The following is a 288,358-nucleotide window of genomic DNA, read 5'->3' as shown; positions in this document are numbered from 1 at the left end:
ATGCGAAGAATTTGTTTCTTGAAAATAATTTTTTTTTGCAGTGTGAGACCAGACTTTCTTACTTATATTGTATTGTATTACTATTTTTGTCTTGTTTTCAGTAAAAAAATCTTAAAATTCTTAAATAAAGTTGTATTTTCTTGATAAGAAAACTGACCTAGGAAAATAAGTCTAGTTTTAAGACAAAAAATATAAACTTTAAGTAAATTTGTACCTAAAACAAGCAAAAAAAATCTGCCAATGGAATAAGAAAACTTTTCCTGAAATAAGTTTACATTTTTCATAAACACTTGATTCAAGAAAAATTTTCTTATTCCATTGGCAGATTTTTTTTGCTTGTTTTAAGCACAAATTCGCTTAAATTTGATATTTTTTTGTCTAAAAACTAAAGTTATTCTGAGGTAATTTTGCTCATGAAGAAAATGCATCTTATTTTAAGAATTTTTTGACATTTTACTGAAAACAAGACAAAAATACTAAGAAAGTCATTTTTTTGCAGTGTGATACTTAAATGAAACCCAAATGAGAACTCAATATAACTTGAACATGAAGCCGCCTTCAGACAATCAATCAGTACACAATAATGTTGTGCTATTTTGTGAATAAAAAATATTTAAGGGCATCTCCAAAGTTTTGTTCAGACTAAACAAACCAACTTCTGGGGACCATTTTCACAAGATCCTCCCGAAAATATATCTCTACAGTGGGTAAACCCACATGCACTGTATTTTCAAAGTAAAATCCTCTATTATGCACAAGGACAGATAACAGATACACAAGGATGCTGTCAGCAAACCTGCCACGTAAATCTTGGAGCCCAGTAGGCAGACGCTGGTGTCGTATCGAGGGGTGGGCATGGGCGGCAACAGTGCCCAAACGTCCTTGCGAAGGTCGTACTGTTGGAGAACACTTCTGGGCAGGAGGTCGGCTCCCATTCCCCCAACAGTAAGAGCTCTGCCATCTGAAATGAATAAAATAAAGGGTTTTACTCTTTCTTTCACCTTAAATGTCAAACACACCGTAAATAAATAACACCTTTAAATATCCTTCAGACAGGCTAAAAGCAAATTGACCGCTAGGAAAGGTGCTGAAAAGATGACTGCATTATTTCACATAACACTGATATGTTTTTCAAATATGAATTTCAAATTTTTGCATTGAAGATTGCAGTTTATGTCAGAATAAATGGTCCTTAGCTTTCATTGAGGCAGAAACCTTTCAAAAAGTACACAATAATAGTTCATATTAGTACCTCAAAGGTACCAAATGTTTACCTAAATGGTACGGTACAGCCCCAGTGACAGCTAGGGACCAAAAGTACAAGTTTAATTCACCACAAGTCAACACATTTGACAAATGCATAAATGCAATTCCCACCCAAAACGTCCTTTTGATGAATATTCTGGAAATGTCAAATTAAAGAAGTGTAATGGGAACATCATTAGCCCCAAGTGCAATTACCATTCTTCTGTTTTTATCTACCTTTAACAGTGACCGAAAGTCCCATAGATGCTTCTCTGAGCGAACACCTCTTCCTCCATTTGCCTTCATCTGTGTTGTACACCTCCACTGCCTTTAGGGGGCGCTGATCCTTTCCCATTCCTCCGACCACCAGAAGCTGTCTGCCTAAGACAGCCACCGCTGCCCCTGCTCTCGGCGTTGGCATCGAAGAAAGACTTATCCATCGGTCTACCTCCGGAGAGTAGCGCTCGAGAGCGCTGGTGGGTCGACCCGAAGCATCGCAACCCCCTACCATATAGAGCTGCCCACCGACATCAGCCAACGAGTGATACACGCGGGCACTGGAAAGAGAAGCCAGGCTCTGCCAGTGAAACTCATGGGCCGAGGGCACCGTCATCGCCCCTTACCGACCGGCACGGTTTCTCGATGAGACGTCCCCTTGATAAGCCGTCAATAGAGAGGCCCTGTAAGACATCAGAGTAATTTGCTTACATGGCCGACTTTCTAAATACAGCCTGCATCCACAATAGCATTAATGTTTAGTATTCACAGCTCTCCTGTATCCACCGAGCCAATTCATACAGCAATCACTACAATGTGTACAGCGATAACAACATTTGCACGTTGCATAATGAACGCTGAAGTAAAAATAGCCTTTATATTCTCATGCTGTCATCACTGTTCCCCAGACTGACGAAGATGCGATGCTTGAGAAAGTGTATGAGTGGATCAGTGTATTGAAGCCATGCTTTCAAATGTAAAAACACAGCCAAGCATATTCTTGTAGATAAAGAAACCTTTAGTCTAACTCTTTTGTAATACATTTAGTTTAGAGACTTTCAATCTTGTCTGTCGCCTACTGGTATTTGTAAATATTATAAAGTTCTGAGCTTGGTCGATAGTTTTTATAAGAGATGCAATGACACAATATTTTTGTGCTGATACCGATATTTGATTGCTTAAAATGACATATAGCCATAAATGCTGGAATGGCGTAAAGAAATAAAGGCAAGAAGAAGAAGAAAATGACATCTAGCGATACCAACACATACCGATGGTTTTGTTTTAAAAAGGACATATCATGAAAATCAGCATTTTTCCATTTTTAAGTGCTATAATTGGGTCCCCAGTGCTTCTATCAAACCTAGAAAATGTGAACAAGATCAACCCAGTAACTTAGTTTTGATAAACCATTCTCTGCGAGCATGTGAAAAATACTTTATTGAAATTTGGCTCCCCTTGTGATGTCAGAAGGGGATTATCTGATAATAATACCGCCCCTTAATCTGCACTATCCAACCAGGGCACTGCCATTTAGAGAGAGAGAGAGAGAGAGAGAGAGAGAGAGAGAGAGAGAGAGAGAGAGAGAGAGAGAGAGAGAGAGAGAGAGAGATTTCAACAAACCACCATTATGGTGATCAATGTTTGCATTATCATCAGCACATTTGCATTTTAAAGGACACACCCAGAAACGGCAAATTTTTGCTTACACCTACAAAGTGGCAATTTTAACATGTTATAATAAATGATCTATGGGGTACTTTGAGCTAAAACTTTACATACGGACCCCAAAGATTTATTTGACATGTTGAAAAAGTCTGTCCCTTCAATTCTGAGAACTTAATCTGCCCTGATCATTGACAGTTTTTAAGCAATCATTGATGGAAAACATGATGGTAAATCATGTGGTGTTGGTTCAGATTGTAAAGGTTCTTTGTGAAACCATACAGATAAAAATGACATTGTGTAGCAAGTGTGCATTAATATTCAAATATTCAAACCTTGAAAAAACATCTCAGCATCAAACACAGAAAAAAGCACATTTGGTCCTATTTATGTCTTAAGTTTTTCAAATGCTTTTTAAAATTCTATTTTCATCAAAGTGGAGGCAGAGATGTGGAAGGAAGCCCAGAATAGCATCATCATCATGCAACCAATTTCACACAACTGTTCCTCTCTCGGTTGTGTACACACTGAGTTTAAAGTGGGCTGCTGGTACCACGGCTCAGCATCCATCAGTAACCAGGCAACCATGATCCTCACCTTCCTCCATCTCTCTCACTTTCAGTTTTTTCTTGGGGAAGCAATCCCCTTGCTTCCCTAAAACAGGTCACCTTCACTTACAACCACGTTCCCAGACTGCTTTCACAACCAGAGAACATTAGCAAAAGATTTATTCATCCCTGTTGTAATAAAGAGAGGTGTAGGAAGTCATTTTACCAACTGCTATTAGATTGTATAACCAGTGTTATACAATATGATAGATTAAATGTATGTTTTAAATTATAATGCTTCGCGAAATTGATACCGGACAAACAATTGTTGTTGTGCTTTGATACAGTGGTGGCTGGTGACTTCTCTTGCGAGGGGTGCAAATTCAGAATATGTGTTCAGAGTGTCATGTATGTTGCTTGTCATGTCAAAATAAGTGTTTGGCATGTTATGTGAACCTATGTGCATCATGCATCATGTCAAAATACATGCCTGCTGCAGATGCTTCAAAGGGGTTCATAATAAAAGAGACGCTTACGTTTGCCAGATACTTGCAAGACACTAACATAACATTAAACTCTGATTACACATGGGATTAGCAAATGTGGCAAATGTGAGTGTTTCGTTTATTATAAAACCCTTTGAAGCTTTTGCAGCCGAACACATATTTTCACATGACGAGCCCCCACATGACGTTTTGACGAGCTTCGCATTGTGCGCCCTCGAAAAAGATGTTATCGGCTGCCATTGGTTGTGAATTGTATTTTATGATGTATTATTTATGATTTATTTATGATTTACTTTTATACTACTTGGTCAGACATGCTGTTGCAACCTGTTTATTTACATCTGTGATCAATAAAGTTGATCAAATTTTATCAAATAGTAATTATCTTAATGGCAGCTACATCATTCAAAACTGTAGATGCTACACTCGTAATGTGAACATCAGCTGATGGTTTTAAACTTGAACTGACACATTTACACCAAGGATGCACTGATATGTGGGACTATAATCGGTATCGGCAGATAAAAGCTGATCGAAAATCAGCTGATTTTTAAAAACAGAAGATGATCAGGGCAGATGATATCCTGCCAATCAAAATTGTTTTGGGCAGGATTTCAGAACATAATACTTTGAAAAAATTAGTAAAAAGCAAAACTATTGGTCTTATTGGTATCGGTAGATGTCATAACAAGTAAACAAATATTAGTATCGGCACAGATATTTTGACACTAAATCAATACAAATAAAAAATGTACATACATACTTTAACAAAATCATGTACATACATATTTTGCATTAATGTTTTAAGTATTTTTAGCAATGCATTTGTTTGATTGTTGATAAAAGCACAGTTAGGACATCTGCTGTGTTACCATCACTACTGAGAAATGCATCCAAGTTAGTAACTTCACTACATCCAGTTAGTTATTTCTCTATACCGGTCACCAGATAGTACTAAAGTGCCTTATTACGAGCGAGCTCTCAGGACTTGTCTAAATTTATGAGACCTTCATTCAAAAACGTTCCTTCTCCAAACCATTCCAACAGCGTTTATGGCCGTTCAGGTGGATGGCTCAACCCTGATGGCCTTCGTTGAAAAGTTGATCACCGCACAGAGGCGTCTGGCCTCTTTCCTCTCATCCGAGGCCATCAGATAATACCGCAGTAAGGATTAAAGCAGGTTATTACGGGTTGAGAGCTGCGGTGATTGAACGGAGAGCGCGTTAACTACACCGGGACTCCTAAAAGAGAGGAGCACTTCATCAAGTCCAATCACGGTGTAAATGAGGTGATCTCTTCTGCTCTCAATGTTTCATGCTCTCATGCAGGTTCCAGATATCTCCATCTCGCTCAGGAGATTGATAGGCTTTCCCATTTTCTTTCAACATATTGCCATCTTGGAGGCATCGAGGGGTCTTAGCCCTCAATTACAGCTTGCTGAAGGTGATCTGGTCTTCTAACTCACTGACCCTCTGTGCCAAGATACGAAAACAATTAACGTGTTAAAAAGTTGCTTCTCCGGAGGTCATTCTTTAACTCATCTAACTCCAAATCTGCAATATGATCTATCTTGAAACACGAGATGTGGATTTATTTCCAATTAGACGTTCCACTGTGCAGTCACCTGAAAGAAACGTGGCTCTTTGAAGAGCGTTTGTAGTGCAGATTATCAGTTCGGATTTAAATACAAGTTTCACGTAACCGTTACAAAGAGCCGGGAAGCCGAGCCAGGCGAGCCATAACTCGGTGAGATTCTCTCAGATGTAAATTGACTGTCAAAGACGCACCGAGATGAGAAGATTTTCCCTCTGAGATTTTTTCTCTTCCTTTCTTTCTCTGCTTTTGTATTCCAATCCCAATCTTTCACCTGGGGTTTTTACAATCTCCACCATCATTTACAGGCCAAGCTGTCGTACATTTCATCCACAAAGAAGCAGGAACTTAAAAGAAACCTCACCGAAAGACACATTTCGAGTCTTTTTTTCACTAGGCAGAGGTGTGTTGCCATAGAAACAATGAGATGGTCTCAGGATGTGGGGACCGACTGGGTTTTGTTGCGCGAGACTTCTTCGCTTTTAATGATGCATTAGCAAACAAACAGAAATCACAGCGTTCGCTTTGACCCGAGCCGGCGTTCTCTTGTTAGTCGTTCTCTCGGCGTGCCTCGCAAATCGCATTAATTGCATTGTGTAATGATTTGAGCGGCCACTTCTTCTTCTTTTGCTTAATTAACAGCACGAACAGCTTGAGCACCCACTGAAGTCATTTACAATCAGCGTGCATCCTTCGCAAACTTTTAATTAGTTAGTCTCCGTTCCCCAATTCATAACTTAGACTTAACCCTGGGCTTAATTTCATCCTGACCCGAGCTATTAGCCGTATGAGTATGAACCGATAGACTTTACACAAATAATCCATTTAAGTTCACGCTGTCGTTCTCTCCTCTGGTGAATCCATAAGACCCAGCAGGTCGGCGTTTATCGACTTCTATTTAATTAGCTTTTTAGAATTCAAACAGCGCTGAATCTCACGTCTACAAAAGTATGCTTTTTAATCAGAACAAAATGGTCCTGGGAGGGTTTATCAACTGAGCTTTGTTATACAGTACAGTAGGTCTCCACAGAGTCTTTATACCAATTTCTATTTATTTTTTATATCAAATGAAACTGGGCGATGTGACAGGACTGCTTTATTTAAACAGCATGTAGGAAAATGAAAATCCAGTAGAAAATGTTGTTGCTCTTTTATAGCTTAAGAACTTGTAGTGAGAACTTGTGTTTCATATAAAGTCACAATGAAACTGAAGTATTTTTCCCATCTTGACATATATCTGAGTGAAACGGCTTTTGAAATGTATGGCAGGGAATGAACGCCCACCGGCTATATCCCGTGACCTGAAATAAAGAGATCATTTCGATATTTGCATTGTGATTAAAGATTATGAGGGCACATGATTTTTTTTTAAATAAAGAAGCTCACAGATAAGTCATTTGTAAAAATACCACATTTTCTAATTCAACTTTAACCTTTTCCTCACCATTGCAGAGAAAACATTTCCCTCCCAATGACGTGTTTTTGCGATATTCTGTAATTCCGCTAATATTAACTAAATGGTGCTCTTAACCAATTTATAATAAACTGAAGTAAAAACGAATTTTTCAACATTTAAAAGTCTGTGTATGTTTTGATCATCGCTCTGAATCTGATCTCTAACTAAATAGCTTTGCAAAAATTATTTCAGATTTTTGCTCAAAATTGCTCAAAGAGGTTATAAAAAGAGAACAAATAAAGATAGGATGAAACTTTTTCCCCCTGTCTTGTTTGTTTAAAAGTAGAGTGTCTGTTCTTTCATTTGATATATTTTTATGTTTATATACTGTAGGGGTGCGTGGGGCAAAAACTAACGCGGGGTTAGTTGTAAGTGTAACACGGACTGTTTACATTGTTGAGCATTTTGTTTTTCTGGTATTTTTTTCACACTGCCAAGTTTTTCATTTTTTCATCTCCCGCAAATTATTGGAAATGTATAATGTTTTTCCAGAGAGTTATTGATGAACGAGTGTTTTTTGGTTTCTAAGTAAGGTGTGTAAGATACCAATCCAATGCTATGTCATATTAATCAGTGTCTTGTTGCCTAAAACATAGCATCGCTTTGAAATATGTCTGCAGAACTTAGCAAATTTTTTGGTGATCTTGAAAAAAATTTGACCTAGCTGGGTTAATTGTAACGCTGTGTTACAACTAACCCTCAGCACTTACGATATGAAAACCGCTACCATAACGTAATTATTACCTTTGTTTTAACTCTTTCCCCGCCAGCATTTTTTATTATTTTCACAAAATTTTAATGCCTTCCAGAAAATGCTCCTTTTAAAATATATAAACATACAATATAAGAAATAAAAGAACAAACCCTCTGCTTTCAAACAAAAAAATCTGTTTCATCCTACCTTCATGTGTTCTGTTTTTATCACCTCTCAAATATGTGTAGGTTTCATCAAAAACGCCAAATTTTGAGCAAAAAGCTGAAATAATTCCAAGGACTTTTGATAGAAATCAGATGCAGAGCGATCTTTAAAACATACACGAATATACAGCTGTTTGCCCTATAGGCAATACTTTCAGGTTTGCCACCTGGTGGATAATAGCGGTATTGCAGATTGACGAGATAACTCGTCAATGGAGGGGAAAGAGTTAAATAGGCTACACACGAATGATTGCTGGCTGCCAACAAAATAAATGTTTTGTTCAAATCTTTAATATTGATTTAATACGGTCACGTCAAAGATTAAAATCATAATGAAATAAATGTCTTAAATCAGACTTTGATGATCATTATCTCAGAATTAGATTTTTGAAACTGTAGTATGATTATTACAGACTGGGTCACATATAAAAAAAATCATAATTGTGCTGGTTTTCTTACATATTTAGACATTTGTATCCATTTATAATTGAACTATTGTTAGAAAAGGGCTGGATGAATGAATACAGTGTGGATACCTGTCTATTATAGACAGATATAAACAATATCCACTTCAAGTAAATAGACAAAATAGTATTAAAATATTTGCCTGCAAACTTAATTTTTATCAAGTGTTACAACTAAACCCCTGCCTGTTACAATGAACCCCACCTATGGGGTAAGTTGTAACGTTTGCACTTCTGTCACGTTTGGTGTAATTGTCCAATAATGGTGAGTACTAGAAACAAACTTTAAATGTTCATTTGTAGCAGAAATGTGTGTGTTGCTTGTGTAAAAATATAATTAATCAAACTCAAATACTTTTTGAATGATTGAGCCAAAACCAAAAAGCGTTAGGTTGTGCCATGCTCTCCCCTATTTATAGAAGAAAATATTGAAAGGCATTTTGTGAAACTTTTGTGAAAAATCATAAAACATGCTTTAAAAAAAAGGCTGATGGGGAATGAGTTTAAAAGTTAAACTTAAAAGTTGTTCCTAAAATTCCTTAAGAAAAGTAAAAATAAACAAATAAAACAATTTGTAAAATGCACACATGCACGCACAAACACACACAGAGACAGACACATGCACACATCCGCACACACAGACACACACACACACATAAAACTGAAATAAGATTAAATAAGATTTTGCTCAGACCACCCACTTCTCATACCAAAGGATCGTATAACAGAGCGAAATCAAATTACTACACCTGACCTCGTCTCATTTTGTGCTTTCTTAATCTTTTCTGCTCTTTGTCTGGCCAATGTCAACTGTAGCAGAGCAGATCATTTCCATAGCAACCCTGAATCCAGCCTACGAGTGCATGATACAGAACATAATGCGATTCACTCGTCACAATTCCCCGGAGGATTACATAAAACACGCTTGTCTTTCCGTGACGATTTTAGATTTCAAACTCCCTGCAACTTCTCTTAGCTGTGGTGCAATAAATCTAGGTCAGCCATAGACAAAACCATAGCGCTCTATTGATTTAACAAATTAAACTATGACTTCCACGAAAAGGCCTTTGATCACGCGGAGTGGATCAGATTCAATTACGAAGGCCTTCGTCATTTCATTTGAATATAAATGCTGTGGGATAATAATGAGGATGAGGATGGTTCAAATGAGCTTTCAGAAGGAAGATTACAATTGGGAGCTGGGGATGTATTTCTCTAAAGCAAGAGCCAAAAGGTTTCATGGCTAATTGCTATGGAAATACCTTCCTACAATATGAACGCGTTCAAGGCCACGGGTTGGTAATCAGCAGAGCGGCCGTTCCCCGCGGTGTATAAAGACACCGGTACAGGCAGAATCACTGAAGCTCAACTCTAAAAACTTGGCAGGCTGTCAGAGCTGAAGTCTGGCAATATTTGCTGCGGCTAGATATCACGCAGTCATAAAAAGAAACTCCTGAAAAATGAGTTACTTTGTGTCCTGGGAAACAAACTTCAAATATCTTTCCTTTAGAAAATGCACTGCTAGAATACAGCAAGTCAAAGTGCGGTAACCTTTAATAAACATTATCAATAGCATTTAAATAAGAAACTGGACTGCCTTCCTGTGCAGTGACCTTTCGGACGAACACAATCCATCCTCCCTTTTTGGTCTTTATGGATAAAGTTGTCACAGCATAAAGGGGATGAGTTATAGGGTAGACTAGTACCATGTGTAAAAATACTGTACTAGTGAGAAAACTGCCTAACCATTCAAAACTGAAGTCAACACCAATGCTTACTGTACCTTGTATTTGACCGCTTACTGTAGTTTATCTGTATACTTTAAAAAGTTACCTAAAAACCAATATGAATAAAAATGCATTAATTTAACAAGTACATTTTCTTTTACTCTAAAAATGCTGGGTTATTTTCAACCCAGCGTTGGGTCAAAACCTTTGGATTGTAATTTGACCCGTGCTGGGTTGTTTAAACCCATTGGGTCAAAAAAAAAAACATTTTCTGGCTTAACACAATGGCTTAAAAAAATGCTGGGTTGTTTTAACCCATTGTTGGGTCAAATATAAACATTTTCTGGGTTAATTTAACCCATCGATTGGGTTCGTCCTTTTTTGACCCAATGCTGTTGAAAATAGCCCAGCATTTTTAAAGTATACTTAAAAATGTTAATTGTCCTTTAAATGATTCACCAATTCATATTATTCTAACCAAAAAAGTTATTTATCAAAAATTTAAATAAGAAAAAAAGATATATAGCCCCAACTACACTCTAAAAATGCTGGGTTATTTTCAACCCAGCGTTGGGTCAAAATGGGACAAACCAAACGATGGGTTAAATTAACCCAGAAATGTTTTATATTTGACCCAACAATGGGTTTTTGGGTAATAAACAACCCAGCATAGGTTAAATTACAACCCCAGTGGGTTGCGTTTGTCCCTTTTTTACCCAACTGGGTTGAAAATATAACCAAGTATTTTTAAGAGTAGTTATTTTCGGTAGACATAACCAAGCTCTCTTATTTTTCAACCTCTCCCCTCCAACCACCTGTCATACAGACATTTTTCTTCCTGTCACAGACCTTTTCCACATCCAATGAAATTCTGTATAAAGTCAAGTCCCGCCCCTTATCCTCATTTCTTCTGGAGAATGTCAAATTAACATTAGAAGTAAAATCAAATGGGTTGCATGCTACATTTAAGAAGCTATTCATGGTCTGGTGCTAACTATTTGAAACAATTTCATTGTAATAATAAATATTCATGTTAAATAATAGGCACTAAAACTAAATAAAATCAGCTAACTTAGCCACTTAAAGTACATATGTACAAAACATAGCATTAGGTTAATAATTGTTCAAATGTTGTTTAAGCTACCTCAAACTTATCAAGCAAAAAAGTAATCACCATGCAGCATCACCAAGTATACCACCAAGTATGCAAAAATCATCACAGCCCCATCACAGTTAATTAGAGAATAAATGACTTCATAAGTATTAAGTTTATCAAGACAAATATATAGAAAGCACATATAAGGCTAAATGTTCAAAAGAAAGTTTGACATATGTAAATGCATTCCAAGCTGAATTCATTGCAGAAAACTGTACGAAACCAAACAGAAGATGAACATCAATACAGTGCTGCAATAAAACCCCTGCACTACACCAAAATGCTATAACACCAATAGGTTAGTAGTATCACTCAATAACCATGTAAACAAACACTACGAACAGTGTCAGAAGAGCATGTAACTCAACAAGGCTCTCGATAAAAACTGTTTAGACTGAACTCACTCGTCTCTTCCTCCGTCAACTTACTGCATCTTATCAAAGCTCAACGGGTTGAAAATAATTGACTTACTATTCGGTCTGGGCTTCGGTTTCTTCCGATTCTCCTCGGGCGCTTTCCTTATGGACACAGCGCGAACGCAGAGCAACACTAATCCACGCGTGTAATAGACCCTCCCTCTATCAGCATCAGCACCACCACAGCATCCTCCGCATCCCGCGCAGCAACTCACGCGCTCTTCTCCCCATATGGGTCATGCATGAAATATTAATCGCAGCCCTTCATCAAATCCGTCATCTTGACATTAATTTCAGAAATGCTCAAGGGGGCTCCAGTGTGTCTGATAACCTATAGTTGCATCTCAGCAAATTACATTTTATGGAAAGTTGCGGGAGTATTTCATTTGTTTTGTTGTTGTTTTATGATAAAATTAAGGACAGATTCGGTGTGGACAGTCACCCGAGTTTAGATTTGACTTGAATTGGCCACGCCCCCCAAAGGCCGTTTCTCAATCGGAAGGCTGCAGCCTCCGGAGTTCGCATATGCAGGCTGCATACGTCATCAAGCCTGGTTTATTTAAGTTATCAGAGCATTACTTCGCAAGTCATAAGCAATTTCAACAAATTCACGAACAGTCAACTTTATAATTGTTGATGACGTATGCAGCCTACATGCGACCTTGGCATGGAATGACAGGAAGTCTTTGCATCATATTTTATTTGGAGTACCTACAGACTGTTGTGTTAATTCTTTTTTGCTTAATAACATTGTAATATTAGCAAAATATTTCATTCATAAATGTAGATTCTTTAAATCCCGCCACTACTTATTATATTCAAAAATGACTTTAAAAATGATTTCAAATCGGTTTCTTGAACATGACAATGAGTTCACTGTACTAAAATGGCCCTCACAGTCACCAGATCTCAACCCAATAGAACATCTTTTGGGATGCGGTGGAACGGGAGCTTCGTGCCCTGGATGTGCATCCCACAAATCTCCATCAATTACAAGATGCTATCCTATCAATATGGGCCAACATTTCTTAAGAATGCTTTCAGCACTTGTTGAATCAATGCCACGTAAAATTAAGGCAGTTCTGAAGGGGGTCATACACGGTATTAGTATGGTGTTCCTAATAATCCTTTAGGGGCGTGTATTTTGAGATGATGCATGATGCATATGGTTCACATGATGCACCGAACACATCTTTTGACATGACAAGCCACACACATGACGGGCTAAATACATATTTTGATCAGCTACGCATTTGTGCCCCTCGATAAAGAAGTCACCGGCCGCCACTGACGGAGAGCAAAATTTGAATCTTTTTCTTAATATAGGGTATTACATTTTGTAAATTAGAGATTTCTCAGAAATACAATGTTTTCTACATCAATTCAGAAATACCCATCTGGTCTAAAATTCTAAATATTACAGAATCTTCTCATCTTCACTCCAATATGTAAACATCTTGTTTCACAGCATTGTGCCACTATAAATATTATTTACATACCGATGCTCACCAAGTCCTTATCTGACTGTAAGTAGGCAGCGCCAATCACAACATCAAGCACAAACACGTCCTAGATTTCCAGCGGCACTCGTCCAGACTTGCGTGCGTCCTTGCCGTAGCCTATCGTGTCCACTAGAGACCTGACCGCTTGTGTTGTTAACCCGAGAGAAGTAATTATAGCAAGATGTCTGATGTTAAAACCGTCTTTCTGTTATACGCACACTATAAAACAGACAACTTTTTGTCTCCAAGTGCAGTTAATAATGAATAATGTTGGCACTTTTATGTTGCACTGCTTCCTAAAGCATGCTGGGATTGAGGAGAAAGCATTACCAATACAGAGAACAGCAGGTGCCTGGGGCAGGGTCCAATGTTTTATGGGTGACTTTATAACACACTTTGATCACAGAAAAGTAGAAATCAGAAGCTGTAATCACACCTCATTCCATGTCGGTTACGGTAATGCACGGGAAGCCGAAGTGTTATCCATTAATTCGTATAGTGCAACTCACACTAAATAGGGTTTCAATAACTTTAAAAAGGACCTTTGATCTCAGGATTTGTGTGAGATGCAATTATACAGCTTGAGGTGATGGGGGTCAAATTAGAGACCTTATTAAAATGCTCTGTATTGGTGTCACATCCTCTCATTCAAACTACACATTGTGCAGACTAGAGAGGACTTCTCCCCGGGGCATCACAATAAGTGCTACTGTTTATCTTTTCTGCTAAATTCTTCACTTTCTAAAATGTTTGCGTAGTGTTAATAATCAGTTTTGCTCTATCAGAATGACAAACTAGTTAGCTAACAGGCTGGTAGACTAACCTCATTATATTTTCAATAGTTTCTTTGATCCTTGTTTGGAATTGCTGGCTTTGAAGAAGTTCGGCTTGTTCTTCTTTCCTGTTACAAAACACTGGTTAGGCTTTGCAATTCTCTCCCCCTCAAAAAACCTGAATAAAGATTGTAAAATATGCAGAGCTGAATGTCCCAGTTATACTCAGTGCCTGCTGATAATGCAAATTATAAACTCACATTTGTGACCCAGTCTGTAAAACAGATTATTCTACATAAAATGATCCTAGATAATGTAAAGAACGTTTAAACTTGATATCTTTAATATTGACTGAGTAAGATCAATAATTAAAATCAAACTTTGATGCTCCTGATCTCATCATTAGATTATCAGACTTTAGCCTGGATTTCAACGGAAGGGTCACATTTTACAGAAACTAAAATATTTTTCATATGCAGTATACCGTCACCTAAAGGATTATTAGGAACACCATACTAATACTGTGTTTGACCCCCTGCCTTAATTCTACGTGGCATTGATTCAACAAGGTGCTGAAAGCATTCTTTAGAAATGTTGGCCCATATTGATAAGATAGCATCTTGTAGTTAATGGAGATTTGTGGGATGCACATCCAGGGCACGAAGCTCCTGTTCCACCGCATCCCAAAGATGCTCTATTGGGTTGAGATCTGGTGACTGTGGGGGCCATTTTAGTACAGTGAACTCATTGTCATGTTCAAGAAACCAATTTGAAATGATTCGAGCTTTGTGACATGGTGCATTATCCTGCTGGAAGTAACCATCGGAGGATGGGTACATGGTGGTCATAAATGGATGGACATGGTCAGAAACAATGCTCAGGTACGCTGTGGCATTTAAATGATGCCCAATTGGCTTAAAGTGTTCCAAGAAAACATCCCCCACACCATTACACCATTGCATTAATGAGACATTGAACAAGTGTTCCTAATAATCCTTTAGGTGAGTGTAAGTTTTACAGATTGATCAGCATTCCCACATCAGAATTTGAACACCGGTCCTAAGTTACCCAGCAAGCAATAGCCATCATTTCACTGTCTGAGTAACCCTAGCCAAAATAAACTTGAATTTGGTTAAATTTTTGTCAAAATAACTACAGTGAGATGTCTGATATCCCATCATGTAAGCAAAGTCAACATTGATGAAAGCTGTTTGCTTTCATTTATTGATTGATTGTATTTTATTTATGTTTGGGCTATGATTAGACGTCTATTACATTTTTCCACCAACAGCCCAAACTTTGCTTTGTTTCACCTTTGACGTCTGGACGAATTCAGTTCACATTTACAAAAGACTAAAACATTCCCATGGAAAACATGTTTACAGTAACAGATGATGACACAAAGGTCAACAATTTTGCATGACATGTCTTGTAGTACGATGAACTAATTCCTAAATGTTTTAAGGTGTAAGACTATTTATCACAAACCAGTATAATGTATTTTGATGAAAATGACATAAGCAATTGAAAATGTAGCTGAAAACCGCATACACTTGTACATAATTATCTGCATGATTGTACAAAAGCATTCGCAATTGCCCAAAACAATGAGAATTTGCTTTTATGTTGTGCACATCTGACTTGATGATGTGGAGGTTGAACAAAGTGTTTAGAAAAATGAATTTCTGATCTGAGAAATGCTCCAAATCCACAAAAAAAACTGTAATCAATACCTGAAAAAATAACATTAAATATGCTTTTTGGGAGAATCAATACAAATGGTATCTGATTGCATATAAAGCTAAGACAGTAGAAAGTATTTCAACGGGCCACACATCAACTTAAAATCCAGTCTGCAGAGTTTTCCCCAAAAAGATATCTTTGAAGTTGAAACATTGAAGAATGCAAATCCAGTAATAGTCTCCATAAATCCAATCTTACACTGCTCACAACAGAAACAGTCATAAATGTTCATCTTCGGACTTCACACAGAGGAGGACAACTGTGAGTTAATTATAAAGATGGTGCTTGGTACAGACAAAAAACACATTTTGTACGACTTGATTGCCAATTAAAAGAAATCACAAAAAATTAACATACCACATAATTAGCATGCATGGGATGAAATGCAAATGAGAGGGCATGGGGTGAGGAATCTGCGGCGTCCTGGTGATCATTTTCAGTTTGTCTCATTCACATCTCGCTGAAGCCTCTTGATAAAAACTCCCTGCTAATTTACTGCTGATTTATGAGCTTCTTCAGATGATGAAAGTGCTTGGGAATGCAGAGTCTCGAAATGCGTTACGAAGCCAAATAAAATAAGATAACAGGGACAGACATCACTGTAAACAACATTGTCAACAGTTTCAGTCAACAATGCAACAAAACAAATAAGTATAAAACTAAAATCTGTATGCTGAAGATTTTTCTAAATTTACTGTCAAACCAGCACACATAGATTCAGAAGACAATGTCCTATTTGCCTCCCACGAGCTCACTTCTCACTGAAGTCTCATTCGTAATGTAAATTGTAATATTTGATATGCTCTTCATATAATTCAAAAATATTGGAATGATCAAATGTAACTGGTGCAAACATTTTACACAGTGGAGACGTTGGTTTCTCATCTTAAAGCACGTGACACGGCTGTGTGTGTCCGGCTTTATCGGCTGATAGAAATGGCCTGGTGAACATTCCGGCTGATGTCTGGAATTTTGAAGCTTTTATCTTATAGTCATGGCTTGAGCTGCCTGGGGCAGAGTGCAACTCGAGTGTGAAAGTGGAAGATGAGAGACCATGACTGATCCTTCACACCACCTGAAAAATACTGCCTTGAGATCAGCACGGATGAGCCATCTGACCCCACATGTGCATGAGCATTTTTAGAAGAAAATAAGATTAGAATATTACTTTTGCTGAATAAAATGGGTTATATGGCTGCAAAGGTGTTGGTACAGAAAATGTTGGGTTATTTTAAATCCATAGTTGGGTCAAAAATGAACAAACCCAACTGCTGGGTTAAATTCATCTAGAAAATATCCATATTTCACATAACCGGGTTGAGAAAACCCAGCATTTTGGGTTAAACAAACAAGCATATGTTAATTTAAAACTTAATGTTCCTCCCCCTCAAAAAACCCTCTTGTTCCTCACGCCACACCAGAGGCGGAGTGTTTGTGAAGTTTGTGAATCTAGGGAAAAAAATTCAATGCCCTGGGAAGTTTTTGAAAATATAAATACATAGATACAAGTCATTGAAAGTGCTTGAATCTATTTTATGCAAGAAGTTTTCTGTAAAAAAATCCATATTAATCCCTGTGTAGTGTAGGATAATATCATAAAAAATATTTTTAAGCACATATGCTAAACTGTTTGCTTTAAATGTTTATATCTTCTGTATGCGAATGTTGATTCATACCAAAATGTTTTTTTGCAAAGTTGTGTTTGACACATGAAAACGTCTCGGGTTACGTATGTAACTGTTGTTCCCTGAGAAGGGAACGAGACGCTGCGTCTCCCTTGCCATACTTCCTGCATCCCTGTAACGCCGTCTTTGGCAATATTTCAGATAGCGATATACTTCCTGGCTCCCACATCACCCTTGTCTTTGTCGTTAAGCCTCATTGGTTGAATTTGATACACACATTCAGACGCACTTACCCTTGGAGGCGTCCCCAAAGTGTCACCGCAGTGACGCAGCGCGAGTTCCCTTGAAAGAGTACTCTAACAATGGCACCAGATACTGTAACATAAAGATACTGTAACAATGTATCTTAAAAGGTAACACGGTGTAACCTTGCTCTCACTTAAAATGTGTCCACAATTATTTCTTGAATTTGATGGTATTGGACCTGGAAAGTCCTTGAATTTGAAGTTAACCAAGGTGTGGGAACCCTGGAAAAACACTTTTGTTTTTATTCAACAATTTGTTCTCCGCCTTGGTCGTTCAAAGCGCGTTCATGACTAGACTATGGCACATGCTGCTTATGTGACCTGCTGATGTAGTTTGTGCATTTATCCGGGCTGTTTAAGTATTGTGTACATAATGGCTTAAATAAAAAAGAGGAAAAACTAAAACATTGGCAACTATGTCAGCAGGTCACATCAGCAGCATGCATAGTCTGCTTGTGAATGAGCACTGAACGACCAAGGAGGAGAACAAATTTTTCAATAAAATTGTTCGTTTTGGGGTTTTTTGGCGCACAAAATTGTTCTTGAAAATCAAACTGCATATGGGACAGTTGCAAGCCTCGCAGTTTTTATGAAAAATATCTAAAATTGTGTTCTGAGGACAATCGAAGCACTTGGTGATTTAGAACGACACAGGGGTAAGTGATTTATGATAAACATTTTTTATTTTGGGGTGAACAAACCCTTAAAGTGTTAAGTATGAATGATCATCAATAGGAACTGTGATATTCCCTTAGCAAACCGCACTAAATATCTCAGCCTTCATAGGTTAAAAGGAAATCAGTTAGCATGTGAACCATTAAAACCTTTTACTGGTGGAGACAGGAAATCAATACAGCGGCTGGCCAAGCTAATTATTGAGAGAAGACAGGAAAGCCAAAAAAAATTTTAAAAGATAAAGCTGCTAAAATGCTGGTGGCTGCGTTTCGGTGCTCTTTCCTCTTATTATGGCCGGTTTGCCAACTTTAAGGATCCAGCTACATAAAACATGGCCATCTTAGGGTTAACTCTTTCCAACAAGGTTTGCATCATACAGTATATATCATGATGAACAGCTCAGTATGCTACAAATCTTTAATTCATGTGGGTGACATGAGTTCAGGTTGATTACTTCTTTTGCTTCTCTCTCCATCAATATCAATAAAAGCGTTAAAATACATCCTTGGTTTGCTCTGGCTGGTCATTTTACATGACACAGATCACTACTTTATGTCACCGTGGGAGATATTGACAATGGATGTTACACTAGTGGGGTATCCACCGATGTCAGATCTATCAGTTTCCCGACACTCTTGGGAGCTATGCATCCAGCGCTTGTGAGACCCGAGTCTATTTTCAGATCTCATTTTATCTTTCTCTTGCAGTGGGTGAGATTTGTACCAATTAAGGTGATAAAGACAACAGCCTGCCATTTTTCTCCCCACACCAAGGCTGGAAAATTGGGGCGGAAAGATCGGGCCGGGGAGAATCCTTAAGAGACCGCTATGATGAATAATCTTTCTCCTCTACAGGCCAGCGCCGGCTAGCAATCCGGTACGCTGACCTTTCTCATAAGATCATTTTGCTCAGAAGATTCATTTACTAAAATCCCAATTTACACGTTAATGCTGTGCGGGGCAGCACATTTTCACATCTTATTGCTCGCTCTTCAACAGGACTCAGCTGGCGAGGCTTTCCATCCACTCAGTTAGAGATTAATTCAGTGTGTTATCAGTGCTCCAGTAACCGGTTTGCAGACAGAGATATGAAAGGACACGTGGGGTGATGGATGTGTTTTGGTGAATTTGATGAGCTCACAGCGGCTGTCAATGGTTTGAAATCGCCTCTTCACAGCACAGTCCTTGACCTGCCTTTTATTTTCATTAGACGCCTCTTGACAAAAGCCAACGTAAACCAAATAAAGCCAGAGCCGCTGATCTGATGTTGATGTAAGGTGACCGAGTCAACGACAAATCAGAACAAGAACTCGACTGCACCTAGAAAATACTTCTATAGCATTTAGTGCATGTTTGAAAATGCTTGATTTTTATGAAACACATTAAATACAGCATAATAAAGTGTGTTTGACATCATAAAATATACAACATCACCCTTTTAAAGGAATAGTCAATTTTCTTAAAAGAAAAATCCAGATAATTTCACCACCATGTCATCCAAAATGTTGATGTCTTTCTTTGTTCGGTCGAGAAGAAATTATATTTTTTGAGAAAAACATTGAAGGATTTTTCTCATTTTAATGGACTTTAATAGAGCCCAACACTTAATACTTAACTCAACACTTAACAGTTTTTTTTCAAAGGACTCTAAACTATGGAGGACTACAAGAGTCATGCAAAATGTAATAAATAACTTCAATATTTAATAACTACCTGGACAATAAAAATAGCAATTAATAGATTTGTTTAAAAATTCATTAATTCATCTATAAATAAATAGACAAAGTTACAAAAAAATCATTATGTAACATTTTATTAGGCAATAAAGAGTGAGATTATAAAAATAACGTAGAAATGAAATATTAATTTGTTAATAAATAGTTCAAATTAATATATCAATTTACAAAAACAACATAAACACTCAATAAGTTCATCATTTTAAATTGCATTTATAAATTCTTAATTAAATAATGGAATTTCAAAATGTATTTCAAAAAGCGATTTAAAAAGAGAAATAAATAACTGGATTGATAAATTGAACTACAAATACAGGTTTAAATTAGGCATTTAAAAGGGAATATCCGTTTAACATTTCTGTTTTCATTTCCAGATGATTCTTCTTATTCTTTACATTTTGCATGACTCTTGTGGTCCTCCATACTAAACGGTCCCAAATGAGGCATAAGGGTCTTATCTAGCGAAACGATTGTCATTTTTGACAAAAAAATATACACTTTTAAACCACAACTTCTCGTCTAGGTCCGGTCCTGTGATGCGCCAGCGCGACCTCACACAATACGTCATGACGTCAAGAGGTCACAGAGGACGAACGCGAAACTACGCCCCAGTGTTTACAAGTGTGGAGAAAGAGGACCGTTCCGACGTTGTTGTATGTGGAATAATACAAATTAATGTCTTTGTGTCAGTTTATTGTTTACAATGGTCCGCAAATGTGCGTTTTATATATGTAACACGTGACCTCTCTACACATCACTACGCATTAACGTGAGGTCACGCTGGCGCATCACAGGACCGGACCTAGACGAGAAGTTGTGGTTTAAAAGTGCATATTTTTGATTTTCAAAAAATAAAAACGTTTTGATAGATAAGACCCTTATGCCTCGTTTGGGATCGTTTATAGTTCTTTGAAACTACGTTGAAAAAAACTGTTAAGTGTTGAGATAAGTATTAAGTGTTGGGCTCTATTAAAGTCCTTTAAAATGAGAAAAATCCTGCAATGTTTTCCTCAAAAAACATAATTTCTTCTCGACTGAACAAAGAAAGACATAAACATCTTGGATGACATGGTGGTGAGTAAATTATCTGGATTTTTTTTAAGAAAATTGACTATTCCTTTAAACAGGTTTTAAACAGTTAACTCATCATCAGCTGTGAAATGTAAATATGCAGAAGCATGAATGTAATTTGACACTGTATTTTCATAGAAAATTTTGATAAAAATCTGGAAAATTTTGCATTTATAAGACGTCTTATATCCGTCCAAACACAGCCAAGACAGAGATCATTTAATTGACGTCTAACTATAGAACAGAAATAAATGAAAATAAATAAATAAAACCAATCATCTTGTAATCACTGTTGACTTTACTTACATGATGGGATATCAGACATTTTACAAAACAACAAGTAACCAAATTCAAGTTTATTTTGGCTAGAAGTGGTTGCTCATAGTTGGACTATATCGGGTCAACAGTTAACCCATTCAGTGAAATGCCAACTATTGGTTGCTGGGTTGTTATGTGTAATTATCAGGTGCATTTTCAGAGCTTAACTGCTGTTAATAATAAAAAAGCATATTCTTTAAATGTAAACATTATTTTTATGTAACATGTTTATGTGCTTTTCTCAGACACTGTTATACAAAGCAACACTGTAAAAAAATGTAGCATGAAGTTAAAACAACTTGGTTTTGCAAGTCAATTCAACCTACTATTTTAAAGTGCACCTATTTCATTGCTAAAAAACAAGATTAGAAGGTTTATGGTTAAAAAACACATTATTTTCCACATACCGTACATTTTTGTAGCTCCAGATATACTGCTTTCCTCAAACGCATTGATTTTGTACAAAGCTCACCGATCTGAAAAGTGCTGTGTCCCTGATTGGCCAGCTAATCTGTACGTTGTGATTGGCCTGAATACCTCTGACGTCAGCTGAAAATTTGACGCTCCTTACCATGTTTGAAAGATTCGGTCAATGCAATGCTAGCAGGAGTTTAACATTTCGAAAGAAAGGGAAACTACACTGTTTGCATCACGATGAGAACAAAATTAGTCATTGGTCCATATATAATCATTGTTTTTTATTAATAGGATTATTATCAAAAGCAATCAAATATAGTGTTTATCTCTCATTTCACGTAAACCAATTTAAGCCTCTTTGTACCACGAACAGAAGAACAACGGCATAACAAAAGGAAAGGGAGGATAGTTGATTCCCAAAACACTCTGACAGGAACTCCGGGTTTCTTTGTTCTTTCCCTGAAGTTCAAAGTAATCCTTCAGATTCTGACATTCTCTCACACTAAGGCATCTCTTCAGAACTTTGATGTAGCTCGAACTCATAAGGGTTTATCAAACCCTGCTTCTTAATCCAGCATTTGAAGGAAAATAGACATTCAGAAAACCTTGTTCTTTACAGAACAACTTTTGTAAGTGAAGGACACAGATTGACATTGTCAGACTTTTCCTTTTAAACCTTCAGGAAAGAAACGTGAATGCTCAAGGGTTGCTCTTTCACAGCACAGAGATGTAAAGGAGTTCAAAAATGTACCTTGTTCTTTTGTCACTGGTGCAGAACACACAACCGCTACATCCACATAATATGAATCTGAAATTTATTTTTGTACCTATATGCCTAAAGCAACCTATCCTCTAACCAATATGATTGCTTTGGTCATTTGTCCATTACCCCAAATATTACCAACAGATATGTTTACTAAATTAGCGCCTCTAACAGCAGCAGGTGACACTTAAAGGGCACCTATTGTCCGATTTATGTTTTTACATTTCCTTTGGTGTGCGAGTGTGTATTAGTACATATTAACGATATGCAAAAGGTACAAACCCCAAAGTAAACGATGAGGTGAGTTATCGTCTCCAACGTAAATCTCTTTTCTTGGACTACAACAAACACATGGATTGTAGTCAACAGTTTTCTTCCTGGGATTGGTGATGTAGACAAAACCAACATTATCATAATTCCTCCTGCTTCTGACTCACAGCCTGTAAGTTAACTCCTAGCATTGCATTGTGAGCGAATCTTTAAAGGATAATTCCGGTATTTAACACTTTGAGTCTCATTTCTGGTTTGTTTTGGATGAACTACAGTGATGGACACAGAAATTTTGACAATGGGCTGTGTCTTGAGTTTTTGACTTGTTTAGAAGCGTCTCTTGACTGCTTCAGAATGGAAGTCAATGACCATGCACAAACATGTCATTAAAACAACACTTAACGTTCATTTTCAAAACTGTGCTACTCACCGAGTAGTTCGTGGTGTTCGTTGATGATTAAAAACAAATATATTGGCGCAATGTATGATTTCAAACCGTGTTATTTGCTATAGTGGAACTATTTTTTCAGATACCTCACAACCGCGTATATACTTCCGCTCTATATTGAGTCTGAAGCGTTAGCACACTCGGCATGCCTGTCACGCGCCCTGCGAGAACAGCATTAGTGAAACAAAACACAAGAGCACTTTTAATAAGGTAGCCTTACATTTTTCTAACAAACAAACACTCCCGTATCAGAAATTAACAGCACAGTAATTACTGACAACGTAAAGGGTAGGCTATTTAAATAAAACAACGAAAATAAATGAATGAAGTTCAACAAACTAATAAAACGGTAGCATACTTTCCAAATTAAGTTTATTTATAACACTTACACCATCCAATATGTTTTTTCATCAGCAGAACAATAAAGAAGATATTTGCAGAAACCCCAGTGCTCTGTCATGCAAGTCAACCGATCCGCACACTTTAAGAGCTAAAGCATATATATCCAATACAACAGTAATCCCCCATAACTCCGTGTGACATATTGACGTCTTGTGAAGTAAATCAATAATTTTTTGCAAGAAACTGAACGTTATTTACAACACTATTAGCGTGAATGCCAAAGCAGGAAGCGCGCTTTCCGTTTGAGGCGATCTCTTCCACTGGTGGCGTTTGGTGGCTGTTGGCTATGGATGTTGGTCTCTCTGCGCCACCTATAGAGCGGGAGCGTGAAGCGCACTTCCTGCTTGGCAAAAGCTCTGCATTAACGCTGTGAAATATTAATATATATATTCGAATCTCAAAACTGAAAATCGAATGTCAACCCACGGAACAAATATTCAAATATTCTGGTCCAGCCCTACAAATATGGGAAAAATTACTTCTGAGAGAAACCGAGTGAAAAAACTACAACCACATGTAAACTGACCCTTTTCTGTTTCCCAGTGGCGGAGTGATATATCAGCGAGCAATGAGTCTTACAAGAGAGATCAATGGAATTTTACAAAATGCCAAATAAAACACGACAGAAACTGTATTTCGCTTCACAACTTGTTTTTAAACATCAACGAACACCACGCACCACTCGGTGAGTAGTACAGTTTTGAAAATGAACGTTACGTGTTGTTTTAATGACATGTTTGTGCATGGACATTGACTTCCATTCTGAAGCAGTCAAGAGACGTTTCTAAACAAGTCAAAAACTCAAGACACGACCCTTTGTCAAAATTTCTGTGTCCATCACTGTAGTTCATCCAAAACAAACCAGAAATGAGACCTAAAGTGTTAAATACCGGAGTTATCCTTTAAACATGGTAAGGAGCGTCACATTTCCAGCTGACATCAGAGGTATTCAGGCCAATCACAACGTACAGATTAGCTGGCCAATCAGGACAAAGCGCTTTTCAGATCCATGCGTTTCAGGATGAGAGTGAAATCTTGAGATACAAAAATGTACGGTATGTGGAAAATAATGTGTTTTTTAACCATAAACCATGCGAACACTTTATATTATACCAAATACACAAAATAACCTTGTTTTTAACAATGAAATAGATGCTCTTTAATATGTTAGTGTATAAAGTTATGTTTTGGGGTATAATTTTGCTATGATGACATGCATTGCTATATGATTTTCAATTTAAACTGCCAGGATTTATTTTATTTATTTACACTATTCATGCATTTAGGGCAAATAACGTACCAACTTATTTATTATATTAAAAACTGTAAAACACAGCATACCAGTCCTTCCAGAAAAAGAGTTTTTTTGTGACTGTTGCGGGCAAAAATCCTTAATCATGCGGCACGTTTTCTTAAAAAATGCGATGGAATATGCAGGATGTTTATGCAATTTTATGCATTGAAATTGCGGAAACTTGCAAAAATTGCGGGAACTTGCTGTTTGCAGCTTTTGCATATTTTCAATGATGTTCAGGTCACTTCATAACTTTCCCATGGCAACAGGGGACATGGCTGCGCTTGTGTGAGGTAAATGCAACATTTTTCAACTTTCTGCTAAGATATATGTGATTTTTGCTACGAAAATGCTGGGATTATGAAAACATGCACGCCCATCTTATTTGCACACGAAAATCTGCAATTTATGCTGCAAAAGTGCGCTATATTTAAAAAATGCGTCCTCCCCATAAATATGTGGACTTATGCATTGAATCATGCAATCGCATAATCGTGTTTTTCTGGAAGGACTGGCATACAAAACAGGTACAACTTCCTTTAAATGTACTTAAAATATTCTACCAAATTACCGATTTATATCAAGAAAAACACAAAAATCACTCTAAATATCAGATCCTCGTTCAAAAACCGCACAAGAAAAAGCCATGATATGTCATCTTTGATTGTGAAATACTGTATTATTAGCTATGGTTTATGTTAAAATTGCACTGAATTTATAGATTTCTTCATATAAAGATTCAGTTCTCAAGGTGTTTGTAATACTTTTATACTGTTGTTTTTTGTTTAATTTATGCAATAAATACCTGTGACTGTATATGTGTACTGTTACATGGTTAAGAACTGGTTGGGTTTAGGGTAAGATGCTCCAAAATATCTTAAAACCCACGAATGTTTATGAAAGTATTTCTACAAATGCAGAGAATTAAATGTGTCTAATCTGACGTATAAAGTAAAAAACATTAAAACCTAACCACAGGTTGTATAAGGTACTGGCCGCTACAGAGTACTAATCCATTACACGTACCTTGATGTCTTATTATGGTGCTTGCACAAACTATTTGACAAACTAAAACTTTAGTCTTGCCTAAAGGATACACATTAGTACACCATAAGATTTTAAAGTACACATTATTTGACAATGTAGGTATCAACATAAAAATAAAAATAAATTCAGTAAGAGCACAGAGCTAAATGTAGAGAAATAGTTCAGATAATTGAGTAAGAAACTTCATTGAAGCAGAAAACTTTAATTGCATTTCTTTTAAAGCAAAACACTTGAGATAATAAAGAGATCTAATTTGAGCTTTTTCTTATAGGACATTCTGGAAGTTCCTGTGAGAAAAAGAAAACAATACATTTAAATTTAAATTAGGTTACACATTTAATGTATGGTTTAAATTCACTCAGATCTATATAAAAATATATAAATATATTACTTGGTTTGCATTGTTGAATCTTATTATTAAAGATGTCAGAACAGCAGGTAGCATCCAGAGTCTTTGAAGATATTTGCTTCTTTTGAAAACATAAGCCAATAAGACTCATATATGTGAATTTACATTTCAAAACCTTTCAACAACTGTGGTAACATCATCTTTAGAACCAATTATTCTGAATAAACAAGTATGAAGTCTTGGCAAATACACTGCAATCATTTTAAATCAATGCTAATTAGGTTAGCGCTGAAATTTCATGCACTATTGACGAACAGCCGCTCTTGTAAAATAAAAAAACGCTCCTCCATGGCCGCTTTCTCATCCCTAAACGTGTAAAAATGCTGAGAATAAAGTAAAACCCTATTTGAATTTCCCATCACCAAATACATAAAAGCTTTCAGCTAATCGTTGTAGTATCACACGCAACCCGAAGGAAATTTGTGTAATTCCGACAGAAAACATCCACTTTCACTACCAACTCTCCAAATTCAATCCAGAAAGAAATGAGCAAAGCTGATGACAGTTTAGACGAGAGATGCTGGCGAATCCCGTGGAGCATTTCAGCCACCTGTCATTTCGCAAGAGAGACAGGTATATGCAGACAGCTAAAGTGACAAGTCGACAGATAAAGGCAAGGACGTGATAGCCAGCCGAAAACAAGCCAATCAGGAGAGTGAATATGAATAAACAAGACACACGAGGGGCCGCCGAATCGCTACGTAATTGCAAAATTGCAGCTTTCAGGCCCCCGTGTTAATCGGGTTAGGGCGGACGCAAGCGTGATGATTCATCCCCCGGATGATACTTTACATATCGGATAGATTTTAAAACCGATTAAGTCCAACCTCACTCAAACGGCTAAACGTGGGGCAACATCCCATCCGTCTCGGATGGTTGTGCACTAATATTTGCGCAGACACGTAGCACCGAGGCGAGGGATACAACCTTGATGGGATCAGCAAGGTCACGGTGAACAATTATGGGCTGCCTCATTACTTTGCTATGCGCTCTTTGGTTCCCATGGAAACCCTCATGAGCTGACAGATGAGTGGAGCTGGAGTCGGCCTCCCACGCGCCTTCACGTCGAGCGTTCCCCGAAGACTCCACTTGCTGATAATAGTACACCCAGGGACCGAGACGCATTGTTTAAAATAAAACAGCCATTAGGAGTGGGCCGTTTGCATGAGAGATTGCCGTACACAAATAGGCCGTTTGCCGTAACTGGGACATATACAGAATAATAACAAGACCGACATTTGATTTTAATTGTGGTAATGGAGAGCAAACACAGGTTTTTGACTATTGCAAGGTTATAAATATAAGCCAAATCTGTAATAATCTAAAACTATTGGGAGGAGGGTTGTGTATTTTTATACTTTTTATACTGTGCTTTTAAGGTTACCTTCATCAAATCTTCCCATTATTCACTGAGATATGGGATGTGTCGGAAAAAACGACGTTTAAGCACAAACAGAAGCAACATCTTGTGCTGTATTGACCGAAAAGTCAATGAGACATGAGAGATGTTTGTCTTACAGCAGTATGACAACAAATAAAAATAATGCAGTGCTACCAGTTTTCATTGCGAATCCCTGGAGACAATTCCTTGAAAAATATTACCATGGTAACCAGTTTCTGTCAAAATAGAGTAGTGTAATTGTAAAACCATCATAAAAACATAATAATGCAATGGTGCTGATATACCATGGTGCATGAATATGGTAATCACTACTATTGTACAGTAGTACCTTTTTTTGATAGTCTTGATCTTGACTCTCTTTGGTCTTGGCCTGGTCTTGATCTCAGACTTGGCGGCCTTGGCATTTTATTTCAAAACTGGTCAAGACCACAACTGCAGGACTTAGGCTACACCATTGCATTGTATGATTTGTGCATTAGCATAATTAATGTGATTGGATGTAAAACTGGCTTTAAAAGCAATCATTGACTTATTTCTTGTTTGATATCTTTTGTAACTGTTGTGCCGGTAAGAGATAAATGGGGGATTGGCCCCTCAAAGTCTAGGTCTCGTCTCTATCTTGACTGTCTTTGGTCTCTGTCTTTGTCTCGGCCCCTCGAAGTCTAGGTCTCGTCTCTGTCTCGACTGTCTTTGGTCTCTGTCTTCGTCTCGGCCCCTCGAAGTCTAGGTCTCGTCTCTGTCTCGACTGTCTTTGGTCTCGGCCCCTCAAAGTCTTGGTCTTGTCTTAGTCTCGATTGCGTTTGGTCTCAGTCTTAGTCTCTGCCCCTCAAAGTCTTGGTCTTGTCTTGATCTCGACTTTCTTTGGTCTCTGTCTTCATCTCGGCCCCTCAAAGTCTAGGTTTCGTCTCTGTCTTGACTGTCTTTGGTCTCGGCCCCTCAAAGTCTTGGTCTTGTCTTAGTCTTGACTGCGTTTGGTCTCAGTCTTAGTCTCGGCCCCTCAAAGTCTTGGTCTTGTCTTGATCTCGACTTTCTTTGGTCTCTGTCTTCGTCTCGGCCCCTCAAAGTCTAGGTCTCGTCTCTGTCTTGACTGTCTTTGGTCTCTGTCATTGTCTCGGCCCCTCAAAGTCTAGGTTTCGTCTCTGTCTCGACTGTCTTTGGCCTCGGCCCCTCAAAGTCTTGGTCTTGTCTTAGTCTCGACTGCGTGTGGTCTCAGTCTTAGTCTCGGCCCCTCAAAGTCTTGGTCTTGTCTTGATCTCGACTTTCTTTGGTCTTTGTCTTGTTCTCGGCCCCTCAAAGTCTTGGTCTTGTCTTGATCTCAGATTTGGCGGCCTTGGGATTTTATTTCAAAACTAGTCAAGACCACCACTTCAGGACTTAGGCTATACCACTGCATTGTATGATTTGTGCATTAGCATAATTAATGTGATTGGATGTAAAACTGGCTTTAAAAGCAATCATTGACTTATTTCTTGTTTGATATCTTTTGTAACTGTTGTGCCAGTAAGAGATAAATGGGGGATTGGCCCCTCAAAGTCTAGGTCTCGTCTCTATCTTGACTGTCTTTGGTCTCTGTCTTTGTCTCAGCCCCTCGAAGTCTAGGTCTCGTCTCTGTTTCGACTGTCTTTGGTCTCGGCCCCTCAAAGTCTTGGTCTTGTCTTAGTCTCGATTGCGTTTGGTCTCAGTCTTAGTCTCTGCCCCTTAAAGTCTTGGTCTTGTCTTGATCTCGACTTTCTTTGGTCTCTGTCTTCGTCTCGGCCCCTCAAAGTCTAGGTTTCGTCTCTGTCTCAACTGTCTTTGGTCTCGGCCCCTCAAAGTCTTGGTCTTGTCTTAGTCTTGACTGCGTTTGGTCTCAGTCTTAGTCTCGGCCCCTCAAAGTCTTGGTCTTGTCTTGATCTCGACTTTCTTTGGTCTCTGTCTTCATCTCGGCCCCTCAAAGTCTAGGTCTCGTCTCTGTCTTGACTGTCTTTGGTCTCTGTCATTGTCTCGGCCCCTCAAAGTCTAGGTCTCGTCTCTGTCTCGACTGTCTTTGGCCTCGGCCCCTCAAAGTCTTGGTCTTGTCTTAGTCTCGAATGCGTGTTGTCTCAGTCTTAGTCTCGGCCCCTCAAAGTCTTTGTCTTGTCTTGATCTCGACTTTCTTTGATCTCTGTCTTGGTCTCGGCCCCTCAAAGTCTTGGTCTTATCTTTGTCTCGGCTGTTTTTGGTTTTGGCCTTGGTCTTGGCCCCCTAAAGTCTTGGTCTTGTATTTGCTTGACTGTCTTTGGTTTCGGTCTTGGTCTTGGCCCCTCAAAGTTTTGGTCTTGTCTCGACTGTCTTTGGTTTCAGGCTTAGTCTCTGCCCCTCAAAGTCTTGGTCTTGTCTTGGTCTTGACTGTCTTTTGTCTCTGTCTTGGTCTCTGCCCTTCAATGCTTTGGTCTTGTCTCAGTCTCGACTGTTTTTGGTCTTGACTGGCTTTGGTTTTGGCCCCTCAATGTCTTGGTCTCAACTGTCTTTGGCCTCTGTCTGAGTCTCGGCCCATTAAGTATTGGTCTTGTCTTGGTCTCGACACCCTCTGGTCTTGGTTTAGGTGACCACTGGTAATCACACAGTAGCATCGCATATACTGTATATCAAACAACTATGGTACTACCATCTGACAAAGTCACTGACACGGTTATGGTATCCTCTGCAGTACTTTTTATCTGAGAGAACTGTTCCGCTGCACTTTTAATAAAGGGTATTGTTGCTAAAGCTCTGGTTATCACGGTCAGCTTTTGCAAGGGTAAAGCTGTCTCAAGTCAGTCACCTGGGCAGGTTTTATCTCTCCCGCTCTCATAATTTTCCTTTATGCCATTCTGATTTTGAATGGCACCATTCATTACAACCACTGAGAAAAATATTTCAGCCCGAGCTGTCTGTGAAACCCCGGACTTTTACAAAACCTGTCCAGACAGCTGTGAAGTAACTGACACCTGAAGCAAAGAGATGAAACGCCTCATGAATAAAGGTGAAGAGAGAGTTAGTTATTCAGAGCTGTTTGAGGGATGCCATGGGCTACTGAAAGAGGTGAGAACGATGACTTGAATTCAAGCAGTCAGGTTGAGATAGATGATTTAAGGGGCTTTAAGCTTTTCAACCCTCAAGGAAAACGCTATCTGTCATGCAAAGTGACCAAACGTCAATAATTATATTCAACAAATAATATACTGTGTACTAATAATGTGAAAACCTCTTTCATGTACTCCTGTTTACACTTAACACATTTACATAAACCATATTTAGACAGAAATACACATATAAAAGTTTTCTTCAAGTATAGGTCGTACAGGCACCCTGCCTTTAATGCTTGTGATTAGTGGGCAGTCCTACAGACTGACGTCACACAATGCCGCTTCTCTGTGAATTCTTATTTTATTATTTTATATTATTATATATAATGCAGTTTTATAAACTCACCTAAAGGATTATTAGGAACACCTGTTCAATCATTAATGGAATGATGTAATGGTGTGGGGGATGTTTTCTTGGCACACTTTAGGCCCCTTAGTGCTAATTGGGCATCGTTTAAATGCCACAGCCTACCTGAGCATTGTTTCTGACCCTGTCCATCCCTTTATGACCATGTACCCATCCTCTGATGGCTACTTCCAGCAGGATAATGCACCATGTCACAAAGTTCGAATCATTTCAAATCGGTTTCTTGAACATGACAATGAGTTCACTGTACTAAAATGACCCCCACAGTCACCAGATCTCAACCCAATAGAGCATCTTTGGGATGTGGTGCCCTGGATGTGCATCCCACAAATCTCCATCAACTGCAAGATGCTATCCTATCAATATGGGCCAACATTTCTAAACAATGCTTTCAGCACCTTGTTGAATCAATGCCACGTAGAATTAAAACAGTTCTGAAGGCAAAAGGGGGTCAAACACAGTATTAGTATGGTGTTCCTAATAATCCTTTAGGTGAGTGTATATTATGTTATGCTATATATATATAAAATGCAATATATATGAAGCTTTATTTTTAAGATTCATATAAAAAAAACTAAGCAGCGGAAAAGGTCATGCAAAATATCGATTTTTGGTCTGAGAATATAGTGAGACACAAAATTGCAATAAGTAGCATTGAACATGATTTTGACAATCTTTCAGTGCCATTAACTGAATCACCACTTCTAGTTTAAGTACCATATGGTATTACAATACCACAATGTAATTCTTTACTGCAAAAGAAGCAAACGGTTGAAAAAGAATCGATGGGTTTTGAGATGAAAAACACAAATCAATAAAAAATCAGTGCCTTTGCTATTTTTTCCATTCATCCCATCCACTCAAGATTTCCATGCTCTTGAAGAAATCTTGAGGACATTAGACCATGAAAATATCAACTGTGAACTTATGATGGAGTCTGAACGTGCCAGTAATCCTTTGCATAAACCTGGTTGTTGGCACAGTAAAAGGCCAGGCAGATTATCTGGCTTTGAAAACCAATGAAACACCTCTGTGAGTTTTTATCGTCTTGGGTTTTTATGCATATAAGAACCAAACCAGTCAGTATATTATAAGAGAACCAATCTTCATGAACCAATCATTTGTTTCCCACGAGGAAAATGCTGTTCATTTCCTTTCTGGCACTGTGTTTATTTTGATCGGAAGCCAAGCATTTTGTTTTCAGACAGACTGTGTGAAATCAAGCATTCAAATCCAGAAGAAAGCTTGTAATACTGACATCAGTCGTAAGGTGGCACTGTTTTACTGCTCACTTTAGCTCTGTATTTCAGCTCAGAAAGATGCTATCTTAAGTGTCTTGAGATAACACAAAATGAGACAGAGCTCTTGTTTGAAGGAATGCCAGACAATGCAATCTTATTCTAAAGCATGACATTAGCTCACCACCACAAATCACAGAGAAACAATAGATTGTTATACAATAAAGCAGAAAGTTTCAGGCTAAATTAAACGAATCAAATGACATAATTAACACACTCATTAAACTCATTTGTGCTGAAGGCTGTCAGGCTGGGGTGACTGAATGTTGATGCTTAGATAAATGTTTCTTGAATAAAACCAGCATGAAACTGAAGAGTAACTAAACATCCTGCTATCTTATGAAGCAGTAATATAAGGAGTTCAGGGATGTTGCTGTAAGATTCACATTTGCATATTACACAATACATAGAGCACTGCAGCAAAGATTTAACAGATCTGTGTGAGGCAAACTCGGTCCTAATTGAGAAAATCCAAGCCAACGATGTAGGAGTCAATATCTGTAAATGCAATGTCATCTACATTTTCTTCGCCCCTTGGTATTCAGCAATTAAAGTTTAGGTGAAACATCATTCACAACCCATTAAAACATCATTTTACTTACATAATCAGCGTAAAAATACATTTTCAATTAGAAGAAATGTAAGGTGAGATTTGTTTTTGTCCTTTAGGAATTGGTTGCATTTTAAAAAGTGAACATACCAGAATGAAGTCAGACTGTCATGCACATTTATAGCAGATTAAAGTTTTATTATATTAACTAAGATGTATTTAAGCAATTCCATGCAAATGTAAGTACTATGAAAAATAAAGTTTTCATTAACCGTATGATCTCTCAGATGTCAATATTTGGCGGCTTAAATACGAATGCAAGGCCGCTATTAAAGTTTTCAAACTTTTTTCAATAGGTAAGTGCAATTGTCACATCCATAACATTGTTTCTCCCTAATAAATGCACAAATGAATATTTAAATAAAATAAATATTTTTTGTTCTTTGAAGAGCAGTACTATGGAGCCCCTAAGGGGACATAGAGCAAAAATTAATTAAAGTTCAGTTTCGTGTGCGCACATAAAACTATCGCGTTTAGTTTCGCATGCGCACGTGAAACTATCGCGTGCCCACGTGAAACTATCACGTGCGCATGTAAAAGCGAAAGTTTCACGTGTGCAATGCATGTAAAAGCGAAAGTTTCACGTGTGCAATGCATGTAAAAGCGAAAGTTTCACGTGTGCAATGCATGTAAAAGTGAAAGTTTCACGTGTGCAATGCATGTAAAAGCGAAAGTTTCACGTGTGCAATGCATGTAAAAGCGAAAGTGTCACGTGTGCAATGCATGTAAAAGTGAAAGTTTCACGTGTGCAATGCATGTAAAAGCGAAAGTTTCACGTGTGCAATGCATGTAAAAGTGAAAGTTTCACGTGTGCAATGCATGTAAAAGCGAAAGTTTCACGTGTGCAATGCATGTAAAAGCGAAAGTTTCACGTGTGCAATGCATGTAAAAGCGAAAGTGTCACGCGTGCAATGCATGTAAAAGTGAAAGTGTCACGTGTGCAATGCATGTAAAAGTGAAAGTTTCACGTGTGCAATGCATGTAAAAGCGAAAGTTTCACGTGTGCAATGCATGTAAAAGCGAAAGTTTCACGTGTGCAATGCATGTAAAAGTGAAAGTTTCACATGCACACGGGATAGTTTCACGTGGGCACGCGATAGTTTCACGTGCGCATGCGAAACTAAAATTCTGCACATGAAGGTTTTACATAACCACATGAAAGTTTTTTTACTCCAATTAGTTAGGTATTATTGTTTCTGGTATGTTGTCTCCCAAAAACTTGTCACATCCAAAAGACATGCATGTTTTCCTCATCTAAAATGGAAAATTTTGAGTATAGACTGATATTTTTCTAACGTTTGAACTCTTTTATCACGAGTTTAGGAAATTATAAACAGACGATTCAGTGTATTAATAATAAATAAATTCTCTGAGAAATGATATTTGAATATTTGACAGAAAATGTCACATCCATAACACTGGAATTGCTCATATTGATGAATCATGCACAATAATACTAGAAACATGTGTTGAGAATGTAAACAGGGTCCGTTTTGATTTCATGTTGACTGTGATCTGTGTGTTGCTGGTAAAAATCTTGTTTAAAAACAAACATGACTAATTTAACACAATCAACCCATCCCATTAGTTTCCCAGCTTCCTGTTTTTTCCTGCCAGGGACTTTATGGTTTATTTTTTTCAAGGCCCATAACATTGCCATATACCTCAATGATAATAAATGTCTGTTCCATCTAAAGCAGTTAGCTAGGGTGCATTTATGCCATACACACAAGCAAACAGTCGCTTTTGTTTTCTGCTGTCTCTTTCTCTCTCTTTTCACCTCCGGATGCGGTAGCGTTATTTTGCTAAGCCACATTGTTTTATTGCCAGAGTCTGTCAATAGGGAGAGATTTGTTTTTAATAAAGAACCCAAACAAGTTGTTGAACAGTGCTTACTTTGCTACTGCACGGAGGACATGACACAAAGGGATAAAATAAGCTAGACAGTAACGTTGACAAGCTTGGAGAGAGAGAGAGGAAGCTGCTTTCAGCGTTTTTAGATGCTTTTTCCATTGGGGTACATATTTTACCCAGAATGCACTTGTATCTGAAATGACTAGTATTACTTTCTGAACCTAGAGCACCTGCTTTATGTTGAATATTGAAACAGATATTGATGCGCAGTCCACTTTAGGATTTGAAGATTAATTTATTTTGCCCTTGCACATCAAATACCACCACAGCAAGTCAACGTCTCATTTTGTTGACCGTAATTTAATTATAACTACAAGGTGAGTCGATCTGGCATCATCGTGACTTATATACACACGCCAGCTGAACCGAAGGCAAACATCTCCACACTGATCAAAGACAACTTTCTGCGTCATCCACGGCTAATTCTGTTCAGTAAACATCTGAGCACTTTCAACTTTTCATAATCAAATAATTCCTATGTGCAGGGAACATCGCAGAAGAGTGTTTTCGCCTGTTTTAATGCACTGGAAATTACAGAGGCACACTCGGCGATGGATGCAATTTTACTCTCATTAAAAAGCCAGCGAAATAAAATGCCTGGGTGATGCGGCCGAGCTGTTTATTCATGTTTAATGGTAAGTGACAGAGTAATAACGGCGTGCGGCAGGCCCCCCCGTTTTTCTTCGCATTTAGATCAGTCGCCGCAAACCCGATACGCCGAGGCCATCAGCCGAATCTAAACAACCCAGTCGTTTGTTCTCCCGCTAGTTTTTTTCGCCTTCGGTCTTTCCCTCGGGTGGCTTTTCGACGTGGGTGGAAATGTAATGCGAGGTGCCAACTGGAGCACGACCGCTCACCCCTCCTGGCATACCCACACGCATCCATCCTCGAGCACACCACGTCCCCTACGTGAAACCCCTGTCAGGTGCGTTCAAATGTTGCCGTATCCGAGTAAAAACCGACAGGGATCAGACAAACACCATTGTGCTTTGAGAAATAAGGCTGCCATCCAACCTCGACGGTTTCCTCTAATTGGATAACTGAATTTTTCATGGAAGAAAAAAGGACGACTTGTAACAACCGGCCCACCTATCGCATAGAGTGTTAACCATTAGCGAATAATGTTTACAAGTGCTAGCTTATAGCTCAGTGTTTATCCACAAGGACTAAATAATACCTTTTTTTTTCAAACTCTTGCAGTAGCTGTGTATAAAAGCTCTACGCTGTTTCTCTGACTCATACTTCAGTGTTTTTTAAAGGCCTCTGCAATAAAACGGAGAAATGAGGTCTATGGTATTCATGGGCACAGCTGGCCCAAATCTGCCAGCAGTTCTCAGCCGAAGCGACCTGAACTGAGCAACTCTCTCAGTCTCAGAGCTGACCTGACATACACCAACCAAATTACTAACCACCCACCAGCCAAAAAAACACCGTCTGCCAATATCTGACATCGAATCAACAATGCTCGATGCTCTTTGCACTATAGCACGATTGCATTTCAGCATCAAGGTTTCAGTCTCAGTGCTATTCCTCAATCTGACAATTAAAACTAGTTTTCCACATTCATTTGAAGATGCTTGATATGTTCTCGTATCGACTAATCGAATAAATAATGACCTCAATATTTGCATAAACTATTCCTTAACACCTGATCATTCAATTACTTCCTATAATGCAGCTGTATGTACAGGTTTTAAGATAGGCTAATTCAATTCTCCAAGTACCATCCTACCTTTTCTCAGTTAAGGAGAGTATTAAGATTTTATCACAGTGAAATAAAGTGTCAATGCACATTTTCCGTAACACATTTTAATAACCCAGGAATATGGTAATGTTGAAGCAAGAAACTGATTAGGAGCCGGATCTCCCTCCCCTTTCCAATTCTGGATGTGCAAAATGACTCGACTATCATAAATCCGGATGTATCTTCAGTTTAGGCAGTAAAGTCGTATCATTGGAAGTTAAATACCATGCTGTTCATTCGTCATCCACTCTTAAGGAAAGTCCACGACTGTAGAAGAACGCTGTGTTCCTCTGCCTTAATACATCTTTCCTGGTGTGAGGGCGAATTACCGTCGGAGACATCGTTGAGTTTATGGGGAGCGCCTGCTGTTCTTCTTTCATCTTGGATTGAGAGAAAACCAATGGATAAACACATCTTTACTTCTGTATCACTGACACACTCCCAGGCATATAAACTATCTGTACAGTATGTATATAAACAGCTGTCAAATGATTATAATTTTTAATCTAGATTAATCGCATGATTGTCATGAGTAGGGCTGCAACGATTAATCGTGTGTCCCATTAAAAATGCCTCTGAAATCAATTCAGAATTGATTTTGAATCGATTCTGTGTTTCATGCACAGCTTGTGCGTGTACTACGGCATTTGGTCAGTAGAAAGTCCTTATCAATCTAAAGTCATTTATAACGTGCATTTAAAAAAGCAACACTCGTTAAACAAAATCATTCAAAATATTCTTTATTATCATAAAGCAACAATTTGAAGAACAGCGATATAAATATTCCTATAGACATTTCCTGGAATAGCATTTTTAATGCTATTACTTCTGTGGCACAAAGGGAGTTTCTGCACGAGAGCGCCCCCTGGCTTTGGGATGTGCTGGGATTTCACCGTAAATTATTAAAATTCATTCATCGAGGAAATGCACATTTGCATGACTAATCGTTGCAGCCCTAGTCATGAGTTAACTCGTGATTAATTGCAACTTAATCACACATTTTTTATCTGTTCTATATTAACCTCAATTTTTACACTTTTTAACTTTTTTTTGTTTGTTTTTAACACTCTAATCAACATGGGCATGGACAAATATGGATGGTTTATGCAAATATATTTTTATTATTAGTGAAAGAAATAATTTTTAAAGTTCAAAAACAAAATCATTGCAAAATCAATGGTAAAACTATAGATTTGGTACACAAAGTCAAAAACAATATTATAGCTATTTTAAACTTGTTTTTGTTTTATTGTTTGATTGACATTAAGACACAGATCTGTAATGCAAGGATTTAATATAATCTTACACATCAAATATTTTTCCACAACAGTTAATCAAACGTTTACTTAACACATAACAGATTATATCTGCATGAATTAATGTTAAGACAGATATTTTTAAAAGTGTAATTCTGTCTATGTGTGCATATATCGGGGTCATGCGCCTGTGTGCATGCTTCCAGTCAGCGCAATAAAGGTCGTTTTCGAGTCTTGTCACAACTCTTTAAACATCAATTAGGTCCTGAACATTATCTCTCTTAAAAACTATTTTAACATCAAGCAAGTCCTGCACTTTATTTTATAATTCCTGCATGTTTTAAAACCAAAATCTCAGACGTGCAAGTGGATGGACATGCATCATTATTGCATATTAGTAAACGTACAAATAAAGATCATTTTAAACATTTAAAGACTATCTAAGGCTGCTTCTTAATTTATCCAACAACATGCTAGGCCTAGGGTTAAATAGAAGTTGCGTGTTGCGCTAATAAATTAGTGTTGTTAATGAATTTACGTTAATTTTGACAGCCCCAATATAATATTTACCCTAATTAAAATTTTGTCATGACCCTAAAATCTATATGACAGGAGGACAAGATTTTCTGTGAATGATTCAAATTGTAGGTACAATGCTTTAAAAGGCTTGGAATATTGAGCACAACTCAAATACACAGCACTTTCGTGTCACTTTTATGGTGCTTTTGCGTCTTTGAATCTTGAAAACTCCCATTTGTCGTAATTGCATGAAAAACAGACAGCTCTGGAATGACACAGTTTCAATAAATCCATCATATTTACGGTTATATGCTTTTTTACACTCCTTGCATGCTTATAATGCCCATGCACGTGCAATATGCAATATGATATTCAGTGATTCTCATTTGGCTGCCATAAACACATCAGCCAAAATAGTTACCGTGAATTATCATAAAAAGTGAATTAATCCAGAAGACTCCTCGAGTGAGAAAGCCCACCAAAGCAATTTCATTGTCACCAAGCTGTTTTTATGAGCGTATCCACATCTTTTCTCCAGTCACAACACCTGTCAGAGACCCAAGTGCATCTGTTGGCTTAATTTCATATTTCATATTCAAACATGAATGCGTTCAACTAAGAGGAAATTTATTCTGGATTTTTCCTCTGTCTGGTGGCTGCACTGTATTGATACAAAACTTTAATTCCTTCATTATTATTCCCGGGCTTGCCTAGTCAGGAGAATTATAATGTATATTGGCACCCCACAAAATCAATTGGCAAGAAAGATATTAATTCAACCCCTATGAGAGCATGTGTTGTTATTTTGCTGTTATTCAGTATTGCATTATATAACATGCCTTGTATGTGTGTATTAAACTCATTAATACAACATGGACCAACTAAGCTATATGAACTTGATTTTAATTTTGCAAGGCCAGCACTTCAAGAAAGTACGAATGAAATTATGTTCATGCCTTTATCAGCAGGTTCCGGTTAGAAGTTAATAACCACAAAGTGATTCTGAATATTAAGTTTTCCTAAACAAAATACAAGAAGAAGATATTATGGATTGTCCGTGTAGACCTGGATCTAATGAAAAACTTTAAATCTGCATTTGGTCAGCAACCGCCGAAATGCTCAGGATTAAGAGACTGTCCACCGGGGCCGTCCGGAGCTTGTTGCTAGGTTACAAGATCCTTGAGAAAAATCGATGAGATCTTGGCCCATTCTAACCTGATGGGACCGGACCGACCGATTTTCACACCAATGATTTCAGGCCCCTGTAAATGAGAACATGACATCTGCGTCTTTGCATACGGAGTAGCTCTTTCTATCACTTTTGGAGCGGAGACAAACCGAGGAATTCTGTGAGAACTGGGAAGACTAACTGAGAGATCAGACCATGGGAAGGATTATCTACAGTATGCCGAAGAAATCCCAAAATCTCCCTCAATCCGCTTTGAAACAGTGGAAGCCCAGAGAAAACCGAAACATGGGCGCTAACTAGCTGTGTGTGCGTATTGAGAAGGATGGGTGTTAGTGTGACATCTTTAACACCCCTAGAGAGTAATTCACACCAAAAATCACTAGTAAAGTGTGTCCATAGGCTATTGTTAGCATTGCATGTTCCCCAGAAAAATCTTTACAAGTAAAGGAACCACAAAGGAGTCATATTATGGTGCAAAAAATGTTTTATTCAAAGGCTTCAGGATGCAAGATTTTTATTACGCAACATTTTTCTTACACTGGAAAGCAGCCACACAAAAAGAAAGTATTCATATGAGAATGAAATGCGTGAGATTCAAGTGAATTGTCTTTTGTAGTGATGTATTCGCAAGAAGCACTCACAGTAATATATTTTATTAATGAAAAACATTTGCATCTCATTTCAACAGATCATGGCTTATTAGCTGTATGGCTCTTCCGGAACAAAAATGCATATTTATTATAATTACCTCCTCATTAATATTGATAAAGGCACACAGTACATTTCACTTTAATGTTTGTAAGTGCACAATAGAAAGAAAATGCAGAAATATATTCACATTACAGTACCAATGTTGGGATTGGACACAGTGTGAGATAAATGTGCTTTAATTTTTCCTCCCTGTACAGAAAGATCTGAAAATGGTATCTCATAAGAAAACCCAATTTAAATCCTGCAGAAATCAAATATTTAATTTTAAAAATGGTTATTTGACTGATTTCAGGGTTTGGCCGGGAAGAAAACGATTTTATTTTTACTGCGTATGTGTGTGCGCGCAACGCTTGGAAGAGATTTAACCGTAGTTTAAGCGAACGATTTCCACAGACTTAATTAATGCCTGGAAGCCCAGCCGATGTTTTTATCCAATTCAACTTAAAACATATTGCATTGAAACAAATCTAGTTAAAAGCACATTACAATCACAAAAAGCCCTGGCTAAATCCGCTCGGTTTCCCTTCAAACTTGTTATTGTTTCCTCTCAATGGAGCACAATTGAGTAAGAGCAATTTGCACGGATTCGCCGCAGTCATCCCCGGCAGCGCGCCGTAGGAGTTTAGGCTTGCGTGGCACCTGGATAAGGGAGCTTTTTGTCATGCTTGTGTAAGAATGTGATTCATAACTCTTTTATCGGCAGCGCCTGCCTGCTAAGCTTATCCTAGATTTAGGGCTGCTGCACGAGTCGTCCTAATGAGGCTCCTCGGGCAGGAAAGATCCGCCGGACGCAGACGTGCCCGGCATCGCAAACGCACACAAACCATTCAGACGGGGGCAGGGGTCCTGTCTTAACCCCGGCCTCCAACATATGCGTCACACTGAGATGATGTGGGCAGATGCTTTGGCTCTGCGATGGCATTCTCCCCTCTCTTAATGGGGGAATTTGTACGATACTTTGCCCTGCGTGCATCGAACTCCTTTGAAGTGTCATTAACCTTGAGGTGTGATGCACGGTACGCATACCCGATTCATCCAGCGTCTTTCCTGAGACGTAGCGAAAGGACGGCTCTGTAAACCTGATTATGAGAAACAAACAAGGTTCCACCTGCGATGTTGTCCCTGCGCAAACACTCGCTCTGTTTCGAAACCCGGTGAGCTGCCTAAGTGAATTATGCTGCCTTTTTATACGCATTGTTTTGGCCAACTGTTAAGACAGAAAGCAATCCCACCATGCACGGTGATGAGTTTAGTGAAAAAAAATCCAAGATGGCAAAATTAGAAATTTGAGCTGCTATAGACGGTTTATCCGACACCATGCAGTGACGCCATACGCGTCTGGTCCAAACTTTACTTCCGGTTTCTGTTTGTTTAATGGTCTGACTAGTTGCTAAACTGAACTCTTGAACAAATACCTCGCCGAAATAGCAAATGTTTTGGTTTCCTATGTAATCTACGTGTTGTTTATTTTGCTTGTTATATAAATAAACTACGTTTAAAGTACCTTGTTGTTATTTATTCTTAGCGGAGTTTACCGGAAGTTACGTGTTGACCACAAAATCCGCTTGTTTATGTTGTTACTGCCGAAACCGTCTATGCGTAACTTTTTGGTTAATAGAAATGTTAGGCAAGAACATAAACAATGTTTACCGTGATTTAAAAAGTAACCTTTACCGTGATTTAAAACAGTATTTAAAAATTATTTACTATAAAATTTGAATTGTCAGATCAGATTTTGTAAGAAATATTAGTTTTTCATCAATTGTAAAGATAAGTACGTAAAATAAGCGGCAATTTAATGTTACAAACAGAGATGGCGATAAAGATGTTATGGATTACAGCTTTACAGCCGACCTCCTTACTCACTTTCTTCCAAGCAAGATATTTTTTTATTCCTGATCCTATAAAACTCTGAAGATGTGTCGTACAGCTCCAGGTGTCCACAGTGACGATAATTTTGTCCTCCATTGTTGTTTCGTATTTCCGCCTCCACTCGCTACATCATAATCACATCACTACTAAAGCAAGCTCCTGATTGGTTAACGTACCGTGAATATCCACCAATAATCCGATTTATGAACTCGCCCAAAACGCTCAATTTGTGCCTCAGTATTCACGTGAATCACGTAATTCACGCAAATCGTGTCATTCCCGCTGCCTCATGCACTCGCGCTTTACACTTAATTCGCGTCTGGTACGAAAGCACCATTACAGTAAATGTAATAATTTAACTAGAAAGTTCGTTTTATTGCATATTTGACTCAATATTGTGCGCGCTATTTCAACCCCTTCTAAAAAATATTGTTCCTATTCCCGATTGCTCTCAGTATTGCAGTATTATTAATTGATTTGCACTTAATACTTGCATTTACATTTAGGCATTTGGCAGACGCTTTTATCCAAAGCGACTTATAGTGCATTGGAAGGTATACAAGGTATCTTTATCAGTTTGTGTGTGGGTTTAAACCCATGACCTTTGTGCTGCTAACGCAAAGCTCTACCAATGAACTATACAGATTTAAGTAAAAGAAAGCTCTCTAGACTTGCAAACACATACAGTTTTTTCTAAACAAGAGCCAGTAGCCTTAAAGAAGATGAACATATGGATGGGTGAAAGGTCCAAGTCATCTCACCCCCTGTAGTAAAGTGACGGCACCTGAACTACCCAGAATGTGCAGATGCGAACAGCACCTCGTATGCATCCATCTGTCCTGTTCAGTTATATCTGTATTATTTAAAGTGTAGGAAAGCCGGGAACAGCGCGTACCACCTAGTTTCGTTTTCCATTCACACCGCCCCTGACAGCACGCCAGTGCGCTCCCTGCGCGATTCACTCAAATGAATAATGTAACTTTGTGCCTGGAACAAAGTGAGGAGCTTACGGCGGCGTAGCGCCTGCCACGGCTGCTGATTCGAGCCGAGGAAGATAATGCAAAAGACAGCGCTAGAAAGAGCGAGAGGCAGAGCAAGAAGAATGCTAAGCTGCTTCATCAAATCTCTCAAATGAGACCGAACACACAAAAGCGGCTGAAAGGGTGTGCAAGTCAAGACGCACAAAAGAGACGCATCAGTCTTGCGGTTGCCTCTGTACGTGGATGCCAATGTAGGAGACAAAACGAGAAAAATGGCGGTTTATTGAAACGAAATGATATAAATGGAGTTATTATGCATGATGGTTGCACACGCTTGCGGCCAAAGGCAAAGTGTTAAAAATCGATCGATAGCGCATACCTCGCTGCACAAAGTGCAAGAGGCATTGTGGGCTTGAGATGGCAAATTATAATAGCGATATTTTCCCCATTGTCTACACTTCAAGTGATGGAGAAAAAGGCACATTAATGAAGACAAACGAGTGATTGTCTTCCGCAACCTTGAAATAAACACGGTCTGGGGAAACTAAGCAGTCGTCTGACAATCCACAAGCAAAGTAAAAGGGCCATCGCAATCAGTGCTCATCTGAACACCCGTCTCACTTTCTGAAGGGGAGGGTGAAAGAGAGGCCTGTAATTCATTTACTCTGATTAAGATTAACTGGCTAGTGTGAAACTCAGCACGCTTTTCTCACATTTCTCTACTTCACTACACATTTATGGATAGTAAGAGCTTCCAAAAACCGTACATTTTATAAATCCATTGTGTTCCCGTATTCTCCAACATCCACATGGATCACTGAAAGATGTAGGGATGTAAAGAAAATGATTGATTTCCTTCAGAATGTGCACCAATAGTTTTTACCAAATTATATTTGTAGGGGAGAGCAGGGGCAAAGGTAACATTTTTCAGAAAAACTTATTTTTAAAAGGTAATGTTTTAAACAGAGATATATTTTTGTATATTTGTGGTCAATAACAAGTGCTGTCTATCAATACCAAGTGTAATTTTAAACAAATGTAAATTTAGCACATTGTCACTACGTTTGACCCTCACAGCTGTGGGTCAAAAGATAGATTTTTGTGTTACACTTGTTTTTTAGTAAATATACATGACTATACTTATATAAATATACATATATATATTATCTTGTTAATATGTAACTGCAAACATAACATATTTTGTCATTTTCATTTTAAATTGCAGTTTCATCAAATGTTTCAAAACCTGACAGTACAAACTTGAATACTCAGAATAAAACATTTCAACATTATGAACACTATGAAAATTAAATTAAATGATAATAATATAAATGTTTAACATAATGCAGCAGTATTGGCAGACGGACAAAAGTCACAAGTGTTTCTTTAATCCCAACAGGAACTCCTGACATTTGAACCCGATTTACTTTTATTTTGAAAAACTTTGAGAAGTTAAACTTCAGGATGTGTTAGATCACTAAATAACTTGTAGATTGATCAGTACTGTAACACATGAAACCAAAACCACAATGTGTTATAAGAAAAAATTGACTGCCTTATACTTATCATGTTCAAAAACAGCTTTCTGGACCTACACGCGCAAAACGGTGACGGAATAATGTGATATTTATCAGCTCTGTCAAGGGTTGTGTGCTAAAGATGCTGTCATAGTTTGAATGCAAATGTAGTCAGGGCTCGGAGAAAATCACTTTGTTCCTTTGATCTGCCTTACTTTCGCCCCAGGTTCTCCTCTACATTTCAGTGTTCGTACGTACGCTATTCGTACATACACAATTCAGATTGTACAAGGTGGCTAATTCGTTTTAACTTGTACGACCACATTTGCCACACCCCTGTGATGTTGGGGTTAGGGGTGGGGTTTCATTTGTTTTTTTTTAAAATGATGATCATATGTTTTGCATGATTAACTTCATACAAATTCATACAAATTAGCCAACTCGTAAAATATGTACGAATTCTCGAGAGATCAGGCTGTAGATTTATATGTACTGTGCTTAACAAAATGTATAAGATCATCGGTCTATGTGTCTCGACAATCATTCAGCATCATGAAGTGTTTTAATGGTGACTCTTTCCTTTTCAGAAAGTCTCCACATTTCATTATTTTGAACAGTAATGAGTAGGGGTGTCAACAAAAATCGATTCGGCAATGCATCGCAATGCGGGCATGCACGATTCAGCATCGATGCAGCAAAGTGCCATAATCGATTATGTCACTGTTTATTTTCTGGCCTCGAGTGGACAATAAAGTTGTAAAGTTTCAATTACTTCCGGGGGCATAACAACAACAATCAAAACGGCTAAGGCGGAGAGATGACCGTGATAGACGGGTAAATAAAAATGCACCCTTTTCCATGGAAAGTGGACATATTGGCACATTTCGAATTCTATGAAGTTAATGGGAAACTAGACAAGACTTACGCTGTGTGTAAAATTCTCATCTCAGGTATATAATTGTCATTGTCTTAAAGCTGCTAAGCTTCCGTTTTTGTTGAAAATAGTTGCACTTGACTTTACTACTTGACTGATTAAAAATTTGCCTTGTTGTGTACAGTAGAATTCTGATGCATCGCAATGCATCGTAGAATCGAATTGAATTGAATCGTTACCTGGTGAATTGTAATTGAATTGAATTCTGAGGGCAGTGCCAATGCACACCCCTAGTAATGAGAGTCGAAGTAAATCTGCGTTTTCATACCCAAATTTCAGTCGGCACATTTGACTTCTCTCAGAGGTTAGAAATAAGTCAAGTGTAACATTCAACCATTTAAACGTATTTTGCTATTAATAGAAGAACTTGCTTTACTATTCTTTCAAATTTCGGAAACTTAAAAAATAATTTTGGTAATAAGCAATACTGTTAGTTTAGAGCAGCTGTGGCTAAAACCTTACATTGTGTGATGGTCTAACACATTTATTAAGCACTGTAGTATATATATGTATATTTGGGAAAACAATGGTGCAATACCAATAACTATAGTAACTATGTATTTTTGGGAAGACACTATGGCTACCATGGTGAAGGATAGCATGATAATGGTGATGAATTCAAGAACAAATTCAAATGTTTAAAAACAACAATGCATGTCTGTACGAAAACCCAGACAGATTTCAATATAATTCTTCATTTCCCCATCAGTTGCAAACAATTTCATCTCCAGTTTAGTCTGCCGTCGGTTTGTGTCATAGTATGGATGGTTTTCAAGAGGAAATGCGATCTAGTGCACCGAATGAAATATATACTTGACATCTACTCGAGGCGACTCTGGAGAGTCTAACAACAAAAAGGCCGAAGGCCAACTGGAAACGAATGTTTAAAGCAAATGCCCATTTCAGACCATCTTAGAAACATTTCCATTTCCTATTACTTGGCCACATGCACACGAGGAGGACGGCTGTAGCCTGGGGTGTTCATTTAAACCTCAAGAGATCTTTTACCATTTTACTTTGATTTTTCTGCATTTGGCTCTGTTCTCGCCAATAAGGCTGCCAAGTCTAGTTTGGTCAACTTTGTGCAGTCGAGCCCCCATCACGTATGTTGGTGGCTGGCTAAGACTACTGGTGCGTTCCATCTTTCACACATTAAATTGGGAATTAAATGCCTTTCGGTTTTATCTTTCAATCTAGCCGCTCTTGCCTCTTACTTTCTCTGACACATTCTTTAATGGTTTGCCCGCCGAATCGCCACCCACCGGGCTCCTTAACACACGTGTCCGAACGCTTGATGTATGAAGACTCGCACAAATTGGCAATCAGGTGAGGTTGGCTCAGATAGTCTCTGCACATCTCTGGCATTCCGACTCCAATTCCCTTTCCTGGCTCCAGTGTCTGTTTTCACTCGGGCCATGACAGGTGCTCCTGACAAAATCTATTACCTTCGCAATTACACAATCTCACTTTCCTCACTCAACCTCACTACCAGCGCCTGCCATCGCCCGCCTGTCTTTTCAGGTGATTGGCTAATTAGTGGAGTTTAAGAAGAGGAAACCCACTTTAATTTTCATTAAGGTGGGGAGAAATCCTGTCTGTCGCTCTTGAAAGGAAAGCCACCATCATTGTAAGGCCTCACCCTCTGTTATAAAGAGGTGCGAGATGTTTTCTGTAGTAGTTGAGAAATTAAGCATGAAATGTTTAGCTTTTGGCTAAAGAAAATCCTACTCTAACTGTGGGTTCACACCAGACGCAGGTTTAACGATTTGAGCGAGTAGATTACATACAAAGTCAATGCAAAGATGCGAATGTCACAATAAGGGCGGCACGTTTGAGGCGAAAAGACTCGCTATTCGCTCAAACGCGTCTTTGCCCAATTTGAGCGAAAAATGTGCATGACACGAAGTTAAATCCCGCAAGTAATCTAGAGCAAGTAACTCGATGCCCCGCGTTTGATGTGTATGTAGCATTATAATTTGAATACCTTTCATATCCTTCCAAGCAAGCAATGTCCTTCATTTATCATCTATAGACCCAATATTGTCCGGCTATGAGTAACCCACTTCTAGCCAAAGTAAACTTTAATTTGGTTATATGTTGTTTTTGCCAAACAATAAACAATACATATGGCAAATTCCAATTTTGCGTGCATACTGTATATTAATGCCAGTCCTTCCCTTTCATTTAATACGATGCATCTTTTCATGCCGTTTTATGTATTGGTTTCTCATCTTTTTACCATTGTCGCTTGGGTTTGGGTTTAAAACAACTTTTTGTTACATAAAAAGACATCCTATCCTAAACCTCAATTCTAACTCCAATATATTAAATTACATCCTAAAGCAAATCCCAAATCTAACCCTAAATGCAAGCGACAAGGGTTTAAAAAAGGAAATTCACTAAAAGATGTGGTGTATTAAGTGAACGGGAAAGACTGTATTCGTATTCGAATTTGGCATATGTATTGCATAACTTTTCACATTGCGTGCTATTTATACGCATTTCATGAGTAAAGTCGACAGTGATTACAAGCTGTTTTATTTCATGTATTTTTGGGCTATGGTTAGACATCTATAAAATTTCAGTGACAGACAAAATTTTGTCTTGTTTTAGCGTAGATGTCTGTGTTTAGGCGGTTTTAGACGTCTTTTAAACGTAAAATTGCTTGCTGGGAAATGTTGTCATTTACTCCTCCGCTTAACTTTTGGATCTTGTATTATTTCCTGAAACGCCATAGCTGGAGTTTATATCTGGTCATCTGTTTACTGCATAACAAATTTACCTGCTGGTACGAATAAAGATACCTACCTAACAAAGCCGGACAATGAATTATTCTGCCTTGAACTGAACCAGAAAATAAGACTAAAGTATTATAAAAGTATGCTTTACAATGTTTTATGAGTTCTGAAGCCATACAATAGATTTATATAAGAGTCATTAAGAGACAATCTGATAATCCATAACAGTTCATACAGTAGATACAACATGGCGCCTTCAATAAAACCTTTGAAAACATGACTGCAAATTAGATTTGAGAGTGACTGTGGAGAAAAAGCTTTTCAGAATATTGACTAAAATGAACTACTTGTATGATGCGTTTTTGTCCTGGTTGGCAGTGAAAATGTTATTTAATTGTACAGAAAACAATAAAAGCACTGGACAATCTGGATCTCAATCTGCCTTAGATCTGTTACTGTATGACAACAACATTTACATATCTTTAATCTCATTTACAGTAATATTATTTCGGTTCACATACCTGTACCTGTTCATAATTAAATTTTGCTTGCCGATAGGACTTCACACAGTTATTGTTAAAAACACTGGAAGGTTTACATCAGTTAGGATGACTGGAGATTATAATGAGAGGTTGTTGAAATCTCTTGCTCATTAAATCAGATCCACCCACAGACAGACAGCTCCGATCTTCTGCTGCGATAAACACACGTTCACCTCGCTAAAATCGGTTCGGCACATGCTCGTTTGACACGTCTCTTTAATTGATGTGAAATTCGACTCGTCGTCTTTTATAAAGTAGCACCACTTGGAGGTCAAACGAAAGAGGCGAACGAAAGAAAACTGATTTGAATGCTATTTCTGACACAAACACATCCTCCGAGCTCTTAAGTACGAATATGCGAGAAAGCTGATTAAAGATTTTCTCTTTAACGAAAACAAAGCTAAGCTAAAATTGTTTTCGTAAGCCCTCTGTATATAAGGCGATTAGCCCAAGTTTCAGTGCTCTGCCTTTTGTTTGGGTGACATCAGATTTAGGGCATCCGTCATCCTGGACTGCTTCCTGTTGAGAAAGATTAATTGCGTCGCCCCACGCGAGCGTGCATGAACTGCATAATCACCTCGGCTAATGAGGGCTGCCATTTACCACCACAATTACTGCTATTTTCAAACCCATTCAAACTTCACACCCAAAGGCCAAAGTTTTGGTCAGGCGAGTTGCCATGGTGAGTTTTTTTTCTAATTCCACTTTAATTGAATACATTAATGTGGATCTGATGGTTATTCACACAGGCTTGGGGGTACGCTCGCATACTAAAAATAGCACAATTACGGCTCATTGCTGGGCAGAGGATAACGGACAAAATAACGGTTACGGGTTGATTTTTGCGTTGTGCGGCAAACAAAAATACAGTTAATTATTCTGCCATGTTCAGATTTGGCCACCATACCCATTTTGCATCCAAAAAATGTATCTGGAACTAAACGGTCTATTTATCACTGTCAAAGCCAGCGTCCTTAGGGACGATCCAGAATCAACCAAACAAACGGAAACGTTGTGCCAAATCTCATTTCTTATTGGAATATGTTTCACAGTCTATCGCGACGGCGCCAGTCGGTTCTGGTGTGGTACGATTGGTAAGGTCCAACAGACAGCTTGAATAAGCCTGATTACATGCTTCAATGTAGTGACCTGACTTCTCCCTAGGACATACAGTACCAACCACACCCGGACGCTTCATTCAAATTCATGGTGCATCTCGGCACGATAATTGAGAAAGCGTCAGGTGAAACTCGCCCGGGGCCAGATTTTGAAATGTTATTGGGAAATGACAGATGGTAGCTATCCTTTACTGTGGTGGCATTTGCAAGAAGACCACTAGGATCTCTCTGTTGGTCTTTAATTACCTAGGAGGCAGAAATAAGCAATCTGGTAAATATAAATAAGGGCACCACACATAGGTGCTAGAAATTCCTGTTATTGCTTTAAAAAAAATTAACCTTTAATATCAAAATGTACCTTGCATTTTAATAAAAATGTTTCTATTTTCTTCTGAGGGTTTGTTTAAAATACACCAATACCTCCATATTTGAAAAAAAATCTAAAATGCATCTACAATCTGGTGTTTGCTTAAATCTTAACATTAAACATGGGTTTGAGGAAAATGTCAAGCATGAAATAAACTACCAGTATATCCCAGTTAATTCACTTCTAGCTGACTTATGTTTCACAAAATCTTAAAAAAAGTGTTATTTTATAATTTTAATGATCTATAAATAGTGAGAATAAATAAGTATACTGTAGGTGTGTCCAAACTGGTATTGTGAATGCAAGTTTTAAAAGTGCAACAGTACATCCCTGCACATTCACCTATACCTGGGTTAACTTATAGGGGTGGTTTCCCAGACAGGGTTTAGATTAAGCCTTAGTTATATAAGGACATTTAAGTAGTTTTTACAAACAAACCTTACAAAAAACAATACTGGTGTGCATCTTAAGGCATGTTAAGATACGTTAGTAAAAGGTGTTTTGAAATTAAAGCACCTCGAACATGCATTTTAGTTAAGCCCTGTCTGGGTAAAACGCCCTTATATTATATAAGCAGAAGTTACAATCATAAACAATGTCTTGACATCTTCTTGATCTGCGTTTGTTCATCTTTGTAAGCTACTAAAACCTCGAGAAGCTCCGGTCCAGACGTCTCAAACCTCAGTTTCATAGTTTTGATGTTGCGGTGGGCCTTCCTGCTCCTTTTTCTGTTTTCTTCTGCAGAGGCCATGAAGACCACAGAAGCAGGCGAAGGTGAACTGAGGCATAGCCTACCTGTCTCTGGACCACCAATAATCTATCAAACCTGCAGACACAGAAGGAGAGAAAAAGAAATGTAGATAAAAATGTCATGTTATTGATATCAGCAGACCACAGTGATCTTCAAGTGCACAGTGAAGAAATATTGCTTGGAACTCTTTTGATTTAGACATATTACATATTTGGGGAATCTCTAGCTGCGTTTCCATTACCCTTCAAATTGTGCAAATTGAAATTAGGGCCAATGCAAACACGTCAATTGCGCAAATTAAGTTTTTACGCTCGCATGAGATGGTTTTTCAGGCAATTCGGAAGAGATGCATTTCGCAAAACTGCAATGGAAACTGCAATTCACATTTCCAGGTCACCTGATGCGTGAAATCACATAATTTTCATTTAAAGGTAAAGCGGTATGTACTGAAACCTTCAAGAAACACCTCAATATGTGTCAACTCCCAAGTATTTCCTTGCTATTAATGTTTGGATAACACTCCTACATCTCTTTTGATTTAAAATAATCTATAATATTACCTCCAAGAAACGCTCCTAAGTATAAGGGGCTTTTCTTGGGATTAATGTTTAGATAATACTCCTTCGTTTCCTGCGGTTATAAATAATGCCTAGTGCGGTGGATGTGACATTAGTAACCAACATCAATCGACGTGATGTTTGGAATGACATATCATCGGTTAATGAAAATGCTGTAATTTCACAATAGTCTTGCGACATTTAGAAAATAATGCTAAAATTTTGCGCAAATCTGTAATGGACACGCAGCTACTGATAGCTTTTATTTGCACGCTACGTGTTTGTTTTAGCACCTTAGCCCTAAAATTGTGCACAAATCTGTAATGGAAACGCAGCTACTGATAACATTTATTTGCACGCTACCTGTTCGTTTTAGCACCTTAACGCAAATTTTTTCCACAAATCTGTAATGGAAACGCAGCTACTGATAGCATTTTTTTTGCGCGCTACGTGTTAGTTTCAGCACCTTAATGCTAAAATTGTGCGCAAATCTGTAATGGAAACGCAGCTACTGATAGCATTTATTTGCACTCAACGTGTTCGTTTTAGCACCTTAGCGCTAACATTTTGTGCAAATTTGTAATGGAAACGCAGCTACTGCTGGCATGTATTTGCACACTACGTGTTCGTTTTAGCACCTTAAAGCAAAAATGTTGTGCAAATCTGTAATGGAAACGCAGCTACTGCTGGCATTTATTTGCACGCTACGTGTTCGTTTTAGCACCTTAGCGCTAACATTTTGTGCAAATTTGTAATGGAAACGCAGCTACTGATAGCATTTATTTGCACGCTACATATTTGTTTAGCACCTAAACGCTAAAAGTTTGTGCAAATTTGTAATGGAAACGCAGCTACTGATAGCATTTATTTGCACGCTACGTGTTTGTTTTAGCACCTTATTCACTACAGATACAGTAGTACTGTGTGTAAATAGGGTAATGATGTAAACACAGCCCAAAAGTTGGTGCTGATGTGTACAGCACTTCACCACAATGTACACACATAACTAAATATTGTTTACCAAAATAACAGCACCACGGCTAACTGCATACATACATACAAATAGTATAGGAATAGTATAGTATAGTATGTGTAATGTACATAAAAAGGATGAATATTTGAGGAAGTTCTGCATGTTGCTAGCACTACACCTGAAGGTGTAAACCTAAAAAAACATTTAGTGAATTCTCTCACAAGTAGACGTTATTTAAATTCATCCTCCATTTCCTTACTGCCGGATGGCATGCATCAAAAAAGCAATGGGTCTCTCAATTAAGAAGCTCAATATTGTAAGTCTGAAGAGCCATAATACAGACACAGAAGGCGCTAAAGCAGCATCTCAGCGTGACTGGCGTGTTATCTGCCCTGCATTGTTTTCAGCTGTAGGTCCGCCTGTGCTCTGCCGAGAGGAGATTACATGCTGAATGCATTTTGGACTCGGCTGGCTGAGCCGAGCGGCTCACGCGCTGATGAGCTTCCTGCGAGAGGACGGAACGAAATCGCAGCTATCATATCCTGTGCAGACTGCAATTAACTCAAGTACGGCTTGCGCTCTGGGAATTGAGACGTCTGAAATCTCGAGCCTTCAGCCTCGCGGCAGCGGGAAGGTCAAGCGGCACGCATGTGCGTGAATGCACGAATGCCGGTGTCCAATCGCAGGACCCTCAACAGGACTGCATGCTAGAAAGATGTATGCGGAGAGGTGCAGGGAATTTAGTCGGTGTGCATCAGTCTATAAGATGCTCTGTGGAAAAGCAATACGACTGGGGTGGACTACGTTGAATGGATTTGACTTTGCAGAACCGTGGTTGGTCCCCACGGTCCCATTAGGGTACTAATGTCTGAGGGCACTCCAGTGGTGAGAACAACACGTGTAAGCACCTTAAAGCCGCTAAACCACAAGCATCCCCTTCTTAGACAAGCACAGGTCTCCATCTGCATGTCTAAGGGTCCTTGGTTTAGTCAAACACCTCATGAATTAGTCAGATGCTCAGCAGTGATGCCAAAGCAAATGTGCTACAAGAAATAAAGGTGCTACATGATGTTATAGACCAAACATTTTTGGCTGAATGGTTCCAAAGCACCTTTAGCATCTGTTTTTTAGTGAACAAAGATATTTTTAGGCCAGTAAAAGGCATTAAAGAAATGATTCTTCTAAGAATCTTTGAATAAACAGTTGTTTGAGGAACCAAAAAAGGTTCTTTTTGTGGCATCGATGTGAACAACCTTTAAAGCACCTTTATTTTTAAGAGTATGATGAAACATTTCCACCTTAAAAACAAATGCAATGTACCACATGAACAAAACTATTGCTAAACATTGTAACACTTATAAAACAAGCATTTTTTATTTTTGCAAAATGTCTTTTCTACCTATTTGGTTGCATAACTTCGCTTTCTTTGACAATTTTTGTGCATAATGGAAAATGTACAGTACATAAAATTGTTTTTTACAAACATTGTGCAGAATTTTAGTGAAGATTTCACCACAGAGAGCATAACATTTTAGGTGTGCATTTGTGTTAGTTCATATTAGCTTAGGGTGACCATACGTGGCATTTTTCCCCGACCCATCCTTGCCAGGATTTCTGGTGCGTCACATTTGTCGACCACATACGTTATCAAGGTTTATTTTTCCAGGTTGTATTTCAGAAAAGCAACTGTTACATTTCATGGTAAGAATGAAATGTGTGTGTCTTAAGAGAAATACATTTTTATTTTATAATGTTTTAACAGAAATGTGAGAACCTCGATGACATATGCAGTCGACAAATGCGACTTCCGGAGGATGCACTCGCAATCCTGGCCAGGACGTGTCCAGGAAAAATGTCACGTTATATTAGCTCTGAAAAAACTATTCTCTGAAATTTCAATGCATGTACACCTTTCACAAAGTTTGTCTTCATTAAAACTTTTAGTCTGGCCTTTGGTGACCACATCACATTTTTAAAAACATGCCTTCATCTAAAAGAAAACAAAATATGTAAGGCACTTGGTTATTTCGAGCTGAACGTTCCTTGTAGGGTTCAGTTCAAGGCTAACATCCAAGTATATGTGGCACGTCTGTGATTATTTTCAAATCGAGGTCAGTCCAGCAGGACTTCTGGGAGATGATCAGTGCACACGGCACTCAAGCGGCGCACTTAGCGGTTGCCAATTGAGCGGAAAAAAGCGCTGGTTGCTGAGTTTGCAGCTGAATGTTGTTATTATTGCCATTATTTTATGTCAGGTACGATTCCGTGGCTGCGACAAAGCTGGAGGAAGCCGATAAAGGAGGCGAATGAACTTACAAACACAAACACGCACAGAAAAGCCGTAAACAGCTGCGGCCCGCTTTTATCTGACACGGGAGCTCTCACACTTTGACAAATTAGGCGAGTCTTCCAGGAGCTCGCGGTACAGTGCGAGCACGGCTGTCGGACCGTCTAAACAAAACAAAACAAAAAATACCTCAGAGAAACGCAAAGCTCAGACAGGTCCTGATTTTTATTTGTCCAAATCATCCTCCTTTTGGATATTCCCCCAGGTAGCGCTGCCACCCCTGCACTGATCACAATAACAAGCAGAGGTGATCTCATGCCTGAGAGGAAATAAAACATTAACATTTTGCTTTCCCCGCGCCGCTCCCAATGAGTCTAATTAAAAGAGGGAAGCTGCGGATAAATACTGCAGGCTTCGTTAAAAACAGTCTGACTCAGCAGACGGTCACTGTTCTTTTGACGCTCAGGTGAAACTGCCAGCCACGGGAACAAAAACCAGCCACGGTGCGACGGGGGGCTTGCAAACACACAGACAGAGTGCCCAAGGGCACGCCGTGTGTGTATGTGTGTGCGACAGCAAAAGGGAACGAAAAAATTGTCATGGATTATTGCTGGAATTGTGTAGGACTGCCACATTATGAATGCCGTGATGTTACCAAATGTCACCATTTCTCATGGTCCCGTATACGGGACACCAGAGTTTACTTCAATAATTTTTATGTAAATTTTAATCGAATCATGTTAAACTATGTATCGCTGAAAAGGTCTAAGCCTCTAGAATAAATATTTCAACCGTTTTGTATAAAATAAATTATGTAGAAAGAGTAAGCAATTCATTTATGAAGTGCGTGTCTCAAAATATTGATAATCCAGCTAAATGTCACTGTCCCGCGGGACGCCTACTTTTCCTTTATTGTTTTGCATGTGAATTCTTATCTAATCATGACAAACTATATATCGTTGGAAAGCTCTAAAGAGTGAAGTTTTCATATTTAATCAGAATTTTGGGAAATTACGACACAGTGAGAGTCAGTTTCTAAAATGTCACGGGGCCACAGGCATGCCCAAATTGTTTTTACATATTTATAGCACTAATACCTATTTTAACCCTAAACAATCTATCAACTATATCGTTGAATTTTCATATATCATCAACATTTTGGAAAAAAAAATTGTTCCATGAACATAGGAATGCATACTAATTATTAATATATATTTATAACACAATATTCTATTATAAATATTTAAAAATGTTGACATACTATATATCATTGGAAAGCACTAAGAATGTAGTGTCATATTTTAAAACCTTTTAGCAGTAATAATAATGCAGTGACAGTAATTTATTAATTTGTGACAAGAGTATGCAGCAAACCGTTGACACCTAGTGGCCATTGTTGGTAAAGCGACCTCCACAAGTGGTTTCTTTGTTCTGCTTCAAGCAGGTGAGGTTGGCATGCATTAAAATCAAATTTAAATTTCATGTCGACTACAATGACATAAGGCTGAACATTAGCCTGGTTAAAACACTTGTCGTTCATTAGAGCGCCCCTAGTGGTGCGGTGTTTTAAAATCCCTTCAGGTTGACTCTTAGCCTGTAACCTCTCCTCAGCCGAGTTTCCACTCTGTACCCAATGGCTTTGAACCCTATGTGACATGGTGGAGGAAAATCACATAGGAATAGAAAGCCATAAAACACAGCAGTGACCAAGTGAGACCACCGAGACAGGCCAGCCGTGCTATCTTTCCTTCATTTCCGTCGTACGTCGTGCCCACCTCAGAAGCACTCCAGAGGGGCTCTCAATCATTTTCCGCGTGCGTCTGACAAGCCGACTGAACGGACCAGTGCTCCCACAATCCCTCGGCATCGGTCTGTCTACCACAGAGAGGAACTTCAGCGTGGGTTAGCTGGATGTCGTGGACTGTGATAAGACCTCAGACCGAAGCACTGACAGGAAGACCATGAGAAGACTGTGACACCAGCTTCTGGGATTCAGTAGCTCACTAAAAGTCAGTTCCTCTGAGAAACTTTCATATTTCCTGACAGACTTGCGAGTGAATAAGCTAACAGTGGTTTACTTGCCCTTCAGAAATTTGTCAATTTTTTTCCCCGTTTCACTTACTGTAGCCCTTCTGAGGGGTTTTAAAGAGATAGAAATATATTATCTAAAGCATTATGGGTCTTATAATGAAATATTCATCAGCATAACCAAGATGATTCACTGTTGGTCTACTGCTAGCAACAACATCAGCATTTCATTACTGCCTTGGTGTTTGTTTCCAAAAAACAACGATCTTGTTTTAGCTTTTCCAAATGATCAAAGGTACTATTGGAAAACTATTATTTCTAATAAAATTCTATTAAAGTTGTTTACAACAAGTTTTACTTTTATAAGCTGATATATTTTTGAGTAAAACAGAATATTTAGTGAGAAAAAATATGTAGCATTTTAATATTTAAGATATTAATATTTTTATCATGATCGTACTCGGTCAATATTAAAGATTTAAAATCATTGATTTTGAATAATTGAAGAAAAGTAATCATGAGAACTATAAAAGATTATTTACAGACAAACATTTACTTACATTTTTAATAATGTCAAACAAAATGTATGATTTTTGTTTCACAAAAATAAAAAATAATTATTATTGTTTATTGTCCTGATTTTTAATATACAGTTCCTGACTATTGATTATTTAATATTTTAAATATGAATAGTTTAGGATAATTTTTTGTCATATTGTAATTGATTTTTTACAGTAGGCAAGAAGCTAAAATTTAAATGACTTTCTGTTTATACGGGTCTTACTTTAAAAACAAATGTGACCCCGACTAAAGCATCAAAGTTTGATTTTAATATTTTTGTCATGATCTTACTTGGTCAATATTCAAGATATCAATGTTATATTTTTACCAAATGTTCTTTACATTAAGTTGGATGATTTTATTTTGAAAACAGTAAATCACATAAAAATGACTTCAGATAGGTTTTAACATACTTACAAAGTTACAAACTATTTAAAAGTTATGCTTTCATCTTGCATACAAAATCTAGTAAGACCTTATGAACAGGTGCCTCAACCCTACCCGCAAACATTTATTAAAAAGTAAATGAAGATTTAGATTAAGATTTTTCACATTGACTTGAATGGTAGAGAACAGAAACAATGCTTTACACCGAGAGATGGACACAGAAATAAAATAAGGAACAATAGATAGATAGATAGATAGATAGATAGATAGATAGATAGATAGATAGATAGATAGATAGATAGATAGATAGATAGATAGATAGATATAGATTGATAGATAGATAGATAGATAGATAGATAGATAGATAGATAGATAGATAGATAGATAGATAGATAGATAGTCTTTAAAATAGATTGGTGTATTGTTAATCCTGACTTCCTATTCAACACAGAAGTTCCTTTTGACTTTTTGAGCTCCACAGAAAGAGAAATAAAAGAAGGGAAAAAAACAGATTTAAGTCCTTCAGGATCCTGTGGGAGATCGGTTTCTGCAGAAGGGGGAGTCTAAGCTGATTTGTACCATTATCAAGATCTCTGTGGCAACAGACAGCACTCTTATTTATTTATTTTCCCGGGAAGACAGAATGATAAGCCGTGGTTTTCCAGCCGCGGATGTGAGCGAACAAATCCGACAGCTAATCCTCACGGTCAACAGAAAAACAAAGTTTGACCACAAGCCTATTATTGCCGTCTTCCTCTATAATTTAAAACTATCCGTCAAATCCCGAAGCGCTCCGGAATATGGCAAAAGGGCACGGTACAATGATGTGATATACAGTTACGGGTCGGCCGTGATAAATTTTATTACCCTTTCTCTAGCCGCAGATCAAATTCCGCCACAAACAACATTGTGTTTCGATCAGGTTATCGGGCGATCCGCAGAGAGGGCGATTGATTGGTTTTGTCTTGTGTACGTCAGACCTTTCAAAACGCATCGAGGGGGAACGAACAAGCAAACAAAAAGAAGTCAATCTCTCTCCTTCCGCCGATCTATTTGGCCGGTGAGGAATGAAATGGATGGCAGCCAGAAAAAGCACGCGGTGAGACACCAGAAAGCGTCTGCTTAAGAAGTAAAGCATTGATCAGTGATGCAGATCTTTCTTAAAGCCGACAAACTGAAAAAGAGTTGAGATGAAAAGGACGAAGGGTGGAGATGTGTGACTCATACTCTCTCTCCAACTCAAAAAAAGGAAAAACAAAACAAGGTCATGAAGAACAGCTACACTGTTTGCAAAAGCACTGATGTGGTAAGTTTTACCCTTCATCTCAGTAGGCATTAAGGTTAAGAGATGGTCTGAAACTTTAGTCGATGGCGCTTGAGTTCACAGCCCTATAAAACAGATCGGGATTAAAGCATCTGGGAAATCCACAGACTGCTTAAAAAAATCTCACTGAAAAGCTTCAGGATTTCACATACTACGGCAAAGATGTCCATGTTTATTCCTAGGTGTATACGGAAAGTTAGTTTCATGACATATTAGTATTGATATTTTAGTTTTCCTACTACCAAATCAACCTGATTTCTTTAGGTTTGACCAACAAATGAATTTTAAGGTCAGGTACATTTTTTAAGCCTTTCAAGTGTGTTTTCTAATACTACAAATGGCTCACATAAGCTATGAAAGCAGATTTTTCAAGTGCACCGAATGAAGATAAACAGACCTTTAAGCTGCGATTTGTTTTCCTGGTTTTCCCGCACGTCCTTTTTTCCATCGGCCTTTAACAAAAACTATTTTCTAAAAAACAAGAATTTTATTCTAGTCTCCTTCTCCAACCAGTCATTTCCAAAACCAGCAACTCACTATCTACAGGTGAGCACAACCATCTGGCCAAACCCCCCCCAACCCACCCTGTGAGAAAAATGAAAGATCAGATAGATGTGTGCGAAGAGGAAAAAAGCTTTGGTTGTTCAAACACAAAAAGCCAGAGAGAGAGAGAGAGCGGGAAAGAGAGAGAGAGAAACCGGACAGAGGCAGTGTTTGTGAAAGCGCTATCTCACTGAGGCATTTGAGGCACCAGGGGGGCAGGTATTACTATCCATCTCTGCCCTCGGTCCTCTCACGCTGGGGCCGGGCCCCTGTAACAAAGCCTCCATTCAAGATACATACAGCGCTGCTTTTACTCTTCCTTCTTTCTTGAAGAATATAAGCCAACCTAACGGCTCTCTGTGAATGCCACTGCACATCAAAACTCACATAGACGAGGGCTACCTGTGCGTTTTGGTTAGGTCGATGAAGTGACGCAAATAGGTAACAACAGGGTGCAATGTCCTCTTTTTAAATATGACCTTAAAACACAAAAGTATTTGCTGGATTCAACAGCTCCCTCTAGGGGAGGCAATTGAAATTCAAATCATTGCCAAAAGAAACTATTCAGGTTTGGGGTTCTTGTCACCTGCAATTTAGCCGACACATTTCACTTGAGGCAGCTTGTGGTAACCAGTGGTTTATATCTTACTCAGAGATCACTCAGTTGGGTGATTGAAAACAAGGGAGGGTTATCTAGCTATGACGTATCTTACATTATATTGATAGCAGCATTTAAATAATAAATCTATTTCTATATCTCAATATGTGTTTGCTCTGAAATCAAACAGAAAAACTGCACAGCCAATTTTTTACAGGATTAGTATATTAAAATGTTGGTTGAATTTGTTAACTTTAGTAAATGCACCAGATAACAATGAGCAATTGTTTTATTTATTAATCTTCGTTAATGTTTGCTAATGCCAATACAATTGTTCCTGTTAGTTCATTGTGCATTAACAAGCACTTACAACTTTTGATTTAAAAATGTATTATGAATTGCTGAAATTAGCATGAACTAAGATTAAATGCAGTTGAAGTATTGTTCATGTTAGCTAATGCATTAACTTATGTTAACAAAAACAACCTTACTATGAAGTGTACATAAAAGGTTTACTGCAGGGGTCTCCAACTACTCTTCTTTGAGGGCCAGATTTTTTACCTTTATACCCAATTTTTTACCTTTCATATATTTTTAATATGACCAATACCATATATATATATATATATAGGGGTGGTTTCGCGGACAGGGATTATCTTAAACAAGGACTAGGCCTTAGTTTAATTAGGAAATATAACTAGTTTTAACAAACATGACTTACTAAAAACATAACTTGTGGGGGACATAACAAAGAGGACTGATGTATTTTAAGATATGGCAGTACAAGTTGTTTTCAGTTTTGACAGCTCTCACATTTATTTTAGTCTAGGATTAGTCTAATCCCTGTCCGGGAAACCACCCCACTATGTTATAATTTATGTTGTTTTTGTTACTTTTAGTTATAGGTCATATATTAAAAAAACGTGCATTTTGTAAAAAATTTTGCTTCTTGCACCCAGTATTTTGCCTCTTTATTACTGAAAACTCATACTTTCTTTTTTAATATTTGAAAAACAATTGCAGTTGAACATTGCAAGAGCCAAATGTTAATTGTTCAACTATGAACGTTGCACAAAAACTGTAAGTGTAAATAATCAACACATGTATTTTTGAATAGCACTATGCAGAGCTCTCAAACTTCTTTTGTTTATTATAACTGTTTAACTTTCATAAATTGTTACATTTCAAGTACTCACGACATATAGCCAGTCTTCTCATAATAACAAAAATTTTCCTTCATGTTTTTTATTATATTTTAAAGATATATAAGCTAAACCGCCTTTCCATTGTACACTACATTCGGATGCGACTGTCAGAGTTCGCCCCCTAGTGGCAGTAGGAATAAACTTTCAGTTTAATCCTAAATCAGTGTCAACTTGGGAGAGAAGCTCATTCCAGCGCAAGAGCCTTAAATCTACGAATAAATTTATACTTAATCATTTACTTAAAAAGGATTCAAAAGTTTTACCTCGCACACAGAAATACACTTCCAGTCGGCGTGTCACATGGGGTGTAGTTTTTCTTTATGCATCAAAAGCTCACATTGGAACCGAAAATTACGCACTCGCAGATTGTTGGCACCCCAAGCAGCCCCTTTCGAACGGCCAGCATTTGTCATGTAAAGGTAGCTTTAAAGTAACTATGCTGATTTTAAATCAGACAAAGATGACCGGCGAGCCGAATAAAGATGAATGGAGGGGCACATTTGGCCCATGGGCTGACAGTTGACTAGTTCTGGTATACTGCAAGAATATATGATTTTTTATAGAGTAAAAAGTGAGTCACATGACTTGCTGTCACAATCTCCAGCTAATAACTGAAAATCTTAGCCATATTCAGGATGTCAATTTTATATTCCCAACAAAGTAATAGCATGAACATCACCCAACGCTGATTAAAAACCTAAACCAGTTTAAGATGGGAAGCCAGACCGTCACATCCTTGAGTGGCACCAGGAAATAGCAAATTGATCTTTTTAAGGATTATGCAGAATGATGATATGAAATAGAGATAGTGGGAGTGAATAAGGGACTCTATCTATTCAGCTTTTGTGCTTTCTACAGAACAGCTGCCTCCAGCATGAGCTCTTTAGAGATCTGCACGACCCTATTGATAAAACCACACGTAATTATATACACACGCCTTATAGAACAGCTTATCCGTTCCTCCTTAATAGTCACAACACAATTATACAGCCCCATTTATCAGTCTCACTAATCATATGGAAAGATCCCGCACACAGTAAAGCTCTTTTTCTTCACTCGCGATCAAGAAGCTGAAATGACAACACTGTGGACGTAAGCCTACTTCTGCCCCCGTGGAGACCGTCAGAGATGTTGGATCTGAGCGGTCTTAAATAAAAATAATGTTGCCACTGGTTTTTCCTCTCCCCTGGAGGATCATCTTAAAGTGCAAAGCAGTGTAACCTGGTAAGAAAAGGTCACGGTGCTCTTACAAAGATGCTACAGATTGAAACAAAAGAGTTTCACTGTATAACTGGCTATACTGAAACTAGATGAAGAGGGATTGTGTGTTTGAGTATAAAGAAGGTCTGTGTCAGTAAGCGAGTAAATTCACTGTGATTTAATGATAATCCACAGTGAACCTGGTGCCTGATATAGACTGTATAAAACATGGACGTAGATGTTTTTAAAGGGGAGCTATTTTTAAAGCTCAAAGTGGACGGAGCCGGCCGTCACCATCTTGGCAACTTGTCACTACCAGATAACCAAAATGGGCAAAGAGGCGGAAAGTGGGAGGAGCAGAAGTGACTGGTTTCTGAAACCACACCCACCTAACTCAACGGTAGTAACAGCAGCAGCAATCCACCTGTCACTCAAGTGGCCACACCCACAATTATGCAGAACTTTAAGGCTTTATATAATTAAAACGGATGAGTTACAAAAAATGTGGCAAAATTATATAGACCATAAACACTTATTTTTGTAGCAGGGTGTTGATATTAGTTTCTGCTATAAAGTTGGGCATTTTAACATGAGGGTCATCTATGGGCATTGACTCCCTTTTGGAGTCTGTCTCTAGTGGTCAGTTATTCAACTGCAGTTTAAGTCACTTTCTTGTTGGATTAACTGGCTAAAGCTCATCTCTAAGAATCTAAATCAGTGACTTTAGTACACAACAAAAAAACCTTCATAATTTGCACCCTTAAGATCTTGGTAATTTGCCTACAGTAGAAGCAGGTGCTTGCATTCATCATGACACACTAGATGTAAATGAAAGAGAAACCCAAAGACATTTCAAAAGAGGTGCGATTCCCTGCCAGCATGAAGATCTGTTGCTCTTTTATCATTTCCACACATGCTGTCTTTTGCGAACATACTGTTATAAACTCATCATCTACAGATGTTTCCTGAGTACCATAATTTACAATCAAGCTAATACAGTATGTTGCCAGTTCACTGTAAAGTATGTCTGAGCAAGGTCATAAGTTGAGATTCCTACCGCATTTTATCGTTTTGTTTTTCTACATTGTCACTTTATATGGTAATCAAGTCTCCTGGTGAACGCAGAGCGCTCTCTCTTTTTCTCCTAATGAGAACGTCCTGTCACCCTTTATAATTCAGGAGACAGGAAGGTCAAGGTGATATAAGAACATAACGGAGGAGGAATATAAAGAAAGTCAGCCGTCCATGCGCACATGTTCCTGCATTAGGACCAAAAACTTTTAATTGGAAAAGAGACACTAAATTTTGCTCGCATGAGCCCACACATGCACATTCGATATTAATGGGCCAAATTGCTTTGTTGTCGCCAGCTGTAAATAACCTACGGCTGGACTAATGAACTACATAACGTGGTGGAAGAATTGCTAATTACAATTATTAGTTATAAAGCATCATACCATGGCTGTTTTATGAAAGCGATAAGCCAGCGAACGCTCTTAAAAAGTAAAGATGCTACAAAATTAGTTCCTAAAATAACTATTGCTTTCTAACCTTTATCCACTACAAAAAACTTTTTATGAAACAAGACGTTAAAAAAACAGGCAAAAGCCCAGGGTTTTCCAACTAGGGTTCGTGAACCCCTGGTGGTTCGCATTGGAACTACAGGTGGTCTGTAATTTGATTAAAAAATAACCAATTACTATTAAATCCTAAAGTGTAAATGATTCATTTTAAAATAAAAAAAATCTAAATAAAACACTCACTAGCAAAATGTATATTTTATTTATTTAATCTGCATGTCATGTGACCATAACTTAACACTACAATATATCATGCAAAATGGACACATACAGTACGTTTTATGTACCAATAAAAGAAAATTACCAGACGAAGAACCAATAACAGATAATATAGACAATAACTTTTTTTAAATACTACTGATAAAAACAAAAATTTTAAAATAAACGTTTTTCAATTTAAACATGCTAATGTGCTATTCAGTTATTAAAATATTTACTTCAAGTAAATAATTTAGGTCAATGGGGTTCGGCTGACAAAAAAGTTTGAAAACCCCTGCTCTTTGGCATTGTGTAGCACCTTTATTTTAAAGAGTAAAGGCCTTGAGTTACATTGATTTTAGCACTATTCAGGAACTTAACACCTTCGTAAAGCACAGCTTTACATGCCTTTTAATTGTTTATTTGAAACTTGTGTGCAGAGTGCAAACAAATGCTTCATAAACACAATGTCGGTGTGAAACGTGAATGATTCAACAGACTTCCTTTCCTACGCAATTAAGATCAGAAGTTATCACGAGGGACTGTATTTATAGCGCTCTGGCACGAATCGAAAGTGCCAATCCACTTCGTTTGGCAGAGCCGCACGCTCCATGTGAGGAAACTCCTCACCAACCGTGGGCCCTGTTAACTACGCAAGTAAACACAGAACAGGAAAACAAGCCACGGCCTTTTTCACAGTTTGCTTCTGACAGAACAGCAGTGGGTTTACGCAACGAAGAGGAGGAATCGAAAAACCAAAAAACGAGAGCAAGAACTCTCACTTCTAATCAAGGCAGCCGCCTTCTCAATCTCTCACAGCGAATCCCCGGTGACAAAACACAGCACGCTGCTCTACGCCCTCCTTTCAGAGCACCTGACCTCCCACCAACCGTTGTCCTCATTCAACGATTCATCCTCTATTTCTTTCACTCGATCTGAGTCTTTCTCGCTGTCCCTACCCCCCCCCATGCCCTCTCTCGTGGCGCGAATGGATGGGCTGTTGGCGATTCATTAATCTTGATGCAGCACCTGCACTCTGGCCGAGCGGGAGCGTCCGCCGCCAAATGTCACATTTCATCGGATTAAATTAGCTTTATCTCTGGCAAATGCCTTCCCCTGCAAGATCACGCAGATTTCTTTTTCGCACCTCCCAGGAGCGACGGGGGAGACATCATCATGTATCCATTCACCTCAGGACCGTTAGCGAGGAGTTGGACTAATTGATGAGAGAGAGAGTCATTACCAGGAAAATGAAAGAATAGATAAATAAGATGAGGGAGGGAAGCAGGCCGGTGGGGAGTATACATCCCCTTCTCTGAAATGAGTAACAGTCGGGGAATGTTTGAATGAATGGGCCTCAGTACGAGCACGCTTCTTTATCCTAGAGGACTCTCGGCATTCAAATGTAGTATAGTTAACTCACCCCTTGCTTGCTTTCTCTCGATACGTGAATGACAACTGCTATGCGCCAGGCAGGGTTCCCCTATCAACAACACAATCACGTCATGTTTGCCTGCCAAAAAATGTGTGCGCACGGCGTCACGGTTGAAGCTAGGTTGAGACGTTCCTGTCAATGTTAACAAAATGCTTGCTCGCATAATGACATTTGGTGCCAGGTTAGAACAGGCAACATTTACCCAAGGGCGTGTATCTCGGCTTACAGATTGCATATTTAATTTCCAATTTCCTTGCTTATTCATTATTAACGCTGGGGAAATAGTTTTGATCTTATTTGGACATATTTGGCACCCTTAATGAAAGAGATTGAAGAATGTGCCACGCCCTAAATACGCAGCTGGGCGAAGGAAGTGCGAACGGTGATTGGATAGGGAGGGTAAGTCACGCCACCCATCTAACGGGCGACGCCCACAGCAACAGGCAACAGAACGTTATGGGATGACGTAATGCTTTATAGAAATCAAATTGGCAATTTAAAATCATTTTAGCAATAACGAAATGCAACATTTTAAAAGCCACAAAAATCATCGTCAATATTGACCAAAGAGCTCGCGTGGGTGTAAAACCCTGATCGTAACTTGAAAAATATAACAGATTAAACAATATACTCTTTATTGAGGTCTATATCTAGGGCAAAATCTTGAAAGCGGTCCGAGCAGCCTGGCAAATGGGCGGGTTTTGAGAATAGGGAGAGTTTTTGAAAGGACAATAGGTGACTCTGAAACATTGTCTGTGGCGGGCGATAATCTCTCAGCGGTGTCTGACTCCGACAGCGAGGCTGTCAGCAATGTCATCTTAAGTATCCGAGCGGGGAGGTGTGGAAGAATTGCCATCTCTAGACACGGGAATTTCTGTGAAACCGCCAGACCCTGTCGCCTCCGAGCTTTCACTCTGCCACTCTCAGTATTTTTAACGCTACCATCACTATTTTTTTATTACTCGCTGTCTATTGTTACTTCTGGACTGTATTTTGTGTCACGCAGGGTGAGAAGAACTACCCCTCAACCTCTTGCACTCTTTGTTGAGGCGGACAGGCATTCACACGAGAGGACGGCATTCAAAAGACCTGCTGTTTTAGAGACGACAAAACATATCGCCTCTCCTAGGTGTCCGTCCCCACAGCATAGAGGTAATGTGTCTCAACCAATTGAGCTCCTGTCAATCGTCTCTTGCAGCGTGTGTCTAACTGCCCTCCCCTCCTTCAAACACACACGCATCACACTTCCCATCTGAAAGCAGCGGGGAAACTCTGAATGCAGAGGGAATCCTGTTTAGCCGTGAAAAATCCACTTACTGTTCTGCAGACGATACCTTTGGGCTGTCTAATGCTCCGGTTGTTGTCTTATACGAGCTTTAGCTAAACCTGCTGTCAATTCGAGAGGACACATGCAGTTCTTATTGTCTGCTACCGTGCACCAAATGAAGATAAACTTCACGATACAACGCAAAAGCCAAACAGCTGGAAAACAACAGTGAAGGAACAAAGAGGTTTTATTGTGGCTGAAAATAACAGTAGCAGACTAAACCGGAGCATGATTCCATACTATACAAATGAACAATAGTTTATAAAGCTATTCATATATAAATATATCTGTAATAGCACAAACATATATGCATTGCACTGTACAGTATATACATGTACAAGTATATGTGAGCGTCCGGTACGGTACGGGTGCAATATGTCTCAGATCCGGTTTAGGGATGAGGACATGCTGATAAAACAACCAATAGCATTTTATGGGACAGGCGCAAAAAACCTGTCCTATGTAAACACATTCATTACCTTTTCTTGTTTTAAACTCATCTTTTCTTTGTCTGCATTATCTATTTATTAAATTTCAGTTTTTACACAAAAGCTTGACTGTGCGTAACACCTTTCTCTCTCTGGAGTCTTGGTGCCTGTCCTGATTTAGCTTGGGATCTATTTCCGTCAAGCCCTGGGGAAACACCTAAATTTGCCATAGTGAAATAGGCGTGAATGTGTGCATGAAAGTAAAAGTTTTTCTAAAATATATGTATTTATAAATGTAAGAGTACATATATAGACTATATATATAAAAATATATTTGTGTTATGTGGCTCTGCATGGACACATATTTAACAGTACTGACGGATTCTCATCTGCAGAGCGGTTTAAACCCTTAGGGCTCTTTGCAAACTAGACCTAAAGATAAGGCAACACGGCACTGCTCCAACACACAAACACACTTCGATAACCAGCCCGGAACAACCTCTGTGTCCCAAACCAGAACCCAACAGGCACACACTAGTACAGCGTATACTTACACTTATACGTACAAAACATTGAATAAAAACACAAAACACTCAGCTCATACAATAATGGAGACTTTGAGATGAACACACATGGAGACACAGTGATAGATGTGGACGTTCAGACAGATGTCAGGTAGAACAATTGGGATGCGTTTGACGGGACTCACCTCTGCCTTCCTCTATCGGGCGAGCGGTGAAACAGACTGGCTTCCAGAGGCACCGTTGCCGCACACAGAGACAATGAGGCGAGAGAGAGAGAGAGTGAGTGAGTGAGCGAGCAAGAGGGAGGGAGGGGGGAGAGAGTGAGAAGTGGATGAAGGAAAGTGAAAAAGCAAGAGGGAGTCGGAGAGGTTCTGAAGTAGACGGCCAATCAATGTAGAAATCAGTGTGAGGATCTGATGAAATAGCCGCGGATTAGCGATCAGCAGCTTTCGGCTACTGGCGAGAAGGGTGGGGGGCAAAGTGCCCCAGTGAATGACTTAACGTGGGGAGGGGAGTGAAAGAAAAGGCTGAAGAAAAGTACAATGCAGCAAGAGAAAGGGATCCCAGACTTGGCCGAGTGCAGAACGCAAATTTGGGCAAACCTTTTTCTTCAAACTTGGCGCTAGGCAATGAGTAAACTGAACAGAAGAGGGTGAAGAGGGTGTTTGTGCATCTACAGTGCAACTTTAGTTTACTGTTTCAAGAAAAATCTGTCCCTCATCGTGACATCTTTTGCTTTAGATGGGTTCATTAAGATGGGCTTGGGCTTCTGTCTTCATCCATTTCTGTTCTAAAAATATAACCTCTGCTTTCATCTTCTTGGAGGTCTCTGTCTTCATTTCTTTTTCTCCAGCACATCCGGATCGCTAAGGCCCAAGGCTTGGGTGCCCCCCTCCAGAGATAATAAAGTGATTTGGAAAAAAATGGCTCCAGGTGTTGTGTCCCGATTGGTCCGACTTGATCCTGTGGCACGAATACAGTGGAGTCTCCGGCTCCAATTATTTTGGTCTCAAAAGGAGAGAAAGAAGAAAAAAGCTCTTTTAGAGGTTTAGAAAGGAATTCATTAGACTGAAAAGTGCTTTTCAGCGCAAAGCCCAGAGAATTCTTCACAATAAGCACCCAAAACGTCCCAAACACAGAGACAGTGGGAGCGGAGGGGCATGAAGACGCAGGCGAGAAACAAGTAATCAAATGAAACAACGGAGAAGAAGTAAAATAAAGAAAAAAACAAAAACGATTGGTTCTTCTTCACAAAGTATCAAAAACATGTTTTCAGCACGGCTCCTTTCTTCTTTTGGGCATTCCGTCTCTGTTTGGAGTTCTCCACATGGGATAATCCATCAGACGAAGGGGACCGGCCAGGGAAGGGGCTTCTGCGGGTGCCGCCTCTGTCTTTTCGTTCTGCGTCCGGACACAGCTCTCCTTGCTCCGGCGTTTGTCTTTGCCTCTCCGGGCTTGCCGGCCGATCATTTTCTTTTCCTTGGCCGTGACAAAACGAGTGGGATAGCGGCGTGTGGGAGAGCTTGAAAAATGAACAAGGGAGAGAGATGCAGAGAAAATAAAATAATAATAACAATAATACAGCAGAGGGAGGCTGACATGAAAATGACAAAAAGAGAACATGATGAATGGGTTCATTTGGAGATGTGGGTCTGCCAGTGGAGGACGGCTAAGGGGGAGCGGGAACGTTGCGGGGCGTCCCGACCCACTCTCACTCCCCCGTGCCGCGCGGAAAGATAGAAAGTGGTGGAGGTGTCGGTGATTCAGTCGACAGCCTCGTCTCTCGCTCTTTTTTTTTCTCTCGCTGTGCGTCCAGCTTACCGGAATCCTCTCCGATCTCCACCTTCGGCCCCTCCCTCTCGCACACACGTTCAGTTCATTATCATTCACTGGTTCTTACTGTGACACGCTTCAGTAACCTACTCAGTCAGACGAGGCAGAAGACAAACTGAATTCTAATGCAGGAGAGAGAGAGAAAAAGCTGAGAAAAGAATTGGGAAGGGGGGCAGCACGGACCAGCAGGTGTCCTCTCTCTCACTTTCTGGTCCATCTGTCTGTAAAAGAAGCCGAGCTCTTCAAGAGGCTGTTCCACTTTATTTTGTTAGTTTCTCTCACACACGACCTCAAAACACTTCAACGAAGGCCAGAGTCGTATAAGCCTTCAACAGGTTTTATTATTTTCAAGTATTTTTGTCGAGGTTCATCCTTATAAAATGTGGCCATGGTTATCAGTGTCCGGGAATAACTTATCAATTTATATGTTTGATGAAACTATACATTCCCATAAGAAACAATAAAGAGGAGATCTCTTTAATTCTTAATAATTTCTCCTAGACAATGAGATGACATGGAGACCAAAAACTCAAGCTGCTGCATCTCAGATATTTCTCCTGAGAAAAAGATCCTGAGAAATCTCACAAATGTCAGAAGTTTCATAAGAGATCTCAACAATGTCACAAACTGAACTTAGATTTGGCAAGACATAAGTCAATATATTGAAGATCGGAACGATACGCTACTTCTCCCATGCCATTCTTTCTGTGTCCCTGTTACGCCTGTTTCGGCATAGTTCAGGTAATAAGGGCATTTTTAGGACATGCATCACCTCGCCAGCGACGGTACGACCCACCATTGGTTGAATTTGAAATACACATTCACACCTACTTACACCTGGAGGCGTTCCCATAGCGTCACTATGGCGAAACAGCGTGAGTTCCCTCAAAAGGGAACTCAAACACTTTTCAAATGAACTCAAATCCAGATTATTTTACCTAAACATTTTACAGTAATTTTATTGCTCCTAATGCATTTTAATAATTGTTTCATGCTGTATGTTTTTACTTACATTTCTCCTAAGTAATTTTAGGAGACACATCTGAGACCAAATTCACACGTACACAGATATTTGTATAAATAGAGCTTTTCCGCCTTCATTAAAAAAACATCTCCGTCCACATTATGTTCAAAAACACGTTATGAAGCACTGTCAAGAGCATGCTAAACCAACAGATGGCGATATAACCCTAACCGCAAAGCATGTTGGCCAATCAGAAGCCATTGCCCAGACTTGGCTCATGTAAACGAAGGATCTCTGGATTGACTAGCTACACAACAACAAAATGGTTTAGTTTCGATGACCTGATACTGTGTTTTGTGTACAGTATGTGGACGAATGACCAAACCACATAGAAAAAGCGGACAGGGCTTTAAATGACAACTGAGAACTCCATCAAATCTTTTACACTATGAAAGACCAATACAGTTTAATGCTGTTTTTATAAATTTAATGATGAATATGGTGTCTAAATGCTAAATTACTACAGTTTATATAGTAAGAATATCTTAAGGAAAAATCACAAATGACTAGCTGCACGATAAATCGAATGCGATAGTCATGCGCATCTCGACAGTAAAGCCGGTTCCTTGATTAGTAGTAAATCGCCATCGCCTGCTTTCAGATGGAGCAGCATTTACTACACAAAGCTGTAGTTCACTAAAAAGCTGGGCTGTATCGCATACATATGGCAGGCGATATGTCCACGATAATTAATGCGAAATTGCCCCGGTTGTCAGTGAACTACGGCTCTTTGTAGTAAATCCCGCTCCATCTGAAAGCAGGTGATGTCGGTTTTACTACTAATCAAAAAACGGGCTTTACTGTCGAGATGCGCATGACAATCACATGCGATTTATCATGCAGCCCTACATACAGTATGACATCTCTCTATATCTCAGTACAAGATTAAACTAAAATTAAAACTTAAGTTCTTGTCGGAGCCGATGGTGTAGTGGGCAGCGCTCCGACATATGTGCAAACGCACTTCCGGCGACCCGAGTTCGAATCCCGGCTCGAGGTCCTTTGCCGATCCCATACCCCTCTCTCCACCCTCTACTTTCCTGTCATCTCTCAAACTACTGTGTATCAATAAAGGCAAAAATGGCCCAAAAAAAAAAAAAAAAAAAAAAAACTTAAGTTCTTTCTGTTTCTCAGAGTTTTTGCTTAAGATAAAACAATTTGTATCTCCAGTAATTTGCCAAAAGTTGGAGATAAAATCTCCCACAACCGATTCACCTGGGCTATACTACCCACATTCATTTTATACTTCTGTACTCTTATCGTATGCCAACCTCAATGACACAGAACAAACTGTGAAATCGTTTCTGTCATGAAAGACTATCCTCTGATATTTTGGCAGTCACCACCGTTAATTTTTCTAAGAGTAGAATCTGTACTCACGTGAGCCTCCTACATGATTCACTGTCTAGTTAAGCTAACTCACGGTGAAGTCTCTGCTGAAGTTCGACCAACGCAATGCTTAAACTCGACATAATTAGACAGCTTCAAACTCTCTTAGCCACGCAAATCCCACAAAAGGGCAACTGTGCGCTATTCTAGGGTATTTGTTATCCGTGTTGACGTTATGAGAAAGTTTGCTTATCTTAAATGTCAGAATATAAAGGGATGCCCCCACCCGTTCCTCCAGTGGTTCCAGGTTATTATTATTAAAAAACTACTGTCATTCACCGTATTAAAAGCGAGTGCCCTTTTCACAGATATGATTGACAGAAGTGAGGGGCCAGAAGGGCGGGGAGGGGAGAGACGGGGGATTTGAAAGTGACAGCAAACGATTTTGTCTCTCTCTCTTTTTCACCGACTCGCTCTTGGCGCTGCTGTGTATACAGACATTATAAATGCAATAAAACTGTCATAGCGCGACCGCGCCCGTCACTTCACTTGATTCCCACAGGAAGCGATTAAGGTGCGCGCACACACTTCCATTTCCGCACCCACACGCGCTCCTATACCATCTGCGCTCAACACCCTTCACCTAACCCCCGTTTAATTAAAGCGGGATTCGGCGAAAGATCACACACACAACACACTCCTGTTTGAACGGTATGATATGGGCCCAGTGACAGAATGACTATTTACAGCTAACCTTACAGCGACGATAGGCACACGTTAGACTCTTGAGCCGGACCAATTTAAGAACTGCAAAAGTTGATGCCATCACAAAGTTGATAAAAACAGAAGCTGGCTGACAGGTACTGAACCCAACATCTCGACTCTTTTACGGTAAACAAAGCATTACGGAAGGATCAACGTTTCTTCCCTTTTCCATCTCGATCAATGCCTTTGTAATAAAGACAATTAAAAAGGATAAAAGCAAAGGTTCAGAGCTGCCACCTCCATCGACTGAGCCCTCAGCGAAGTTTATCGTTGAGGATTATTAGTAAGGACACATCACAGAGCCGTCCCACGCTCTCCGGTGTCTCCAGACGCCAGCGCTACACCTTGTATTCCCTTTCATGAGGATGCTGTTAGGTTACGAGCTGATGAAAGCCATCAATGTAATCCTACACATCATCTTCACTTTACCGCCGTGACGCCACGGTCGCAAAGAGAGGAAACGATGAGCTGTTCAGAGCGAGAGGCCTTTGAACGTGTCAGACGTATGCCAGAGATCATGAAAGTCCACCGACTGCCTTAAACAGGCTCTATGACTCACTTCAGCTTTGTTTCTCTGCAAGCATTTGTTCTTCTTCTATAAACACAATTGTTGAGTTCGAGCTGTTTTCCGGCGTCATTGGAGCGACTGCGTCTGTCGGCTTTTTGTTAGCAGATTGGCACAGATGAGGTCGCTAAACATCACAATGGTGGCCCTGCAACTGTGAACAAAGCGAGAACATGCTGTATCAGCCATATGTTTCATAAACAGCAAAGTATGAAGGGAAACATTCACATATTGTGTTGTTTCCATTATAATCATTGATTGAATTTTTGTGATGCATCTCAGCAAGCAATTTGGGGTTTCAAAGATGTCTAATAGCTGTTCAAACACAGCCCAGATGTCTAGGTTCAAACAAGGCATAATTTGGGCTGTCAGGGAAACCATATAGCCCCCCAAAAATGAAATAAAATAAATCTATAAATGAAACTCAACACCTTGTAATCACTTTGCTTAGATAATGGAATATCATACATTTCACAAGTTAATTTGACAAGAATGTAATCAAATTGGGCCTGACTATATCGGGTCCATAGTTAACCTAGACAGTGAAATGGCTTTTGCTTGCTGGGATGCGTCTTGAGTCTTCAATTAGCAGTAAACCTCCTTTTTTAAAAATTTAACCTGATAATCATAAGAGGCTACAGATACAGATACAGGTAATGTATGTTATTTGGTTTTCCAAATTCAAAATGTCAAAATAAATCTGCACATTTACATATTACTGCACATTGGCTGTATGATTTGACATCTAGCTTTGCAAACCTACAGTATGCCCTATGAGGAAAGGCTGCAAACATGTATTTATGTACAAGGAAGTAACACAAACTATGCTAAGAGACATGAAAAGTGTTGATAATCCTGTTGGTGAATGTAGAAATGCGTGAAAAATGTCTAACATCTGGACCAACAAGAGTGCCATTGCTGTTGGCAAACCCAAACTGTTGTCTGCAAATCTTTGTTTTTAAAATGTGGAAGAATGGATATGAATATTAAAACGTTTCCTGTTGTGTTTTTCTTACTTGAAATTATCAAAGCTCGGCAGGAGTCAGATTTAATCAAGTGCCGTCTCCCTCTGACAGTCCCACTGTTTCCAAAGCTGCCGAAAATCAAAGCAGAGCAAGAAATGTAACGTAGAAAAACTCAAGTTTTCCGAAGAATGTGTTTTAGAAATTAAGCAAGGACAGAAACTCTGGTTTTCTTTGACCTCCAGGACAACTTGAAAACACGAGAAAACAATCTTTTTGTTCAAAGCTGATTGTCAGAGGTGAACCATTATTTTGGATTTGAGATGAGGACCGTAACCGTGAATGCAGCTCAACCCCTGACAATTCTCTTCATTTTCTCAGAGAGAACCGTAGCAGAGGCATTAACTGTGCCCTACAAAACCATTTGCATACAGGCAATTTTCAAATCCATTTGTGAATAAATACGAACCCAGGCGTTCGGCAGCTGCTTCTTTCATCAATTCCCTAATAAACCACGGAAAGGATGAGCGGGGCGGAAAAAAGGGATCTTATTAAGGCTTTGTATTAGTCAGATATTAAAACCCAATCTTTAATGTGAGCCAAGGGGCATTTTCACATTCACACTCGATGTGTAAATTTCCCATGAATCACTCAGGGCATCACTTCACACGCCGGCTGAGGGAAACCCCCCTCCAGGGAAACAAGTCAACTCTTTCATTTCGCAACTCTTTCTCTTTCTCTCCGCCCTTTCTTTCCCGGCCTCGGCTGTCTTCTTTTTTTCCTCCGCTTTCATCAGCCTGGTGTCACTTGAAAGGCAGCGGAAAGAAACAGAAGAGGAGAGGCCGGTGAAGTAGGAGTTCCTTCAGAAGATGCTCTGCATGAATGCGGCCAAGTGGTCCAGTCAAAGCCACTTCCAACTGCTATCTTTCTTTTAATGCAGAAAACTAGTAAAGGCTATAACTGGCTAACCTTGTGCAACCCAATCCCATAATGCACTCGTCCCCGTGGCTGCACGCGTAGCAGACACGGTCTGCTGTCGATTGTCGTTCGCCCTTCGTCTTTCTTGCCTGTCTGCCTGAAGGACTTTGCGGTGTGCGGAGCGGGAAAATGTGATAGAGGCGCCTGTGTGAAATTTCTTTCATGGGGGACTAGGTTGCACATTTCGCCCTCTTTTTCTGGAAGCCGCGGCTAATTTTACGCACCCTTATCTGGCCCCATTCGCTGGCGAGGCGCCTGCTTCTGCATGGGTCGGAGGCTCTGGGCCATTCGCCACGCTAAAAGAGAGAGAGAGAGAGACGGGTGAAAGAAGGAAGAGGAAGCCTGCAGTGTTCCTTGGGGTCTCTCCCTGTTCAGAGGATGTGGGGTGGCTCTCCTCCTGTTTCCATGGCAGCGGCTGGCTTATTAGAATCCCATTCCAGATGCGCCACAACAGCATCCCTGCCCCCTCTGTGCACAATAGCCTCCCCCAACGCCCCTGACTGTTTTCCAATGGTTAAGAAACTTGTCAAAAGTGAAAGATGGCACAGTGCGTTGATAAATGAAGCGTAATGGGATAACCACCACATGATTTCACACTCTGATAGCCTGTGGCACTGCCACCATTTAGTGCAGCCTGTTCCCAGTGGAACGTGGGGAGAAAGCACCGTCACACAAGTCTCTCCTGTCACAAATATCCCTCTGGCCTTAACCTACACAAGATATGACACCTCTGCTCGAGTACATCCAGCACTCCGTCTTGACAACGTCGCTCACCGGCAAATGGAACGCACCCGGGCTGTAACTCACAGAACCTGTTGAGGGCGTGCGAAGCGCCCAGTTTTGTGACATCTTAGAAATCTGTCACATTCCCGGCCAAAGAATAAAAAGTGATGGAAAATAAGGAGGTGATTTAGTGAGCTATTATTGGGTATTTTTGTTAGACAGCCCTTTTGGGCGTCGGATGGCAAAGTGTGGACCTGACGCCCATTAGCCGAACTCAGCCATGTGCATGTCATGGTCAATAAGACCCCACTAAAATGTCATCGCCCTAATAGCTACTTACTACCAGAGCACACACAGGACCCATCTTACCGCACGCTTCACTTATCGTGACGGTTTGGTGGCGTCCCATGCAGCTTAGCGGGAGATAATGGCTTTTCATGCATCGCAGTTCAGCTCTTGGAAAAGAGTGGCCGACTTATTCAGCTCTCTGCCTGCTCTTTTCACGGGCACAGTTAGTACGCTAGTCTTTCCCTCTTCCTTACTGTATTGTACAGAACGGTAAGCGCAGGGAATAGGGATCCGGTGATGAATGATGGCCAGAATACTAAACACTCCGCCGGGTATTACAAAAGCCCGTCTTACAGGCGGAGTTAAATTTGTTTGTATTGCCGACTCAAATGCCGAGGATAAGCGAGAATGTGAGGAGAATTCTTAAGTCGGCAGATGTGAGGCGACCTTGTCAAAAAAGGAAGGATGGCCATTTGCAGTAGGGAGAGCGTGGTTATAGATATAATGCATTCATGCGAGAATATCAGCCTGGTATTGATGGGGGAGATGAGCCTTTGCTATTTCTAATGAGCTGGAGAAAATGCGGAGACGTGTGAAAAACTGCAAGAGCCGTGAGAAAGGAAGAGCATTAATGTAATGGTCATTGTTAAATTGATTCTACCAGTCTGAAAGATAACAGGGCTATTAAAAGAACGAAAAAACAAATAGTTACGCTCCTGAATGCTGATTGGTCAATCCCAGAGGAAAGTATAATTGCTCAACGCTTGTCGCTTCACAGGTCAGGAGATGAAATAGAGCTGATTCGAATAACGAGATTCGGTTAAGACAGCTCACCGGAATTCCAAGGAAAAGAAAAATATAAATAAAACAACTGTTAACATGCGGTAAGAGCACAAGAATCTGAAAAAATTTCGATGAAAAAATAAAATAGTACTTGATATTTTGTAAAAACAGTAACAGCAAAAGGTATTGCTAATAACTGCATTTATCTAAGATGTTCTTGAGCATTATGTGTGCGTACTGACAGCCTCAGCCCATCAAGCAATTTTGTGTTTAAAAGATCTGTAATAGCCGCCCAAACAGCCCAGACGTTTACGTTTAACAAAGCATCAGTGAAAATTTAATAATTAAATAAATCAATAAATGAATAAAATCAAACACCTTGTAATCACTGTTGACCTTGCTCACAAGTTATTTTGACTTGTAACCAAATTCAAGTTCATTTTGGCTAGAAGTGGGGTCCTTTTCTTACCAAGCCCCTAAGTGACATTGGAGTAAAGAAATCTAAAGTTTAGTTTCATGTGCTCACGTGAAACTTTCGCGTGCTCACATGAAACTTTTGCGTGCTCACGCGAAACCTTCATGTGCAGAATTTTTTTTAAAAGTTTAGTTTCGCGTGCGCACATGAAACTTTCTTGTGTGCACGTGAAACTATCATGTGCTCACGCGAAACTAAACTTTAAATAATTTTTGCTCCATGTCCCCTTAGGGGCTCCGTACTTTTCACACAAAGATTATGGAAAATACATGGAAAATGTGTCCGGGATTTGTCTGGGATCGTTTATTTTTGGTTCACTCACACTGCCAACGATTTTGCGGAATCTGTGCGTGCATTCACACACATGCCGTAAAGATCCTGTAAAGTCACCTGACATATTTTTTCCACAGTGTCTGAAGTGTTCAATTTCCACATTCTCTCGAGAAACCAATCGTGTGCGTTAGTTTATGACGAGATCATAAGGAGCGCTGTTCTGTCATGCTGTTGAATGATCTTTGCTTCAGTCCAATTTGCCAACATTTCTCTTCATTAATGTTGATGTGCATTTAAATCACTGTGCTGAACCATAATTTCTTGTTGCGATGACACGCGCGTCCTCACTACGTCACGCCCCTTCACTCCGTGAATGTTACACCAATGGTCCACTTTACGGGATCGATCCCACAACATTTACGGGACGTTTGTGTTCACAGAAGCCTCTGTGACGATTTTATTGAAATTTTTTGGGACCAAAGTGCTGTGTGAATGGGATTTAATAGCCGGACTATATCGGTTCTATAGCTAGATGAAGTGAAATGACAGCTATTGCTTGCTAGTAGTCACCATATTTTAAAATATCTCTTCTTGTATTCTCTGAAAGAAAGCCAATCAAACAGAAGCGGACGACATGAGGGAGTAAATGGCGACACTTTACATTTTTGGTTGAACTATCACTTTAAATTGCCTCCGCCTTGTGCTCACTAAACTTGGTGGTAAGTTTATAGCGTATATACGCAAGCATCTGCCTTCACAAGTAATAGAAGCAGCCGATGTATTCTCCGGGTTTATGTGTAAGAGTGACACTGAAAAATGCATAATTCATTTTCATTTGTGAGAGATAAATTGGGGAGGGGGTCGAGGAGGGAGAGGCTGCGCTCCAATATCACGCCGAACGGTTCTCTCTGAGACAGCTGGATGCACGTGGCTGGGTAATAACATTAAATTGGTTCTGTCAGGTAATTTCTACAAGTGTTAGGCACACTGGAGGCTGAGGTGCACCGCAATCAGAGGAGAAGGGGATCTGGGGGGGCATCGCATCACGACTCATCCTGAACTCCTCTGCGGCCGCCTCCTCTCTCCTCACCGTCTGGCCTCCACCAAAGTAATTGCAATCTGGGCTTGACGCTGTAAATATTGACCCTCTTGACCTGTTTCTCTGATGGGATTCTAACTGGGGACGTTACTTTTGGATGTGTGTGTGTGGGAATGTATATGTGTGTTACTGAGAGTGAGATAGATATACTTAAATTGAAAGATCAGACATATATACAGTATATATATATATATATATATATATATATATATATATATATATATATGAAGGTGCTACATGATGCCATAGATTAGAAGATCCATTTTTAGCTGGATATGAAACAGAAAGCATCTGTTAATGTTAAAGGTTCTTTATGTTTCTTCTATGGCAGTGTGATGAGCTTTTATTTTTAAGAGCGTTTGGAAGTCATGTCTAAACTCATCATCTATTCATTGGAGTATAGAGACTGGATATCAATCCAGTTCAGTCTTTATGTCCATGAACACAATGTAGTCGAATACAGATGTCACTTCTTTTGAGTGCTGTTTGGTTATTTATGAGTGATCTACCAGAGTTTATGCCCAATAGTTTTAGGCTGTAAAAACTTTTTACATAACATCCGCATAGCGCACACAGACCGAGCCAAATAACCAGTTGTTTATGCAGCAACATCACTCTCCTCCGGTCATTGACAGCTCGTCTGAGGAAATTTAATATCAGTCTGTCTTTCTTACCCACAGTTTCTCCATCCAGCCCTGTGAAACAATTTTTAAAAGAAGTGGCTTGACAAATAAAAAACCTGTGTCATTAACATCTCTACTCAATATCCATACAGTTTTATTGCTTGGTATTTCTCACCGTCTGTGGTAAATACAGTAAGAACAAACTACAGGGGGATGTTACATCCTCTTCATATGAACTGCTACCATCTTTACATAGGTAAAGAAATGCAGAATTTTTGATGCAGGCACTAGCAGCAAGGGCATTGCGACGATGTCGAGCCCCATATATTGGAAAGCCAAGACGGCTGACACAGCTAGACGATCAGTCATGTGGGTTTAATGTTTGCAACTTTAGAATTTATTCGGCAAATGTCTTTCCATCTCCCATTATTCACATGTACTCTTTTTTGCATAAGTCAAAAACCACCTCAAGCAAAGGTAAAAAACATTTTTGCCTTTTAACGTCTTGTTATTCGAAATTTGACTTTACATCACTCGTTTCTTATGGGATACTTCAAAATGCCCATTAAATCAGTGTGATGGAAAACCAGCTACTGATAATTTCAGAGTTTTATTCCTGTATTTCAAGAAATTGACTTATTGCCTCATGAGGCAATGACTACGGCGGCATGAAGGCAGCTCCCAGAAATGCATTCGGACAACCTTCATACACTGTAAAAAAATTCCGTAGAAATTACAATGTTATTGCAGCTGGGTTGCCGGTAATTTACCGTAGATTTACATTTATGTTATTAACTGGCAAGAGCTTGTTCAAAGTTAAATAAATTTTAAATATTAACAAGTCTTTATCTTCACAGAATAAAACTATTCAATAACAGCCTCATGCAAAGCATTCTGGAAACCAGAAATCATCATCAACCTTTTTCTGTTTTTTGCTTCAGATTTTGTTTCCCAGAATGTTTTGCTAGATGCTGTTTTTTTTAGTTTTACTCTGTAAAGACAAAGACTTGTAAATGTTTAATGTTCATTTAACTTTGAACAAAATGTTGCCAGTAAAAAACATAAACGTAAATCTACGGTAAATTACCGGCAACCCAGCTGCAAATTCTACGGAATTTTTTTACAGTGTAGGCAGCGTAATGGAATACTGTTTGAAATATAAACAAAGAGCGAATTTTTATAATAACTAACTGCATATTTGAAAACTACAATACTTATTTCTATGAAAACCAGCCATTTTATTGAACGTTTGCCACTCAACAGGGCGTATTCTGGCGTGGTCACGTGGAAAAGTGACGTCAATGCATACCCTCTTTTGTGGGACAAGACAATAAAGGTATCTCAGGATTCAGGAAGTAAACCAAAAATTGGATTCGGAAATGCTTTGATGCCTTCATGCCCTGGAATGCGAGCTTTCTGACGCAGCCATTGTTACATTTCTGGAGGAGAGCAGCAGTCTACGTCATTGGCTACAGTGTAGGGTTCACATCTATCTGTAGGCTACGGCGTACAGTCAACACAGAAGTATAAATTGGGCTTAAGTGTGATGTTTAACATTTAAAAACATGTTTTCCTGCAAAAGATTGTCCCTTTCACTACAAATTCTGGAAAATAAAGGTTCCTAAAAGGTTCCTTTTTCGAGCTGTATGGTTCAATAAAGAATGAAAAAAGTTTTCTGTTACATAAAATGCTCTTTGTAGTAATAAAAGCACACAGTGGTGCCATTTGTAGGACTGAATTGCAACATGCTTCTATGGGTAATGGATTCATGTTTTACAATATCCCCAAAAACCCTGAGCGTCATTAAAAATCAGGGCGTTGAACCAGATTTCTCCCCAATTGGTTCTTCCCAAACAGAAACATTATTTTAACGTTTCCGGTTTTCGGTTCAACCCTAAAATTGATGTTCCTGAACTGGTTTAAACAAAAAATTAAGTTCCTGATCCAGTTACTAACGTTCCATGTCAGCTGTTGGACATACAAATAAGTAGGCTGATCATTAGGACATTAAACTTAAATTATTAGTCAAAATAATTTTCCTTTAGTCTCTATCTTATCATCAAACATTATAAAAGGCAAAACTGTTTATCTGACATTATACATGAATTAATGGACAATTTCTGCCATTATTGGCAAACAACTTAAACAAATCTTTTTATTAGAAAAAGAATACTGTGGTATTTCGAGATCATTTTGTTTGTATGTGTCCCGTCAAGAACAGAAAGATTGTTTGCTTGCTTTTTGAAACGCGTCTCTCCGTGTATGCACTTTTGAGTGCACTTAAACACGCGCGCACATACAAACGGAGGATAAATTCCAAACGGCGCTTCAGGAAGAAGATGCAGCTTAAACAGTCACTTCACATAAAATGAAATGATGTTGTTTTATGAGACACAGTAGCGCAACTCTCTCTCAAGATTATACATCAAGAGTTCTAATCTTTGAAGGGCATAGGGATAATCACTTTTTATTGGAGTTGAACCGGACACATTCAACCCCATGAATGTCATTCTGTGCATACAGAAAATTGCTTACTTTGGCGCCTTTTGTGGTTAAATTGTTTAAAATCACTTGAGTGTTAAGTCTTTAAAACACATGCAAATGTGTTAACTTTCACTCTATTTAAATTTGCATATTAATCCACGAATCGCATGAAAGCCGAAACGTGGGTTGTGATTTACGGATCAACTGCAATCCCTTACACCACTAATTAGTATTAAAAAAAAAACATCTTGAGATACTTGGTATCCACCAATATTTACCTCTTATGATTGAGCATTAAAGACTTGGGCTTGAGTAGACTACTTGCTGGTGGCAAGCTCCTCATTTCTCCGCTGAGTCAACGACGATCGGAAGTGAACTTCACTGAGTCATATTGCACAGAAATCTTGTCAAAGAACGGAAAAATAACAGTATTAACCGGTTACCATTATTTTAAATAAACGATTCTGTTTCGGAACATATATATTTTTTTAAGTTTCTGGTTTCGTTTCTGTTCCTTGCAAAACAACAAAAGTTTCTGGTTTTCGTTCCGTGAACCGGTTCAAAGCCTATCAGGAGGATACACTGTATAGCTGGCTGTGTTTAGATTAGTTATGCTATATGGCTGAATTATGTTATGTTGCATCAGTATAGTGTTACTATTCTAATCTACTTTCCATGACATAAATGTGTCCTGACGTGACTGATAATACAAAGTAATTACAGTTTTAGATATCCTTTTGAAATTATTGCACTCAAATCATCACCTCATAATGAAATTACTGTAGTTATCCTAAAAATAAATGATCTGCTGGAACCCCCTCGAGCATGAACCAGTGCTCAACAGCCAATCTGCCACCAATCTGCTAATGACATGACATTTGTTCAAAATCGTCGTTATTGTAAATACTGACTTCAGACTAGAATGTAAGATAGAGATGGATCTGTTTGGGAAAACAGAGCATTAAAACAAAAAGACTGAATTCTACCACATGAAATAAACTGTTAAGTATGGGTGTAAAATATATTTATTTATTTAAATGTTTGTATAAAATATGTTTTTTACATAAACACATTAAGTAACCTTTTTGGTTAATGTTTTGAGTCGGGCCAGCTAACTTGGATTAAACTGACCCATATTGAATAATAAGTATTCATACAGTAAAGTGAACGTATTTATAGAAAACAGTATCACTGTAAAAAAAATTAGCTGCCTTCAATTTCTGTTAAATCAAGATTTACAAGTCATTTTAACTTACTATTATTTATCTTGACTAGAGACAAGTTGTCATAACTTATAAAAAATAGCTGAAATAAGTCAACTTCATTTTATTCAAGTTGTAGTTACTCATCTCTTGTCAAGATAAACAATAGTACATTTAAATGTAAATCTGAGTTAATTGAACAAAAATGTAAAAAAATTACAGTATGGAAATAAGAGAGAATAAATTATTGTATAATTAATTATACAGTAACTATAAAATCATGCATATTTATATTCTGTACATAAACTTGTATGCATTTACAAGAGTAGTATGATTGCATGCTGATTTTTACGTTGCAAAAAGAAAAATATAAACATGCTTTCGAGCCCTATTTTAAAGATCTAAGCATACTATCTGAAGTGCATGGCGCAGGTGAATTTAGGGCGTATCCGAATCTAGTTTAAAACCGTTGGTATCACCATGCACATAGTCCCGTTAAATAACACAGTCTCACCCCATGTCGTCAATATTTGATGACACTTGACCATTCGTCATATGTTGACGCGAGGGTATACCTTTCGCGTCATTTTTTGACGAACTGGGGACTTCAATACTATTACGTCCGTTGCATTCTCTTTCCTATTTTCTTACCATTTTCGCGTCGGTTTAGGGTTAGATTACGCAAAATTAAACAGTGTACGCGAAATAAAACAGTTGTCACCTGGCGTTGGGGTTAGAGTTAGGTACGCGAAATGAAACAGTTGTCACCTGGCGTTGGGGTTAGAGTTAGGTTTGGGTAGGGATGTCATTATGTAAATCTAACCCTAAACCGACGCGGAAATGGTAAGAAAATAGGAAAGAGAATGCAACGGACGTAATAGTATTGAAGTCCCCAGTTCGTCAAAAAATGACGCGAAAGGTATACCCTTCGCGTCAACATATGACGAATGGTCAAGTGTCGTCAAATATTGACGACATGGGGTGAGACTGGGTTGCGTTAAACGTCTGTTTGAGGCATATCTCTCCACTTTTTAACACCTATAAGCAATTCACGAGAACCAAACTTTTTGACTCCACTAACTGCCTCAAGCAAAACTCTTGGACATCTTTTAGAGACTCACGCCGGAAACTTTGCATGTTTTTGAGAATCCAATGTTTAGCTGATCATGATAACTGGTCATTATTATCCATGTGAACACGACTGATTCTCTTCCTCGATGGAACGTCAGAGCTTTGTTTTCCAAGGACCGAAACTAATCTCGACACTCGTGTCTCCTGGAAATCCAGTTTATGTCAACCAATCAAAAGACGACTTCGACATTCGAGGGATTCCAGGAAAGTGTACCATAAACATCAGACATTTAGCTAACATTCTGTGGGCGTGACGTCTGAGGCTGAGACTACCATGCGCATGATCCACAAGGGTTGGCATCGCTGCAAAGAACCTTTTCTAGCACCTTTATTTTTAAAAGTGCGCCAATCCTTGTTGTTTATCTACCTTGCAGGACTCTGCCACTGACGGCTGAACTAATAAAGCCATGTGATGACGTTTGAGCTAAAACAAGTTGCTCTTTTGGGAAGTTTATAATGTTGTACTGACACCAGCGTCTCCTATTACTCTTGATCTATGAGCTCTGTAAGGTCACTTCATCCCCGTGGCAACACCAACGTCACGCTGTTTCTTGACTCACAGCTTAGACAAATGCCACTGGCCGCTACCGATCTCAAACAAACAATCGCTTCTCTTGGCAAGCGGTCCTTCTCTTCATTAATGTCAGGTGCAGAAACACTAACTCTGACTGACCTGAACACCAACGCATAAACAAAACAAATAACCATCAATGCAATCATGGCACTCTGCGGCACTGACCCACAGGTGTGTGTGTGTGAACGGCAAGGTTTAATAGTATGATCACTTTGTTCCTAATCTGCACTCAAAGTCAACCTTCTACCAATATTTAGATATAGCTTGCTAAAGCAAACGTCACTATTAGTATTGTTCATACATAAGCTATACATTCTGTCCGGATGTCTGTGTGTTCCCTGGGATAAAACCAATGACCTTTGCAATGCTTCACCGATTGGATGACACCTTAGATTATGTAGCTATCGAGGAGGATGTGCTCATTCCTTATAGTTAACAATGCAATTTTCACCAGACGAATGATAAAATGGGCAAAGAAATTTACTTCACATTTACTTAAAAATCTCCAGTGCTCTTTCTCTGTGCTGTCACAGCCTGATATTTTTTGGTCTAGAACCATCTATAGATGTAACCAAGCGGAAACAAATGAGATGAGTCCCAGTGAAGCAAACTGGTTGAAAGCTGATGGCCACACTGGGGTTTAATCATGTTACTGATGTTTAACATCTGAAGCATTCCAGCAAAACACTTTATCGGTTTCACTGAATCGGATATGGCAAATTAAATGCATATATAGTGGTGTATGCCAGCATTACTATTATAATGCTCTCTTCATGTTTAACTTTGGATGGTCACTAGATGCAGTACGGTGATATGGATTTACACACCAAAGACTTAGAAAAAAAGACTTTAGCGAAGCAAATATGCACTTTGGGCTCTATCTTACACCCGGCGCAATGCAGCGCAATGCGCGACGCAAGTGTCTTTTGCTAGTTTCCACCCTGCGCAATTATAATTTTCACGTTTAGCGCCACGTTGTTTAAGTAGCAAATGCATTTGCGCCCCCTTTTGCGCCCATGGGCGTTCTGGTCTGAAAACGAGGTGTGTTCAGGCACATTGTTGGCGCGTTGCTATTTTGGAGCAATAGTGTTTTTTCTTATTTAAAGAGCGCATTAGTAATACACGCCTATGAACGGGACATACGGGACGACAACGAGGGTTTGCTTATCACATACATGAATGGCAGCAGCACAATAACGCTTTTAAATATGAAAGATTAAAGGATTGAATGTAAAAGATTATTATTGAGTCTTTTGGACATAAATGAGGACTAATTATGAGATGTTAGAAGGCACAAAGAGCTGCTTCACCTGTAGCTTGGTAAGTAAATAAATGCTTTGCTTTAAACAAATGCATCTGTTTTTAAATGTTTTTTTTTTTTTTAAATGCTACCTCACGTATTTATTGTATATGATGCCTCTGTGGATATGGTGAGATGAGAAACATTTTTAAGTAATGCTTAAAAAAACTGACGCTGTCCAAGTGCTGAAATGTGCAGAGAGCCGTGTAAATTCTTTATCTCCTGCTTGTTACAAATAAAGTATTTTTAGAGTACAAACCTTATCTTACATACTTGTAAATTATTTTTTGATGATATTGGATAGCCATACATTTAAAGCAATTAAAAGCCTGCATTTAAACTTCCATGACTAAAAGAGAATGGGTTTTAAAGGTTTTAATAAAAAAAAAAACAATTTCAATGCACGTGAAAAACAACACAATTATTTAAAATTATTCTTAAACTGGGGATCTTCTTCCTCCACTTAGTTTTTCAGTTTACAAAGTCCGTCATCTAAATAGGGATTAGACATAGTGCCAGCGCAACTGGTTTTTTAAGGGGATGAGAGGTGAGACTCGCATTGTTTTATTGCACATTACGCCCAAAATACTCCCATTACTCATTAAAAAAGAAGGACCAACCCTTTTCAACCGTGTGCTTGGCGCACAAACCATTTTTCCCGTCATTAAATCAGCAAAAGTGGATTCGGACACGCCCATTTAGACGTTGCGCTGTGCGCTTTAGACAATGCGCTTAGATCGTTAAAATAGAGCCCATTGTGTTACTTGCTCTGGTTTATCTCGCGGGATAACTTGTTTTTCGTGTCACTCGTGTGAATGAAAGCAATGCTTTCTGATACAACCAGACATGTCAATAAACTCGTCACTGATTGCCTTGTGTAACAATTTGTCATGCAAATTTCATGCTGAAGTTTTTAACTTGCATATAAGACGTTTTTGAGTTGAATATTGCGTGTTCATGGTAAACACGTTGCACAATTTGCGCCATTAACATCGCTCGATGCATATATTTGTGTCTTTGAAACAATTTTGTGTTTAATCGACTAATAATTACATTTGGTTTTACAACGTAGTATTTTTGTCTGGTATTCCAGTTTAAATATCGAAAAAAACATAGATTTACTTGAGTAAAAAGTCTTGTTTTGTAGTAAAATCTAAAAAATTTTTTTGATTTAAACACAAAACCCATTTGTCAATAGGGTAAGAAAAACAAGCTTCATTTCTAAGAAAAGTTTAAAGCATAAACTACACTTATTGTCTTTGTAAAGTCCGATATTAAGGGTGTTCTCATTTTGTGACACCAAAGAAAAAGTTATATTAACCACCTAGCCAAATTTGAATGATAAAAGAAAGTAAATAAATAAAGTAAATAAAATAAGTTATCAAAATCTTGAAAAAACAGGCAGGATTGTCTACTCTCAAACGCTGTGAGCGTGTCTACTGTCTTCTTTGAAACCACGCCCCCTCGAAGGAAAGCTGCCATCTCTCTCAACTTTTAAGTACCGCTAAAACCTGAATCAAAGCTCATGATTGTGTTAAGGGCGGGGTCATGCTTGGTGGCCCCAGTGCATCATCGAGACACCGCTTAAGCCCCGCCTGTGCTGAAACCATGCCCACTTGAAGGAAAGCCGCCATCCTTCTCAACTTTTAAATAATGGTGCAACGTGAATAGAAGCTCACAAATGTACAGTATTAGGGGCGTGGCCATGCTCGGTGGCTTCAGTGTGTCATCGAGTCACCATTTTAGCCCGCCCAAATAATCCTGAACACAGAAATTGAGAAAAACTGTTTAATGGTGTAACACAACAAATTCAGTACTACACTGCAAAAAAATACTTTCTTACTTAGTATTTTTGTCTTTTTTTCAGTAAAAATATCTAAAAATTCTTAAATTAAGATGCTTTTTCTTGATGAGAAAAACGACCCAAGAAAATAAGTCTAGTTTTTAGACAAAAAATATCAAATTTAAGTGATTTTGTGCATAAAACAAGCAAAAAAATCTGCCAATGGGGTAAGCACATATTTCTTTAATTAAGTGTTCAAGAAAAATGTTCAAGATTTGGTCGTTTTGCTCATAAAAAAGCATCTAAATTTAAGAATTCTTAGATATTTTTACTGAAAACAAGACAAAAATGTTAAGAAGTTTTTTTCTTGAAAATCATTTTTGCAGTGTATAAATCCTTCAAAAATAAATATCTTTAGTTGAGATGTTGTAGTTTCATAGACAAAACCCTCAATTGACAATATTATTTGATTTAATACTCAAGTGGTGCTGAATGTCCTCTCCAGACACCAACAGTTTCTAGTCACACCCTAGCAAAGAGTTCCCATCATATGGGACTGTTATAAACCTCAACACTTTTGTCCTCTCAGGCTAAACTTGAACCTCTTATGTGCCACATGTAGAAGTTGGTGCAAATAACCGAATTCCTTTTTATCCCCTTCCTAACCTCTTTCACACTCGTCTCCTCCTCATAGACAGCCAATCAATACTTTATCAGCAGCCAGACAGCCAAAGCTACAGCCGCTCCAACACAGAAGCAATTAGTCGTTCTAAAAAAGACGGACGTTTGTGTTCATTCGAAACAAAAGCTAGCGATGAACACGGGCTGGGAGGGAAAAGAGAAAACAAACTCTGTATCAAGGTGTTTTTGTCACATTGCATTTGGATGCCAAGCGCTTCACGCCAGACCCTAATGGATATTGAATAGACAGCGGCACATTAGGAGACCACAGCAAACAAACAAATAGTCCTTATCAGGGCAGGCTATTCATTTGAAAAGCATTGTGGGAACCCTGAGGGGACCCTTGAAGAGAAAACAAGCGAGGGACTGAATTAGACCACGAGGGAGAGAAAGACGCTCCTTTGTTCGTCCGTCCCGCTAGTATTCACCCGCGTTACATTTTTCCTGCTACGATCATTCAAAGCTAATTGGGTGACAGGAGTTCTGAGTCGGCAAAATCGCGTGTTTGCTTTGACACAAAGGAAAAACTCAGCGGGACAAGATGGCGCGTAAACAAGCGTGACAGTCAGCTTCCTCCATCGCTCCTGACGCTCTACTATTCATCTGATAATTAAGACGGATGACTCATTATATTCGCGTAAGCTATGTGTGCTAAGGGGAAAGACGGAGAGACGCGTGTCGGTGTCAGTTGTATAATTGATGCGGGAGATCTGACGCCTCACATCTTACCTCACATGTTTTCAATGAGACTTGGGCCTTTCATTCACTGATGACACACAGGAGGCAGCGTGGGTAAGCCCGCGGCACAATCTACACTATAGCCTACGCGCTTCCTAAATGGGAATCGTATACTGTACTTTAGCACGCTCGTGTTTAGGTGCAGGAGAGTACATAAAAAACACAGGTTGAGTCTCAAAGGGCAAGCCAGACTTCAGATGGCACATTCACATGACGCCCACAATCCATTCATTGACATTCTGATGTATACTGCACACAAAAATGGCAAATGTTGGATGAAATGGTTAATTCCAAGTGAGCTGTTTTTCCTTTTAAATCAGGACAGAGTAGTGTTTACAAGCCAGATGCTATGAACAATAAGTGCTTTTTAAGTGGAACTTAATTACGAAAACAAAATGTTACCCTACTGTATAACGGTTTACATCTAGTTGATGCACCAACTTAAATTTGTAGAAGAAATATATTCACCTTTAATTTAATATCCACATGCAGAACTCTATATTCTGTTTTGGTTTCTGAGTTATATCTCGTAAATAATCTACACCCAGCAAACAATAGCCGTCAATTCACCGTCTAGGTTAACTATAGACCCCAGATAGTCTGCCTATGAGTAACATACTTCTAGTTAAAATAAATAGAATTTGGTCACATGTCGTTTTGCCACATATATATATATATATATATATATTTATTACATTTTACCTTGCCTTGCTTTCGTCTAGATGTCTGGGCTGTGTTTCGATGGCTATTAGATGTCTTTGCACTTTGGTGGGGCACTTTATGCAGTACAGGGCAATTGTCAGAATCGCCACACGGCTACCGATTTTCTCATGTAGTGAAAGCATTTTGTGCAAATATTTTTATTTTCAGCGCAGCCTGCCGTGAAGAGCCATGCCCGTGGAAGGGGCAGGATTTTGTGCGCACAGGCACAGCGTGCAGACCGCCTCCGCTCCACCTGTGAAACCAGCAGCATTTTGCCGCTTTCTGCATGTGTCCTATTGAAAACAGTGTTGCCAGTTTAGGGATTTTGTCTTCTTGGGACAAATCTTGCAACTTTTGTAAAGCTAGGGGTACACCAAAAAACAGATTTTCAATGTCTCTCGTTGTCAAACGTGACTTCACAGTAAACAAACATGATGGACGACAAAAAAGTACAAATTAAACGCATGTACAAATTCATTAAAATCAGCCACCTCCTAAAATAGTTAAAAATGGACATGAGATTGCTTTTCATGAGTTTTGAACAGGGTTCCCACACCTTAGTTAACTTCAAATTCAAGGACCTTTCAAGGACTTTCCAGGTCAAATACCCTCAAATTCAAGGACTAAATGTGGGGACACATTTCAAGTGAGAGCAAGGTTACATCGTGTTACCTTTTAAGATACATTGTTACAGTTCCGTTTTGAGGGAACTCGCGCTGCGTCATTCGCAGGCACGGATTAACGCACGGGCCTACTGGGCACTTGCCCAGGGCACTTGGCCAGCAGGGGGCCCTGTCAAATTTACTGTGTCTATTATTTTCAAATAAATATTTTAATTTTATTTTCAGTAAAATTGTGTTAAATATTGAGGGATAATGTGAATTTTTTTTGCAGTTGCAAAGTATTAACTAGTAAATTAATCAAATAAATAATTTAAATGTATTGCTGCATTTGGCTTTGTCCAGGCGTTTTCAGACGCGTTTAAAAGTTTTGGTGTACAAAACCCCTAAAAGTTTTGGTGTGTCCAGTCCCACAAAGCTTTTACGCCCGCGACCGGCGCATGTTTTCAATTGATTGCAATGGAAACTCGGCGCTTATTAAATAAGCAAGCAGCTAGCGGGTTTTTTCCGTGCTGAAAACCGGCGCTCGGGGTTTTTTTTTCGCGCCGAGAGGTCAAAATATTCAACTTTGAGTGAAAGGCTCCGCTCGTCAATGTCAGTTCTCACACGGCCGTCCAATTACAGTGGAGGAGGGGCGGGACATTACCACAGCAATCAACCTGCTCACAGCTGAAGTATCACAGCTACCAAAGCGCTCAGCTGAAGAAACAGCTGGCATTCGGCATCCTCAAGGCGTTTTCAGCCGCGTTTAAAAGTTTTGGTGTGTCCAGCCCCTATGCCTGTAGTGAATGACAGTTACACATGAAATGTAGTGAAATGTCTACTAAATGTAGAAATGTAAAACATTTATGGAATTTTCTCCTGTGATATGATTTGGAGAGGTCAGAATCTTTTTGAGTATGTTGTACAGTATGTTGTATGTTGTCAGATACTGGTGAGATATTAAAACAAAACAATTTGTGGTGTGAAAGTACAGAATATTGTGTGCATTCTCTCCCCACGTATTAGTGCCATTGTTAATCCTGTAAAATGGGGCATACAGGCAGAGGCGAGCCCTGTATACAAGTGAAACGCTGTTGCCCAAAAAATTGGTAAAGGGGGCCTTTGAGACATCCGTGCCCAGGGCACATCATCGCCATAATCCGTCCCTGGTCATTCGGTGACACTTTGGGGAAGCCTCCAGGGGGAAGTGCGTCTAAATGTGTATATCAAATTCAACCAATGGTGAGGATTAAACGAAAAAAGACATGGGGATGCAGGAGTCAGGAAGTATATCGCAACCTGAAATATTGCCAAAGACGGCGTTACAGGGACACAGGAAGTATGACAAGGGAGACGCAGTGTCTCGTTCCCTTCTCAGGGAAAAACAGTTACATACGTAACCCGAGACGTTTTCATGTGTCAAACACAACTATGCAAAAAAGCATTTTGGTATGAATCAACATTCACATACATAAGATATAAGCATTTAAAGTGAACAGTTTAGCACGTGTGCTTAAAAAGTCTAGAATTTTTTTGATATTATCCTACACTACACAGGGAATAATATGGATTTTTTCCAGAAAACTTCTTGCATAAAATAGATTCAAGCACTTTCAATGACCTGTATGTATATTTCAAAAACTTCCCAGGGCCTTGAATTTTTTCCCCCCAGATTCACAAACTTTCAAGGATTTGTAAGGACCTGTGTGAACCGTTTGAAACTCAATTTAAATAGATTTTAACCAAACCATGATTGGTCCCTTTACATATCTAATAGTCTCTTCCTGTCTAAGCAGGCGGTCCTTTACCAACCTCCATAAAGACCAGACTTTATCCTAAAAGACAAAAGCCTTGGCACAAAAGATTACTGTAGATTCTCACTAATACCTGCATTCTAGAAGGAATTGACGTATCGATACATGCTGTGTCTGGACGTCCTCATACGCACAGCGCTCGCAGGAGGTCGTGGGAGTTGACTTTTAATGGAAAATTAACAGCGGGAGAAAATCTCCAAGTTTGAACCAGGAAACCTCTGCACAACACACTTTAATGTGCAACCTGAACGTGATGACTGTGTGAATGAGTTCGGTTCAAGACTTCACATCCTGCTTAACACGAGCACATATTGTAGACTGATCTCAACATCCTTCGCTGTCGTTACCCTCCTTCACCTGATATCTCTTTTCACCTCACTGTCTCTCTGAAATGATTAAGATCTGCATCGCATTCACATCACACTTTCGACATTTTGAACCCAAAAAAGTTGCAATATTGGTTGATTGCCCTGCAGCCCATTTGCATTACTCTAAAGAGATGGATTACTCAATATTCACATATTTTCTCTGCAAATGCCCTATACATTTGGTTTCTGTGCTAAACACTTCACATTACGAGATCTATGATAGATATGTAAAGAATAATTGACGACAGGCCGTTGAATTATTGGAAAATAATGCCCACCCACACGTGCTAATGCAGCATTACACAAAGCGGAGTGGCGATGCACCGCAGGTGTGCATCATTTTCAAATAATTCAAAGGACCGTGCTATTTAAAATGGGTACTTGAAATCCTTGAAAGTTTGTGAATCTGGGGGGAAAAAATTCAAGGCCCTGGGAAGTTTTTGAAAATATACATACATAGAGACAGGTCATTGAAAGTGCTTGAATCTATTTTATGCAAGTTTTCTGGAAAAAAATCTATATTATTCCCTGTGTAGTGTAGGATAATATTAATAAAAATTCTAGACTTTTTAAGCACACGTGTTAAACTGTTCGCTTTAAATCCTTATATCTTCTGTATGTGAATGTTGATTCATACTGTACCCAACTGCTTTAGATGTGTTTGACAAATGAAAACATCTCGGGTTACGTATATAACTGTTGTTCCCTGAGAAGGGAACGAGACGCTGCGTCTCCCTTGCCATACTTCCTGCGTCCCTGTAACGTCGTCTTTGGCAATATTTCAGATGGCGATATACTTCTTGGCTCCCGCGTCACCCTGTCTTTGTCGTTAAGCCTCACCATTGGTTGATTTTGATATATACACATTCAGACGCACTTACCCCTGGAGGCGTCCCCAAAGTGTCACAGCAGTGACGCAGCGCAAGTTCCCTCAAAAGGGAACTGTAACAATGTATCTTAAAAGGTAACACGATGTAACCTTGCTCTCACTTGAAATGTGTTGCCACATTTATTCCTTGAATTTGAGGGTATTGGACCTGGAAAGTTCTTGAAAGGTCCTTGAATTTGAAGTTACAACACAGTCTCACACCCATGGCGTCAATATTTGACGACACTTGACCATGCGTCAATATGTTGACGCGGAGGGTATACCTTTCGCGTCACTTTTTGACGAACTGGGGACTTCAATACTATTAGGTACGCGAAATTAAACAAAATTGTCAACTGACATTGGGGTTAGGGATAGGTTTGGGTAGGGATGTGATTATGTAAATCTAACCCTAAACCGACGCGAAAATGGTAGAAAATGGTAAGAAAATAGGAAAGAGAATTTCGCGTACCTGATAGTATTGAAGTCCCCAGTTCGTCAAAAAGTGACGCGAAAGGTATACCCTCCGCGTCAACATATTGACGCATGGTCAAGTGTCGTCAAATATTGACGCCATGGGGTGAGACTGGGTTGGAAGTTAACTAAGGTGTGGGAACCCTGATCACACAAAAGCACAAAAATTTAATCTGTATGACTATTCAATATCCCATAGGGAACAGCACAAGGCTGAATTTTTGTTTTAAGATAAATGATTTAGTGTATAGCTTATGTGTGTAACTTGTATAAGCTGTTTTCTGTCCTCTGTTCCTCCTCATCTCTCTCACCATATGTCCCTACTCGTGTTTATCCCTCTCCATCTCGCCGACATCCCTGTCTCACGTTATCTCTCTCCTACACACGCTCTGTCTTTTAAACCTGTGTATCTATCGCGCTCACCCCCCGTCTCTCTCCTCATCTCTTTCTATCTGGACTGAGTCAGGAAAGGACCAACTTTCTGCCAATATCTGTGATCCTATCTGCTTACCCACCCCATTTTCTTTTCCAAAAAAAACCCCCAAAAAGGATTCTCATCACTCATCCGAGGTCTTTGACAGCTTAGACGAATCGTGCAACGTATAGAATTCTGCTTAGTGTTGGTGAGCGGTTACAAATGATCGAATGAAACAACAAAAACATTAGAATTATGTGTTCGAGGTCGGGCTTCATCTTGGCGAGTGTGATTACTGTGTTATCTGAGTGTGTCCTCTACGAAATGGCTTTTACGGAAATTCATTTGCTATATATGAGGAAATCAGGTGCAGAAAACAACATCTACTTCACTGGCGTGATAGACGTGATGCCATGTGACCTTCAGCAACACACATTACACACACACACACACACACACACACACACACACAGAGAGAGAGACACACACACACACCAGTTATCATGTGGCAGCTGTAAGGAAGTTTGACACTGTCTGTCACATCTCTTTGTTATCCAGACAATCGCAGTGGAGCAGTATGTTGTATCCGTCTCCGCTCCTCTATAAAGCGTTCCGGTTGGAGTGTCTGCGAGAAGAGTACTAAGTTTTCGACAGAGGAACTTAGTGTACAATTCAAAGTAAAACTTTAGTGAAGATGAACTCATGGGGTTTGAGATGTGTTCTGCATCACAACATTTGCAAAAAGAAAATGACTGAGAATTCACTTTGGTTTACTTTACAATTGTCATTTATCGGTATGGTTCTTTCAAATGATGATATCGTCATTACGTGGGAAAACATCACGTGCCGTTGCATGTACTGTTTGTTAATTAAACCTTGGTTTATGAGGATCGTGTGAGCAAAATCTTTTGTCGCAATTCTCAGTGGAAGCACAAGAATGATAAAATGTGACTCAGTCTGTGGAAAATAACCTTGCATTTCTTTAATATTGGCTGATTAAGATCATGACAAAGATTGAAATCAATGTGAAATCAAACTTTGATGTCTGGAGGTCTCTAATATTTGAAGTATGTTGTAGTGATGTAGTACTCAAGACTTTAAGGCTTTCTCGGACTCGTCTCGGACTCGAACAGTTCCTTCCAGACTCGGTCTTAGACCACAGTGGGAGGAGAAGGACTCGTAATTTCAGACTGAGTCCTCGAGACCAACGCAGGATTTTTTATGTTCATATAAAAAACCACACAACACATAACAACAATAATAATAAAATGCAATGTTGATGGGCAATTGAAAATAACATCCCATGGTGCAATTCAAAGATACTGCATAAAATTGGAAAATATTAGAAAAAGTTATAAAGTAGCTAATTTAGACATACCAGTAGAAAATTTTAATTTGCTCTGCATGTGCTAACTAGGATTAAAAAAGTCATGGTGGGCTTAACATGTTGATGACAGAGCAGCACTGTTGAAGCAGTTTAGAAAAATAGGCAGAAGATGATGCATTTTTTAATGATAGTAAAAGCATAGTCCATATTAAGACGTTACGACTGCTCCTCTAAACAATTCCCAATCTAGCTTAGATAGTCTGTAGGCCTAACTGTTGATTAACTGGGGTGAAATTAAATCATGAATATGAACACTGACATGTTTTTATGGTCTTGGTCTTGACTCAATCTTGACTCCTACAGGACTTGGTCTTGACTCAGACTTGCTTCCTCTAAGACTCGTTCTTGACTCGGACTCCACTGTATTTGAAAGCCAACAGACTCGGTCTCGACCCCTCAAAGACTCGGTCTTGACTCAGACTTGGCATATATAGGCGGTCTCGTCCCCATTACTAGTACGTTGACAGTAACTAAGCTTAGCATGGTCCAACCTGATATCACATATGCATTTTACGGGTTGGAATATACAAATCTGCCTTAAAGGGACACTACACTTTTTTTTTAAATATGCTCATTTTCCAGCTTCCCGTGAGTTTGATTTTTACCATTTTGAAATCCATTCGGCCAAACTCCGGGTCTGTCGGTACCACTTTTAGCATAGCTTAGCATAATCCATTGAATTTGATTAGACCATTAGCATCGCACTCAAAAATGACCAAAGAGTTTCAATATTTTTTCTATTTAAAACTTGACTCTTCTGTTGTTTCAATGCACAAAAAAATTATTTTCAAGAAACATTTTTTTTAGTATTTTTGTCTAGTTTTCAGTAAAATTAAATTAAGATGCTTTTTCTTGATGAGCAAAATGACCAAGAAAATAAGTCTAGTTTTTAGATCAAAAATATCAAATATCAAAGACATTTTATCTTCATACTTAGGGTCCCCTTACATGAAAGTCGCCATTTTGTGCCAACCTGTTTTTTTACTAAGTTGTCTCCAAAGATGACATGTTTGTCCGGTGGCACCTACTGTTTGCTGTTACAGCAGCAAAACTGTAAAAGTCAAGTGTTTAACTCTAGGGGAGCTGGAAAATGAGCCTATTTTCAAAAAAAGGGCTAAACCCGCAACTAAACTGGACTTCACAGGGGCAAAGCAAATCATAGAAAATGTACGAATTTGGTCATACAAATCGTAAAATACTTTCAAAATGTCATGAGATTTTGTTCCATGGTCGATTCTTGTTAATAGCAACTTCTGAGATGCCATCCAACAATTACATCCAGTCAAAGTGTTTTAATCAGTAAAGATGACAGCGGGGTAAAAACCAATGCGTTTATTTACAGCACACATTAATTTGTGTCATTTTATGGATCAAACCCGGCATGCAGAAGGGCTTCATTAATCAGCATTAACTCACATCGACCGGCTCTGAACATGACAGATCTCACTTGACGGCTCTTCTCTCGCTTGTAATTCACCGACTTACTCGTGGACTGCAACTGAGTTTTGGAAGAAAATGCAGTAAAACGCTCAGAGGAGCTGGCCCTAAGACAAGATGTGACTAGCTTACAGGACTGACAAAACGCTTCCTGCCAGGCGAATGTACTCATACGGGGGTGGCAGGGGAGGCAGATACTGGCTCAGACAGGCACATGTGGACGTTCGGTTCGTGTGTGTCATCCGTTTTTCACCGGGTGATACGGAGAGAAGGCAGCAGAGGACAGTGGTGACACATGGAGGAACAGATATATTAAAATTCTGCCCACAGTCTTGCCCCTGACACTGACTCAGAGCCACCGTCTACCCCCTCCACCTGCTCTCACAGAGGTCCATCTACTAATGACACACGCCGGCCCCAAACGTTCCAGGATTGGAGCCGATAAAAGAAGAGATGAGTTTTGTGGGTTCTGAAGTGGGGGCGATGGGTTCGGTGGGATTTGTGGGTGGAGAGGGCAGCGGTGGAGTCAATATGAGTGTATGGGAAAGAGGGTAAGTGTGTGTGCCGATGGACTTTTGGGAATACGGTGGATACTCCTCTAGAACTTTGAGTGCTTGGAGCAGTAAACATACAGTGATTACATCCATAAAAGATCACCTGCACAGCGGATACACGCACTAAAAATAGGGCTATTCCACAAAGAACTTTCATTTCCCCACTTTAAAAAAATAATTTTAAGCAGTATAGTTAAATTCTACACATTTGTTTTAGTTTTAACACAATTGCAATGCATAATACTGATATAAAAAAACTCAACTTAATTAAGAAGCTTAACTGCTTGCTCGGTCTACTTAATTTAGATAAGTTACTTAATTGATTTCATTTGTGTTGGGAAAACATCAATCATTTTCATTGAGCAACTAAAACTATGCAGAGGATTGAGTTCCCAGCATGCTTTGCTAACGTTGGACGAAAGTAACAAAGCAATTTTCTCCAAGTCCTGACAAAATTTGCATTCAAACTATGACAGCATCTTTAGCACGCAACCCTTGACAGGGCTGACAAATATCGCATTATCTTATCACCATTTTGCACGTGTAGGTCCAGAAAGCTGTTTTCATCCATGATAAGTAAATTCCTAAAGCGGTATATTTTTCTTATAACACGTTGTAAATTCGGTTTAAATGTCAGGAGTCCTTGTCGGGACGAAAGTAACACTTGTTATCGCTGCTAATACTGTTGCATTATGTTAAAATGTATATTATGCTAATTTAATTTAATTTAATTTTCATATTGTTCATAGTGTTGAAAAAATATTTTATTCAGAATAATTCAAGTTTGTACTGTCAGTTGCTATTGAAACATCTGATGAAACTGAAATTTAAAATGAAAATGTTATTTAGTTATTTTTTGCAAAGATAAATGACAAAATATGTTTGCAGTTACATATTAACTAAATCATAGTCATGTATATTTACTAAAAACAAGTATAACACAATCATCTATCTTGTTCTATTGTGTTACTTTTGACCAACCTGTGTGTTACTTTCATCCCACCTGATGGGGTCAAAGTAACAATGCGCTCCCTATGTTCAAAGTGAAAATATAGTGAAGTTGTCTAATATTTGTTCAAAATATCACTTGGTATTGATAGACCACACTTGTGAGTTATTAACCACAGCAAAAATATTTCTATGTCCAAAACATTAGCTTATTATGGCTTATGTTCATATAAATCAATTAAATTGTGTGGAAATAGGATTAATAATTGTACTAAGTTAAACCAACAAGCAATTTTTTGAGTGTATTACATAAAAGCTTGTTTTAAGTGCTGAAAGGTTCTGCAGACTATCAAAAAGTCAGAAAGAAATGTTTTTGGTGGGATCATTATCATTGCAAATAACCCTTTATTGAAGCTTTATTTGTGGGTATTGTTATTCATTAAAAGCTATTCATAAAATAATTCAAATACTTACTGCAATTAATTAAAACCTGATTGGTTTGGAAAAACTATATTGGAATCTGTCAACATGCTATTCAGAATAAACTTCAGCCTCCATGTCCTGGTAAAAAAAGCTCTCCTGAAACTTGGGTTAAGATTTCCACAATCCACTACAAACTGACATTTGAATCTAGCTTCATTCTGCACTTTTCTCCCAATTCATTCATTTCCTGACTGATAAAATCAAGCCCCGCACTTTATACTTATATCTGGTTTAAATCAGAAATCATCACATTACAGGAGTATAATGGGTTGTGAATGTACATTCATGTTTACTCTTGCTCAGGTTTCTCATCACACAGATCTAATAGACTTTAGTCACATGTCTCCTCCAGAGAAGAGATCTCAATAATGTCACAAATCTGAGCTCAGATTTGACAGGATAGCCAACGTTACAGGCAAATTGCACAAAAAATCATGAATGTGATTGTACAAACTGATACAAACTAACCATCTCGTAAAATATGTACAAATTGCCATAAGATCTGCAATCCAAAATTATCAATTTTCTGGGGAGGTTTTCGAGACAGGGTTTAGATGAATCCAGGACTAAGCCTTAGTTATATTAGGACATTTAAGCAGCTTTTACAAACATGGCTTACAAAAAACAATACTGGTGTGCATCTTAAGACAAAACAATGGCACTGATATATGTTGACATGAGTTATGAGCTACATAGTATTTACATTCGTTTTTTTAGCTCTAAATTCACCATTTCTTTGTATGTGAACAATCATCTATCTCTTCTAATTTAATTTGTATTCTTCTAAGGAATTTAAAAGGCGCAAATTCCAGTCATTTCTTAAGTGAAACATAACTACTACCAAACTTCATTGTGTGTACTGAGTTATAAACAAGCAGCATCACAACCCAGATGGCAAGCAACCATTAAAACAATGTTAAAAATTGTTGATTTGTAAATGGGCATCCCATTGAATCAATATGACATTTGCACCCTCCATTAACATTGAAAAAAATTGAAATTTCAACAAACCACCATTATGGTGATCAGTGTTTGCTTTAGTTGGGACTCTGACTCTTGTTTTTAATGTTAAGTTTTCTTTTGCTGTTTCTTCTGCTATTGCAAAAAAACTTAGATCTAACGTGATCAAGTAATTTTATTGTAGATTTACCTAAATAATATTTCTTGTGTGTGTGTGCGGTGTTAATCATGTGTAAAAAATGGGTGACATTACAGTGCTAGTTGGAAGCAGTGTAAGATCTGTTATTTTCGGAATTATAAAAACATAGTTAGAAGGTTAAACTACTGAATCAATCTCTGATATCATGAATCAGTCTATGAAGCTCATTAATGGTGACGATTAACAAAAGAAAACTTCGTGCTGCAATGCATGCATCCATGGCAGTTGATCATTTTATCTAAATTAGTTTGATGATTGTCACCATTGTTGAGATTTGTAGAATGAATGATGATGTCTGAATATGTCAGGTCAGTATTTACCTTGTCACAGTGCATTTACAAACCAGAACAATTATAACAACATCATCATGTAAAGCAGCTTGATTTAATAATCATCTTGATGTCTTCATAAAAACAACCCATTTCAACTAAACTTTCTTTTTCAATGCACATGTGTTACTACATAAACACATACAAACATTGAGAAAGGAAAAATTTAAGTTAGTGTAAGTCAAGGGCAACTAAAGCAAACACTGATCACCATAATGGTGGTTTATTGAAAATTCGATACTTTTTTAATATTAATGGAGGGTGCAGGCCTGATATTGATTTAATGAAATTAACATTGACAAATCAACAATTTTTAACATTGTTTCAGTGGTTGCTTGCTATCTGGAAACTGCAGACACTTTTCTAATTTTGGGTCTAGTCCAAATGTAAAACCTCCTCCATGTGCTGACACGCAGCACAGCATTTTAAAAACAATACAACAAACATCATTAATGCATTCCAGCGCTCTTAAATCTCATCTGTTAGTTAATAATCCCTCAACAAGCCTTGGCAGATTCACAGAATGAAGTGTCAGGGTTTTCTCAAATTTCTTGTTTTAATGAAACGGCTCTCCTCGAACGAGTCTGGCACTCTATTGACGGCAGCCAAAAGCCTGCATTTGTATTCCTGCACACAGATCGGATCCTCTCGTGAATCAATTTCAAACAGAGAATACGCTGTGAAATTAAATAGCCTTTAGCGAGATGCTACACCCCTGAAATTATTCAAACAGACAGTTCAGAATTGTAATGGCTATGGAAAAGTGGGGGTGCCGCTATTAGATAGCCAATCTTGTAACCAACTGTGCAGAAAGCTGGAAACGCTCTTCATTAAACGACTATTGTCCGAAGATTGTTTTCGGTGAGCTGACCTCTGCGTTGAGAGGAATCAAAAGAACTTTTGTCCGATTTCGAATCCCAATTTCCCACCTCACAGCAGCACGCTCATGCATGAACGGAAATGCATTAACAAAATTAATTTCAAAGTTCTGATTTACAATGTTTGCTGTCGCTTGTATTAGTTCTTCTAGTTTTAAACACACAAAATACATAAAAGAGTCTCTTGAAATCTTTACACATCATTCCGACGCTGGAGACTGATGTCTGCAGGCTATGCATTCTTCTCCACCTCATGATTTCATGAGAAAGATGGTCTATTATATTCAGTATCATCAGAAAGGCACTGCAGCATCGTTTTGTAAAAAAAAAATCCAATATCTCTGTACACTGTAACACAGACAATATCACGTCTTTTTATAAGAGTGTGATAGTATATGGCCTTTTGCAGCAGATGACATGTGAATTGTTCTATAAGAAAAGGCAGACGACACAGGTGCACCATCTAGTGGAGGAGACTCACATCGGCTCACTTTGAGCATGAAACTACAGGAGCAGATGCCATTTCACATTCAGTATAGTGGAGGGCTATGCGGTTGATGTTTACTACAAAAATCTTGAATGCTGCTTTTGATGCTAAAGGTCCCCCCAAAGTGCTTTTGTTTGTAAGTGAATAAACACTGAACTGATTGTATACAACTTATGTATTCTGTCTTTTATCAATCTCTCTCTGACAGGTAGGTAGACAGCAAGACAGAACAACAGACAGACAGATAGAGAGATGGTTAGATAGATAAATTAATGAATGATGGACAGACAGACGGATGGATGGATGGAAAGAGACAGACAGAATGAACAACAGACAGACAGATCAAGACAGATAGACAGATGGACGGATGAACAGATAGACAAATAGACAGATGGATGAACAGACAGACAGAATGAACAACAGAGAGACAGATAGAGATCGATAGATGAATGGACATATGGACAGACAGACTAAATAGATAGATAGATAGACAGACGGGCAGAATGAAAAAATGACAGACAAAAAAAAACAGACAGACAGGCAGGCATACAAACATAAATAGACAGACAGACAAGATAGAGATAAATAGACAGATAGACCGATGGACAGACAGACAGACAGATAGAAGGATGATTGAACAGAAAGACAGAACAACAGACAGACAGAAAGACAGACAGGCAGACAGACAGACAGACGAATTAATGAACAGAGGGTCATGCAGCAATACATAAATAGACAGACAGACAGATAGATTGATGGATGAATGAACAGACAGACAGACAGAAAAACATTCCGACAGAACAACAGACAGATAGACAGACAGACAGGTGGATAAATGAACAGACAGATAGACAAATAGAGATAGATAGACGGATAGACAAACAGATAGATAAAAAGATAGATAGACAGGCAGGCATAAATAAAAAGACAGACAGATAGAAATAGATGGATCTACAGATAGAAAAACAGACAGACAGACAAATACATAGACGGATGAATGAACAGAAAAACAGTCATGCAGGCTTATATGAATAGACACAGAGAGAGAGACAGATAGTCTACACGTTATAAAGATGCTGGGTTGGTTTACAACCATGGTTGGGTAAAATAAAGACAAACCCTGCTATAGGCCTGTTTGATTTGGAGAGGTTGACCCCACCCACTCTGGAGTGGATCAGCTGGCTAATTACTGTGCTCTTTAACTGTGTTTGTAGCATTTTTGCTACTTGTGCCCTGATGAAGGCCTAGATGTAGGCCGAAACATGTTGGTGGTATTTTTAAGTTCTATTATGAACTAGCACCTTTATTAAAGCGGTTTTATAATTTAGAAGAGTGCCTTGGTTTCCTTTTGTTGTTTTTGAAACCCTGCTATAGATTTAAATTAACCTAGATAATGTCAGTACTTTACCCAACTATGGTAAAATGTGTAGAGTGTAGAGAATGAAACTAACATCAGCAGATGTATCTGCATTACTCTAGAGCAGTGGTTCCCAAACTTTTTCAGCATGCGGCCCCCCTTGTGTACGGTGCAATCCTTCGCGGCCCCCCACAAAGAAAATTTGTGACAAAAACTGTTCTAAAACTCAACATTTTAATAAAAAAACCATTAAATTATACAAAAAAGTAGTGCTTTTGGTTAGTAGCCTTATTTTTTTAGGTTCAATTACACAGAATTCAAGATAAATTAATGTATTTCATAAAATGTCATAAAACTGGGGCCCCCCTGGCACCATCTCGCGGCCCCCCTGGGGGCCCCGGCCCCCAGTTTGAAAACCACTGCTCTAGAGGACAGATTACATGAATTTGCCTTTGTAAGTCTTAGATTGTTTGTGTATTCTCTATTTAAACCCGTTTCCCCTTTCTATCATCCTCTGATTTTCCTAAACTCTCCTTCCCATCTTTCTTCTCCTCTCATTCTGATATCCATCTACCCCTCTGAACCTCTGCCACATTTCTTCATCTCCCTTCTCTCTCTCTCTCTCTCTCTCTCTCTCTCTCTCTCTCGCCCTCAGAGGTCAGCCATCTTGCTGGTGGGCTCGCAGTGAGAGTTGTTGATTGGGTTTTAGATGTGGTATGGAGAGGGAACAGGCAAGAAATGAAAAACCAGAGAACTCATGTCTGCCAATGCATTAAAGGGATGAGTTTTTTTTTAAAGAGCCCCTATTTTCCGTTTCATGATTTTACATTTCTTTTGGTGTGTAAGTGTGTGTTAGTACATATTAATGATATGGAAAGTTAGAAATTCAAAAGTCTACGATGACGCAAAGGATCGTCTATTATCTCCTGTGAGTATTGCTTTGGGAGCTGATATATGGTAAGGAGCATCACATTTCAACCACTCGCTTGAGGTATTCGACCAATTACAATGCACTCGATAGCTGGCCAATCGGAGCACATCGTGCTTTCTCAGATGAATGAGTTTTGTACAAATCCATGGATTTCAGAAAGGTGGGACATAGAGGAGCAACAATAATTTATGATATGTGGAAAATAATGTTTTTAACCATATGCCACGCGAACACCAAAAACACAAAATAACATTCTTTTAGCAAGAAATGGGGGCTCTTTTTTGCTAGTTTCAGCCGGGCGATATTATAATTTTCGCGTTTAGCATCACATTGGTAAAACAGCAAATGCATTTGCACCTATTTGTGCACCCATGGTATTAAAACAAGGTGTTCAGGCGCATTGTTAGAGGGTTGCTATTTTGAGGCAACTGAAATAGATTACACCATTGACCAACTAAAACCTGCTCTAAAGTCTGCCGTGCATAATATGCACCTATAAACGAGACAACAACACGCTTGCTTATTAAACACATAAATGTGCAGCAGCACACAAACGTTTTTAAATATAAAAAATAAAGGATTCAAATGTTATGAATAAAATGTTAAATGTTAAAAATAAAAGATTCTTACTGAGTCTCTTGGACATAAATGAGGACAGATTATGAGACGTTAGAAGACGTAAAGAGCTGCTTCACCTGTAGCCTGGTAAGTAATTAAATGTTTTGCTTTAAACAAATGCAAATATTGCATTTATTTTGAAATATTTTTTTTTAAATGCTACCCCATACATTTATTGTATATGATGACTTTGTACCTCTGGATATGATGAGAACCTTTTTTATGTAATGCTTTTCAAACACTTGCGGTGCTGTCCGAGTGCTGAAACGTTTCAGCTCTCCACACGTTTGTAAATTCTTTATCTCCTGTTTGTTACAAATAAAGTATTTTTTGATTACAAACCTTTTCTTGCATATTTGTAAATAATTCTTTGAGATTGCACTGATCATGTAGGCTGTCCATACATTTACAGCAATTAAAAGCCTGCTAATTTTACTTCCATGACTGAAAGAAAACCACTTTTAAAGAGAACCAAAAGTTTTAATACAAACAATAACAATCTTCAATACAAATAAAAACTACGAGATTTGTTAACATCAACCTTAAACTGTTGGTCTTCTACCTCCGCTTAGTTTTTCAGTTTACAAATTCAGCCATCTAAATAGGGAATCAGCATGGGGTGAGCGCAACTAGGTTTTAAAGGGGGTAAGAGATGAGACTCTCATTGGTTTATTGCATGTTATGCCCCAAAAACTCATTACTCATTAAGAGAATAAGAACAACCATTTTAGACTGTGTGCTAGGCGCACAAACCATTTTTCTTGTCATTAAATTATCAAAAGTGGATTTGGATACGCCCTTTTAGACTGTGCGGCGTGATCTTTACATCATGCGCTTAGATTGTTAAAATAGGTCCCTCTATGTTGTTTCATTAAAGGTTGATGTGTGTCATTTTATGTTTAAATGCTTTCTACTAAAAAAAGCTTTAAATGCAAAATCAACCAAAAAATATTTATTTTTAATTTAGCCTTTAGAGCTTTAGAGTTTGATGAGAAATGTTTGAGATTCATGTTGAAACTGACATTTAGATTTTGGCAGACTTCTGTATTTTGGCAAACCTGAGCACAATCTGATAAAGTTGAAATCCGTAGGTGAGAAACAGACACAAGAGAGTGGCTTTCCATGAAATAACAATACAAGAAAGCTCCAAAATCATCCAGCTGACAAAAACACAGTTTGTGAAAATAAGATATGATCAAGGACCTTAAGTAAGCACAACTTATCATTCACAAATTAAATATGCCATCTACCCCGAGGTCCATATGCCAAGAAACAGAATAATAATGTTTTTCAATCAATTATGCTTCCTGTTTAAAAGGATCCTAACTTTGGAAGTTTTAAAAAAAGACCCATGCATAAAACATCACAAACTGATTGCATAAGCAATCTTTGTGCTCCAAGGCATAAGATAACACATGTATTACAAAGAGAGGCGTAAACCATGTTACGCATAACAAGAAGTGCATACGTCGTGACAGCAGCCATGATGGAGCAGCAAGATAAAGCCAAACCAGATGTAATGCTGTTTATTTCCCGGTGAGCAATATCAACTCAACTCAGCGTACATCATTTACTTAGTGTAATCCCACACGGGCGCACGCTTACGCAACAGATTTGATTTCGGTAGTTAACCGAGCGCCATCACTTTCACATCCGTCCCGTTTTCGCAAACGCAACCCGAGAAAAACTTTCTAAAGAGGAAAATAAACGCCTCAGCATCTCCTGAGGCGTCGCTTCGTCTTTCAAAAGATAAAAGCGGAAAAAATTGCAAACGAATGTTCTACTGAAAACAGCCATAATTATCTCGGTGTAAAGGCAATTCACACGCTGGCGGGGAGGTGTGTGTGTGTGCAGACTATTTTGAGCTGCTAGCAGTTTAATGAGAGGACTGCTGCCAACACACACAAACTAATGCTAAACAGTCCAAGTCAAGAGTGAACGTGAACCCTAAAAATAATTCTGGAAGGCCATTCGTGTTAAAAATGGGTGTCAGGTGAACACAAATGGCTAAACAGCCATTAAATGTGTCACTTAGGTTCAGTGTGGTTATTACATGTCCATGCAAGTTATATATTGTAGCACCTTTACTCGTTTTTGTGAAATATGTCATATATAGCAAAACAAATAATACAAAGTTTCCAAAAAGTGTTTGCTTGCAGTTAGAAAATCTTAACTTAGTAAGAGCAGATGTCATATTTCATTGAAGACCTACAGAAAATGAGGCTGTGTGGGTGAAAGTATACTTCACTAGAATTCCCAGTGTAGTCGATAATTTTATCACTTGAAACTATAGGTCTCCAGGTCTAAAAGTTTTACAAATGCATGCCTCGGACACAGGTTGGGTATAATGATTGTGGCCGCGGGTCTCAGGTAATTTAAAATAAATGCGTTTTGCATCCCCTCCCTACATCGTGTGGCTGGCGGTAGGTTAATTTTCATTAAGCCAGACCTGTCAATTCATTTTGAATGCACATTTTAGCGGTTACCTTGGTGTTATCGTCAAATAACAAATGAAAATAAATGGAGCAGCGGACCGAATTGTTTGCGAGGCCACCTAGATTTTTTTCTGTCTGTGTGCCATGCGGGACTCCAGACACATCAGTGCCGCTTACATTCGGGTCCAGTTGGGTTAAAAAAATTGACACTGGCTCAGGTCGCACTCGGGTCTAATTTTCTTGGGTTTTTCTTAGGTCTTTCTTTTTAAAAAAGTATTTATGCACGTCAGGTTCGGGTAAAAAGTATTTCGGGTCATTTCGGGTCGGGTACATTTCTTTGGACCAGAGAAGACATTTACTTAAAAAAAAAACATTAAAACATCACATAAAAGGTTTTCCTGTGACAGTCATTTATTGAAATAACTCTACACCCTTTCCTCATTTATAAATATGCAAATTATTTCCTGCCTCTACTCAGTCACTCAGCTCGGACCACAGATATGAATATGCAAATGAGTCCCACCTCCACTCAATTGCACAGCTCAGACCATAGATATAAATAGATCACATATTTTAGACACGTAACTGCTAAGTCCAGTTTCACAATGCGTACGTCAACAACACTAATGTTGTTTTTAGCGCTGATGTTAACAGGTTGCACGTGTGAGCATCACAGCTAAGCTGAAGCAGCAGTGCTGCAATCAAGAGTCTATGTGGCATCCATGCATAATATCTATAACTCATAATACAGATCAACGTGTTCAATTGTGTTTATGTAATTGGTTTAATGTTTGTGACGTAGGAAACCAAGCTCATTTTAAACTCTGAGACTGAGACAGTGGTGTTGAATGATGACTTTGGTCATGGTCTTAGAGCATATTAAAAACACCACATTATCACCAAAGGGGGAATTTAATATGATGTACTGTCGTGTAACTATGTGCTTAACATTTACACTTAAAAATAAAAATGTTACATAATGTTATAGAAGAACCACTTTTGGTTAAATGGTTCCATAGTACATTCAAGTCACAATGAAATTGAATATTTTTGGAATATTGTGGTATTTTTTACAAATTACTTAACCATGAGCTTTATCTTTATTATATATATATTTTTTTAATTCATGTGCCTTCATAAGGATCAGATCTCCTCCCCTCCTCGAAATAATCTCTCTTCACTTTCGGTCAATTGTTTGGTGAAAGTAAGCAAGCATGCATTTCTGTGCAAAATTATAAAGTGTAATGTCTTTATACCAATAAAAAAGTGCTTTTCTTGTTATAAATTAGCTTTGTTTTTATAATTTACAGTAAAAATCACAAATTATATGTAACTTGTCGTTTTTTTTTCATGACTGCTTTGACACGCTAAATCTCAAAATTAAAAAATATCGCTGAACTTAGCCGGGGCTTCCCAGGCAGGATCAAATTAGTTATTTTTTAGGTTTAGTTATGGAAAATGTTTTTGTTATATCTTTGTGAGATGTTCTGTTTGGTACATCATGGCTTTAAAATGTTATGAGGAGTCATTTAACAAATGTTTATACTGCCTTTCAATCTAACTTAAAAAGATAAAAAAAATTTGTCTTCGTTCATCACTTGTTTTGGTCACTGTTTTGGTCTGTGTGCCGCTTGTGAAAGAAAATTCAAGTTAACTATTTGTTGACTACCTGGTCTTGTCACCCTGGACCCATGCACACCCTGTACATAAATTAATTGACTATCAATCAACCATGGGCAAGATTCAACAATTTTAATTCGAATATGTAAATCCTTAGGACAATTTTAAACCATTGTTGGGTCAAAAAGGGAAAAACTTAATCCGCTGGGTTATTTTAACCCATTGTTGGGTCAAAATAAAAAATGTAACCCATTAGTTGGGTTTGTCCAGTGGCTTTGTGACCTGATGCTGGGTTGAAAATAACCTTGCATTTTTATTTGAAAGGTTCTTTGGATGTTAAGGTTCTTTATGGAACCATACAGCCAAACATGGGGCTCCTGTACAATAAAAGTTTATTTAACATTTTTATTGTGCACAAAACACGTTTTTACCTCTGATTGTTACTCTCATCCGCCAGACGACACACCCACTGCTGATTACAACATCAACACAAACTAAAGCAACTATTTGCATTTTCCAAACCACTTAATAACTGTGGTATAAATTATTCCAGATAAACACGGCCTTAAAGTACAAATAAAAACAAATCCTACAGTTTGATCAGATGGTCTAGCACTCAAGTTGTCCAAAAAGATTATCCAAAAATTATCCAGGCAGTAGCCTACTTTTTAAAAGGGTCCTAATATATGGCATTTTGGTACATATATGTTGGTAATATGCACTCTTTGGCATCAATATTTACCTTTGAGGTGAACCTCTTTAGATGCAAATGTGTACTTTTTTAAAAAGGTATGCCCTAGGTACCATTTTATGCCATTTTTTCTGACAGTGTACTGTAGCTTAACTGGTAGTGCATTGCTTTAGCAGTTCAACCGTTCAAGTGTTAGATTTTTTTAGGAATAACACAGACTGATAAAACATATGCACACAAGCTGCTTTGGATAAAAGCATCTGACAAATGCGTAAATGTACAAGCAATAAGCACTCTATCCCTCATCAAAATTCATCTGCACTGAATTAAATATTGACTGACTGAGGTCTTGTTAGCATGATATGAAGCCAATACAAATTCTGGTTCGTTGTCATTGTCAACCATTACTTATCATTTACATTTGGCATGGGAGAAGCAGGAAATATTCATAGCCGAAAGCAGTAAAATACGGTGGACAGTTTTTTTATTGTCTCCAGACTGAGTTTGTTCTCTGAATAAAGACATACAGGGTTAATGAAAGAACATCCGTCTGTTTTCACACAGAAGCGTCTGCCTTTTATCTCTTTTGTTCCTCGACTTAAAATAAGAAGAATCAATTTAAAGCTCTTTTACTAACTGTGGAAGTTGTATAATTCAAAGGGCAGCTGATGCTTGTGTTGTCTTTCATCCTCTGTATCTCTGTGTTCATTGTGAAACTGGAGCCGGCACTGACGGGCCACGGGCACGAGGCGGATTAGGAAACAGACGCTGAGATGTTCAGACAGACGAGAGAGATTATTTAAAATAAAGAAAGACACAATTTAAAAATCAGTCATGATCCTCATCCTAATCCTGTCATATACATTTACTCTGCAAGGCCTAATGCACAGATTTGATATACTGAGACATATAAGATATTAAACTCATCTGTACACATTCACCTTATAGCAGATAATTTTACTTAAAGGTGACATAGAATGATTGAACGGAGTATTTATCCTTGTTCTGTGATGTGACATGTAGACAATTTTTTTTGTTTGGGTCTGTAATGCCTTAGAAGCTTCCTAAAAACCTCTCTCAGATAGCTCTAGGGTGGGAATTAAGGCAGTTCTGAAGGCGAAAGGTTTTAAATACAGTTTTAGTATGGTGTTCCTAATAATCCTTTAGGTGAGTGTATAATACAATGTTGTACCTTTTTGGGTACATTACTGTACTTTAAGGATCTATTTACTGGTACAAAATTGTTTTTTTAAGGTACAGAATAGATCCTTAGGGTATAATATTGTTCCCCAAAAGGTACATTATTTCAATGTGTTATATACCCATAAAGGTACAAAAATGAATCTTTGAGGGTGCCACCGCAGTGACAGAAAAGGTACGATTAAGTGTTACCAATAAGAAACCTCCAAAGAACATTCAATAAGATCTTTATGAAGGGATATTTATCTAAAGGCTGTATGTGCTCTGAGAATGAATGGTGAATTAAATGCAGTTTCAGAATGTTGAGGTCATCAGCCGCACATACTGTGAAATCTCTTTTGTTATGGCCTCTGACAATATATCAACTTCACGCAGTGTACCGGAATGATGACATCACGCTTTTATAATGAAGCTTTTATTGTCTCCAAGGTCATCAGAGAAGCGGCAATTGGCCCTGAATGAACGCAGCGTGCATGTGGCGGGCATCACTAATCTGACTTAACCCTTACTGAAATCTCAAAGCATATGACTTCACAGGAGTCTCGCCGGCACAGTTGGTCTTGTTTTTCTTTGCACACCTCACTGTTGGATGCAGATGGAATTTCCACATGAAGATTAAGCACTTGTATTTTTTTAACCTTCTGAACTAATTATGTTTCAGGTATCAAAGTGTGAGGACAATTCAACTCTTTCGGCTCAATTTAAAAGAAGATAAACAAGCTTATTTGTTTTTAATGGCTGTGTAGTTCTGTTCTGTTTTACTTTCATCCTATAATGCATGTGTGATTTTTTTTAGGCTGTTATGAGAGCGCCACGGTGTGAGAAATCTACGTAGAAATGTTTACAGTTTAATAGGAACCACATAAAAACACTACATTCAACATAAAGCAACTTTCTCTTTACAAAATTCAAACGTTTTCACCTTTCTCTAAAATTCTTAGTACCACCATGAGTCCCATCTGGCACTGCCACAAAATGCAAACACCATCACAAATGGAGCACGCTCCCAAACGGCAACAGGATACAGCTAAATCGATCGAAAGCCACTGAAACGAGCTTTCTCACAGGGGAAACTTGATAAAGAGTCTTGTTATCCGGTCAAAGTGCTGACTTCATGCTTTTCCTGCTAAGAACTCCATCAGACATTTCCCTTCGCCCGGGGTGTCCCCTCTCCTGGCATAAATCAAAGTGGCTCTTTAAAAAAAAAACCCAGACTGTTCGTGCAAACACGGCGAGCCCTACAGCATCACACTGCTGTTTGTTCATTAAATATTAACCCTGGATTTTGGTGCCTGCTCCCCGCTGAAATAGATTTTTATTTTCCGGACCGTTCTTTGGGTCCCGCTCGGCTCCGAGTCCAATGTGAAGGGCATCGCTGATATAATCAGATCTCACCGTGTGGCCCGCAGGGAGAGAAACTCTGTCCCTCAAGCGTTCAATCTCATTCGCTCTGTTCTGTCACTTCACAAGGTCACCTGGCTGCTGCTTTTTATTTGTCTGAGTTTTAGGTTGAGTGAAAATTGATTCATAAATATTAGTTCATGAGCGGGATTAAATATATATGTATGTTTCAAATATGATACTACAATACTGGATACTATACAGCAAATACTGTAGAATGCTTACTTACTTAGAAGAAAAATGACATGTGAAAGTGTCATGGACTTGCACGCCCGGTCGCTCTATCAAAACCGAGCGAGACAGCAGGGGAACGAACTCAATCGCAAACGAGGTTAAAGGACACAAAACAAGATTTTTATTATATTACAAACAAGCAAAAACCCACGATGGGGAAAACAGTACTAGAAATAAAACAGACTAGACAGGATTGACTCAGAATTAAAAACAGAATTAAACAAGGACTTGACAGGGACACGGGCTGATCTCGACCCAAACACAGAGTGGACACAAGCACAGGACGCTAGACAACAGTACATTATATACAGGAACAAATTAAAAGGGAACAGTGGAAACTAAAACAATGATGGGATGATCTAACAAGGAGACGAGGGGGCCTAAATTGGACACGGAAGTACATGTCCCAAACAAAGGCCATGTGCTACCAAGCAAAACATGGGTACCGCCACGATCCTGCCACATGACTATGAACAACTACGACAGGACAGCAGGATCATGACAGAAAAATCTTGTTCCAACTGCACTTTAGTCCCAGAAAACATCCGTTGGCAGACAAACTTCAGTGTGAACGCAAGCATGTCCCATAAATGTTCTTGGATCGCTCCCTTAAAGAGGATCTAACATCGCCATAAGATACCCGGAAAGCCTTTAGTGTGAATGAGACGCAGAAACAATTGCCGTAAGGGGCGTGCCGTAGTCAGGACGCTCATGTCATGGCAACATGAAGTTATGGTTCAGCTCTTTAAAACGAAGGGTTTACATGCAGATTAACATTCACGATGAGAAATGTCTTGATATCAGGTAGCTCGTCACTCTCCGCGCTGAAGCGGAGATCATTAAGCAACATAAAAGTATAGCGCATCATGCTTTCATATGAGCTTAAAATAAACAAAAATGCCCTTGCATCATCGCAACTCGATATATCGTTCAGCTATTCAAAATGGAGGTTTTAAATGTACATTAACAATCACGACATGTCTGCAAACTGGGCTGAAGGGAGCTCGACAAATATCCAATATGAAGCTGAGATCATTCACCAGCATACTAGAACGGTGTCATACACTTTTTTTATAGCCTTATCATAAAAAAATGCACGCGAGTGGTTTCTGGAGAGAGAAATATTGGATAATAAGCAAACTTCAGACGCTGCTGAGAAAAAATAACTACCAAGTGCAGGACTTCACATCAAATGTTTTTCCGGGATATTTACGATATTTGTGTGAAAGCACAAACAGATTCGGCAAATCATTGCTATGTGAATGAACCAAAAATCCAATGATCCCGGACAAACCCCAGATGCATTTCACGTGTACATTGCAAAAAATTACTTTCTTACTTAGTATTTTTGTCTTGTTTCTAGTAAAAATATCTAGAAATTCTTAAATTAAGCTGTATTTTCTTGATGAGCAAAATGACCTACGGAAATAAGTCTAGTTTTTAGACAAAGTAAATTAGTGCTTAAAACAAGCAAAATAATAATAATTGCCAATGGAACAAGAAAAAAACTTTTTTTTCATAAACACTTTAAAATTTTATTATTCTGTTGGCAGATATGTTTTGCTTGTTTTAAGCACAAGTTCGCTTAAATTTAATGTTTTTTGTCTAAAAACTAGACTTATTTTCCTAGGTAATTTTGCTCATCAAGAAAATAGATCTTAATTTAAGAATTTTTATATCTTTTTAAGACAAAAATAAGTAATGTCTGTCTGAAAATGGCTAAAGAGTATGCAGTATGCTTAATGTTTTTTATTTATTTTTTTACATTATTAATCCATCCATTGTGTTCACCTGTTTTATTTAAGTGCTATCCCAGGGTTTGTATTTATATTGTGTATTTAAACACTACAGGTCAAACGTTTTGAAACACCTGACTGAAATGTTAACTATGATCTTAAAAATCTTTTAATCTGAAGGTATATGGTTAAAAACTTGAAATTACTTTTGTAGACAAAAATATACCTGTGCCAAACAGATTCATTTCTATTATTAGAAAACTAAAGTTTTATTTACAAAAATATATATATTACCAATATATTGAAGCATATATAAACAGATTCTTTACTATATAAGTAATAGATACACTCTCTGAGAATTTTTGACTAAAAATGTCACATCCATAACACTGGAATTGCTAATTCCTCCTATCTTCATATTTTCGCAGTATATACTGTGCAGCATGCAGTAAACAGATATCTGAACATTATAGTCCCCAACATGACTTCTCGTTACCTTCTAAAATGGAAGAAAATTTTGTTTGGCTATCCCTTAACTTTAAAGTAATTAATCTAATAAGCATCATGAACATCAGCTGTTTATGAGCCTCTGGATCTATCGTAGGTCACTGGGCTTTTGATGTCTTTTACTCAAACAGTTTTTAATCTCGATCCGGAAAGAGCACTTACTGTATGTTTACAAACAAGTCTTTCTGTTTGAAATTAGTTGGAAAAGCTACACCGAGCTTCAGCATACAAAACTTATTTGTACTGCTCAATGCAACAACAAGGTTAAGAGACGAATGTAAGCTTTGATCATGTTCAGATAGCAGTGAAGTGAAGATGGATGAGTATCACTGACGGATGTTTGAAGTGTGCCATCACAGCAGTGTGTGTATGTGATACTGTCATCCTGACGGCACAGAAGGGAAGATATTTTAACGCTTCACTAAAGTTGTTCTTTGCGCTGAAATTATCATCAAAGCTGATGAATGATCCGACTTATGAAAGCTGTCAGTTTGTGTAAACATTTTTGAATTGCAAAAACACCGTGGCTCCAATCATCAATGCTTATTTACACACTGCAAGTAAGAAAAGAAGTCTAGTTTTTAGACCAAAAATATCAAATTTAAGTGACTTTGTGCATAAAATCTGCCAATGGGGTAAGCATATTTTTTCTAGAATTTTTATTGAATTTAGTGTTTAAGAAAAATGTTTAAGATTTTTTTTTTTTGCTTACCCCATTGGCAGATTTTTTTGCTTGTTTTATGCACAAAATCACTTAAATTTGATATTTTTGGTCTAAAAACTAGACTTATTTTCTTGGGTCATTTTGCCTATTAAGAAAAAGCATCTTAATTTGAGAATTTTTAGATATTTGTACTGAAAACAAAAAATATAAAGTAATTTTTTACAGTGTACTTCTAAATTGCTGTGCCATATGTAGTACATAAATCTTATATAAATATCTTAAATAACCTAAGAAAATAAGTTTAGTTTGAAGACAAAAATATATATATAATTTAACTGAGTTGGTCCATAAAGCAAACAAAAATATTTGCCAATGGGGTAAGAAAAAAAATGTGAAATAAGTTTACTCTTTTCTTAAACACTTAATTCAAAAACATGTTTCTTATTCCGTTGGATTAAATTGTATATTTTTGGACTTAAAAATAAACTTATTTTCTTAGGTCTTTTTTCTCATTTAAGAATTTTTTGATATTTTTACTGAAAACAAGAAAAAAATACTATGTAAGAAAATATGCATTGCAAAAAAATTGATTTTCAAGAAAAAATATTTTTAGACCAAAAATATCAAATTTAAGTGATTTAGTGCAAAAACATCTGCCACCCCATTGGCAGATTATTATTTTTTATTTTTTTTGCTTGTTTTATGCACAAAATCACTTAAATTTGATATTTTTGGTCTAAAAGCTAGACTTATTTTCTTAGGTCGTTTTTCTCACCAAGAAAAAGCATCTTAATTTAAGAATTTTTAGATATTTTTACTGATAACAAGACAAAAATACTAAGAATTTTTTTCCTTGAAAATTATTTTTTGCAGTATAATAAGTACCAGGTACAGATATTTACCTATGAGGAACCAATATGTACCCCTGTGGTACTAATATGCACCCTTTATGTACAAAGTGTACTTTATGAAAGGGGTCACAAATATCCGTTATGGAGATGGCAATCCGAGAATAAATTGCACAATACATTAAATTAAAAAATTAAGGTTGTACTGGAAAGTACTGGAAAGTTTGTTAAACTCTTTTCAGTTTTTATGTCAGTAACTTTGGTAGCATCTGTCCTCTTTCAAGCGTATTATTAATTGTTTATTGACTCAGAAATCTTGCTGCCAGGCTTCAGTGTTTGTGAATTCAATTGTTACACTCTGTTTTGTTTTCTTATCTCGCTCTGCTATGCATGACGGTGCACAACCAAAAACCCAAATAAATCTGCATCTTATTTATATTGACTTTTTCCATTTCAGGTGTAAAAACTGTTGGGTATGACCTCTTCTTCTCCTCTATAGACTTTTGAGTAATGCTCTGTGCATAAACAATGAGCAAAAATACGGGAATATTCAAACATCAGCAAACCTCTTGGCCCCCGTACACACTGCAAACTTTCGGGAGTGACAATCGCATTTAAATGTGGGAGTGAATCCCGTAAATGATCGCTCCAAGACTCACTCCCGAAACGGTGATGATTGACAAAGAGGTAGGTTACCATATTAATGTTTGCCGTCTCGCTTGGTTATTATCATTTACTGCTTCGACCAAAATAATATTAAAAATTAATGGTTTGCAATAAACCACACTATCTTGGCGTTGTGTGTTGTACGCATTTGTGAAGCTGCCCAGCTGAAGTGAGCTGTCTTGCAGTGTTTTTAAACACGGTTGTCAGTCCAGTAAATTACTAAAGTATGTGTGTAAAGAACAGGATTAAGCACTAAAAGGTGAAGTGACAACCAAATTTAAATGCAGGGTGTACAAGGCCCTTGTTTTAATAAATGTGAGTTGTTTGAAGATCTGAACTGCTCACTTGTTGAACAGGTTCCTCAACTAGAAGACACAGAAGATCATGGATTAGGTTCATATGTAATATTACTATGGGGGCACAACTGTGTGTGCAAACTAACCAAAGAAGAAAGTTATACTGAAACTAATCTTAACTGTAATTTATACAGAGTGTTAACAAGGAGGATTAGCGCAAAACTAAAATAAAAATAATAAAACCATCTCGAAATTAAAGTCATTATAATGTGAAATTTAAATAGTAGTTTTTCAAGAAAAAAAGTCAAAATAAATGAAATTTCAAAAACAATGTCACTATATAATGAGAAATAAAATAAAATAGTCAAAATTTGAGAATAAAGTCAATATATAACAAAAATAAAGTTGTACTATTTCAAGAATAAAATCGTAATATAATGAGAATAAAGTCATAATATAACAAGAATAAAGTCATAACATAATGAGAATAAAGTCGTAATATAACGAGAATAAAGTCGTCAAATTTCGAGAATAAAGTCATAAAATAATGTGAATAAAGTCTTAATATAACGAGAATAAAGTCGTAATATAACGAGAATAAAGTTGTAATATAACCAGAATAAAGTCGTCAAATTTCAAGAATAAAGTCATAATATAATGAGAATAAAGTCTTAATATACCGAGAAGAAAGTCGTAATATAACGAGAATAAGTCGTCAAATTTCAAGAATAAAGTCATAATATAATGAGAATAAAGTCTTAATATAACGAGAATAAAGTCGTAATTTAACGAGAATAAAGTCGTAATTTAACCAGAAAAAGGTGTCGTATTTTGAAAATAAAGTCATAATATAATGAGAATAAAGTCTTAATATACCGAGAATAAAGTCGTAATATAACGAGAATAAGTCGTCAAATTTCAAGAATAAAGTCATAATATAATGAGAATAAAGTCTTAATATAACGAGAATAAAGTCGTAATATAACGAGAATAAAGTTGTAATATAACCAGAATAAAGTCGTCAAATTTCAAGAATAAAGTCATAATATAATGAGAATAAAGTCTTAATATACAGAGAATAAAGTCGTAATATAACAAGAATAAAGTCGTCAAATTTCAAGAATAAAGTCATAATATAATGAGAATAAAGTCTTAATATAACGAGAATAAAGTCGTAATTTAACGAGAATAAAGTTGTAATATAACCAGAATAAAGTTGTCAAATTTCAAGAATAAAGTCATAATATAATGAGAATAAAGTCTTAATATACCGAGAATAAAGTCGTAATATAACGAGAATAAAGTCGACAAATTTCAAGAATAAAGTCATAAAATAACTAGAATAAAGTCATAATATACGTGAATAGTCGTTATATAATGAGAATACATTTGTAATATAACGAGAATAAAGTCATAATATTTCAATAATAAAGTCGTAACACTTCGAGAATAAAGTCATCAAATTTCAAGAATGAAGTCGTAATTTTATAAGAATAAAGTCGTAATATAACAAAAATAAAATCGTAATATAACGAGAATAAAGTCGTCAAATTTCAGGAATAAAGTCGTAATATAACGAGAATAAAGTTGTAATATAATGAGAATAAAGTCGTAATATAACGACAATAAAGTCGTAATATAATGAAAATAACGACAATAAAGTCATCAAATTTAAAGAATAAAGTCGTAATATAATGAGAATAAAGTTGATATATTTTGAGAAAAAAAGTCGTAATATAACAAGAATAAAGTTGTTTTGTGATATGAACAAGTAGATACCAAATGACATAACTGCCTTATTAAAAAAACAATATAAGGGTTTGACAATATGAGTTTTACGACTTTATTATCGTTATATATTGAATTTATTCTCAAAATGTTATTTATTTTGACTTTTTTCTCAAAAAACTACTAGTTAAATCTCGCATTATAATGGCTTAAATCTCAAGATGGTTTTATTTATTTTTTAGCTTGGCCCTAATCCTCTTAGGTAAAGTATATATTAAATTACACTGTACATTAATTAAACAGCTATACACTTTAAAACCTAACAGTTAACTTAACTTAAACCATTAAAGTATACCAGTTGCATTAGACCATTTAAGTTTTAAAACACATACATTTAAGTACTGTGAACTTGAATCATGTGCATTATGCACTTATATTTAAGTAGTGTGAATTTAAATATAAGTGCATAACTGCATATGAATCAATTTGTTTAAGTTCACAGTACTCAAATGTATGTGTTTTAAAACTAATACAACCAGTTTACTTAAATGGTTTGAGTTAAGTTAACTGTTAGGTTTTACAGTGTATAGCTGTTTAATTAATGTACAGTATAATTTAATATATAGTTTACCTAGGAGGATTAGGGCCAAGTTAACTTTTAGGTTTTACAGTGTACTAAAGATCTTCTAAAGGTGACTGTACTTCACACAGAAGTCCTTAGGGAATCACTATGACTCCAGTGGTAGTTAAATCTGTAAATGTCTTTATTAACCAATACATCATGATGACACCTGTATTACTACAGTTGAGTCACTGCCACATGATTACTTAAAACAAAAAGTTTGTGTGTTATGAAACCTTTGGCTGATAAAGGGAATAGTTCAATAAAAAACACGTCATACAGATTACAGATATTTTTGATGCTCTACTGCCCCATCTATACTCACTTTCATTGTATACACCTAAATAAATAAAGATAACAAATAAAGATAAATAAAAGGTTATTCACATTCAGAAGGTATAAAACCTGTCACTGGGATGGCACCTTTTACTGTAGATTAAACTTTTGAAAAGGTACCACCCCAGTGACAACTTTTGTACCTTTATTTCTGAGAGTATAGTGATGTCATAGAAGAACCATTTTTGGTTTCTCAATCTAAAAAATATTTAACCCAGGGCTGGGTAACTATAGGACAGAACACATTTCTGGGTTAAAATGACCCAAATAATGGGTTGTTTTAACCCAACTGCTGGGCTATTGTTAATCAACCATGTTGAAACAACCCAGCAGTTTGGTTAAAACCACCCATTATTTGGGTCACTTTAACCCAGAATGTGTTAGGTCCTATAGTTACCCAGCATGGGGTTAAAAACAACCCAATATTTTTTAAAGTGAAAGCACCATTCAGTTCAAGGTTCTTCAATGGCATCATGAAGCACATTTATTATCAAGAGTGTAGGAAAGACATAGCTTGGCCATTCTGCAAACAGTTATTGTCTGTGACACGGAAGTAAAAAGTCATAAGGGTTTGGAACGACGTGGACAAATATTGACAATTTAAATATTTGGATAAACTGTCCCTTAAAGACATCTATAACATTTCAGCTTTTTCAAATATAATTCTAGAATGGCATAATACAATCAATCTTAAAAATAAAGGTTCATTAAACATCCACTGATCCTTTGTGTTGCACAACAGGTTCTTTGTAGTAGAAATTTTTTTGCAGACTTTAAAAAATTTTGGTAAGAAATCAGCAATTCCATGCAAACGTCAACCATATCATGAAAAATTAAGTTTTAACCAAATATCTTTAACCATGTGAAACATCTGTTTAATTGTTTAAACATTTTTTTTTTTAGGCACAGAATTCAAAATTTTCACATCCATGTTTTTTCTCTTAAAGAGGTCATAATTTAATTTCACAAAACTTTTTTAAGATGTCAAATAAATCTTTGATGTCCCCAGAGTAAATAATGTAAATTTCTAGCTCAAAATGTCATATACTGTAGATAATTTATTACAGAATGTTAAAATTGTTAAAATATTTGAGCAAAAATGTTTTGTTTTGTATGTGTCCTGTTAAATGCAAATGTGTTTCATCTCTCCACTAAATGCAGTGTCGTGGTTGGATAGTGCAGATTAAATGGCGGTATTATCCCCTTCTGACATCACAAGGGGAGCCAAATGTCAATTACCTATTTTTCCCACATGGTTTACCAAAACTAAGTTACTGGGTTGCTCAATTTAAAATTTTCTAGGTTGATAAAAGCCATTTATAGCAGTTAAACATGGAAAAACCCATGCAGACACAAAATTATTATTATTATTATTATTATAATTTATATATATATATATATATATATATATATATATATATATATATATTTTTTTTTTTTTTTTTTTTGAAGAGCCGTCCATTCTCTATTTGTTGGGTATTGCTGCTAAAAACTTTTTTGTCACATACATAACGTTTTCCTCATCTAAAACATAAAACACATGCAGACTGATATTTTCCCAATGACTGGAGCAAATGGTAATATTACAAAACTATTGGTAATAAATACATTCTCTAAGAAATGATATTTTAATTTTTTTAAATGAAAATGTCAAACATCCATAACGCTGAAATTGCTCAAACGATTCTTTGAAATGAAGCAAACCAAAGATGTTCATCATTGTGAAAACTCTTAAAACTTTTTCTGAAACAATTAAAAGTTTCACACTTGTTTAGAGTTTCTTTAGAGAATATATCTGGCAACACTTACTGGTATATAATGATCCCTAATGAACTTCTATCTCTCACTTTAACTATTTGCCCATTAAAACAGGGGAAAACTTTAGCTTTATCTTCATCTCCATAGCATTTAAAACGCCTAATTAGTCTTTTGTGATATCTCCCCAATAACACACTCCAATAAGCCCGAGTCACGTAAAGATAAGTAAACCACAAAGGACAAAATCCAACCAGTCTGACAGCTTAGTCCAGCGAAACACTGTTTAACCTTCCACTAGTCACATGAGATAATTAACCACAAACACAACAAAAGCACACAGACGTCATGCTATTGGTGCACGGCCATATATACTGAAGAAGCTAAGAATCGCAGTCTTTCTGCAGGCACAGAGGGCTTGTGTGATGATGCTCACCGATTGGCCGTTGCTATAACAATAGGGGAGGAGAGACAGCCAAGTGGGGGTGGAGACCCAGGCTTATTATAAAATCCTTTAGAAGGACACATTTGCTTCCTGTATGTTTATTATTTTATTTTTATCTGTCATGCTCCTGTCAGAAGGTGTCTCATGAGCAGAAGTAGGAGGGAACGGCGAGAGAGACATTAGTCAGTAGGGAAGGTAGGAGAAACGTCTGCGCCTGCAGCATGCACACACGCACGCTGCAGAATAAATAAGACACCTCCAGTGTTGGATTATCTGTGTGGCGGTGCGCTGACCGCCTCAAACCTGGAGGCCGCCCAACCTACTCTTTATCTTCCCTTTCATAGTGAAAGAAGAGAGACGGACTCGTGTTTACCTCCTGCAGACTTCAGCTTCTCCTGTGAGTACGCATGTTTGAAACTTGGGATGTGTTTCAGATGTCTGACATGTTGTTATTTGAGGCTAGAAAGCAGCTGTGCATGAGGACATTGAGATCTGTTTTATCTGATGCAAAGTGGAGAGGATCAGTGCATATGTGATGTATTTTCTTCTAGGATTTTGCTCATCTGTCTAAACCCACACACATGCGTTAGGCTGACGTGCACCGACGCAACATACGCAGCTTCGGGGTCATGCGTGTTCGGCGTCGTGGGCTTCGATGTGCACATGATTCACCGCTGCCCGTATAGACGCATGGGGCTGGAGTTACTGTATAGATTTGTGCCCTCGGCGCCGGTAAAGAACGACGACATGCTTTTAAGTGACACATTTCAGTGTTTACATAACACGCCTGCTTTATACAGCCCATCAGACAACCACTCACTCACACACCATTAAAGCACATCAGTCAATAACATTAGTCTAAAGGAGAACCAGTATGAAACCACTATGGGCGGCTGGCAGTGGCTCATTTAAACAGAGACCTATTAATAAATCACTCATGCATTGAAGAAGCCCACTAGCTGCGGTCTTTAAATATAAATTTTTTTCATAGTTCTTTTCAGAAGTCCTATAAGAAAAGTTTTTAAGAATGATGCATTGGGTACTTGATGCCACTTCTGCTTGAACTTTGTTTTGAAAGAGTTTGCCTTGAATTGTGATGTGAATCATAAATCGATGACCATCGCACACACAAACTTTATGTTAGAGGTGAGTTACAGATCAGGTTATAGGTTATAGATTATGTAATACCTTACAGATCAGGGGTCTCCAACCTTTTTGTAAGCAAGGGCTACTTTTTTTATATAGTCTACTCAAAACTTTTTTCTTTTACTCGATTTGTTTTTATTTTACTTGTTGATATGTTTTATCATTGTTTATAAAAGAAGCCAATCTAATATAAAAAATATGTAATAAATACATATTACATTGAGGCTATTAATAGAATCTGCTTAAGCGGGCAAATCACAGACTTTGTGCGGGCCCGCGGGCACCATATGGAGACAACTGTTATGGAGAATCATGTGATATCTCAAAGACCAGCAAACAAAAAACCAGTAATGGAAATGACTTGTAAAAGTTGTAAAGTATACTCTTCTCATCAGACTACGGCACTTTGGATAAGAATATTTGTAGCAATTTATAATACGGGTCCATAAATTATAACAAACTAATACCTAAATTAATACTTACTTTAATATGAAGTTATGCTGAGTTCAGGCATGCACTAATCATAAACTAATGAAGAGTTATCATTAACATGACTCATGACTCAACACATGAATTCAGTGTTAACTAATACATTAACTAACAACTTAAAAAAAAAAACTTGTACTTAATGATGACTCTTCATTAGTTAATGATCAGTACATTCATTAACTCAGCATTAGTTCATGCTAAAGTAAAAATACATTTATGTCTTGGTTCATTATGATTCATGGACCCTTATTAAAATACCTCCAAAATGTGTAAATAAATGCTTGTGAAACCCACCAATACAATTATTTCTCAGAGGTTGCTCTTTTTTAGTTCATAAAACTTAATTCTGTCCTCAGTTAGGTCCCATTCACAGGTTTTCAGATGCTACTCAGATATTGAGAAGAAACCCCTAGAGACCCCTGCAAGCAATGTTTGGCTTAAAGGGACATTCCACTTTTTTTTGAAAATATGCTACTTTTCCAGCTCCCCTAGAGTTAAACATTTGATTTTTACAGTTTTGGAATCCATTCAGCTGATCACCGGGTCTGGCGGTACCACTTTTAGCATAGCTTAGCATAGTCCATTGAATCTGATTAGACCATTAGCATTGCGCTAAAAAATAACTAAAGAGTTTCGATATGTTTCCTATTTAAACTTAAACTTGACTCTTCTGTAGTTACATCGTGTACTAAGACCGATAGAAAAGATTAAAAATGTAATTTTCTAGAATGACATGGCTAGGAAGTATACTCTCATCCTGGCGTAATAATTAAGGACTTTGCTGCCTTAACATGGCGGCAGCAGTCGTAATGATATTAGGCAGTGCCCGAAAATAGTGCCCAGCTATTGAAAGTTACCAAGGAGACTATTTTCGGGCACTGCATAAAATCTCTACGCCTCCTGCAGCCATGTTACAGCAGCAAAGTCCTTAAATATTATGCCAGAATGAGAGTATAGTCCTAGCCATATCGGCCTAGAAAATCCCAACTTTTAATTTTCCGTCAGTATTAGTACACGATGTAACTACAGAACAGTTTTAAATAAGAAAAATATAGAAACTATTTGGTTACTTTTTAGCGCGATGCTAATGGTCCAATCAGATTCAATGGATTGTGCTAAGCTATGCTAAAAGTGCTAGCGTCAGACCCGGAGATCAGCTGAATGGATTCCAAATCCGTACAAATCAAATGCTTAACTCTATGGGAGCTGGAACCTATTTTCAAGAAAGTGGAGTGTCCCTTTAAAATCGTCTTATAGCTGTCCAAAAAACATGTCCGCATGTTTAGGCTAAAACAAGCCAAAAAAGTGAAAATTGAAAAGACATCTAATCATAGCCCAAAAATAAATGACAAAGTAAATCAATAAATTAAACCAAACACCTTGTAATCTCAGTTTACTTTGCTTACATGATGGAATATCAGACATCTCACAAGTTATTTTGGCAAAAACATCCAAATTTAAGTTTATTTTGGCTAGAAGTGGGTAGCCGGACTATATCAGCTCTCCTAGACGATGAAATGATGGCTATTGCTTGCAGGGGACAGTATGAAGCTATGAAGAGATATTTAAGTGCATAGTAAAATCTTTGGACTGCAGACATTGGTATCTTGATACTGATCTGAGCACGCTGAGAGACAATGAATTATTAGCATCTTTTCTTAGCAAGAGCAGGAAATTTGCTCTTATATTAAATATATTTTATATGGGAAAAACTGTGGGAACTTTTTGTCAGGTTATTTTTATTAGTCAGTCACGTTGAGCAGTCAGCTTCCTCATAATTTGCTCCAAGTTTTCTCTATATGTGGGAAAAAGCCTTCATTAAACAAAGCTTATATGAGATGTGGAGCGTGACTTGAATTCGATTATGTCAGTTTATGAATTCCTTCATATGATGAGTATATGACAGATATTATTACCTAAGTCTCAACGGTTCATCGTGCATTCAAAAGAGAAAATTGCAGTTTGTTGGTCCTCAAACTCGGTTAATTTCGTTCCTCGGCTGTGCAGACGTACCTCAAAAAGGCGATTGAGGATAATTGTGCAATTTCGCCTAGGAGAAGAGAATCAAATGAGAGGTTTTTATTGCTCATCTGAGATAAACTGTGGCGACGGCGGGAAGAACAATACAAAAAAGTTCAGCTCAGCTAAGGGTCATATATCATGTGCTCGGATCCGGTGATGCTAATGGTTCACGAAACAACAAAAGCTCCTTCAGGAACTTCCCTAAGGTTTGCTTCCAAGGAGAGATACGGTTTCATAAAGAATTGCTCTGTCTTTATTCTCCCTGCCGAAAAACTTACATCAGGAGAAGGAATATGGACAAACGCCAGCCTGTATCGTGAATGAAAAATGTTCTGCTGTCCTTTAATATCAACAGAAAGAGAGGAACAAGTTTAACCCAACACGAGATCTCGGGTACAGGCCTGGGGCTTCAAGAGGAACTCGATTGAACCTCTGAATCCGTAGTCGCTCTTGCCCGCTGGCGTCAGAGCTCATAGCCCTGTGTACTCTTCATTTTGCTGTAGCCAAAAACATTGACACATCGCTGGCAGATTTATAATGCTGAACAAGATGGTAAAGTAGTGAAAGATGAGATCATTTACATGTGCAGTAATTACTGACATCCATGCGAATAAATCAGGATCTCTGTTCAATATACAATAGATTCACACCGGCCAGCCATTGTTGGCACTGTACTTAATAAGTAATTACCTATTGATATGAGAAAACTTAGTACTTTAATTAATATACAATTGATATAATGAATAATTAGGACTCAGCTAATTGAATCGACTGAGAGAGACACATTGTATTGTACAGTCAATGTCTTCTTAAGCGATCAGCAACATCAATGTATGACCAAAATATTGTGCAACCAAACTTGTAAGCTATAGGACGTCTACCACGGTTACCCAAACGTCAATTATCATATTTAAACACAACACCATTGTTGTTTTGTGATACACTGTACTTTGCTATGCAAATGTATTACAACCCAATGAACAATAAGAGCACTTGTGTTTTTTATTTCAATGTACCGTGCCAAACCGATCATAACGAAAGCCCTCGGGTGATGTGCTGTTGCTATAGTTACCACTTCAGGCTATCGTGACTTCTGTTCACGTGAACGTCAAATTGGCGACATTGAAGATACACGCTTAACCTAACTTACAATGGGACCAAATATTGTTGAAGCTTTATCTGCTTAATACGCAAAATCAAAACTCTTTACCGTAGTACATGAGTTTTTAAATAGAAGAATTAACAGAGAGGGAGATACCATCGATTTGCAAAGACCATTAGTGTTTAATGTCTCTATAGGGCACGTATTGATTAACTAGAAATAACTTGCAGAAGTAAGAGCTTACTGATTTAGCACAGACTGTTTTTGCAATGACCTCACTTTTATAATAAATGTGTGAGTGATAAGAGGAGATTAATGGGTTGTTAACTAGAGAGATACAGTAATAACCAATCATTTAACCTATAATTACTTTTATTGTCTGTTTAGCATTGTGTATTTTAATAATGCTAGGTTCAAAGGTCTATTCTGTACTGTGTATATTAACAGTGAGCCTATCTACATGTTGACTTTACATTTAAAAACTGGCGCTGTGCTCTTAAGAAACAATAAGCAACTTTATTAGGTGTGTTTTCTGTATTGCTATGGCTCATAATCATGCTGAATAGTTACCATCCTAGAAACCACCTAGAACACCATAGCAACCACCTAGCACCATCCTAGAAACCACTTAGAACACCATAGTGACCACCTAGCATCATCCTAGAAACAATGCAGAAACCATAGCAACCAGATAGCACCATCCTACAATGCACTCAGAACACTATAGCGACCAGATAGCACCATCCTAGAAACCACTCAGAACACCATAGTGACCACCTAGCAGCATCCTAGAAACCACCCAGACAACTATAGCAACCACCTAGCACCATCCTAGAAACCACCCAGAATACCATAGCAACCACCTAGCACCATCCTAGAAACCACTCAGAACACCATAGTGACCACCTAGCAGCATCCTAGAAACCACCCAGACAACTATAGCAACCACCTAGCACCATCCTAGAAACCACCCAGAATACCATAGCAACCACCTAGCACCATCCTAGAAACCACTCAGAACACCATAGTGACCACCTAGCAGCATCCTAGAAACCACCCAGACAACTATAGCAACCACCTAGCACCATCCTAGAAACCACTTAGAACACCATAGTGACCACCTAGCAGCATCCTAGAAACCACCCAGACAACTATAGCAACCACCTAGCAGCATCCTAGAAACCACCCAGACAACTATAGCAACCACCTAGCACCATCCTAGAAACCACTCAGAACACCATAGTGACCACCTAGCATCATCCTAGAAACAATGCAGAAACCATAGCAACCAGATAGCACCATTCTACAAAGCACTCAGAACACAGCAACCTCTTAGAATCATCCTACAATGCACTCAGAACACTATAGCGACCACATAGTTACATCATATAAACCACCCAGAACACCATAGCAACCAACTAGCATCATCCTACAATGCACTCAGAACACCATAACGACCAGATAGCACCATCCTAGAAACCACCCAGAACACCAAAGACACCACACAGTAACATCATATAAACCATGCAGAAACCATAGAAACAAGATAGTACCACCCTACAAAGCACTCAGAACATTATAGCAACCACATAGCATCATCCTACAATGCACTCAGAACACCATAGCGACCACATACTAACATCCTAGAAACCACCCAGAACACCATAGCGACCACATAGTTACATCATATAAACCAGCCAGAAAACCATAGCAACCACCTAGCACCATCCTAGAAACCACTTAGAACCCCATAGTGACCACCTAGCACCATTCTAGAAACTATGCAGAAACCATAGCAACCACCTAGCATCATCCTACAATGCACTCAGAACACCATAGCAACCACCTAGCATCATCCTGCAATGCACTCAGAACACCATAGCAACCACCTAGCATCATCCTACAAAGCACTCAGAACACCATAGCAACCACCTAGCAACATCCTACAATGCACTCAGAAAACCATAGCAACCAGATAGCACCATCCTAGAAACCACCCAGAATACCATGGTGACCATCTAGCAACATCCTTGACACCACCCAAAACATCATAGCAACAACCTAGCACCATCCTAGAAACCACCCAGAACACCATAGCAACCACCTAGCACCATCCTAGAAACCACTTAGAACCCCATAGTGACCACCTAGCACCATTCTAGAAACTATGCAGAAACCATAGCAACCACCTAGCATCATCCTACAATGCACTCAGAACACCATAGCAACCACCTAGCATCATCCTGCAATGCACTCAGAACACCATAGCAACCACCTAGCATCATCCTACAAAGCACTCAGAAAACCATAGCAACCACCTAGCAACATCCTACAATGCACTCAGAAAACCATAGCAACCAGATAGCACCATCCTAGAAACCACCCAGAATACCATGGTGACCATCTAGCAACATCCTTGACACCACCCAAAACATCATAGCAACAACCTAGCACCATCCTAGAAACCACCCAGAAAACCATAGCAACCACCTAGCACCATCCTAGAAACCACTTAGAACCCCATAGTGACCACCTAGCACCATTCTAGAAACTATGCAGAAACCATAGCAACCACCTAGCATCATCCTGCAATGCACTCAGAACACCATAGCAACCACCTAGCATCATCCTACAAAGCACTCAGAACACCATAGCAACCACCTAGCAACATCCTACAATGCACTCAGAAAACCATAGCAACCAGATAGCACCATCCTAGAAACCACCCAGAATACCATGGTGACCATCTAGCAACATCCTTGACACCACCCAAAACATCATAGCAACAACCTAGCACCATCCTAGAAACCACCCAGAACACCATAGCAACCCACTGCCACCTATTGTGCCTGTTTTCTATTGAATTTCTGTTTCAGCACTATACTTATTTGATTTTAATAATGATTTTTAGGGTCTGAATCAAGTAAAGCTATTTAAAATGACCTATAAAATGCAGATGATTCATTGAACGCTGTGACTCACATGAACCTACTGCATAACAATAGACAGGCACTAAATGTTAGTCATGATAAAGTCCCCGGTCTAAAGCTTTGGGCTTTCAGTGAAGGTTTAAAGCCGACTTCCCCTGTTCAAGCCTTTAATTTTGTCACTTTATAACAGCAACAAACTGATCTCGGATCAGTGTCTAATCTATGAAAATATCATGCCACCCACATTGCAGAGCCGATCATTCAACAGAACTGAGGCCGTTAACCTGTCAGCGCAATTTTATATCTATAAATCATAATCCATAGCCCATTTACGGCTCATAAACTTGTGTGCAGCCTCCAGCAAAGCAGCCCGGGTTACTTTAGCACCACACATACTACTGCGATAAATCCTCAACAGAAACTATCATTTATATTGGGTGTCTCCTTTACTATAACTTTATTTTCTCTGATGTTGCTCGGACAGGAACATGACTTGCAAAATTACAATTTGGATTTCATAGAAACGTTGAGATTAGACAGAAAGCAATAAAGACAAAAAAAATCTTATTTTATAAACTCTGTTAAAGTTATTTCTATAATTAGTGTCTCACCTCAGAAAGTGTCAAGATTCCCTGCATGAGCTCCTCTTATATCATAAATGAGCAATTTATGCTTCATCCTGCCAAAAAATCTCCTTAACAGTGTAAAAGAATATTAATGACCATTTTAGCTATGTGAAGTTTTCTGCAATGGTAAATTTTCCTTTGAACTAATAATGTGAAACACAAGACTTTATATCTGCAGTTGTCTTGAATGAAAGTTATTGTGAGAAAGACAAACAAAACATGAGTATAAACTTCAATCAATCTTAAACCTCTACTTTATTTTGGGCTTTTTAAACTGATGTAAGATCAATCCCATTGAGATTTAGTGTCTACTATCAAGTGCACATTTTCTTGGTAATGTTTACTATAGCTACAGCCGTCTACTGTTTGCTGTAAATAAAACCGTTTTTGCTGGAATGTTTTCCGGTAAGTCCAGTTTAACTCATAAAATATGGCAACATGCTGACCGAATAACTAAAGGTTTTGATAGCAGCTAAATCCTGCTAGCACTCGGCACAGCGGGAGGATAAAAACTCTTTGGATCTAAAGACTGATAAATTAACCATGCAGTCTCGGTTTGTTGCCTGCTACCGAATTCAGCGTCTTAACACAAAACTAAACACAATTTGATCTCAGTTATTCAAAAAATAAATAAATACACCCATTTTTATATTTCTGTATTTGGCAGATGCCTCTATCCAAACTTTTAGTGTGTCCATACAGTATACATACACTGTACATACGTATCCTTGGGTACCTTGTTTTTGATCAAATTGATCAGGCATTGAGCTCACCAGGTGCCTAATAAATAATATATAATCACAAGGATATGTGCAGAAAACACACAATTAAATTCACTTCTGCAGATATCCTTCATTTGTTTTACTATAAACACAAGAGTCTTTGTTTAAGCTTGTCATCCAGGGCATCTACATAGACTGAAGAAAGAGGTTCTTGTATCGACGTAACAGAAAACAAAAGATGATCTTTATCACCCCATCACGTGGGGTTTGCAGGCCTATACTGGAAAGTATCAGTCCAACCCTGCAAATTTCCGCTTGTTTTACATTTGCAGCCATGTCAAAAGCGAGGGAATTAGGAAAATGACACGACACCAGCACTAACAACATCGCTATCGCATCATTCACATCTCGCTCATTTCCAAAACAGACAGCCTAATATGGCAGCTGAAGTAATCTGCATCTTTATCGATGTCCGTGCACGCCGGCGAGCCGACGCCAATGACAAATAGCCTCTTCTGTCTTGTCATTTTCGGCCTTGCTGCATATTCAGGCCCTACGTCCGTGAAACCCATTTGTCTTAGTTTAGCCGCACGATTTTCAGTCTGACAGGCGGGAATATTATATCGGAGGGTAGAGCGTGTGAGGTATCGCTATTTGTCTAAAGGGGACGTTTCAATTTCGCAACGGCTGGGGCGTGAGGTCACTCACAGTGTATTCCATCAAGTAATATCACCAGATGAGCATCGTTTACAAAGTTGTCAAAAAGGTAATAACAAACTAGGCTTCGGGTAATACTGCTAAAATAATTATACCTTCTGCTTTTTAATGTATATCTCAATATAGGTTTGCTCTGAAATGGCTTCTTTTTCCAACCAAATAGCCAAGTAGATTTTAAAATGTACAATATGAGAACTGAAACATAGTGAAAGCTAGTTAAATGTACTTGAGACAGGAACGGAAAATCATGATAGTGATGGCAACTGCTTGCAATGAGATTAAATGGAGCAAAGAAATTAGACAATTATCTTCTTTTTCACCCGAGAAAGATTCGTTTCCACTGGGATTTAGGAAGTCAAAGTCTCAGACTGTGCCAGAATGGCAGATTATCCAAAAGTCAAACATTTCTCATTAAATTATCTTATTAAGTAGACAAGACACTGGCTATGTTTGCATGCACAAAATGTTGTCAATCCAACTGAATTTAATCCGATTGCAGTTTATAACAATACAATATGTGTACCCTAAACATTGCAATGTGATTAAAATGTTTGTTTACATGTACATTCAATTGAATCTGAACCAAACATCTGTGCAACCACACAGCCAGGGTTGCCAGATTTGGGTATCAAAACCAGCCCAATGGATATTTAAAACTAACCCAAAAGCATCCCAATGACTATTCAGAGCCCAAATACCAATAACTAATAAACAAAATCATTTAATCTTTAACCTGCAGAAACAGTTTAACAGCAGCACAAATCTGAAGTCCACAAAAAAGCAGAGGACATGGCAATGTAGCGCACAGCATCTCTCAACAAGTTCACGCTTTATCTCTTTATAAAGTCAAAGTTAAATTGGAGAAAATTTTAAGTTTTTAGATACTTGCAAAGAAAACACCTTTTGAAAGGCACAACATGATTTTATTGCTTTATGTAATGTTAAAAAAAAATATGCACGCTGCAAAATGTACAGCGCAGAATAATGCATGTTCCTTTGCCTTGCTATTGCGTGTTTCTGTGATGTGCATCATGTGATACGTAAATCACTTAAGCACAATTCTTCTGCACATGTGCACAAGGTATTTTTGCATTCGATTGATAAAAATCCTATTCACGCATTTACATGCATATAGTGCTTTTCTCCTGATGATCAGATCACAGAGTCCACCACACCTTTCAATACGATCGAAATTTGCACCGATCGACCTCAGTCATACTGATTAAGGTGTTTACATGAAGGCTTTTCAATCCTATTGAGCCATCAATACGATTACAAACGGATTATTTGGTTGCATGTAAACTTAGCTAATGTTAAAAAAACTATAAGATGAAACCTCAATAGCAGAAAAATGCACAATCCAGTTTAAAGTGTTGTAATTTTTAAAACATGGGCAAAGTTGTGCTTGTGTATTATGTGCTGTCGACAGTAACAGTGCATGCACTTAAATGAGTGCTCTCACCTCGCTTGTTGTTGAGTACTGGGGCGTAAAATAATCTGACTACGGGGCTTAGATACACTGGGTTTTTGCTTTAAAATCTGGGTTGTGTCCTAACATTTAAAGCATGGACAGACTGATGGACAGACAAATGCATACCACTAATGATGTGAAGATGAAGTAAAATGTCACGCCGTCAGTTTCCCAGGCTGAGAAAAACCCCATAGATATCTCACATACATCTCCATTAGAGCTTCAAAAGAGATGTCACCTGTCATAAAACTAACTATGCCGTCCACATTAATTGCATACTTCTGTGCTTGCGGTCTCATTTGCAACAGCAAAACACCCTCTTACTTTTCTGAGCGTGGACCAGACGAGGACGACTCTTCTGCTCATTAATCTAAGACTCCTGGATGTTTTTGCTTACAGCACTTCTGTGCCCACATCACTTCCTCAAAGCTAAAAACAGAAGCAGAAAAATACAGATATGTTTTTGTCTTGTTACTCATTCCCACCTCAATTTAGCTCAACAAACGACAAGGCATAATTACACATCAAATGTTTCAAATGATCATTGTTATCATCGGTAACAGTGGCACATCCGAGGCAAAATAGGTTTTGTTTTCATTACTAACATTAAAAAACTGTTCCACAGTTTTGGGACTAAAGGATTTTTGAAGACTAGTATACTGTGAAAATAAAGGGGCTTTACAGATGGAATACCTTTATTTAGGGACTAACATCTTCTATGTGCATGAGATGCACACTTCCAGATGAATGAGTCGGTCGCTCCCTTGGGCGTCTGATAGGATCTGGGTCATCTGAGCAGACACGTATTTTAAGAATCAAGGGTTTTGCACAAAATAATGGTGAATATTTCCGCATGATTTGTTTACAAGGCAAGCTGCTTTATGTTAATGTCAGAGCAAAGACTATGTAAGTTTTTTTTAAATGCATTTAAACACGGTTCAGAATTTGCTCACCCAGCACCAAATGCAAGTACATAAATGCATTTATTTGCTAGCAGGCTTATTAGGAACTGCAACCTGCAAAGGTACATGGTTTAAAATCCCGTTCATCTCTCTTTGATGTAAATGACCTGTTTTCTGTCTTCACCTGGATGGAAATTTTCATCACATGCACATCTAGAATACAAAAAGCTTTTAATCCAGAATGACGTGTGGTGACACGTGGAATATTCCACAAAACAAAAATACAAGTACCACAGTACAACTGATACTTATGACATCTATGTACCGTATATCAACAAGTTTTCATTTTTGAGAATAAAATATTAATATTTAATCAAACCACTACTATTACTACAACACACACACAAAAAAACTATTTTTTAAAATTACTTTAGATTTGGTTGAATAAATTCACATGAGAGACAGACGATGTGAGGATTCCAATGATTAGACACAAATACGATCAAAGTAATGGGGCGTACACACCAAACACGAATTCAATGATTTGCGCGAGTAGATTACATACAAAGTCAATAAAAAACATTAATAGACGCAAATAGATGGCAATAGATGCAAACTCGTGCGGGGCAATGCGAATGACGCGAATTGGGCATTGCGATTGCTGTGAAAACGAGCTAATTGCTTTAAAGTTAAAATACTCAACTGAAGCAAAAAATTGGCGTGACAAAGTTAAATCCCGCAAGTATCTAGATTGAGGAATGCGATGCTTCGTGTTTGGTGTGTACGCTGCATAATGGGGCATACACACCAAACGCAAATTCAACGATTTGCACAAGTAGATTACATACAAAGTCAATGCTAACATGCAAACGATGTGAATAATGCTAATTGCCTGCCGTGAATGCCGCAAAAATGTGCTATTCCTGTCTTCGTGTAAGTTGAAAATATTTAACTCTACACTCTTAAAATTCACATGTCATAAAGGTAAATCCCGTGAGTAATCTAGATCGAGGAACGTGATGCTTCGAGTTTGGTGTGTGCGCAGCATAAAATATACTAGTCAACATTTGAAGTGGATCAAACCTCTAATAAAACCAATTCCCTTTTGGGAACTCTTGTTAGCTTGTTAGTGTAAATAAGGGACAATTCAACGCTCAATATGTCCGCTGTGGTGCCGGAGGTCTGCCTTCTAGTTAAAAGAACCAATCATCAATCAATAAAGACTGATGATTCTCTGGAGGCGGAGCTCAATCTGTGCGCATTGCCAGTAGGGCTTGGCAAAAAAAAAAAAAAAAAATTCGATTAATCTTTTTTTATGTGGTCGATTAAAAAACGATTCTTAAAGGTCAAATTTTTTTGTTTTTTTTATGAAATAACCTGATACTGTTTGATCAAGGAATGCGACTGTTTTGACTTTTTCAGCATACATTTTTCATCTAGCATTAACATTGTATTGTATTTAACATAATTGTATGCATTTGAAAATTAGAGATGGGTTTAAGTGTACCTAAAATAAAAAAGAGTGTAATATACAGGATGGTGGCTCTTTTTATTTTATTTTTATTAATTACCCACTTGTAAACTTATGTTCACTGTTTTTTTTATAAATAAAGTATTTGTATTAAATCTATATTCATTAAGTTGAATCAAGAATCGGGAATAAAAATAGGTCAGAGAATCGGAATCGAATCCAATAGCTTATGAATTGAAATCGAATTACAGAACATCTGAATCGATACCCAGCCCTAATTGCCAGTAGCTAAAACCACCTTGGATAACGTTTTTTTTTTTAGCGCAATCTGAGCTTAAGAAACAAAATGTATTGTACAATTGATGTCAGGTTTAATTGTTGGTCAAGAATATGTTATTTTAGAGATATCTGTCTTTCCCCATTCAAGTAGATAGGACTTCAGTCTTGCATGATTAAAATAACTGAACGGAGGCAGGAAAAATCCAAAGTGCTCAGAAATTGCTGAAGAAATTAGTTTAGAAAAAATTTGTTAGGTGCTCTTTGGTATGGGGTATGCAAAACGTGAAAATTTGTTATTTTGACATGGCTATAACTGAATGGAGGCTTTGCAAACGTGGGCTTCTAGTGGCATGACGTGCCTAAAGAGACTTAGTTTTAAAATGATTTGTTTCAAAAGTACAAAGCAGTGCTTATACTGGGAAAACCATCCACTATTTCTCAAAGTGCAGTACTGTAATATAGAAAATTACACTTTTCACATTTCCTTAATATGACTTCTAAAGCTTTTTTGTGTACATGTGTAGAAAAGTTTCACTAGCAAATCAAATCACAATCTTCAGGAATTGCAGTATTGGCTTCTCTGCATGGTGTCTCTATTGGACCAAAACTAGCGTTTGATCATCTGCAGTATTGAATGAACTCCACCCACAGATGTCTAAGTATCAATTAAAGCGTAGGTGAAATGATTTTCCCTTCTGTATACCAGAGCTCAGCCTTCACAACGCTCACCGCTGCCCTGCTGAAGGACTTTGCAGCGTTCGCTGAAGGCAAATGTCATTTCATTTCTCCCATTGTTCAATAAATGGACTGGGTGGATGGATGGATATCAGTGCAGTAATGTCAGCAGCACAGTAATTGCAGAACCAAAGCCAGATGGAATATTGAAAAACTATTCGCTTTCATGTTTCAAACAATGTCCGCGGGGCATTCGCTTGCCCAACAAGTCAAGAGATGCTATGCTGGTTTCATACAGGCAATAAAACGAAATCTACATCATTAAGAGCACATACTAATAAAATTATCAAATCTCTTTATACTTCGAAAAGCAGACGCATAATGACAACCTTGCGGTTGCGTTATTCTTTAGGGAAGCAACAATATTGTTAACGTCACATAGGGGTAAACCGGACATCAAACGCAACCCAACTGTCAAAAAACTCCTTTATGTTTTCGCTTTAGTTTAGACGAATGCAGAATGGATCTGACACACTACCGTAGAGAAACAGCTTGAGACATCACTGTTTCACCATCAAGGTCTTCCTACTGCCAAATGATGGGCTTTCCTACAGTATTCGGAGCCCGGGGCCGAGTAGAGCTGGCACGAGAAATGGAGCAGATGCCATTTGATGATGGCAAGCCAGGGATGGGGCGGCCAAACTCTGTCAGAGAGATCAGAAACTTCTCATTATTTTCTCACATCTTTCATGTGGGAAGTCGTGTTCCCAATCAAAAAGCGCCATACCCCGCAGAGCGTCCAGTCCATGAAGCTTGCAGAAAAACAAAATTAGTCAGGCCACAGCTTTGTTTTCGTGCGTATGGCTTCTTCTGGTTGTGCTTTTCGCTCTGCGTGCGAGGTCGTTCTCACCCCTGAATGAGACCTGCATGAATACTGACTCTTTGGCTGGCCACACAATGTGCCAGTGTGCTCCCTGCCCCGTGCCGAGCCGGATCTGCGGTCTGTAAAGAATACAAATGGGGCGCATCCTTATTTGGAACGCATACCTCGCCATGAGCAATTAAGCTGTTTGGGGACAATATAGAGATAATTAGAGAGATACGATCAATAAAAATACTATAAATGTTGATAAACTTTTCTCTGTGCTCTTTTAGAAAGTGAAACATTTTGTGGGGTTTGCTAAGGCAAGCATCATTAAATTTACATTCATGCAAATGCTTTTATCCAAAGCCATTAACAGTGTCTAGCCAACAGTTTAAGCGCATGTCCTGCGTGATTTTCTCCATCTCATCAAAGAAGGACACATTAATCAAATTTTACATTCAAGCATGTTTTTGTTTTTTGTAGTTAATATTCCTGTGTAAGTTCATCTCTGCTATATGGAGGATGTTTTTAAACATCTCTTTGACTGAATTATTAATTGGTTTAAATTTAGTTTGGGAACGTATAGCTAAAGATGCAAATGGAGTAAACATGAAATGATGTCAAAAAGCACGAATGTTATGGCTTTTATTGAAAATTACAGACATCAAAAATTATAAATCTTAACGTTTAATACCCCATATACGCCTTGTTGTCTGATTTACAAGAACAACACAGAGACTGAGATGTGATCGAAATAGCTCCCTTATGTAGTGCACTACTTTGTACAGTAGTTGTTTTTGAAATCATAGAGGACGCTATTGAGTGCTCTCATTCAATCCCATAATGCATCACAACATCGACTCTACAACCGGTATACACTCAACAGCTAGCCGCTACCCATATACTAAGGAGCTTGCCAAATTAAGCCCTAGGTCTCGACACCGGATCACATTACGTTTTTTTTGAAGACAATTTTTATAAGAACAAATAAAGAAATTACAAAGATTTATACAAAAGAACAAAGTTGCACATTATGTAAGGTCTAAAATTGGCATTAGGTACAGAAATCGAATCAAATCAATAACCGCACTGTCTTTAGTGTATAAATTAAATATCATAATTTTTTTGAGCTACAGAAGTGATTTTCTCTTTGTCTTGGGTTGTTTGATTAACATTAATGACAGAGATTTAAGTAGGTTAATTTAGGTTACTGTCTCTTTAAGATAAGCACAGGCTGGTTTCTGCCTCTAATCTATACACTTAAACACATAAACAAATATTTTTATTAGGAAAAGAATACTTTGAGATCATTTTGTTTGTATATGTCCTGTCAATAACAGAAAGATTTTAGGTTTGCTTGCTTTTTGAAACGCGTCTCTACGTGTGTCCACTTTTGAGTGCACTTAAACGCCCACGCACACACAGACGGAGGGCGATTTTTCCAAAAGTTGCCTAAGGGAAGGAAATGCAGCATAAACAGTCCACATAAAGTGAAAATTATGTTGCTTTTCATTGCTCTAAAAGGTGAATTTTAATCAACTACAGTATGTGACACATAAGTGCAACTCTATCTAAAGTTTTCACATCAAGAGTTGTGATCTTTGAAGGGCATAGGGATGATCACGTCTGATTGGAGTTGGATCGGACACATTCAACCACATAATATGCACCAGTGCATACAGAAAGCTGCTCACTTTAGCACCTTTCTGTGGTTAAATTTTTCAAATCACTTGGGTGTTAACATTTGCAAGCCTTTGAAAGACATTTAAATGATAATATTTCCCTATTTAAGTTTGCATAGTAATCTGCAAGCGTAGGTCGTGATTCGTACGGATCGTGGATCAACTGCGATCCGTCACACCCCTAGTGTTGTCATGGTAGAGAAGACCGACATTATCATAATTTCTGCCGCAAAGGTATTCAGGCCAATCACAACGTACAGATTAGCTGGTCAATCCGGGACACAGAGCTTTTCAAAACCATCCGGTATGTGGAAAATAATGTGTTTTTTTAACTATAAACCACGCAAATACACTGTATTATACCAAATACACAAAATAACGTTCTTTTTTGGCAATGAAATATGTGCACTTTAAGAAAACCTGGTACTGAATACTTTAATATTTTTTAGTGCCAACACTACCCACAGCACTTCCGGATCACTGGGTGTTCAAATTCACTTGCTCGTTTTAATTTACACTTTTAAGTTGACTATATTAGTGGGGAATTGTACATGAAAGTAAAGGGGTTTTGGACACGGCCTTGGAAGTTTAGATCAATAAGAAACTTCTTAGCATCCACAATACACCTGAGCATCTGTATCCCCTCTGGCAACCATTCAAAACACCCTGGCAACCATTTAGCAATGCCTAGCAACCGCATATCAATATGCTAAAACCACTCAGATCAAAGCCCTAGTATTGTGTCAGAGACTGTTGCACGGGATAGCACAAGTACTATTTTGATTAACGTAAAAATCTAGTTTAGCTGTTCCTCGTTGGTTAGTTTTTGAAGCAAATACCAAGTACACAAATAGGTTAAACAGTCTCCAATGCCTTTGTACATCTTACCAATGTTAATGTGATCTTTGATCTTGGCGTCTGCTGTGAGGTGGAGAGAGGAAGCCAAGGACAGCGGGGGCTTTTTGGTGGGTGTTGTTCCACAGCTGTGCCTTTCTGGTCTCATTCAGAGGTCGATGTGTATCAGACAGTGTGTTTGTGCGAACAGTGAAGGGCTAAATTTAGACTAATGCTATCTATCGACTCGTTTTTCGAGGAATATAAGCCATGACAGAGGAAATTTATTGAGTATTGAGTAAATAGAAGAGCGGACAAAAAGAGAAATGTGATTAAAAAGAAAAATAGAGCATGATTGGTAATGAATGTGTCATTTACTGCTTGAATGAATCGTAATGAGAGGTCTGGCATTATAGTTAACATTATGATGGATTTCTGTTAACTAATAGTTTAACCAACAAAATCATACCAGTAGGCCATTATTCACTCATCCCTGTTTCGTTCCAAACCGGAATTCTGGCACATTTTCCATAGAAAAATAAAAGAATAATAGTTTTTAATATTTTGGTAGTTTTTAATATATGGGTCCAAATGATGATAAGGATATTAAAGGATTACTCCACTTTTATAAAACAATCCTGATCATTTACTCCTCCCCATGTCTTCCAAAATGTTTGTTCAGTAGAGAAGAAATTAAGTTTTTTGAGAAAAACATTCCAGGATTTTTCATAATTTAATAGACATTTTGTGGACCTTTATGCTGCGTTTACACCAGGTGTCAAGCGCAAGCATTTTCAGTGTTAAGTCAATGTGAAGACACGTTGACGTGTGTCTGGAGGTCTCGAGGCGCGGATGAGGCGTTTGGCGCGGTAGTCGTGAATTGCGCGAATTAAGCATCTGCCGCGGTACGCGCGAATGGTGTTTTTTGTGCATTTTGCGTTTGACGCCCATGTTAAAAAATTTGGACTTTGGTGGATTTCCACGTCGTGTTAACCAATGAGGAGCCTGCTTGCTGCTGTGGCGGCAGCCCCGCCAGGAGTCACTCATTCAATATGAAGGAACGCTTGATATTGTCCGTGAGCTATACGACACAAGTTCTTATTTCTATGGAGAAATGAATATGTATTTTTAAACCACAACTTCTCATCTTGCACTAGCCGAGTGACACGACATTACAAATTACGTAATCACGACGAAAGGTCAAGCATGACGTATGCGAAACTATCGCTCCAGTGTTTACAATTGTGGAGAAAGAGGAGCATTCAGATGTTGTTGTATGTAAAAGATATTAAATAATGTATTTGTGTCAGTTCATTGTTTAAAATGGTTCACAAGTGTGCGTTTCACATATTTTTAATGCATGACCTTTTGACGTCATTATGTAATACGTAAGGTCGCGCTGGCACGTCACAAGACTAGTGCAAGACAAGAAACGTGTATGTTTTTTTTTTTGACAATCATTTCTCTAGATAAGACCCCTTTGCCTCGGTTGAAATCATTTAGAGCCCTTTGAAGCTTCATTTAAACTGTAAAATGTTAAGGTCCAATAAAGTTTATTAAATTGAGAAATGTTTCCCTAGAATGTTTTCCTTAACTCTTTCCCCGCCATTGACGAGATTTCTCGTCAATTAAGAGAAAACGCTTCCCCGCCAATGACGAGATATTCCGTCTTTCCGCAATACCGCTATTATCCACCAGGTGGCGCCCTTCCGCAACTTTTTAAAACCGGAAGTATTGCCCTATGCCAAGCTGCTGCATGTCCGTGTCTGTTTTAAAGATCGCTCTGAATGGGATCTCTATGAAAAGTCCGTCATAAAAATGGAATTATTTCTGCTTTTTGCTCAAAATATGGTGTTTTTGCAAAAACCTACCCATATTCAAAAGCTGATTGCAAAAGAACCACTAAAGGTAGGATGAAACGGTTTTTTTTGTTTGAAAGCAGAGGGTCTGTTCTTTCATTTGGTATATTGTATGTTTATATATTTAAAGAAGAACATTTTCTGGAAGGCATTAAACTTTGGTGAAAATCATGAAAAACGCTGGCGCTGGCTGGCAACTTTTTTTAAAAACGCTGGCGGTGAAAGAGTTAAAGAGTAACTAAACCCCTGGTCAGAGCGTGACTCCACCCACTGTTAATATTTGAAAAATGCAAGAAAAGAGGGCAGACCCCAATGGAGATAGAGGGGACGAACTGAGCTCATACCAAGTGTGTGGTGAGATCGTAACAAGTGCGTGGTGAGCTTCAACCTACTTACGTAGGATCGTACCGCTTACGTCACGCATTACGCAACATCCAACCTGAAGAGGGCAGCACTCAGACATTTTTACACCATATATTGTAGCATTGAACCACTTTATACCCAAATGTCAAAAAGTTACTCAAATCAATGAACAGCACTAATAAAGCCCCATTCTTACAGATCATTAACTAAAAAAAGTTGGTTTAGGGTTTAGTTACTCTTTAAAAATCAACATCTTGGATGACATATTGGGTGAGTAAATTATAAGGAGTTTTTTTTATAAAAGTGGAGTAATCCTTTAAGTAAAGATCATGTGCCACGAAGATATTTGTAAATGTCCTATCGTCAATATATAAAACATTAATTTATCTGTAATGATTACGGTAGTAAGCGCACAGTTTTTATGAATGAAGTTGTAATGGCGGCATGCACGCCAAGTAGACATCGGCGAGTAGACAACGCTGGTTTGGAGGCTGTGATTTTCCTTATTTAAGGCAGTAATGAAGGGTTGTACCTGTGCTAGGATACATTTGTTGTAGCTGTGGCCAGGAGCTGGCCTATGTCACTGTTTTGAGGCTTTAAATAATTAAATCAAGGTGTTTTATATTCATTTGTGAGGTACTTAAAAGTGTTAGCCCATTTTAACATAGCCGTTTTAAATGAGAATTTGTTCTCAACGTGCCTACCTGGTAAAATAAAGGTTAAATAAAAAAATAAAAAAATACACGTATGCACTTGCTACCAAAGGAGCCTATTTATGTGATGTTTTGCTATGGTTGGTTTGTGAACAAATAACTATAAGTAAGATGATTATGGGACTTAGAAGCTGGTGATTTTCTCAATATTTTGATTTCTTTGCACCCAGATTTCCAAATCCATACATCAATGGAAAGCTTATTAATTCAGCTTAACTTAATAAAAAAAAAACTATGTTCTGTTAAGTCAACAACACTGTTATTAAAGGTATTAAAGTGACCTTTGCCATTTTGTTCAGCAAAATGAAAATGCATCATGCACATACTCTTAAATTAGCTTTAACACGTGCATGCGTCTCGGCTGATCTCAGATCCGCAGAATCCAGCCCACTCCAGGAACACACGTTCCACCAGGCTCCATATGCCACCAGCCGCCCAGCCAAACAAAAACCCTTATTAATAGATTCACTGTCAAAGACAAGTCACGTCCCCACTGAGCGTAGTGAGTACAGAGAGCGCCGAATGAGTCACACGAGTTTTCCACGGCTGCCACAGACCCAAGCGTCTGAAGCAGATAACACCACGCCGACGGAGAGCCGTCTCTATTCTGAGTCACCGCACTCACGCCGGAACCTTAGCAGATAGCAAATGCAAAAAAGCAGCGAGGCCTGTTTGATGGACGGGGCAGGTCAACTGAAACGAGAAGGCTGTAAATTAATTTTTGGACACAAGTGGGATGGCAGCACATTGGTTAAGTCAATGTAAAAACACAAACTCAGTTTCACAAGCAATGGTTTTCACCTTCTTGAAATATTTAAATACATAACGGATGGAAAAGCAGCCGACACGAGGAGTTTCGACAGAGATTATAAGGTCACCTCTCTGGATGATTCGGTTAACATCTGCTTATGACACCTTCACATCATTGACGGGTCCCTAGAGTCGTACGCTTTGATGAGATTTTGATGTGAATATGTGAGCAGAAAGAGCATCAATAAAATATTTCCACTGTGTATGAGATGCTCATGTCTTTTAAAATCATGTTAATACTTTGCCCTCACAATCTGTTTCTCTAGCATGGATATAACCAAAAAAGCATCTGTCTCCACTAAGCAGATTTTAAAAATAGCCATCTATTCTGACAAATTATTACTTTGATTAGACAACGTATTTCATTGTATCCAAGCATGCAATCATACTTTTAAAGATGTGTAACAGCCGTCTAAAGCAGCCAAGACATCTAGGCTAAAATTTGGGCTTTCTGAACATTTTACAAATGTCTAACCATAGGCCAAACATAAGTGAAATTAAATAAATCAATAAATGAAACTGAAATTGATTTTGCTTTCAGTACACGATGAAATATCAGACATCTCACAAGTTATTTTGACAAAAAAAAAAACAAGTTTATTTTGGCTAAAAGTGGATTACTCACAACCGGACTATATCGAGTCTATAGTTAGATTGTAAAATGACGGCTATTGCTTGCTGGGATTATAGCAGATGGTTTACAAGTGATGGGTTACAAGTGAGACTGGAAATTAAAATCAAGTGCATTGCATTATGGGATATAATGTGTGCTGTGTCTAGTGATGTATAGCAAGTCATCTGTAGAGAAAATGTGACCCTGCATGCAAAAAACCCAATCCAGACGGCATTTCAACGTTGATTCACCGTTGAATAAACGTCAAGGACAAGGTTGAATCAACGTTGAATTACCTTTTGATTTTGCAAAAATTTCACCCATGTTGAAAGTGAGATGTTGAAACAATGTTGCGATAACGTTAATATCGCAACATTGTTTCAACGTTTTATTTTCAACATGGGTGAATTAAAGTCTTTGCGTCAACGGCAAATTAACGTTGAAACATGCATTGATTTTGCAAATTGAATCAACATTGATATCGCATTTAGCATTAACCACTGTTATATCAATGTTGAACAAACAACTGACATTATTTCAACCAAATTTCAGCATTTTATTAACCTTTTGCAACCGTTTAGCATTAACTGTTATATCAACGTTGAAACAAGAACTGACATTATTTCAATCATATTTCAATGTTGAAGGTCGGTCATATGCCTGCGAAGCTAAAGTCATTTCTTGTGTTTTTTTTTTTTACATAAAATCATCCTAGATAATGCAAAGAACAATGTGTACAAAAAATATAATCTTGATATCTTTAATATTGACTAAGATCATGTCAAAGATTGAAATCAAACTTTTCTCATTAGATTATGGATTTCACAGACAGGGTCACAAATCTTCAAACTGTGCAAAAAAAAAGAAGTTCTATTTACAAAAAAATATCATTTCTGTCATCGTTTACTTATCCGTGTGTTTCCGATCCCTTACATTTGTCTTTGTTCTTTGAAACGCAAAAAGGAAATGTTGACAGCCTCAGTCACCATGTACTTTCATTGAATGATAAAAAGTCATGCTTCAAAGACAGAAAGACTAAAGTATTATCTTAAGAAAAAACATCACAGTGCAAAATATAAATGCAAAAAGAAAAAATGTAACTTTATTGGATTATTTTTGTTATATAGACTCATTTGGGGAGTGCATTGAGATGGTTATTTAATAGATCACTGACACTAATTGGAAATAAGAGTGTCGGCTCCGGTCTCCCACTTTGATTTCAAAAAAATTAGCAAAGCAGACAGAACAATCTCACACCCGGAGTTAAATGAACGGAGCGCTTAGCAACCAATCTGCCTGGAAATGTGAAAATGGAAAAGTAGCAAAGAGACCGAAAGAGTTTAATGTGCTAAAGTGAGATTGATCTGTAAAGACCACACTGCTGTTCATTACTTTAAAAAAATAAAGTTTAACATCCACATAACCTACTGTATCTGTTAAAGTGTAGTAAGGTTGTTTAGACTATAAAAAGGTGGAAAAGCCACTAAATGCCACCTCCGTAAAAAGAGAGATAAAAAAGCTTTTGAAAACACCCCAAAAAGCCATACCCAAACTAAAATAGAAACAGTTCATGAAGCCTTTGCACTAAAAGCATATGTTTGCTCTCGTTTGAGATTTAAAAGAGTTACTGCATCTTAACTTGGTAACCTAATTCTTAACTTAATTTAGTCGCCAGTAGGGATAGTACAGAGGCAATTCTCTGTGAAATGTTATAAGACGTCTGTCCACTTTAGTTCAATTTAATTGGATTTTGAAAGGCAGAGAACAATAAGAAGACTTCCAGCACAGTAACACACCAACAACATCGTAACAAGCTGTGTTTGCACTCCAACTTTCATGAAGAGAGCAAATGAAAGGCATCTTCTCATGTTTCAACAAGAAAAATAAATAAAAAATAAACAGCAGACAATTATTCAAACTCTTCTTGCATCCCCACAGGACTTCTGGTCCAGCGAGATGAACAAGATGAAGAACTTCAAGAGACGTTTTTCACTTTCTGTGCCACGAACGGAGACTATAGAGGAGAACGAGTTCACAGAGCAGATCAACCAACTCAACATCCGCTGCAATGACGGTACAGCTTTCATTTTAATATTCAACATCACTAATTCCAAGTACAGGGTATCCGGCCAAATTTGGAACCTACATAGGAACTGCTTGTCCTGCACTCATTTCATGAGAATACAAAAACACATTTGGGCATTTATAATAGACACACACAATAAAATGCATGTTCACATTTTGCATTTTTTTGCATTTACACAAGTTTATTATTTAAATGTAGACGTGCGACAAGCGCTCTCAAATAGAGATTGACGCAGTTGCAACACATATGCAAAGTGACATGCTCTTTTTCCAGGCTCGTTGGTGTCACGAGTTAAAAATATTTCAACCTGTCAGGGTAACAATGATGTAGTGGGCAGTGCTCCGACATGTGATGTAGACGATCCCCCTCTCTTCACCTTGTACTTTCCTGTCCTCTCTTTACGTACTACTAAATAAAAAGCCAAAATGGCCCAAAAAAATCAACCTGTCAGAATGTTGCATCCACACTGTAAGTCATGTGACAAGAACCAACCAGATTCACCCTTTACCCATCAACATTTTATCATGTAAACATTGCATCATTTCATATCAACTCAAGATGGAGGAAAAGCTGGAAAGGAGGAATACTTTGGAATGGCGTGGTGCCGTTTTTCCACAAGGTTTTAGACGCAAAATGTGAACAAGCCACAAATGGCCTTTGCCTGCACCTCTCTAATCTAACATATTGCTGAGTAAACAAGGATTTAAAATTCAAAATGAAAAAGTAAAGAGGCAGGATTTGATTTTATTGAATGGAAAATTATTAGATAGGCTTTACATACATGAGTGGGTAAAGAACAGGTTTGGAAAACAAGAGGGATCAGTGACATTAAATGGGGTGGCCAGGGGGGCTACTTAACAGGGTCCATAGTCCATGAAAGAAAATGATGTGCAAAAAGCATCAAACAAACATGAATGAATCTCATGACTGCTGATTACTTCTAATTACACACATAGATAAATATTCATATAGGTTACTGCACTGACTGCATGAATTACTGGCGTGTAAATATAATGTAAGGCTGAATTTTAAACTTTTCTATTTCTTACATCTGAGAAAGTCTGCCCTGCTTCTGTTTTCATATGAAATTTAAAGGGGACATTTCACAAGACTTTTTTTAAATATTTGGTGTCCCCAGCGTACGCATGTGAAGTTCTCGCTCTAAATATCATACAGATCATTTATTATAGCATGTTAAAATTGCCACCTTTTAGGTGTGTCCTTTAAAATTGCCGTTTTTTTGTGTCCTTTAAAATGCAAATGAGCTGATCTTTGCACTAAATGGCAGTGTAGTGGTTGGATAGTGCGAATTAGGTATTATTATAATTAGATCCCCTTCTGACATCACAAGGGGAGCCAAATTTCAATGGCCTATTTGCAGAGAAACTGCAAAACTAAGTTACTGGGTTGATCTTTTACACATTTTCTAGAATGATAGAAGCACTGGAAACTCAATTATAGCAATTAAACATGAAAAAAGTCAGATTTTCATGATATGTCCCCTTTAAAGGCAACTGAAGCAACCAAGAATCCGTGTTCAGTTTATGGAGCTAACATAGAACATTTTTAGGGGGGCTGAGAAGAATTCTGGGGGGCTGTAGTGCATGACTTTGGCAATCTGTCTAAGAGATAGAAAGAGCCATGAGAAGAGAAAAGTCCACAGAGCTGCTGGCCCTTTCGGCCTCTGTGGGATTCACGGAAGATGATGATGATGAAACAAGTTTCTGACCCTCCAGCATCTTCACAAATCGGACCAGACGTCTCAACTGAAATTGCAATCGTGGTTATCTTACATTATTCATGCAGAAGTAACCGAACAGTTCTGCTCTGCTGTCCTATCGCCTTCATGAGTCAATATCACATCAAGAGCGACAGCGAGATCATTTTAAGAATTTAAGAGTCTGGAAGATTTAAAAGGTTTTTCAACACTGGCAATCTTCCAATACAGAGAAAAATACACGGGTGAAAATCAATAATGCTGGTTATTGGATCTTCTGTATCTTGTACTAAATCTACAGAAAGAAGTTTAATAAACTTTAAATCCCAATCAACTTTGTGAAAAAATACAAGAACACAACATATGATTGTAACTGGAAATATATTCAATATTCTTCTACAGTGTTTTCTGAGTCCGTTTACGTTGTCTTGATCATGTTGTAATCTATTTCTAAAAATCACATAAAATGTGGTTGGTTGTTTTACATATGGTTCAGGTGCAAGGTGGACTGCAGTGCAGACATGAACACTGAATAAAGTCATACCGAAAAATTAGAACCTTCGGTCTGTAATAGGACAGGGATTGGGACCTAAGTGCATGCTGGGAATGAAACATTTGTTTGGGGAGCAGTCGGTCTCTTCAGCTGTCTGTTCGAGGCAGCTGTTTCCACAACGCCCAATTTTCAGCTGCTCTGATTGGCTGATAGGTCAGCACGGTGTTGCCTCTTTCTCACCCCCAGGAGAAGCGGCTGTGATGGAGACAGCTGGAGTTTGGAAAGAGAGATTTGTGGACAGGCGGTATGGAGACGCAAGGGTGATTTGATTATATTTACATCGTCATGCTTCCCTCCAGCTGCAAATGAATAAGCCAATCACATCAGTGTTAATCTTAATGAAAATACTGATGACGATGTTCGTTGATGAAGAGTTTTGTCAATCATAATAAAATGAGCTTAAAAAGGCATCATAGCGATAAATGTAAATATATAAATATTAAACCATCTGGATATTTCTTTAGTCCATAGGGATTCAACCAGTGAACTTGGTGTTGTTTGCACATACTAACAGCGGAGCTACAGGAACATACTGTTGACTAATAGATGAAGAGAATATAAATAATGTAAGATATTAATAATGCATTAACAATAAACAAACATACTGTAACATCGGCACAGACAATAAGCCAAACATACCAAGTTAGTCATGGTGTTTAACTCGTACTGTAAATACACTGTTATGCAACAATGCAGTTTTTATTAATTTACCATTAAACGTATAAAAATGGTCATGAAATACAAAACTAAACATTTTCTGTCATGTTAACAGAGGTAACAATGTTAGCATCCAATAATTTTAACAGCGCACTAAATCTACAGCACAGTGTACTATAGCACATCAATGATCCTATCCAACAACACGTGTGTTGTGGGGTGTATGTTCATGTTACTGACACTTCACGCTGTAAGATCACATACAGGTAGTTGTTGAGAGAGGCGTTCATGGGTCGCAAGTGTTTGTTTTTATGATGTAAGATTGTAAGTACATTGCATGGCTATGCTGTCAGGTCTTGTCGAGGCAAGTATACGGTACCTGAGGACTTTTCTATCTCTTCAAATACAGTATTGTCATATTTCAACTATAACAGTTTCCTTGCCTTTTGTTTTATTTAAATATTATTTATATCTAGTTAAATTTGTAGTTTTTTGTCATTTTGCTGTTGCCTGGAACACATTACTCACCCACCCACTCCCTGCCCTTCTTATTATTCACGGCCATTTAAGTTGCATTTAAGGGGCTTTCATGACCTTACAAAACAGGAACATACAAAGCTAGCTTTTATTACTTAATATTTAAAAAATGTTTGTCACAAATGAACCATCATAAACAATTGTATTGGCATAAACTAACATTAACAAACATTAAAAACTACACTCCCCTAAAGGATTATTAGGAACACCATACTAATACTGTGTTTGAATACCTTTCGCCTTCAGAACTGCATTAATTCTACGTGGCATTGATTCAACAAGGTGCTGAAAGCATTCTTTAGAAATGTTGGCCCATATTGATAGGATAGCATCTAGCAGTTGATGGAGATTTGAGGGATGCACATCCATTCCACCACATCCTAAAGATGCTCTATTGGGTTGAGATCTGGTGACTGTGGGGGCCATTTTAGTACAGTGAACTCATTGTCATGTTCAAGAAACCGAGCTTTGTGACATGGTGCATTATCCTGGAAGTAGCCATCAGAGGATGGGTACATGGTGGTCATAAAGGGATGGACATGGTCAAAACAATGCTCAGGTAGGCTGTGGCATTTAAACGATACCCAATTGGCACTAAGGGGCCTAAAGTGTGCCAAGAAAAATCCCCCACACCATTACACCACCACCAGCAGCCTGCACAGTGGTAACAAGGCATGATGGATCCATGTTCTCATTCTGTTTACGCCAAATTCTGACTCTACCATCTGAATGTCTCAACAGAAATCGAGACTCATCAGACCAGGCAACATTTTTCCAGTCTTCAACTGTCCAATTTTGGTGAGCTCGTGCAAATTGTAGCCTCTTTTTCCTATTTGTAGTGGAGATTAGTGGTACCCAGTGGGGTCTTCTGCTGTTGTAGCCCATCCACCTCAAGGTTGTGCGTGTTGTGGCTTCACAAATGCTTTGCTGCATACCTCGGTTGTAACGAGTGGTTATTTCAGTCAAAGTTGCTCTTCTATCAGCTTGAATCAGTCGGCCCATTCTCCTCTGACCTCTAGCACCAACAAGGCATTTTCGCCCACAGCATTGCCGCATACTGGATGTTTTTCCCTTTTCACACCATTCTTTGTAAACCTTAGAAATGGTTGCGCGTGAAAATCCCAGTAACTGAGCAGATTGTGAAATACTCAAACCATGCCACGCTCAAAATAGCTTAAATCACTTTTCTTTCCCATTCTGACATTCAGTTTGGAGTTCAGGAGATTGTCTTGACCAGGGCCACACCTCTAAATGCATTGAAGCAACTGCCATGTGATTGGTTGGTTAGATAATTGCATTAATGAGAAATTAAACAGCTGTTCCTAATAATCCTTTAGGTGAGTGTACATTGCTCACTGTTTCTTAATGCATTTACTAATGTTAACAATGTTTTCAAATGTTATCCAAAAAACTACATTATAATTAAAACCTGTAGTTAGGTCAGGGAGGAAAGCAAAGCATGAAAAATAAAAGATTTCATTCTAATTTGCTTGTCTGTAAGCCTTAGATTATTAAAACTCAATTAGCGCAAGGTTAATATGGCACCTAAATGAAGGAACCGATCCGATTCACGTTAGGGAGTCAAGTCTCATATTTCTTCCCTGCCAGTACGTCTCCCCCCATTATCTCATTAAATCTGTGATGTATCGTTGATCGCAATGCGAGTAATTCTCCATGGAGAGACGCCCATGATGGAGTCATCATGCAAATGTTGAAGTCTTTTGGCTAACAAGTGTTTCTTGATTACCAGAAAGATGTAAGCTATATTTAACGATAATGCTTTGGAAATGGCTTTTCGACAGATTCCTTGGAGGGTCTGGCATAATTACAGAACCAGAAACACACACACACAAGTCATGATCTCACTAAATAGTTTATACTGCAAAGGGTAAACGGACTGTACAGCGTTTTAAGAGTTTGAAGATAGCCTCCTTTAGAGTCAGTCTCAGAAACGCTTAAAAGCTGTCATGTGGCCGCTGGCAAGGCGTGAATGACAAGTGTCCCTATTTCTAATGAAAAACCCAAAGGGCTGCAAATAATCCAGAAGAATAACACGAACACCAGAAGCAGGTGCACGGCTTGAATTCACATGAAATAGCTTCTGTTCAACATCGGAACAAAAAACAAACCAAATAGCACGAAAGGGCCATTTACGTCATGGACGATAACTATAACAATATAAAAACTTTTAATTGTAGAGTTTACAGCACAACTATAACAACAGCAATACAAAGGAACAATATTCTTGGGATTACTTTCAAAGCCATTTCTTTCCAGCTGATGAACAAGTAAACATTGACAGCCAATCGAAATCTATTTCAATTTAAAGGGTGCATTTAAAATGTGAAACTGGAGCTGTTGACTGTTGGCATATAATGAGTTTGGTTCAGAAACGCAATAAATCCATTTTGACTAATTTGGTTAAAAATGTGTTTTCTATACTGAGAAACTTTCACATAGCATCTTTAGGTTATAAATGAAATAAATCCCAAGTTTTTTATGCTATAAATCTATTGAATCAATATATAAATGTGCATTCATCTCTGCCATGTTATATTCATTTAGTTGACTAGTGGTATACACTGATAAAAAAATCAACATTAATGGCACTAATCAAAACACTTACTTTGTCATATTAATAACACTGTCATTGCTGCTGTCATTCTTGGGAAGTCATCGCTGAACTTTTTTGACCAATCGATCATCTGTTTTGGTCCTGCTTGATTTTCGTTGGCTTTCGTTTGGCATAAGATCCCCTGGAGTTAATGTGTTAGCATGACAGAAGCTTGATGCTGTCGGGAGAACAAGCAACAGCCGGCATTTTTCCGTCTCCCGAGTGCCTCTCGCGTAAATTATTTGATTTTGATGGCTTACGTTTTTCCCTGCCACAGAAAACCATCACAGGTTTATCAATGCCATCAAAAGCTTTTTGTTTTTGTTTGTTGATCGAGAAGTACAAAGTAGATGAGGAAAACTATGATTCTGTGTGTATTCAACGCGCCGCCATTGTTTTTTACAATGCGTTGAATGATGTGCTGTGATTGGTTGAGCGGATTTATTGCATTCTGCAGAAAAGGAAGTGTGTCATTTTGGGAAAAAATGGAGAAAAGTTGACAGAATAACATGGCGGATATTGGATTTTGCCTAAAATTAAGAATTTACTTTTTAATACTGATCAGATACAATACTGATTTTGATTTTTTGATTTTTAACTCTTTCACCGCCAGCGGTTTTTTAAAAAGTTGCCAGCCAGCGCCAGCGTTTTTCATAATTTTCACCAAAGTTTAATGCCTTCCAGAAAATGTTCTTCTTTAAATATATAAACATACAATATACCAAATGAAAGAACAGACCCTCTGCTTTCAAACAAACAAAAAAAAAAAAAACGTTTCATCCTAACTTCAGTGGTTCTTTTGTAATCAGCTTTTGAAACACCACATTTTGAGCAAAAAGCAGAGATAATTCCATTTTTGTGACGGACTTTTCATAGAGATCCCATTCAGAGCGATCTTTAAAACAGACATGGACATGCAGCCGCTTGCCATAGGGCAATACTTCCGGGTTTAAAAAGTTGCGGAAGGGCGGTATTGCGGAAAGGCGGAAAATCTCGTCGTTGGCGGTGAAAGAGTTAAATGGCATTTAACGCGTTTTGTAACCAAACTCTTCATATTCACCTTCTTTTAATTAGTTTTTTAGGATATACAGATCAAAATTTGTGTTTTGACTTTGGCAAAAATGACCCGTTTTAAGTATTCTGCAAAAAATTCTCCTTTTGCATTCAATGATGAAAAATCCTATAGATTTGGAGGGCGATGTTGAATTTAATATGAAGATATTTCTATATAATAATTTTCCTTTAATCATCATCTTGCTGCCTATCAAGATCATACTGATATCATAATATCAATTTCCATTCTTACAGCAGCAGGTAGTGTTACAGCACCGGCAAATGAACATCCCCACGGGAGTCAACGTACCTTTAATAAAGTTCTCTGTAAAACCCATCAACGGTTAAAGTCTCAGGAGAGATCTGAGCTGTTAGAAGATCACAGAGGTTCATTACAGACGTGATAAGTGTGCGTTTAGATGTGCAGACTCTGCTGAAATCCAATGTGGACAGGGCAGAGAGCCGTCTGGGCCCCGGGGCATCGAGAAATAGGACACACAAATACTCAGGCATTAAGGAAACCTCTCTAGCAGGGCACACAAATAATATCAGACGAGAAAGGTTATATTGAAGGTCATTTCAGCACAAAACACAGACAACTCAACCCCACTCCACACAACAAGTTGCATCAAGACATTTCTGTATCTATTATTCCCTTTGACCTCTACCGGGACATTGGGGAGCTGTTACAAAGGGTCAGACTTCAGGGCATGGTTTCCATTTTTTACTCTCACAATGAAACTCTTGATCATAGCCAAGGGTCAGATAAAACTCAAAGGCAAATCCACTAACCACACAATGCCCATATTCCCGTACTTTCTGCAGTACGACAAGATTTTGCTGGTAGAGAAGGCGAGGATGTAATTTGACACGTTGGGTACGTATGAAGAATTGGGATGAATATGAAAGATTGGAGGGAGTCCAGATTACAGCTGGGTATCCTGGAGAGGACAATCTCCCATAAAGAGAGCGAGGATGAGAGAGAGCGGAAAACGACTCGCATGCTACGACCCCAATTACCGAAGAGGAGATCAAAGCGCTCGCTGCCACTGTGATATTTAAATGATGAGCCTGGATAGGATTTTGCTTTTCAGACCTGAAAATGAAGGAAACCAAGGCCCAGTACCGTCCTCGGTCTCTCATTCGCAGTGCTTTGTGCCACATTTGAAAGCAGCATACGGCTGTTGCTCGTGCACCAAAACTAAATGCACCAAAAATGTAAATTTTGTTATTTACTCCATCTCACGTTGATCCAAACCCGTATGACCTTTCTCTCTTCGGTGGAACAGAACAAGTAATGGATATTTCTGGGTTTACATAAATACAGTACAATGAATGTTCACCTTTCATGTCGCATGCAGGTGAGTAAATGACCAGATTTCCATTTTAGGAACTATCCATTTAATTAGAGTATGTGGGCAACAGATGACATTTACCTCACCTAACAAATCAGGAATGCCAAAGCATTTACCCATCTGTTTTGAAAAAAAAAAAACTTCCCCTTGCTGCATTCCTGGGCCAGGTGTGAACATAAAATGCAATTAAATCAATGCCGAAACGATGTAGAAAGAGCAAGCGAGAGAAAACAAACATCTAAGGCTGTGTGGGGACCTGCTATTGAATTTCAGATCTGTTGAAGAGCAGGATGTGATATAAATATTGATGAATCAGATGGCTAACCGAGAGACAGAATAGCTATCTCTTGTTATCCGAATCCCAGCGTTCCCTTTGTTAACGGTCCGCGTCGCCATAGCAACAAGCAATTAAATGGCAGCATCCATTTAAACATCAGAGACAAGTTGAGATTCATGCTGCCAAACAATAGAGAGGAAAAAAGCCGACTGCGTGCGATTGCTAGGGGAATCGAAAAGGACGACGCTTTAAAGAGAACAAGAAAAGTTGTGAGGTACCGAACGAGGGTAGAAAAATGTGAAAGTACCTCTTTATCTTACGACGTAATGGCACTCACCTAGTTTACTCAAATAGATGCAATACAATGCAACTGTGACTGCTCACTTTCCCATTCATTTTCTCTTTAGGGACTTAAAAAAATTCAAAGTTTGAAGGAAGCTTTGAACCAGGTCTGAAACTTTACGAGGGATATATATAAAAAAAGACTTTATGGAGTCTTCTTTAAACTAAATTAACGTCTCGTCCCATGTATCACTGTGAGTGATGTATGCTGATTAAATAATTATAAAAACATGAAGTTACGGTCATATATTAAAAGTAAACTCATATTGCATGATGTTTGTAAACATTTTAAAATTAAGTAGTTTAGAAGTGCACAAAGACCCTTTCTAATGCTGTTAGGGGGTTGTTAAAGCAATACTCCAGCCAAATTACAAGAAAATTATCCCATGATTTACTAACCCTCAAGCAATCAAGATACGCATTTCCATAATCTTTCAGACGTGCACGTTTGGAGTTATTTAAGTAAATGTCCTTTATAATGGGAGAAAACAGGGAGTAGGGAACAACTTCTGACTTTAAACCCACAAAAAGTCCATTCATCCTTCAGAGAGGTAATCCAAACGGCTCCAATAATTTAGTAAAGGTCTTCTGCGGGTAATTGATGCAACTTTGTGAAAAAATATATATTTCAAACTTTATAAACTATAATACTAGCTCCCGGTAACTGTGCCATCAATTCATAACAAGACAGTTTTAGCGTAGTAACCTTTGGTTGTCATAGCTACGTTGCGCAGTGTCTCTCATGAATCGCATGAGTCCAAGATGGCGTTGTTACCAGAAGCTAGTTTTTATAGTTTATAAAGTTTAAAATATGTATATTTTTAGACTTTTATTAACCTGCTTGAAGCCATGTTGATTACTTTTGTGAAGGATGAATGCACTTTTTTTGGGTTTCAAAATCAGAAGTTGTTCCCTGATCCCTGTTCAGGGTTCCCACACCTTAGTGTACTTCAAATTCAAGGACCTTTCAAGGACTTTCCAGGTCCAATACCCTCAAATTTAAGGAATAAATGTCTCAAGTGAGAGCAGGTTACATCGTGTTACCTTTTAAGATACATTGTTACAGTTCCCTTTCGAGGGAACTCACACTGCGTAACTGTGGTGACAATTTGGGGACGCCTCCAGGGGTAAGTGCGTCTGAATCTGTATATCAAATTCAACCAATGGTGAGGCTTAACGACAAAGCAGGGTGACGCGGGAGTCAGGAAGTATATCGCTATCTGAAATATTGCCAAAGACGGCTTTACAGGGATGCAGGAAGTATGGCAAGGGAGACGCAGCGTCTCGTTCCCTTCTTGGGGAACAACAGTTACATAGGTAACCTGAGACGTTTTCATGTGTCAAACACAAATATGCATAAAAGCATTTTGGTATGAATCAACATTCTCATACAGAAGATGTAAACGTTACATGTGCTTAAAAAGTCTAGAATTTTAATGAAATTATCCTACACTACACAGGGAATAATATGGCCTTGAAGTTTTTCCCCCAGATTCACAAACTTTCAAGGATTTCAAGGACCCATGGGAACCCTGCCTGTTTTCTTCCATTACAAGCTTAAAAAGCAAAGGCATTTACTAAAATAACTCCAAATCTGTTCTTCTGAAAAATGATAGACATATATATCTCGAATTGCCTGAGGGTGAGTAAATCATGGCACAAATTTGATATTTGGCTGAAGTATCGCTTTAACTTGCCTTCATGTTGACAGCAAATGCTGAATGAAAAAGAAACATTGGTCTGATTTGAAAACGTTATCCATAATTGAAAAAGGAAACGAGAATATTCCCTATGGAGAAAAAATGTTTTTAGTTCATAGACAGATAATTTGCTAAAATCCTCTGCGTCCTCCATAAAGAAATCCTGCTAGAAGGATTTTATAAAAGAGAACCAAATGCACCATTGACCGTCACATAAACTGAGATCTGAAGAGGCTTTAGGGTCTGTTTCAACAGTCCTTATAATCTTATTGCTAACGATTTTCCCTTACAAAATTACCCAAATGTAATGCTAGCGCTAAGACGTGTTTATTACCTGAAACATCAAACATCGCATGATGAAATGGTTAATTCATCCTCACAAATCCCAGTGTTAATGGTGATACTTTGGTTTTACCAAATAAGAGCAGAAGAGGCTGAAGCGTTAGTCTCATTATATATGGAGAGGAAGGGGGCGAGAGAGGCTTTTGATCACCCGGCGAGGCCTTCTCTTGCTTTCAAGGCTGTCATTGACATAAAGGAGCATTAGAAATCCTTTGTGCACCTAGAAAGGCTTTTAAAAAAAGAGGCATGAAAGAGAAAAAAACAAATGAAGGTGCGATAGAAAGAGAATCAGGTGATGTGTCATGTATTCACTCGATTTATACAGAGACTAACTGCGAGTTTTGACCTTTACTTCTCACATGTGCATTCATTTATATCAGTTATGCAACAGTTAAATACACAAAAAGGTAGACTAAACTATTTTTAAGTCTTTTTAATTTTTTAACAGAAGGTCAGTGAAAGAACAAGTCGTGCTACTTTCTGTTTTATTTTGTTGTATTTTCTACTTAAAGTCCGATATTAAATGTGTTCTCAGTTTGTCACACTACAGAAAAACGTGATATACCCAGACAAATTTAAATGATGACATAAACCTCTAAGTAAATAAAATAAATAATCAAAATCTTGGAAAAATAGGTAAGATTCTCTAATCTCAAACGCTGGGGGCGTGTCTACTGTCTGTACTGAAACCACGCCCACTCGTGTGAAAGCTGCTGTCCCTCTCAACTTTCAATTACCATTACAACCTGAAAGGAGGTTCACAATTGTGTTAGGGGCGTGGCCATGCTCGGTGGCTTTAGTGTGTCATCAAGCCACCGTTTTGGCCCCGCCCAAATAATCCTGAACCAGAAATGTGGAAAAACTGTTTAACGCTGTAACTCCAAAATGTAGTACTACACAGTTCACAGTCTTTGTAACGTGTTTCAGCAATACATGTCTAACATTTATAGAAACAATTCTCTGAAATTACTTCAAAGATTTTAAGTTTCAAAAAGCTGTACCAAATACAGGACCTTAACATCATTTCAAATCCTGATTTTTGTTAATTTGTCATGTTTTAGCAATAAATATGATGTGTATAAAATTTGTTTCGTTTTAAGTTTGGTTAATGGTATAGGCAGTTGTTTATATAAGCAACTTAAAAGTTCTGAATAAAGGATCATTTCTATAAAGGTAAATGGAAACCAATTTGTACCCTTTTAGTGAGAATTACTTTCAGTAAAAGTGTCAATTATTTTCACCGAGTGGACTGAATAACATGTCACATCACTGCATACAAATGTTTGTGTTTATGAATAAAACTAACACACTTACATTTTGCAAATGATGAAACTCAATCCATCAGAAACTGCTCATACTGGACATCTATAAATGGAAAAAAAGTAAAAATAAGGACAGCCACAAGTTAACTGGAATTATGTTAAACTAGAACAATTTAACAACAAGGGACAGCTGTTTAATATATGTAGGGGTAAGCGAAGCACAAACTAACCTAGCTTAATAGTAACACAACTACTTTATATATTTCTACAGGGTCGAGCAATCTGTGCTTTTAGTCTTTGTCTCTTACTGTCAGAAGATCTCCTGTGAATTTGTGAAAAGTTTTGATGTGGTTAAGATATTGAACAAAGAGTGTTTTGGAGGCATGAAAGTAAATTTCTGGTGTGTAAGTCACCAAATCCAACCTTATGTTACCTAAAACATAACACCAACGCGTCAGCAAATCCTAGTAACTGATAGGTGGGAATGAAAATATTTTTTTACCCAGCGGGGTTAGATAAAGCCTCAGGTATACAATGATAATGAAATGAAAACAATGTAAATACTATTCATCAAAATGATAACGGTTACAATACAATATCAGGGGAAATAACTCACTATTATGATTTTTTGTTTTCCCTTTCAATGAATGTGTGGATATCTATCTATTATAGGCAAATATAGAAACAATGTCCACCTTTAGTATATAGACAGAATTTGATTGAATTATTTGTGTTTAAACTCAATTTTCTAGCAGGTGTTACAACAAACCCTCTGTTTGTTACAATTAACTCCATTTATGGGGTAACGTTTGCACTCCAACATATCCTCCAACTTATACGATTGATTTGGTCGTTTGTTCATTTCACCAAATACGACCAGTAGATGCATTTACTAAATTAGCGCCTCTACCAGCAGCAGGTGAAACTTAAAATATTAGGGTATAAAATGATATTTTGGGGTATAATTTTGCTATGATGACATGTACAGGGAAAACCTTTCAATTTAAACTAACAGGATTAATTGTATTTTATGACACATTACACTATTTAGGCATTTAGGGCAAATAACGTACCCATTTATGTATTATATGATGTAAACACAGCATACAAAACAGTCACAACTTTTTAAAAATGAACTTTAAATATTCCAATATTCCAAGGTCAACCAATCAATTTATTTAAAGAAAAGATGCAAAAGTCATGAAAATCCGCTGTAAATATCAGATCCGGACGTACCTGTGTACACTGATTCAAAAACTGCCACGATGCTACGTCATCTATGATTGTGAAAAGACAATTGGCTCTCGTGTGTCTCGTGACTGATTGCATCATTACGTCAGCTAAGAATGTGAAGCGCTATTGGCTCTTGTGAACGACTACGTCATGCTGGTTTATGTTTGAATGAGAATGAGCGTTTTTCATATAATTATTTGGCTTTAGTTCGCAAGGTTTGCAACGCAAATGGTTTGTAATACTTTTATATGCAATAAATACCTGACTGTACTTGCATGTTGTGTTTTATATGGTTGAGAAGTGGTTGGGTTTAGGGTAAGGGTGGGGTTAGATGCTCCAAAATATCTTTAAAACCATAAATGTTTATGAAACTATTAAATTTATTAAATTAAATGTGTCTTAACTGATGTATAAGGCAAAAAACTTCAAACGTAACAACAGGTTGTATTTATAAGCTACTGCCGCTAGAGGACACTAATCCCTTAATACGTCACTTTACGTCGTAATACGGTGCTTGCACAAAGGACTTATGAGGTCGTTATTTTTTGGTCTCTTGCACTCCTGTTACTTTCGGTGTAAAAACAAACTTTTGGTGTTGTATATGTGTGTGTTGATTGTGTAAAATTTTTTTCATCTAACTTAAATATTTTTTGAACGATAGAGCCAAAGCCAAAAAGCCAAGAGCTGCGTTACCACTTTCAGGCATTTTTTATTAAAACAACGCCTCTCCTTCTTCTTCTTCATTGTATGCTCTGCTCACAGGATAAAGGGTCCATCAAATGAACACTTCAGGATCTTGCCGGTTGGTCATCAGGGTACTTTTCGCCTACTGTTTTTTAAATACTATGAATTTGGACAAACTACTCGCCTCACTTATTACTATATTGTGTGGAAGTAGGCGGTTCATGTGTTCATGTCAGATTTGGTGTTATTTTACTGTTCACAGCTAAACTGATTATTGCTGGGTAATCCTGCTTTTCACAAGGTGCCTGTAAGATGAAACCTGAGCATTTGTTTGTCTGTATCTCAGCACAACCAACCCAGTCTCACCCCATGGCGTCAATATTTGACGACACTTGACCATGCGTCAATATGTTGACGCGGAGGGTATACCTTTCGCGTCATTTTTTGACGAACTGGGGACTTCAATACTATTAAGTCCGTTGCATTCTCTTTCCTATTTTCTTACCATTTTCGCGTCGGTTTAGGGTTAGATTTACATAATGACATCCCTACGCAAACCTAACTCTAACCCCAACGCCAGGTGAAAACTGTTTAATTTCGTGTACACGGTTTAATTTTGCGTAATCTAACCCTAAACCGACGCGAAAATGGTAAGAAAATAGGAAACAGAATGCAACGGACGTAATAGTATTGAAGTCCCCAGTTCGTCAAAAAATGACGCGAAAGGAATACCCTCCGCGTCAACATATTGACGCATGGTCAAGTGTCGTCAAATATTGACGCCATGGGGTGAGACTGTGTTAGCACAACTGGATATATCACAGTCCTCATGTGGCTTTGATGATTTTAAAGCCTCACATCTTTCATGCAGTACTTAGAAACTCGTGCACTGTGACAGTCGTTGCAGGTGGTCATCTCTACCTTTCATCATAGCACTGTTAGCCTGAGAAGAGTCTGTGATGTTGCAGGTCAGTTTGTGTGCCAGGCCGGATCAGATGAGACGGGCTTTGATGTCCGACTCACTGAAGCGATTCAGATCCAATTTCTGACCCGTCTTCCCCGCATGCTTGGGGGTCAGGGCTCAGTTTCCTTTAATACACCCGGCCTGTCAGAGGGGAGGGCTTGTGATCCTCGCACAAATTTTCGGGATAACAGCAAATGCCAGGTAAGATTAGAGCCGTCACCCCACACGTTCAGGCTCGATATTAGCCTGGGTGCACCAGAAGGAATTCAAATGTCGTACTAAGCGGACGGCTACAGGGTCAGAAGCTCATTTGTTCATGTTATGGTCGTCTTCAGGGTCATAACAGGGATGCGCGAAACAGCTGTCGTGATCATCTCTGATAGGATAGGGACAGCCGTGGGTAATGCACCCGCTCTGAATGTCGTCTCCGCCAGATGTGGCGCTCATCCCTAAATGACTGAGATAAAGATTTCACTTCTGCGATCGTGAGAGGATGAGACGGCCATAAATGAGAACGGATGAGCCTGGCAGGCAATTCTCATTCAGCGATGGGCTCGGCCCAATAATGAGGTGGATCTCAATTATGCCGCCACGCCGCTGTGAAATGGACCGGGGGCTCCCAGCTCGACGCCTCCGGAGGCCGCTCAAGCCCTGTCGCCCAAATTGAACTGATGGAGCAGAAAAGCCATTTTGATTTTCTTTCTCACCTCTGAACACACGGTTTGGCGGTGGTAATGCCAGACTGCTGCTTGCAACTGGCGCACGCCCGCTAAGGGGTCAGGCGTGGCGACGGCGGGTCCTATCGGACTTGCCGCATAGGGACGTAATTGGATTTGTGCCGACAGTCTGTTGACACAAGCGTTATTAATTGGGGTGGCCAGATTGACACGCGCTTAGATAGGCACATCATAAATGCATGAAACTCTGTGTGATAATTGCTATCAGTCTGATAGCCGCGGTTGGCTTGATTAACGATCGCTTCCGTCTTTGGCATATGCTAAGGTTGACCTCACGGTTATTGAGTTAGCAGGCTAATCAGTGAAGAGGTGAGACGTCGATGGCTCAAGAGCAACAAGAGGTTGTGGAGACCCTTCAGACAATGCTTATGAACTATTGAATGGTTAAAGTGAAATGAAAGCAAATAAACATGGACGAGCAAAACAGACGTTGGTAATAACCTGAGAAGTAGAGAACTAGAAATCAATTAAATGATTGTGATTTTATTTTACAGGCGTGATGCCAAATAACCTGGGTTTACACAGTCTGCAACCCAGTCCAGTGGCACCGGAAAACCCGGCCCAGTCTCCTACACAACTGCAGTACCGTAACAAAGTCCCGCATCGCCGATTCTCCATGGAGGTGAGTACTGACAAATATAATAGATATTAACTAGATGCCAAACTGCTGTTACTGTGAATGAGGGGAAATGCAACACTTAACACGGCCGCTGTAATGACCCTAACCGTGGGTTTACACCAGACGCGAGCTTAACGATTTGCGTGAGTCGATCACATACAAAGTCAATGCAAAGACGCGATCAGACGCGCCCTCGCGTGGGGTGATGGGAATGGGCGTAAAAACGTGCTATTTACCTCAAACGCATCTTCGCTCAAGTTTAAAATATTGAACTCCAGCAAAAAATTAGCCTGACATTAAGTTAAATCCCACGAGTAATCTAGAGCGAGTAATTTGATGCCCCGTGTTTGGTGTGTACGTAGCATAAGTCCCGCCTTCCAATAAAAAAGAGCCAATCATCGGTTGACAAGTGCATTTTATAACTGTAGCCTTACTATATGAAAATACATGGACTCAGGCCCTATTTACACGTAAAGGTTATTTTGAAAAACTGAGACATTTCCCTTCATTTTTGCCTTTCGTTTACACGCAAACGGAGAACTTGCCTCTGAAACCGATTCTTTGCAAAAACTCCGGCCAGAGTGGAGATTTAGAAAATCTTCGGTTGCACGGTTGCATGTAAACTGAGACAAACTGATGTTTAGCCAACGTCACAGAGCCCGCACCTATGCCAAAAGTGCGAAAGAGGAACAGGAAATGATTGTTTGCTGTTTTCAGGATTCTGATTGGCTTAAGAGGGCTTGAGCTTCTAGTTACATCGCCACCTAGAGGTTTGGCATGCTCTTGATGGCATATATACAGGGGTACGTGTCAATTAACACTTCTGAAAACTGACGTGTGCACAAAGTTATTTTTGAAACCGGAGAGGTTGAAATGTCTGTTTATGAAAATAGCCGCCCACGTGTAAACGTAGTCTCAAAGCAAATAAATATAAACAAAGACACAGACCTCATATTTTGAATTTCATAGGATCTTTAGTGTTTTAAAGGCACTCAAAGTTTATCAGCAAAAATATTTTTAACATATTAAAGTTTGTTTGTTTGTACCACATGGAGCTCTTACAAGACTCTTTGACTGAGACCTTGACAATCACCTTTACAGAACAACAGGAGCCAGAATCAAAGCTCTGCTTGATATTTTCAACTCTATTTCTGATAAAGTCCTTGCCCGAGGCGTTAATACCTTCTTATCGAATGCTTTGTTTCCTATAATCTCTTTATGTTTGAAGGTGAAAACAAATTCAAACCTAGTATTAAAGATATGTCTGACTGTATTAAAGGTGCATTGTGTAACTTTTAAAAGGGTATCTTGACAGAAATGCAATATAATCTACATAACTATATTATCAGTGGTGTATAAAGACCTTAAATAATGAACTGTATTCTTTTTATTACTTTAAATTGAGCCGTTTTTATCTACATACACAGCTGGTTCCCTTTATATGGGAATCACCATCATGTTTCTACAGTAGCCCTAAACGGACAAACCAGAGTCCTGCAACGGGTCGTGTACCCACGGATACCCGCATAAAAGTGTCTAAAAGGGGTGGATTGTGACATTCCTAAAATTCACAGGTGGGGATGTGGGCTGGTAATTAACTCAGTGCCGGCGGCTAATAGCACGAATGAAAATGTGTGCAATATTTGTATGTCTAAATTACCATTACACGCGCAACATATTACATTTGACCCCTCACGTCACCACCACAGGACAGTGCGTGACCTTTGTTGATCCTTCTCGTAGCCTAGTTGGAGCGAGCGTTGCAGGAGTTGCATAAAGTTTTGCCGTTGATAGCAATCTCACCACTAGAAAATTTACATACATCACCTTTAAGCACAATGTCAGAAAAAATGGTTCCAAGCTGTTACTGGAGCGGTACTGCTTAAAAAGCTCCTAATATGTAACATTAAGGTACAGATTTGTATACATTTGGTACCAGTATGGTACTAATATGAACTTTAGGTGCAAATGTGTGCTGTTTGAAAGGGTAGTAGCTCAGTGACAGCTAGTGTTCATTTTTAAAAAAAATTCTGAAGGTGTACGCGACGTCAACTGTAGGTTTCTGAAGAGGGTTTTTGAAGACATAAGTGGGCGAAGCCAGTCGTCGCCATCTTGGCAAACGCGTCACTGCGTGTTGCTCCCAGATAAACGAAAATGGCCAAATAGGTGGAATGTGGGTGGAGCTAAGCGAACAGCAGCGGCAATCAACCTATCACTCAAGCGGTCTTAATTAAGCAGAACTTTAAAGGCAGGGTGCACGATCTCTGAAAGCCAATGTTGATATTTGAAATCACCTAAACAAACACGACCCTACCTCAATAGAATCTGAACCATCTTTAGATTGACCCGCCCCAAACATACGCAACCCAGGCAACGAAGTCGGTTAGTAGACACGCCCCTTACTGCTGATTGGCTACAAGTGTGTTTTGGTACTCGGCCCGACTCCCTTTTCCAAAGCGTTTTTCAGAAATCATAAACTTTAGGGCTCTAAAGGGGATCGCACACCGGCCGCGCAGCTCAGCGTCGCGCCGCGTTGAGTCGCGTCTAGGACAACTCAGAGGTATTGTAAACCGGAAGTGCACATTAAATAGCGCGAGCTTCGTCAGATAGCGTCTCCTTCAAAATGCTAAATATACGTTAGCAGCCAATGTTAATCGTTAATGATTTGGGACAAATATGATGTTATAAATTGTTAAATTATGTGAGTGGCGCTGTGTGGCGCGAAAGGGATTTGAGCAACTTCCTGAGTCACAGCTGGGCGGCGTGGACAGGCGCCACCTGGCGGTGCCGGTGTGCGTATACTCATAGAAAACAATGTGTTCGATTTTTTGTAGAACGGCGTGGCGCTGCGCGGCCGGTGTGCGATCCTCTTAAGGCTTAAAGGTGCAGTGTGTAATTTTTAGAAGAATCTCTTGACAGAAATGCAAATTAAGATACAAAACTATATTATCAGGGGTGTATAAACACCTTTTTATAATGAACCGTTATGTTTTTATCACCTTTGAATGAGATGTTTTTATCTACATTCACAGAGGGTCCCTAATGCGGAAGTGGCCATTTTGTGCCGCCATTTTTCTACAGAAGCCATTAACGGAAAAACCTTTTTTTACTAAGTTGTCTCTGCCAATTACATATTTTCCCAATGGCGGGTACCATAGCTTCTCTACACGTTTCAAAACGAGGGGTGAGCAGTGGACTGAGCCGTTGGTTGCAATTCGCAAACTCACCACTGGATGCCGCTAAAATTTACACACTGCACCTTTAAAATAATTTAAACAAATGAGTTTCACGCCCTCACAGTTGTCAGGAAGGGCAAACGTAGCTATATAGGCCAAAATCACTTTTTTGTACAAGGCTGTATACATATACTATTTTCTGCTGTAAAGTTGGGCATTTTTACATGGGTGTCTATGGGGATTGACTCTTTTGGAGTCTCGGCCTGTCGATGAATTGCAGTTGAAGTCATCAGATAGATCATAAGGTTGCCATTTGACTAGAACACACACTTAGTACAATCGTTTTTGTACCTAAAAAACGGGCACTATTGTGCTCTGATATGCCATCAAACATATAGCACTGCACCCAAACAGTATTGTAGAAAGCTATATTTCACCTTCTACAAAGGCAAATTGAAAATAAACCACACCAACTGGATTCCTTCATGACAGCGGCTTTGATCTTCTCCTTTCTTCTCTTTCACCATAATCATCCATGCGATTCTCTATAGGGTGCACGGGAGAAAAGCCTCTGTAAGATTTGCAACCCAGAAAGATGAAGTCCATCATTAAATGAAATGGAAGTATTACCCGCAAGTTAGTCCAGCGCCACAAAAGCGAGAATCCACAGACTGAATGTTCTCCGCCTCGCCTGTCAGCCTTCGTATTCAGCGGCCATGAATCTAAAGGTGGAAAATTGAAATGAATGCCCTCTCCCGTTTTCAAACCCAATGAGTTCCTTCTGCCGTCGCAAACCTTTTATCTGCACCACAGACCCTTATTTTATCACCGCAGGCCTGACGGGAGAGGGAAGACATTTCATTCGCTGGTTTTATTGAGAATCGCGAGCTGGTTTTATTGCACGACCGTACGAACCAACCCACGAGGCAGAGCAAGAGAAGGAAATGCATCCTTGCATTGTGCTATATTTTGGTCTCATCTAATCATGGCAAATGAATCGAGTTATGAACTAACTCCATAACACCTTTTACAATAAGAGAAGATTGTTATACATATTTCAGTTTCTCTCACAATACAATATATTGTCCCATACTGCCTTAAACTGTGCTGGCTTATTAAGAGTAAAAGTAGACAGGTTTTTCTCATCGTCTTGGTGAGTTTTTCACAGTGAAACTACTCAGTTGTGCCCATAGGCGTACTGTTGTGTTCGGCGGAGGAGAAAGCTGTCAAATTCACCTTGACGTTTTGTGTTTTTATACGTGTGCTGGCTGTACGCTATTAGCTGACAGCTCTTTGATGTTATGTGTGCAGGATGTGACTAAGAGGATGTCTCTGCCCATGGATATTCGTCTTCCACCGGAGTTTCTGAAGAAGTTACAGATGGAAAGCTCTCCACCCTGCAAACCTCTTAGCCGCATGTCCAGACGAGCTTCATTGGTTAGTAACCAAATACAGATACACAAATGCATGCCTCAATGTTTGTAAGCATCAGTAATTCTTCAATATAGTAAGCTGCCCACACAGAGCTTTGTAGACATCACAATGGATTTCACTAGAACACCTGTCATTCATAAAAATCTACAAATTCTCTCCATCCTACTTGTTTGAGAAAGATTTGGGCCCTCAGATTAGACTATCGGCTCCATTTAAGGGAATAGTTCATACCATTTAAAGGAATACTCCACTTTCATCAAAAAATCCTGATCATTTACTTAATCATATGTCATCCAAGATGTTTATGTCTGTCTTTGTTCAGTCCAGAAGAAATTAAGTTTTTTGAGGAAAACATTTCAGGATTTTTCTCCCTATAGTGGACTTTAGTGAACAGTTTACAGTTTTGTCTTGTCGCCCAAAATTTTTTTACTTCTTGTCTTGCACTAGCATTGAGATGCGCCTAACCTTACGTATTACATAATCACGTCGAAAGATCACGCGTTACATATGTGAAATGCACGCTTTATTTTAAACAATAAACTGACAGAAAGACATTAATTAGTATCAATCCAAATACAACAACGTCTGAACGCTCCTCTTTCTCCATACTTGTACAGTGTTTAGAAGTATGGAAAAAGAGGAGCGTTCAGGCATGACCTTTCGATGTGATTACGTAATATGTAAGGTCGCGCTGGCGCATCACAATGCTAGTGCAAGACAAAAGTTGTGGTTTAAAAGTACATATTTTTTTCTTTTTTTGGCGAAAATGATGATCGTTTAGCTAGATAAGACCCTTATGCCTCGGTTGCGATTGTTTGGCACCCTTGGGGGCCCCGAGATTGTGCCGGGGGCCCAGTTTTATGAAATATATGAATTTATTATGAATTCTGTATAATTAAACCTAAGAAAAATAAGGCTACTAACCAACAGCACTTTTAATAAGTTTTGTTTATTTCAAATGTTATGTTTACAATGTTTTATGTCATAAGGGCACAAGTGGGAGCCACCATAATGAATCTCCCATAAACTGTTGCCCACTCAAGTCTACAATATGGAGAAAAATCCTGTAATGCTTTCCTCAAAAAACTTAATTTCCTCTTGGATGACATGGGTTGAATAAATTATCAGATTTTTTTGAGACATTTTTTTAAATGTTAGCTTCCAATGCAGTGGTTCTCAAACTGGGAGTGCGAGGTGGTTCCAGGGGACCCCAGTTTATGGCATGTCATAAAATACATTAATTTATAGATTCTGTGTAATTAAACATCCATAATCATTTAATACGATTTATTTTATTAAAATTATAAGATTGTTTTATGTTATGATTTTTTTTTCAGGTGGGCTGCAAAAAAATATACCCTACACGGGGTTGGGGGTGTTGGCACACGCTAAAAAGTTTGATAACCACTGTTCAAAAGGAATTTAAAGGAATAGAAGATAACATAAAAAGGCATTTTTTTATAATTTTAATAAAATTAAATATTTCAAATTATTATTTATTTTTATTAAGAAATTACTCATTTGTGTTTAACCGAAAAATTTCATATACATCCCAGCTAAAGTTACAGTTTGTAATAATTTTTTTTCTACATAACATCATCCTATGATCCTATAATGTAAGGAACATTCTTTAAAAATATATTCCTGATATCTTTGCATGAACAGAATCCATAAACAAATACTTTTAACTATTTATAAATCCATTCCAACCTTTCCTTTAAATATGTGCATGGTAATATTTAAACTACATTTACAAACACAACAAAAGTTTTACAGTAAATCCCGCAATGTTTAGGGAGAAGTTAAGTGATGCACTTTACATTTTTACCATTATTTCCAACATACGGCTTACCACACTGTTGTCCAGAAACTATGTGAAGAAACGAAACACCTCCGAATAGTCACATACTTGTGTATTTGTGATCTGGTCATCTACTTTGCTATTCTTTCCAGTCGGATATTGGCTTTGGAAAACTGGAGACTTATGTGAAGCTGGGCAAACTAGGAGAGGTAAGATTGCTTTCTCTTTCTTGGGGTAAGAAAAAAAACATGAATTAGACTATAAAGTTAATCAAAATAAAAAGCAAAAGCCAATTAAAATCAACAATGGAATCTGTCATTACAACATGATTCCATGTCGGCATGAGAGACTTGTTAAAGGTGAATTATGATTGAATTGGCTTTATAATATATTTGTGCTTTATAACTCAATAATATGTTTACCACCACAAACCTGTCAATTTTCCATTATGTGCAACAAAGCATTTACATTGCAATATAAATCATTTGCTAAATGCAAACCCTGAGGAATACTGGATCTAATGACTGTATATGAACAAAACTTGAAGTACTTAAAAAATACTGTACATCGACTTTATTTAATTCTGTCCCAGAAGCAAATAAGTGAATTTCATATCTTTGTATCAGCTTTTTTTAGTTTATTTAAAATAACAGCCCTGGCTTTGATTCAGTGAAGTCAATGTCTCGCACTATAAAATAGTTTTTGAATTAATTTGCATGACAATAAACATTATCTAGCTTGTAAATTATCATTTAACAACATGTTTAGCATATACAAAACAATCTCTATGTACATAGTAATGGTTAGTTAATGGTTAGCGTCCAGATAATGACACACATTACATTTGGTTCTCTTTTTATAAGATTTTGTATCATGCTTTCTAAACATTATAGATGAACAAAAGCTAGATTATCATCTCCAAAACTCAATCGGTTCAGAGCCTGACAGAAGTTTAATAATGGTTTAGTCCAGATCTTGTTACGCTAAAGAGTGACATTCGTTTTCTCTCCATTATTCAGGGCACATACGCGACGGTATTCAAAGGTCGCAGCAAGCTCACAGAAAACCTGGTGGCCCTGAAAGAAATTCGTCTGGAGCACGAGGAGGGGGCGCCGTGCACAGCTATACGGGAAGGTATCGTTTCTCACTGAGAATTACAGCTTGAATTACTTATGATTTTGAGCTCCCCAGTTGTTGAAAACCCAGATTGTCACGAAGAGTACACACATCTAAACTAGTGAGCCACAGGCATCTCCTTCAACAAGCCTGAATCGCTCCATCTAAATGAGATGAAATACGTGAGCTGGGTTGCTAATGACAGACGTCGGCGTGCAGCAAGGTTGCCACCCAGTGGTTCTTTAATGAATCTTATTGATGCTCACTCATGCTGTAAAAGGCTCTTGAGATAACAATATACTATGATGAATTGGATTTCAATGGGAAAATTATAGATTTTTGAGAAGTGACCATGAAATTAAAGCTCATTTATTAAAGAGAATGAAATGTGTGTAAATTAAGTAGGCCTAATATTTTCTACCTGTGGCTATTCAAACATTAGTTGTTAATAATACCAACCATAGACGAGAAATATGTGAAAAAATGTTTGCAGAAACATTACTACCCAGTTTTCTTATGTGTGAACAAAATCACGTCAAATTTATTTATTTTATCCCATTTTAATTTTACTTCCATAAAAATTTTTTTTATTTTATTATTTCTGCATCCGGTTTTCTACCATTCAAAAGTTTGGACACACTGACTTAAAATATATAAAACGTACATATTATTTTGCAAAACTTAAAGTTGTGGAAAAATGGAAACATAAAAGTTTAGCATTTAAGTAATCATTCAATAGCATTCCAGAATTTCTGCTCTCTACATAATTCCCATATTTTTGTCTGTGATATTGCAATGGTTTAATGATTTTACAATTCACAGCAGATGTTCCCAACCTGTGGTCCATGCCCCAATGCTTCAAAGTCAAATAAAGAGGCATACAATGCTCACAAATATTAAAGTGTGAAGTTTTTCAAAATCATATGCTTACATTGCTTTGTCAAGATAATGTAGTAAAAATTATATTTAATGTAAAATGTTTACTATTAATATCGATAATATTAAATGATAAGTTAATTTTCTTTAAAAAATCCAGATAATTTACTCACCACCATGACAACCAAAATGTTGATGTGTTTCTTTGTTCAGTCGAGAAGAAAATATGTTTTTTGAGGAAAACATTCCAGGATTTTTCTCATTTTAATGGACTTTAATGGACCCCAACACTTAACAGTTGTAATGCAGTTTAAAATTGCAGTTTCAACAGAGTTTCAAATGACACTAAACATCCCAAACTAGGCATAAGGGTCTTATCTAGTGAAACCATTGTCATTTTTGACAATAAAAATAAAAATATGCACTTTTAAACCACACCTTCACGTCTATCTCTGGTCCTGTGTTGCGCAAGCGTGACCTCTGAACAAAGAAAGACATCAACATTTTGGATGACATGGTGGTGAGTAAATTATCTGGATTTTTTTTTAAGAAAATTGACTAAACCTTTTAATAATCTGAGCTCCCCAACCCTAAAATAAACATACAGTATATGCTACAGGATTGGGGTCTCAGATCAGCATATACATTTTGTCTGAGGGGCAAGGAAATAGGTTGTAAACCACAGATCTATAAGATGGGAAGTAGTAATAATAAAGAATGGGAAATGTGTCCAAACTGTCTGAATGGTGCACAACTGGAAGTGAATTTTCTCTGATTATGACTCACTGTCGTAAAGCCGGAGGGAAGACTTACTGCCGGTCTGTTTTTGTGTTGTAACAGTGTCACTCCTGAAGAACTTAAAACACGCCAACATCGTAACGCTGCATGACATCATCCACACAAACCGATGCCTCACACTGGTCTTTGAGTATTTGGTAAGCCACGTTGCAAAAGCATTTATTAAATTCTACACAAACAAAACCAGACTTAAACTTGAGCTCTTAGCCCAATCTATTATCTACAGTATTCAGAAAACTAACCCGTGATGCATTGTTATATTGGGTGGGGTGGTAATTGTCAAATATTTTCTCTCTTGCCAAAAAAAGCCAAACACGTTAATTATGTAAGTGACCTTCAAAAAGTGACAGGACCGGTCTGGACAAAATGGCATTGTGACATGACGTCATTGTAACTTTCTGTTTTGTAGGACAGTGATTTGAAGCAGTACCTCGACAACTGTGGAAACCTAATGAGCATGCACAACGTGAAGGTAACAGCACTGACAATCCTGTCAATCAAAATACATTACCGACCTGACAACTTAACAATTATAATCCAAAACACCGAAAACCAGAAAACCTTCTGAAACATTTGTGACTGATTTACAATACAGTAAATCACAGTAAAGTGCACCGGACACAATGCCACTACTTAAAAAAAAACACAAAATCGAGGCACACAGTAGTGTCAAATTAGCATGCTATATATTTCAATTAGTAATGCAAAACTCTTAATACAGGGTTCACACCAGACACGGTACAGGCGGCAAGCGCAAGTGATTTACATGTTAAGTCAATGCAAAGACGCGATTAGGCATCCTGCGGTGCGAATGGCACGCAGGATTGAGCGTTGCTGCGGGAAAAAGTTTCAGAAAAATCTGAACTTCAGCAGATTTCCGCGCCCCGTTCACTGACCATGCTGTAGTAGTGACGTAATTAGGGAAAGCGAGCGGAGTCTCAGCGGAGTCGCAGAAGCCCCTCCCATGACGCGAATTTCCGCATGAATGTATCGAATGACTAGAATTTCACGCGCGGCTTTCATGCGCGAATAAAGCGAGTAAACTTAAATGTTCAAGCATCCAACTACGTGCAAATAGCGCGTTGGTGTGAATGCACCATAACTCTTTACCCGCTGGCATTTTTTTTATTTGCCAGCCAGCATCAGCATTTTTATGATTTTTACAATAGTTTAATGTCTTCCAGAAAATTTTATTTTATAAATATATAAACATTCGATATATAAAATGAAAGAAAAGACCCTCTGCTTTCAAACTAAAACTGGAAAAAAAATTATCCTATCTTCATTTGTTCTCTTTTATAACCTCTCAAATATGGGTAGGTTTCTTCAAAAATACAAAATTTTGAGCAAAAAGCTGAAATAATTACTTTTTTGTAAAGGACTTTTGTATTCGAAATCAAGTTTAGAACGATGATCAAAACATACAAGTTTTTACTGTTTTTGAATAAGTGGATGCTTAAGTGTTTATAAATTGGGTAAGAACACCACCTAGTGGGCAATAGTAGAAATATAGATTGTCATAAAAACTTGTCATTGGCAGGAAAGCGTTTTCTCTTAATTGACAAAATAACTCGTCAGTGGTAGGGAAAGAGTTAAAGACATAAAACATATATAGTACATAAAATATTACGTAAAATAGTCGTAATCATAATTAGATTTACCAATTTTTATCAGTTTTTGTCTTTATATATATAGGGGGCGAATTCCACCCTTGGAGTTTTTGCACGGTTGTCATTTTTAGCAAGAAAACAACATTCACGATAACAAAAATAACATTTGTAAATAACTTATTACAAATGGTCACATTATGACACACAATTTACTGAACACATCACAAGACATTGTGGGATTTTCTGCAAAGGAACATGGATGCAAGGTGGCTTAAAAGTTACCTAAATGTTACCTTTGTATTGTCTATGATAACTTAAAATGTGAAATGGAGCTAAAATCTCTCTTTTTGTCAATGCAGATATTTATGTTCCAGCTTCTCCGTGGTTTATCGTATTGTCATAAGAGGAAAATCCTCCATCGGGACCTGAAGCCTCAGAATTTGCTCATAAATGACAAGGGAGAATTAAAACTAGCAGATTTTGGTAAGAGTCCAAATATTCACTCAAGCGTTCAGATTGCTGCGTTTCACGAAGAATATCTGGCGTGACACAGCAGCAGCAGCCTCAAATCATCTCATAATCTGAGTTACCCCCCAATGTTTGTTCATTGACTTTACTATCTATGCTTCTTATCTTGCTTGTTAAGGTTTGGCCAGAGCGAAATCAGTCCCTACAAAAACATATTCGAACGAGGTTGTGACCTTGTGGTATCGACCACCTGATGTCTTGTTGGGTTCGACGGAGTACTCCACACCAATAGACATGTGGTAAGATACTATTGCCCTATAGTGCTGAAATAAACAGACTGATCTTACAGGAATTCGTACGTATTTTACAAGATGGCTAATTCGTATAAACATTTGTATTTATGAAGTGAAATGTACAAAAAAACGTACGATTATCAAAAAATAATAATAATAATAATAAACCCCACCCCTAACCCCAACGCAGAGGCAAAATTAAATCGTACAAAAATGTACAAAGTGGTCGTATGAAATACTACCTTGTACGAATACAAATTAGCCACCTTGTAAAATACTTAAGCCGCCTTTCCACTGCACACGACAAACAACGGCCAAAAAAAACGGAAAGTCGCAAAGGGGCTGCATGAGGTGCCGACCGTCTACGGATCCATAAGTTTCGGATCCGTTTTGACAATTGGATCCGTTAAAAATGTTTTACTTGTGCGACTACACCGCATGAGATACGCTGATCAGAACTGATATATTTCAGTTTATTACAATCAAAACCCTGTCCGAAGTGAAAACTATTTAATCCTTTATGTTTAACTTTATCAGTAACAGAATCGTTTATAAAAAGATTGATTACTGATAAGTAATACATTATAAATTTAATATATACATTATTATTTTAATCTTGTCTCCATATGTTCTCTCCAAAAGATATTGGCAGTCTTTTTCATATATGCATAAATGCTTTCATCATTTAGCTGTTTGTTGTTTTACTAATTTTCATTTATTTGCATTCAGTTTTTTATTAAATGAATGCAAATAAAAGCCTCTTGTGCTGGAATGAGCTTATCTTCCATATTATGATAAAACTTAAACTTCATGACGACTGCCACTAGGGGGCGAACTCTGACAATCGTGTCTGAATGTCCAGCAATGTCGTGTGCAGTGGAAAGGCGGCTTTGATTGTGTTGGAACTAAACTAAACAAATCACTAAGTACCATGGACTTGGATATAAGCCTTGAAAAAATGATGAAAGCATTTAATTGCTACTTATATTTTGGATTAAGGATTTAAACAAACTCTTAATCCAAAATATGCAATTTCTGTGCAGAACATCCACATATTTGTGCTGCAGATGTCATTCATTTAAATCTTGAGCATACTTCACTTTTCTTAGCGAGTGACAACTTTAAAGTAAAAAAGCACAATAAAGAAGAGAACCAAGCTATAATTAGGGACCACACTAGATACTATGTTTCACTTTTCACAAAACTAACGAGTAACCACATAGCAACAAAGTAAAAACATCTAGAACACCTTGGCAACCGCATAGCGACACAGTGGAACACTGCTACACTTTAACAAAGACTTTCTCATGATAAAGCAAAACTCAAGAATCACACCACCAGTGTAATATTGCTCAACAGATATCAGCAGATATTTTTATGAAAAGTTTTTATGAGTTCAATCATCCATACAGCACATACTGTATTGTGCAGTTATAGTTTATTTGATTTATTCAATCACATGTCTTAGCTTTAATAGCAACCAAATATATTTAATTCAATTGTTGCACAATGTTGCATTGTCTCAAAGCAGATTTACATAAAAAAGAAACCAGAAAACATGAAGGTTATTAAATATATAGAAAATATTACTGAAAATTTGAGAGTCCACATGATAAGATTGTAATCTACATAGCATTTACTTTATCTGAGACTATGGGACATATTGTCAATTAATATGATAAATAACAGTTATGATATTGACCCTTACACATTTGTCAAATCATATATTTGTTTACTGTCTCAGGGCAAAGAAACGAAATGAATGGTTTCATCTAACCATTTGCTTTGTAAAAATTACCCATTTATAAATTTTATGACATAATACATCAAACTGCTTTTTGATCATTTAAAGGGCTCTCGACAGCCGTCCGGTCCTCTGGAAGAAACGTTCTTTTGAAAATTGAATTCTGTCTTTCCTGACATAACCTTTTAACGCCGCACAGGTCCTGACACACGCTCCTCAGGCAACTCTGGATAGCTGACACGGGCTCACACATAAACGCTTTTTAAAGTTAAGCCGTCCTGTTCAATACAAATCCTGTTGTGTTTAATCCGCGGGATTAGTCCGGTGAGCTAATCAATCGTGTGTGACAGCAGTCATATGTGTCTTTCCATATCTCCACCTCACAGACGTCTCCACATTCCCCTTCACTCGAGCGATGTCGAGATGTGATAGGGAAATGTTTTTTGAACACATCTTATCCAAAACATCTATGACAGCCCTGTTCTGATACTGTATATATATATTCAAATGATGTCTGCTTTTAATAGAAGACATTTTATGACTAATGCAATTAAATTAAATAATATTAAATAATGGATGTGTCTATATGAAACAGGGGTGTAGGATGTATCCTCTATGAAATGGCCACAGGACGTCCCATGTTTCCTGGATCAACGATTAAGGAGGAACTACACCTGATATTTCGACTCATGGGTACAAAAAATCTTATCTAGTATATTAAAATTACAGTATTTAAATGACTTAAATGTGTTTTCAGCTTATATTTTTTGCTATTACGCAAAGGAATGGTTCACCAAAAAAATAAGTTCTGTCATCATTTACTCATCCTCATGTCAATGCAAACGTATTGCATTTGCAACACAAAGGTTGTGGGTTAGCTTCCCATACATATCAATAAAAAATGCATAGATTGAATGCACTATAAATTTATTTTTTGGATAAAAAGTCTCCCAATTGTAAAAAGGCAAAGGTATACTGTTTCTTTCATGCCGGATAAAAGAAAGTTTAAGTGCTCGAGCAGTAAAAGGAGATGCCAAGGTCTAAAACTGACAAAGTATCAAAAGGACATCATAGACTTGCTTGACATGCTTTCACAAACCATTTTAAAATACAGCCGCCTGTTTTTTGTAATTTAGTCCCCATTCACCTTCACTGTATAAAAAACAACGAAAGCATTTTGCCCAGCGTCTTTTGTGTTTGACAAAAGAGCAATCATTAGGAACAACATGACAAAAAAACAAAGGATAAATACAGTACAGGTTAAGAACAGCATGAGGGTGAGTAGATGATGACAGAAGTAAGATTTTGTGCTTTTTTAAAAACACAAAATCTTTGATGTTTTTAAAACCAGGCACTCCAACTGAGGAGACCTGGCCGGGAATTTCAACCAATGAGGAATTCAAATCGTACCTGTTTCCTCAGTACAGAGCACAAGCGCTCATAAATCATGTGCCCAGGTACCACAAAACACCGACCAGCATACAATGAGATGTGAAACACGCAAACAAAACACACCTCTAGTTCTAAAGAACAATTGTATTTGTTGGTGAATACTAAATAGGCCATCGTTGAGATGCATATTTAACAATTTCTTGTTTCAGACTTGACACAGAAGGTATAGATCTTCTAACAGCTCTACTGCTGGTAAGTACAAACATCTGAAATAATATGTGTAGTCGTGGCCAGATACCTTAACTTGTCCACACGTGGGCAGCTTGCAAAGAATATCAGACAAGAGTTTACAGTAACCTATAGCCACTATACATTTTTTTAATTGGCCTGCATAGACAGTAAGGACGGTGTGCTCATGCTTTTAAAAGCAAACCTCTGTGTGGAGTTAAAGCAGAGGCGATACAACAAAAGACAAATGTTACACAATCAAAGGGTTTGTCTGAAACAGAGGGCAGAAACAAAACCCCTGCAGTCTGAGAATGCATCAAAAAACCACAACATTAACTTAGAAACGCTCTGCTGGTGTAAGAGGATTAAAGGATGACGTGTATGGCAGAATAACAGGAAGACAATAGGGCTGGGCGTTATGGTGGTATATTCTGTCACCATGAAATAAAATGTCAGATGAAAGAGATTTTTCTATTCCGTTCTGTGCATTTCGTGGCATGTAAATAAGTGGGCGTGGCTAACTATGCACTCCTGCAGGTTAGACTGAGTATGGCGAAGAAACGTAAAATAATTCAATCATAACAAATGAACGATTAATTTCTGTAATTTCATAATAAGCACCAGTGAATCCACCACAAGTCTCTCTCTCTCTCGTTCTCTCTGTGCTCATGTCATATAAAAAATACACTTTTCGCACATAATGCTAATAGTTGTAAAGTTTTCTAAACTTTAAGCAAGCTAAGACAAAACTTGTTACTATCAGTGATGCGTGCCAGGCTGCAGCGATGTAGTTTGACGTGCTGTTTGTTCATAGTACAAACATCTTTAATCATAAAGATGAGAAAGAGACACAACGGTTGAAGGGACACTCCACTTTTTTTGAAAATATGCTCATTTTCCAGCTCCCCAAGAGTTCAACATTTGATTTTTAATGTTTTGAAATATATTCAGCAGATCTCGGGGTCTGGCAATACCTTACCTGCAAAACTTTATTAACGTACATAACTACCTTCCGGTAGCGCCGCCATCTTAGTCGCGTCCGCATTCAGGATGAGAGCTTACGCAGCCTACGGAGGCTACTCTGCTGCTGCTCTGTCCCCCCGCCCTCCGAATTTGTCATACGTCACTAAGAAAAGTGCGTACATTACGCTAATACTCTCTCCTGAATACAGAGGAGTCCAGATGGCGGCGCTACCGGAAGGTAGTTATTTACGTTAATAAAGTTTTAAATATGGATATTTCTACAACAACACCGCGCGGATTACCCTCAGAAGACCTTTGTTTATCATCCTGGAGCCGTTTGGATTTATTTTGTAAAGGATGGACACACTTTTTTGGACTTGAAGGTCGTGGACCCCGTAACATTACATTTAATCAACTGAAAGATCTAAAACATTTTCTAAAATATCCGAAAATGTGTTTGTCTGAAAAACGATGGACATATGCAACTCGGACAGCTTGGGGATGAGTAAATCATGGGTTTAATATCATTTTTGGCCAAACTATCCCTTTAAATTACCAAATAAAAAGCCTGGCTCAACAAACTAATTTTTGATTATTTTTAACTTAATATCAATGTTACATATAAATGGCACCCAGCAACGTCAGTACACCACAATGTGTTCAACATGAAACACTCAATGTTTAACAAAACAGCCAAACAAAAAGCGAATTGTATCCGTTATCCGACACTTATAAAAATAATTTGTATTAGATATTTAAAACCCACACTGGTCAATCTCTAGCACGAACACACAATTTCATTCGTCAGAGATCTAATAAGCACACACACACTGTGACCAGATGCCTGTGAGGTTTAATACTGTGAATCAGATACTGTCTTGGCTCCGAAAAATCCCCAGCGGGAAAAAAAGCTCTTGTTAAGAGATTCGCTGGTGAGCCGGAGTGAGCGCAGAAGCTAATTATAGTGTCGACTTCCCTCTCTGCCTGCTCTCCTCCAGGTCCAATTAGTTTGATACAGGCAGTGGTGTCAGGAGCAGAACATTATAGCGTTATCACAACACAGGTAAACAAACACAGGCTGACACCTCTACACCTCACTCAGATAGAGAGACGAATAAGGACCTTTCAGAAATATATTGTTTAGATCATGCCGGGTGAACGACTGGACTAAAAGAGGCACCTCAGGCTAAAGATTCTTTGATGGCTGCTGTGTGACCATAAAAGCCTTAACACCAAGGACGATAACAATATGATAAAGTTTTATACATTCAGGAGAAAAGCGACACCACAACTTTAAAAATACAGATGAACAATAAGATTTTGATCATTTTCAGCGCCTTTTTTAGCCCAAAGATAAAACATTAAGAGCCATCATCATTATAATAATCCTTTAAGTTATTATCTTAAGCGAAGTATGTTGCATGTGGTAATGCATGCATGTGTGTGTGTCTGACCTCTTATTATACTTCTGTGGAGAAAATCTTTGAAAGATGTCCCCAAATAAAAAACATGAGCCATTGGGGTCATAGCGGTTTACCCTAAAAAAAGAAAATAATTCAGTGAGACCAAATCATGTCTATAAGTCTTTTGATACCTAGATAATAAGTAAAATACTAAAAAATGTAAACGTTTAAACTAAACAACATAAAAATACTGACTTACTTTGGTGTGAAAATTATCCTATACAAATAAAAAATAGCAGGACAATGGAGCAGTGATGGCATCACATATGGTACTTTAAATAATTACCATGGTATTTAATTGTCACTACACAGACAATGATAATTCAAATGAGTTCAGGTCACGCGTAAAAATGCACAAAGGTTTCTGATAAATATAATTGGGTTTAAAAAACAGAAATCAGAGAAATAAGGTTTCATGTGGACTAATAAGACCTCAGAAATGTGAGCGCGTCTCTCTCTCTCTCTCTCTCTCTCTCTCTCTCTCTCTCTCTCTCTCTCTCTCTCTCTCTCTCTCTCTCTCTCTCTCTCTCTGCGCGTTCTGATGGCGCGCACCCAGCGTGAGTGCGCACTGACCTGTCAGTATGATAAAAGACCGCGGCGCGGTGCGGAGCACGCGATTCGTTAATCGTGACAGCGCCCTTAATGAGTCCAAACCGCGCACCTGTTTCTCATCAAACCCCGCTGACTGATCGCGCTGTCACACGCGCACAATTCGCCCTGCTCGCTTGAAACGCCGCCAAACCTCGCTGGAGACGATTTCAAACCTTTTTGAGAGATGACAGCAGTGATGGGTGCTTCATTATTTAAAACCATTTCATAGTTCACGGATCAACAAGTCAAAAGTTTACACGGAAATCAAGTCATTAGTAAAGAGCGCGCACGACGGGAAACACCGGAGGTACTTGCGCTTCAGTGCGCACATCAGTGTTACGCATGCGCACACCGCTGGGGGTTGCAATAGCTGTGTCCCAAATGATATACTATACACACTATGCCCCTTGAACTATGCACTGTGTACCCTAACCCATCTAGTGTATGCTTTATGAGTAGTACTGTCCCAAATGGAACACTTAAGCTACAAAGAAGGTACATACTATTAGGGCATAGTATAATAAGTAGACGAATTGGGACACAGCTTAAGTGTTAAAAATACCTACTTTTGAGTGCAGAACAACACAGTATGGACACATTGGGTCATGCTAACAGAACGGAAGTGATGACTGTTGCCTGGACGACGCAGTGATCCTTAAGAACATCAACATCATAATACAACTCTCTTTGCCATTAAGCATTTCTTCATCATTATTTGTCATGTAATGTTTACTCTGTAGTTTAATATGTTGATTCAGTGACACATCATTTATTTAATTTGTTAATTCTTTGTTGCGCAACTAAACTCCGCCCTCTCATATTTGGTGTTTGAGTGTCCATGGATCTACACTTTGAATTTTTGCCTAAAACCATAGACTATCCGGGAACTTTATGGATACTCATTATAACATACTATGGTTTGGGACAAAAATAATGTTTACTGTTTCGGGTGGATAGTATGCAGATTGGGATGCAGGGTTAATGTTTTTTACTAACCGAAAGGGTTGATGAAAATGTTACACACAGCGTTTTGTATTAAAAATATTTTAAAGCTCTTCCTCCTTTTCCTTTGACTTTGTTCAGTATGACACCAAACTTAGGATTTCTGCCGAGGCATCATTGAGACATCCTTACTTTATGAGTCTGGGAGAAAACATCCACACCATTCCAGACAGTGAGTTCATCTCTATGTGTACAGAGATCATATCAGCTGTGCATGAGTCTGTCTTCTACCTTAAAGACAAATAATCAAGTCATTGTTTAAGGCACCTGATTGATTTTATCTTCCTGCTCTTTGTTTAACTCTCCAGCCTCATCAGTGTTTTCCCTCAGAGAGCTCCAATTACAGAAGGATCCAGGACACAGGAGCTCAGTGTTCCAGCCTCCAGGTATTCCGATCTGTCCTTTTATTCTTAGCAATTTGATCATGTTTAATTATGCACAAATTAAATCTCGTTTCACAATATGCACATAAGCAGGTACAGCTAAGCCAAAGGTCCACATATAGAGCTTGCACTAAGTTCAGCAGAAGATATGATGAAAATGATCGGTAAACATGTTTAAAAATATTATTGCAATATAGAGTTGAAGTTATTTGTTTGTTTGCAAAAACATATCTTGGCAGGACTTGATGCAAGCTCCTTACATGTGATGGCACACAACCAGCACTGTAGATCAGTGAATTTGACTGAATCTAGATGATTCAAGTTTGGATTTCATTCCTATAGAATAGTTTGGATATAAATGTGGTCAAGTTTGTAATACTTGTGAATTGCCCACCCACAATAACCATTTTGCTGTGTTGTTGTCGAGTCCAAATCGAGTCCGAGTCAAAGAATCTTTAGCTCGGACTCAATACTCAAACTCTGGTGTTGGGATTTGACTTGGATTCGAATATACAGCCATTGTTGAATGCAATAATGTCATAAACTATAAATTGGGTTGCAACTAAAGATTATTTACAATAATCGATTAATCAGGCGATTATTATTATTTTTTTATTAATCGACTAATCGGATAAAAACAAATATTTACTCAATTACACTTATAGCTAAACAAGTTACTGAATTATGGAGCTTTTCCATTGCATATGGTTTGACTTGGTTTAGTTTGGGTCGGGTCAGCTTACTTTTGGGATCTTTTTCATTTGGTGCAGTACATAGTACCAAATACTTTTCACGTGTTGACGTGTAGAAGTGTACTTTTAAAAGTGCAAAGCCTCACACTACTACATAGGTTGATTTAGATATTTTAAGTGTTAAAAGAAAGTTTGTGCATCTTTTAAATAGTAAAATATATTTAAATGTCAAAATATAAATAAACAACGGTTATTTTCATAATCGATTAATCGGGCAATTATTTTTCGATTAATCGACTACTCCGATAAAACCATAAATATTTACTCAATTACATTTTACACTTATAGTTAAATAAAGGCACTGAATTATGGAGCTTTCCATTGCATAGTACCCATGGTTTGGTTCAGCTTACTTTTGAGAGCTTTTCCATTGGGTGCAGTACATAGTACCCAATACGTTTTCACTGTTCACATGTAGAATTTTTTGCCACAGATTAATAAACTCCTTTTAATCTAACTTTAGACCGTGATAAGAATTAACATTATTCGTTATTTACAAAATAAACAGGCCATAATGATATTAAAAGTGATACATGCGTTGTTACAATTTTAAAACAGATACTTAGTTTGTGGTTCATACTACTTTTATGAAAACCCAACAACAATTATACAGATACAAACTCACTCGTATTAAAGGAACTGAAACCTTTATTAACCAGCATCCTTTTGCACTTTTGTTTCCGTCATTGTCCTGTCAGGGTTGCCAGATCCGTTAAACAAGACCTGGCAATGCTGCCTTGCTTTTAATCAAGCTGGTTTAAACGTACAGCTCACGTTGTATGAAGTCAGGCGCTGTTACTTCAAACTTTTTGAGCTGTATGAAGAAACAGTGCCTGACTTTGAGCGCACAGCTCGCGGTGTATGAAGAAAACATGACTGACTAATTATAAGCCTCCAGCTCAGGCTGTTCATTCGTTGACAACAAATGCCATTTTTATTGATTAGGTGTTGCAGCCTTACTATAAACTACGTAGTGTGCTAAACTATAAATAGTGTGACATACTCACCTGTTAACTTGTAGATGTTTTCTAACAATGGGCAATTTTTTCAATTCTTCAGGTCGAGGCAAGAACCGCAGACAAAGTATATTCTGAGGGGGAAAAGTGTGAAGAGATCACATCACCAGAACAAACACCCACATGAACTATTTATTTCCCCCTTCCTAAATATAAATATGTGCATGCACAGGTTCATACACACCCCAAAATAGTGTGCTGCAGTCTCATATTTTGATTTGAAACCGGAATCATCTCATCTGATCAAAATGACCAAGTAACCAAGTTAACTGTTTCTCCAAACACTACTGAAGCTCCACTGCGGTCTCTTTAAGACCTAATACGTTCTTGAATCTCAGGCCGTGGAACGACTGTAAATGGGCCTGGATGCTGACTGCGATTGGTCCAACAAAGAGATCCAAGTTGAAATCAGACTTTATTTCATTTGGATCTACAGTAGTACTTCAGGTGCTCATATATATAAGATGTATTAGTCTGAAGCGTGTGTGCGTGCAAGAAACATTGTTTTGTGTCCTACTTTTTCCATTGCTTAAGTGAATAGTTTTGTGTTGACTTGTTTTGCCTTATGTGTTTGAGTCATGGTAGCTCATTTAATAAATATTTATTTACCACTATAATATTTGAAAGGGTTGAAGCATTAAAAAAAAAATGAAAATTTCATCATAAATATTTGAGCCATTTAGTAGGTAACCCTTCTTGAGAAGTACTTGAATTCATATACCATTGAACTTTGGATATTAAAGATGTTGGAAGTGATTCGTCTGTTTGACTAACCTACACCAAATTTAGGTCTGGTTTTGCAGTCAAGATTTAGATTAAGCCAGAATTAGCCTTAGTTAAGTTAAGATATTTAAGTAGCTTTTATTAATGTGTGTGTAGGGTTGCAAAATTCCAGGAATTTTCAATGCTGGAAACTTTCCATGGAAATATATGGGAATTCTCCAAAATTTGTTTTACCTTGCATTCATGTCTGGTTATGACGAAACAAAATGTTTATTTATGTTCGTATATGATATATTTTATATAAATGTCCCCAAATTTCCTAATAATTCCCATTAAAGGGACACTCCACTTTTTTGGAAAATTTCTCATTTTCCAGCTCCCCTAGAGTAAAATATTTGATTGTTACCGTTTTGAAATCCATTCAGCCGATCTCCGGGTATGGCGGTACCACTTTTAGCATAGCTTTAGCATAATTCATTGCATCTGATTAGACCATTAGCATGGAGCTCAAAAATGACACAATGATATTATACAGAAGGGGCACTGCGTGATATTATTGCGCCTCCTGCTATGTTACGGCAGCAAAGTCCTTCATTATTAGCCAGAATGAGAGTATAGTAACATGGAAACTCTTAAGTTATTTTTGAGCGCGATGCTAATGGTCTAATCAGATTCAATGGATTGTGCTAAGCTATGCTAAAAGTGGTAGCGCCAGACCCAGAGATCGGCTAAAAGAATTCCTAAACGGTAAAAATCAAATGTTTAACTCTAGGGGAGCTGGAAAATGTGTATATTTTCAAAAAAAAAATGGAGTGTCCCTTTAATTTCCCATGGAAATTTTCCGGAAATTTACCAGTCTTTCCACCCCTTTTCAACCCTACACTCTAAAAAAACAAACGGTGCTATATAGCACCAAAACAATTGCTTTGGATCGTAACGATAGAAGAACCATTTTAGTGCCACATAGCACCGGTGAAGAACCAGTGAAGCACCAGTGAAGCACCAGTGAAGCACCAGTGTAGAACCATATAGGGGCCATATAGCACCACATATGGTTCTACATAGCACTATATGGTTCTACACAGGTGCTTCACTGGTGCTTCACTGGTGCTTCACTGGTTCTTCACCGGTGCTATATGGCACTAAAAATGGTTCTTCTATCGTTACGATCCAAAGCAACTGTTTTGGTGCTATATAGCACCGTTTGTTTTTTAGAGTGTATAGTGTGGATCTTGAGACAAAAACGTGTGCAGATTTTATCCTTACAGTGCATTACAAAATATAAATTTTTATCACCTAATCATTTGTGAACCTTGGGTTCGAACCCACAACCTTTTGCGCTGTTAATGCAATGCTCTACCACTGAGCTATGAGCACAAAACAATGGCAGTGAAATATTTCAACATGTCTGCAAAACCAGGCCTTAGTGTCTGTCTAATTCACTTTAGTTTAATTTACAAGACACTAAACTTAATCGCAAGTCCTCTTTCCAAAACTCCAAAGACATTTCTCACATACGAGATGATCAAGGTTCCTAATTGGCTAAAAAGGACATGGTTCCAAAAAAAAAAAAGAAATCACTTACAGCACCTTTAATGTTATAGTTGCTATTGTATGAAATCATCAAAGTCAAGGTGCCTTTTGATAACCATTAGAGATGATGGGTCCAATATTACGCCTTTAGAAAACCATCTACTTCAATTTTCCAAAGGATCTTGTTCCTTCCGAGTAATTGCACATAATCTGAAGGTTTTCTTTTACAATTTAAGTCAATTGCTACTCCGTATTTGCACATGGCATGCAAGTGTCCTCTTGAATTTATTCAACCTCGCCTACTTTATCCTGTAGTTCAATATGAAAGCACTTTGACTCTTTATTGTTACTGACGCTGAGTACATGCTCCTGTAGTTTTAGACAAATTAAAGATTTAAATGCCAAAAAGGAACTGATCTGTTGTGAATGACAGACAAAGAGAAATCAGAGTCCTATAATATATTATAATGACTTACAGAGATTTAGTTCACAGCAGCAGTGGCACTAATTTATGTGTTTTGTGGTAAATACAAATATTTTAAATACTCTATTGAAAATAATTAATATATATATAAATATATGTATTTTGACAAGTGTTTTCTTTATTCTTGCCATTACAAGAGACCATGGTATTAAAAGATATTAGATGACGTCTAAATGTTTTATAAAAGATTTAGATTTTTGTATGAAATGTGATATTAAATATTTTGTGTGATTTGTCAATTCTATTACAATATTCTGATGCTGAATGTATTGTGACTGCAAAAATGCCAAATGTAATTAAAATAATAAACTAAATTATGAAAATCCACAAGTTGCAAAGAGTTAAAGTTCTTTGGGAACAACTAACTTTTTTAAAACTGAAACAACAGTCCTGTCATCTTTCATAGAGCTGTTTGTTATATTAGTACATTGAACAAAGTCAACTTAAACTTTGTTGCCTCATTTGTTCATCTGATTTCACAGTCAAACAAACGTGTGTGTGTAAGCATTGTTAACACGTCTATAGCAAAGAATACTGAACTAATCCGACCTCCAAATATATACTTTTAGGTAAAAAGTTTAAATATGAATGTCACCCCAGAAACCTGCGTGTTTTTTTTTTTACATTGTAGTGTATTTTCGTTGTAATGCATTGGAAATGAGAATCGAGGCGCTGGAAACACACTTGTGCACCTGTCTCCCACTGAATCATTTAAGCGAATAGAGTTGTGGTTCGTTCGAGCAACAACTCTACGGTGTTTCTATCATTGTTCACGCATCGTTTAACGTGTTTAAAAACTCGTTAAAACTGCTTGTTTACGCCTGCTTTCTCATAATGATGTATGCGACCAGGGAACCTGTAATTCACGATGCTGTTGGAATGATTCTGATTCGGATATTGTCGCAATAAATGTACCACACTGTCGTGGGGAAATCGGGACTTTGTTGAGTCACGACCTAAATATACATAAAAGCTTCACTTACAAATTTAATTCACATTCTTGAGCACACCTCAGGTTTCATACAAGCCATCAGCATCAGCAGGTCAGTGAGGTCACCGGCCGGAGGGGCGGAGCCCAGGAGTGACGTCACAGCAAGGTTGGCTTACGTTAAAAAAGTAAAAACAAAAAAGCTCTGAAACATGTTATGTTTTAAATGTACTAATTTTTTGTCATTTTTTTCTCCCTTCTCTTTTCTTTCCTTCTTTCTTTCTTTATTGTTTTTTATAAATAAACTTAACATAACAACATAATGTAATGTTTATATATTGTATTATATTATATTATAAATGTATATTGTTTTAACTGTTTTGGACACTCAGGCGGGGCTGGGGCTAACTTATCCATCTCTATATGGGAAATAACCTGGACAGATGGATATAATATCATTCCTTTTTTTACATACGTCCAGCTTTTAAATTGTGTTAAATTTGCTTGTAATTAGTTTTTTTACAACATCTCGTAAACAATTTCCAAACTTTAAGAGCAGAATTGCTTACTGAGAGATTCACAGACGCTTTGCAAATCGTTTCGATGAATCATTAAAAAGAATCGATTCAAATGAATGATTCAATAAATCGGACAAACGTCATTACACATGCGTGTCGCGCCTTTAAACTGGTTTGCCAACCGCCTTAAAACTATTAAAGAAGAAGCAAAACACACGCGTCTCCAATCAGATGTTTGTTTTCTCACGCCTCGGATGAAAGTTAGGCTACTGTGTAATGTTGAAGAAACTTATGCACGTCATTTCTCCAGCATGAAGCATTTGTTCAATGAACGGATCTGCGCTTTATTTCGCGATAACTGGCAGCATACTTTAACATATTGGAGTGTCTTCTTTAGTTTTGGACTTTGTGTCGCTTTTCTGGGTCCGACCATACTGGACCTGAGATGTCAGACACAGTCCACATTACAGGAGATCACTCTGGTCTTCTTCTCCCAACAGTTTTTCCTCTTTATTGGAAGCACCATTGGAGGATTTTTCAGTAAAACGTGAGTATGAAGTCATACAGCTACATAGGCTAAACACCTATACATCCACAGTTGCTGTTTTACATAAAAAGCTCATTTTGTTACTTCCTCAAAACCTGTTATCTTTAAACATGATATTATTATGTTTACTAACAAATTTATTGAAAGTGAAGCTTCAGTCTTATTTTTAAAATCGTGGGTGTTAAATTCTGTAATTTATAGTTGATTCTTATGCTGTAGGAAAGTTAATGTTTAAAAACAGGTAGATAAAATACTAGATAATACTAGACAATGTTAGGTTTATGTCAGTTGTAGTGTTAAATGTCCTTCAGTGAATGTATTAAAATGTTTAATATCATTACATTGATGAAAAAAGAGATCTGTTTGGTTTATAGTGATAAAAGTGGACAAAGTTTCTTTATCTCACTGCAACCAAAACTTTTAGTAAATAAATAAAAAGTAATTCCACTTATCACATTTATTCAATGAAATGAAAGTAAATCAAGTTGTTGACTCATCTAAATGCAGAAAAGTTTATATCAGATGTATTTCATGTAGCATAGAGTTCATAAAAGTTATTGTTAATGCATCTAAAGACATCATTACCAAATATGAATATGAAAGCAAACACAGAACGTTTCCCTAATGTTAGTTTTTGGTTATTTTTTGGGAACCAAATAATAACATTCTAGGATTTTTTTTAGGTTTTATTTTTGCAACCATAAAATAACTTTCCCCTGACGTTGCAGGGTGGTTATTTTTAAATAACCTATAAATAACTTATACAAAATGTGCGCTTATGGTTATTTTTTGGAAAATAACGTTAGGGGAACAGTAAACTAACCTAAACATTTTGTAAAGAAAACTTTCCTGGTTAACCAAAAACAAACTTGGAAAATAACATTCTGGAAACCAAAAACGAATGTTTGAGGAACGTTTATAGTAAAGGTGCTTTGCAGCATCGCCATAGACAAACCATTTTTAGTTCTCTAAAAATCTTTTATTCAAACATTAGGGGTAACCCATAGCCCTAAAATGCATTTCTTCATTACTTTTATAGTCTGTAACATTTTTCCACAAACAACACTGAATGATCACTTTGGAGAGTGTGGAGACTCACCAAAGGACCCATTCATGGTTTCTGTTTGTGTCGAAAATCTTCTGTTGTGGTCATGTGCTTATTGAAGTCATACTGTTTCATTCAGGTTATTCGGTTAATCTGGGACTCAAGCCATTAAAACACACACAAGCTGTTCATTTACAGTACATGGCAGACAAAGATATGATAATCAAGTTAAACAAATTCTTCTTATTTGCAAAACTGCTCTTCACAGGACGCAGTTCACTTATCACCATCACAGTTATTTCTGGTGTCCTAAATTTATGTTGAATAAGGAACTGAAAATTGTTTATTTAGAGGGAAATGTCAGTGTTTAGGTCTGCTGATAACATCAGTGTCCTATATAGTTACAGTAGGTGTCACTTTGTTCACACTAACAGTCTGCAAGGTTTCAACTAAATCAAACAAACCAAATCCCCCCTCGGCTCTTACTCTTTTATTCCTTTAAATATTTGACATTTAGGTGTCCTTTAATTGGTTTAAAAGTTTTATATGCAATGAGAAAACTGAGAATTTTGAATACCAACACACTGTACATTTGTGTCCGGTTGTCCTGTAGGATCTTTATCAGCCTTTATTACCTACAGCCCTGAATATATTTAAACAAGATTATGTTGTGTTTGGTCTGTGAATGTGTCAAGACCAGGAAACCTGGTATGGACAGAGTTAAACATCTGCTGTCATGAAGCTAAAGCACAGATACTTGATGATAAGGTATCTATACAAAAATAGTTTTCGGGCCAAGGTGAAAATTAAGTCAGTAACAGATATCACACAGAAATATTTAAGGGTTAAGCATGCATGTAACCCTTCTTCAGGGCTCAATGCAAAGAATTTTTTATAGTGGCCCGGTCAGTCGGACCAGTGGTTCAGGTTTTCACAAAATGTTCACTGGACCACCAAAAAACTATTTCAGTGTCACATATTTTAAATAATAATTCAAAAGTCAAATATACACTCACCTAAAGGATTATTAGGAACACCTGTTCAATTTCTCATTAGCGCAATTATCTAATCAACCAATCACATGGCAGTTGCTTCAATGCAGTTGCTTCAAGACAATCTCCTGAACTCCAAACTGAATGTCGGAATGGGAAAGAAAGGTGATTTAAGCTATTTTGAGCGTGGCATGGTTGTTGGTGCTAGACAAGCCGGTCTGAGTATTTCACCATCTGCTCAGTTACTGGGATTTTCATGGAAAACCATTTCTAGGGTTTACAAAGAATGGTGTGAAAAGTGAAAAACATCCAGTATGCGGCAATGCTGTGGGCGAAAATGTCTTGTTGATGCTAGGGGTCAGAGGAGAATGAGCCGACTGATTCAAGCTGATAGAAGAGCAACTTTGACTGAAATAACCACTCGTTTCAACGGAGGTATGCAGCAAAGCATTTGTGAAGCCACAATACGCACAACCCTGAGGCGGATGGGCTACAACAGCAGAAGACCCCACCGGGTACCACTCATCTTCACTACAAATAGGAAAAAGAGGTTACAATTTGCATGAGCTCACCAAAATTGGACCGTTGTTGCCTGGTCTGATACGTCTCGATTTCTGTTGAGACATTCAGATGGTAGAGTCAGAATTTGGCGTAAACAGAATGGGAACATGGATCCATCATGCCTTGTTACCACTGTGCAGGCTGGTGGTGGTGGTGTAATGGTGTGGGGGATTTTTTCCTGGCACACTTTAGGCCCCTTAGTGCCAATTGGGCATTGTTTAAATGCCACGGCCTACCTGAGCATTGTTTCTGACCATGTCCATCCCTTTATGACCACCATGTACCCATCCTCTGATGGCTACTTCCAGCAGGATAATGCACCATGTCACAAAGCTTGAATCATTTCAAATTGGTTTCTTGAACATGACAATGAGTTCACTGTACTAAAATGGTCCCCACATTCACCAGATCTCAACCCAATAGAGCATCTTTGGGATGTGGTGGAACGGGAGCTTCGTGCCCTGGATGTGCATCCCTCAAATCTCCATCAACTGCAAGATGCTATCCTATCAATATGGGCCAACATTTCTAAAGAATGCTTTCAGCACCTTGTTGAATCAATGCCACATAGAATTAAGGCAGTTCTGAAGGCGAAAGGGGGTCAAACACAGTATTAGTATGGTGTTCCTAATAATCCTTTAGATGGTGTAATTGTATACAAATATGCTTTATTCATCATTTGTTAAGATAATTGGCAATTTTTAATAGAAACTTTAATTCAGAAATTTCACAATACTCTCATCAGAGTTAATCATTTTAGGTATATCAGGGAACTAGATATACAAAATGATTAATTGCCCCTAATCGTTTGCAAAATAAAAGTCTTTGTCCTTGATGTTAAGCCCTGTTTTTTTAAATGTAAAACCATGAAGAATTTTACCCTTAAAGAAATTAACAGTACTTACAGCTTATTCCTTTAGTTTTTATTTTACAATATTTTAATGCAGTTAAGTAAATAATTGAAATCATGATGTCTTGTTTCTCTTCTTTAAGGTATGTGCATTCTTTGTCTGCATTGGCAGTGTCCACTTTCATCATCTCTGTGGTGTTTGCAATCATCCCATTATGCCATCATTTACTCATGTTGGCGTTTGCTCTGGCAGTGTCTGGTCTTGCCATGGGTGTCATTGACACCATATCTAACCTACAACTGGTCAAGATCTACCAAAAAGACTCCACAGTTTTCCTGCAGGTGGGCACAAACTATCCTCATTTAGTCCTAAATATTAAGTTCATGGTTTCATAATTATAAAAAAATGTTGCGCCACCACCTTTATAACGCCTCGCGCCATTTCAGGGACCATCAAATCAATTCCAGAAAATAAAAGAAAAATGAAATGCATTTTGAAATGTTATCATACATGTCACATTTTCTGCAATATTGTGTAGCCCTATACAACATACTGGCTGTAGATGAGATTGTAGTGTTTATTTGAGTTTAAGTGGGCGTGTACACCGAAGCATTTAAACACCAGACGGATGCCAACTATGGGTGGTTCCCAGAGTTTTTTTCAGCTGGGCGTTTGGTTGCTATGATACTTCTGTTCTGTTTATCCGTCGTTGTACAATGCACCGATTGGTTGTTGTGGTATTTGTCCCACCCCTTCCCCACTGTGATTGGACGGTCGAGTGAAAAGTGACATTGACAACTGTGCGTTTTGCCCAAAGTTAAACATTTTTCAACTCTGGGCGCTCTGCGCTGACTGTGGAAAAAACGCTGAGCACCAGCACAGAAAAACCCCACCAGCGGCTGGCATTTTTTAAAAGCGTGGCACTTCCATTGGAAACAGTGAAGACATATGGCGGCCGCAGGCATAAATGCTTTGGTGTACACACCCCCTAACTCTTATTTTTAAGGATGTAGTATAGTCATCAAATACTGTCATCATTTATTAATTTGCTTTGTTACAAACCTGAAAAAATTTTGTTGTTCTGCTAAACCCAAAGGAAGATATTTTGTAACTAAAACAGTTTGGAGCACCATTGACTTTTTATCATACTATGAAAGTCAAGGGTGCTCCTGCTTCCAGCTTGATTATAAATATCTTTTTTGTGTTCAGCAGAACAGAGAAATGTAGTTTGTAACAATTTAAGGGTGAGTAAATGATGACAGAATTTTCATTTCTAGGTGAACTATCCCTTTAATGCCCACACTGCACTTTCATTTTGAGCTACACTGTAAAAAAATTCCGTAGAAATTTCAATGTTATTGCAGCTGGGTTGCCGGTAATTTACCGTAGATTTACATTTATGTTATTTACTGGCAAGAGTTTGTTCAAAGTTAAATAAATTTAAAATATTAACAAGTCTTTATCTTTACAGAATAAAACTATACAATAACAGCCTCATGCAAAGCATTCTGGGAACCAGAAATCATCATCAACCTTTTTCTGTTTTTTGGTCCAGATTTTGTTTCCCAGAATGTTTTGCTTGATGCTGTTTTTTAGTTTTACTCTGTAAAGATAAAGACTTGTAAATGTTTAATTTTCATTTAACTTTGAACAAAATGTTGCCAGAAAAAAACATAAATGTAAATCTACGGTAAATTACCGGCAACTCAGCTGCAATTTCTACGGAATTTTTTTACAGTGTATATTCAATTCCCCTGAGATACTTTTCTTCAAAGAGTTGGGTGTGCACAGAACCCGTTCTACCGTGTCATTTCTAAAAGACATTGTTTATGCAAAACACATAGACCAGATCAGGTTAACATAAGCTGATGTTGTTGTATTATGTGTTTTGTACGCATTCTCATTTTAAAGAAAGAAAAAATTAAAAGTCTTTCATCATGTACTGTACTCACCCTCAACTTTTAAAAATGATTTTGTTCTGCTGAATACAGCGAAAGATATTTGACGAATGTTTGTAACAAAGTTACTCTGGGGCACCATTGACTTTCACAGTAAGAGAAATCATACTATGGAAGTGAATGGTGCCCCAGATCTGTTTGTTTACAAACATTCTCCAAAACATCTTCATTTGTGTTCAATACATTGAATACAGTTTTGAAACAATGTGAGGGTAAGAAAATGACAGACTTTAAATTTTTTGGTAAACTGTCCCTTTAAGTATAATGTGACAGTTTCCCAGACAGGGCTTTAGCCTAGTCCTAGAAAATTTAAATGTAAACAATTTGCTCCGACATATCTTAAAATATATTGGTGTGAGTGTTGTGTCACCAGTAGTGTTTATTCATAAATTATGCTTTTAAAAATGACTTAAATATCCTATTTACCTAAGGCCTACCCTGGCTTAACCTAATCCAAGTCTGGGAAACCATCCCAATGTTTGCACCTGCAAAGTTGTGCCCAATGTTTCTTATGCATTTTGGATTGAGATCAGTCTAACTGAGTCATAAGTGCCTGAGTATTTATGCTAAAATGTGATTTGTCTTGTTTTGAGAATAAGACCGTATGTTCAATTCCCAAGAGATGCATACAGGACATTTTTAAAAGAGGTTGGGTGTGCACAGAACCAGTTCAATCGTATCATTTCAAAAAAATCTGTTTATGCAATGCACAAAAGACAGAAGTATACATTGTATAAATGAAAGACTGTCAGATATCTAAAGCATCTATTTCAGGAATGCCACATGAGCAGAAGCGTGTACCTTTGAAACTGATATTTAATACAATTTAAAGTGATATTCTATTTAACACAGTGGTTATACTGTATATAAATGTAGTTTTACCATGGTCAGGGGGTTTCGGATGCAATGTGAAATAATGTTAACATTCCCATAATATATCCCGTGGTTTATCGCTTTACTTTACAATAGCTGCTTCTTCTGTGGCACAACCATTTCTATTTTATAACTGTGGGTTCACACCAGATGCGAGTTCAACGATTTGCGCAAGTAGATTACATACAAAGTCAATGCAAAGATGCGATCAATTGGGCAGCGCGATTGCTGCGAAAACATGCGCTATATTTACCACAAACTTGTTTTCACCCAAGTTGAAAATATCCAACTCAAGCAAAAAATTTGCATGACACAAAGTTAAATCCCGCAAGTAATCTAGAGCGAGCAACGCAATGCTACACGTTTGGTGTGTACATAGCATTAGACCGACAGAAAATAGAAAGTTGGGAATTTCTCTTTAAAGATATGTCTAGGAACTATACTCTCTGGCGTAATAATCAAGGACTTTGCTGCCGTAACATGGCTGTAGGAGGCCCAATGATATTACACAGCAGCCAAAAATAGTCCCCTTAGTATCATTCAATAGCAGGGGACTATTTTCGTGCACTATGTCATATCATTTTGCCTCCTGCAGCCATGTTAAGGCAGAAAAGTCCTTGATTATAACGCAAGAATGGGAGTATAGCCATGTTACGGCAGCAAAGTCCTTGATTATTACGCCAGAATGAGAGTATAGTTCCTAGCCATATCTGCCTAGAAAATTGCAACTTTTAATTTTCCTTTGGTGTTCGTACACAATGTAACTACAAAAGAATCAAGTTTTAAATAGGAAAAATATTGAATGCTGTGTTGCGTTTTGAAATTAAGGATGATTGCAATTCGCAATCTCACCCCTAGATGTCGCTAAAACCCACATTGCATTTTTGAAGAATCCAAAGGAAATTTGTAGATGCAATTGTTTTTATCATGAAACCAGGATTTCATGAGAATCAACCCTCTATTGTATAACTATCCTACTATTAAAACTTTTAACTGTATTGCCCTTGGTAAAATTCTTTGTTCTCTCTGATCTTTCCCAGGCTCTTCACTTCTTTGTAGGTCTCGGGGCTTTGGTGAGTCCCCTGATTGCCGACCCTTTCCTATCTGAAACCAACTGTGTGATCGGAAACAGCAGCATCAATACAACATCAATAAGAGATCTGAGGAACAAGCTCGCAGGCAGACACGTGCACAACATGTCTGACGTGCACCTGCACACCAACGGTGAAGTCGTGACCAATGTTTCCTATGCATTCTGGATCATGGCTCTCACTAATGTAAGAGATATTAGTCTGTAAACTGGGATTTGATTTTGTATTGAGAGGCATTATTGACAGTGACATGCAATTAAAAGACTGGCTGATAGACTTCAGCATCATGACATCAAAGTAGTGTGCATACTAAATGTTCGGTCAGCCCTGATGTCAGATGAAGGGATGGCTAGGAGGGTATTTGAATACAAGATTGTCTCCTTGGCAACTGCCCTTCATCCAACATTCTTTTGCATATTCATTCAAAGTTGTGTCTAAAAAGCTGTATCTGCTTTGCCTGGATACAAACTAACAACATAAATGTCAAATCTATTAAATGTTAAATCTATCAAATCAATTACAAGATCATGGTGATATTTGTGATACTGCATAATTATATTTTGAAACAAAATTTGGCCATACATATTGATTAAGAAGTAATTTGAAAAAAATTGTTTTATCAGTTTTCAAATTAAAAATAAGCTGTAGGTCTGCAACAACTAATCGATAAAGTCAATAATAATCAGTTAGGAAAATTGTTTTCAGCAAATGTCATTATCAATTAAATGGTCTGTACATCATTGTAAAAGTTTAGTAAAACTTAGTACTTCTTTTGTTTTTTAGCTTATTGGATATTTTAAGAAATTTTACTGTTAAAACATGAACAAACTTTTATTTTGTTATAAAAAAGAAAAAATCTTAAAGCCTATTATCCGATTAATCAGACAAATAATCATCAGTTTAATCGATTATCGGAATACTTGTTAGTGAGTACAGTTTTACACATAAATACCCTGATTTAGGGTTTCATTTAGTTATAATAAGGGAAAAAAACAATAAAAGCTTATTATCAGATTAATCGTTTAATCAGAAAAAGTATCATCCGATTAACTGATTATCAGAATATGTATAAGTGAGTACAGTTTTACAGATAAATACCCTGATTTAGGGTTTTATTTAGTTATAATAAAAAACCGTAAAGCTTATTATCCGATTAATCGGTTAATAAGACAAATAATAGTCTGATTAATCGATTATCAGAATATTTGTTAGTGAGTACAGTTTTACACATAAATACCTTGATTTAGGGTTTTATTTAGTTATAATAAATAAAAACTCGTAAGCTTATTATCTGATTAATCGGTTAATCAGACAAATAATCATCCGATTAATCGATTATCAGAATATTTGTTAGTGAATACAGTTTTACACATAAATAGCCTGATTTAGGGTTTTATTTAGTTATTACAAGGAAAAATAAATAAATAAAAATTGTAGAAACTTACTATGCGATTAATTGGTCAATCAGACAAATAATCGTCCGATTAATCGATTATCAGCATATTTGTTAGTGCAAGCCTTAGTAAGTTAAAATGACTTGCACAGCCAAGTTTTTAGACAAAATTTCTGTGCAAGTAATTTGTAAAATGTTGTAAACTGAAGTATAAATTATTAGTAGCCTTGGGAAATAGAATAATTCAGACAGTTGTGTCAACAGTTAAAAAGGTAAACACTCAAATATAGATCAGATGCTGTTTATGTTAATGTCTATGTCACCCGAAGCTCAACCAGAATGATTCACTTGTATCATTAAAAATGAATCAAAACAATGAATCCACTGTTAAACTCACATAGACTGTTACTGGTTATGGGTTTATCCAGCTAATGTCTCTATACATAACTTGCTATCATCTTTGTGTTTAGCTCCCTGTACCCATCGCAATATTAATCCTCATGTACCGTGAGCGGGCGTTCGCGTGCGGTTGGAACCCCAGTCGTCGCCTGTTAGATGGAGACGTGCTGGTGATGAAAACATGGGGGACAACAGGACAGTTAGACAACAGCGGCCAACAGAAAGAAGATCCCAAAAGTAAGACTTGAGGTTGTGTTTGAAATCAAATATTTACATCATCTGATCCAACTCAAAATGTTACTTTGCATTTTGATTCTAATTTTGTGTCACAATGTCTTAACTTTTGCTAATCCAGTCAAATAAGTCGTCACAAATCAGATGCATTGTGGGATACCATGTATGTTTTGACAAAAGTAGTAGCTCATGCAGGTATACTATGCGTGCAGTTTCAATAGTATGCATAGTATACATACTACATAAGTATGGAGATATGCTATTCTGTCATAGCTACTTTCTGTGCTGTGTGTTTCTGTATCAACATGGTGATGGGGTATTAAATTTGATGTTGCAAGCTTGCACTTGTATGCCAGTAAAGAGCAAGCAAAACATGTACGACTAATGACTTGGGATTAATCGATTATTGTAATCCATTAAAGGATACTTTCTGTGATTTCTATTAGATAAATTCAGTATGAAGCTTTTGCAGTACAGTTTTACACATAAATACCCTGATTCAGGTTTTTATTAAGTTATAATAAGCAAAAAATCGATTAATCGGACAAACAATCGCCGGATTAATCGCACGAACAATCGCCCGATTAATCGATTATCAGAATATTTGTTAGTGCCAGCCTCAGTAAGTTACAATGAGTTAAAACATGTATGACAAATCACTTCAGATGAATCGTTTGCTGTAATCCTCAACTGTAAGTCGCTTTGGTTAAAAGCTTCTGTTAAATGCAAAAATGTAAGATGTACATAAAAGCCATAAAAGGATACTTTCTGTGATCTTCCTTCTCTAACTCTTCATTGCTGTCTCCACAGGCCATATAGACATATTCAGCTGCTGTCTCCTTGGCAACAAGCACGGACTTCCACTGTCTTTCTTTGGGATTCATATTCTCGGGGGTCTGGTGCTCTTCTTCGCTGACGGTATAGTGGTAAGGAGGATTAGCACTTCACAGCCGTGTCGGCTCTGTAATTTAAGAGCATTTGCTTAATTACCGTTTTAATTAATTCATGTTTTATTTAATCTCATACCTCAGGGCTCATACACAGGCTTTGTCTATACCTACGCAGTGGCGCCCCCTATGAATCTACCTCACAAGACTGCCGGCTACTTGACGTCAGTCTTCTGGGCTGCCATTACCTTGGGCCGCCTATCTGCTATACCGCTGTCTTACCGGTGGAAGCCCTTTCGACTACTAACCGTCAGTCAGGTACGATCTTTAGCTCTTACTAACAGCCAATGACAGAGTGAGATTTTTATTATTTCCCTACTGAAAAATCTAGCTAAGACCAGCATAAGCTGGTGAGCTGGTTTTAGCTGGTCTCCCAGGTTGGTATTGGCTGGTGTAGCAAGCTGGTCAAGCTGTGTTTTGGTCACTTTTTAAGCTGGTATAACTGGACTTATCTGGTCAGGTTGGAAGACCAGCTGACCCACCAGCTTGACCAACTTTGCCAGGCTGGGAGGACCAGCTTAAAGGAACACGCACACATTTTGGGAATTTAGCTTATTCACCGTATCCCCCAGAGTTAGATAAGTCCATACATACCTTTCTCATCTCCGTGCGTGCTTAGCACAAAGAATGGAAGTAAATGGCTCCAGCTAGCATACTGCTCCTAATAAGTGACAAAATAACGTGAACATTTTCCTATTTATGTGTTGTGATTTGTATAGTCACACCGTGTACAAATAACAAGGTCATATGAGACACAGCCATCTTTTAAGAGTATACATACAGGGAACTATATTCTCAGAAGGCGAAGCACTGCTACTTTGGCAGAGTGATAGTTCCCAGAATGTATACGGTTAAAAGATGGCTGTGTCTCATATGACCTTGTTATTTGTACACGGTGTGACTATACAAATTACAACACATAAATAGGAAAATGTTGGCATTATTTTGTCACTTATTGGGAGCAGTATGCTAGCTGAAGCCATTCACTTCCAGTCTTTGTGCTAAGCTAAGCTAGCGGTGGGTGCGTCAGACAGAGTTACGGCACGCACGGAGATGAAAAAGGTATGTATGGACTTATCTAACTCTGGGGGATACGGTGAATAACCTAAAATCCCCAAATGTGGGCGTGTTCCTTTAAAGCAGCCACTGCCACCTTAAACCAGCTACCAGCTAAGGCTTTTTTACAAAAAAAACATTGTGTGAGGTTTGCAGATTAATTTTAACTTTATTAAATCTCAAGCAAGACTTGTAATCGAACAGCATGACAATTTGCAGCAGGACGTTTTCTAGTGAGCATGGATTGCATGGATCGGAGACATACTATTTACTTAGCTAACTGTATTCATATTACAAAAAAACAATGCATATTATTTTACATGAAATATTTGGTCAAAAAAATGCTTAAAACATGACATAGTACTCCAAAGTCTGCTTCTTTAAGGGGTCATATCTTAAAAATCTTTAAGACTTCTTCCATGTTTAAGTGCTATAATTGGGTGTCCTGTGCTTCGATCAACCTAGAAAATGTGAAAAAGATCAACCCAGTAACTTAGTTTTGGTAAACCATTATCTGCAGGCATGTGAAAAATAGATGGTTGAAATTTGGCTCCCCTTGTTATGTCACAGGGGGATCTTATTATAATAATACCGCCCCTTAATCTGCACTATCCAACCACGGCACTGCAATTTAGTTCAGAGAGAGACAGAGGAAAAAAATTGACAGCACAATTAATTTTCAATTTTAACAATCCACCATTATGGGTATCAGTGTTTGCTTTAAATTGGCTCATTATTGCATTTAATGGGACTCATCCCAAAATGGCACATTTCTGCTCATATCTACAAAGTGGCAATTAAGATTATGGGGGTCCTCTAGCTAAACTGAGCTTCAAAAGAGATCAAATCTGATGCAGACTTTTAAAATTTTGGCTACACATAACTAAAGCATTGATCAACATTGCAATTTGTTAACTTGAATATTATTTTGTGCTCACTAGAAAAACAAAGCAGTCATCTCGTATGAACACGTCATGCTGCAAATTGTCACGCTGTTCGATTGCAAGTCTTGCTTTAGATAAAACTCTCCTTAGACTCTGGACAGATTTATATTTGTTAAACTAAAGCGGTTTATGATTTCTGCATAAAGGTGTGCCAGTGCACCGAGGGAAACTGTAGACGGGAACAAACATCCTTGTTGTGGATCCTGCTCCATCCTGTCAATTTGCCAGATTTATTTATCTGGCGTAACCAAGCAGTGCCTTTTACACCTGGAATACTAAATTCATCACTTATCCAAATGCCAAATCTTTTCTCTTTTGTTGTTGTTTAGGTGGGTGTGATAGTCACGCTTCTCCTGCTGCTAGTTATCTCGAACAGCACCGTGTTCCTCTTCATCGGCACCTGCTGTCTCGGCCTTTTCATCAGCAGTATTTTCCCCTGCATGCTTGCGTTCACCGAAGACATCCTGGAATATAAAGGTATTAGAAAGATACTGTTTCTGCTATTGTTACTTAGTCTCATTCTGATGCCTTTGATGATAAGTGATTCAGTATTTACACAAGTTAAGCGAGAAGCAACAGGACCCCACCCACCTTTCATTCACGCCCTTTATTCTTTCTATTGTCGGCCTTTGACGTAACTCGCAAGTGCGGCTTGATGGGTGTCAAAACGTACGCAAAGGTTCAGAGTCACGGGTGTATCAAGTTTTGGGAAATAAATGGCTATTTACTAAGTGCACACGGTAGCTGTAGGGGACTATTAAGGGAGAGAGATTACAAAAATGTTGTAATGAATTCATGTCAGCCGGCCCAACAGGACCTGCAGGTTTGGAGTGTGAATGAACCGACTGGTTGCAGATGTTTAAATCATGCAGTGAGGAAAACACAGATGAATAAAGATATACATCATTTTTTTTAGGTTGTGCCACCACGGTGTTGGTAACCAGTGCAGGGATGGGGGAGATGGTACTTCAGGTGCTCGTCGGATCGGTACGTCTGCACGTTATATACGCATTATGACTTTAATTCACTGTAATTGTGTTGTTTCAAATCATTTTGTTGTCTCAGGTGATGCACAATCGCGGCAGCTACAGTTTCCTGTTGTCTGGAATGATTTTCGGATGCTTGGAGTTTATGTTCTTCATATTGTTGTACTTCGTCCAGTATAATTACAAAAGCTTCTCTGAAGGTTTGTTGATCGTGCATTTACACAAGTCGCCCTTAAAAAAATTGTAGGCTTTTTCTGTGTTGTGAAATTCAACAGAATGGATTTAAGTGTGTGTTGCATGGAGCGAAGACATACTATTAACTTGGCTAACTGTATTCACATTACAAAATAACAATGCATATTATTTTACATGAAATGTTTGGACAAAAAAAATGCTTAAAACATGACATAGTACTCCAAAGTCCATATCTTGAAAATTTGACTTTCTCCATGTTTAAGTGCTATAATTAGGGATGCACCGAATCCAGGATTCGGATTCGGATTCGGCCGAATACTGGGCTTTTTGACGGGGTTCGGGTTCGGCCGAATCCTAGATTTTTTTTCCACCGAACCGAACCCTAGGCTTGCTCTACGCTGGTCGACGTCACGCGGCCGTTGATTACACACATCGGGTGCTGACGTGGAGATGAGCTTTTACTTTCGGTGAGCCTTAGGGGCTGGACACACCAAAACTTTTAAACACGGCTGAAAACGCCTTGAGGACGCCAAATGCCAGCTGTTTTTCAGCCAAGCGCTTGGTCGCAGTGATGCTTCAGCTGTGAGCCGGTTGGTTGCTGTGGTAATGTCCCGCCCCTCCTCCACTGTAATTGGACGGCCGTGTGAAGACTGTCTGTGACATTGACGAGCGGAGCTTCTCACTCAAAGTTAAATATAGTTTTCAGCGCGGAGCTGTTTGCTTACTGGAAAAACGAGCGTGTCGCAACGCATCGCTTTTATTATGCATAGGCTTATGGTAATTGTCAAAGTAGTATTCCAACTTGTCATCCTGGCATAATGTACAGTTAAAATTAAATAAAAGGAAAAATACACTGCTGTGGACGTTGTTTACTTCATTAATGTGCTTTACTGTGTTAATGGAATAAGGATGCGAGTAGGATTCGGTATTCGGTTTCGGATTCGGCCGAATCTTAAACGGTGGATTCGGGATTCGGCCGAACCTAAAAAATCTGGATTCGGTGCATCCCTAGCTATAATTGGGTCTCCAGTGCTTCTATCAACCTAGAAAATGTGAAAAAGATCAACCCAGTAACTTAGTTTTGCTAAACCATTCTCTGTAGGTCGTTGAAATTTGGCTCCCCTTGTGATGTCACAGGGGGATCTTATTATGATAGTACCGCCCCTTAATCTGCACTATCCAACCACAGCACTATCATTTAGTCCAGAGAGAGAGAGAGAGAGAGAAAAAAAAAATGACAGCACAATTGAGTTTCAATTTCAACAAACCCACATTATGGGTATCAGTGTTTGCTTTATGCTCATTTGGATTTAATGGGACACACCCCAAAATGGCACATTTCTGCTCGTATCTACAAAGTGGCAATTTTAACCAGTGTTCGAATTATGTCAAAGATTATGGGGGTCTTCTGGCTAAGCCCCTGGCCAAGCCCTCCCCGTGGGTCACCATGATTTCACAAAGATGTGATCCTGGATCAAAACAATTTTTTTGTTAGTCTTGGATTAATGTTTTATTAAAAAATCTCCAAATTACCCTTAACTCAAACCCTAACCATTTTTACCCCTTAAAAAGTGTGAAGTAATCGTTTGAGAAGAATTTACCTGAAAATTTAGCGCCTAACTCTAAAGATTACTTAAGATAATAACTAAAGATTCTTACCGTCAGCGAGGTGAAAATAATCCAGAATTCAGTTTATTGCAAAATTGTGACAAATAATGGACAGTATCACTTTGTGGCAGTCCCGCATGCGAATTTTAAATTCATGTAGTATTTTAATTTGAATAAAAACCAGGGGACCCCTTATTTTTTTTGCTTTATGGGGGTCCCTCAATGCTGATAGAAGGTCTGGGACCACCCTAGCCCCCCTCTCAATTCGAACACTGATTTTATCATGCTATAATAAATTATCTGTGGGTATTTTGAGCTAAAACGTTACATACGCATTCTGGGAACACTAAAGACTCATTTTACATCTTAAAAAAGTCTCATCATATGTTTAAATCAATAGATCAATAAAAAAAAGTGTGGGCTTACCCGCAATGCACCACATACTTTTATATCTATATTATGTATATTGACCTACCTAATGTTGATTAAACTAATTCTTGAAAACAAAAGGAATAACTTATTCAACTAATTTGATCTAAAAAATGATTTCATTATCATTTAAAACCGATGCTGTTTATTTCAGTTTATCTGCAGAATGCAGACCTCACTTGAGAATGTAACTTCTGCTGTTTTTTCCACATAGTTTTACCCAATAATAATTCCCCAAAGGAAAGTCTTGAGGAAAATGGGATCAAGACCTGCTCTGGTGCAGTGCTGAACTCGTGGGAGATCTCGGAGCAGAAAGCATCAATCGATCCAGAGCAATAAAGGTCTGAGGTCATCCACAGAGAAGATGGATGAAAATATGACTGCCATAAAGGGATGAAGGACCTGTTGACATTCCCGTTGTTAAAGCAAAGATCAAATATATCTGTGGACGAACATTTAAATCAATGGCAATGTATAGAGCAATGTATTAAAGTGTTAAAAATCAGGGATCTTGAACAAAAGATTTATTTTTGTATTTAAATGTTTTTGATAAATGGACCGTGCAATGAACGATGCTGTATTATTATATTATCATCACAATATAGGTATGCAATGTAACTTGTCTGTGCAATACAATCAAAAGAAATTATGTAATCGAAATGCAAATTGTTTTTGCTTATTGTTAGAAAACAAGTTAATTCGGTGAATTCTCATATGCAAGCACTGAATAGAAAGGATTGAAACCTTTTTGGATCAATACAAGAAAATAAATCCGGTTAATAGCTCTCACTTGTTTGTGTTTGCTGTAGCTATAAATTCTCATCCAACTTACATTAGTTGCCAATTTCTTCTCTCTTGAAACTAACATCTGCATAAAATGTTGTGGTCAGATAAAAAAAGACTTTTAATGCCTTCCAAGTGTCCTTGTATTATGTAAACTTAAGGTATAAAGCCCATGACCTCGGTGTAGAGGTGGGCATACCTGAACGTGAGAGGGTGCCATGTCAGTGCATTTCTCGTGACCTTTGTACTGCTGCTTTTTATTTCTGGTTTCTGCAGCGTGCTAACATTCCTAACACAAAATCATCATAAATGTTTTTTGCAGCTTTATTTGATGACACACAAACCAAATCATAGTTTACAGGATTTTATTAAAATCTTCCTTCCCTTCTGACATCTACAGATTAGTACAGGCTACGCCAAATAACACAGATTTGTAAACATTTGAGCTGCATGAGACGGTCTGAAAAAATACATTTGCACAAAAATATTGAATAAAGCATTTGGTGTCGATCTTGTACCATAAAACACATTTCATTGTCCCTTTTTCACAATATACATTTCTTTGCTAAAAAGAAAGAAAACATCCTGTTCAAAATACAATGCAATGGACTGATTTGTGTCAACGCTTGGCAAAAGAGAAAAAAACGTATTTTCTATTGGAGGATAAAATGTTATGGGTTAATTTGGATATACTGTATGACATGCTGTGAACTATAAACAGTTATTATTACAGACGTCTATTAACCTAAAACTATTCAAATCAAGTCAACATTATGCTATAGGACAAAATACACAATGGGGAATGTTTGTTCTGCACTGAAAAAAAAACACTGGTTGCACATGATTAAATAAAAGGTGGTCTGTGTACATTTTAGTGGGTTTTAGTGGTGAGATTGTGAATTGCAACCATTTGTTCACCCTCAATTTTAAAACACCTATGGTATCCGCCATAGGACAAACATGTCAACGTAGAAAAGAAACGTGCTTTGTAAAATGGTTTCTGTTTAGGGCTACTGTAGAAACATGATGCACTGTAAAAAAAACTTTGCTGCCTTAAAATTTTTTGTTAAATCAACTCAGATTTACGAGTCATGTCAACAGAAATTAGTTGTCACAACTTATATAATATAGTTGAGAAAAGTCAACTTAAATTTATAAGTCATAACAACTCACCTGTAGTTATAACAACTCATCTCTAGTCAAGATAAATAATAGTAAGTTGAAATGACTTGTAAATCTGAGTTGATTCAACAAAAAATTTTAAGGCAGCAAAGTATTTTTTACAGTGTGGAGACCCCCGTGGTATGCAGATAAAACGGTTCATAAAAACAATACATTTCATTATGTATACACCATTGGTAATAAAGTTATGTAGACTATATTGCATTTCTTTCAAGAGATCCTCCTAAAAGTTACACAATGAACCTTTAAGTTTTATTTAAATTATTTTTTTAATCATGTGCAACTGGTGTCCACCAGCTTTTTTCAGTGTGTGGTGAACGGCAGCATTAAATATCCTGATTTGTATTTGAAATTCATTATAATATCTCAAATATTGGATGCATACACTGTAAAAATTAATTGTTGCACTTAAATTATTAAAAGGGACATTTCACCAGACTTTTTTTGAGGTGTCAAATAAATCTTTGGTGTCCACAGAGTACGTATGTGAAGTTGTAACTCAAAATATCATATAGATAATCTATTATAGGATGATAAAATTATCACTTTGTAGGTGTGCATTTTTGGGTGTGCAAATGAGCTGATCTCTGCACTAAATAGCAGTGCCATGGTTGGACAGTGTGGATTAAGAGGTCGTATTATTATTATAATAAGATCCCCTTCTGACATCACAGGGGGGCCACGTTTTTCACATCTTGCACAGAATGTTTTACTAAAACTAAGTTACTGGGTTGATCTTTTTCATATTTTCTAGGTTGACAGAAGCACTTGGGACCCAATTATAGCACTTAAACAAAGTCAGATTTTCATGATATGCCCCCTTTAAGTTTAATCTATTTTAAAAATGACAATTAATTTGAACTTTCAGGAGCTGCTATAAATTATACAAATAAAGTTAAAATAACCTCAAATAATTCAACTTTATTTTTGTTATTTTATAGCAACTCCTCACTAAAAATAAACTGATTAAGTTCCTCAAACGTAAAAATTTAAGTGCAACAAGGCATTTTTTTCATTGTAAATGCCCAATGTTGTATCCTGAACCGTAAATGTGTTAGAATAAAAAAGTAGCTTCACAACAGATTCTAAAAAAACAAAACTGTTAAAACAAAGATAAATATAAGTGCTTTAAACTCGCATCGAGATCAACAGATGTTCTTTGCGGCTACAACAGTTAAATGTGTCAAAGTAGAAACAAACCATAAAGACATCATCGCTTGCAGGCTAAACAAATCCATTTCTATCCATTACAGAGAACAAGATGAATATTCAGAGAAACAAAACAAATCTAATGACTATATAACAAATTTAAAAATCATGAATATGTTTAGCGGCTTTACCTCCGAACACTGTGGGTTGGGGAGCATTTAACTATAATAAAGAAAGTAAAAAAACAACAACAGACACGGCACAGAAAACATTATTCACAATATAAAGGCGTAAAGCAACTCATTATGCCCTGATAAAAAGGCAATCGCATTTGCAGTGCTTACAAAAAAAGCAACCAAAAACAACCTGAATGTTACAGGAATGCAAAGTAAAAAAAGATCAGAAAGAAAATACAGCACAATGTAATTGACATCCCATTACATGTTATCATATGTACAATAAAAAAGTGTTAGATCAACTCCTTAAAGGACTAGTTCACCCAAAAATAAAACTCAATCATCATTTATTTACAAAAACATCACTAAACAATCTCAAAACAATTTGTTTATACAAGTTTACAACAATGTCCTATACAATGACAAAAGTGTTATTTTTAGGTGAACTATTGCTTTAATGCTGGATAAAATCTATGAATATAATCTGAAAATATTAGTACTGAAAAAGAAGAGTAAACTATTTTATATGATCCAATGGATCTCAATACAATTCTGAAGAAACTTAATCTTACCCCATGTTCATTAACTTTAAAGGAATGCACCAGGTTATATTCTCAATTCAAAGCTTATCTTTATGGAAACTTTAGAAACTTATTTCACAGTTTGCATAACAAAACCGAAACTTGGAGCGTCTAAAGAGCTTGAAGTTGTATAAAAAAAAAAATAATGTTTTAGTTCATAGCTCCACAGGACACAAGATTTGTTTCAGAGTAGTGAAACAAATAAAGATACTGTTGTCTGTTTTAATTTTATTGACAACAGGACTTCAAGGCACCATGTTAGCATGGGTGTAAAGTAACTAAGTAAACATTTCTACTGGATTTCACACAATACTATAAACAATAAAGGCCCTTTAACGTGACTCAAACTTGGGTAAACCCTGGGCACCATACTGACATCATGATCGGCCATAAATACAACACAATCCAGTCAGCAAAAAACAAAACGTGTGATCTAGTTATCTATAATGTCAAAGGAATATCATGACAATCTGATATACAATACAGTTCAAAAGTTTAGGGTCACTTATTTTAGTAAACTATTTTAGTCAAAACTATAGTGCAGCTTTGGGAATCATGTTGTGACTGAAGTCAATTTAAAATAAATCCAAACAATCTTATATTTCAGCATCTTTGGTGTAGTCGCCTTTTTGAAGATTTGCAGGTGATATTATTCTTCAAAATAAGAGCCCATCTCTTATTCTGGGCTCTAATTGGCTGCTTTCTCTTTATTATTTAGTATTCCAAAGTAATTTGTTTAAAAACACTTTTAAATCAAACATGTTTTAATGAAAGAAATTAATATGTTGGCATAATTATATTTGGTAGGGCTGCACGATATATCAGCGATTTTAGCTATCGTGATATGCAATATCCATATGACACAGGTGCGATAACTTACATTTATTTTATGTGTCTATCACTTGTGTGTTGCATGCTTAGATTGTCCAAATTAGACCAATCAGAAAAGTCCTTACTAAATACCTGCCAAGTAGGTCTTATACTTTATACTATTGGCTAGACCGCGGGCGCAAAGGTGGACCAAATTTTTCAGCCTAACTTAAGTTTCATTACATTAGAAGAATATGTATTACCTGTTATTTCAGTATGCTAATGACATATCTAAATAATAAAAATAGCATTTCTCTAGGGAAATGACATATCGTTTGAAATACCGCTATCGCTATTTTTTATAATACCATGCAGCCCTAATATTTGGTCTACAAAAATAAGTTAAAACATTTACATGATGGTTTTTGACTGATGGGGTACATTACTACCGAGGCCCTTAGGTGACATTGGAGTAAAAAAATCTAAAGTTTAGTTTCATGTGCTCACGTAACCTTCATGTGCAGAATTTTTTTTAAAGTTTCGTTTTGCGTGCTCCCGTGAAACTATCGCATGCGCACGTGATAGTTTTGTGCGCCCGCGATAGTTTCACGTGTGCGCCCCGCAGTACTAACCGCGATAGTTTTACATGCGCACGCGATAATTTCACATGCGCGACGTGATACTAAACACAATAGTTTCACTTGTGCCCACGATACTAAGCGCGACCGTTTTGTGTGCGCCCGCGGTAGTTTCACATGTGCACACGATACTAAACACAATAGTTTTGCGCGTGTCCGTGATACTTAACACGATAGTTTTGCGTGCGCCCGCGATAGTTTCACGTGTGCGCCTCGCGGTACTAACCGCGATAGTTTTACGTGCGCATGCGATAATTTCACATGCGCAACGTGATACTAAACACAATAGTTTCACGTGCGCCCACGATACTAAGCGCGATCGTTTCGTGTGCGCCCGCAATAGTTTCACATGTGCACACCATACTAAACACGATCGTTTCGTGCGCATCCGCGATACTAAACGTGATTGTTTTACATGCGCCCGCAATAGTTTCATGTGTGCACCCCACGGTACTAACCACGATAGTTTTACATGTGCACACGGTAATTTCACATGCGCAACGTGATACTAAACACAATAGTTTCACGTGCGCCCACGATACTAAGCGCGATCATTTTGTGTGCGCCCATAATAGTTTCACATGTGCACACGATACTAAACACGATCGTTTCGTGCGCATCCGCGATACTAAACGTGATTGTTTTACATGCGCCCGCAATAGTTTCATGTGTGCACCCCCACGGTACTAACCACGATAGTTTTACATGCGCACACGGTAATTTCACATGCGCAACGTGATACTAAACACAATAGTTTCACGTGCACCCACAATACTAAGTGCGATTGATCTGTGCGCACCCGCGATAGTTTCACATGTGCGCGAGATACTAAACACTATAGTTTTGCACGTGTCCGTGGTACTTACCGTGATATTTTGCATGTGCACGTGATAGTTTCACGTGTGTGCCCCCCCACCGTACTGACCAATATAGTTTTATGTGCGCATGCCATAATTTCATATGCGCATGCGATACTAAACAAGATAGTTTCACGTGCGCATGCGAAACTAAACTTTATTTAATTTTTGCTCCATGTCCTTTAGGGGCTCCGTAAATTACAGATTCTTTCTAAATTTAAAAGCCTTCACACGAGTCATGTCAAAGGGACTTTAGGAAGTTTGTTGGGTCTAAAAAGTTTGCACACTTGTAGGTAATCCTTTACCTGAGACCTGTTTATGAGATGCTGAATAGTTGATGAATAGTTTCTTTATACTGTATATATATATAAACATTTTTCTTTCTTGCTCATTGCACTTTATATGGTCCTACAAAGACTAACAAAACTCGTTTTCGTTAATAGTCCTAATATTAAAAGCCCATTAGCTGCAAACAAGAGGCATTTATTATACCCCATTCCAGTTTTGCATCTAAAGTTCATGGGTTTAAAATCATGGCTTGTTGAGCAAAGACTCTCAGAGGTAGGGTTTATATTGTGCAACATTTGGGTATTGATTCTCTATATTAGTTTATGTAAAATTGTCTAACACTCCACAAAAGAACAAATCGATAGATGAGGATTGCAAGTAGTGCCCATAAAGTTTGGAGACATTTTGCAATCTATGCCGGATTTAATCCCCCCGCAGAATCTGATCCTCTCTGAACTTGGCTACGCTCACACTAAAATACAAGTTTACTATTGAATTATGTGCAGTAAACATTTCTTATAAAATTGTAGGGAACCCACACATTTCAAAAGTTGTACATCAGAATGATTTAAAGCATCAGGCCAAGGTTCAGTGACACAGCGCCCCGTTCCCATTCACATCCAACCAATCTCCACCAGCACCTAATGGAGGGATGTGGCCAAACAGTTTTAAACACCGAGCTGGTAGCGATCCATTCAGTCTGAGCTTTGTACGCTCCATTAGTCTAATGGTGACAGTAAAGCAACATTTCAGGTTTTCTCACAAAAATGACATCTTTTCCAATGGCTTCCATTCTTTTAGAAAAGGGAAATGGCTTGTGTAAAAGGTGTGCATGTGCATTATCAGCATCATTTCAGCTCAGTATCTGGCAGTGTTCTGGTAATGGTCGCATGGCATTGGGTCGTGTTCGTCACACAGGCAGTCACCAGATATTTGGCTTTTGGAAATGTGTCACGGTCAAAGCACCAGAAAAGTTTGAGCCTCAACCTGTTAAACTGGGTGTATTTTCCCAAGGTTTGTCTCTTAGCAGTGACATCATTTCCTATCACCGCATTTCTTACCGTCGTCTCTGCATTTGAATCTGAGATGAGCATTTTATTAATAAGTGCAGCATGTTGAAGTAACAGGGAGGTCATATCACCATTATCAAAATCACAAGGCAAAAAGGGGCGGCTTGGCTTAGCATGGCAGGTTTGTTTGAGACATTTCCCAAACTAAAGGCAGACGTGGGGTAAGGTGAGGTGAAATTGCGATGATACGTACAAAACTATTCTTCCTTATCCATCTCATAACTGCGCTCTCGTCGTACAACACTGTACAACAGCGATGCTCCACGAGAAACAAAACAATAGCAAATTCAATCATACGCCTCAATCATGGTCCACTTACGGTAAAAACTAATACATGATGCTCATTTTGTCATCTTAGTAGCAGATGTAGACCACCAAGCATCTGCTATCAAGACATCATTGTAATTATTTCAAAGCCAATCCCTGAAGGCCGGCACATGTGACAAGAGAAACGCGAGAATTACATTGCAATGGCTTCAGCACACGAGAGAAAAGTATCATGAAGGTTCAAGAGTCAAGTGGATGCTCACGACTCTTAAAGGATCGAATTTATGATCGAACAGGAATAAGGTTAATCTGCATTTATCAATCAAGAATACGAGGCAATGATGAAGAGCGATGTCTTTCTCTTTATGTCTTCTGTGTGTCGGGTGAGATGGGGCCGGGCGTGTTGGTGCCATCTAAACTGTGCGCCGGTATGGTGAACTGGCTGGAGCTCAGGACAGAAGGAAACTGCATGAAAAACAAAAAACCGATGAGCAAGCATCCTTACTAGCAGATGAAGTTAAACTGTCTGGGTGTTTCTGTTGGTGATGCATTGCATTAGCAATGCTAAAGGTCGTGGGTTTGATTTCCAGAGAAGTCACTTCAGATAAAAGCATCTGCTAAATGCATTGTGTAAATGTAAATGAATTATATTCAGACATCTGAATAATGTATCTGAGGTAGGGTTGCAAAGGGGTGAAAAGTTTCCGGTAAATTTCCATATTGAAAATATTCCAAATTGGAAACTTAACCGGGATTTATGGGAATTTATTGGAACTATAGACGGTTTTAGCAGTAATAACATAAACAAGTGGCTTTCGTGGTCAACACGTAACTTCCGGTAAACTCAGCTGAGAATAAATAACAAAAAAGTACTTTAAAGGGACAGTAAGTAGGATTTTAAGTCTTTTATTAATCAAAATCAATGTCTTTATTCATAAATATGTCCTCGTTGGTATCAAATGAGCTCTGCCAGTGATCTGAGTTTTCTTTGTAAGCTTAGAATTTCTTCTCTTTACTTACATTGAACGGGAAGTCCAAGGAGGCTTCCATGTCGTTACGCCGTATTGATAAACTATAATAGCAGAGAGGGACAAAAAGCACTAGCCTACCAACGCGTTTTCATTCAGAACACGTGAACCAGTTGAAACGGAAAAGGAGATCAGTGATTACATAACGGCTACTGTAGTTGCAACACGCATTTGAAAAAGCGAGGCGCTAGAGAGCACTGTTTGTTTGAATGCAAAATACAATTTCACCACTAGATGGGGGTAAATCCTACTTACTTATTGTCCCTTTAAACGCAAGTTTATTTATATAACAAGCTAAATAAACCACATGTAGATTACCTAGGAAACCAAAACATTCGTTATTTTCGACGAGGTATGTATTCAAGAGTTCAGTTTAACAACTAGCATTGCATTGAAACAACTGAAACTGGAAGTAAAGTTCAAACCAGACGCGTATCGCGTAGGGATGCTTTACGATTAATCGCGATTAATTGTTAGCATAATAAAAGTGTTTGTTTACATCATATATGTGTGTGAACTGTGTATAATAACTTTGTATAAATAAATGTACACACATGCATGTATATGTTTTAGAAATGTGTATATACATTTGTATATTTATGTATAATTTATATTATATATAAATACTTAATATATACATTTTTTTTTCTTAAAATTATACATGAATGTGTTCATATTTATATATATACATATTTATTATACACAGTTTACACACATATGTGATGTAAACAAAAACTTTTATTCTGCTAACGATTAATCGCGATTAATTGTTTAGCATCGCGTCACCGCATATGCGTCCGATGAAACCGTCTATACAAACAAACAAACATGTTGTTTGGTCATAAGCAGACATGCATGCAAGATAATGCAAATTTTAAAAATGGCATCTTGACTGATTTAATTGTAGAACTTAACTGATTCTTTCACTGAGAAACACAAAAGCATAATAAACATGATTATAGTTATTATAATAGCGCTACCGTTCATTTAGATATCTGAATTGCCCCTTAAAGCAACACTATGTAGTTTCCATGTAAAAATGACTTACAGCTCCCCCATGTGGTTGAAAAGTGCAACAGTGCCTGGTATCAGACACTCTTCTGCAGGCAGGGGGAGGGGCGGGGCTGTGTGCTCTACCCTCCACCGCCACTTTCAGAGTGTGCTTGTAGCAGCTAGGAGGCTGCTCAGGTTGCAGCAACAGTACAATTTGTCCAGTTAAAAGTTGTTCTATCACTGAAATAATTTTAGAGACATTATTTAAAGGTAAAAAAACTACATAGTGTTGCTTTAAGTAATACATGCAGGATTTATTTTCATTTCAGGGGAAGTGAATTTGTGCGAATTTTTAGGCACTACTTTTTTAACAATCTTGCATAAATGTTTCTAGTCGGTGTATTTGTCTTTACAATGGTATAATGTTGTTGCACACTAGCTTACACACAGCACAAGGAAGTTTTAAACTAATTTATGTAATTTACATCTATACATTTTACAGACATTTTGACATAATTTTGTGTGCATGATTCAAGAAATGATCTGTGTATGTTATGTAAGAATGCAAATACATGCAGTGGGTGTGGCCTCAATGCTACTTGAGTAAGCAGTGTGCATTTGACTGAAGAATGAACGGAACTGAAATTGCATTAAATCTTGTTGTTTTAAATTTAAGTTCCCTGTAATAAGCAATTCCCAGTTTAAATTTCCATTAATTCCCATATATTCCCATGGTAAGTTTCCAGCCTTGAAAATTCCCAAAATTTTGCAACCCTAATCTGAGGGCAATTTTACACTTTGGCTTTCAATGAATTAAATTCAGCTCCGTATCAAGCAATAAAAAAATGTGCATGATGTTGTTTAAACAATTTGCTTTTAAATGAAATCATACTGACTCACCTGAAACAGAGTATGTGCGCCCTGTCTCCGAGCGGGGCTCAAGGGCGCAACCGGACTGAGCGTGCTCCAGAAATGGATATTTGATAGAAGTGGACTAGGGGTGAGCACGAAGGGTGTCTGTAACAAACGAGAAAATGAATTTTCTCTAGTGTGCATTTATTAAAGCGGCTTTCCACTAGCTTGTAAGATATACGTAACCTCTATATATAAATGTTTAATTAAAAGCATCTTAATGAGACTCGATAAGAATCAATCACAGCGCACGCGTTATGTTTTTTATGAGAAACTATGAATAATAGATTTAAATTAAAGTGTATTTCATCTTTCATCTAGCTCAAAGACAGCAGGAGTTGATCCTAAGGGACAGGCTATATGAGCGAGGTGATCCATCAAAGATGCATCTAGCGAAGATCACATTCATTTTATAACCAATGAGTTTCTCGAACACCCCAGTCTCAGCTCAACTGAGTTTAACTGGTGCATTACTGCCCTCTTGTGCCTAAAACTAACCAAACAACCACAAGGAAATAAACTTGACATGACCAAATAGATGATAAACACATGTTTGATAACCTTAGGGATAAAATGACCAAATACAATCACCACTCTTTTGTTTTGCCTAAAAAAAGTTTATAGGATTTTACCACATGCCGGGTGAAATCTTTAATCTGTTTGCTAAAAAAAGTAACAGGACACCCTCGGTTGAAAAACCTGAAGAACTTGATGTATAATTTATACCTGTGACACAAATAATACAGGACTTTTAGAGTCAGTCTGGCACTACATAAAGACGAATAAAACTGGGACAGTATGAATTCAGAAAATAAAATATATAAACAAGCCAAATTTTTTCTTGATAAAGCATCTAAATTTCTTACTATAAAGGACTTAACTACAGGATTTTAGCCTGGATTTACCCCAGTTTTCCACTCCTGACAATCTGAATCTCAAATGACATGGGCTGGGTATCGATTCAGTGTTCCAGATTGATTTGATTTCGATTCACAAGCTATCAAATCGATTCTACTTTAGATTCTGATTCTTGGATAGATTTTTATGCTCGATTCTCGATTCGAATGAATGAATATAGAATTAATACAAATATTATATTTATAAAAAAAGAACAGTGAACATAAGTTTACAAGTGGGTAATTCATAAAAAAGAAATTAAGAGCCACAATACAGGTTTGTTAAACTCTTTTATTTTAAGTACACTTGGGTACATTAAAACAGAACCCATCTCTAATTTTTAAATGCATACATTTATGTTTAATACAATACAATTTTGATGCAAGATGAAAAATGTATGCTGAAAAAAGTAAAAACAGTCGCATTCCTTGATCAAACAGGATCAGGTTATTTCATTTGTTTTTAAATCGATTTGTGGCCTTTGAGAATCGATTTTTAATCACCCACGTTTAAAAAAAAAAATTGCCCAGCCCTACATACTATGCACTAAGAAATTCCCATATGACAAAAAAATTAATTTCTTTGACCAAAAAAATGTTTTAAATATATACTAAATACATTTCGTAGAAGAGAATTTGAAAATATATTTAATTTTAACCTTAGCATATCATTTTAAATTAGCATATATTTGAAAATGTGTTTTGGGGCAACAAATGCTAATTTTACAACCCATACGGCAAAAAAAATATTTTCCTGGCCAAAATATAAAAGTTTGTATTAAATGTAAAAAGTACAACATTTATAAGTATGTATAATAAAGGATAAAATTCAAAGTATATTTTTGCAGTTGAAACAAATTTAATTTTAATCTCTTCAAACCTGTTACGTTTACCGTACAAAGTTTTTTTCCAATGTGACATAAATATAAAATCTTTAAAATAAATGTTTTTTTTTTATTCTAAATATACAAAAATTACCACAAATTATATTTGTGAAAAATAAATATTTCAAAATATGAAGAGTTTCGTAGCAAAACGAGATAACGTTTTAAATTTTTATTTATTTATTTACTTTTCTGTGTAAATGCACTACTCACACTATTTATAATTAAGGGTGTCACGATTTCGATTTTAAATCGAAATCGATCGAAATTAAGGCACAACCTCGAACTTCGAATTAAAAAATGGGATCGTCGATACTGCCACGCCCCCATGTCACGTCCGGTCGGCTTGCCAAGCGGAGGAAAAAAAACTCTCAGAGATTTATATTTTAAACACAAGGGATGTATTGCTACAACTTTTTAAAATGCATATCATAAACAGGATTACTACCTAGTGATCTGACTTCAGACTGAGCGCAGCTCTCTGCACGTGCGCGAGAGTGAGAGAGGGGTCAAGATGCAGCGGGTTATATTTTAAACAAAAAAAGGGATAGTTTGCCTCAGCTCGAATGAAACGCATAAAACTGAACAAATACGTAAGGATTACTACTTTAGTTTATGTTTAGACTTCGGACAGATGCGAGTGCACGTGAGACAGAGAGAAGCGCAGATGCTCATGACGCGATGGATTTATTTCAGATGCTTGGAGTCCAAGACGCACGCATTAAGTCCAGGTGCGTGCAAGAAGAAATCCTTTCTCTCCAAGCTCTATCGCGTAAAGTGAAGCCCACAAACCATGTGAGAAAAAGCACGCAATTTGCATGTTAATGTGAAACTATAATAGTAGTAATAAATAATAATGGCATAGCATTTTTTGTCTTTCAAAAAAAAAGTAAAAATCGAGGATCGAATTGAACCGTGACATCAGAATCGAAAATGTAATCGAATCGAGGATTTGGAGAATCGTGACACCCCTATTTATAATATAAAATAGCATAGAAGAGTGCACAAGTGCGTGATTTGGGACGCACCTTGAGAGAAAATCGGGTCCAGGACCTCTATGGGTTCCGATATTTCATGTAATGCGTGACGTTTACATATCAAAAAACTCACACTTCCCCTCTGACACATCGAAGAAAATCGGGGCACGTTTGATTTTTAAGATTTTAAATCGGGAAGATTACACCAGTACTCACAATAGCCAATGAGAGACGGAGGTGAATGACCTTTTGAAATAGTGACCGTGAAACAAGCTGCTGTATGGGTCGGTAGATAGCGGAGATGAAGAAACAGCCTGTCAACATGACTTAAAACTTCTAAAAAAGCTGCAGATAAATTGTCTTGGTTTTTAAACACGGTCTGTATCTGCCATGAGATGGAAAATGAGACATAAAATTGGGTTTGACTGGAAAAAGTCCTAACAAACCGAAGGTCCTCTGCATCGGAAATAAACCATAGTGCATGTGTGATTGTTGAGGTCGAGCTTACCTGCAGGAAAGCTGGGGTGAGAGAGGCTGTAGGGAGGGAGGGGCTTAGATTGAGAGGACTGAGGAGGTCAGAGCTGGTCACCACCAGCGTAGGCATCAATTCCAGGCCTTTGGGTTTCTTAGACTTTCCACTGTTACTCTGGGATGGAGACTGAGACGTCTCGATGGTCAGTATTGTGTCCTTGGAAAATAAAGAGACAGAGATATGTTACATTTTAAACAACATGCTTACAAAATATTCTTCTTCACTGGTGTCGTACCTGCAGGTGAATCTCTGATGGCTGGGAGGAGACAGACTCTTTCTCGCTGTCAATCATCAGCTCCTGGGAATCGGTCATCGGTGAAGATGAGGGGGAATGAGGAGGTGGCGAAGAAGAGATTCCTGAATTCTCCGCAGAGGGCGCATCCACGAACCTACACACTACATGCGAGAAAGCCGTGTGTACGGTCTGTGCCTCTGTCCGGGTGGACAGTGGGCCTTGAAGTTCAGCAGTCGTCCTGTTCTGAATATTGGTCCCGTATTTAATGACTGTGGATGGTTGGGGTGACTCCTGGATGGCTTTTTTCTCCACAAGCTTTTCTCCTGGGTTTTCGATCCTGATGGATTTGAAGATTTGTGTTCCTGACTTCAGCGAGTTCAGCGTGAAGGATGTGTACAAGCCGGAGTGGATATAGTCATTCCGACCGGACGACTTGGATTGACCCGATGCCGCGCCGCTTCGGTCTTGTGCCGCTTTTCCGTCTTTATCCCCGGAGTTGTGTGTAGGTCTGTCAAGAAGCTGCAGAGCCCCATCAGAACCTCCATCTGAACCCTCCATTCTGGTCATAGCATCTCCATTCAAGATATCAGGGTAGGACACAAAGCGGTACACAAACTTCTGCCCATTGACTTTTCTGATGATGTTCTGAAGGAAGAAATGGAGAGACAAAAACACAATGATTTTTTTCTGTAGCATAATTGATTGAGCATTGTATTAGTTGCACAAAGGTAATGGGTTTGATTCCCAGGGAAAACATTATTATGCTTTGTGTAAAAGTAGGGTTATATCGGCCGATAATGTTTGCTGCTTCTCAATGAATTATGTTGAAATGCCGCAACATCCAAAAGCCAGAGGGCGCTCTTGTGCAGAAACTCAATATGTGCTGCAGAAGAAGAACCATTTACACACGCATCTCCAGGAAATTGCTTAAGCATATATTTATATTGCTGTTTTTCAAACCTTTTCAGGTATTTTCATGATAATAAAGAATATATATACAGATGAGTGTTGCTTTTTCAAATGCATAATATGAATGAACGACCCAAACTAACAGTGATTTCAGATCGATAAGGACTTACTGATCAAAAGTCATAGTACATTAAATAGCTGTGCATAATATCAGCTGTTATATAAAGCATCCCTATATAAAAGCATCTTAACATAATAATAAATCAATTTAACTTCTGTGGTGCTAACGTAGGGCTCATACTAGGGATGGGCATTCGATTAAGTTTTCTTTGTCGATCGTCGGGAGAATTAACGATCGACTATCGATTAATCATTAATATTTTTATAATAAAATTTGTTATTTAACTTTTATACTTAAAAAATGCAATGAATACAAATATACAGCGTGTTTTTCCTCGATGAGACCTTTATTACAAGATCAACTTGTGGCAGACAGTTAAACTATGTTTCAAACATATATTTGCGTGCATGTGCGGTGCTCTAAAGCAGCGGAACATGCAGCTGCGAGCCAGCGTTCTTAAACAGAGACCTCATTAGTTCCAAAATAAATAAAAAAAACAGATTCATGTTTAACATTAAATTAAACAAAACACATAATACTTAGATCTGAAAGGTTTTGTCAAAATGTAACTCAAAATTATTCAAGCCAGAAGAAAGTGCAAGATATTAGCCTTCCTAACATTAGGCTATAACAAATTAGGCTACTTAAAGCCTCGTGAAAAATAACTAACTTAAGTAACTGGCATAAAACTTCTGCACCAGTCTACTGATTTTTTTTGAGAAATAAAAGCATGTTTTGGGGTCAGACGCGACCGCAACCCATGGTGACCGTCAGTTCAGCCGCCGCTAAAAAACACCCGCTCCGAGGAGACTGACCGGGATCACAGGTACCTCAGCGCTAACTTGGCTTATTCCGCATACAGAGTATGTGTGAAACAGCGTGCGTTTTGTGAGCCCCATTCACCATTGTTTAATTATACTAACATAGTCTTTTAGTTTTTATTTGTTGTAAAACAACAGTAGACACAAATTTACTATGGTCTCCAACTCCACAATATACCATAACCATGGTATTTGTAGTAAAATTGCGGAAATACAAATCGTTTTAATCTGAAAAAAAAAAAACATTTTCACAATGATAAAATCATGGCTAATTTTCCTAAGGTAGTAATTACAAAATTATATATGTTTGAAAGACGGAGATGCACACCTGTCAATCTATTACATAACAGAGCGAGGCCAGAGACAAACGTGCTTATAAACGGGAGTAATATGGAATAATGTGTGCATCTGTGAATAACTGTAAGTATACATTTCTTTTAAATATATTTTGTCATATAAAGTTTTGAGACATGGCCTAATAATGCTTTTTTCACTTTAATTGCTCATTTAGACTTATTGTGCGGGTAACAGCGTTTTTGACGCATTTACCTCAGAGATTATTTTAGCAATATTGCTTTTTTCCGGTAATAATAATACAATTTATATTTCAATCCTGTTTCATTGTCTGTTTATTCATTTCATTATGCTGTTATGTTAATGTGAGGATATTTATTTGCCATATGAAACCGTTATATGAATACTTTTGTTTAATATTCAAATATATGCGGAATAATGTGTGCGTCTTTGAATTCATACAGTTGCTTATTTTTGTCGTAAAGTTTTGAGAAATAATAATATTGTGAGGATTTATTTCCATATGAGACGCTTTTTGTCGTTGAATACTCTCGTTTATTATTTGGAAATCATATACATAGGAAATATATAATGTGGAAGGGTAGACTTATGCTTATTTTTGCTTACTACTCTGCTTATTTTTATTTATGATATATGTGGAGATAAATAAAGCATTGCAAAACTGCTGATTTGATCCATTCAGATCCTGACCACCAGGCTAGAGATTTTAAACATCCTTAATCCACATTTACTAGTCTGTCAAATAATATCTAACATATATTGTTTTGTGAAAAAAAATGATGCTTTGTTCTATTGTTTATGCGGAAAAGTGTTCACAGAAAGTGTCAATCACATGAACGTTTTATATGAATAAGCGGTCAGCAGCGCACTGCAACGGGTGCTTGTGCTTGACGGATTCGCCGCACACATACGCAAACGCACTGCATACGCAGTATTTGTGAAACAGGAGTTAGATAAAAAAAAATGCATTCAATTAATTGATAACAAATTAACGTGATCGACGAAATTCTTAACAATCAATTATCGATCGTCGATTAATTATGCCCATCCCTAGCTCATACATAAGACATTCAAACAAACCGTAAAAACACTGTATACAAACATAGCATGTGCAACTCATCTTCTTATTTCGTTCATATTGCGAACACAAATACAGCTAAATTAGTAAAGCATGAGGATCATGACATCTCATTTTTGGGTCAACTTTAAATATGTAAATAAGTATTAGAGATGCACCGATATATCGGCAGTTTTTATGCACTGCACTTTTAGCCCAAAATAAAGTTCTTTGGCAAAAAATGTTTTTTAAAGGAACAGTATGTAGGATTGTGGCCAAAACTGGTATTGCAATCACAAAGCTTGTGGCTAAAACTGGTACTGCAATCACACAACTGGTGGCCAATACACAAAATGACAACATAAACATCAGTTGAGGGCTGCAACTCCACTTTTTAAATGACAATATCCTGGCCAGACCACTGTTGTCAGTTATATAAGTATGTGAAATGAAAATGATTTCTTAATGTCTAGTGACATATCAGGGCCATTTTATAATTAATTGATATAAATTTCTTACACACTGTTCCTTTAAATATATTCTAAATACATTTTGTAGAAAGTAAAGCTAAAAGCTTTTTTAATTAGAAAATATATTTAGTTTTAACTTTCATATATTATAATATATTTTAAAATGTATTTCAGGGGAAACAAATACATTTCTAATTTTCTAATAAAATATATTTTTACTGCATGGCCAAAATATAAAAGTTTGTATAAAATGTATAAGTATGTAAAATATAAAATTGTAAGTATGTTTTTGCAGTTGAAAATATATTTAATTTTAACTTTTCAAACCTGTTATGTTTACAAAGTTTTGCAAAGTTTTTCCTCCAATGCGACGTAAATATAAATGCTTTAAGATATATTTATTTTTCAAATATATTTCAAAATATACAAAAAATAAATACATTTTTGTGAACATTATGTCAAAATATATTTATATATTTTTTGGCCATTTTTTACATTTAAAATTATATTTGAACCTATATTTTTTGCCCTATGGGAGGATTTTACAAATATTTGAAACACTGGTAAAAAGCTAAATTATCTTCATACTGGTAGATGTTATCTTTTTGCACTTTTTAAGTTTAATCAACTTGGATTTACAAGTCATTTTAGTTACTGTAACTTTTAAAATAAAGTTAACATAACTAAAGCAAATTCAACTTGATTTATTAAGTTACAGCAACTCACCACTTCAAGATAGTTGAAATGACTTGTAAATCCTAGTTGATTAAAGAGATTAGGATTTTTTTTACAGTGTAGTCGAATATCGGTTTCGACACAGAAATTTGTATTGGTGCATCTTTAACAACTATACATTCAATGGTTGATAGCAAGCATCATTGACCATTTCACTCACACACAGGGTTTGATACATTAAATATTTTGATTATTTAGTGGCAAGAAAAGCTGATGCATGACTCTTTCACCCAATGCATTTTTAAATATCTACACAAAACAAATACATAAAAACCCCATCAATGCAGCCCCTTATATTTTTATCATCCAAATGGTGCGTTCTCTTACCCTCTCTACTTTAACAAAACAACATGCAATTAAAGAAAATGATCTGCTTCAAGAAACCAGAAAAAATATGGAAAAACGATACACCTGCCTCTGGTGCGAAGACAAAATATAAAAACACCACAAGCTTGGCAAACCCTCAAACATGCAGATGTCACTGTAATAAACCTCTTCTGACTTCCCTAATGCCATTTATGCAGGAACTCTAAGAGCGACTCTTTTAAAGACTTTGCGCCCCTCATGTTTTAGCAGCCGATCCCTATTTGAAAAGTGTACAACACTGTAGGGGTGAGCGGGCCACAAACTAATGCGAGGATAATTGTAACACGGCTACTTTACATATTTATACAGCGCCGAGAAATCTGTGCTTTTGGTGTTTTTCTCTTACTGTCATCTCATGTGAACTTGTGAAAGGTTTTGATGTGTTTTTGTTGAACAAAACGTGTTTTGGAGGCAGGAAAGTAAAAGTAAATGGGACGTATTTTAAAAATCTAAGCTCATAGTCTAAAGCGCACGGTGCACAGTCTAAAAGGGGATATCCGAATCTACTTTGTTATGTTAATTTAACGACAAGATAAATGGTTTGTGCGCCTAGCACACAGTCTAAAAGGATTGTTCCTATTCTTGTAATGAGTAAAGGGTGTTTTTGTCTGTAATGTGCAATAAACCAATAAGAGTCTCATCTCTAATCCCCTTTAAAAGCCAGTTGCGCTAGCGATTCCCTTAGCTTTTTCAATGGCGTGAAAAATGGCTTTTCAATATTTTAGTTAGCCAACAATGTGCCTGAACACACCTCGTTTTCAAGTCAGCAAACCCATGGGTGCACAAATGCATTTGCTGGACGTAAAAATGATAACTGTGTCTTGTTACTCAAAACATAAAACCATTTTGAAACATGTCAGCAACTCCTGGTAACTGATAGCTGGGATTGAAAAAATTTTTACACAGCGGGGTTAGTTGTCACACAGGTTAAACCATTAAGACTCAGGTATACAATGATAGTGAAATAAAAACAATGTAAATACTATTCATCAAAATGATAACTGTTAATACTGATATATTATCAGACCTCAATATACCCCCAGCTTATTCAACTATATACATGTACTCAGCATTTCAGTATGTGTGTATGCTGCCAACCAGGCTAAAAGAACACAATTTTAGTACACACCTTGTCGTAATAGTAACGCAGAGCCCGGCTGAGCTTGTCATAGTTCATGCTGGGTTTGTTCTTGCGGGCGCCCCATAATCTGGCCACCTCCTCGGCCTGCAAGAGTTTAAACTCTCCATCTTCATTGGTCCAGCAGATCAGCTTCTCATTACTGGGGTCCAACAGAAGCTGAAGCAGGAACTGCCACAGGGTCACCGAGCTGTCCATGGTCTCCGATGCTGAGAAACGCTACTTTACAGCCCATCCAACATGCGTCATTCTCCGGAAAATTTCTGGCGACAGCTGTAACATAAAATGATCAATATGCATTTAAATAGAGAGATTGCTGTACTCGACACCAATTTAATATTAGCAAACATTTTGTGTGCACATTTAATATTAAAGCTTTAATATTTACGAGCCATCGTATGATGATGAATGTAAGAAGTGGCACAGCACTAAGTATACACCACATTCATGAAAATGATTATTGCTTTCATTAAAGTGAGCGACTTCAAATTAAGTCTTGACGGATCAAATAACAAGTGACTATTTGAATTCATAGATGCATGATAAACATGCACACAAATCAAACAGCGAATGTTACTGCCTTCAGAGTAATCCAGGCATTGTGCTGAACGCAAGCTGACTGTGTATGTAAGCAGCTTAAATCTGCCTTGACTCATCCCATATCCAACTGGGTGTCGCAAAACACGGAGTGAAAACCCACATACAATCTGACTGAACAGAATGCACAAAAATAGAAACACAGAGGCGAGACAAAGCCCTTATTACAAACTGTAGAAGAGAAGGTGTGGGAAATTTGAACTAGGCATAAAGAAGGAAGATTGAAATCTACTTGGATACCATAACCACAAATTAAGTTAAAAACAGTGACATGTTGCATGGAGATTACGTTTATGCCTTTGCATTTATGCATTTGGCAGACAATTTTATCCAAAGTGACTTACAGTGCATTACAAGGTATAACAAATGTTTATTTAGTTTCATCAATTTTCTGTTAGTCTCTTATTTACGGTAATAACATTTGTGTTATATCTGTTAATATCGGTATCGGCCATAAAAAAACCTATCGATCGACCACTACTATCTAGGGATGCACCGATACAATATTTCTGTGCCGATAATTTTTTTTTTTTTTTTGCCTTGATCATTGGCAGTTTTTATATCGGCCGATGTCCGATAGTGTAAAAAATACATCGGTGCATCCCTAAATACATCACATCTGCTGATGATTACTGGAATATTAATAGCAAAATAAAGCATGTTTTCATTAACGATCTAAAAAGCACATACTTGAAACTCCACATACAGCTAATCTATGTTATAATGTTATAAGCACTTTATTCACATTCAATTAAGTATTTAGGTAACTAAAAGGTGTGAACTGTTGGGTTTATAGACAAAATACTCCATGAACTGACCACAATGTCACTGTCAGTTCAAATACAAAAACCAGAGTCATATAATAACAGAGTTACGAAACGCTTTGATCTCGCCGCCGCGCGGTCACGTGATTCATGTAACGTTCTACAGTTCCAAACCAAGCAGGGCTGTCAATATGTTTGCATAGGTTTTCAGCTATTTTAGGTAAATATTAGCTTGTAATGGGAATTGATCACTATACTTAGCTACTATGTTTATAACGTTTTTTTTACTAGGGAGTGATGGAAATACAGTAAATCAGTTAATAAAGATAAACAGTTAATTGTGACCCAAAGATAACTGTGGTTATCTATACCAACTACAGCAACACAGTTTATCTTTTATTTTTGTAGCAAAATATGGCTATATAAATGGCTATCAATCTGCTAAAAACATAATTCCTACACTTTTACTATATTAAAATCACAAAAAAAGATCGCCAACGCGGTTATTTGTAACAGTGAAGCATAACAGAAACACACTAAATTCATATTTTAAATTCACATTAAATGTTAATATAATCATACATGATTTTCGAGGATACATCACTCGTATTACTTACCAAACACAATGAAACACATAGCAGCATTGTGAAGCAGTGTGACTTTCTTATAAGGCATTTAGCTTGTCGCTGTTGCCCCCTAGTGTTACTCGTAATATATAAAAAAGATAAGTATAAAGTAGATGGCCACCAGTAATACAATAAACCATTAAATCTATATTATTCACACATATACACAACTCATTAAAATATAAAAATTTTACTAGTTATTATTAACGATAATCATTACCTACAGCAGAGTTCATAAAATATCACTGTTGACTATATTAATGAAATGTCCGAAAATGTAAAGAGAAACGGTAATTTCATCGATTTACCAGCAGGTGCCATTGAAATGAATGGGCTTCAGTGCTGCGTTTGGAACTATGCGTCACTACCGGTCACTATGAAACGCTGTTACTTCCGCATTCCATTCTTACAACGGACGTCTATGTGAGTGTCGTAACTCTATTATTATATGACTCTGACAAAAACATAATGCATGATGACAGCCTCTACACACAGTTACTTGATATAACTTTGTTTATTTACCTCCTCAGTTGGTTAATGAATGATGAAATATTATGGATGCGCCAATATATCGGCCTATAATCGGTATCGGCAGATAAAAGCATTACTTCCACACTATCAGACATATGCACTTCTTGGATTTTGTGACATCATAATTTAAAAAAGTTAAACATTCAGGTGTACAGTTGTGTTATATTTTGATATTGAGTAAGTTGCATCAACACGAAATTTCTTATACTGATACCGATTTTCGATTACTTCGAATGACATCAACCGATACTTATAGGTTAAATGGATAGTTAACCCCAAAATGAAAATTCTGTTATCATTTTCTTATCCTCATGTTGTTCTAAACCTGTATTTTTTTATGAACAGAAAAGAAGATATTTTGATAAATGTAAGCAAGCACAGTTGATTGAAACCAACTTCCACAGTAGGAAAAACAAATACTATGGAATTTAATGGCCATCATTTATCAAAATATCTCAATTCATACAGGTTTAGAACAACACAAGGACGAGAAGATAATGACAGAAATTTGATTTTGGGGTAAACTATCCATTTAACCTTTAAAGGGATACTTCACCGATTTAGCATTCAGCTTTGTATCTGTAGAAACCCGGCAGTATTACTGAATGACCATGTTTCCCTCCCTCATTTCCCCCTGAGAGGAGAGATATCTGCATTTTGGTTCTGCAAAAAAGTCCTCCGATGATGCAAAAATCGTCATATTACATCATCGGAGGACTTTTTTGCAGAACCAAAATGCAGATATCTCTCCTCTCAGGGGGAAATGATGGAGGGAAACATGGTCATTCAGTAATACTGCCGGGTTTCTACAGATACAAAGCTGAATGCTAAATCGGTGAAGTATCCCTTTAAAGGTGACATAGAATGATTGAACGGGGTATTTATCCTTGTTCTGTGATGTGACATTTAGACAAAAAAATTTTTTTTTGGGTCTGTAATGCCTTAGAAGCTTCCTAAAAACCTCTCTCAGATAGCTCTATTAGGGTGGGGGATTTTAAACAAGTGGTTTTGCACCTATTTGGCTCCCCCTATTGGCTTAACTTGCAATCTCATAACTGATTGGCTGACTTTGCTGCCACTCAAAAAATGTTGCCAATTATTTTAAAGTGGAGGGGCAGTTAGATGCCTGTGATGTCATAAGCATCAGTTTTTCAGATTGGGCCGTTTTCTGGCTGACATTTCTTAAAGTGGAATTTCTATGAGACTGAGATGTTTAGCATGTCTAGCACTTTTTGTATGTTCGTGAATGCGGGTAGACTACCATTATTCAACAAAGACAATGTAAAAATGGTTTTTCCTTCTCTGTCCTCTTTAAGTTTCGGTTGATGGCATTCGAAGTAATCGAATATTGGTATCGGCATAAGAAATTTTGTATTGATGCAACTCTATAACAAAATATAACACAAACTACTATACACCTGAATGTTTCTCTTTTTATTATTTTCATTATTTGTAATTTACATCGTGACACTATATTTATTTCATATTAAGCAAATTTACTTTATTTTACTGGTCAGGTATTTTCATGATAATAAAAATATTTATGATGATTATGTTTGACAAGTGTTGTTTTTTCAAAAGCATGTTATAAACGACTTAAAATCACAGTGATTTTAGATTGACAACGACTTCCTATTGATCAAAGTACATGAACAAGTTGTGTATAAAATCGGCTGTGAGATTCAGAATCGATATCAGACAGGTAGTATTAATGTATCTGTATTTATGGCCCAATACCTATATTTAAAATTAACTTTTAATATCACACATACACCTTTGAAATGTTTTGGACTTAACATTAAAGTCATCCTTGAGATGATGATCATTTCACTCTTAGTTCAAAATTGTGACATAATTGTGACATAATGACAGTCATCACCCAAACATCTGGCACTGATGTTACCATATTCATACATTATTTGCTGGATTTACATTAATTGAAAGACTACAACAAGAAGGATCTAAATGCTAAAGCGATCCTAAACCCCAGTTTCTAAATCTATAACGCATCTTGTGCATTTACCACATAATGTAAAGCCTAAAAATACAAATTTTGCTGTATATAATTCAACAGCATTCATTATAAGGTTGTTAGAAATATGAAAATAGTATTTTTTAACAGGACATCATCTCTTTAAACTGCATGCCCGTGTCAAACTTACAGAAAATACAACATGGATTTTAAAGTTGAATTATAATGTAAACATTAGTGATGCACCGATGTATCGGCCGCCGATATTTATCGGCCGATTTTTGATGAATTTGAAATCATCTGCATATCGGCAATAGCACGAGAAACGCCGATACCGATTGTTTATTAATTAACTGCATAAAGAAATCCATTATATGTAAAAATGAGTTAATGTTGTTAATAAAATAAATGCTGAATAGCAAAAACCACCTTTGAAGGTTGTCATGCTCTCTTATTATATTTGTTTTAGCTTAATTTGTGCCTCTCTTATTATGTTGGTCAGTTGAATGTTAATTAGATCCAATCCATGTTCAGTAAAAATTATTTTAATGCAGAAATAAACTAGCTAATAGACCAACTGTATAGTATTGTATACAAGTGTTTAATATCGGCATCGGCCAGAAGTTGTCTGTTTAAATCGGTATCGGCCCAAAAAAATCCTATCGGTGCATCCCTAGTAAACATTATAAACATGCATTAAAAACAAAACTTTAATTTAGGTGTAAGCACTTCACATACATTCAATCACATTTAATAGTGCAGACGGTTCAAAGTACAATATGTGCCATTCATGTCGTCTCACAAAATCCTCTGAAATACTCACAATTATTACGTAACACAATTATTAATTAACAATAAATATAATGATAAAATACACAAATAAGTCACAAATATTAAACTAAAGCAACCTGTTAGATCTTCAGTTTAGCTCATTAGCATTGAGTTAATGTCTGTCAAACTCACCCGAGAGTTTTCGCTCCTGTGCAGTCTCTCCTCAAGTAATTTACACGTAATTAAAATACAAAAATACAATAAAATAAAAAAATCTTCGTTTCCTTTATGTTTACATCGTGCACAGATAGCGGGTGGGCAGCTAGCCTAGCGCGTTAGCATGCTAGCTATAAAAGTCTTCGCTAAGTTCAAATAACCCAAGATCGTGTAAATATTGTGTATTTAAAGCGGTTTTCTGTTGTATTTACAGCGAAATCGACGAAATGCTGAGAGAAAGAGAAAAGACGACAGGCTAAAGTAAACGCATAATATCGTGTACTCTTATTGTGCTGCAACCAGAAAACAAAACAGGAAGCAACATGAATCACAGAGGCGCGCAACACAAGAGCAGAGCACAGTAACTTACGTTATAACTCCAACAATACAGACTCACAAGTTTATAAACGTGTTATACATGACTGTTAAAGACATGATTTCCTTCTGATAAAAGTTATGAGATTGCAGCAGAGGCGGGTGCGTAAGACTAAAGAGTTCACATTCATCTCATGATGGACAATTTCATTCAACAAACAAAGCACAACATATATAACAAAAATATTATCCAACGTAAATAATTATGTAATTGTGTCTCATAATATAATATAATATGTGTGCAATATTTACATACATAATTGCATACAATGGCATGCATCCAAACAAATAATTGCATAGAGATCTCATGTCTTTTAATATGCTTATTGTTAAATCCTATAAAATAGTGATTGTAAATATGTTATCAGAAATATTATGTAGCATATACTGTAGTTAACTCAGATGTTTAAACTACTGTAACCTTAATACTGAAAAATCCAGCTAAGACCACCATGAGCTGGTTTAAGGTGGCAGTAGCTGGTTTTAGCTGGTCTTCCAGCCTGACCAGCTAAGTCCAGCTTAAAAATGACAAAAACACAGCTAGACCAGCGTGCTACACCAGCAAAACCAGCTAATACCAAACTTGGAGATCAGCTAAACCCAGCTCATGCTGGTTTTAGTTGTGTTTTTCCAGTAGGGTGTATGTATGCGTTAGATTCTCACTAAAAAGACAGCACTTATTACAGATGAGATGAATCTAAATTTTATACTAAAACACTGATTAAGCTAGTACCCAAATTTACTTTCAGTAACCATTAACACTTAAGCATTTGCCAAACAGTTTCCCAGACAGGGCTTATTCTAGTCTCAGACTAAAATGCATGTTTAAGCTACTTTAATAATAATAAAAAAACTTGCACTGACATATATCAGTGCCATTATTTTGTCTCGAGATGCACACCAGTATTGTTTTTGTAAGGTTTGTTTGTAAAAACTACTTAAATGTCCTAATATAACTAAGGCTTAATCTAAACCCTGTCTTGGAAACCGCCCCTAAAAAACAAGATGAAAAATAGTTTGACAAATATGAACCTTAGTTTGACTTGTTTTAGTGATAGATAGACATACCCACCCATGTTAACCAATGTGTTAATAACATTTCATCCCTATTTCTACACTCTCATGTTACCACCTTCATTTACACAAGTATTTATTTATAACATTGCCAGTCCTCCTCATTTGCAATGTGTCTTTAATGTCATTCAGTGTCTTCCAAACTTAAAAACCTGATAAATAAATGCTGACAATTGGCCTTGATGTTTTAGTGTATATTCGTCTGCAGTGTGCCAACATCATAAGCATTTTTATGAAATACTATCATTTAACATTTTAAAGTCAAACTGCATGCCATCACTTGAGTATTTCAGGTCAAAGTTGAGCAGCATCTCTGGCTTGCTGTTGAATACCACAACCCCCCCCCCCCCCACCCAAAAAAGTGTGATTCTTTATAAACGGCCCCTGTCGGTAATCTTTGGACAATTTCCAGCTTAAAGTTGTCCTGACAGGAATAGAAAAAATATATAATTTTGCATATTCAAATGTTTTTATTGCACATTCTTTATTTTGCTGGGTTCCTTTTAACCCAACGCTGGGTAAATATTGTACAAAATACATGTTGGGTTATTAACGTAACCTATTCTGGGTTGTTTCGACTCAACCTAACACGTGTTCTGTCCAATATTTACCAAGCGTTGTGTTAAAAATACTTTCCTCATTCAAACAATCCTGGTTTCAACTCACGGTTGGGTAAACTTATGGACAATTAATTTAACCTTTGGATTGATTAAATATGAAGTTTTTTGGGTTGGGTTTGTCTGTATTTTACCCATGGGTTGAAACAACCCAACATTTTCAAGTGCATGTTAAGTTTTTATGCACTATGATTTTTTTATCAATACCTTATAGACTTTGTAAGTTCATTGCATACTTTTGCTTGTTTTTGTAAACTAAGAAACAAGTTTACATTATTGTCAGTGGTAATAAACAACTTGTATGTATTAACCCATAACAGACTTTTAAAAGCTGATAAAATTAATCTAAACCTTAAAGTTGACATATCACAGCTTTTCCAAAAGGTTGTTGTTTGTTCATTTTATTTTCTTATATAGGAAAATAGCATTTTCAGTTATTCAAAAATATAACCTAAATTTGACCAGCTATATGGTATGAGAGCAGCTATAGTCGGATGAGCTGGTAAATGGAAACTGTTAATGCATTAACGTGATAAAGGAAATAATTTAATGCTTTTATTGGGATGAGGGTGAAGGCAGATAATCAAAAATGAGCCCTTGTTAAAGGAAAACAAATGCTATAATTCCCAAAACAGAAATGTCTTGAGAGCATTTTGAAACAGGGGTACATGGTACTACTAGTTGAAATACTGTAAATCAGAAAGGTGTATTATTAAAGATGATGCACCTACATGATCGTTCGGATATCTTACAACAGCTACAAACTTCAGAGTATCGATGAGTCCGAGAAACGGATCATTCGTGAAAACCTACATGAGCTAGAAAAGAAATAAAATGCATATAGTAGTTAAGACGGATGTTAAAAGGCGAGATGATGTCATAGGATACAAGACATTGATTTCTGTGTGTTAGATGAACATGAATCTTTTCGAAAAAGAAAACTGGAGTCCAGCGGATGAAAAGTAGAAGCCTTCGGTTATAGGGTGTCCAAAAAGCTTCATGTCGACAGGAAGCGTCCAGCTGCCAGTTTTTGCGAACAGTACACCTGTTCTCAGCGATTTAGCTTATCAACCGTGACAGCACTACATAGAAAAATGCATTGACCTAATGCAAAGCACATTACATTGACATAAAGGAAACAATTTTCATTACAGATCGAGAAGAAAATTGTTTCTAGCTTATATCTGTTTTACAGTACATAAGTTCATTCATACGTGTAGTGATGTTATCCAAAGCCCCATAAACAGGCGAGACTCTGGTTTGGCATACACTCTCAACAGACTGAGAGAGATGAGGCACAAGAAAACAGGACGAGCATCTTGATGCACAAATACTTCTCAGCCGAAGCAGGGATGTGATTACGCCAGACAAATTCCTGATATCTCAAAGCCACTGGGTTTGCACAGGGACTAAAAAAATAAGAGCAAGTAAAAAAATATAAACTTAAATATGGTGTCACGTCGCACACATAACTGCATGGACCTAAACTTTTTTATTATGTAAGCGCTATACTCCAACAGAGTACTTTAATAGTGCTATAACATCTGGGTCATTTTGTTTTCGTTTAATTTTGCGGTAAAAAATTATAGAAAACTAAGCCTATTTTCAAGACCAATTTTTTGCATCGAAACGTGAATTACTATTATAGTAAATCCGTGTGCACGTTTGAGCAAGGAAAGTGAGGTTGCTTACCGCATTAAGCTGTATTGACTTTGCTGTTCATTAGCAAATAAATATTTCTGAAACTGCCACACTGCAAAAAAATTTTTTCAAGAAAAAAACAATCTTAGTATTTTTGTCTTGTTTTCAGTAAAAATATAAAAAATCATAAATTAAGATGCTTTTTCTTGATGAGCAAAATAATCCAAGAAAATAAGTCTAGTTTTTAGACCAAACATATCAAATTTAAGTGATTTTGTGCATAAAACAAGCAAAAAAATATGCCAATGGGGTAAGCAAAAAAAAATCTTGAAAATTTTTCTTAAACACTAAATTCAAGAAAAATTTGCTTACCCCATTGGCAGATGTTTTTGCTTGTTTTATACACAAAATCACTTAAATTTGATATTTTTGGTCTAAAAACTAGACTTATTTTCTTGGGTCGTTTTGCTCATCAAGAAAAAGCATCTTAATTTAAGAATTTTTTTATATTTTTACTGAAAACAAGACATAAATACTAAAAATTTTTTTTCTGAAAAAAAAAATTTTGCAGTGCAAAAGGCTAAAATTTATCGTATTGACTGCTGTCAGTCAACAAGCGCTTACTTCGCGACAAGTAACAGGGAAAATCTTTTAGGTGGGACCTGGCTTAAGAGACAACTAAATCTTCATCGCAATACATTCAGTACAACAAATACCGCCTTGATGTACACTTACAATTACACTTTACGTTACTATTGTTGTGAGTATTACATCATACCCCTTACAATAGACTATTTACAATTTGAAAAACAAAACGACTTAATTTTCTTAAAGGGATGGCTCATCATTTACTTACCCAAAATTTGTATCAATTTCTTTGTTCTACTAAACACAAATGAAGATATTTAGAAAAACGTTAATAACCAAAAAGATCTGGGGCACCATTCACTTACATAGTATTATGTATTTGTATTAAAGTCAATGGTGCCCCAGATCTGCTTGGTTACAAACATTCTTTAAAATGTTTTAAACTTTTAGTTTTTCGGTGAACTATCCCTTTAATGCAAAATATAATTTCTATTTTTCTTCAAGGTGAAATATGACCGATGCATGATATTTACCATATACTGACAGAGGCCATGTTTAATAATGCATATTATCATAGCCTAAATAATAGTGCATGTTGTTATGTTCGCATTTAAAAAGAAGGAAACTTCTGCAGGATTCTGGCTTTAGTTTAGCCCAACAAAATACTGAACTCTCCACCTGGTTAGACCTATAACGCATATATACACAAAATGTACACTTTTCCTCTTGTTATTGCGTTTTAAATCTCCTCACTTGTTTAAAAGCGCTAAAACAAATCTCATAAAATGCTGTATCTCCGCCTAAAGCTTCACAACAATAAACCGTTGGAATTGTGTGTGAGCTTTACTTTAGTCCACCGAAAGCCAGAAATCTGCTTTGAGCTTAATAATCACATCCCTGAGATTCAAGTTAGCTGACTGTAGCACCAAGAAAAACAAATGCCTGGATTAACCATAAAAAACTCGGGGAAACAGACCAAAATAAAGGCGAAGGGTTACAGCTTATGAGCCTGTTTAGATATCATTGCTTGAACTAAGTAAGAGACTCCAGCCGTGGGTCTGGGATCCGGCAGTCAGACGTTGGCCCTGACCAGTCTGCCAGCACGTGGACCCCGGTGCACCTTGGTGTGTTTGGACAGGTGGTCGCTCCTGGCGAACTTTTTGTCGCACATTGTGCACTCATAAGGCTTGACTCCCGAGTGAGACCGCCGGTGGCGCGATAACTCATCGGAGCGAGAGAACCTTTAAAGCACAGAACACAGCAGTGCATACACTTATTAAACATTGAACGTCCATGACTTTAAATAATAACTAAATAATTATTAACCTAAAAAAACCCTGTATTATTATTTTCATGACCCAAACACTTCTCACCTCCACCCGCAATCTGGCCAGCTGCACAGGTAGGGCTTCTCACCCGTATGTCTCCGAAAATGAGCTTTAAGGTGGCTGCTCTTGGTGTACATCTTCTCGCACCCCGGGTGAGAGCACTTATGTACCCGCAGGGTTTCTGCGGTGGGCCTGGATGGTCGTGGCGTGATGGCTTTGACAAGACCCGTGCCCGCAATTCCAACCGCCCTGACCGTGATGGGCAGAGGGGCGATCTTCACATACTTTTGGTCTTGGTTGATGGCTTCACCAACAATTGGAAGTATGGTTGCCGAGGGCACCTGCGATGACAGAAGGGTAATGTTCTGTGCCCCTTGGACACCAAGCACGAGGTGGGCCACTCGGAGCCCACTGGCCACACCCGTCTGTGTGTCTGGTTGTGGGAGGGCGTGGCTTAGGTGGAGAGGTTGTAACTGTAGCACCAGTGGAGCACCAACTAGCACTGGAGCGGCGCTAGTTGCAGCGGCCCCGAGACTTTGAGCCACAGGGGTCGGCGTCGCCACGGTGGGTTTCGACCTCTCCGGGGAAGACGGCTGCGCGGGAGGGTCGTCCTCCTTCTCCTTCTCCTCCGGACTCGGAGGAGCATCGTTCACCAGCTCCATCTTCTCCATCAAGAATTCCTCAATGTCCTCCAGGGTGGGAGAAAAGGTGCTGGGGAGCTGAGATATAAAATCTGGCAGCTTGGACTGAGCCAAAAAGTCCTCATTGGAGTCAAAATAATTCTGCAGCAGCCCTTCATCCTCATCTTCCTCGCCCGGGCTGCAGCTGAGCCGGGCACCTGCATCTCCGGATTCAGGACTGGAGCACGAGATGGAGCTTCCACCCTCGCTGCTTCCCACCTCTACGAAGTGTAAGGCAGCCGAGGTGTGGTCCGTGAACGATTCATTAGCAGTGGCCACCGCTCCGTCGCTTATCGAGACCATTTGTTGGTATGGAGGTCAGAGGATGGGTGAAGGTATCGCCAGTGAACACCACAGTTTGTAAACGCTGCAAGGAAATAAGAATAACAATGAAAAAACTTGTGTATTTACTTTGATGCATTTGGCAGATCTTTTGCAATACATTTTATTATTACGCATGTTTCCTGGGGTCGAACCCACTACCAATTAAACTACAGGAAAACATATAAATACAAAAATACATATAAAATAAGGGCTGCATAACAATTAATCGCAACTCATCATTTGCAGAATAAAAGTTTTTTGTTTACATTATATATATTTGTGAATTGAGTATAATAATTATGTGTGTGTGTGTATATATATAACAAATATTCAGATGTGTATATAGATTTTTATATTTATATATAATTTATATTATATATAAATATGAATACTTAATATAAACATAAACATCTATTTTTTTCTTGTGTGTAAAGTACACTTCTATTAAAAGTGTATTTTAATTTTTTTTATCAAAATTATATTATTAAAATTATATTATTTATCAGAGAAAAATAAAAACATATTTATTTGTTCAACAAAGATTATTTGGTTTTAAATAAAACCATTGTAGTATTTTAATTTTATTTTTGTCTGTTGTACAGTAAAATAAATAAATAAATAAATAAAAACCCACAACTGTAAAAACATAATGAAAATAACCATTAACAAATGACAAATAAAATCATAAAGCTGCATTAAAGTAATTGCATCTATGCAAAATCAATACAATAAAAATGTAGGTAATATGATTTATGCAAAATATATAAGTTATTTTGGGTTGAAATGACTCGCTATGAAAGATTAATCCCAAAAGATTATAAAAAAACTTGATATACTATTCATAAATAAACCATAATGTACTTGGACACTTAATGGCTGTCAAACTTCCACATAGTTAATGTAAACAACATTTTACCTTGCTTCATACAGCTGAATAAAAAGTACAATATGTTAGTTCATAAACTATTGTGTTTGTAGATGACCCCTGGTTTAATATTTTGTTATTTAATACACGTATTGTAAGTAAATCCAAATACTTTCTGTGGCCATTATTTACATCCACAACAACAATGTCTAACAATGCCATGCGTTCAGAGATTAAAGCACCGATGGCTTATGGGACAGAAAGAGGAGGGGCTGTTTAAAACAACAACATCAGAACATAAAACACCAACGCAATGCACACTTTTCTCGTTGTTAAAACTAAGATCCTGAGAGAAAATGATCATATATGCACCAAATAAACCAAAGCAGACACGCACGAGGCACCAGACATGTGTTGGGGAAAAGTGCGTCAGCAGGGCAGGAAAAAAACAGGCCTGCGCACACACATAATCCCAAAACAGAGAATTAAACAACAGCTTTTACACAACACGGAAACAAGATTGAAGCAAACACGTGTCAGGTTCAGCAAACTGGGGTCATTTAGATCGAAACTAGCCCTGTGTTTATAAACGATCTGGTTTATCGATCCGGTTTAAGTTTGATATCTGCGTCTCATTACCTCGAGTAAATTCGGATGGTAACGTCCGGATTGCGGATGTGCAATATAAAATGAGTCCAGAAGTCCCGTTTGAAATTATTGTAGGGAAGAACATCGTCCTTGCCACGGGTCCATGTTGGCATTTTTCACACAGGCCTGTCACATGACACGCATCGCGATGCACTCGAGGGCACGGATCCAATTCCTCGCCTCTGATTGGCTGCCTGAACGGGGGCTCGCACCAAAACGGGGCGCGTGATTGGTTGGAGGGAAGGTCTTATGAATTATTCATGAGCACAGGAAAAACAGCCAACGAAAGCAAAGCAGGGCTGTAAAGAAGATGCAGACACATTTAAATACACGCATGGTTTCCATCTTTTATTTACGTTTAAATATTTATTTAAACATATTTTTTGTGTTTAATGATTAACAACACGGAAGCCCTTTTCCAACACGTAACTCATTATGACCTCTACATTAGTAATTCCACCACGTCTGGTTAAAATATTTTAGATTTTTTTAAAGTTATAATAATGACGTAGTAACTCATAAGTCTGACTTAGTATCTCACAATAATTACTCAGTATCTCATAATAATGACTTTAGTGTAGCTCATATTAATGAGTATCTGATAATAATGTCATAATAATGACTGAGTATCTCATAATAATGACTTAGAATCTCACAATAATGGCCTAGTATCTGATAATAATGACTTAGAATCTGATAATGACTAAGTATCTCATAATAATGACTTAGTATTTAATATTAATGACTTATTATCTCATAATAATGACTTAGTATCTGATAATAATGACTTAGTATCTCATAATAATGTCTTAGTATCTGATAATAATGACTAAGTATCTCATAATAATGACCTAGTATCTCATAATAATGACTTAGTATCTGATAATAATGACTTAGTATCTCATAATAATGACCTAGTATCTCATAATAATGACTTAGTATCTGATAATAATGACTAAGTATCTCATAATAATGACCTAGTATCTCATAATAATGACTTAGTATCTGATAATAATGACTTAGTATCTCATAATAATGTCTTAGTATCTGATAATAATGACTAAGTATCTCATAATAATAATGACCTAGTATCTCATAATAATGATTTAGTATCTCACAATAATGATTTAGTATCTCATATTAATGACCTAGTATCTCATAATAATGATGTAGTATCTCACAATAATGATTTAGTATATCATAATAATGACTTATTATCTCATAATAATGATGTAGTATCTGATAATAATGACTTAGTATCTCATAATAATGTCTTAGTATCTGATCATAATGACTTAGTATCTGATAATAATGACTAAGTATCTCACAATAATGATTTAGTATATCATAATAATGACCTAGTATCTCATAATAATGACTTAGTATCTGATAATAATGACTTAGTATCTCATAATAATGTCTTAGTATCTGATAATAATGACTAAGTATCTCATAATAATGACTTAGTATCTCATTATAATGTCTTAGTATTTGATAATAATGACTTAGTATCTCATAATAATGACTTAGTATCTCATAATAATGACTTAGTATCTCATAATAATGACTTAGTATCTCACAATAATGGCCTAGTATCTGATAATAATGACTTAGAATCTGATAATGACTGAGTATCTCATAATAATGACTTAGTATTTAATATTAATTACTTATTATCTCATAATAATGACTTAGTATCTGATAATAATGACTTAGTATCTCATAATAATGTCTTAGTATCTCATAATAATGTCTTAGTATCTGATAATAATGACTAAGTATCTCATAATAATGACCTAGTATCTCATAATAATGACTTAGTATCTGATAATAATGACTTAGTATCTCATAATAATGTCTTAGTATCTGATAATAATGACTTAGTATCTGATAATAATGACTTAGTATCTGATAATAATGACTAAGTATCTCACAATAATGATTTAGTATCTCATAATAATGACCTAGTATCTCATAATAATGACCTAGTATCTGATAATAATGACTAAGTATCTCATAATAATGACCTAGTATCTCATAATAATGACCTAGTATCTCATAATAATGACCTAGTATCTCATAATAATGTCTTAGTATCTGATAATAATGACTTAGTATCTCATAATAATGTCTTAGTATCTGATAATAATGACTTAGTATCTGATAATAATGACTTAGTATCTCATAATAATGACTTAGTATCTGATAATAATGATTTAGTATCTCATAATAATGTCTTAGTATCTGATAATAATGACTTAGTATCTGATAATAATGACTTAGTATCTCATAATAATGACTTAGTATCTGATAATAATGACTTAGTATCTGATAATAATGTCTTAGTATCTGATAATAATGACTTAGTATCTGATAATAATGACTTAGTATCTCATATTTATGACTTAGTGTCTGATCATAATGACTTAGTATCTGATAATAATGACTACGTATCTCATAATAATAATGACCTAGTATCTCATAATAATGATTTAGTATCTCACAATAATGATTTAGTATCTCATATTAATGACCTAGTATCTCATAATAATGATTTAGTATCTCACAATAATGATTTAGTATCTCATAATAATGACTAAGTATCACACAATAATGACCTAGTATCTGATAATAATGACTTAGTATATCATATTAATGACTTAGTATCTTATAATAGTGACTCAGTATCTCACAATAATGACTTAGTATCTCATAATAATGACTCAGTATCCCATAATAATGACCTAGTATCTGATAATAATGACTTAGTATATCATATTAATGACTTAGTATCTTATAATAGTGACTCAGTATCTCACAATAATGACTTAGTATCTCATAATAATGACTCAGTATCCCATAATAATGACCTAGTATCTGATAATAATGACTTAGTATCTCATAATAATGTCTTAGTATCTGATAATAATGACTACGTATCTCATAATAATAATGACCTAGTATCTCATAATAATGATTTAGTATCTCACAATAATGATTTAGTATCTCATATTAATGACCTAGTATCTCATAATAATGATTTAGTATCTCACAATAATGATTTAGTATCTCATAATAATGACTAAGTATCACACAATAATGACCTAGTATCTGATAATAATGACTTAGTATATCATATTAATGACTTAGTATCTTATAATAGTGACTCAGTATCTCACAATAATGACTTAGTATCTCATAATAATGACTCAGTATCCCATAATAATGACCTAGTATCTGATAATAATGACTTAGTATCTCATAATAATGTCTTAGTATCTGATCATAATGACTTAGTATCTGATAATAATGACTTAGTATCTCACAATAATGATTTAGTATATCATAATAATGACCTAGTATCTGATAATAATGACTTAGTATCTGATATTAATGACCTAGTATCTCATAATAATGATTTAGTATCTCACAATAATGATTTAGTATCTCATAATAATGACTAAGTATCACACAATAATGACCTAGTATCTGATAATAATGACTTAGTATCTCATATTAATGACATAGTATCTTATAAAAGTGACTCAGTATCTCACAATAATGACTTAGTATCTCATAATAATGACTCAGTATCCCATAATAATGACCTAGTATCTCATAATAATGATTTAGTATCTCACAATAATGATTTAGTATCTCATAATAATGACTCAGTATCCCATATTAATGACCTAGTATCTCATAATAATGATTTAGTATCTCACAATAATGATTTAGTATCTCATAATAATGACTAAGTATCACACAATAATGACCTAGTATCTGATAATAATGACTTAGTATATCATATTAATGACTTAGTATCTTATAATAGTGACTCAGTATCTCACAATAATGACTTAGTATCTCATAATAATGACTCAGTATCCCATAATAATGACCTAGTATCTGATAATAATGACTTAGTATCTCATAATAATGTCTTAGTATCTGATCATAATGACTTAGTATCTGATAATAATGACTAAGTATCTCACAATAATGATTTAGTATATCATAATAATGACCTAGTATCTGATAATAATGACTTAGTATCTGATATTAATGACCTAGTATCTCATAATAATGATTTAGTATCTCACAATAATGATTTAGTATCTCATAATAATGACTAAGTATCACACAATAATGACCTAGTATCTGATAATAATGACTTAGTATCTCATAATAATGTCTTAGTATCTGATCATAATGACTTAGTATCTGATAATAATGACTAAGTATCTCACAATAATGATTTAGTATATCATAATAATGACCTAGTATCTGATAATAATGACTTAGTATCTGATATTAATGACCTAGTATCTCATAATAATGATTTAGTATCTCACAATAATGATTTAGTATCTCATAATAATGACTAAGTATCACACAATAATGACCTAGTATCTCATAATAATGACTTAGTATCTCATATTAATGACATAGTATCTTATAAAAGTGACTCAGTATCTCACAATAATGACTTAGTATCTCATAATAATGACTCAGTATCCCATAATAATGACCTAGTATCTGATAATAATGACTTAGTATCTCATAATAATGACTTAGTATCTCATAATAATGAGAAAGTTTTGATTTGTCATTATTATTAGATACTAAGTCGAAATAATGTCATAGTATCTCATTATTTTGAGTAAATAAGTCAAAATAATGATTTAGTTTCTTATTATTATGAGATACTAAGTTGAAAAAACTTAGTATCTTATTAATATGAGAAGGTAAGTTGAAATTTTGACATATTTTCTCAGATTGAGGTATTTTGAGATTCTAAGTCATTATTATAAAAAGGTTTCTCATTATTATGACATACATTTTTTCATTATTATAACATGGTTATTGTTATGAAATAGTTTCTCATTAATACGAGGCACTTATGAAAATCTAAAAATGTTAACCAAACGTGGTGGAAATAGACTTCCATACCCATTTGGGTTGCTTTCAAACATGAGTTATAATTTGTTTTTGAAAAATACAAAACATTATGCATTTATGACTTTATTTGAAACATGAATGATTCAATGGCCATGGCAGCACGTGGTTGTTCAAAACACTGCACCACTGAATTTGGACATCTGTAAAGACTTAAAATAGCAAAACAGCAACAGACAAATAAAAATAGTTTAAAACTGACAGAATAAATGATTTGTTGTCATTTGTTAGACTGTTTTACTTATGACTGTAATATAAAAACAGAGCTTTATAGAGCCACAAGATGGCAGTAGCTGAGTAAAAAAAGACCTAATGACACTTATACTACAAAATTATACATTAAATTCAATGAAAACATTCAATTTCAGCTTCATCTTAATTCAGGGAAACAAAACCACACAATATAATAAAAACTTATTTTAATAAATTACACATTGATGTACATTATATAAGTTATAATAAAGATAACAAACACAGCTGAACATTTAATTTATTTTCTTTTTTTAGGTAATAAATATTCTTTAAAAAGTGTAAACAACATGAATATATTATTAAAATATATAGACTTTGGTATTCAAAGTCAAAATCCTAGCTTCATTACATTTACCAACCCATCACAGCCGGTAACACTAAAATCATACACACACCTGAGGGGTGGGGAGCTCAGATTGTAAACATTATAGATATTAATATTAAACATTTTACAAAATAAATCATTCACTTCATCTTGGTATATGAAAAAATTGTTTCATATATTTAGTTGAACATTTTATGCATCATTATTTGACCTCTAAACATATCAGATCCTTTTCCCACCTGTTAACTCCCAGGTTGGGAACGATGCCTTAAAGAATATAAAGCTATTGCAAAAGTGTTGGAAAAACAATATCAAATACATGACAGTGTACAGGAGAACAATCTGTCTGTCAAATGGTAAACTTTACAAAAAAGCCAACACCCTGTTTAAATTTACTGCAAGTCCACAAACTGTTCTGCCTGAAGCCAATGCTTCTCTAATGCAACATTTGCTGATACAGTGGTTATCAAGTATTAATAGCCAAGACTTAATAAATTAATAATTAATTAATAATTTTAACACTTTCAGTGACACGTCACCATCCAATTGAAAGTCTTGGATTGCCACACAAACATGTCCAGCTGTCCTTTGTGGTTTTAAAACATCATTTTTGCTCCACAGGTTACATCACAGTCACCCGTTCGCTTCAATGTCTTTCTTTTCGAAGACAATCTTACGAGAAAAGTAAACGGCCACCACGCTCAGCAAAGTGGCAAAGGCCATGTATGTGGTTACACTGTGAAAAAGCTGTACTATGGAGCCCAAGAAGAGAGATGGAACCACCTGAGATAGCATGTAAGCACTGTCCAGTAAGGCTATATCTGTACCTATTTCTTTAAGGGCCGGTGGTAGTGCAGACTGTGGGCATACGGTTACACAAACATGCAGATCAAGTGATTGTGAGGTTGATATATTGCACTGGCATGTTTTCGTGTTGGGCCCAGCAATGAAGCCGTTGGATCTTTTCTGCTTGGTCAAAGCCTGTACATCGGCTGATTTGGTCAACACCACACCATTCCCATGCGGTTTGTGTCTCTCACTGGGAAAAAACACCTGTGAAGAAGTGCAAATGCTGTTATAACATGAATACCTAATTAAGTTTTGCTTCATTTTAACACCATTTTGATTTCTAAAGTCTAAAGTATAGTTTAATTCTAACACGTACGCGAGAACCAACCCACCCAGCAATTTGGGCTAAAACAAGTTAGAATTTGGGCTTCCAGTGAAAGAGAACCATAGCCCAATGCATATTCTTTTAACTTTTAAAACATGTAAAAAAAAGCAAACAATTTGCTTACATGACGGAATATCAAACATATCCAAGTTATTTTGTCAAAAATAGCATGTTACCAAATTCAAGGTTACAGTGCGCGTGTTTCGGCATCAAAATACGCGCGTAATGTACGCGCACCGCAACCGCGCCTACTCGTTGGTCGCGGATAAGCGTCCAAATTATGCCAGGAGAGCCCTTGCGAAAATTGACCATGGTTTTACTACAGTTATGGTTACAAAAAATATGGTTACTGTAGTAAAACCATGGTAACCACATAATAGCATGCATTATGCTTTTAAAAAACATAGTTAAACCATAATTAGTGTAGTAAAACCTAGTTTTATGATAATAATCAATACACAAAAACACCATGGTCGCTAAACCTTTACCACAGTGAACCATGGTTAATTTTCGTAAGGGAGGTATTGCAATTTGTCGCAATGCGCATGCGTCGAAAGTAGTTTACGCATATGAACCATGTTTTGCAATGCGTAAAAAACAAACTATACTCCTAAATGGATACACAATGCATTTTTTTTTACTATAGTTACCATGTTAAACTATGGTTTTTGATTACCATGGTTTTGTGGTAACCATGGTTTTACTACACAATGCAACCCTTAGGAAAATTAACCATGCTTTGTGGTTAAAGTTTAGTAATCATATTTTTTGGTGTATTGATAAATATATGCAAAACCATGGTTTTACCCCTGCTAAAAAATCAATAGACCCAATCACAAAAATTCTATTGGTTTTATTGGGAATTTTATTTGTTCTAATGGAGTATGGCCCAAAACACACTACAGTGTATTGGTTTTAAAGGTAAAAGATAATGGTTCCTATTGGTATTTTAATGGAAACCATTAGAATTTTCTTTAATGGTTTTTGTAGCATCCCCGGCTGAACAGATGACAACTGACTCTCAACTGATGTTTATGAAAGATTTAATTTCTAGGACAAACACCGTAAGAGCTGAATAAAAACAAACAAACAGATAATTAATTAGTCATTTGCCCACAAGTTAAACATTAATGTCCATAAACACATAATACACATTTACACTGTCTTAGACCATATATAGTCTGACAATAAATCACATTTTAGTCTACAGGCTCATTTAGTATCAATCCCTTACCGTACTGTAATCCTTAATAATATAAATTATTTACACTTGGCAGTAACAATATTTAGTGCAAATAAAGACTACTAAAAGGTTTTAGATGATTGATAAACTTCAATTAAAGTGCTACCTTAAAGACTAAACCATTTAATGGATTACAAGAATCTAATTTTAAAGTGCAATGTTAGCTTAATTAACACTGGACTGGAGTTAACAGCCTTTTAGTACAAATGACTCAATTTAGAGAAAAACATATATTACCAAATAAAGACAGTTTCATATTAAACTATTTAGGATGCAATAAACAGAAATAAGACGATATCAGCAACATTAGCAAATATACGCAATTGACCCGTCTAACATTCACGAACAGCTTCAGATGAGATTAATTAAAAGATTAAGCAAAGTAAAATAAACATATGAAAGTCTCAAAGTTCACCAAACAGTACAAAATCACAACAGTACCTTGTGCCCTTTGTCAGCCAGGAGCTTAGTTGGAGAAATAAACCTTTTTTAACAGCATGTACAAAACGATCACCTTACGTCTCCGGTAGCGTTAATCAGACTGACGCTTCCCTTAGAAAGTGCGCGAAAATACACACACAGCGCCTCCGCACTTCCTCTCATATTTCAAAATAAAAGTATGTGGTAAAAACATAAGCACTAAAACAAAACCAATCACAAAAAAGTACACTTTAAGCATTCAACAAAATCAATATTTAACTAAAGCAAAAATAAATAAATAGCTCTTTAGCAGCATTTTGCTCAAAGTTTAGCAATAAGGTCCTTTTTGGTGAAAGCCTTTTTGTACAGTTCCTTGACAACATCGCCCTCTACAGCTGGAGGTAAAGATGTCAGCTCACTTCATTGATGGGGGAATTAGTGGTCATTTACACTCCCACCAAATCATGAGTGATTTATATGTAATTAAGGAATATAAATGACCAATGATTTTTAAAGACTTAAAGTAAAAAAGTAACCTTTAACTGAAAACCCAATATAATGAAAAGGATACACGTGGTTGTATCTGGAAGCGGCTAGACGGCCTCTAGCAACAGTATCAGCTTCTGGACTGGCCTTTCAATGACAGACAGCTTATTAAGGCGACGACCATCCTTTTCCAGATGCCGGTCACCAAGACATATCTTAACCCTTCTCACAAGCCCGTCTTTATCTGTAGTAGTCTCTGTAACTCTGGCCAGCCGCCACTCATTCCTGGGCAGATTGTCAGCCTTCTCCATGACAATATCTCCTACTTGTAGGTTTCTCTTTGCTGTGTGCCAGCGCTGTCTGGTGGCAATGTTGGATAAATACTCCTTACGCCAACGACTCCAAAACTGCTCGGCGAGATACTGGACATGTCGCCACCTTTTCCTTGCATAGATGTCTTCTCTGAGGAATCTGCCTGGTGGTGGTAGTGCTGGAATAGACTTCATGGTAAGCAGGTTATTAGGAGTGAGAGGTGCAAGGCTGTTGGGGTCATTTAGGTTGTCGACCGAGAGTGGTCTACTGTTTACGATTGCCATTGCTTCATAAAAGAATGTCCGGAGTGATGCATCGTCCAGTCTGTCAGAAGAAAGTGAGAGAGTTGAGCGTAGAACATTTCTTACTGTTCTGATTTGTCTTTCCCATATTCCACCTGCATGGCTTGAATGGGGCGCATTTAGGACAAAGTCGCACTGTTTCTCAGCTAAGAACACTGTCAGACGATCCTCGTCAATCTCCTTGAGAGCATTCTTAAGCTCATTCTTGGCTCCTACAAAGTTGGTGCCTTGGTCACATTTGATTTCACGTACTGCTCCCCGTAATGCAATGAAACAGCGCAGGCCATTGATAAAGGCATCTGTTGACATGTCATTAAGCATTTCAATATGAATAGCTCTGGAGCTGAAACATGTGAAGAGAAGGCCATACCTTTTATGTTCTTTCCGACTCTGTTTGGTGATAAAAGGACCAAAGCAGTCCATACCACAGTACGTGAATGGTGGAGATGGATTTGTACGCTCTGAAGGGAGGTCAGCCATTCTTTGTTCCTCTGTGGGTCTCCTGAGCTTCCGACATGTTACACAATGATGCACATGGGAGGCTACTGCTCTGTTCATACCTGGAATCCAGTAGCCTTGTGATCTGATCTCATTAACTGTAAGGCCCTTTCCTTGGTGTTTGACATTCACATGACATTGAGAGATAATCATCTTTGTTACGTGGTGATCTTTAGGTATGACTGCTGGGTGTTTGACTGAGTTGGGTAGGGTTGCATCGCAAAGCCTTCCTCCCACCTTGAGTACTCCTCCTTGATCTAGGAAGGCATCAAGACGATATAACTTGCTGCCAGGTGACAGCTGGGCTCCCTTGCTCAACAACTTGATATCCTTAGGATATGTGTTTCTTTGTAAGTCCTTAATGATGATGCATTTGGCATTTTCTCGTTCAGCTACAGTACTATGACTGTTGGACTTATCTCCTTTGGCTCGGCGAACAAGGCGAGCTACAGCTTGGACAGCTCTAGACCATGAAGACAGCTTTAACAAGCGGTCTGAGAGGCTGATTTCTGTTGTTTCTGTACTCAGTGTCTGAACTTGTCTCACTTCAGGATCTCCAATTGCTAGTGCAATGTCAATATCTGCAACAGGCGGTATGTCTTTCTTCCATAAGAAACTTGGCCCTGTCAACCAGTTCGAGGTAAGAATCTCACCAGCGTTCAAACCTCTTGACGCATGGTCAGCTGGGTTTTCAGTAGTGGGAACATATCTCCACTGTTGAGGATTAGTGCTGAGATGGATCTTCTGGACTCTGTTTGCCACGAACGTGTGAAAGCGCCGTGCTTCGTTGTTTATGTATCCCAAGACTACTTGAGAATCGGTCCAGAAATGTTCTTCTATGTCTGCATATTTCAGCTCCTGTTTCAGCATTTTGCTCATGGCAACTGAGATGACGGCAGCCGTCAGTTCGAGCCTGGGAATAGTCTGGATCTTAATGGGAGCAACTCTGGATTTCCCTATGACCAGGGCACAATGGATGTTTCCTTCTTCACTTGTTAATCTTAAATAGGAACACTGGCCATATCCGCTGTTACTGGCATCAGAGAAGTGATGCAGTTCTCTTTTGATGACCTTTCCAAAGTTTGCAGGCGCATAGCAGCGAGGTATATCGATCCGCTCCAAGTTCACAAGATCAGCTTTCCAAAGCTCCCACCTTGGCTGCAATTCTTCAGGAAGGGGATCATCCCAGCCTGTTCCATTTCTGCACATTTCCTGAAGCACTAATTTTCCATTGAGCAGGAAAGGAGCAATAAAGCCCAGCGGATCGTACAGTGATGCAACTGTGGATAGTATGCCACGGCGTGTTGCTGGCTGGTCTTTGAGGTTAACAGAGAATCTAAATCTGTCAGAATCAATGTGCCAGTGGATCCCTAAAGCTCTCTCTAGGGGTGTGTCGTCAAAGTTGAGGTCAAATGACTTTACTTCAACAGCTCGTTCAGAAACTGGAATGCTATCCAGAACAACTCTGTCATTGGAAATAAATTTGTGCAGTCTAAGACCACCTAAGGCGCACAGTTGACGAGCTTCTCTTGCTACCTGAACAGCTTCTTCTGTACTGGCTACACTGGTGACACCATCATCTACATAGAAGTCTGTTGTGATGAATTTTGAGCCAAGAGGATACATGGACTCATATTCCTTAGCGAGATGTTTTAGGCCATAGTTGGCGCATCCAGGTGATGAAGTAGCACCGAAGAGATGGACCTTCATGCGGTATTCTTGTGGGTGTGAAGACAAGTTTCCATTTTTCCACCAGAGAAAACAGAGGTAATTTCGATCTGCTTCTTCCACATGAAACTGGTGAAACATCTTTTCCACATCGCACATAAGGGCGACGGGATGTTGTCTGAACCTTACAAGAACACCAGTCAGATTATTCATTAAATCTGGACCTTGGAGTAAATGGTTGTTAAGGCTGGTACCCTGGTACTTGGCGGAGCAGTCGAAGACAACACGGAGCTTGTCTGGCTTTTTGGGATGGTACACCCCGTGATGAGGGATGTACCAGTTCTCTCCATCCTTTCCTTCCCTATATACTTCTTCTGCATCACCCTTTTCAATTACCTCTTCCATAAACCTTACGTAGTGTTCCTTGTACCTTTCATCTTTCAACAGTTTCCTTTTGAGATGATCGAGCCTTAGAATGGCAAGCTGTTTATTGTTAGGCAAATGAGGTCTTGCTCTGAAAGGGAGAGGCATCTCGTAATGTCCGTAGTCATTCTTCCTGATGCCTTGCTGCAGTTTGGTCAAGAAGAGGATGTCATCCTGTGAAACTGTTTTATTGTCTTCACCATCATCTTTGAAGTCAGACTCCAATACTTTAATAACATCTGCTGGAGTCACTGGGGGGAGCTCTTTAATGCTGACTCGATGACAAATGGTATTGCAACTTTGCAATTCATGGTCTGATGACAGACGACCAACAACGCTCCATCCTAGGTCTGTATGAATTGCATAGGGTTCATCGTCTCCTCCCAAAATTACCTCTTTTGGTGCCAAAGCCCTTGGACAGCTGTAGCCTATGAGAAGGCCAACCTCACAATCTTGCAGAGGTGGAATTTTGTCCACTATTGTAGAGAGATGCTTCCAATGTCGTGCTGTGTCACAAGTAGGGATGTGAGTACGGCTCACTGGAATAGAGTCCTTAGTGTAGGCAGGAGGCAGACTGAGAACAACAGAGGAATTGTAGCCTCTTACTTTGAGTCCCGACACTCTTTCACTCGGCATGATAACATCCTTTGCAGTCATAGTTGTTAATTTCAGTCTCACAGGACAGGAGTCAGCATGTAGCTTGTTGCTCAATTCTCGTTCGATAAACACAGTATCACTCTGGGTGTCAAGCAGAGCATAAACAAGTTTTTCAGAGCCTGGATTCCTCTCAGTTGATACCCACACTGGCACGATCATTGAAGTATTGGTGGAAGTTTCATGATTCTCTACTTTGTGAGATGTAGCAGTAGTTGTCTCTGTGTCACCTTGGTTTGAGACTGGTGCAGGGATGAATTTCTTTGTGTAGTTTTCATCATGTAGACATGTTGGATGTCTACCTTTGCAGCTGTCACAGGACAAACGGTGACGGCAGTCTTTTGCAGCGTGGCCCGGTTTCATGCATCCGTAGCAGAGTTTGTTCTCCTTCACATATTTCCGTTTCTCTTCCAGGGATTTTGCCAAAAATTTAGAACAGCTGTGAATCTTATGCTTTCTGTCTTTGCAGAAGAGACACGTGATATAATTTCCTTTAGCAGGGCTTTGTTCATTTTCATCATTCTGTTTATCTTCTGTAGCTGTTCGAATGTGAAAGACGTTAGCCTTGTTCCTTTTACTGTCCTTATGATTCCATTTTTCTGAAATGTGGTCAGAGGCACGAAGAGCGCTGAAGGAGGTGACTGGATTACATGTAATCTCTGCTTCCATTGACATGAAGGTGACAAAATCTATAAACTTTGGAAAGTCATGAGTCTCAATCAGTGTCTGCGTGACCTGACGGTTCCACCGTGCTGCTGCCCAATCTGGTAATTTGTGTACGAGTTTTTGGTTTTCATCACAGTCATTCAGTATTTCGAGCCCTTTGACGTGAGGCATAGCTTGATGACATGCGTTCAAGAAGTCTGAGAATTCTCTGAACCCTTCAGCATCCTTAGACTGAATCTTAGGCCATTTGGATAGTTTTTCCCTGAATGCCTTCTGTATGACAAATGGCTGTCCATACCGTTGATTCAGCTTGTTCCATGCGTCATTATAAGCCTCATCATCATTCCTGTAGAAGATGCCATCAAGAGATTTGCGGGCTGGCCCACCAACATACCTTTTTAAATAGTGCAGCTTGTCAGCAGAAGATATGGCCTTTCCATGAATGAGCGACACAAATGCAGCCTTCCACTCAATGAATTGGATAGGATCACCAGTGAATATGGATGGTTCTGTTGTAGGCAGCCTGTTTAGGGCTATGCTATCTTGTACAGCTTGAGCGAGATAAGCTATGTCAGATTTTGGAGGTGAGGATTTAGCGGTGATGTCAGTAGGACCTGATGTTGTAATGTTGGTAGGACATTGAACGGGAAATGGAACCACCTGCCGCTGCGCCATTAAGCTTACATCCTGGTGTTCTCCTGCATTTGAGTTTGAAGAATGAATGCTGACTTCCTGTGACATTTCTTGATCATATGCTTGCAGTCTGGCTCTAGCCGCTTTTAGATCCTTCTCTACTTTTAGTTTTTCCAGTTCACACTTCCGTGCTTCGATCTCTTGAATTATTGAGTATTCTGCTTCTTTGGCTGCTAATTCAGCTGCTGCATCTGCCCGCTTCGCTGCAATTGACATAACCGTAGACCTTGATGATGTGGGGCATGAGACTGTGGATCCGTAGACAGAGCGAGCATGATCATGATGGAGTAACTCACGAAGGCTGTGTTTTACATTTTCTTGTTCAAAGTCCTCAAGGCATGCCATTCTGTCAAAAATGATCTTTGAAATATCTTTTGTCACAGCTTCACAAGTATCAATTCTGCGTCTAGTGTCACTGGATGGAGCAATGTGATCTCGGATTTCCAGGTAAACTTGCATGACATCATCCCTTCCCTTCTCAAGTATATTAATAAGTGCTACCAGTTGGCTCTCACTGACGTCTGTTTTTAACTCCTTCCTTGTGTCGCGAGCCAACTCTTTCCATTGTTCGTACAGCTGAAGCAATTTTTTCTCCTTTTTCAGGGCTTCCTCCTTTATATATGCACGCATCTTCTCCGTAGGGTTCCGTTGTCGACCAGAACGGCGAAGCTCCTCCTCTTCTGTTCCATCAGGAGCGGCCTCCACTTGCTGTTCTGGGTCTTTAGTTTCAGATGCATCCATTTTCTTTAAAGGAGTGCCACAGACAAATCAATTCCTTTGGTTGTCATTAGACAGCTTTCAGATGTGTGGTAGAACTGATGGCGTGAAGCTGTTGCTCTTCTGGGTAAAGCTCTTACTGTAGCATCCCCGGCTGAACAGATGACAACTGACTCTCAACTGATGTTTATGAAAGATTTAATTTCTAGGACAAACACCGTAAGAGCTGAATAAAAACAAACAAACAGATAATTAATTAGTCATTTGCCCACAAGTTAAACATTAATGTCCATAAACACATAATACACATTTACACTGTCTTAGACCATATATAGTCTGACAATAAATCACATTTTAGTCTACAGGCTCATTTAGTATCAATCCCTTACCGTACTGTAATCCTTAATAATATAAATTATTTACACTTGGCAGTAACAATATTTAGTGCAAATAAAGACTACTAAAAGGTTTTAGATGATTGATAAACTTCAATTAAAGTGCTACCTTAAAGACTAAACCATTTAATGGATTACAAGAATCTAATTTTAAAGTGCAATGTTAGCTTAATTAACACTGGACTGGAGTTAACAGCCTTTTAGTACAAATGACTCAATTTAGAGAAAAACATATATTACCAAATAAAGACAGTTTCATATTAAACTATTTAGGATGCAATAAACAGAAATAAGACGATATCAGCAACATTAGCAAATATACGCAATTGACCCGTCTAACATTCACGAACAGCTTCAGATGAGATTAATTAAAAGATTAAGCAAAGTAAAATAAACATATGAAAGTCTCAAAGTTCACCAAACAGTACAAAATCACAACAGTACCTTGTGCCCTTTGTCAGCCAGGAGCTTAGTTGGAGAAATAAACCTTTTTTAACAGCATGTACAAAACGATCACCTTACGTCTCCGGTAGCGTTAATCAGACTGACGCTTCCCTTAGAAAGTGCGCGAAAATACACACACAGCGCCTCCGCACTTCCTCTCATATTTCAAAATAAAAGTATGTGGTAAAAACATAAGCACTAAAACAAAACCAATCACAAAAAAGTACACTTTAAGCATTCAACAAAATCAATATTTAACTAAAGCAAAAATAAATAAATAGCTCTTTAGCAGCATTTTGCTCAAAGTTTAGCAATAAGGTCCTTTTTGGTGAAAGCCTTTTTGTACAGTTCCTTGACAACATCGCCCTCTACAGCTGGAGGTAAAGATGTCAGCTCACTTCATTGATGGGGGAATTAGTGGTCATTTACAGTTTTATTGTTTTTTCAGCAGGGACTATAGTAACCATAACCATGCTTAACTATTGTATTTGATTACCATGGTTTTGTGGTAACCATGGTTTTACTACAGTAACCAGTGTTAACTATGTTTTTTGTTGTTGTTGTTTAATATACAGCATGTGAAGCAATATCAGTGAGATTTCACATGAGCCCAATCAGCATGAAATGGCAAAAAACAGAAATCAAGAAGCTACTGTTGCATGTTGCATCACTCTTAAAAAGAAAGATGCTTCACAATGCTAAAGAAGAAAATGTTTTGCCTGAATAAAACATCTGCAGAACCTTTTCGTTTAAAAAAAAAAGTTTGTTAGATTATAAAAATGTGTAAAAGAAATGCCCCTTTGACTAGGGTTCTTCTCTGGCATTGCTGTGAAAACGTTTTAGCACCTTTTTTTTTTAAAGTGTATGGTAGATTAACGATTTGCTATTTTTAAGTATTTGCACATTGTAAGCATGCATCAATTGCAGGTGCGTCCTCTTACCTGTGTATTGGAGTGGTATAGACATGTAAGTGTGTATGGCAGTATCTGTAAGATGCTGAAGGTGTATCCTGTAGCTGCAACCATGATGGTGACTAACACGACATTACGTGAGACGCTCATCACTGCTGAACTCACGGCCAGGATCATCATGCTGCTCATATACAGCTTTCTGTGGCCAACCCACAACACCAGAGGCTCCATAAGCACAGAAAAGATCACGGACGTCACACATTGTAGAAAAAGACCCAGGCTGGCCATTCGTACACCTGGAGAGATATAAAGACACCAGGTGCTGCTGTAAACTTTTACAGGGTTCGATATGATCGTGTGTAATGAGTAATGCTTGATGACTTTTTATACAATTAGTTACATTTAAGATATACAGCTGTTAGTTCATTTGGTAAAGAATTGCTAACAACGCTAAGGTCATGGGTTCGATTCCTAGGGCACCCACATATGCAGTGTATGTTGCATTGGATTAAATGATCTGACAAATGCATAAATGTCATTTTTTATCATTATGTGTGTTTCCTGGGATTCGAATCCACAACCTTTAACACTGCTAAAGTCATACTCTATCAATTAATATGAATAATATAATATAAAGTGAATAATGATATAAAGCTATAACTTTTCACCAGCATAAACCGCACCTTCATCATAGCGTATCCTTCCTAGGGAACCTGGGATATCACTGGGCACCCCGCCGTACAATCCCTCCCCGACAAAATCTGTGTAGAACAGCATAACAGACATGAGGGCCATCCAACTGCAAAGCTCTGCAACAAACAGTCTTGCAATGACTTTGGGCATGCGATTGCACAGCGAGAAAAGTTGTGGACCCACAGACAGGAGGCTGAAGATTATTCTGGGCAAGAGCAAGACTTTGCAAAACAACGCACGGGGACAAAAGCAGCTCGTGCACTTTGCAATCCTCTTGGACACCTCAGCGTCTCCGACCTTTTCTCTACCCGTAGGTTCTTCAGATATGAACATTGTACCCATCAAGCAAATGAGGAAGATGAAGGTCAGCACCAGGAAGATAAAAGATATCTGTCCACCCAGATAGACCACGGTCTCCGAAGAGCTCCAGTCGACCGCAGGCAGCAGGTATCCAACGCAGCCACCCAGGCTGAGCATGAGGGAATTGGAGGAAAAGGCCTTACGGCTTTCTACTTCTCCAGGGAAGAGATCTGATACAAGAGCCTCCAGCGTTGTGAAGCAAGCCTGGCCGCAGAACTCCATCAGGCAGATAGCCAAGACCAACAGCGGGACCTCCAGCCAATGAAGTTTGTGTTTTGTAAATAGGCTTACGAGGGTGGACGTCTGAGGGATGATGAGGAGTCCTAGGAGTACACCCAAACACAACGGCCAGATGAACGGACGTCGGCGGCCATATTTACTTCTGTAGCCATCGCTTGCTGAACCAATCAAAGGAACAAAGATCAAGCCCAGCACAGGTCCCACACCTGAATAAAACACAAGAAGATATTCAGCACCCATAGCAAATGATGTATGCCTTAAAAAAATCATTTTATTTTGCATATGTTTTTGTATTTGATATTACAATACAGAAATTCTGCTGGGTTATTTTAAAACCCAAAGCTGGGTAAATATTGGACAGAATACATGTTGGGTTAATAAATAAGCCTATGCTGGGTTGTTTCAATGCAATCCTGGTTGTTTCAACACATGATTGGGTTAACAAACACAACCAAGTATTTATAACCCAACATGAGTGTGAATTTAATCATTGATGAATTTGTTTCTCCACAGATATGCACATCAACATGCATTTTTATCATTGTTAAGATGTGTTGAACATGGTATACCAAAGCAAACACTTGACCTGCAAACACATCACCTGAACTTTGAGCAAACAAATTATCTAAATATTTAGGTGCAAATAATTATGAGTATTCCTCACAACATTTTTTACAGATAATTAAAATTTTCCGAAAAGCCTCTTTCAAAAAAGTTGTCCGCCAGCATTTTTTGAGATTTTCACAAAAGTTTCACAATATGCCTTCCAGGAAAATTGTCTTCTAAAAATATATAAACATACAAATATATCAAATGAAAGAACAGACCCTCTGCTTTCAAACAAACAAACCAAGAAAACGGGAAAAATGTACACTGTAAAAAAATAATGCAGCATTTTTATCAAATCTACATTTACTTTATTTTACTTTAACTTAATAAATTAAGTTGTTTTTATAAGTTATGTCAACTTATGACAGGTCAAAATAACTTAAATAGTAGGTTAAACTGAGTTGCAAAAACAACTTCATGCTGCATTTTTTTACAGTGTATCTTCATTTGTTCTCTTTTTATAACCTCGTAAATATCGGTAGGTTTCTTCAAAAATAACAAATTTGATAAAAAAAATTGAAATGGTTGCATTTTTGAAAAGGACTTTAATTACAGATCAGATTCAGAATGAAGATCAAAACATACACAGATTTTAAAATGTTGTTAAATTAGTTTTTGCTTTAGTTTTTTGAAAATTGGGTAATTACAGATTACTGTAAAAACTCATCAGGAAAGCATCATTGGCAGGGAAATGTTTTCTCTTAATTGACAAGATAACTCGTCAATGACATGGAAAGAGTTCAAATCATATATTCAAAACACAAATTTTAAAGTGATTTTTAACATATGGGTTGACAATCAAATCCAAAACAAAAGTTTGATCTCCTGTTGATGAACTTACCCAGCACCATGGTCATGAAGCGTTCCTCCACCCCTGCCTCCAGCAGCATGGGTGGGATGTAGATCGTCCCAGCAGCCAAACATACTTCCAGACCACATGTTAATGAATTAATCAAGAGTAACTGTGTGATCCTGCCATGCATGTCCGTCCTGTCCTCTCTCGCCTCCTTGACCTTATTTCTCTTTTATTCTGCAATGAGAAAAAAACAAGTTATTTAGCCATACCATAATCCATTCATGCACACATCTAACATTGTAATATAACCACCCCATCTGCATTGTTTCAATGCTTGATCTGCGGTGCTGCCAAAAGGATTTTTTTATATTGCAAGTTGCTGTTGAGCAGAATTAAGCAATAACTTTTCTAAGACATAACAACATTTATTAGGTATGTTTGTTTATTAAGTTATTAAGAAAAGTAATTAATACTAATTACATCACTAATTATACTGTTTAATAAAGTGACTGCATTACTCATAAATAATTACATCATCATTAATTAAATGTAATTTGAATGTATGCACATAAGGTAAAGCAGGTACATCATAAGGAGAAGTCACTTAATTACAATAATTTGATACTTAGTAATGCACAGAATACACTACAACCTGTCCTGTCAACAACATTATTACAACCTTAACATTATTACATTATAGTAGAAAATTTCACCCTTTAAAGCAGGGGTGGGGAACCCTGGTCCTGAAGGGCCATTGTCCTGCAGAATTTAGTTCCAACCCTAGTAAAACACACCTGAAAATCTAATTAAAGTATTCCAACCCTAGTAAAACACACCTGAAAATCTAATTAAAGTATTCCAACCCTAGTAAAACACACCTGAAAATCTAATTAAAGTATTCAGGATTACTTGGAAATGAAATTCAGGTGTGTTTGATTAGGGTTGGAACTAAACTCTGCAGGACCGTGGCCCTCCAGGACCCAGGGTTCCCCCACTCCTGCTTTAAAGTATCATAAATTTAGCCAAATGTATTTCATACCATGCATACATATTTATACCATTACACCTTCATTTTCATATTTACACACGGATGTAAGGATGACTTGAAATTCACCATCGAGCATAAAGCAGCAGAACAAGTGGAGCATGCATGCTACTAGCGAATATTACACCCCTTTAGTAAACATAAAGCAGCACATAGTCTGTTTGTTTTACACATACAGCATGATAAAGATTTTCGTAACACCCGGTCATCTTTGTCTTTACAGCCCCAATGAAATTAAAATAGGATCTGGGGATGGCTTTTACTGTGTGTCTGATCACCTCTGTTAGATTTGAGGTCAAAATGAATACCCAAGAGTCCCAATAAGAAATGCAACCTTCCCCAGTTTCACCTGCCACGGCGATAATGATTGTCATGAATGAAATGTGCGCAAAACCTTATTGTGCATAGACAGTAGATTATCAGTTACCATCTGCATGTTTGTCATGGGTGTCATATTTATTTTTATGCGACTGTTTACAGTTGTTTCTTAAATTAACAATATTTGTTTTTACTAATAGTTGCTATACTATAAAAAAACAATGATTTTCATTATGTTTTTATATATAGGTATGTTTATCAGTTTGTTATAAGGGCTCTTATTTATGGTGATTCACATAAAATCATTATACTACAGTTATTTTGTTTTTTTTTATTGTAACACAACACAGTATAGACGAAAAGTTACTGTATTGCACTAATGATATCATCATTAATGGGAATTACATTTAACAAAACATATTGTGCATAGAAAATGTTATGGTGATTCAAATATAAAATCATTATATTACAAAACATGTATAAACTATAAAACTATATAAAACTATAAAACTTTAATATATATATATATTAATATATATTGTGTGTGTTTGTATATATTGTGCATATTAATGTGTGAAGTTGAACACTTTTTCCTGTGAACATGACTATAGAGATGTCAGCAACTGTTAACTTCCCCTTTCACGCGTTTCTTTAAAAAAGAGTGAGGCATATATTTAGATCACAAACAAATGCATTTGAATTTACGTCCTGCGTATGACACATGCTGTCAATTCAAGGCATTTGACCCACGCCTAAATAGCCTTAAGTATAACCTGAGGCGAACACAATGGAGCCGAAAAGACAGAGAAAGTTTAATCTGATACTACCTTTGACAGAAAACTTCACAAGGTCGTTTCAGCACTGGAAATCTGAAACAAAACATAAAAAACATTCACTGTAAGAGATTTAACAGCTGAACCATTAAACTTTCATTTAGGTCATTATTAATAAACCCAACTAAACATATGTAAATTAAGTGTTAAAATAGTTTCTGTTCACACTTCAAGAACACAGCTATTCACAAACACTCATACTACTCAATATACTTTAGAAATACACATAACTAATATCAATAAATATTAGTTAGATATTACAGCAAAAGTTTATAATATTTTACTTCCATAACACACAGGCACATCTATATATAAGAAACAGATTGAATACTTACACAGCAAACTCTTTTAAAAAGTCAAATCTCAATAGTTTTCTTCTTTGTATTCCTTTATTGATTCCCATGTGAGTGCGTGTACAACTAGTTGTGACATCAGTTGAGGAGTAGTTACAGGAACGTAAGAGGAAGTGGGAGGGATAAAATGAAAGAACGCAGATGACTGAGAGACTAACACAGAGAAAATGCTTGAACTTCAACATTCTTAAGATAATTACACGATTTCATTAAAAATATGCTATTATTTAAGTTCACTGAAATAGGTATGCCTCCCTTACAGAGTATTTGCATGTAGACATATCATAACAGGTGCTGGTCATATAATGGGCTACAAATTTTTGATTTTTTGATTGATCAATGTTGTTCAATGCTGATTTTTTTTGTTCAATGTTCAAATATTGAGTATGACTGATATTTATACAATGAAAATGAGCATTCCTTGTGTATGAATATAGCAGAACAGAATAGGCGTATAAATGTGCTTGGGCATACAAAGTAATTGGGCGTTTCAACAATGCACATAGAAACATACAGACGTAACAGGACATAGACTAGGACAACATAAATCCATTTGCAATGCACATAAGATGGTGTAGTACAAAACACACAGGGCCGGCCCATGAGGCTATGGGGCCCTAGGTGAGACCATGAGAAAGGGCCCAACCGGTGTAAAAATTGTCATAGCACTGCAATTTGACAAGTGAAATTAAAATACACAAAAATTACAATTTAGAAGTTTTTATTAAGTGCAACATATTAAGCAATTTTGGAACAACTGTCGAACTACAGTACTGTATGTAGTTTGTATCAATAAAAATATCATGGATATTAATACAGAATAATTCATATAGGGTGATACAGTATTCTGAATGCTTTTTTAAATCCTTATTAGATTTTGAAGTTTACTATTTTTTAAGCATTTAAGAATTTTACCACCATTTACTATAGTCTTTATTTCGTTTGGGTTAATTTATAAAGGATGGTGGACATTTTTCTTTAAATTAGCATATGCATTAAATAATGTAAAGCAGAGCATACCTTTACTTTGAGATTGCTTTTCTACCTCTGTTTTTCTCCTTTCAACTCCTAAAAGGTATCGTTTTGATACCATAGTTTGCCTAAGCCTACCAAAGCAACCTTTTTAAAATAAATCTTGTTTTTTATCCTTATTAAAAGATGTAACGTGAACATTAAGACGATACAACATTACCCATAATCGTAAACGTTTCTTTTTTTCAAGCATCGCAATGAGACGTATTTAGAGTTTTTTTATTCAGAAATGTCATATATGAAATACAAGTTAGCATACATATACACAAAGTACGAGACGTATTTGACACACACCTCCACAAGTACAGTCCTTAATATTATGCAAATTAGCCCACTCTGCTCCTATTTTGTAATGTTTTATGTCTTTATTTATACTGGTGTTTTTCCATTTATTGTCATTTTACTGTCAGTTGTTTTGTGGAGTTTATCCTGTTATCAAATCCCTGGGATTTTTTCACCTACCGGTTTTTTGTGATCCCTATGTTTATAAGTCCCTGTGCATGCAGCGTGTTTTGCCTTCTGCTGATCGTTTGTGAAATGACAAAATTAGTTGTATGCTTGAAGGGCCCTTGTCTTGTCGTGGGGCCCCAGGCAATCACCTGTATTGCCTGTTGGACGGTCCGGCCCTGAAAACACACAACAAACGCAAATTTGCATTGTGCAAAAAACAATACACTCTTAAGCCAAATCGTTGGTTTAAATTAACCCAGAAAATGTTTATATTTGACCCAGCAATGGGTTAAACCACCTGGCATTTTGGCTTGAAACAACCCAGCCTATACAACCCATCACAAATCAGTGGCAACTGATGCCTTCTTTTTCGAAGGCGCATGATGCAAAGCTCTTTAAAACATGTATTTAGCCCGTCATGTGTGTGGCTCATCATGTCAAAATATGTGTTCAGTGCGTAATTTTTTTTAAAAAATGATTAAGCCATTCGTGTTAAGCTTTGCATCGTGCACCCTCGAAAAAGAAGTCGCGGGGCGCCACCGGCACACCCACTTCGCGTTGTTACCAAAAAATAAGCTCATAATCACACAAAAAATATTTTTAAAGCTGTTGGGTCAAATTACAACCCAAGGGGATGGGCTCGTCCCTTTTTGAAGCAATGCTTGTTTGATAATAACCCAGTGTAATTATGAGGTGTGCTTTTTGAGAGGAATGTTGTAACAAAAATGTTGACCCAAGATCACGTCTTATATGTGTTGAACAGTATATTTATAATATGCATTATAACCAGTCCTGCGATGTACTAAAACATTCCAGGTCTATATCTCTATCAATCATAATATGGTTTATAAAAATAGCACACTTAGTGGTTAGGCAAGAATCATAAAAATGTTACTCGTGTTAATCGTTGACGTCACGTCCTACGCACCCACAGGTGGAGGGTTTTCTCTGAATGATCCACACCTACACTGTTTACATTACAGCCCAAAATGATTACACTAATTATGACTGTACATTGTTTTAAGCTTGTTTTATACACGTGGAAAACGTCTGTCATCTGTTCTTTTCATCACAAACCTGATGTTCCTGTTTGGTACAACAAATTCCAGGTAGGCTAATTAAAAGAAACAGACAGCATTGTGTTTCAGTAAATGCAAATGAACCAGCGGCAAAATAGTTCAGTAAAGGGATAATTGGCTAATGTGATTTTTCAGTGCATTTGCGTGTGGGTCACACGTCACGTGATATGAGAATGTTTTAGCTATCTTACATTTATTTTTTGACACTGTGGTGGATTATGGCTATTTTTAAACTATTTTATAAAACTATTTTAACAGTGAAATAGTCTTGGAAAGTATCATTAAAGTACAGAGTTTAGAGTAATAATGACTTTTCTTTGTTTTAAGGCTTGTTCGACTTCATACGGCGCCGCAAGAACCGACAGCCGGATGACGTCAAAGTACCGCGAGAGCGTTTCGCGAAATCATAAGGAGGAGTTTGAATTTAAATCGCTCTCTCGGAACTTTGACGTCTTCCGGTTGTCGGTTCTTGAAGTCGAACAAGCCTTTAGTCTGGCAACTGTAATCCAGTACTGAATCCAGTTCATTACTGACACCATGTGGATGAAGTTTAGCACAGCAACACACCTGCATACGATGACGTCATGATGTCAAATATGTTTTTGGGTAATGAAAATAAAAGCTGAAACACTTATTTACATAAAAAAGATAAATATCAATATAAAATGTCATTACGTATTTGGAATAAAGGTATTCCTACAAATGTATAAAAATGACTGCTTAACCAAATACCTCGAGTAAGGTGTTAAGTGGCCCGGGGCATCATTTACTACCCTCCCCTCATAATTTTTTAAAAATAAGATCTTCACGTTAGTAGCCTATGTCAAGAAAAAAACACAAACATGTACAATAATATCTGTTTTATAATTAATTTAAGGTAAAAAGTTGATATGGTATAGTAATAGTGTAAATTAAAATCATAAAGTCTGTGTAAAGTCTGATATTAAATATGTGTTTTGAGTTTGTCACACAACAGAAAAACATGTTATTAACCACCCAGCCAAATATGATTATTAAAAACAATCAAATAAATAAAATTGATTTAAAACAAAATCTTGGATAAACAGGCAGGATTCTCTGTTGTCAAACGCTGGGGGCGTGTCTGCTGTCAGCGCTGAAACCACGCCCACTCGCCAACTTTATTATGGGCGGGGCTATGCTCGGTTGGCTCCAGTGCGTCATCGAGTCTTATAATCCTGAACAATGAAATGTGGAAAAACTGTTGATTGTGTGTGAAAATGTATTGAAATAATCTGTTTAATTGTTCTCTGATATCTACATGTGGCTTAATTAAGTGTAAAAATGATCCAGAGTGAGTTTTTCATGCCCATTTACAACCCTAGGATTTGCCTTTAGAATAAAATGATCTATTATTACCTTATTTGAAAGGGTCATGAATAATAATGTTGAGCTCTGCTCTGATTGGCTGTTTCTCCTTCAGGAGCTCTGTGTGTGTGTAAACAGATCTTATGTTTGAGTCTGTATCAGATGAAGATACAGATTTTGAGGAATAATCAATTGTTTGGAAATTGTTCATGGACATTTCTGAGTGGTAAGTTTCTGTTTTTTCAGTATGGACCTGCAAAACTTAACTGTAACGTCAATAATTGAACTTCAGCTTAAACGTTAGCATATAACATTAACTAGCATATATCACTAACTCAGCAGTCACAATTTAGTTTTTAGCATTGTAACAACATTGTACTTAATTTAATGTAACATCTCGACCGTAATGTCACAGTTTATGTTATGTTGAGATTGGTCTGTTTCCAGCGGTCTTTTGCATGCACGAGGTTTACATAAGGAGGAAACAATCGTGTTTGAGGCTCAGGATATGTCATTACTATGTAAAGAATTCGTCTATGCCTAGGTAAATGTGGTTTTTATTCTACGACACCTTTAATATTTTAATCGATCAACAATAAATTATTTGTTTATAGTAAGGAATATATTTGACAATTGTCTCCAGGAATCATTGCCTAACAAATAATGAAATGTCAGCAACCAAAAAGTCTTTTATACACCGTGTTAGTATTTTATATAACTAAATAAATAAATAAATATTAAATTTCCATCTATTTTGAGAGCAGCCTTGTAATAAGCAAGATGATAAAGATTAAATTTAAAATAATAAAATGTGAAGTTATTAAACAAACTACCAGTGTTGAAATAAATATAAATTGAAACTCACTCCTAACATGTAAAATACGTTAAAAAATAAAATATTACTTATGCAAGACAGATATCAATACAAAAGTAATTAAAAAATGTGAGTCTTAGAGTCAAATAATTTGTCATTAAAATGAAGATACATTTTATTTCTTTTCTTAAAAAAACAAACCTTACAAAAAATCTGAGGAGGAAAAATGAAACAAAAAAGCACACGAAAACATTCATACTTATTTTTTGGACAGCTAGGTTAAAACCGAATTGAAACAGCACAAGTGTAAAATATTCAGAGATTCCTGGCAGAAAGGATCGAACAATGTCAAAATGTTACTATGCTCTGTAGACAGAAAGACCTTTGAAATGCATCATGGGATATACATCATACACATGTCTGTAACTCAAGACAAGCAGCAACAGAAATATACTTTACGAGCAAACACGCATAACGTATGAATGGTACAATTCTTCTTCATCACATCTCTCATGTCATGTGACCACATCTACATCTGATCCAGGGCACAAAAGAATAACAATATTTGACTCTTCAAGAGCCCCCCACACACAACCTATACAATCTCTGAACAAAACGGGTATGAAGCAAAGCCGGCATTGGTTTAGTTAGCGGTACTATATTATAATACAGGCTTTGTAAGGCAGCGACAGTGCACGAGACCTCAGATTCACATTTTACCGTACAATTAATCATGTTAAGGCCTGATCTCAACACGCTTACACTGCATGCCTCGGTTTGAGAGATGAAAGCATTCATTCTCAAGCTTTTGTATGAGATGATCTGGTGGATGAAGAAATGAAAATAAAACGCAAACAAACCCACAATACAGAAGTCGGAGCAAAATTAACACAATTCATAAAATGAATAGTCTAGGTTACATAATGAGCTCTATGGACGCCACCTGTGGCATGCTGTAATTTACAAAAATTGAAATTTGTGCCTTAATGTTAAACAACAAAAAAAGTGTGTATGAATGTACATAACCGTCAATGCATTTTTATCTACGGAGACCAAGTCCTTTTGTGGTATCTGACAACATGCTAAAGATCGTCAATAGAGTTTAAACCCAAAATATTCTTTTAAACGGATAGTCCACCATAAAATATAAATTCTGTCATCATTTACTTACCCTCAATTGATTTGCAAAATATGACAAAAGTTTGAAAAATGTTTGTAACCAAACAGATCTGGGGCACCATTCAGTTCCATAGTACGAAAAATAATACAATGGAAGTCAATGGTGCCCCAGATCTGCTTGGTTGTAAGCGTTTTTCAAAATGGTTATACATATTTTGAAAAATGTTTGTAACCAAACAGATTTGGGGTACCATTGACTTCCATAGTAAAAAAATAATACTGTGGAAGTCAATGGTGCCCCAGATCTGTTTGGTTACAAAAATTTTTCAAAATATGTATGTGTTCAGCAAATCAACTTGAGGGCGAGTAAATGACGACAAAATTTAGATTTTTGGGTGAAATATCCCTTTAAGATAGCAAACGCATAATGTTACAGTTTAAACTACACGAATCGAGTGTTTATTTAAAAGGTACAATAAAAAACGTAATAGGGTGATAGGGTACCATGGTAAATGTAATTCTCAAATCATGAATGTTAGGTCTTACAGCCGCATTTCTCAATCTTAAGATCCACATGAACGAGAAGCCGGTAACGCACTTTGAATAAATACAAAACAACTTGAGTTCAGGTGAAACGAAAAACCCCGACCAAATACATTGAAACCGCAAGAAACATCACACAGAAACTCATTCATAAAATACGATTTCTTGTGTGAATTGTTCGTAACGCTCACACACTGAGCCTGAAAACACGAGTTGTGTGAATTTGTTGAAAGCTGTTCAATTCATTCGAAGAGAAATCTTCATGCAACTCATCAACAGAATTGAATGCCACAATTTAAGGAATAAAACAATGAAACTGAACTGGAAAAATGCCTGCGCATGCGATTCGTAAAACGATTAAATTGCAAAGAATTTTAGAAATTTGCTTTCATTACCGAGATCCACTGTTAAGTAAATCCATTAATTTCTTACACAAGCCAGGCCCAATGCTTTTACAAACAATTCACACAAACATTTGTTCTGCTTCTGTTTGACTAATCAAGCCCGCTAACTGAATTTAGCACTACAGGGTGGAAGTGAAGCTTTATACATGCCATGAAAACAAACACATGAGCTTTTCCGGCGGTTTTCTGAGAATATCATCATGTTATTACCCTGGGCGAGCGCCAACCCTACTGGGGTTTTTCTTGAGATTATAGACCCATAAATAAACTGACTCGGACACATTTTACTCAATAATATATATATATGCTCACAAGTTCCAGGAAAATATCCTGAAAGGCTAAAAAAGGAAAATAAAAACCGTTCAAACCAATGAGCCAGGCCATAACAGACACGGGAGGGAAAAAAAATCAAAATCAACCAGAAAACAGCCAAAAAGAAAAAGAGTGTAAAGGGAAAGAGGAAAAAAAGAGAAGTTGTCGATAACATGGCTAGTCTTCCCCGGATGGAGCCTCCTCTTCCGAGCCGTCCTCTTCTTCATCTTCTTCCTCGTCATCGGGGACTTCTTCCTTTGTCTTTTTGGAGGGAGGAGACTCTTTCTTCTCCACCTCATCTTCCTCTTCATCTTCAAGGGGGCTCTCGGGTTCCTCATCATCTTTGGGCGATGATTTCTCCAGCGCTTTGGCTGCGCTAGGGCGACCTTTTCCCTTACCCTTCATGGGACTGGGGTTCACTGAGGGAAACATGCAAGAGTGTTTAATTTTCATTTCAAATTTGCTTTTACAGAAAACGGACTTTAGATATAAACAGTACAGAAATGAGAGGCAGGGTTCCCAAACTTTAGTTAACTTCAAATTCAAGAACCTTTCAAGGACTTTCCAGGTCTTATACCTTCAAATCCAAGGACTAAATGTGGGGACACGTTTTAATTAAGAGCAAGGTTACATCGTTTTACCTTTTTTAAGATACATAGTTACAGTTCCCTTTTGAGGGAACTCGTGCTGCGTCACTGCAATGACACTTTTTATGTAAGTGCGTCTGAATGTGTTTATCAAATTCAACCAATAGTGAGGCTTAACGACAAAGACTGGGTGACGCTGGAGCCAGGAAGTATATCGCTATCTGAAATATTGCCAAAGACGGCGTTACAGGGACGCAGGAAGTATGGCAAGAGAGATCCAGCGTCTCGTTCCCTTCTCAGGGAACAATAGTTACATACGTAACCCGAGACGTTTTCATGTGTCAAACACAACTATGCAAAAAAAAGCATTTTGGTATGAATCAACATTCATATAGAAGAAATAAGCATTTAAAGCGAACAATTTAGCATGTGTGCTTAAAAATAATTTTATGATTTTATCCTACACTACACAGGGAATAATATGGAATTTTCCACCCAAAAAACTTCTTGCATAAAATAGATTCAAGCTCCTTCAATGACCTGTATCTATGCATGTATATTTTCAAAAAGGACCTTGAATTTTTTTCGCCAGATTCACAAACTTCCAATGATTTCAAGGACCCGTGGGAACCCTGAAGATGTCATAGATGACAGGAAAATTATAATACTGTTATTATGAAGTCGAGCTGTATATCTTAAAAGAGACGATGGATACCTGTTGCCTTTAGCCGAGGTTTGGGAGATTTCTTATCCTTCCTCTCCACCCGCCTTCCACCTTTCGGCACCACTTTCTTGCCTTTCTTTTTGGAGTGGCCGTAGTCGCTGTCATCATCATCATCCACCATAAAATCTTCATCACTGCCTGACTCTTCTGCAACAGAAGATATCGAATCGCAAATGTAAACTAGACTGTAATAAAAAGTGTTTTTATTCACATCCACAGCACAAGCCTGCGTGAGCAACACACCAGTTTCCTACTTCATGTTAACCCTTTTTTTTTGCTTAATTTGGCCACAACTTTCTCTGTGTTTCAGCAAATGGAATGATTTTTGGTGACAAATTTATATTGACACATATTTTGAGAAAATGCTTTAAAATTATTCAAAAACTCAACAATATACAGTGGGCAAATGTACTACTATTTTGGGTTGTTCATGTACAAAAAAGGCACTAAATTAAACGGCTGTAAAAATGTATCAGATTAATTTTTTTGGCATACATCTGTTAATCACCCTCAGTACTGATCAAAACTACCAAATGCATACAACATTTCCATGATTTTAACTCTTTAATTGCCAACTTCATAAGTGGCGTCACTGATTTGATGACAAAAATACCCAAAAGTGATGGAGGACTGGATTTTTTTAAACCTTTTTTTACAGTCTTGGGCTTGTCAAAGATTGGTAAAAACAGTGGCTTTGATGCATTTTTAGTTTTTGTGCAGCATCAGTTTTTTTTTCTCCCCAATTAGTTGTTTGTGGCTTTTTTGCCCCATTTACTTCCATTATAACATCATTTTTTGATTGCAAAGCCATGACACCATATTATCATGCATTCTTTATTGTTGGCAGTTTTACCCTTTGCTAAGAGGTCAAATTTGTTATTTTTACTGTTGATCACCATGTGGTACCATTAATGGGGATGGTGGCCACATGGTGATCAACCGTAAAAATTAACACAAAAACAAAAAATGCATCAAAGCCAATGTTTTAACTAATCTTGGCATGCTCAAGACTGTGAAAAAGGTTAAAAATCCAGCCCACAAATTACTTTTAATATTGAAAATCTGTCAATTTGTGTGTTGTTTTTCCCCAAATCAGTGACACCACTTCTGAACTTGGTAATTAAAGAGTTAAAATCATGACAATTTTGTAAACATTTGGTAGTTTTGATCAGTACTGAGACTGATTAACAGATTTATGCAAAAAAATTTGACAAAAAAAAAAACTGATAACTTTTTACAACAGTTTAATTTAGCGGCCTTTTTGTCCACGAAAGGGTAGTAAATTTGAACAACCCACAAAAGTTAAGGATTTAAACAAAACAAGCAATAAAGATTGTTTGCCTTAAAGTGTAAGTGATGATAAATTAAGTAAACTCACGGTCCACAAATGGCTGTTCTTCATCCTCTTTCTCCTCATCCTCACTCCCTCCATCACCCAGGAGAATCTCTCTCTGTTTGGACACGGCCTTCGAGGCTGCCTGCCTCACCTGCCTCGGCTTCCTGCTCACCGCTTTGTCATCATCGCTGTCATCTGCCGACCAAACACAAACACAGAACGTGTCAACAACATCATGAGCAGCCACTTAAGTGTCTAAAGTTTTATTTATTAACATTAATAAATTATGGAAAAAAGCAAAAAATTGCATGACACACACACCACAGAGATTTAACAAAGCCAAATTTATTTTTCATGTCATACCAGAGGAAAATATCAGGTTTATAACTAGCTAGCGTATTCACCACAGTATTTAAGATTCATTGGGTGAAATGTTATAAAAGATAGCTATTAAGACCAAGGCTTAACACGAAGTTTGTCTCTTACCTCCACCTCGTTTCCTCTTCAGAGGTTTTTTGCCTGGCTTCTCAACCTTTGCCTTCTTTCCCTTTTTGGCCTTTTTATCATCATAGTCACTTCCTCCATCTTCCTCCTCCTCTTCCTCCTCTCCAAAGTCGTTGTCTTCATCACTTCCAAAGTCATCTAACAAAATGATGTTACAGTTGAATCACTGTTCGTGACTTAGTTCAAATTTATACGGAATGCTGAAATATACTTTACCTGCCGAATCATTTTTGGATTTGGAGAGTTTGTCATCTGAATCCTCACTGTAAAACAACACAAAATATGCAGGTTAACAGAAATGTCAGATTGATCTTTTCAAGTACATCATCATCGTATGCCATATTTACTTCCTAGTTATAATTAACCACCGCTTATGTGGGTCATAGGGAAAGAAGGAATCTGAAAAAGGTTCATGATCCCTGGAGAGCACACACAGGACAGATATTCACAAAAAACAAGAAGTTGAATCTAATAACAAGGATCATTGAATAAATAAATTCAGCTGTATTTATGTAATCTCTAGTATTGAGAATCTGTGTAAGATGTAATGCTTTGGATGCTACTATATTTCCTACGTTACGGTTCATAAACGGACAATAAAGAGACACTTGCCTCTCCTCCTTTGAGTTCTTGGTCTTCTTGGGCTTGATTTCACGTGGAGGAGCTCGTATCTTCTTTACCGTCTCAGCACTTTTCACATATTCCTCATCTGAAGACAGAAATTAAAACAAAATTCAAAACTCAACATGACTGACTAAGACCAAGTTTACACGAAAACAATCTAAAAGGAAAATGCAAAAGTGGGGTTGCGTTATCACTTTTTATTCCGCGTTTATACAAGAATTTTAAGGGGGATATCTGCGTGCATATGGTGACGCAAAAGTGTGTGATATTCGATGTAGTATGCACTCCAGGCCACTAGGTGGCAATGTGAAACACTAACACACAACAACACCAAGTCCGCACGCCAGCATAAAACCTTCTTCCTTCTCCCAGGTCTCGTTCAAAGCCGTCTGGTTTGCCTCCGACGAATGGCGCATCAACAATTTGATGGAGGTTATTAATGGACCTTCTCTGATCAGTAATACTAGCTGGGAATATTTCGTACAACTGCTGGAAAGAGCTGCTATGGCAAATTGAAGGTCTGACGTATGGAAATAATCTGACACGTTTGTTGTTATTTTCCTGAACTGTCTGTGGCGTAAACGCATACGCGACGAGAGCCACCGCGAGCAGACTTTTGCGTTTTTACCCTTTAGATGGCAACGCGACGGTAGATCGTTTTTAAGATTTCCACTCTGGAGGGTGGTTTCACTTTTTTGCGTTTTTAAGCCCCAAAAACACATTTTCCTTTTAAACGAAAGGCACATCCCATAAAATATTTTTACGTTTTCACCCTCAAGCATTCTTGTATAAACAGGCCCCAAAATTAAGAGTTGATCTGCTTTATAATAACAGCAGGGCAAAAGGTCTTGGGTTTAAAACCAAGAAACAAACATAAGCTTACATATAAAAAAAAATTATACCCTGTAATTCATATAAAGCATTAATAGCTGCGTTACCATTGCAGATTTGTGCAAAAATTGTTATTTTCTAAATGTCGACAAAAAACTACTGCGAAATGACTGCGTTTCCAAAAATCAATGATATGCGACTGAAACAATTTTTCCTCTCGCGAGAAGTCATTCATCACATCGACTGATGTTGGTAGGTTTACTAATATCACATCCACCGCACTAAGAAAAGAATGGGGCTAGGCTAAATGCTAACACATTCACAAAGCGCTGTACAAAGATTAAGTGCACTCATTAAAAAAAGATAGGTATGTATTCATTTGTCTAAGTTGAGGTAAGAAAGTAGTAAAATACTGAAAAACGGTGGTGTTTTCCTTTAAGGTGTTTCTGGCAGTTTACATACCACGTCATCTTCAAATAATAATTACGTGAATCAAGTAACCAGGAAATGTGAATAAACATTTCCATTGCAGTTTTGTAAAATACAACTTTTCTAAATTGCCTGAAAAAACACCTCATGCGAGCATACAAACTTTTTTCCATTTGCCGTATTTTCTATTTGAAATGTCAATTTGCGCAATTTAACAGATAATGGAAACGCAGCTAAGATAATAGACACAAATTTACTAAAAGAGGACATAATTAGCAATGCAAGATTAAAACAATCACATTTCCGAGTAAAGCATGACCTTAAACTATGTGCTTGGCGGTTTTCATGAGATTCATCCAATAGTAAAAGTCCTAAAAAGTTTTTAATTTTGTATGTTGAAGTAATGAGTGTTTGTTTATTACCTGCATCATCAGATTCATTAAACTGAGAGTAATTCACCACCTTTCTGTTCCTGTAAGAGAGACAAAACATTGTGACAACAATTTCAAACTACACATTTGTGACACATGAGTGCCCAAGTTTTAAGAGCGCAAAGGACCATTAAAAGACTTTCGGCATTTCTTCAAGATAATAAAAGCTTATTTAACATGTTTCACTTCATTATGTTTAACTGAATTAAGTAAATGAAGGTTTCATTGATACCGCAGCTGTTGCATTTAAATACTACCTTAGAAAAGCCTAAGAAAATTAATTCAAATTAATTACAGTATTTTAATCACCAATCAATAAAATAAACATCTGTTTGATGTCATTAGGAATAAATACTGAATCAAACATATATATACGTCTGTACACATTTATATACATTTATATTCTTATAAATTTACATATCTGTGTGATGCTGCATCCGAAAACTCAAAAATAACAAGAAACTTTGCAAAACCAAAAAAAAAAATTTGACACAACTGAACTTAGTTCAATTGTCAGGATTTCATTTCTTGATTCACCGGGATAATATACATGCAAAACAAGATGCATCCAACCCTATTAACTGTAACTTAAACAAGTCTCATGTATAAAACATATCCCTTGCATGGCAAAAACATAGCATTTTCTCGAAGAGTAGGAACAGCATGTCTTTTAGTTTCATACAATGCTTCAGGCAGGATCAACTTTTATTTCAAATTATAGTAACATTGGTTTAAAGCCTTTTAGTGTAACTATGCGAACCGCTATGAACCCTAATATAGTTATCATTTTTATTTGCTAAAAAAAATCGTCAGGTTTTATTTTGTGCCACCATACTCGTGTAATTATTCATGTAAGTGTCTTTAAATAGGGAAAACATGGAAATGTTTGGCTTCTTCTAAGTTCATCCATGTTTGGATCCTAAGGAATAAATGGGGCTGGGCTAAATGCTAACACATTCAGAACGCGCTTTACAAAGATTTAGTGCACGGATTGCAAAAAAATAGGTATGTATTCATTTGTGTAAGTTGAGGTAAGAAGATGGTAAAATATCGAAAAACGGTGGTGTTTTCCTTTAAGTGCTATAATTGGGTCCCCAGTGCCAACCTATCATATAGTATCAACCTAGGAAATGTAAAAAAAACAGTAACTTAGTTTTGATAAACCACCCTTTGCAAGCATGGGAAAAAAGTGTTAATTAAAATTTGTCTCCCCTTATGATGTCAGAAGGGGATAATGCCACCCCTTAATCTGCACTATCCACATGCCATGTAGTGCAGGGATCAGCTCATTTGCATTTTAAAGGACACACCCAAAAACTGCAAATTTTTGCTCACAACTACAAAGTGGCAATTTTATCATCTTATAATAAATTATCTATATGGTATTTTGAGCTAAAACTTCACTTAATCACTCTGGGGACACCAAATATTTATTTTATATCTTAAAAAAGTTGTGAAATATCTCCTTTAAATATTCTCTTTGCATCATGTCCCAAATATAACCATAGTTTAACCCAAATGCCTAAGTAAAATATTTTTTAATATTGTAAAATCCTTAATTAACTATATTAAAATGTAGTGTAGTTTGTTATTTTAATTAGGCTAATTCATTTTTCATTATTATTATTATTTTTTAATTACAATTATCCCTTCATAATTAGCCATTCATGTTTCGTGTTTATAAAAATATTACATTTACAATTTTAGCATTCATAATATTAGTCGATTGTGTTTTGATGGCAGGTTTGATTATTACCAAGTTATCTCTGTACTGTTTTAGCAACATTAAGTAAAGTAACTATACAGTACTGTAGCAGATACGATGGTTACCATGGTGAATGTTCATAAGGGAGGCGCGCGCAACTATGTGTATGCATTACATCACTTCAAATTCGGTCTCTATTCATTTCTATAGCCATACCTAACTAAAGTAGTAACATATATACAAATTTGTTATTTATATAATACATCGAAATATGCACTAAATTTGATGCAGAGCGTCAACATTTTAACGTAACTTTAAATGGGAGGCGTGGTCGCTCTCTCCTACCCCGCCCCCCTCCGACGTCAGAGGCGTCGTGTGAATTTACCGCTATCAAAAAGGCCTTAAAACTCGATTCCACCCCCGAAAAATACCAACGGGCTGCTGTTGGTCATTTCGCAATCTTTTGTTTCTGCATCACCAGAAAATGTGTTACGGAATTTGCGCATATATCTGCCCGACTGAAGGGGCATTACAGGGTGCAAAATCACTCGAATGGGCCAATGAACACCTCCAGTGTGGGGTTTTATTGCCCCCTCCTAAAGCATTTGGTGAGGATGAATGGGAAGCCATATTCTCACTGACTTAACGAGGAAACACATGAAGCCTTTTAGTCATTCTCGCCCATAAATATAATGCGTAACATAGGTAGGTGATGAACGAGGAAGATCAGATAGCAAGATGCACAGTGTGCGCGTGCGAAAAATATACATGCAAATAAAACAGACAAACATCGACCGTCCACCGCCACTGGAAACGACAACAATGAGCAAAATGCATGCACGAATACGCAGAAAATTATAAAAAAATAAATCGTGTCCCAAACCTAAGCATGCCAGGCACATGCGTGCAACCTAGATAGTCAGTATGCAAGCGAAGCGGCCATGTAGCAGGACGAATGTAAACCCACGTACCTCACTGGTCTTGCCATTTTGCAGGAATACTGTAGAGGTTAAAATTGAAAAAGAGCAAAAGAAAGCAGGGAAAATGCAAACAAAACGTGATCTTTTAAAAGCCAAGGGGGCCCAAAAGGTGACGTCGCGAAACCAACGCCCTTTCCCTGTGGAGAAAATTAAACAATGCTGGGAATATCCCTGCTCTACGAAGGTATTTAGTATAAATTTTACCTTCGGCTACTCAAAATGGTGAATAAAACAAACTGAAACTGCAGCCCTTGCGCAACCTAACGATTGGGCTTTGGGCGGGCATTTGGCTTCAAACTCCGCCCACTTTGCCGTCCTAGAAAAAAGGATTTGCCCAGAGAGGTTCCCCATTGGTCCGTTTGAAAGATTATCTGGTTCGCGATTGGCCAAAATGACTGTAGATCAAATCTTGCGCGTCCAAACGGTTTACCCTCCCCCTTCGTTTGCGGATAGGTTGAACAGCATGCCTCCGAATCAGAAACAAAAAGAGGCCCAAACGACATCTAAGATGTCCCAGTTTAACTACAAAATAAGTTTTTGTTGTTGTATCTTTTGAAAATAAGTTTATATAAACATACATGTTGTTTATATTAACGAAAGCATAGGTAGGGAAGCTTGAGAGCATAAAAAGCATTGATTTTACCACGTTATACACACTGCAATGTGACCAAACTTGCTAGGTATTAATATAACGTTGAACATAATTTTATTTGAAGAGAACAGTCCATTATTAATGTTATTTAATACGATTATTATATATACACTGTTTGTGTTTTATGTTATTAATTACAATTAAAATAACCATTATTATTTTGATGGAAAATAATGTGCACAGCAATGGAGTCTACATGATATTTAGTCAGTACAACAAGATGAAAGACACTTTGTATTAAAGACACGTTCAAGGCAGTGTATGTGTTTAAAACACTGTCAGTTTCTTCATTTGTAAGTTAACATTATGTGCAGTGACTGTTTTTCTTTTGCTTTCTTCGTCTTTTGTAGGCGACATAAAGGACATTTCTTATTCCTTCAGCCCCTGGTTGCAGACTCTGGAATCCTCTCTGCTCAGCAGTTATTGAAGTGAGGAGAAGGTACATCTCCATGGCAACCAGGTAAGGTTCTCATCCATTCATGCTTTATTTATTTATTTGCCCATCCATCAGTGTTTGCATTTGTTTAACCTTCTATAATCTCCCAAAACATTACCGTATGAGTTTCTGGAGATGCGGTGTGTTTGCATTATGGGGCAGTAATATCATACCAATATCATTGGTTTATATGGAAGCATGTCATCTGTTGCCACAGCAACCACTTACTATTCTCCCTGGAGTGCACATAGAAATCACATGTTAAATTCACATACAAAATGCCGACGCAAAAGCAGGACATATGCAACGAAATTGCACTCATACCAGACAGGTGTGCAGGCCAAATGCACAGATTGCATTGCTATTGATCACAGGTAATGAAGAAGGTGTAAACTGCAATAAAAAAAACTCAGTAACACAAAAGGCACATGAAGAAATACTGTAGTATACTTTCAGTATTTACTATTGTGAATTGTAGTATGCTGTAGTATGTTATTGCAATTAATAGACTTTGTTATGTAAACTCTAGCATTCTGTAGTATTAACCAAATACATTGATAAATTACCGTAAATACTGTAGTCGGGAAATATTACTATTGTAAAAGTTAAAGGATACTACAGTATGTTTGCATACGAGTAATTTTATTAGTATTAGTTCTTTTTTTTGTTTTGTGACAAAACAATTACATCATTAATTTCGACTAGTTATGCCTATTTATGCTCCACAGAGGTAGAGCACTAAGTTAGCAGTGCTGAAGGTCATTCGTTCGAACCCAGACGTAACGCACATATTGAAAAATGATTTTATAAAATTTACACTGTAAAAAAATGATTTTCAAGAAAAACAATTCTTAGTATTTTTGTCTTGTTTTCAATAAAAATTCCTAAATTAAGATGCTTTTTCTTGATGAGCGAAACGACCCAAGAAAATAAGTCAAAAATATCAAATATCAAATGTAAGTGATTTTGTGCATAAAACAGGCAAAAAAATCTGTCAATGGGGTGAGAAAAAATGTCTTGAACATTTTTCTTAAACACTAAATTCAAGAAAAATTCTCAACAAATTTGCTTACCCCATTAGAAGGTTTTTTTTTTTTGCTTGTTTTATGCACAAACTAGACTTTTTTTCTTGGGTCGTTTTGCTTATCAAGGAAAAGCATCTTAATTTAAGAATTTTTAGATATTTTTACTGAAAACAAGACAAAAATAGCTACTAAAATGTTTTCTTGAAAATTATTTTTGCTGTGTATATTTTGTAATGCACTGGAAGTTGCTGTAGAATAAAGTGTCTGCCAAATGTGTAAATGTTTATTTTCTAAAAAGAGTTCAATATTGAACAAAAATATATATTTAATTTAAAGTGACCTATTTCAACTTATTTATCCTGTATTCTACCTCAAATTCAGAAACTATAAAAAATATTCTCTGTTTAATTCTCTTGTGCTGCCCTGTAGCATGTAAAGGTGCTCATTGCGATGCTTTAAAACTGATTAAATGTCCAGAGTAAAAATGTTGACATCCTCAGCATATAGAAAAAATCTTTTTCAATACAATCCAAGTAGACATTTTCAAGCCCTTTATGCTAGGACAATAAAGACACACAAGAGGGCAGTATGGCACTGCTATAGCATTTGTTTAAATCTTTTAATCTAGCATCATTTTGTATAACATGTGTTTCATAATGGAAGAGGACTCTGTACTGTGATTCTGTGCATACAGAGCTCACCTTGATCCTTTTTATTTTGTAAAGCTAAAGACTTGTTAATGTGTAAAGTTCATTTAACTTTGAACCAAATGTGGACAGTAAATAACATAAATTCAATACAGCTGTAGTAATAGTGTCATTTCTACAGATTTTTTTTTTTACAGTGAAATAATGTAATAATTTGTTTGACATTTATAACCTCTATAATTTCATCTAGGTAAACTTAATGGGTTTCATTTTTAGCCGTGGTTTATAAGGCCTTGTAACACATTTTTGGTTGTCTTGTAAAAATGATCATTTTGAAGATGTAATTACTTAAAGATTTTATCTTTTGTGTGGATGTAAGATATCGTTTTTTACCTTCATTACCATTTAAGGATTTTTTAAACCATTATCTTCAAAGTTTCAAAGGCATTAACATTGAATATATTTCTGCATTAAAATGCCCTCTGGCTGATTGAAATGTTACACAGTGAAATTTCTTTGTACTAATTTAAATAAAGTTGCTATGGGGGGTGTTGAAGCTCTGCACTCCCTATTTTTTAGCCATTTCTTCTTGTTAGTTTTAAAGACCCACTGTGAGCTTTGGAGTTTCCTGCAGATTAAAAGCCAATGTTGCTTTGTGTAAATGTTAGAGAATGTTTTTAGGGAGGATCGTGAAATCCAATTACTTTCAAGATTAAAGAAAAAGCAAATATGAGACAAATTATAAATTTTAAGAAGCTTCTTACGATTAGCTATTCAAATACCACATATCGTTTATCATTTATGCTCAATCCATACAAAAACACTTTTGTGTATTCCTAAGATTAATTTGAAATATTAGACATGTGATATATCTGTCGGAAATCTGTGTAAGGGTCATAATTCACAACTTAAGCACAGGAAAGAAAGAAATTACATTTTGCTTGAAGAAAATGAAGCCTATTTTTAGGATCATTAATTTTTGCATGTTTTCATGACACCTCCAGCTCCACCCTCCTAATGTTTCTCATTACCGGAAACCAAAAACAAAACAGTGAAAGTGAAAATTTGAAGAAGTATGTTTAATGCAATGCAACATAAAACTAATGACAATCTAATGAGAATCACCATGGAGAATAATACAATTTGCAAATCACCTTCAAAATAAAATGTATAGGTCATTTATGGGAATCTGGGTTTGGAAGCAAAGTTTGCATCACAATGCAAAAATCTGCTCCCAAAAATAGACTTGCACGATATGCTTTTTACACGGCTGTTCATGGCATTGTTGCAAATTCTTTATTGTAAGATAAGGCATGTCTAGTTTAAATGACGCCTGTTATTTATCATATTAATGGACTAAATGTCTAATAGTCAAACAAAGATTATATATTTTATTAGATATATACACTGCAAAAAAAATGAATTTATTTTGTCTTGTTTTCAGTACAAATATCTAAAAATTCTTAAATAGAGATGCATTTTTTGGTGTGCAAAATAAGTCTAGTTTTTAAATAAAATTTAAGTGAATTTCTGCTTAAAACAAGCAAAAAATCTAACAATGTGGTACGAAAATTTTTCTTAAATGTTTCATCCTTTAAGAAAAAGTAAACTTATTTCAAGATTTTTTTTTCTTACCACATTGGCAGATTATTATTATTTTTTTGCTTTTTAATGCACAAATTGACTTAAATATGATTTTTTGTCTAAAAACTAAATTTATTTTCTTAGGTAATTTTGCTCATCAAAAAAAAAAACACATCTTAATTTAAGAATTTTTAGATATTTCTACTGAAAACAAGACAAAAATACTAAGTAAGAAAGTTATTTATTTGCATTGTATGGACAATGCATTTTTCAATATTACCATATAGTCTATTCTATGTAAATGTTTTTAAAATTTTCCCATTTTCTGTGGTTTCTTTTCTTCATATTTCATGTAAAGCATATTTGAATATACTGTATGTAATATTTAAGAAATCCTGTTTTCTTAGCTCTCTTAATTAGACATAATTAGATTCATCATAAAAACAAGTGATATGATATACATCAAATGACGACTTCTACCATCAGACATTATTACTGTTTCCCGCTGTCCTCTCGCTGTGTCTGCTCTCATTTTTCTGCAGGGTTCCTGTCCAAGAACAGTCTGCCTAAGATTGTAAAAACTGAGTTCTCGCGCGTGTTTTTGTGTGTAAAGCGGCTACAGTGAGCTGAAATCTAGTTGAATAAACGCCCCGCAGCATTGACTGAAGTGTGCTATCAAAGGTTCGGCTATGGGACACCATTGCATCTGGATTTCAGACTGTTTGAGGATAGAGAAACTGGCCAAAATCTTCCCAAACTGCTAATACAGATGTTACCTGCACTCACACATTTACCTGCTAAATAACACGACATCATCTTTTTTTATAAAATCTTTGCTTATAGAGCAAAACTTTTTACACTACTATTTTACAGAAATCTTGCTTAGTGATATCCATTTACATTTTTGCATTTGGCAGATGCTGTAATCCAGTGCATTGCAAGCATTTTAAATCAGGTTCAAACCCATGACCTTTTACGCTGCTAACACAAACACTGAGCACACTACATTGCACACTGCAAAACATTACTTTTAATACTTAGTATTTTTGTTTTGTTTTCAGTACAAATGTCAAAACATTCTGAAATCAAGAAGCATTTTCTTGATGAGCAAAATAAGTTTAGTCTTTAGAAAAAAAACATAACATTTAATTTAACAAGTTAATTTGTACTTAAAATATGCACAAAATCTGCCCGTGAGCTAAGAAAAAATATTGAACACTAAATTCAAGAAAATTTCAAGAAAAAATGTCTTACCCCATTGGCAGATATTTTTGCTTGTTTTAAGCACAAATATACTTAGATTGTATATTTTTTGTCTACAAACTACACTTATTTTCTTAGGTCATTTTGCTCATCAACAAAATACATCTTGATTTGAAACATGGAAAATATTTGTACTGAAAACAAGACAAAAATACTAAGTAAGAAAGTCATTTTTTGCAGTGCAATTACTTGCCCTCGTGTCAGGAGCATAACAAAAAGAAATCCTGCAAATGTTTTCATTTAGATTTGTCAGACTCTTTAATCCAAAGAGATTTAAAGTGTGCAAGGTCTGCAGAATGCGTGTTCCCTGGAATCGAACCCATGACCTTTGGGCTTGAGCTACAGGAATATTTTCATACTGTTGAATGTTTCATAAAGCGCATAGTGACCAGGGACTTGTCAAGCTTTAGAAAATGACATATAGCAAGCATAAGAGCAGTCTATATGGAAAACACTTTATAATTTTTTCTAGCTCTCTTAAAGTAGGGCTGGACGAAATATCAAGTTTTGGGAAAATATCAGCATTTTTCCCCAACGGGATACGGGATAAGACCATACGTCTGTATGGGTATGGTCTGATATGACTCTCGTTCTTTGCCAGAGAAGCTTTGCCAGAAATGTTCACTGGGGTTAGACGTTAGTTTTCCTTCCCATATCCATATTGTGCATATGAGGCTTTGACTTGCATGTAAACATTTATTTAAAGGGAGAGTTTAACGCTAATTCATACATTCTGACTTATTAACACAACTTAAGAGTTGGTTTCCTTATGCTATAGGCAATGTGTCAAAAAAGCAATTTGATGTGTGACAGACTATTTCTGTGCCGAATGCACTTCGCCAGTGTTCATACAAGTTTGGAAAGTTTTTTTTTTGAACATGGGCACATTACTTTCTTATTAAGTTTTGTCTTGTTTTCAGTAGAAATATCTAAAATTCTTAAATTAAGATGCTTTTTCTTGATGAGCAAATTAGCTAAAAAAAAAAACAATTTAAGTGCATTTGTGCTTAAAACAAGCAAAAATTTCTGGCAATAAGGGTGGGAAATAAAAAAAAAAAGTTTTCTTTTTTTTAACACTTAATTCAAGCAAAATTTTTCTCACCCCCAAACTAAGCCTGATTAGTTTATCTGGGTTGGTAGCTGCGTTTGAGTGTGTTTAACGCTGAATTTTGTTGAAAAGTCCCAACCGGGTCATGAGTTGCAGGCGGTATACACACCGGTGGTGCCTTGCGGCGTCTGTCTGCTGTAACTCTTGACACTTCTTAAACCCCTTTCAGGCAATAAAGCACCACTCACACTATTTGTCCCAAATCGTTAGCGATTAACATTGGCTGCTAATGTATATTTTGCATTTTGAAGTAGACGCTATCTGACTAAGCTCGCGCTATTTATTGAGCACTTCCCGTGTGTGATTCTTCCGAGTTGTCCTAGAAACGACGTGGCCCTGCGCTTCTCCTCCAATGTGCGACCCCCTTAAAACTATTGTGTTATGTTGGAAATTGTCGCGTAAGTGCATATAATGTAAATGACACGAACATGTAGTGAATCATAACTTATCCAGTGTTGCTTGCTCGTGACTCGCTCCTTCCGCTGCACGCCTCCGGGATCTCGCGCTTTTCCGGAAACAATCGCTGAAGCTGATCTGTCTTTTATATATTTGATATGTAGAGATATGAAGAATGTAATACTACTCTATAGGTACTCATGAGATGAGCAGAAACGGCATGTGTTATGGGAGCTTTAACTTTATAGAATATACTGGGATATTTATCATATATCGCCATTCTTCCCCAAAATGTAGTACAGTATCACCCAGCCATATCCTGGAGCCATTCGATAGCTTTGTGTGTGAGGAAACACTGAATTTGCTGAAAATCCTCTCATTCTCATTTGCTTTTCCAAGCATGTATTCAAATTGACACAGACAAAGTAAGACGCTCAATGGCAATGACGTTAAATGCCATGCATTCATTTGTTTTCTGACTCTTTTAAATGTGAGCAAATACAGAAAGAATTTTAATTTTTTCTTTAAGCGAGTTAAAACCGTAATGACATAACCTAATCCCAATTTAACAGACTATCTAGAGGACATACATTTTAAGGTTTCCCAGTACACAAAATGGAAATCAGATGATTATAAATCATTTCCTTGACAAAACAAATGAGCGGCAGATATCTCCATATGTTCATGCAAGTAAACAGAGATGGTGAATCTTCTCATAAGACACCTGTTTGATGTTCCCCAGTCAAATCGATAATGTGACATGTCAGCTTTGGGCATGACAGTACTTAGCAGGTCATTCAGAACTTATCCAAAAGCTCGCGTGATGCCATACATGTGACCCGCTAATAAATTTTTAAAATCTAGCTTGTTTTTTTCCAATCCTCAGTGGTGCAGACACGTTGAAAAGCTGTCGTCTCTTCTGGTGTCTGCAGAGGAGGATCAAAGCAAAACTCGCAGCCAGAGAGAGAGAGAGATGGAGAGAGATTTTGGGGTGAACTAGAGGACGCCGTCTTTGTAGCAAACCAGGGTAACCCAGTTGCCGCTGTATTGAAGGCAGTATATTTCTCTGTAAACATATTCAATTAAGACATCAAACTTCAAACCGTACGATGAAAAAGAATGTCAATGAGAGAAAAAAGGGTTTGGGGTCATACTGAGTGCTTCTGCTTCTGTTCTAGGATTCAAAAGCAGACTTCTTTTGATGAAATAATCATCGCTTGGTAGAAGTGCAAGTTGTGGTCCAGACGCTCACGGAGATGCAGCTGAAATTTAATGAGTTGGGGAAAATTGCTGACATTTTTGAGACCTCTAGAAAACATCTTCATGTCTGGGGTGCTCATGCTGTGATCTGCATTTACAGCATCCTGCATTGCATCTTTTTTTTTAAACACAAAATAATCTTTAGTGCACGACCAATGCAATGTCTGTATGACACCCATGTGTTAATTACTGATGAAAAACTGGTACGCATAAAGGGTGACAAAGATCAATTATTGCACTGTTCTCAAAACAGTTTACATCAGCACGGGTTTCTGCACTAGACGCCGCGCTAGCCTACGGCCGAGTACAAACGAAACTCACTGCAACACTTGCTCGCCCTCCCCACATCTCTCTCTCTTTCTGTCCGCTAGAGAATGATAGAGATGTTTGCTGTTTGACATAATAGTATTTGACATCTTAGTTCTCTGAAAGATGAGCGAGATGAACTGTGTGTTATTGCAGTCTGCAACACAAGAGGTCGCTGTAGAGTCTGCTTTCAAGAATGAATGTGATGGGAAACCTATAAGACTGCATTTCCCTGCACGGGTACTCAAGTTTGCCATCAATAGCGTATGCGGTCCATGCAAAGATAATTACAAATGCACCATGCATTTATGGTAATATTTTTTCTCCCATACCAGTAAATTGTAATAATTTGTGATCTATCCTTAGGGTGATTTCCCAAAATGTTTTGTGGTGTGAAGTAGACCTCAGCCAAACACTGTATTTTGTGCAATAATAGTCAATAGTCATCTTTAATGATCTTTATTGGCAACATTTATATTTATGCATGTGGCAGACATTTTTATCCAAAATGACTAGCGGTGCATTGCAAGCTATACAGGTTTTATCAGTATGTGTTTCCTGGGTTCAAACCCATGATCTTTTGCACTACTAACATAATGCTCTACCATTGAGCCATACATGAGCCCTAAATAGGGTTCTGAGATATGTTTACATGCACAAAAGTTTGTCAATCCAATTGCAGGTAACGACAGTACAGTGCACCCTAAACATTGCAATCTGATTCAAATGTTTATTTACATGTAAATACTATTTAATCCAAACCAATGCCTGCGCAAGTGCACAGCCAGAGTTGCCAGATTTGCATATAAACCAGCACAATGGACATTCAAAATTAGCCCAAATGCATCCCATTGATTATTCAGAACCTCGCTCTTTAAACCACAGAATAAAAAGTTTAAAGGGGACATTTCACAAGACTTTTGATGTAAAATAAATCTTTGTTGTCCCCAGAGTACAAATGTAAAGTTTAAGCTCAAAATACCATATAGATAATTTATTATAACATGTTAAAATTGCCACTTTGTAGGTGAGAGCAAAAATTTGCTGTTTTGGGTGTGTCTTTTAAAATGCAAATTAAAACTGAATTGTGCTGTCAATTATTTTCTCTTTTTCTCTCTGGACTAAATGGCAATGCCGTGGTTGGATAGTGCAGATTAAAGGGCGGTATTATTATAAAAATCCCCTTCTGACATCACAAGGGGAGCCAAATTTCAATGAGATATTTTTTCACATGCTTGCAAAGAATGGTTTACCAAAACTAAGTTACTGTGTTGATCTTTATCACATTTTCTAGGTTGATAGAAGCACTGGGGACCCAATTATAGCACTTAAACATGGAAAAAGTCAGATTTTCATGATATGTTCCCTTTAAAAGTAAACCAAATTTGAACTCCAACAAAAAGCTGAATTGAATCGAACAGAAATGTTGTTTTTAGGATTTCATGACATAATAATTTAATACAAGGAGCTAAAAGCAAAACTATCTGTATTAGCAAATATCATCGAATACTGGTGTCAGCACAGACATTTTGTATCTTTGCACCCCTACTATTAAGATATGAAGCATTAACACTATACATTTAGGTAATAATATGTTGTTCAGCACTTTTCGAAATCATATGTTGCATATATCACAAGTTTTTAAAAGCAGTTTAGCTTTAAAAGCGTTATTCTTCACAGCTTTGTGGTACTCTGTCTAAAATAATTCCTCTGTCTCTTTTTTAAGTTTTTGTCTGTCCTTCACAGAACTTGAACAAATGCATTTTTCGTGCAGTATTTGACCTTGAAGTTTTTTTTTTGCTTTGTAGAGTATGGATTGTAGGCGAGAGCTGTTTGTCAGATCGGCAGACAGAGGTGTAGCCTTTTACTGTCTGTATCGATCGGGTTTCGTGCGCTGCTGTGGATCTATAACACGTTTCAATCGCAGCTGTGCCACCATCTTCACGCACAGCAAGCTGAGGACCAACAGACACAACACACAAGCTGAGAGGTTCACGGATTCAAACCTTAAGCTTTGATTGTTTCTTTTCTTAAGTGTTGTGAAATGATTGCATCATTGAAACGTTCATCAACACAGACAATGTCATCTCATGAGAATGTATTTTTATGTAAAGTGAACATACATTTACTTACCTTTAATACACAGTGAAAGTATACTATCGTGTTGACAGGATAAATATGCTATTTTTTTACGTATTAACAGCTTTGCAGACGTACACATTTGTACGTATTCCTATTCATAAATATCATTAGTGGGCATTGGCGTTTCTTACTCATATTAATGACCAGTGGCGTGTCCCACCACGCAAACCACGCAATTCAAAATAAAATAAATCCAGTTTATATATGTCTAACTAAATTCTATATAATCAATATTACCATTGTGCAATTTAAATAAAAGACCTTAGGCAATGTTGGGGCCCCCAGGTCTTTGGACTTTGCTTAGGGCCCCCAAAATGATAAACACGCCACTGTTAGTCACATGTTTTCAGTTGTAATTTCTAACTTATTCATTTAATTTACTCATTTACTTAATGAAATGTTCATGATTTTTTGTAATATTTTGTTTGTTTTCCATGACACACAAAAGGCGTTTTCTCCTATGCAACAATAATTACATCAAACACAACACAAATTAACAAATGTTGTACGTTTTATTCATTCGTTTTAATCCACATCTTTTACGATTGCGAGGAACAGATCCAAATTCAGCCCTTTATCCAGCGATCTTGATCCCAGATCTCTCATCGACTGTAAACATCAAATTTTGCATTCATTATGAATTTGAATTCAAATATTGCACCTCAAGAAGCTTTACGACAGATTGCTTTACGGTAATATGAAACGCTCATTGGTTCTTGCGTGCTTCCTGCTACGTCACAGATTTGCGACATTTTTTAGTATTTTTGTCTTGTTTTCAGTAAAAATATTCTTAAATTAAGATGTATTTTCTTGATGAACAAAACGACCCAAGAAAATAAGTCTAGTTTTTACACCAAAAATATCAAATGTAAGTGATTTTGTGCATAAAACAAGCAAAAAATCTGCCAATGGTGTAAGCAAAAAAATCTTGAATTTTTTTTCTTAAACACTAAATTCAGGGCTCCAGACTAACTTTTTTCACTAGGAGCACAGTGGCCCCCAACTGAAAATTTTAGGGGCACAACCAGAAAATTTAGGGGCACACACCGTAAATCAACATGCTAACCAAATATTAGTATATTCTACTAATTTCCACTGTATTTCCACTGTATTACTAATAAAT

General features: G+C 37.3%; 9 protein-coding genes and 1 long non-coding RNA gene across 12 annotated transcripts in view; 3 read left to right on the top strand and 7 right to left on the bottom strand.

Annotated features, from left to right (window-relative positions):
* Positions 1 to 1,917, bottom strand: part of klhdc8a (kelch domain containing 8A) — a 10,208-nt gene extending 8,291 nt beyond the window's left edge. The window contains exons 1-2 of the mRNA XM_065259190.1: positions 1,483 to 1,917; positions 797 to 961 (exon numbers count right to left, since the gene is read on the bottom strand). Of these exons, the coding sequence (XP_065115262.1) occupies positions 797 to 961; positions 1,483 to 1,858 (541 nt within the window). The 5' untranslated portion in view covers positions 1,859 to 1,917. The remainder of the gene's footprint in view (positions 1 to 796; positions 962 to 1,482) is intronic.
* A 38,422-nt stretch (positions 1,918 to 40,339) lies between these two features.
* Positions 40,340 to 70,605, bottom strand: LOC141280742 (uncharacterized). Of its 2 annotated transcripts, none has more exons than XM_073811863.1 (2): positions 68,744 to 70,605; positions 40,340 to 51,478 (listed from the first exon to the last, which is right to left on the bottom strand). In XM_073811863.1, exon 2 carries the CDS (start codon positions 51,438 to 51,440, stop codon positions 51,327 to 51,329), a length of 114 nt encoding a protein of 37 aa, XP_073667964.1. In that variant the 5' UTR covers positions 51,441 to 51,478; positions 68,744 to 70,605; the 3' UTR covers positions 40,340 to 51,326. The 2 variants fall into 2 exon arrangements, with proteins under 2 accessions (XP_073667964.1, XP_073667965.1); XM_073811864.1 differs by lacking the exon at positions 68,744 to 70,605 and adding an exon at positions 59,918 to 60,065.
* A 52,558-nt stretch (positions 70,606 to 123,163) lies between these two features.
* cdk18 (cyclin dependent kinase 18) lies at positions 123,164 to 186,893 on the top strand. 2 transcript variants are annotated; one of them, XM_065259189.1, is made up of 17 exons: positions 123,164 to 123,361; positions 123,511 to 123,563; positions 147,396 to 147,531; positions 164,065 to 164,192; positions 168,677 to 168,802; positions 170,753 to 170,809; positions 171,620 to 171,734; positions 173,433 to 173,527; positions 173,800 to 173,862; positions 175,360 to 175,483; positions 175,647 to 175,767; positions 178,101 to 178,198; positions 178,857 to 178,962; positions 179,107 to 179,149; positions 183,226 to 183,316; positions 183,453 to 183,530; positions 185,339 to 186,893. In XM_065259189.1, exons 3-17 carry the CDS (start codon positions 147,414 to 147,416, stop codon positions 185,371 to 185,373), a joined length of 1,398 nt encoding a protein of 465 aa, XP_065115261.1. In that variant the 5' UTR covers positions 123,164 to 123,361; positions 123,511 to 123,563; positions 147,396 to 147,413; the 3' UTR covers positions 185,374 to 186,893. The 2 variants fall into 2 exon arrangements, with proteins under 2 accessions (XP_065115261.1, XP_065115260.1); XM_065259188.1 differs by having other exon boundaries at positions 123,164 to 123,563.
* Positions 186,894 to 189,653: 2,760 nt separating this feature from the next.
* Positions 189,654 to 206,502, top strand: mfsd4aa (major facilitator superfamily domain containing 4Aa). The gene is made up of 10 exons (XM_065259186.2): positions 189,654 to 190,028; positions 193,620 to 193,818; positions 197,349 to 197,585; positions 199,263 to 199,428; positions 200,236 to 200,351; positions 200,457 to 200,630; positions 202,702 to 202,849; positions 203,289 to 203,359; positions 203,438 to 203,558; positions 205,805 to 206,502. Exons 1-10 carry the CDS (start codon positions 189,736 to 189,738, stop codon positions 205,927 to 205,929), a joined length of 1,650 nt encoding a protein of 549 aa, XP_065115258.1. The 5' UTR covers positions 189,654 to 189,735; the 3' UTR covers positions 205,930 to 206,502.
* A 7,120-nt stretch (positions 206,503 to 213,622) lies between these two features.
* Positions 213,623 to 231,627, bottom strand: elk4 (ETS transcription factor ELK4). The gene is made up of 6 exons (XM_065259185.2): positions 231,234 to 231,627; positions 225,772 to 226,053; positions 219,849 to 220,493; positions 219,590 to 219,769; positions 216,313 to 216,429; positions 213,623 to 213,856 (listed from the first exon to the last, which is right to left on the bottom strand). The coding sequence occupies exons 2-6, from the start codon at positions 225,976 to 225,978 to the stop codon at positions 213,755 to 213,757; spliced, it is 1,251 nt and encodes a 416-aa protein (XP_065115257.1). The 5' UTR covers positions 225,979 to 226,053; positions 231,234 to 231,627; the 3' UTR covers positions 213,623 to 213,754.
* Positions 231,628 to 235,471: 3,844 nt separating this feature from the next.
* LOC135740703 (Krueppel-like factor 15) lies at positions 235,472 to 239,546 on the bottom strand. The gene is made up of 3 exons (XM_065259184.2): positions 239,389 to 239,546; positions 236,926 to 237,927; positions 235,472 to 236,793 (listed from the first exon to the last, which is right to left on the bottom strand). The coding sequence occupies exons 2-3, from the start codon at positions 237,861 to 237,863 to the stop codon at positions 236,625 to 236,627; spliced, it is 1,107 nt and encodes a 368-aa protein (XP_065115256.1). The 5' UTR covers positions 237,864 to 237,927; positions 239,389 to 239,546; the 3' UTR covers positions 235,472 to 236,624.
* A 5,853-nt stretch (positions 239,547 to 245,399) lies between these two features.
* On the bottom strand, positions 245,400 to 261,282 carry slc45a3 (solute carrier family 45 member 3). Its single transcript, XM_065259183.1, has 6 exons — positions 261,169 to 261,282; positions 260,828 to 260,869; positions 258,683 to 258,871; positions 256,623 to 257,438; positions 255,970 to 256,235; positions 245,400 to 245,986 (listed from the first exon to the last, which is right to left on the bottom strand). The coding sequence occupies exons 3-6, from the start codon at positions 258,822 to 258,824 to the stop codon at positions 245,567 to 245,569; spliced, it is 1,644 nt and encodes a 547-aa protein (XP_065115255.1). The 5' UTR covers positions 258,825 to 258,871; positions 260,828 to 260,869; positions 261,169 to 261,282; the 3' UTR covers positions 245,400 to 245,566.
* On the bottom strand, positions 247,098 to 255,859 carry LOC135740701 (uncharacterized). The gene is made up of 2 exons (XM_065259182.2): positions 255,029 to 255,859; positions 247,098 to 254,415 (listed from the first exon to the last, which is right to left on the bottom strand). The coding sequence occupies exon 2, from the start codon at positions 254,211 to 254,213 to the stop codon at positions 248,364 to 248,366; it is 5,850 nt and encodes a 1,949-aa protein (XP_065115254.1). The 5' UTR covers positions 254,214 to 254,415; positions 255,029 to 255,859; the 3' UTR covers positions 247,098 to 248,363.
* A 4,752-nt stretch (positions 261,283 to 266,034) lies between the features above and the next one.
* nucks1a (nuclear casein kinase and cyclin-dependent kinase substrate 1a) lies at positions 266,035 to 276,705 on the bottom strand. Its single transcript, XM_065259181.1, has 8 exons — positions 276,408 to 276,705; positions 273,723 to 273,772; positions 272,025 to 272,125; positions 271,633 to 271,675; positions 271,399 to 271,554; positions 270,955 to 271,107; positions 269,568 to 269,723; positions 266,035 to 268,684 (listed from the first exon to the last, which is right to left on the bottom strand). Exons 1-8 carry the CDS (start codon positions 276,422 to 276,424, stop codon positions 268,443 to 268,445), a joined length of 918 nt encoding a protein of 305 aa, XP_065115253.1. The 5' UTR covers positions 276,425 to 276,705; the 3' UTR covers positions 266,035 to 268,442.
* On the top strand, positions 274,881 to 284,828 carry LOC135740700 (uncharacterized). The gene is made up of 3 exons (XR_010529249.2): positions 274,881 to 276,141; positions 277,419 to 277,528; positions 284,414 to 284,828. It is a non-coding gene; the product is annotated as an uncharacterized lncRNA (long non-coding RNA).
* The last annotated feature ends 3,530 nt before the right edge of the window (positions 284,829 to 288,358 follow it).

The sequence above is a fragment of the Paramisgurnus dabryanus genome, chromosome 14 (genome assembly GCF_030506205.2).
Source record: "Paramisgurnus dabryanus chromosome 14, PD_genome_1.1, whole genome shotgun sequence".
In the NCBI taxonomy this organism is placed as follows: domain Eukaryota; kingdom Metazoa; phylum Chordata; class Actinopteri; order Cypriniformes; family Cobitidae; genus Paramisgurnus; species Paramisgurnus dabryanus.
Note: the sequence above shows the minus strand (reverse complement) of the source record. Positions and strands in the feature narration are given on the sequence as shown.

Coding starts and splice junctions, on each gene's coding strand:
- cdk18 (XM_065259189.1), top strand. CDS start 147,414: ATGAACAAGATGAAGAACTTCAAGAGACGTTTTTCACTTTCTGTGCCA. Junction 173,528..173,799: donor CACTGGTCTTTGAGTATTTG/GTAAGCCACGTT, acceptor TCTGTTTTGTAG/GACAGTGATTTGAAGCAGTA. Junction 183,531..185,338: donor CTCAGTGTTCCAGCCTCCAG/GTATTCCGATCT, acceptor TCAATTCTTCAG/GTCGAGGCAAGAACCGCAGA.
- LOC141280742 (XM_073811863.1), bottom strand. CDS start 51,440: ATGCCTCAGTTCACCTTCGCCTGCTTCTGTGGTCTTCATGGCCTCTGC.
- elk4 (XM_065259185.2), bottom strand. CDS start 225,978: ATGGACAGCTCGGTGACCCTGTGGCAGTTCCTGCTTCAGCTTCTGTTG. Junction 219,770..219,848: donor CATCAGAGATTCACCTGCAG/GTACGACACCAG, acceptor TTATTTTCCAAG/GACACAATACTGACCATCGA. Junction 213,857..216,312: donor GCGCACATACTCTGTTTCAG/GTGAGTCAGTAT, acceptor TTTTTCATGCAG/TTTCCTTCTGTCCTGAGCTC.
- mfsd4aa (XM_065259186.2), top strand. CDS start 189,736: ATGAAAGTTAGGCTACTGTGTAATGTTGAAGAAACTTATGCACGTCAT. Junction 197,586..199,262: donor GGATCATGGCTCTCACTAAT/GTAAGAGATATT, acceptor CTTTGTGTTTAG/CTCCCTGTACCCATCGCAAT. Junction 200,352..200,456: donor TCTTCGCTGACGGTATAGTG/GTAAGGAGGATT, acceptor CTCATACCTCAG/GGCTCATACACAGGCTTTGT.
- nucks1a (XM_065259181.1), bottom strand. Junction 271,676..272,024: donor ACTCAAAGGAGGAGAGGCAA/GTGTCTCTTTAT, acceptor TTTTACAGTGAG/GATTCAGATGACAAACTCTC. Junction 271,555..271,632: donor ATCCAAAAATGATTCGGCAG/GTAAAGTATATT, acceptor TCATTTTGTTAG/ATGACTTTGGAAGTGATGAA.
- LOC135740701 (XM_065259182.2), bottom strand. CDS start 254,213: ATGGATGCATCTGAAACTAAAGACCCAGAACAGCAAGTGGAGGCCGCT.
- LOC135740703 (XM_065259184.2), bottom strand. CDS start 237,863: ATGGTCTCGATAAGCGACGGAGCGGTGGCCACTGCTAATGAATCGTTC. Junction 236,794..236,925: donor TGGCCAGATTGCGGGTGGAG/GTGAGAAGTGTT, acceptor TGTGCTTTAAAG/GTTCTCTCGCTCCGATGAGT.
- slc45a3 (XM_065259183.1), bottom strand. CDS start 258,824: ATGCATGGCAGGATCACACAGTTACTCTTGATTAATTCATTAACATGT. Junction 257,439..258,682: donor CTTCATGACCATGGTGCTGG/GTAAGTTCATCA, acceptor TGTTTTATTCAG/GTGTGGGACCTGTGCTGGGC. Junction 245,987..255,969: donor TATACCACTCCAATACACAG/GTAAGAGGACGC, acceptor ACTTCTTCACAG/GTGTTTTTTCCCAGTGAGAG.